Source organism: Thunnus albacares, chromosome 20, assembly GCF_914725855.1.
Source record: "Thunnus albacares chromosome 20, fThuAlb1.1, whole genome shotgun sequence".
NCBI lineage: Eukaryota > Metazoa > Chordata > Actinopteri > Scombriformes > Scombridae > Thunnus > Thunnus albacares.
Window position 1 is genome coordinate 12,595,235 of NC_058125.1, and position 261,794 is coordinate 12,857,028.

The 261,794-nt window shown below is 39.8% G+C and overlaps 18 protein-coding genes across 31 annotated transcripts; 7 read left to right on the forward strand and 11 right to left on the reverse strand.

The window, feature by feature from the left end:
• Nucleotides 1-2,819: 2,819 nt before the first annotated feature.
• Nucleotides 2,820-16,582, reverse strand: LOC122971016 (integrin alpha-M-like). The gene is made up of 30 exons (XM_044337443.1): nt 16,516-16,582; nt 12,956-13,058; nt 12,634-12,731; nt 12,125-12,189; nt 11,850-11,961; nt 11,386-11,510; nt 11,123-11,265; nt 10,171-10,321; nt 9,530-9,680; nt 9,165-9,238; nt 8,783-8,903; nt 7,975-8,111; nt 7,724-7,870; nt 7,414-7,635; nt 7,164-7,297; nt 6,747-6,889; nt 6,495-6,646; nt 6,237-6,362; nt 5,366-5,439; nt 4,956-5,097; nt 4,748-4,846; nt 4,580-4,659; nt 4,391-4,474; nt 4,218-4,287; nt 4,013-4,111; nt 3,807-3,887; nt 3,546-3,656; nt 3,350-3,445; nt 3,158-3,268; nt 2,820-2,914 (listed from the first exon to the last, which is right to left on the reverse strand). The coding sequence occupies exons 1-30, from the start codon at nt 16,550-16,552 to the stop codon at nt 2,822-2,824; spliced, it is 3,381 nt and encodes a 1,126-aa protein (XP_044193378.1). The 5' UTR covers nt 16,553-16,582; the 3' UTR covers nt 2,820-2,821.
• Nucleotides 16,583-18,661: 2,079 nt separating this feature from the next.
• Nucleotides 18,662-22,981, forward strand: aldoab (aldolase a, fructose-bisphosphate, b). The gene is made up of 7 exons (XM_044337489.1): nt 18,662-18,782; nt 20,115-20,233; nt 20,639-20,905; nt 20,998-21,158; nt 21,786-22,044; nt 22,188-22,387; nt 22,542-22,981. Exons 2-7 carry the CDS (start codon nt 20,122-20,124, stop codon nt 22,632-22,634), a joined length of 1,092 nt encoding a protein of 363 aa, XP_044193424.1. The 5' UTR covers nt 18,662-18,782; nt 20,115-20,121; the 3' UTR covers nt 22,635-22,981.
• A 10,852-nt stretch (nt 22,982-33,833) lies between these two features.
• Nucleotides 33,834-39,769, reverse strand: zgc:123217 (uncharacterized protein LOC641414 homolog). Its single transcript, XM_044337946.1, has 6 exons — nt 39,673-39,769; nt 38,954-38,968; nt 38,595-38,763; nt 36,328-36,596; nt 35,190-35,338; nt 33,834-34,865 (listed from the first exon to the last, which is right to left on the reverse strand). The coding sequence occupies exons 1-6, from the start codon at nt 39,725-39,727 to the stop codon at nt 34,527-34,529; spliced, it is 996 nt and encodes a 331-aa protein (XP_044193881.1). The 5' UTR covers nt 39,728-39,769; the 3' UTR covers nt 33,834-34,526.
• Nucleotides 39,770-43,061: 3,292 nt separating this feature from the next.
• LOC122971691 lies at nt 43,062-50,766 on the reverse strand. Of its 3 annotated transcripts, none has more exons than XM_044338435.1 (10): nt 50,568-50,766; nt 47,358-49,934; nt 47,143-47,185; nt 46,738-46,887; nt 46,003-46,092; nt 45,592-45,717; nt 45,357-45,470; nt 44,569-44,619; nt 44,015-44,095; nt 43,062-43,369 (listed from the first exon to the last, which is right to left on the reverse strand). In XM_044338435.1, exons 2-9 carry the CDS (start codon nt 49,803-49,805, stop codon nt 44,058-44,060), a joined length of 3,060 nt encoding a protein of 1,019 aa, XP_044194370.1. In that variant the 5' UTR covers nt 49,806-49,934; nt 50,568-50,766; the 3' UTR covers nt 43,062-43,369; nt 44,015-44,057. The 3 variants fall into 3 exon arrangements, with proteins under 3 accessions (XP_044194370.1, XP_044194369.1, XP_044194368.1); XM_044338434.1 differs by having other exon boundaries at nt 43,062-43,372; XM_044338433.1 differs by lacking the exon at nt 43,062-43,369 and having other exon boundaries at nt 43,754-44,095.
• A 1,539-nt stretch (nt 50,767-52,305) lies between these two features.
• Nucleotides 52,306-58,823, reverse strand: si:ch211-136m16.8 (microtubule-associated protein futsch). Its single transcript, XM_044338420.1, has 6 exons — nt 58,480-58,823; nt 53,274-56,963; nt 52,983-53,178; nt 52,807-52,886; nt 52,636-52,727; nt 52,306-52,525 (listed from the first exon to the last, which is right to left on the reverse strand). The coding sequence occupies exons 1-6, from the start codon at nt 58,537-58,539 to the stop codon at nt 52,465-52,467; spliced, it is 4,179 nt and encodes a 1,392-aa protein (XP_044194355.1). The 5' UTR covers nt 58,540-58,823; the 3' UTR covers nt 52,306-52,464.
• Nucleotides 58,824-60,206: 1,383 nt separating this feature from the next.
• Nucleotides 60,207-70,374, reverse strand: si:ch211-180a12.2. Of its 2 annotated transcripts, none has more exons than XM_044338422.1 (13): nt 70,312-70,374; nt 67,474-67,788; nt 67,048-67,341; nt 66,553-66,858; nt 66,088-66,198; nt 65,186-65,347; nt 63,412-63,642; nt 63,267-63,317; nt 62,903-63,157; nt 62,473-62,820; nt 62,068-62,340; nt 60,754-61,029; nt 60,207-60,495 (listed from the first exon to the last, which is right to left on the reverse strand). In XM_044338422.1, the coding sequence occupies exons 1-13, from the start codon at nt 70,361-70,363 to the stop codon at nt 60,467-60,469; spliced, it is 2,703 nt and encodes a 900-aa protein (XP_044194357.1). In that variant the 5' UTR covers nt 70,364-70,374; the 3' UTR covers nt 60,207-60,466. The 2 variants fall into 2 exon arrangements, with proteins under 2 accessions (XP_044194357.1, XP_044194356.1); XM_044338421.1 differs by having other exon boundaries at nt 63,412-63,726.
• Nucleotides 70,375-74,208: 3,834 nt separating this feature from the next.
• On the forward strand, nt 74,209-84,330 carry eif3c (eukaryotic translation initiation factor 3, subunit C). Its single transcript, XM_044337486.1, has 23 exons — nt 74,209-74,365; nt 75,319-75,432; nt 75,519-75,584; nt 75,706-75,895; nt 76,071-76,196; nt 76,502-76,553; nt 77,096-77,220; nt 77,373-77,503; nt 77,763-77,913; nt 78,249-78,352; nt 78,702-78,843; nt 78,968-79,093; nt 79,299-79,392; nt 79,774-79,961; nt 80,179-80,403; nt 80,497-80,688; nt 81,118-81,289; nt 81,379-81,538; nt 82,687-82,752; nt 82,865-82,952; nt 83,119-83,284; nt 83,521-83,562; nt 83,890-84,330. The coding sequence occupies exons 2-23, from the start codon at nt 75,335-75,337 to the stop codon at nt 83,967-83,969; spliced, it is 2,784 nt and encodes a 927-aa protein (XP_044193421.1). The 5' UTR covers nt 74,209-74,365; nt 75,319-75,334; the 3' UTR covers nt 83,970-84,330.
• prodh2 (proline dehydrogenase 2) lies at nt 84,195-91,541 on the reverse strand. Of its 2 annotated transcripts, XM_044337487.1 has the most exons (11): nt 91,337-91,541; nt 90,663-91,101; nt 90,242-90,432; nt 88,928-89,054; nt 88,332-88,403; nt 88,111-88,191; nt 87,862-88,005; nt 87,556-87,722; nt 87,072-87,182; nt 86,628-86,716; nt 84,195-86,122 (listed from the first exon to the last, which is right to left on the reverse strand). In XM_044337487.1, the coding sequence occupies exons 2-11, from the start codon at nt 90,894-90,896 to the stop codon at nt 85,941-85,943; spliced, it is 1,398 nt and encodes a 465-aa protein (XP_044193422.1). In that variant the 5' UTR covers nt 90,897-91,101; nt 91,337-91,541; the 3' UTR covers nt 84,195-85,940. The 2 variants fall into 2 exon arrangements, with proteins under 2 accessions (XP_044193422.1, XP_044193423.1); XM_044337488.1 differs by having other exon boundaries at nt 90,663-91,541.
• Nucleotides 91,542-92,850: 1,309 nt separating this feature from the next.
• tbx6 (T-box transcription factor 6) lies at nt 92,851-97,568 on the reverse strand. The gene is made up of 8 exons (XM_044337943.1): nt 97,323-97,568; nt 96,608-96,806; nt 96,250-96,517; nt 96,009-96,152; nt 95,753-95,823; nt 95,601-95,659; nt 95,206-95,482; nt 92,851-94,329 (listed from the first exon to the last, which is right to left on the reverse strand). Exons 1-8 carry the CDS (start codon nt 97,390-97,392, stop codon nt 93,072-93,074), a joined length of 2,346 nt encoding a protein of 781 aa, XP_044193878.1. The 5' UTR covers nt 97,393-97,568; the 3' UTR covers nt 92,851-93,071.
• Nucleotides 97,569-100,779: 3,211 nt separating this feature from the next.
• On the reverse strand, nt 100,780-105,439 carry nif3l1 (NIF3 NGG1 interacting factor 3-like 1 (S. cerevisiae)). Of its 4 annotated transcripts, none has more exons than XM_044338442.1 (7): nt 105,346-105,439; nt 103,582-104,183; nt 103,250-103,406; nt 102,356-102,479; nt 101,867-102,005; nt 101,443-101,526; nt 100,780-101,337 (listed from the first exon to the last, which is right to left on the reverse strand). In XM_044338442.1, the coding sequence occupies exons 2-7, from the start codon at nt 104,171-104,173 to the stop codon at nt 101,153-101,155; spliced, it is 1,281 nt and encodes a 426-aa protein (XP_044194377.1). In that variant the 5' UTR covers nt 104,174-104,183; nt 105,346-105,439; the 3' UTR covers nt 100,780-101,152. The 4 variants fall into 4 exon arrangements, with proteins under 4 accessions (XP_044194377.1, XP_044194375.1, XP_044194376.1 ...); XM_044338440.1 differs by having other exon boundaries at nt 105,267-105,382; XM_044338441.1 differs by having other exon boundaries at nt 105,277-105,379.
• Nucleotides 105,440-108,425: 2,986 nt separating this feature from the next.
• cabp5a (calcium binding protein 5a) lies at nt 108,426-111,366 on the reverse strand. Its single transcript, XM_044337860.1, has 7 exons — nt 111,111-111,366; nt 110,604-110,653; nt 110,182-110,212; nt 109,864-110,007; nt 109,552-109,661; nt 109,267-109,414; nt 108,426-109,083 (listed from the first exon to the last, which is right to left on the reverse strand). The coding sequence occupies exons 1-7, from the start codon at nt 111,148-111,150 to the stop codon at nt 109,055-109,057; spliced, it is 552 nt and encodes a 183-aa protein (XP_044193795.1). The 5' UTR covers nt 111,151-111,366; the 3' UTR covers nt 108,426-109,054.
• A 7,521-nt stretch (nt 111,367-118,887) lies between these two features.
• taok2b (TAO kinase 2b) lies at nt 118,888-148,855 on the forward strand. Its single transcript, XM_044338470.1, has 21 exons — nt 118,888-119,461; nt 124,342-124,482; nt 125,882-125,953; nt 126,037-126,138; nt 127,060-127,105; nt 127,251-127,347; nt 127,651-127,764; nt 128,953-129,044; nt 129,228-129,321; nt 130,055-130,136; nt 131,388-131,555; nt 132,154-132,360; nt 132,827-132,919; nt 132,950-133,071; nt 133,567-133,744; nt 133,882-134,010; nt 134,142-134,345; nt 135,473-135,712; nt 140,836-141,048; nt 143,466-143,648; nt 145,155-148,855. Exons 2-21 carry the CDS (start codon nt 124,351-124,353, stop codon nt 146,088-146,090), a joined length of 3,504 nt encoding a protein of 1,167 aa, XP_044194405.1. The 5' UTR covers nt 118,888-119,461; nt 124,342-124,350; the 3' UTR covers nt 146,091-148,855.
• Nucleotides 148,856-149,900: 1,045 nt separating this feature from the next.
• mazb (MYC-associated zinc finger protein b (purine-binding transcription factor)) lies at nt 149,901-156,845 on the forward strand. Of its 2 annotated transcripts, none has more exons than XM_044337982.1 (7): nt 149,901-151,000; nt 151,172-151,322; nt 152,568-152,998; nt 153,563-153,810; nt 154,949-155,012; nt 155,645-155,816; nt 156,385-156,845. In XM_044337982.1, the coding sequence occupies exons 1-7, from the start codon at nt 150,959-150,961 to the stop codon at nt 156,726-156,728; spliced, it is 1,452 nt and encodes a 483-aa protein (XP_044193917.1). In that variant the 5' UTR covers nt 149,901-150,958; the 3' UTR covers nt 156,729-156,845. The 2 variants fall into 2 exon arrangements, with proteins under 2 accessions (XP_044193917.1, XP_044193918.1); XM_044337983.1 differs by having other exon boundaries at nt 149,942-150,991.
• Nucleotides 156,846-169,416: 12,571 nt separating this feature from the next.
• tlcd3bb (TLC domain containing 3Bb) lies at nt 169,417-177,290 on the forward strand. Of its 2 annotated transcripts, none has more exons than XM_044336824.1 (7): nt 169,417-170,584; nt 171,896-172,098; nt 172,293-172,376; nt 172,891-173,116; nt 173,751-173,846; nt 174,904-175,013; nt 175,166-177,290. In XM_044336824.1, the coding sequence occupies exons 2-7, from the start codon at nt 171,974-171,976 to the stop codon at nt 175,431-175,433; spliced, it is 909 nt and encodes a 302-aa protein (XP_044192759.1). In that variant the 5' UTR covers nt 169,417-170,584; nt 171,896-171,973; the 3' UTR covers nt 175,434-177,290. The 2 variants fall into 2 exon arrangements, with proteins under 2 accessions (XP_044192759.1, XP_044192760.1); XM_044336825.1 differs by lacking the exon at nt 169,417-170,584 and adding an exon at nt 170,633-171,071.
• A 1,051-nt stretch (nt 177,291-178,341) lies between these two features.
• Nucleotides 178,342-181,128, reverse strand: pagr1 (PAXIP1 associated glutamate-rich protein 1). 2 transcript variants are annotated; one of them, XM_044336822.1, is made up of 5 exons: nt 180,988-181,128; nt 180,355-180,551; nt 179,097-179,430; nt 178,912-179,000; nt 178,342-178,721 (listed from the first exon to the last, which is right to left on the reverse strand). In XM_044336822.1, the coding sequence occupies exons 1-5, from the start codon at nt 181,044-181,046 to the stop codon at nt 178,486-178,488; spliced, it is 915 nt and encodes a 304-aa protein (XP_044192757.1). In that variant the 5' UTR covers nt 181,047-181,128; the 3' UTR covers nt 178,342-178,485. The 2 variants fall into 2 exon arrangements, with proteins under 2 accessions (XP_044192757.1, XP_044192758.1); XM_044336823.1 differs by lacking the exon at nt 180,988-181,128 and adding an exon at nt 180,820-180,981.
• A 407-nt stretch (nt 181,129-181,535) lies between these two features.
• Nucleotides 181,536-190,394, forward strand: kif22 (kinesin family member 22). The gene is made up of 13 exons (XM_044336820.1): nt 181,536-181,701; nt 182,002-182,214; nt 182,449-182,576; nt 183,346-183,497; nt 184,341-184,550; nt 185,188-185,578; nt 186,065-186,173; nt 186,357-186,477; nt 187,103-187,283; nt 188,691-188,770; nt 189,333-189,533; nt 189,639-189,698; nt 190,172-190,394. The coding sequence occupies exons 2-13, from the start codon at nt 182,027-182,029 to the stop codon at nt 190,199-190,201; spliced, it is 1,851 nt and encodes a 616-aa protein (XP_044192755.1). The 5' UTR covers nt 181,536-181,701; nt 182,002-182,026; the 3' UTR covers nt 190,202-190,394.
• A 60-nt stretch (nt 190,395-190,454) lies between these two features.
• prrt2 (proline-rich transmembrane protein 2) lies at nt 190,455-195,840 on the forward strand. 2 transcript variants are annotated; one of them, XM_044336827.1, is made up of 5 exons: nt 190,455-190,994; nt 191,774-192,062; nt 192,287-192,582; nt 192,666-192,795; nt 193,828-195,840. In XM_044336827.1, exons 2-5 carry the CDS (start codon nt 191,837-191,839, stop codon nt 193,842-193,844), a joined length of 669 nt encoding a protein of 222 aa, XP_044192762.1. In that variant the 5' UTR covers nt 190,455-190,994; nt 191,774-191,836; the 3' UTR covers nt 193,845-195,840. The 2 variants fall into 2 exon arrangements, with proteins under 2 accessions (XP_044192762.1, XP_044192761.1); XM_044336826.1 differs by lacking the exon at nt 193,828-195,840 and having other exon boundaries at nt 192,666-193,431.
• Nucleotides 195,841-201,474: 5,634 nt separating this feature from the next.
• On the reverse strand, nt 201,475-234,069 carry LOC122971973 (double C2-like domain-containing protein alpha). Of its 3 annotated transcripts, none has more exons than XM_044338742.1 (11): nt 233,786-234,050; nt 228,842-229,203; nt 227,197-227,276; nt 225,630-225,704; nt 225,227-225,336; nt 218,216-218,342; nt 214,875-214,934; nt 210,183-210,382; nt 205,553-205,634; nt 205,126-205,222; nt 201,475-203,162 (listed from the first exon to the last, which is right to left on the reverse strand). In XM_044338742.1, exons 1-11 carry the CDS (start codon nt 233,815-233,817, stop codon nt 203,026-203,028), a joined length of 1,362 nt encoding a protein of 453 aa, XP_044194677.1. In that variant the 5' UTR covers nt 233,818-234,050; the 3' UTR covers nt 201,475-203,025. The 3 variants fall into 3 exon arrangements, 2 of the variants coding, with proteins under 2 accessions (XP_044194677.1, XP_044194678.1); XR_006399607.1 differs by having other exon boundaries at nt 203,140-203,162; nt 205,126-205,194; nt 233,786-234,069; XM_044338743.1 differs by lacking the exon at nt 214,875-214,934.
• Nucleotides 234,070-261,794: the final 27,725 nt, after the last annotated feature.

A 261,794-nucleotide genomic window follows, 5' to 3' on the forward strand; every position in this document is an offset into this window, starting at 1 on the left:
CTATTTTAACTCATTAATAGTTATCACACATTTGGAGATCTTTTATGTAACATAATAAAGTAAGCTACTGGTTAACATGGAAACTTCACTACTTTTACTATTACTTTCAATGTTTTCCCCCAATAGATGAACATATCAGCATCCAAAAGCTTTCCCTTTTAATTAGCATCAATATTTGTAATTTAGATGATTTTTCTCTCAGAAAAACTATTATTAGAGAAGTTATTGTCCTGGGCAATATATTCCATCTTTACATACTAAGTTATTTTATTAATTTTCTTGGTGCATTGAGATTTATTTGAACATTTATAGAGGGCTTTGACATTTAATCTTTGTCATTATGTATCTTTCTTTCACATACCATATCATAATTTATCAATCAAAGTTCAGTTTCATTTTTGTGATTACTTTAATTTAAAGACAGTTGTATTTAATTGGAAAACGAATGCTGAATCACCTCTAACCTTCACGACTCCAAGAGCAGGAAACGAAGGTTATGATATTGTAACCCCAGTTCTATATGCACAGGCAGAGCCCTCTATGGACTCTATGGGTAATACTCTCCTCCTATCACTCGCATGCAATCACCCGCTGAAATTTGCTTGTATGTAGCCGGCCAATCAGGACGCACCTGCCGATTATGTGTGTCTTGCACACTATATAAGCAGTCCATAGGTTGAGGGCTCCACCTGTGCGTATAAAACTAGGGTTACAACATCGTAACCTTCATTCTATCTCACACAGGCTCCACCCTCTATTGGACTCTATGGGTACAGTAGGCTGAGCCTGATGAATGTCATCAGAGTGCCTCACTGAGCCCCTCCTACTACTTTATAATCTAGCTGCTTAAGCGGAGCAGTAGTTCCAGTTTGAGACCCGGCGTGGGGCCCTCCTTTGTAAGGTAGTTTATTCATGAACACTTATTGTAACACGTTAATTTTCTAAAAATTAAAAAGCATAATAAAAACAAAAACGGGATTTTTAAGCCTCTTTCCACTTTTATTAGAATACAAATACAAATAATTTTGCTGCTTCAACAAATATAGATACAAATACAAATACTGGGCTCTCTGCACATCCCTAGAGGACATTAGCAATGCCAGATCTTTCACTGCTGGAAGTCAATGCTGGGTGACAGGCTGGGGGACTAGGAGCAAGAGCACAGGTAAGTTCATATTGTTTGCATGATAAGTTTAATTTCAGTAGATCTTTGAGAGTTACTTTGTACTTTGTTCACTGTTTGTATTCACATGAGTAAAAGGGATTTTTTTAGGCACTGACAGAGCTGGCACAAGTCTTCGCGACCTTGAAACTCGAGTAACAAATTGTGGGAATGTTTCTAACTCAGAGAACATTTGCACATATAACATGGACAATAAGCAGGTAAAATAATTTTTCCCATCCACCAGTTTCTAAATTTTGTTTTTCATTGTGTCAGAAGTTTGTAGATGTTAGTTTTCAGATTTGGATGATCGATGATCATGTTTCTATCTGTTCTTAGATTTACAGGGTGATCAGGGTGGCCCTCTGCTATGCAAGTCAGATTCATCTTGGTTCCAGGTGGCTGTTGTAACAAAAGGTGGAAGCAAATTTCTCTGTGCAGATGTTCAGATCTTTGCCAAAACTTCAAGATTCGGGTCATTCTTAAAGGAGACAGTGGGCAACATGCCTTCTCCTGCCGCCACAGGAGGAGCAGCAGGTTTCTCCATGTCCTCATTCCTGTCCTTCTTTTTACCTCTATGTTCCTGTTGTCAAGCTATTAGGTCTGTTGTCAAAGGGATGCTTGAAGCAATTCATTATTGCACTTAAAAGTCAAGTTGATTGACCACTTTAAACACTCCTCATAAGCCTCACTTAAATTCTGTAAATGCACATACAGTAACGCAGGTCAAATAGAAGAAAAATGTTGAAGAAAATGTTGCATCATAAAGCCAAAGATGTTTATATTTTTTAACAATAAAAGATATTTTTCTGTAATATGATGAATTATTTTAAAAGACAATGTCATTTCCAAAATGTTCCACTGAATCCGCTTAAATGAAGGACAACCTTTATGTTATTTATGCTCAATACTCATTTATACCTTTGTTTTCTTCCTACGTAAAATTGTCATGATCAGCTTTGTATAAGGTCAATTTTCAAAAAAAAACTGTGATTTTAATCACATATGAAATAAAAATTGATGAAGCATCAAATATATCTTTTTACATGCATTCAGAACACAACGTTGCACATTTTAAAATGTAATTAAAAACAAGGCAGCTCACATTGTCAGTGAAAGTCATATCAAATACATCTATATACATCAAAATACATAAAATATATCTCAAGCAAGTAAGGTGCTCACTCTTATTGTTCCACTGTGTATTTCAGTAGTTTTACAGTACATCATGTGATGACACCCAGACTCCAAAGGATTATACTGTATTGAATAATTTTTCACTTAAAATAAAATGTACAAATTAACACATGGTTTGCAAATATTTAATTATAGACCAACAGTAAGCTATTCAGTTCAAAATGTGGCTTACAAAATCAGTTTTGAAGTTCTAAAACTCTTGCCGCTCTATGTATGGATCACAAGCTCTTTTTAAGGATAATGAAATGAAAATTTTCACACAAATATATTTTCTATTCAAATGTGTATTCATGATAATGGCAGCATATTTATATATTTTCTATTTAGGACAAAAACGCACAACAATTTATGGTACAGATGAACTAATCCAAGATAACAAAGCCAGTGTAGATGTTGGGACAGTTTTGGTGTTTTCTGGCTTGTATCAGCTTGTCTGTGGGGCATCAACTAACTTTATGTTTGTTATTCTGGTGTGGGTTCGCCTCCCTCATCCCTCAGATCAGCTGTTTCCCCCTTATTAATCATCCCTTTGTATTTACTCTTGAAAAATCCAGCCTGAGAGTACAAAACAAAGGAAGTTAGATAAAAACACTGCAATCCTGAATTAGAGATGCACAATAAAAACATAAAAAGAACCAAACCAAATGAGAGAATAATGAAAATATAAATATGCCACATTCAAGTTTTGTAACTGGGTGTATTTTGTGATAAAGGGTGCCCAATACCAGACCTCAAATTGTTGTATTGCCTCCATGATGCTGTGTAATAAACTGATATAGTGCATGTAAAGTATCTCACCTTGTACAGGCCAGCAGTGAGTAAAGCCAGCAGAGCCAACCCTCCCAGAGATCCTCCAACAATCTCTTTGGTGAAGTCTGGTTCAGGATACACTTCTACCTCTGCCACAATCTGAGATGTGCAGTGACAGATTTTGGATCAGATCTCCATGCAAGCTCTTTTCAAACACAAATAAACAAATCCAATGTGTACCTTGTGAATGGTAGGATTGTTGTTGATGTACTGGTTTCTGTCGTACTCCAGACTGGCCGTGCTGGTCAAAAGGAATTTGGCAGAATCAAGTCCAATCTGTGTAAGAAAAACAAGGGAGTCAGACATTTAATTTAATCTTTAGGGTTGTTCATTTTCATTACAACATTATTATTTTTAATACACACACATTAGTTACCTGCTTTATCCATTCAGAACTAAGGTTGGCAGAGATTGTGTACTTTTTACTCTCCAGAGTTCCCGTGAATCGATTGCACTTGAACACTCTGCAACTGGCTACAGAGCAGTCCTGTGGGTGATTAAAAGGAGGCCTAAATTTATTGCTGGAAACAGGGAAAACTCATGTTGTGTAATGCACTAAAATACCATACATTTCTAAATCTATATATGATTAGATTAAATTCTACCATGTACAGATGGTAGAGCCTCTGATACTTACCACTGACTTATCTTTTTGTATCTGAGCAACAAAATTTGTGACAGTGGGTTTTTCATCTTTGTCTCTTTGGCAGTCTGGAATCTGAAATAGAGCTGATTCATGTCATTTTAACAGAGAACAAATTCATCCACAAGGCTTTAGGTGCATAAAAACAGCTACATTTGAGACTTCTGGGGTTTCAGTAACAATGAGTTCCCACATATTACCTGCAAACTGCTCGAATCCACCCAGATGTCTTTATCACCAAGCTTTACTGGCACCCTGATCACTACAGTGAAATTCAGTGCTCTGATGTCATTTATAACCTAAGAGGGGAGAAAAGAAAAAGACTAACTGAGCATTAAAGTCAAGTCTGAATAAAGTTAATTAACCTTTTTAAAAAGGATATTATGTTAGGATAAGATTTTTTACCTTAATTGATTGTTGGAGTGGTTTCTGCAAATTACTCTTGCCGTGAGTGAAATTGCTGTAGCTGAGGGAACTGAACAGAAACATTGAATGTTTCAAAGACATTGAGCTTTACAATGTCACTTTAAATTATTTTAAAATATTTTTAAACTTATTAAATCACATAGAACACAAACCTTTCAATTGTCATAAAAATGCTGTACTTCACATCAATCCCTTTCATTTTGTAAAGTTCACTTGACTTGGAGTGCTCGTTCCCACTAAGAGAGGTGAAATTAATTGTACACATGAATAATAATAATAATTGTCACATACACACATGTACAGTGATGTGCTTATAGGCTGGAAGATGAACACAACAGTACCTGTTGGCATTTGCAGTGATGAATAACTTCCTGTCAAGTTGACTGTTGCTTTCGATCCCATAGGACACAATGAAGAGCGCCTAAAATGAAAAGAATGACAGAGATCAGATTGTCTCCTCTCTCGGCTCAGCTGCAGTGAGATGAGATGCTTCTGTACACACTACAAACCTTAGCGTTGCTCTTGAAAATAGGCTTGTCAATAGTGCAGTCTGTCTTTCCCTGAGATAAGTCAGCTCCACTGTCCAAGGATTTGCACTCAATTCTTCCCTTTATTAAAAAATAAATTAATTAAACAAAAGCAAACATAATCCACAATCACTGCATAACCTCAGAGAGCAGCTGAGCAGAGTTGAATTGAAACAGACTTGATCCTCACCTGTAGACCTGTAACCTTCCTGTAGGAGAGCCCAGGTGGGTACGTGAGAATGACATGGCTGTTGTAGGAGTTTTCCTCCCTGTTTTCCACTGACACAGTGACCTCCAGCAATTCATCAATGCCTACTTTAACCTCTGAGGAACTGATAGATTAGGAGAACATGGAAAAGTGAAGGGCAGAAAAAAAAACACGGGAGAGTACAGGTGCATGTAACTTTAGTCCATCACATAGAAAAAGAGTAACACACCAAACGCTCTGCTGAAAGAGTAGAATTAAAAGAGCATGCTGACCAATTTGGGAGTGCAAAGAGAAAAGTTAAACATGTCACCTGCCCACCAATAGTAAATCCACAGATAAAACAGTAGATCCACACACCTAAGTCAGGCTTCACATTTGAAACTCAGACTCGCCTGGTGAAGTTGAAATCCACTTTCAGGTTATCTGTACAGTTGTTGTCATTGCCGCAGTTGATTTCAAACTGTAACTGTGGAAGACAGAATGAAGTAAACCATGTATGTTCAGAAAGTGTAGGAGCAAACAGCCAAGACAGACATGACAAACAATTAGAATTACAACTGAACATTATTCAGAAAGCTTGACGGACGATTCCTGAGCATTTCATAGTAATGGAGAGCTCTCCACATAGCAGCTAATGCTCAAGTATGTGGTGATATCTGTCATGACGTGGCAACCATGTAATTAATCACAAAAAGTATTGTCAACATGTGACAAACATGAATCAGAAAGTCAAGTTGTTTTTCTTAACTTCACAAACCCTGACCTTTATTGTTCAATCTTCACTTCAGTTAAAATTCTGACAGTCAGTGAAGACCACATGTGAATAGTATGAATCGAACTGGTAAATTTTCTCCCTTGATGTGATTCTTCTGGGCAGATCTGAGCACAGTAATCATACTCAGGTGCAGACTAAAATAACCATACCGAGACCCTTTGAGGATATGGTCTTGGTCCAGTCCCAAACAAACTCTGGAGTGGTTTGTTTTTGGTGGCATGATGATGTTGCCAAACATTCTTCAGGAGTTTCTTCTGTGTTTATGTTCTTGCTCCCACCCCAGACACATGTAAGCAATGAGAGGAGTGAACGTTCTCTCGTGGCTTGTAGTGATGCTTTTTAGTTGGAAATCCAACCAACGGGAAAGCACACCAAGTTTACCAACTCATCCACTGATTTGGACCAGAGCAAATGAATATAGGTTTGAAAACACCCTCAGTATGAATAAAACCGACCAATAAACGAGGGTGTCTTTAAAGATTACTTACAGGATGACAGGTTGTTGTCTGAGCCTGTTGGGTCAGACTGGGGCTGAGTTTTTTGTCAGAAGGCAAACCATCAAAGGTGAATCGGAGCTCATTGTTAAGTGGATTCAGAGCATTTTCTGGACAGGCCTGTGAGAGGAGGGTACTATTATGAATATCAAAGTAGTGAAGGTTGGTTATATCAAAAATTATGTTTTTCACATTGAAGCTGTGTGGGTTGTAGTGGGTTTTCCTGATGTTATTAGGTTTTAAACAACTCACCTTAATGTGGAAGTTCACATCGAAGCATCGTTTCTCTAAGCCAAGAGTTATTGATCCGGTCTCCTCTCGTTGTTTCTCCCTGATGTAAGCTCGGTTGTTTGGGACCTTACGTGTGGCATCCAGCTTTAAAGTATAATTAATCGTTGCTGTAGCTGGAATTAGAGTTTCATTTAAAGGTTACTCATGTACACACATATCTAAATGGATGGACAGTGGGTCTGTGGTTTAGAAACAGCGAAGAGAATCAGTGACCTTTATCTACTGTAGAGCGTCTGGTCATGGTAAAGCAGATTGTAGCTGTGTTGTTCAGTGGTTTTGAGCAGTCTGAGTTTTGAATTTGGATTTTGTTTGGGTTGAATGTCACCGCAGCATCTACCATTACTATAGGCTTTGATCTGGATATGGACAGAGTAGGAAAATACATATGAAAATTGTAAAGCAGTATACCAAAATGACAACCAGTATATCTTATTTTAGCTGCCTGATACAATCCGCTATTGGTGAACAGTTCTGTCCTAAATTAGTAACAAGAGACTTAAAATTGTGTTATTGTGAAAGGTGGAGACTTCATGGTTATAAACCTTATGGTTGTATGATTACGTTGACACAAATGAACACAAATGGTAGAATTACACTTGAGAGTAATAATGTGTGACAGGAGCATCTTACCTGAGTAAGACAACGGTTCCCTTTGAACCCACTGCTAAATCAGGCAGATTGTCGTTACTAAGGTCAAAAGACGACTGACTGATCGACATGCCAAAGAATTTCAGTCCTGGCTGGACTTCAGAGGAAGCGATTCTCTATATAAATGAAAACATTCTAATCAATAAAAAATAAATTTTGTCTAAATTGTATATTAAACAAGAAGCCATATGTATCATTTAAATCCTCTTGTTGCATCTTTGCTCTCGCTCACCTGTGAGTAAGTAGGATGAATTCTTCCTCCTCCTCCTCCTATTTCGCCGTGAAAGATGTAGATGCTACCTTGACCACCATTCTCCAAAGGTGCTCCAACTGCCAAATCATTGAGACCATCACTGTTAAGGTCAGGCAATACAGCGAGAGAAGACCCAAACCTTCCTTGGTCAGATGCATCCCCTCTCAGCACTAATGGATTATCGAAGCGACACTCAACTCTCTGGTGGAAATAGAAAAAAAGGATGAGAGTCGATGTTTGAATTCTCATTGAAAAAATACAATAGATTCTGGATAGAACTGTCATTTACCACATTTGATAAGCTACAAACATAAACTCGTCCCTCTCTATCACTGTCCATGTACATAGGGGCAGATATGAGGACTAGGTCAGTGTACGTGTCACGATCCACATCCATGGCGCAAACCACTGCACCAAAATATTCACCAATCCGAAACTGTGTAAGCAACAAAAAACAATTAGTAAAGTGAAAAAACAACAACCTTTAATTTAAGATTAAAAAAATTAATTCTTTATATTGTCTTAATCATGAACACACACCTGCCAAGCAACGGGATCAATTGTTTGGTTATAACTGTCTTCAAAAACTGAAATCACAACTCCTCTGTGTTGATATCTTGGAGCACCTACAATTGTCAGTGTGCCACCCGACGTTTTGGCGACTGCCATGGAGTAACCTAGAATTAAAGAGTCAAGCTTATTAGTATCCAAAGGCTAGGAACAATCTTTAAAATTACACATTTCAGCAAGCTATTAATTACAAATAAGCATTATTTGTTCTTTGTTTGATTTAACATTTAAAAACTTGCTTTGGGTCACCCCCTACACACTTTTCCTTGCAGGATGCTTCTAGTTCAGAATATTCTTTGCTTTTCTTGTGTGCATTTAAATCTGGAGACCATGAGGAGCCTTCACTTTGGTCTTCCCTGAAGACATTTTAAAAACCATCACAATATCTATACAAGCTGCATCTTCAGGATTTGTTGATATCTTACTGGCATCTGCACAACTTTGAATCATATAAGATCCATCAACATGATCAGTACTGGGTGTGGTATTTGGTTCTTGATTTCCCCTTTGATGGAATCACTTGGTGATTGATGTATTTTCTTTATTTTGAAGACATTAAAGTGTGGGATCTTCTTTTGCAAAAAAAATCAAAAATAAAAAAATGTCCTTTTTGGCATTACATGTGATATCAAATATGTTGCTGTAAAGTTTTCACTCCTTATTCCTCATTTGCTTTTTTCCTGTCCCTTTTCCAAACTCTTGTGTTTTCAAAAGATGGGAGGAAGGATTATAGTACAGCAGTGTAAATACACCATTGCATATACTATAATATTCTTACCCAGATAACTGTCAGGTTCCATATTTGAAGGCTCATAGGAGATCCTCTTCTGGCCTGTGCTTGTATATTTCTGGTAGCCTCCCTTCCACTGGTTGGCACCAACAATACCCATCTGAATCCCCTGCAATTTAGACAGAAATGTATAGAAAATGTGTTTGGCACAAAACATCAGCCAAGGAAAGGAAAAGGCTAAATGCATCATACATTCATCATCTGGACCTTTTATAGCTATATGCTTTTCAGCCACAAGGAGTGACACACAGACGTGTGTGTGTGTGTGTGTGTGTGTGTGTGTGTGTGTGTGTGTGTGTGTGTGTGTATCTGTGTGTGTCTGTGTTTCTAAGACTATACTGTCCAGTGACTGTCCGGTGTTTTTAATTACCCCAGGCACATAAGCTGCACTGAATCCCACTTGAGCCATTTCCATTTTCAGTGACTCTCCACCAGTTTGAGATCCTGTAACAGCAACATAAATGAGTTAGTATACAGATTTGAAATTTGATTATAGCTCTGAGTTGTAATTAAAAGTATTTGCCAAGATATTTATGTATTTTTTTGTTAAAACAGTAAGTCTATATTTTGCCCATATTGCCCATGTCACTTCTAATGACTGACAGTTCAGTTTAAAATGACACTTCCTAATAAATGACATAATAATTGTTTACTTTGGAACTATAACTTTTACAGTAATATCACAATAAAACACAAAAAAGATGTAAAGCTGTCATGATAAGGTTACATATGTACCTTCGATAGAGAAGATTTTGTCCTGCAAATTCTGCCGTATTTTTTCAAGAGTGCTAAAGTTTGATACTTGAAACACGTGGTTTGCTGAGGGTTTAGAGGCAATGGTGTCCAGTTCCTGTTTTGCTCTGTAATTTGTGAATGCACCCCCCACCTAGGGATGTTGAGAAAACATGTTTGAGGTGTTGTACTGTACAACAAAATCAATTTGTATGCACAAAAGTAAAATATTGGCTCCATTTATATTACTGACTCTCAAACTGATCATCATGTCTTTAGTATGCAAGCATGCAGCATTAAGTCATTTGTTTTTTCAGTGCTGTTAAAGGTTTGTTTATCGATAATGCCTGTAAATTTTGGAGTGTAGAAAGTATAAACTATTTTCAGAAACACAAAAGGCAATTTTCCAGCTATACCTGAAACTCCTCAATTATGGTCGAGAGTACAATTTTAATTTATATGATCAAAAAAAGAAAGATTGTGCCTTTAATGTGGACAAATAACATTTTGTGACATTTCATTCTTAAATCCCACAGAAAACAGATTATAGGTAGCTGCTGTCACCTGAGCTGTATGTGATGTGTTAGTCAGATGTGCTTTAACTTTTTAACATGTTAACACAACACAGTATAAATGCAACTTACCCCAATAGCAAATCGAACAATCTTTTTCTTTTCAGCTGAATTTACTGCATTTGGCAAATCATTCCGGTCATTAGATTCTCCATCTGTAATGACTATTAAAATCTTCTTCGCATCTGACCTGGAGCCTCTGCTTGCCGAGAAGACATTGTTGCTGTCAAAAGAAAAATCCACTTTTAATACATGTTCTTGTGGTACATTTTTAATGAAAGAAAATTAAATGCCTTTATAGGTTAAGAAATCACTTGTCACTTACCTCAGTAGCATCAAGTCATGCAAATAGTTTTGGTTTTATTCATACAAGCTTTGAGATGTCTCTCTGAGATTTCTGAGTAACATGGACATTGTTTCTGAAAACATGTTGCTGGTGAATTTTTAACTTTTTAGTGCTGTGAGCACAGAAAATAAAATCCCATACACTCTCCATTGAGGCAGAAATATCAGATCCCAGACAAATAAAACCAAAACTCTCATGGCTTAATACCACTAGTTGTGCCATTTAATTGCTGTCTTGTTGCCTCTCAACAGTGTGCAGGCAGAAGAATCCCTCAGGTGTCCAAACCCCAATTTAATATTTCCCAGATTAACCAATAAATATAATAGTGAGTGGTGTGAGATGTACTTTAAGTACTGTAAGTACTGTACTTCTAAATGATTATTTTTCTGTATAATGTGTTGAGCTGATTTAAAATTTCTCTATTATATGTTGTGTTATAATTGGTATAATTGGTAACAGTAGATTTTGAAGTATTTATTTATAGAAATGCTTTGAAAAAGTTTTGAAAGTTTGCCAGTTTAGATGTAATGCTGCTGATTTGTATCAAACTTGGCATGACTGTTGAAAATCAATATGAACAACATATCATAACACGATAGGAAAACTCTAAAATCAAAGAAAAACACATTGTTAACTTCTGAGGATGGTGTCACACATTAGCATCATGAAGGCCCTTACACAACGTGTTCGATGGCTTTAGCTGTGTAAGTCTCTCCAATTAACTGTCTTATTCCATCAATTTGAGATTCCGAGATATTAGTATCAAAAGTGTCAAAGTAGTAATGGATGGTGGAATTTGTGGAGAACTGGGCAATGGCAAACTGGAAAAAAAGAAGAAAAAATGGAAATATGTATGGATATAAATGGAGATATGTATTCAACAGTCAAATAATCAAACAAGTTACATGGAGGGCTGAGGTATATTTTGAGTACAATCCTACCTTTGTATCCTGTCCCTGAAATGATCCAACCAGATTTTTCACAAAAGTCGTCATTCTATCAAAATCCTGTGCATCTACGCTGCCTGAGCCATCCAACAGAAATGCAATCTCTTGGGTTCGACATTCTGTCAAAAAGGAGAAATACATCTGAATAATTATATACAGTTTCCTCTTAAGCACAGTGATTTAAAACATTTATGTCATCCTGTTGTGAACATTACACATTGCTATATCATCTGTCTGCTTGTTCCAGTGCTCAGGCATACTGTTGTGCTGATCACTCCAGAAAAGCTACTTAGCAACGTGTTGCAGTATAATACAAATAATCCAATGCTCAGATTTCTACCAATATGCATGTTGGGTTGTGTGTATGAAGTGATAAGTGTGTGCAGTGGTGCTCAAATATCACCAGACCTTTTTTTATCACTACCTTTGAGACTGTAAAAAAAACTCAACCTGTGTACCTTCAGAAGAATTCATAGGGTGTTCAACATGATCATAACTGGATAACTGCAAGCATACACCACTATACAGTGTGATACTTTTGCAGTCCTTTGGGATGGTTGGACCACATGCCTGAAAAGAGATAAGACCAAGTCCTGATTGACAGATGATTATTTTGCTGTTTCTTAAACAATACATGTTCAAGCTGGGAAAAAAATGGATTTACTGGTAGAGATACAAACCTCTGCATTTTTATTATCAATGACATGTAAATCTTTGCACTTTACCAACTTACCAGAGTGTTTTGTGTGGTGGGATCACTTGTCATTGTCAAACCAAGGGACATGTTGACTGCAAATTCTGGCAAATCAGCCATCAGTTATGTTAAAATTATCAAGATACAACACAACTACATTCTCAGTGACCAAACCACAGCCACCACTAGTAAAATATTTCTCTTTCCCTATCTGATCTGATAACTATTACAACATTACCCAGTCAAGACTGTACAGCAGTGTCTCACAACTATGCATATTTTATGCTTATATAACCATTTTCCAACAAAATGGAATACAATCTCCATCTCAACATGTCATTTTGTCAATTATTGAGTCCTAAACAAAAACAAAAGGAACTGTTATGGGAACAAGTAGAATAACTTTTCATTCAATCAGTTGGCAAGTAAGCCAGTAAGGATAAAGATGGATGCCTCGGTATCTGTCTTATAAATCCCCTGAAACAATATCTATCAGATGACAAAAGCTAAAGAATCAATAAAGCATTTTGAAATGAGTAGTTGCTCACCTGGTACTGATACTTCCCTGCAGGATTCGGTGGAGCAATTAAATATTTTCCCTCTCTGACTTGATGAATTTTGTGCAAGGGGGGCACTGACCAGCAAACTGAAGAAATAAAACCCAACAATCAGATGAGAGCGCCTGTTCAGTGAGTACAGTGTAGCTAAATAAATCCCACATTTTATCTGTTAAGAAATGCTGCGTGCTTATGACCTCATTACTGTGAAACTAACATATGACAGCAATGCGAGCTGGAAAAAACCCTATCATAGCAGATGTGAAGCAGCAGATATGGTTACTGTAGACCCATGCTCCACCACACTACTTACTCTGATTGTCTTTGCACCACCTGGTATCCAAAACCTGCAGCAGAGTGACTCAAGGACTTCCAAGCCACAGGATCGACATTGAAACAAAGTGCAGCTTGTAACACTGAGGAATAAAGAAGGAAGAACCACACAATTTATCTGATTTAAAGCCACCATGTGTACAGTTATAGTATTTTTCAAATTAATCTCAAGTTTTTATTTGTAGGTAGAGGAGCCAGTCCTTGTGAAAATCTGTACAGTCTGTGTTACTTTCAGTCTATACAGTATATGAGGTGTAGTGTGTGAGTTGTTTTTTTACTACCACTAGAGGGTGCAAAAGTCAGAAATTTTTGGATGGACTGCAACAGTGGGGCTGGAACAGTGGTGCCAGCCTTACACATGCAGTGAGTGAGTGGCTGAGTGAGTGATGGAGTTGCACCATTGGTCAACCGGCCTAGTGTTGGAGTTTCCCCATTGGCTGTTGCTTTTTCAAAATGAATCGGCGCAACAGCTTTCTATTACATCATTAGAGGTAATTTACAGCTTCCACTGAAGAGGGGTCTATCTCATGGATGTACAAAAAGAGCTGGATAGGCACCGCTGCTCAGTCTCCTTGTCTCAGCCAATTTTTCCCTGTGGCCACTTGCAGTAGTGCAGTGAAAAATCCCTCTGCGGCCCAAGAAGCATTTTCCCAATAGACCACCATTGTAAAAGATATGTCTGTAAAACTGTTGACAGGACACCTTAAACTGCAAAGAAGGTCAATTATGACTCTTTCTATTATGAACTTTTGATCCATGGAGGTTTTATATTAAATAAAAAAAATAAATAAAACTTTCCTCATGGCAAGAAAAGCAATTTAAATATTTGTGACATCATCACAATGTAAAGTCTATGGGCCGAGCGGGAACTCGTGGGCAGGGTCAGTGGGGGAAACACTTCTGCACATATTCAGTGAGCCACACAACACAGAAGCAAACCCAGAAGCTAGAAACTTTTTTTGGCATATGCACCAGCCGAGCAGTTCCTATAGGACTGAATGGGTGCCATTTTTAGTCCGGTGTCCAGCTCTTATAATACATCCATGGTTTATCTGCAGTCTTGCTGACCTACACAACACACCCACTTCACTACATGACATGCCCCCCTGATCTCTAAGCCATCAGATCTCAGTGCATCCTCAATGCGTCTTGGGTGAGTTCACACCTGTGCTTAGAGCTGTCCACTTGTGATCAGATCACCCAAGACACATGTTAATGCCAGGTGCAAACATGGCCTAACCCTAAACATCTCACTCTTCATGCCCAAACCTAACCAAGTGGGTGTGTCATGTAGTAAAGTGGGTGTGTTGTGTAGATACTGCCAGTCTGTAGATAGACCTACTTGTTCCACTCACGCCCACGCACAGGAGTAGTATTACATTTTTAAAAGATCTGTATTGAATTTCAGAATAACATATAGAGTACATAAAGTGCAACCAGTGCCAAAGTGCAAAACATCCATAAGGTGCATAGAGTTCAGTGCTGTCAGTTCATAAATCCAAAATGATCCAGGGGAAGCGCTGAGATTTATCCAGACTCCTCCTCCTCCTGAGGTCAGCAAGTATCTGTTTAATTACTGTGATGCTTTCGATTACAGTTTGTTGTATTACAGTACAAAATTGTTTTCCACAGTTTTAAACATACAATACATATAATTATCTGTATCAGCTCTGTATGTCTGGATGGCAGTTTATCTTCCGTAATACAATACATGGCAGCTTTATACCATAAATCAAAATGTACACCATGTGTCTTTCAGTTTATATGCCCCCCCTCCCCCAACCGGCCGCACCGCTCCCGCCCCTTCCCCTCCTCCGTCTGTGTTTTACTGGAATAATGACATTTCTGCAGCGTGACGCAGAGCGACTGCTTCCTGCTCTGAGCCCCTACCTGCGGCATGAAATACAGAAAAGTCGGCTGAACTTCTGCTGTATGTGTCAGTCATAACAGACACATAACAGCGTCTCCTCCTCTACCGCCAGTGTGATCGACTCTCTTGCTGACGGTGGAGCTGCGTAGCTGGCAGGAGAGACGCCCAGCAGTGCTTTTAGATTTTATAATTGAATTAATTGAACTAATACCAGGACGCACACTTTTTATTTCTCTGACGTTTTCGCACCACAAACGATGAACAACAGCATTAAAATACCATTTGAACCCAATGCTGCCAAAAATTTCATTTATAATTTCCACCACAGCCTCCAGATGAATATATAATATCCAGGAATTCACATTACAGACACTACCACTGATTATCCCTGTAACAAACTGGCCACAATTTTGCACACCCATACACCAGCCATATACTAGGTTTTGACCTAGTCTAGTTAAATTCTAAACATAGTGACTCAATTACTATACATGATAAATACTAAGACTTGAATATAAAGATACAGTGCACTACTTTACACAGCATCTATATTTGCCTTATCAAGGGTTATCCTGTCATTGAGTGATATATTTGTTTAAATGTTGCAAAAACAAGGTCTTTCTTTTCACCTTTTTTTCTAAGATGGTCAAAGTTGTATAAACTCTTAGACCATCTGACAAGATATATACTCATGGCCGACAGCTTTAAAATGGTTAACTTCCTTTAATGGATCTGTTGAACCTCAGTTAGACACTTGCAGATGCATATGAATTAATTTTGGTAGCCATTAAATTTCAAAATGTTCTAAAATGACATCATGTTATACTTTTAATGTTACAGTCTTTCAAAAATAAAACAAAAAAAACCCAGTAAATGCATAAAAAAATAATAATAATTTTATCATCACCCTCAAATTCTGCTTTTTCTACTGTGGCCTTTATGGATTCAGGAAGACAATTACAGAAAATACTATATTGTAGATTTTATTTGTTAGTGTTAACCTGTTCATAGTTACCTATCATTTAGTTCATGTCATCCAATTCTATGATCCTCGATCATACTGTAATATATATATAGCATATATATGTATTATATATACTACCAAGGGGTCTGCAGGAGGTTTGTTACTGCCCTCCTACATGGCAACTAGTCACATTAGATATGGTGTAATGTAAAAACTGTTGAACATTTGCATCAGCTTCCTCTGATGAGTGAGATAGATAAGTAGGATGTGTTGTGTTGGTGTCTGATATGTTTCACAAGTTGTATACATTCAGCAGATATGATCATGTTAACTTTCGAGAGCTGAGTAATGTCTGTTGCAGTATTAACAATTCAATTTGAATTCAAACATAATAATTTAGGATGTCTGTCTTTATGTGTCAGCCCTCTGAAAAACACTACCTTCAGTCTGCCTTGCAAGCCTGCACAGGATGAGTAGGTATATATAAGAAATGAATGGATTTGATAAGAAATGTGTGGGGGGGAAAGGAACTAGTATAAGTTTTAGGTGTAATTAGCGCCATATGAAGCACTTTTTCTGAGCTCCTGAACCATGAGAAATAAAAGTTAAGTAAAGTTGGATTTTGTAGATTGAGACAAAGACAAATCTGTGCAGTTTTTAATCCCCCCCCACCCCCACCCACGCACACACACACATTTTGTCTCACCTGAGAAGAATAATGTTGTAGATATTTTCCAGTCCATTGTGTTACTCCCATGAAAAGCACTAAAAGTATGACTTGGAGGGAGATGTCGAAAGTACAATGCAGAAACAATAAGGTGTATTCAAAGCCAAGGTAACCAAACTTTGTAGGAGGGGGTAGGAGGGGTTACAATGTCGACAAACACTTTCTGTTGTATGTGAGCACATTGTATATACACATATACATACATACATATATATATATTATACACAAACTAGATTAAACCCAGAATGATGTTTTGGGTACTGATGCTCATTCTGATGTAAGTCTGATGAATAATGATTAAAATGATAAATAGCAAAAAAAAAAAACTTTACCACAAACCACAGCTCTTGTTGGCAGGCATTGCACTACATTTGTCACTGAGAAAAAACAAGAGGATGTCAGATACCAGTGTGAGGAGGTTTTATTCAGACCAAAAAAGTGTTTTCATCAGACTTGAACAAGTTTTCATCACTTCAAATTCAAGCAAGACAGCTCACTGGGAATTCAGTTTTAGGAGCTATTGAGGGAAAATGCCAACGCAAATGGCACGTTTTTCTTGAGATATTTTTATGGTTCCCTTCTCCAACAGTGCTGTTGATGTCTTTGATTTCCTTCTGACATCAGCCAAGGAGAGAGGAAGTTTAAATTTCATATTACAAACACACCAAGTTTTACTATGTTTTACTAAACAATCCGTCTCATGAAGAAAAAAATCTAAAAATAAAAAGGTCCATTTCTCCTTTCCTGCTGGACTTCCTCTGTGCTCTCATCCCATTTGCGTGTGTCGGCGTAGTGTGCCATATAGAGGCAGACAGCATGAGTTGGTGGATCATAATTGGATTCAATATCTGATAAATAACTTTGTCTCTATTGTTGGCTGTTTATTTATATTTTTGACATTTAAAAACATTATAGATGTTTTTTGGAGGTACCTACTATATGTAGGTGACTACATGACTCTAAGGTTTTGTGTTATGGTGCCACAGGTATTTCACCTATCTAAGGAAACAAATAAAAGTCTGCTATATCAGAATCTCATTCTTCTTCATTAATTAGTTTCATCACAACTTCATCTGGAAAAAAGTTTTTTTCTCCTTCTTCTTCTTATCACAACTATGCACATTGTCTCACTGAGGCCACTTAAGGAAGTGAGCCTCTTTTGCTGCTACTGCATACCAGTGAATTACCTCAACCCTAAAAACCCAATGCTCTGACCATGTATGGTGCAAAATTTCACATCCTTTCACACGGTGTGACTTGTGTTTTCTGGTGAGCAATCTGAGTTAGAAAATTAAACTGATATATAAGGCGTTGTGCAACTTGACAGTGTGCTTGTGCAACCTTTGCAAAGCTTGCCAGTTGACCCTTTAATGCCAAGCAAAGAGGATTGAGAAAGGTCATCAAAAGGTCAAGGATCAGCACACTGTGTTGATGTCTGGATTGGATTTCTAAGGGCAGGTTAGCAGTGTTGTCACATGCTCTGCAAGCCTCTGTGTGAGAGTGTGTGCGTGCGTGCGTGCTGTTAGTACATACTATATACACCGCACTTCAGAGTTATCTTCCTCTAGATACGTTTTCAAATGACCTCTGGGTGCTGAGATGCTCTTTACTGTTGAGACAGCAAATTCTAAATTAACTGAAACTTCAATATCTTTATGCTATAAGATCTATGCTTCTATTTGTCACAATATAAAGCTGAAAAAATGCTTAAAACTAGAATCTACAGGGTGCCAGTATGTGAATGGAATATGCATAATTTTATAGCGGACGCTGACGTCAAAGTGAAGCTAATTCCCTCATTCAAATATTTCTGGGAAATGTTCTCTATCTATCTATCTATCTATCTATCTATCTATCTATCTATCTATCTATCTATTTATCTATCTATCTATTTTGTGCTATACTTCATTCTCATCTACTTCACTCTCATCTTCATATTTCTTGTCTTTTCCCTATACCTCCCATCTTCTCTGTCCCTCACTCTGTTGCTTTCTCTACTAGTCACTGAAACACTCTTTGCCCTTTCACTGGCTGCTCACCACCACGTTACTCCAGCTCCAGTCTCTCTGAATGTCACGAGCTGTCTCTGGTTGCGTCCTGTTCTTTTTATAGCTGGGCAGCTGAAATGTGAGGGGTCACAATGGGAGGATAAATACAAGGGCCAGCGGGCTGAAGGGGTGTCGCAGACGAAGGCCGGATCTCTACCATCCCTCTCTCTTCTCCCAGCACTCCTCCTAACCTCAAAGGTAAAAGAACTGAAAACTCGATTGACAAATACATGACTTCAGTTGACTTTTGTGCTACTTTTTGAATATTTTGTTCATAGCAAGAGGTGCATGGCTTTCCTCACACACTAGAGGTGAAAATCTTCACCTATTCTCATAGCTCGAGCAAAGTTGTGGTTACTGTGACAGCTAAGGTGTCATGAGACACATATGAGTGAAACATTTCACCCAAAGACACATTTCCTCTCATTTACTTCTGATACACTAAAATAGACATTACAAAATATTTTCCCTACTACATTCACTATTCACTATTTGCACTTCTCATCCACGCTATGCATGACAATTCTCCCTCTGCATTATGTATTTACACAACGCACTTATTTCCATGACTGAATACTTTAGCTCATCTGCTATCAGTGCATCACTGGCGGTTGCATTGACCCTCTTTTTTCTGATGCAAGTTTCCATTGCACTGTCTCTGAGTAGGCGGTGTTGACTCAGTGGTTTGTTCTTACTAAAAACCATGTGTCTAAATTGGTCCAGGCTTGCTGGTTATTAATATTGCTGTAGAATACATGACTTCTGAACAGTAGGGTGTGAATTGCACAATTTTCTTTTATATAACGCCTTCTTACTGAGCCATAGTGCTCCCATTGCTTTACAGTAGTACACTGTGTATATTTAGTTCAGCCTGTTGATAGGGGAGGCACAGCCAGGGGACATGTGGTGGGGGGGAGGGTGAAAGAGGAATGCAATAGAAGAGCAGGGAAGAGGAATGGGGAGGGAAGGGGGCTGTGAAGAGGAAGGGAAGGGTCGGGGATAAGAGGCTAGAAAATGGAATAGGTCAACCACATGCTTGTCATGATTTTTTAAGGGGGTCAGATATATGCAGGGTGGGGCAGAGGAGGGTGGAAGGGTCTCTGACACTGGATCCGCTATGCCACTGCATATTGTGCCTGGGGGATAATGTGCAACCCCAGCACATAAAGTGCCTTATGTCGCTGCAACAGTTATAGCTGCAACAACTGCAGTCACACTATCAGGACACCAGCTCATATGATTTTCTTTAGGCTGACAGACATACATACAGACAGACAGGAAAGAGTCAAACCATACAAACAGGATCTCGTTTAACCACTTCTCCCACAGAGTCAAACTAATGTTCTGTCCTACTTCCATCAGTCAGGTTCTCACGTATTCAGAAGACCACATTCTCAAATGTCAAACTTTGCAACCTGAATGTTGTTGAACTTTTGCCCTTGCACCTCTGTATAATTTTGACCCTGAGTATTCCCTATGAAAATGTTACCTATTTATCTCATCCTTTGTCTTCCTCCTCCTTCTACACAGTGTCAAGATGCCTCACGCATTCCCCTTCCTCACTCCTGAGCAGAAGAAGGAGCTCAGCGATATCGCTCACAAGATTGTGGCTCCCGGCAAGGGAATCCTCGCCGCAGATGAGTCCACCGGTAAATTAATTATTTTTCTGTAGGTAGAAAAAATCATTACTCGGTCATTCATCTGAAAAGGAAGTGTAACAGATTGTAACAGGTTAAAAGTCTAAAAACACATCAACAGAGTCAGTATATAGTGTCCTAATGATGATTTATTCAAAATCTGTGTGAAATAATGAATATAGTTATGATATGAGTGGCTAAAATGTACATTTCTCAGAACTATTTCTTTAGGCACAGTGTTATCATATTGATGAGAAATTACTATCTTGATATGTGTTGTTAATGTCATAGCCTAATTGCAGAGGTTGGTCAGACTTAAAACTTTGAAACCATCTGCAAATCCTCGCACAAACACACCACGTCAGTCCACAATTGGATCCAGATTTCATCTATCTTATCTGTCTCCACAACCTGCAGGCAGCGTGGCCAAGCGCTTCCAGAGCATCAACGCTGAGAACACTGAGGAGAACAGGAGGCTGTACCGCCAGCTCCTCTTCACCGCTGATGACCGCGTCAAGCCATGCATTGGTGGCGTCATCCTCTTCCACGAGACCATGTACCAGAAGACCGATAGTGGCAAGACCTTCCCCGCATACCTCAAAGAGAGAGGCATGGTGGTGGGCATCAAGGTTGACAAAGGTGTTGTCCCTCTGGCCGGAACCAACGGCGAGACAACAACCCAGGGTGAGTTAAGAGCAGATTTAGACACAAAGAGAGCAACATTTTTGATTACCTGTACCTAACTTATCCAATGTGTCCTTCCCTTTTTTGCACAGGTCTCGATGGACTGTATGAGCGCTGCGCCCAGTACAAGAAGGATGGTGCTGACTTTGCCAAGTGGCGCTGTGTGCTGAAGATCACCTCCCACACTCCCTCAAAACTGGCCATCCTGGAGAATGCCAATGTCCTGGCCCGCTATGCCAGCATCTGCCAGATGGTAAGAACCAACAGACCAAATGAGTGTAGTGTATAGTTTTGTAACTTTAAAGGACTACATGGCAAACACAGACCTGTGTAAATTATGAGTAGAAAAAAATGTCGCTTTAACAGTCCATGTATCTGTTTGCTTTGCAAATGTGAAACACAGAAATGTCAGTTCAAAAGACACTTCAAATGATTTGTTGATATTCCCAAAAGCTATATCACCTTCTATTACATCCACTTAGTATATCATGAAAAAAGCAGCATCAATGGTGTTTTTTGTTTCATGTGGCATATATTATGTCACTCACTTGCTGCATGGGTTTTGAGGGGTCATAATAAGTTATTTAAACCATTTGAACTTTCAAAACAAGCCACCACATTTTAATGTTTTGCACTATTGAAAGAAAAGTTATTTTTCTGTTATTTTTGCATAGAAAGTTCAGTATACTGTAGATAATAATGCTGATTAGGGAGCATGAAACCTCTTGTCTGTTTTCAAATGTGGACACAGTTTAGAAAACACTGAAACAATGAAGACATATTAAGTAATATATAAAGTATGTCCTCACTGTGATTCTTATTTTAAGCCTCCTTCTTATCAACTTGCCTGTGTTGCTAACACAATCCTTGCCTTCCTCAGCATGGCATTGTCCCCATTGTTGAGCCTGAGATCCTCCCCGATGGTGACCACGACCTGAAGCGCTGCCAGTACATCACTGAGAAGGTGCTGGCTGCTGTCTACAAGGCCCTGTCCGACCACCATGTCTACCTGGAGGGCACCCTGCTCAAGCCCAACATGGTTACCGCCGGACACTCCTGCTCACACAAGTACACCGGCCAGGAGATTGCCATGGCAACTGTTACTGCCCTGCGCCGCACTGTGCCCCCTGCAGTCCCTGGTGAGCTGGATGCACATAATGATAATATTCTCTTGTTGACATGTACACTAACGTTATAAAATGCTGAATTCTTCATTGTGTATGACATTTACTCAAATGCCTAAAGTGGGGCATTGCTAAACTCTTACACTCTTCCTTTGCAGGTGTCACCTTCCTGTCTGGTGGCCAGAGTGAGGAGGAGGCCTCCGTCAACCTGAACCTCATGAACCAGTGCCCTCTGCACAGGCCCTGGGCCCTGACCTTCTCATACGGTCGTGCCCTGCAGGCCTCTGCCCTCAAAGCCTGGGGTGGCAAGAAGGAGAATGGAAAGGCATGCCAGGAAGAGTTCATTAAGAGAGCTCTGGTACGTGTGAATGTAATTAAAATGTTAATATAACAAAGTAAAGTGTGTTAATATATGGCAATGCAGCTGAGATTTCTGTAACTGTTAGTCTCAAAGTAAGTGGTACAGTATTGAATTGTGCATTCAATAATACTGGCCTTTTTTCCTCTTACAGGCCAACCACCAGGCCAGCGAGGGCAAATATGTGTCCTCTGGAGCCAGCGCTGCTGGTGGAGAGTCACTGTTCGTGGCTAACCACGCTTATTAAGCATGGAGACTCACCATTTTCCTTTCCATCACCTCCCCAATATTATTACATCAGTATGGAAAGGTTATGCCTGTGAAACTGTCTTACTGCTATTGAACATCAGCACTTAAACAGCATCTTGGTAGAAAGTGAAGGAGAGAGATGGAGATTAAAAAAGTCTTCTTTTCGGTTGTTGCCACAGCAACATGAAACTGAAAATGTTCTGCCTCCATTCCCTTACCTTTTATTTTTAAACACCTGTTTCCCACACTGTTTTTAGACAACTTTTACTTTTTTTCCTTGGTCTGACTCCACCAAATGCAGTATATGATATATGCTGATACCATGGAATAAAGTATTTACCCTAACATGTTGGTTTATGTCCTTTTTGTGTCATTGCAACAGTAACAAGCCACAGCCATTCTAGCCTGAAAACATAATACTCTGAGAGAAGTACCAGCAAAAGAAAAATACAAAAACTTACGTATAAAACAGAGGTACTTTTTCCCCTCATGAATACATTAAAAGTAAAACAATATTACTTGACTAAAGAACAAGGACAACGTAGACACTATGAGGAACTTAAATTATAGTTAGCTGTTTCTCAAAATGTGTTGTTATAAGTTCCTTTTCCTTCCTTTTTTCCTTTAGTAAATAAAGTATATAGATGATTCTCAACTTTAAAATTAGACTTTTTGTTACAGTGAGATGAAAAAATGAAAAATGAAAACAGCTGCCCTGTGCCCCTCACTGAGCATAGAATAGTATACTATTAATTATTTTGGAAAACATGGGGTTATGTTAAAAGAAAACATATATTAAGTCATGCTAGCAGTGGGGTTAGGGATAGCAATGTCAGGTAGATGATCTTTGACTTTGAGATAGCATTACTTGACATGTAGAGTGGATTATTGCCTTGTATTTTTATTCAACGTCCCCAGAGGATGAATCATGATGGTTTTAATGGGCCCCTGACTTTTCATCTAGTGTCCCTAACAGGTTAAACTTTATCCAACACTCTAAAACTAACATTAGCTAAAGTAACTGCATGCTAACATTTGCTTGTCAATACACCACCCAGAATGAAGAATATGAAACACTCATCTACGGTTGGCTTAAAAGGTAGCTAACATATACGTTAACGTTAGTTCATTGTAAAAAGTTGTGAATGGAAAACAGCTTTGGTCAGCTGTCATGCACAATGGATTTCAATAATCGTAAATTCATTGTGCATTAATCCACTTAATGCACTACTCAGATGTCAATCCAGTAGTGTTATGTACATAATAAAACCGTAATATTTGTGGCGAAATATGGATAAACAGGTCTCTTATGTTTTATTCATCACACATCCATTGCACGTGTTCTTTTATGCAGTTACAGCCATGCATGTATTAAGTTAATTCAGTGTCATGTGCTGAATGCTTATATTTTATTTAATGATTTTTTTATTAAATAATGTATAATTAAGTGCTGCTGTCTGTTCTCACAATGTGTTCCACAGGATGGGAAATTTCACCACAAGGAGGCATACAGCTGTTGTGTCTAAAGATGCAACAATTAGTCTGTGAGAAAGCCCCTTGAATATAGACACTGGTAGACTTATGCTGCCCTCTACTGGTCACAGAGTGCTGAGTCAGGGTGGTAACCACATCATAATTAGTGCTATGGAGGAGCTAGCTTTGGCCAGGGACATATGCTCTCGCTGACTTTGCTTCTGAAACATCATGCATGAATGCCAGAAAGTCAGTATTGGACAACAATTCCTGTTTACCTCATATCTAAAAGCTATATGTAGCACTGGACTGACTAAACTGTAAATAATTGATGTTTCTAGATTTCTCTACTAGTGAATTACTGATTGTTCTGTTCATCTAAGCTAACTGAGTTAGGATATTGTTAGTAGGTATGCTAGACATTATGTTAATAATCCCTTTATCAATCTGTCATTTACTGAAGCAATAATCTACCAAATTTTCTATTTTGAGTTGAGGTCATCTGTATAGCAGTAGCACATGGACAAGCTCTATTAATGGCCTTATTGATAATAATTTGTGTTTGCTTTATGGTAGTCTATACCCGTACTGAGTAAGTTTACTTGTTGGATACGGACTTACTAGTTATCATTAATCGTTATTGTTTCCAGAACCACACCCACATGTATAAAGTCCTGCACCTGGTTACATGTAAATGTAACAGTGATACAGCAAGAGTGGAAATTGGTTGACCAACAAAGGGCTAAACTGTAGGCCTGTTCCTGTGATTCTCTGCCTGGATTCACACACCCATAATCTTCATCTATTCGAACCAGTAACCTCATTGGAGGATCCCTCATCCTTCATTATATGGTCCTTTGAGCCAGATTGAGTTACCAACCGAAGATATGGACCCTAATGACACAGAGCCCTCCCAACCACCTTTATGAGTCAGAGATTGAACATTAAACATTATTGCTCATAGCCAAACCTGTAACCAAGGCGCAATAGGATTCTGAAACTAAGTTTGCCCTACTTTGATAGTGGCTGTTAGAGTGACTTTGCTATCCTAAAAATGGGTCTAGACAATTTATTGAACCAACATAGTCATCTCACTGAGCAATATAAGTATCAGGTTCTTCTAGGACAAATAATAAAGGATAAATAAGGATAAATATGGACAACCACGCCAGCTTGTGAAATGTGAGCTTGGTATAATCCTCAACTCCCCTGCTCTGAAATTTGGTGATGCAGAAGCCTTTGACACATTTGCCCTCTCTCTGTATACTCTGTGGGAATGTTGAAATCCCTTTAAAGACAAAATAGCTATGAACTAAGATGTGGATCCCATGCAGACCGGCTGTTTAGCAAGATGCCACCCACTTACTGAGAAGGCTTTGTTGAATACTGCCTGAACCGTGCTATCCTTCAGAGCAGCACAGACCAGACATACACCTTACCTGATCTGGATGCATGGTTGCAGATGAAATCACAGGCTAAACATATACCCAGCAGGGCAGCTGCACTTTATCACAGTGAGGTGCAGAAAAGACCAAGATCCATCTACCAGGCCAAAGGAGAAGCCTTCTACCTTCCTCTATAGCATTGGAGACGGACCCTGCAACTCAGAACCTACGGGCCAAACTAGGTCCACTCTTAAGCTGAAAGCGTATTGTAATAAGAAAGACCATTTCCTGAATGCATATGATGAGTTCAAGAAGTTAACCACAGAGCAGGTGCTTAAGTGGATCCAGGACTGACAGCTTTGTTTGAGGTGTGGTTGGACCCATGCATCAGATGCATGTACACTCAAATAACCCTGAAAAGTATGTAAAGAGCAGCATCTCACCACCCTACGAGGTAGCTCAGCATAAGCAGAGGAGCATACTCAGGGTCTCTGCACCTACCACAAAGGTATATCTGGACAGACCAAACCATTCAACCAAGGTCATGCTCAAGACTTGAGACCTATGTGGTTCTAGATGATGGGTCAGGGAGGAGTATCATCCTGCCTCAAGCCATCAAACAACTGAACCTTCCACAGGAGCCAGAAACTCTTGCAGTCCAAACTATGCATCAAGAGGTTGTGCAACTTGATGGAGCTGCTGTTAGTCTGGTGGTGTCTTCCATACAGAGACCAGCTAAGAAATATCAGATACACAGGGCATTCACTGCAAAAAGCTAGGGCATTGCTGAACACACTTATCCTGTGGCTTCCATGCAAACCTGATACAAGTACCTCATTCAACTACCCTTTCCACAGATTGACCACGCACAACCACTTGCTGATAGGCTCAGATCTGCCTCACCCGATAACCTCTATCCAATCTGTGCAGACTGGGCCTCAGGGAAGTCCTGTCATCATATGCACCAGACTTGGCTGGACTCTCCAAGGCCCAACAATCCTTGATGATCCCTTACATTCACAGCATCAATGTATGCACATCTCTACCATCTCTCCCTCGGTAGAGCTGCTCTAGCATGTAGAACGGTTCTGGCAGGTAGACAATCTCCCCTACACCCCTACATCAACAAGAAGCTCACCACATGATCAAAGTAAGACCAGAAAGCTCTGCTACTCCTGGAAACCTCCACCTCTCTGATTGAAGTTAATGGTGTGCATCATTATGCTGCCACTTTGCTTTGACATGCTGAAGCACTTCCCCTCAGGCTCAGAAGGATGCAGTAATGCATAGCCTCCGCAACATAGAAAGGAAATTTGCCAAGGATCCCCGATGTGCTGATCGGTATTACAATTAGATGAGGAAGCCAGAACAGGCAGGGTATGCAGCACACGTGACACCTGAAGAAGCAGAACAGTCTGTTTAATCCTGGTATATAACTCACTATGTGGTGTCACATAACAACAAGGAACAGACTGTATTTAACTGCTCATTCCAACACAAGGGACAGTCACTCAACAATCTACTTCTGCCAGGATCTACATTAGGGCCATCACTCCTCAGTGTCTAGATTCCGCTAGCATGCTGTCACCATCAGCGGTGACATAAAAGGCATGTTCCATCAAATCTGCTTTTTGCCAGCTGAAAATCCCATGCCTCGTTTCCTGTGGAGAGATATGCAGTAGAGTGAGGAACCAACCATCTACTAATTGCAGGTGTTGCCATTTGGTACTACTTGCAACCCCTGTTGCACAATATACGCTGTGACTCCCTATTGGAGAAATCTGTGGAGCAGTTGTTCTATGTGGACAATTGCCTTCACCCATTCAGTTGAGGAAGCAAAACATCTCATCAATGTTCTAGGCCTCCATTGTACCAAAGGTCCTTGAGCATCTCCCACCTGAGGCCCGATCTTTTAGCACCAAGCTGTGGCTATCACAGCATAGCACAGACCTCCAGGAGTTAACACTGGGGCTGCATTGGAATTGTCTCCAAGACCCCCTGAGCTACCGACCTCAGAAGATAGAGAGATATTAACTAACAATGTGGAATGTGTACAAGGTCCTTGCCTGCCTCTTCAACCCCTTAGGTACTCATTCAAGACCTTTGGATAGGGAATACCAGCTGGGACAATGTGATCCATCCACCTGAGCTGCTAGAGAAATGGCACTCCTGGGAGCAAGAACTACCAACTGTTGAACACATTGAAATCTTCAAGTGTTATAGTATCAATGGATCACATAATACCTTCAGCCTCCACATATTCTGCAAAGCCTCCGAACACGCATATGGCTCTATAATCTACTTAAGGATGGAGAACAGCACCAAGCAGGTGTTAATCTCCTGTGTGCATACTTGGTCCAGAGTGGCCCCAAAAAAAGAGTCTCTGCTTCTGAGCAAGACTGCATGGAGCTAAAAAAAAATCTGCCTTTTGCAGTCAGATAACTATCGGTCCCATGCCCAAGCTTCCAGACATCAGTAAGTTCACCACTTGGAGGGAGCTTGTCAGTGCAACAGCTAGATACCTGCATGGGGTTGGGCCGTCACTCAGTCAGTACAGCACCATATGTAGCAGTTTCTATAGCTGCAGAGAACCTCCTTTTCGTATGAACATGAATCCTTCCCAAAAGAGTTTTAAGGTCTTAAATCCAACAGACTGTGCCCTCCAACAGTCATCTGGCATCACTGGCTCCTGAATATGAGGAAACCACTGGTCTTATTAAAGTAGGAGGAAGAGTACGTCAGGCAGAACAGCTAGATATCAATGCCATCCATCCCACCGGATTGGACACACATCATGCACTGACTAAACACATCATCCAGGACCATGACGCTACTCTCCTTCACCTAGGTCCAGAGTGAGTACTGGCAGAGATTCAACGCCACTACTGGATACTCTGTGGGAAAGAGGCAATAAGGAAGTATCAACACTCCTTCTTGGAGTGCCAACCATGGCGTACTGAACCAAATATTCCCCTCATGGCAGATCTACCACCCTGCCCAGCTCCCGTTATACAACCCACCCTTTTATTCCACCAGAGTGGATTGTTTTGGGCCATTCAAGATCAAAATTGGCCACAGAAATGAGAAAAGATGGGGAATAGCATACACCACCTGACAACCTCGAGCCTACACCTGAATCTACTTGAGAACCTTGACACAGATGCCTTTTTGATGTCTCTAAGATGTCTGGTCTCCAGACTCAGAAAACCATTTCAAATCCTCTGTGACAACAGAACCAACTTCACGGGAAGAAATCATGAACTCCAGGAGGCTTTCAACTCAATGGAGGAAAAACTGAGAATGGAGCTAGCCCAATGGCAAATAAAACTTAATTTCAATCCTCCCAGCACACCCCATTTCAGTGGGGTTTGGGAAAGAGTGGTGAAATCAACCAAAACTGCCCTTATAGTCATACTCAAAGAGCAGACTGAGACAGAGACTGTTGTCTGCACTGTGAACAGAAGTGGAAGGCATCCTTAAACTCAAAGCCATTAGGATACCTTTCCTCAGACATCGCAGATTCTGAGCCAATTAACCCAAACATTCTGATCATGGGTCGTAGACACTCATCTTTGCCCCAGGTTATCTATGATTCAACCAACCTCTTAGGTAACCATAGAATGAAACACAGCCAGGTATTGGCTGACCAGTTCCACATCCCCCCTTTGGTCCCAGGATTGCACCTGACGTGTGATCCTGGGAGCACAAACATACATGTACTGTATGTCCACAGTTGAAAGAGTTCATTTGTCAGTTCATTCAAGTTTGTAATGTCTGGGCAGTGGTCGACACTATCAATCTTGGCTAAGCAAGAACAGTCAGAGTTACAAAACAAAAATATGACAGAAAACATCAAAGGCATAGTCCTAAATACACAATCTGTTTCTCATTACTCCTTGGGGTTAGTGAGAACAGGAATGTTAGTGGTGTAAATTTGTTATGAGATGCAGAGAGAGTGACACCTAAAATGATAAAGCCATTTCTGGAGTGTCCAAGAGTGTTTGTTGTTTCACTCATTGGATCTGATGACAATACTGAGTACTCAGTGTAGTAGTCTGATCTTGGCAGACTTGTGGTGGGTGAGGACATGTGTATGACTACTTCTGAAAGTACATAATAAGTTTCTTGAGCTAGTGTTTTGCAAAGTTTTGCATAGTCCTATCGACAAAATACTACCAAGGAGTTGATCCAATTGTCCAGTGGTGTCTGAGCTGAATTATAATTTAGGCTTTTCTCAACTAATAGCAGGCTGTCTGGCTATTACTGAGTTCAGAATTACTGAGGTTGCTACTGTTGCTAACAAACCCAAGTTTGCTTATGTAACTGCAGGAAAAGTAAGACACTGGTATCTGGCTTACTGTCAGCACAGGGGTGGACTGTGTTGTTATCTGGAATCGTGAGAAGTGAGCTCTAGAGCTCATGTGCCTTAAGTTTTTAACTTGTGGCTCAGGGCTGTAACGCTCCGTGTAGCCAGAGGGAGAGAGACAGTCAGAGGCACTGTCACTGTCTGATAGATGGTGACCATGTACTGAACTGTGGTCAGAGATGCTGTGGTCATCATCTGATCTGTCCATTGTCTGGTCACACTTCTGGGCCAGAATCTCTGCGTATGGCCTTCTAAAGCTTCTACTGTGTGAATGCTGAATCTCAACGCAGTTGGTGGACATGGCGGTTACGCTCAGTGTCCCTATGCTGCCTTTTGTCAACCCCCTTTGGACTGTTCTGAGGGTGATCTTTTGAGGCAGCAGACCTGTATGACGCTTCAGTGTTTGAGCTGGCAGGCTCAATTGTTTTCCCTCCTGTTTTGTAAGTGACAGCAGTTTCCCAAGCCACCTGTGTCATCTTTCTTATTTCACGCAGTGAGGGGTTACCTTGGTGCATCATAAGTGCAACGTGAGTGCGTACGCATGGATGAAGGTTCTGCAATAAGATAGATAGAATAAGGTTTTCTTCTAAGCCTGGTGCATTCTTGCCCTGGAAGTACGCATGCCTCAAATGTTGGTAATAATCCCTGGGATGCTCACAACGGGAATCTTTAATTTGGAGGGCTGCAACCATTGATGTGGTCTCGTCAGCAGGAAAAGAGAATTCTTCTACTAGTGCTTGATGGAGCTCTTGGTAGTCATTTCTGACGCTGGAAGGTTGTGATTGTATAAACTTGTGTACAGCTTTAGAGCTGGTTTTCCACACAAGTTTAACTTTCTCACTTTGGGTTGCATGGGGCAGGTCAACTAGATTGTACTCTAGTTCTCTAAAGTAATCTTCAGTGTGGTGATTACAGCTGTCTGGGTCAAAATGATCAATGTCCTTAGCTATAAGCTCAAGCACTTTAAGGCGGGGACACTGTGAATTCATCTCTGGTGAAGACAAGACTAAACTAGCACTATCATGGACATGTGCATCACGTGCTACAATTCTCTCCAATTGAAGGGCAGGGGCTGAACAACTGTTATCACTTTCCTGAGAATGAGTGCAGAGGAGAGGCTGAACAGTTCTGGGATGTTATAGTCCCCCCTTCGGAAGGATGAGCACGGATGAATGAATAGCGGTGGCTGAGAAAAACACTGGGCAGAATATCTTCTAGAGGATAAACTACATCTCTCTTCAGTGTCTGTTTCAGAGAGATGGGAAGTCAGGTGGCTGTTAGCTCTGTCTCTCAGTGGAGGTTGAGAAGCTGACTTAATTCCCAAGAACTTAGGGTCGGTTGGGAATTGTTCCCATCTTCTGAGTGGAGAGGGAGTTAACCTTTCATTATGGGAGGAGTGTGAATTGGAGTAACTGGAATCACATTGGCTGAATGACTGTAGTGGGGCAGGACGTTCTGACCTAAGCCTTAACAATCCCTCCTTGTGTGAGCAGAGATCTAACTCTGCTGAGTGCAGGTCTTCTAAATAGCACATGGATTTCTTATTGGCCGTCTGAACCTGATCGAGGAGGCAAGCATTTTGCGCTCTAAGGAAATCTACCTTCTTTTCTAGGGCTGCTTTGCTCTGACAGGCAAGGCTGGTTTGCCTGAGGAAGTTCAGAGGCAAGCATAATAATGGGTCTTTGGATGTGGTCTGTGCATCATTCCTATCTTTGAGTAGTGAGTCTATCTCTTTCCTGCACTCACTGAAATTCAACCTGCTGATGAATTCTGGGTAGCCAGGTTCTAGGCTCTGTGCTAGGGAAGAAATAAACTGCTCTACTCAGGGGTTCTCCATTGTTGTCTCTGGAATGGAGGGTTAGATTAAACAGTTGACTATTACAACAAAACAATGTGGTTGGCTATGGTGTTGCATGGCAGACACTTTGTAGTGTAGTTTGGGCAGTACACTAGCCTAACCAAATAATGAGGTGGCCTACACTATGGGGGGTAGCTTCTTGTAGAAGAGTGGTAGCTATGGCACCGTCTAGTGGCTCTAGTGTGCACAACAGATTTTAACATGCACTAACAGATTTTAACATGCACTAACTTATCAAAGATAATCATTAATTATTAAAATCAATAAAATTATTAATAAGAATTAATAATAACGGGGCACCACCCTGGAGTCAGAGAAAAAGATAGCCAATTCAGTCTCAAAGTGTACTAATCTATCAATTTGGAACTTTTATTAACAATTAACTTAATAACTATAAACAAAATTACCGTATCAATAGCTGGTTAAGGTTGAAGGATTTTGGAGTTCTTTGCAGAGCAGAGGTTGGCAAAACTCATTCTTGTGCAACATGAAAACAGACAACAGGTATATCCAAAAGCATTTATTTAACAAAAGGTAAAACAGCAAAACACACAATTTTAAGGTCGCTAAGTGTACCTATATACAAGTGTATGTGTGTGAGTGTGTATGTGTGTGTGAGTGTGTGTGGAAAAGTCAATGGCAAGATGGCTGCAGTCACTTGGTGACTGAGCACATGGCATGCAGACAATAGGGCTGACAAAGAGAACCAGAGGGACAAAAGGCCAGACCATGTGGTGTCTTGAACCACATGTGCTGCCTGAACCAAAGTTTGCAAAAGTAGGTTTAAACCTCTTAACTGTGTGGTTCTCTGTTCAAGGCCAATTGGTGTAGGATCGAGGTGTCAGGTTAGGAAGAGGTTAGTTGCATGCAAGGCCTAGTTACTGGATGTAACATGTGTTAAGCATGCTAACATTAACCTAGCGGTGTGGCTATGCAATAACCTGACTATGCAACAACAAGGACATCACAACGATAGCTCAATGAATAACCTTAGCCAAATCAATACATATACAGTATATTGATTAAGTTAGACACTCTTGCTTAGCTGTGCTATGCTTCACTATGTTGCTAGGCTATGCCCAAATTTTACCAGTCAATGAAGAAAGAGATGCTTTGTGGTGCTCTGCTTCTTAGCTGGTGAATCCATGGAAGAGACAGGCTGAGAAGAATTTGGCTCCAAAGCTGAAAGGATGCAGAATTTGCTTTGTAGGTCTGGTGCTCCAGTCGTGCAGGTCAGAGGTCCCAGGTCCAGTCCTTTGTGTAGAGTTAGTGGCAACTAACTCTTGTAAACCAGCCAGCAGACTTGTGTGGTAGCTGCAGGCACTAGAAAACTTAGTTTCTGAGTCTTAGGCAGGCTCTCACATCTTCTGCCGTAAAGAAAGAGTTATGTGTGTGTCTGCTGTGAGTAGGCCACACAAGAGAGCAGAGAGCTGTGAGGAGAAAAGAGGAGCTGAGAGCTGCTCCTTCAGCAGCTGGAGGTGAAAGAGAGAGATAAGAGGGGGATCTCTAGTTTTGATAACCTGGATCCATGGGTGGAGTTTCTTGAGGACTCCTGCTGTTTCCTAGTCTTGAAACATGTGGTCAGCTAGTGAGACCCAACATTATGATGGTATGCCTGTGGGCCTTATTCAGTAAGACTGTGTTTCTTGTCCTTTGAAAGCCTAATTAACATTATGAAAACTCTCAGACCTAGTAACTTGTAGTCACCATCTCGATAACTGACTTTAAATTCTTGATGCTACATAGATATGTTTTCATGAATGTAAAGCCAAGCTGAAGTATTCTATTGGATGTTTGTAGTGTTTTAACTAGGCCTACATTAATATCAGTTTATTACACAGTAGGAGTGTGCCCGAATACAAATACATTATTCAGCAAAGCACAAATAATGAGTTTTATACGAATATTTGTTTCCTACAAATATTTTTTAAATTTTTGTTTTTGGGAAGAAAAGTAAAGTGTTAGCTCAGTAGTCAGCGCAGTCATCGATGATCTGGGAGACTCCAGTTCGAGACCCAGTGTGGAGACCTTCTTTGTAAGGTAGTTTATTCATGAACACTTATTGTAACACTTTCATTTTCTAAAATTAAAAGCATAATAAAAACAAAAATGGGATTTTTAACCTTCTTTCCACTTTTATTCAAATACAAATACAAATACAAATAATTTTGCTGCCTCAACAAGTACAGATACAAATACAAACACTGGGCTCTCTGCACATCCCTATTACACAGTATGAACTTTATGTTATGCATGTCATGTTCTCCAGTGACTCAATTCCCCCAGGGATCCATAAAGATAATCTCCATCTTATAATGTTGAATGTATAATTTGTATTATAAAAGTCAAAATAACATCATCATCCCACATAAAGTAAACATCTCAGACATATTACGCAACTGATGAACCTTGCTGCACAGCTATCTTTCATTTTCATCTTGGAAGTCTGAAAAATCATATGAGAACAGTGTTTGATATTTGTTTTGATATTTGTTTGATACAGAAGATATTCTGGTCTATACTTCTCCTTCCCCCACCAGATAGGTTGACACACCATCACAGATCTACCACAATATACCCATAACCTTGACCTGCTGAGTGTCTCCATGTTGCCTAGTAGGTAGTAGGAGAAACTTTTTTAGCAGGTGCAATTTTAAGGTGCTTGTGCTTTCCATTTTGTGCTACTTAATACTTGTACTTCACCACACTTGTACTTCGCCCCTAGCTACTCCTTACAGAAAAGATTTTTTGCAACAGTAATGTTAAGTTAATAGTGCAGCTTGTACAAGTTGTTAGTGCAAAACTGTGCTACAGAGCTAAAATGTGCTGTAGGAACAAAGTCAGCAAGATGACAACAAATGACAGTTCAGTGGCAATGGCTGATGCTGTGTTGGACGGGGTTGGAGCCGTTGTGTTTGCAGTGCTGAGACAAACAAAGCTGCTGTCTTGGTCGGCACCACTGGAGTTGAATGTCACAAAGTTAACCTTTGCCCCTGCCACTTGATCTGTGACCCAAGTTTGGTACTTGGACACTCGAGCGTAGACCTCAGGGAAAGCAGCCAGGGCACAAGGTACTCCAAAACTGGTAATGCCCGCCTGGATCCATACTGAGCCTTGTTTGCATTGCAAAGGTCCACCTGAGTCCCCCTGAAATGGAAAGGCAAAACACGAACTGTTGATTGATAATACTGGTAACATGCACCGAATAAGACTTGCAAACCACACAATCTCACATACAATAACATTTTAATAGCAAAATATAAAAGTTTTAGTTTTGTTATCTCCAACGCATACATTGTGGTGCTAAAACTATCAATGAAGAACAGACCAGAACATAAGACCAGAGAAGTATTTTAACTGCATGTGTTAGGAGTTTCTTCTCATGTTCTGGGACTGTCAAGTGAGGAAAAAACTTTAAAAAAAAGTCGGTCCTGCTACTTCAGAAATTACAACAATAGGTTATTATTTAACCTGACATGTTCCTTTGTTCTCTTGACCCGCACAAATCATGTTGTTAGTGATGTTTGCAGATGGTACTTGGACATAGTTGCAACTGCACTGCTTGTTTCCAATCACAGGAATCTGAACCTCCTGCAGTCTCTCAAAGGCTCCCATCGGCTCTGTGGGAGAGAGAGGGAAATCCTTTAATCATTCAGGTTCAGAAATTCCGAAATATTATTTATCACAAGATTTATGTCTTACAAATAAAATGATAAAAACACAAAATTATGACAAAATTGGTTCCATAGCTCTTCTTTTTTTAACAGCAACACGTGTTGCAGAGGCAACACACTATTTATTTCCTCCTTTTTTTGCACAGTTTTGAGGGGATATCTTTTTTGGGGAAGGCTGGATTTGAGTGAATTTTCTCTCAACAGAAAACCTAATGAATCACTCAAAGAGATAATGTCTGATTGTTCTGCATCTGTGAGAATCTTTTGGTATACTGCAGAAGGTATTAGTGCACTGACAACAACTTGCAATGAGACTATGGAAAGAAGAATTCAAACATCATCAGTACAGTTTCATAAATGTACTGTGTTTCCAAAATGATAAAAAATTTAATTTACAAAAAACAAAAACAGGTGTGTTCCCTGCTCCAGAAACGCTCCATTGGCTGAAAATAAATAAAAATGATGGTTTTACTTTTTCTCAAAAAAGTAACTTTTATTACTTTATTGTTAATTGATGATTTTTCATCACGCTAGCAGAATGGTATCAAAGACTAGATGGTCATACATAAATAAAATAGGCAACTAGATAAATAAATCACTTAATAAATTGACAATGAAATAAATAAAAAAAATGTAATGAAATACAGTAATGAGAAAGATTGTAATTACATTTGTAAACTCTTAAACTTGTTTCATATCTGCCCTGAGGTAAACAAAACAAGAACAATGCAGTACGGTAGTTCCTGCACCATAAATTAAAACTGATGTGTTTATCTGACAGTACGGCCCGTGCTGACCTGGCAAAAATTCAGTAGAGAAAGATGGGTTTGGTTGTGGAGGATTAACTGTCAAGAAGAAACTTAATTCAACAAATCAGCTAAACAACAACACATTTTAAAGGGAGACATTAAAAGCTAACTTGACAGGATACTCACCATCCTTTCCAAGTCTGCCCCAGCCAGTGGCCCAGCATGGGGTGGAGTTGTGGAACTGGCTGGAGTTACTTGCTAGGCAGACAGGTCTGATGTAGTCAGTGAAAGTGACAGGGTTGCTCAGCTTCATCAGGGCAATGTCATTGTTATACAAGGTGTTGTTGTAGTCAGGATGGACTATAATCTGGGTCAAAGTGCGGGATTCCTCATGAACGTTAGTGCCAGTCTGAGTCAGTCTTCCGAAGTAAAGAGTCCATGAACCAGGAGAGTTTCTAGATTTTAAAAAAAGACTCTAATTTATTAAATCAGTCAGTGAATGCTGATTACATCTTTTGCCTAATTTATGATATAAATAATATCATATTTTCTGTATTTATCCAATGGTCCCTATATGAGCACAATTGAAAAAAATGCTTTTTGATGAAGAACACTGTGGTCCAGTCAACTAGTGTGTGTTCAGGGGCAAGGACAATTCAATGATCACATTCTCACTGAGTTAGATAAACAATGAATGTGGCTGAATAGCTGAGAATTCAGTTGAACTTCCAGTCAAACCATTATATGTCAATCAGAACAAGCTTGAGTTTAGTTGGCCATGCCTGGCCATGCATCAAAGAGCATGAGATGTAGAGACAGTATGTTGAGTAATTTGTAGACTCCAGTTGTATTGGGTAACTTTGAAATTCAGAAGTGCCTGCTCAGACACAGCACAGAAGTGAGATGAGGTATTAGTCATATATGTGAGGGTGATTCAGTGTGGCTGTGTCTTTGGCAGCTATACACAAAGGGGGCGTTTGTTTTAGCTGTCGCGCTGTGTATTGTTTTCAAGTTATTCAGACTATATATGGTTAAGTTAAATCTGCAGACTGGTGGTTTGGCTGTTAAATTTCAGTTCCTCAATTAAGTACAAGAAGACAAAATGCAAGAGTCTAAGCCACACCCACAGTCTGAGCCCTAACCCAAAACAAGAAACACACATGATCTGAGCTGTCCTGAAACATGTCTCAAGTGCACTTATTCAAGTTCTCATTCATTTCAGGTTAGGTCAGACTCAAATTGCTACCAGTTGTGGGTCTATGCAAAATTTGGAACAAAATCAACAGATACTGAGCTCAACGCAAGAAAAAGTCAGAGTAGCATTGTGTGTTCAGTTATGCAGTGTATTCCTCCACCAGCAGTTGGTTTCGGTTAGGTCCCCTGTTGCTTGTAGCTACCCTAACTGACACAGTTCATTGCCAGTTAATTTTGTCAGATATTTGACCAAGCAAATACTGACAAGTATCTGTTTTCCATCCCCCAAGTGTCAGTGTTAGTTATTCAAATATGTCCTCTTTTGGTTATTGCTGTTCTGTGACTGTTGATGTAACACCAGAAGAATTAATGTTAACCAAGGTAACTGTCAATTATTGTTGGGCTAACCTGTTATGTATTTTACTGTTTTTACTTTTACTCTTGTGGACTCAGTGTATGTTTACTAAAGAAAATACCATGCTGTATTTCCTGTAGGGACTAATCTGACTGATTGTCTATATTTTTGTGAACCCAGTTTCCTTGTTACTGTGCCAGCTAAGCTAATTAATTTTTCCAATGCCCTTGCTCTAACTGTTTTTGTGGTATCATCTTTTTGTGATTGTAATCTTTCTGTAATATCTACTTTTTTATTGAATTTGTTTTCTAGTTCTGGCCATCTGTTGTCTTCAATCTTAATTAGGAGTACATTTAGCCCCCTGCGCAGGCCTTACGAGGACAGACAACAGTAAAAATGCAACAAATTAGTGACTTGAATGTTATTTTAAAAGCATTGAAGACATGCTGGTTATAGATTTTCTTTCTGTAAGAATATACCTGCAAATTTCATTATAGGCATTTACATATTTGTGTGCTCTTTTTTTGTGTGTTGCTACCATGGAAAAAACAATACTGTTCTAAGAGAGAAAAGTTAGACTCCTGTAATGCTATATAATATAATAATATAGGTAATAATAATATTAGCTACAATAAAGAGGCAATCTTTTCTTAATCATAGGGTTTCCCATCTGGTACAGAGCTTTATAAGGCAACAGATGCAAATGGTGACTGTTCTACACTTTTTCTGGACTTTGGTTCATTCAGGCTTAGGTTTCTGTCCAGTCCAATCAGATTCAGGTCTATATTTTTGTAAACAGACGGATCCATAGTGGGTTCAGGAGAGAAGTGTAAGCACAGGAAATGAAGCAAGAACAAAAGAGAAAAATATCAGGGAATTTGAGGGTTTTATGAATTTGTCTTACGTTATGATGCAGTGGGCTGCCGTGAGTACCCACTGGTCACTGATAAGTGTCCCTCCACAGATGTGAGCCCTCGCATTAGTAAGGTGCACACTGACCTGCCAGGGCCATGACCCAGCTGTGGCATTCTCACCACCCACTATCTTTGTGTTCAGAGGTGCCACTCCACAATCTGAGAGAACATAGATGACTGTTTGTCAGTAGATACACAGTAAAGTTAGGATGATTCATGTGTGCAGCTAAAACTGTTTCTCATTTGTAGCTGTAGTTAGGGTTAGTTCTGTCATAGATTCAGTGCATTTCTTGATCAACAAGAGTATTTACATGACTGTATGAAATATATAAAATGTGACTGTACTTACCCTGAGCTTCTGACCCTGTAGGAAAGAGAAGTGAGAAATTTACTTTCATCTGTATCCATCAATTTGTGTGTGTGTGTGTGTGTGTGTGTGTGTGTGTGTGTGTGTGTGTGTGTGTAATTACTTGAACCATTTTTTTTTAAATATGTTATTCTCAGTTTTCATATTTAATAAATCAATAAAGAGGGGAAGATGGGCAATCTCCTGTAAAAAAAAAAATGAATGATACAGATATCTCTTGATATATAGGTTCAAATTTCTACAAAATAGAATAGTCAAAGAAAAGCCTCCGAAATTAATGTAGCTGTTAAATTTGTATAATAAAATAGTATAATCTAATTTAACCATTTTAGAAAACAGGGGGAATCTAATGTTTTCCAGTTTTATATATAAATACATAAATACACACATATATGTAATTGTAAAATACACCTGCCATTCAATAAGCTTCATAAAGCTTATATTCACATCATATTTAGAGGTGTTTCTTATATTCTGTACTGTTATAAAAGGAAAGAAAAATGTAAGACAGACATTTCAACATATTACAGTCTAGAGCAACACCGCCACTAACCACTTCCTCAAAAATGACCATAACATTGAATCAACAGCTCCAACACAGAAACTAAAAGCTTGAAAACAGAGGATTTATTGCAGGGCTAATGTGTTGGTTTGCGATAGATTGTACAGGTGTACCTAACAGATTCAGTGTAAAGGCTCACCCTGCCCAGTTAGGACTGTATACATCAAGAGTGTCCATGCAGTCCAGAGTGCCATACTGTTCTGTCACCAGCTTTTTTCCTTCACCAAGTGCAGAGTGTTGCTTTACTGTATGTCCCATGACACATGCTCTGTTAATAAACCACTACCATTACCACTCCCTCTCCAAACCTGTTTTTCTTGATACCTGAGGCATCATGTTAACCAACCCAGTCCACTAAAGCCCCCATGTACTGTAATGTCTCAAAATAGCCATTAATCTGTCTGCATGAAATTGTAAAATCTTTATTTCTAGATACCAATGCACAGCAGGCCTTTTGTTGGATTTATTACTATATGACTCCAGCAGATTCTATACATTTGATGAAAAACAAACATTGAAAAAGTGGAATGAACAGAATTCGTGCATGGCTTTCTTTATTGTCTTACATAACCAGCCAATAGTTATTCTATTCTTTATTCTCTTAGAATAAGAAACAGTTGGTAACAGTTTTTACTATAAGATGCAGCTTTCCTGTTAAACATTCTTCTCATTCTTGTGTCGTCTGTAATGATGGCTATCTGCATTATTGCACCGTTTGTGACTGGTGAATATGTGTAAGTTTTATTGTCATGCATTTTAATTTATTATTTTATTATTCAATTTTTGGTATTGTTGCTTTTAAGAATTGTCTCTGTTGTTTTACTTTATGTAATTTTGTATTGCGTCTGTGTGTTTTTGTGAACCTCTGACTAATGAATTTCTTTCTTTGGATAAAGATAATTCTATTTGATTATATCAAACTAACACTGCTTAAATGCCTGACCATATCATTAACCACCAGGTTTACAGTAGCAGATGGCAGGACATACTGTAGGTTGAATGCATCCTTTGGTTTTCTTTTGGATTGAGGTTACTCATCTTTGGACTGAAAATGTTGTTCTTTGCATCATGAATAGTTCTAGTGTGAGCAGAACATCTGAGGTTGATTAACCTGCCAATCTGTAAATGTCCTCTTGAACAAGACAGTTCTTCACCCAGATTGCAACACCCATGTGTTTTCATCACTTCAAATACACTACATTGACTTACATTAATTTCCTGCAGACTTACACCAACCCCAACCACTTCTTGCTGAACCCTAACATTAACCTAATCCCACGTCCTTAACGTTGAATCAGGTCTTCACCCTAAAATGTAATGGTTTACATTAAGGGAACTTGCTTTTTGACCTCAAAAGTGAGCTGAGTCGCCACCATGTGACTGTATAAACACATTCATACTTGCAATATGAGTAATACCTTTTACACACACTCACTTCCTGCTCTACTCCTTTTGTCATAACTGTGTTGGCTACTAACCTGAAATACCTGGTAAACTAACAACAACCAGCATCCACCTCTCTCTATTACACATCTTAAAGGGAAACACATTCCTCAAATATTGTATGTATACTGTAAATGTATGTACACAACATTGTAAATGAATATAACTGTTTTTTTTACAGTCAACCCAAAGCACTCCCCAATACTATTGCTTCCTGTTCATATCAAAATTTTAGACAAATGTCTATGTCATTTTCAGATCATTCTTAATTTGAGTGTAATTATTGAAATGGTTAAAGTGAAGTAAATAATACAGCTTGGAAACTGTATCAGCCCAACTGATGAGGTTAGCTGAGGTTAAATTGTTTAAGTTACATTCAAGCCAATGACTCTCCTTGCTACAGATGCCCCACCTTGTTAGTCTCATTACTTCTTTACGTCAGTTTTAACTGAGGTATGACAAAAAGATTTTCAGACGTTAAAGATGTAATCTGTAAACAGTATCAGTTTATTTAATCTGTTCTTGAATGCAAATTGTTGAACATTTTACCGTAGGGTAGAGAAAATGAGAGAATTTGTCAGTGTGCGTGTGAACACTAAGTACCAAACACAAACAGGGAAATGGAAGACATAAATCACCTGTTTTAACCCCCTTTAAGTCTCACTTTTGTTTCTACCTAAAGCAAAGCATAGCACAGAGGGAAACCGTCATAACCCCAGAATTCTTTTCAAACCATTGAATCCGTAATTAATCCTCCTAGCCAACAAACTGTAGCCACCCCCATGATCTGTGAGCAATTTTTATCCCTCTTCACAAACAAAATAAATTAAATAAAACTCTAGATTGGTCATGCCACCAGTGACCCTTCTTCTCCACACTGGAACCCCTCTGCCTTGTGCCATAACTTTGAGGCCCTTTCATTGTACACTTTAAAGGACACAATTAAGGTCATTAAGGTCAAATTAAAGCCTTCATCGAGTCCTTCAGATCTTATGCCTGCCAGATTTCTCAGAGGTTTTTAACAGTGTTGGTCCCATTATTTTATCTATTGTAAATAGCTCTCTGTTCACCAGCTGTGTTCCCTCTTGCCTTAAGCATGCAGCAGTGCACCCACTGCTCAAGAAACCTAACCTTGATCCTACCAATTTAAAAATTTTTTAGACCCATTTTTAGACCCTAAATTACCATTTTTATCAAAAGTTTAAGAGAAGAATGTCCACTCAGTTGATTTCTTTTATGAATAATTATGACATTTTTGACAAATTTCAATCAGGTTTCCATGCACATCATAGTTCCAAAACTGCTCTCATCAAAGTGACAAACACCCTTTTACTTACGGCTGATGCTGGTGATTGATTGGTGATTAATTCTTCTTGATTTGAGCTCTGCATTTAACACTGTGATCACTCTATCCTATAGGATGGCCTTCAAAAGTGGGTTGGCACTTGTCTACAATCCTTGTCTACAAATATCAAACCTGCAGCCAGAAACCTTTCACAGTGACCTTTAATTTGAAAAACAAATTACAATCATTGTTCAATCATGTTTTTATCAATTAAGGAGCATCTCAAAAATCAGGTCTTTTCTTTCTCCGTCTAATCTCTAGATGCTTTTATTTCATATCAGTTATTTTACTGTAATTCATTGTATTCAGGGTTAAGCCAAAAAAATGATCTCACACCTTCAGCGGGTACAAAGTGCAGCTGATGAGCTTTTAACAAATACTAGAAGACAAGATCACATCAGCCCTGTTTTAGCCTTTAGGTCACCAGTAAGTTTTAGGATTCATTTTAAGATTTTACTGATCACATTTAAAGCACTTCATGGTTCAGCTCCCAGCTACATTGCTCCCATATGAGCCAGAGCGTGGCCTCAGATCCTCAGGCAGGGCTATGTTGGCTGTTCCTAAGTCCCAGTTTAAGACTAAAGGTGACCAGGCTTTTGCAGTCAGGGCCCCTCAGCTCTGGAACTCCCTGCCCGAGAATCTAAGGCTTGCAGGATCAGTGACATCTTTTAAATCACTACTAGCCAACATGTCATCTATGCCTTGAAATGACAAATGAACTGTTGAATGAATGATCTTTGTCATTATATCCAAGAACAGTTAAATGTTGCAAGGCTTCTCCCAACAGCAGTGCCAGAAAGCAGCAGTAATAGCAGTATAATGTTTAATGTTGTACATATTAACTTGGTGCTTACTGATTTCGATAGCTGAGTTTCATTCAGTTTTGTGTTCCCCATTCACCAAGAGATCAGTCAAAAGAAGCCAACTCTGCTGTTGAAGATATTTCTGTTCAGCTGCTCTTTTTCCTTCTCTAACTGCGTGTGAAATCCTCATCTGATGGCTCTATTTCAGCATCCATTTGTTGTTCCTGTTGTTTTGTGCCAATAGTCTGCTGACAACGCAGAAAATGTATCTATAAGTAAAGGATTTCTTCACTGATCACATCTGGACATCCAATGATTGAGCTACCTGTGTCTTCAGCGTAACTCATTTCATTTTAATTTATTGGTTAATTTAAAACAGGGACAGTGTACAATAACTGTATTGCACCAGATATAGAACAATGCTTTTTTCTAACTGTTGTCCCTGGACATGTATACATGCACATATAACATAACAAAGTGATAATTCCACATGACACTAATACATAAACCTGTGAAACATTTTTAAAGCATTGTAAGGTATTTGTGGTTCAATCAATAATTGGGCTTGTGAGGGTTTCCCCCTATCCCATTTTCCACTGGGCATCATATTGAATTCAGTATACAAGATCATCCATTTTTCATTTATTGTGTGCCTTTTGAGACATATGATAAAATCTTTAAATGGGCGCATAACATTGGACCAAATTACAACAGCCAGTATTCTTTTCTGAAGAACCTCATAACAAAACATAGTACATCATGTTAAAAAAACTGACTTCAATCAGTAAATCAGTGTTACATATTAGCATTTTAATATCATCCATTGACAAGTGAAAAACAAATTAAGATTTTTATTAATGAAAAATCATAAAATAAATAAAAATATTCACCCCAGGATTGAAAATTCTTCCTTGGATTATATAATAATTAACATCAGCCTTCTTCTTCTTGTTTAGTGTGCTTTAGCAGCTCTGGAAAATAAAAAAGGGAAAATGCATTAATAAAGATTTAAAATATTTAAGCTTGCAACAAAATGAATCTACACTAGGATCTTGACAAAAGGTGAAAAAGGTGGTGATTTTTAGAATATGGTTGAATTGTTTTACAATGTTAAATTACTCTGGACTCAAGCTATAGCAACATTGCCTTCATAGCCAAACTGCTGTATCCCTGTTGATATGTTAAACAATATTACATAACAATTGTTAGGAAAGACATTACACAACATTACTCTGACCTAATAATCCAACTAAAACATGAGTTTATAGTAAACACCTCCAATTCTTTCATTCAGAGCCCAACTATTCCCCTATGTACTCATTACTGAGGTAACTATTTGATGAGTGGTACAGAACAGATGATATTCTTTTCAAAGCCAGATCATTGCAGCATGTTTCCAAATAATTTGCAATAAATAAGACGAATCCATAGGAACGAGTCATACCTTCTTTCAGTCTCTGTATTTGCTGTTCAAGCACGATGCAGTTGGCACAACCTGCAATACAATTTTATTTATCGCATTACTGAGGACAAATAAATATTACTTTTTTTTCCATTTACTGTACATCCGACTTGGGTTAACATGGGCAACTACCAGATTTATAACTTCCCTATCATAAGTATAATGCTGCTTCCTATGTGGTCATGGATGGCGATGCTGGTCAGTTGTAATTATCCACAGAATTTATTTTAATCTTAAATCTTAAACTGGTTTCTACTGTGTCATATTGTAGCAGTTTGACTCAGATGTGTTCATCTTACCATGATTTAAATAAATGACACTGCCATATAGAGTATGTTATGTTTGTGTCACTCTAACACAGACAAGCAAAACTGATGTAAACAAGAGTTTTGTAGCATCAGAAAACATGAAAACCCTTTATTTAGTTGTTGCTTATAGTTGGTCCTTGTCTCAAAAGAATTTGCAGCAGTGAAAGCAGGAGTACTCTTGTTTAGATTTGGATCAAGGACTGTACTTTAACATCTTGAGCCATCACTGAACATTGTGATGGCTTGTAAAATGGCTGCTAAATAAAACATGTTTGATTAAATTAAATATCAGCAAGAAAGAGCTCTAATTCAGGAAAAAAAATGTACCCAGCTTTCACCAAACCTAAAGATGGACACCTAACTACAAGATCTTAAAATGCAGATAGTCAGCCTGTACATGGAGCCTACCATAAAAGTCCTATTAAAGCTGTCCATTTTGGCATCTCAGCACTCCCAACTTACCATGGCCCTGGGCTTTAGCTAGTGTAGCTCTCTGGCTAGTTGCAGGCTGTTTCAGGCTTTTGTTTCGACTAGGAGCATCACAAGAGGTTGACTTTTCAGCTGTGCTGGCTGGCACTGCAGGATCGGAAAAGTCAGAAAGTCAATGTTACTGAATTCACTGGACCCATAAAACCCTCCAGTGGCATAGAAAGTATATTTTGGCATCACAAAATAATATTATAAAATCCAAACCTACCATCTCTTTGGATGTTAGATGTCAAGGCTCTCTGACCGGTTGTAGGCAGTTTCAGGGTTTTGGCTGTGTTTGCAACATTACACACAGATGTTGAGGCTTCAACACAACCAGACGACAAGGGAGCATCTGAAAGGATGAGATAAAGAGCCTGAGGACATTTTCAGCTGTAAGGTGCAAGAATAGGTAAGTCATCTCTATTTAATGAGCTTAGAAAAGTCAAAAGTTTGAACACTATTACAATAGGTTTTGTACAGTTTTGGTTGAAGGTGTCATCAGTTAGCTTTTGTGGACATTATAACCACAGACATCTTAAGAACAAACAAAAGAAAAGCCCAATGGCAACAACCAATCTGAATGATTACAGTGTTACTTTGCAGTGTTTGGGGGTAAAAACAAAAGCTCAGTATTTACCCAGCTTCTTCTTCTTCGCTGTTGGCAAAGTTTCACCTCTGGTTAAGAGGTGCTTCTTTGTTTGTGAAGTCTTCATCACAGGGTTAGTAGCTGTTTGTGTGTTTAACAAAAGAAAAAAGAAATAAATAAAGCAGATACACTATATTCAATTCAATTAGTATGCATGTCGGACAAGACAGTCTAATCAGTGATTAATTCCACAGTGCAGACAACAGCTCACATGGGCTCCCAGTCCTCATTAAAGCATTTATTTGATTTTTTTTAACAAGAGTTATGAAAAGATCAATATCCTGATATGTCTGTTAAACATGAAGATACAGCCAGTTAGCTTAGCATAAACATTTTTTAGTCATATTTAAACTGAAAATAGATTACATCAGACTTCTTTCAAGGTCAAGATGGAACATCTTTAGTACTCATTTGAACCATTTGTAGTTAAAAAAGGTAAAATCACTAATATTTTAATCTTTTCACAAAATAACCATAATATATTACTAGAAGACAGGTAAACAAACGGTGATGTAGCTACACAACAGTACTCTCAAGGTGTTTTGCTAGCTGTTTCTTTTCCATTTCATGATTATTATCAGGGTTCAAAAAGACAATTACATATAAAAATCACACATACGTACAGCCAGACCCAATTTGAACTCTGTATTGTCAGATTTATTTTTCATATTTGCAACTAAAGACCAGAGTTAACAGTCAAAACATAAAGTCTGACTGTGTATGTACCTGTAGGTCCACGTAGTTTGTCAATATTTGAGGAAGCTGGGGCGTTGCTTCTTGCTGATGGCGGCCTGAGACCTGGTGCAAATCTCTGGATGCCTGACGGTATGCCACTCAACTGCGTTTTCCGCAAGCCAGAATTGGGCAGCTTGGATTCTAATGTTCATACAGAGGGAAGACAAGACTGTGTGTATTGTGGATACTATGCGCACACAGCATTATACTTAACTTCAGTCTTAATTTTAGCTAAGAACAGAAAAAATTCAGTAAAATAAAACAAAACTAAAACCTTTGTATAAAAATATTACATGAAACTAATTTTTAACTTTAGTTCATAGAGTGTACTGATGCTTACAATTCCCCTCACAATCTACCAACCCTTTTCTAAAAACAAGAACACACACTGCCTACCTGTTGCAGCACGTAAGTTGTAGGAGCTTGATATTCCTGTGGTCTTAAATACACAAAAACAGATGAGGTCACATATAGGCCGTTATCAATAGATTCAGGCAAAACTTGTGTCAGTTACAAAGGTTAGAGTTAATTTAATCTATGTCATTAACTAGCAGATACTCTGAACATTACACTCAGAAGATAGAGAAAAGAGGAAACATTTTTAATCCTACCTGCTGGGGTGCATTAGGGGCAGCTGCATTTCTTGAAGCTTCAACTTTAGTTCTTTGTCTCGTCATGGGCAGACCTGATAGCTCAAACCGTCCTGGAAGTATGGAGGCTGGCTTGTATTTCAACAGCTGCGATGTTTTCGAGGACGGCAATAGGGATTTAGCGGCAGGCTGTGTCAAGAATGTCTTTCGGTCACACACAATGTTCGATGGCACGTCTGGCGGCACCTGACCAAATGGCTTACTGGGACCATACAGTTTTTTCTGTGCCGCTATTGTTTTGCCCTCATCTCGTTCAATGTTCAAGTTGACAGTTTTGCAGTTAGTCATTGGGGTTGAAGTAATCAAATAGTCTGACTTCAGATCTAGGGTGTCATCCAAATTGAATGTGTTTGCTTTGTTGTTGTCCATATGCATGCTTTGATGACCCAAAGAGTCAGAAAATCCATCTGCCATAGGAAGACCTGATGTGGAATCATCCTTGGTCTCACATTGACCAGCTCCAGAGGCTACCTCTGCTGCAGGATTAGCTTCAAAGGTGCTCTCAGGAGGGTCATCCATCTTGGCATTAGTGTCTGTACCAGCTGGTGTCCCACTATGTTTTGACAGTTCAGGAGAGTGGACTTCAGACTTGTTGTCCTTTGGACTAGTGGTTGCATTACAGACCTCGGGAGGAGAGGGCTTATCTAAAGTGTTCTGGTGAACGTCACTTGAGCTAGTTTCTGACAAAATTATTGTGCCATTCTGTTTAGGAAGAGGTTTACTGTCGAAAGTGTTGTTCTGGAGGGAAAAGCTTGCTGCACCAGCTTCCCCTAAAATGGTATTACCACTGGATTTTTGAAGAGAATGCCTATCAAAAGTGGCATTCTGAACATCACTCGAACTGCTTGCCTTTACAGCTGCGCAATCCTGGCTCATATCAAAGGAAGGTTCAGCTGTGTTTTTAGGGACTGAACATGCCTGACCTGTAGCCTCACTCTCCACTGTGGGACTGCTAACATTTGATGGGGGAAGATCCAATGTTTTATTCTGAAGGCAGGACATTTGAGCAGAAGTGTTTAAATCGGTGGAGGTGCTCAGCTGGGAGGGCTGGAGAGTGGTAAACGTGCTGTTCACAGATCCAGTTGTTTTTAAGAGTGGCTGTGCCACCTTGCTGGTTAGTTCAGCATCATGGCTGGTGAGCAGCTCTTCATTGTTAGCTTCCACAGGATCAGTGGTCTCAACAGGTTCAACAGGAAGCTCAGACGAGACAAGCTTTGAACTGGTGTTACACTGCATACCTGAAGTTGAGAACTGTGACGCAGCACACTGAGCAGACATGTCACGAGAGGAGTTTATGTCATGAGTAACATTAGCAGGATGGGTAGTGAGTGTGTCCTCAATCGGTGTTTGAATCCTTGCCATGTCTTTTCCACTGAGCTCCAGTGAAGGCCTGCTGTTTTCCAAAACACTTTCCATAGAAATATCCCGAGTTACTTCCAAGCAAGCTTTCACCGTGTTTCCCTCTGCACACTTGTCAGATTGTTCACTAAATGAGCTTATGGTGTGGGTGACATTGCCATTAAGAGTGCTTGACAACTCTTCAGTTGAAATTTGAATCTTGTCCAATCTGCTAGTCTCTGCCATGATTTGTACACTGAGCTCTGAGGACAGTTTGTTGTTTTTCAAACTATCCACTGGTGAAATATCCTGAGTGACCTCCAAGGAGGATAATTCCCCTCCTGACAACAGCACTGAACTTATCTCAATCTTTGGGGTTAAAGTAGAACTCGTCTTAGAGTTTGGATTCATATCAGCAACCTGCTCTGGCCTCCTGACCAACTCCCTTGCAGATACTGGTGTCACAGACACACCGTCAGGAAAAGCTAGTCCATTACTAGTCAGCTCCATTGTGGAATCACATGTAACATCAAGGAGAGTAATTTCTGGGAAGTATTCCTCATCCAGCCATTGCACACGAGGGTGTGTGTCACCAACTGACCGCCCAGAATGGCTACTGGAGAAATCTGAGTCAGGATGTTGGGTGGCATTTCTGGTTGTTTTTTGACAATTTGCTGTGGTGTTGCCAAAGGGAAAAAAAGGCACAGTCTGACGAGGATTGTTTCCGTGTTTTAAAGGTTCTGGAGATGGACATTTCATGCCAATATGTTTTTCATTCAATTTATATATATCATAAAAGTATTTTAAAGTCGGTGTAAGACCAGTGATCTGTGAATTTGCCTGGACTCCACCCTTGTTTCTTGCTGGAGTTGCAAAGGTACACATGTCAGAGAGAGGCTTGTTTTCTCTACTTGGTTGTGCAGAGGAATATCCTTCCACATCTCCTCCTTGGACCTTGGGTTTCGAATTCCGAGCTGCAGTGGTGGCTCCGGGTGGAATATTTTCAAGGCATTCATCGGCCTCATGACTTTCCTGAATACACGAGGTCTGCGCTGTTGCCTTTTCGGCCATGCTAGACTATTTCTTGTGCTTTCACACAAAATAAACCGGAGTGTCTTGTTTTTTTTGAGACAGGGCACAATACTCAGACTCCTTGGCAAATATTTGTTCAAATCTCCTCAGATTCTCAGTGCCTGCAGCCTGTGAATGAAATGATTTAATTAATGCAAAACATCTTTACTCTTACATTACTAGATCATGTAAACTTACATTGGTCCAATATGTCATATTTGTTGCCAGCTCTGAGATTAAAATATTTTTAGCACTGTATTATGTCAGATGCATTTGAAGCATAAACTGACGCTACTGTTTACTATTTTTATGTATGGACTACTTTATAAAAATGCCAAGCGGGTACAAGTAGACAAATCAAAACACGAACCGTTTCTAATCATAAAATAAAGCCAACTGATGACCTCTAACCACGTCATGACATTAAGCACTTTCAGTATATTATGAACTAAAACCATTAACAGACCGTTGCGTATATTGGCTGTTTGACTAACGTTAATTAACAGTAGCTAACATCGCTTTGAGTTTTGTTGGGTCGAAAACATAAACTTTAGCAAGCAACGAGGTGTCGCAGACGGCCTAGGTAACATACACAATACGGAACAACATTACACACCATGGGAGTTTAAAAATACATTAACCAACGTTGACTGGAAAGGTTAAAGAAAAGGAAATTTAAACTTATTAAAACATTTCGCTGCAATGTCACTTACGTTGCTAACTCTTTTCCAATGCTAGTTTGGTACACTGACACTGACTTACCGGTCCAAACTGGCACTGCTTGGTGGAGGTTTGTGTTATGTTATATCGGCTTTTTTAGAGTTCAGGCTCTGTTGAATTAAAGATACATCCTCTATTGTTAACTAAATGCCAAAAAAACCTCAAGAAAAGTCATACTATCGCCACCTCCAAAGCGCCGTTCTAGTTTGAATGTCAGCTCTCTTCACTCATTGGATAGAAAATTCCAACCAATCACAGCTGAGAGCTTCTTCTTCGTGTGTTTATCCATGCAATGTGGTGGTAATACTCCCACCTACTGTTATGAAAAAATCATTTCTGCAATATATTTTTCATTACTATTATTATTTTCCATTTAATCAAACTGTAGATACTATAAGCAATGCAGCAATGCAGTCCACACATTTCATCATAATCCCCCCCACCCCAGGCCATAAACAAACACACACACACACAAAAGAAAACAGTGCTTCGTTTATAAACAATTTACAACAAAGCTTTAAAAAAAACCAAAAAAAACTCTTTTTTGCATTTTGCATTTTCCAAATACGAGATAGAAGCTCTGACTAAAAATTTTACAAAGCATGTCCACAATTTTTGCTTTCCAATGACAACTTCTCTAGGGGAAGAGAATAATATATTTGATCATTAAATAAAGTGAAGTAGTTTTGTCTTTCCAACACAACAAAATCATGTTATTTCTGTCCTGTGCAAACTGTAAAATACTATTTATCGTAATCTGTTCTCTCTTATTCTACTATCTATTTACTTTCCACAATCCACAAATCGGTTCAAAAAATTTTTCTTCACTTTTGCTCAATGTAATGACCCTGAATTCCCATCTGATGCACATAAATAGCTTTGAAGTTCACACGCATCCCCTGATCATGGGCTGCATAATGGAGTATGTTTGAGGCTCTGAGCACATCCAAAGTATCAATGCTTTCAGCTCCTCCACACACATGCAGTCATGAACCCAGCCAACTTCAGTTAATTCTGTTTGTGTGCTCCAATCCCATAGATCTCCCTGTTAGAAATGAAGGTTATAAACTGAAGATGACATATTCACCAATAAGTGTCTCTGTCATCAAAATATTAATACTAATACCAACATAGAAATGTTTCGCAATTTTGTGTTTTACTTATTGAAAAAATCGTTACAATTGGACATGGTCATGTTGTGAAGCAGAGTAAAACTACATTCATATTGATTATTATTATAGTATGGATAGCAAATTAAAGGAAAAACATAATTGAGTGGAGAACAAGCATCTTTTGGAAGAATCAAGGTCATTCCTCCTTTTAATGTGTTATCAATTTGTAGGACGTATAAATTGCAGGTCCCTGTAGAAATGTTCAACTTAGTTTTTTCCATGTCATTTCATTATCTCCTTTCAGTTCAATGTACAATCATGTGGGCCCAAGACTGTAGAAATCACCTCACTCTCTATCAGATTAGTTTTCTTTAGCATTATCAGTTATGTTGAGACATTTATTCAGCAACATCTGTCAGCATCTCTTTTCAATAATGTCTATCTACCAACATAGAGTGTAATTATTTCCTCAATCTGTGTGGTGGTTTAATGGGCTCTATTCGCATTTCAACAGCAAATTACTTTTACCAACAAAAGCTGTGCTTTTCCTCTTTTTTTAACCTCTTGTGTATTGCTTTCTGTTTGAGATTTGATGCGATGATGATTGTGTGTGCTAAAAGCCCAAAGAAGCCAGGTATAACCACATTTTGCACAGCATGACAACACCATTGCTTTCAGTTACAGTTTATTACAAAAGTTAAACAGCGCAATATATTGAAATGATAAACAGTTCATTACTATATTCAGTTTGATAAATACACCAAAAAGAAATCATTTTTAATAATACATTCAGATATTTACACAAAGCATTACAATTCATCTTCCTCTCACTCTTTTGTGGTTTTCTTCAGTTTGGTCTTGAGCTCAGACATGAGTGGATTTCCAAATCTGCGGAGAAAACACAGAGAATGAAGAAATGTCTGAACACAAGATGCATTTCTTGTGCTGAATAAAACAATGTCAATACTCTGACAGCTTGTCTGTCTTCTTTTTTTTACCCTGGTTGTCTTGGTGGCATCCATTTAGGTTTTTGTTGCGCCTCATCTTGTTTGGGAGTGTCATCCTTCTCCTCTGGTTTTGTCTCAGATTCCTGTGGATATTGTGACATTTTAATGATACATATACTTCCACACGAGATAAAAGTAGCATTCAAAGGTTATCAATAGTACCTGTGATGAGGTTTCAGGGTTATTTTCATCTCTCACAACCCTTGGTGTCTTTTTTAAAACAGGAAAACCAGTGCCAAGCCCTAAAAACAAACATGAGTATTATTCACTGACTTTGAACAATAACTGGTCATAAAAGACACAAGATAGTGGCTTTCCACATGTTGTAAGTGACCTACCGGGCAGTTTTATTCCAATGCCCAAGCCTCCCAAAGGCACACCTGCAGGCACTTTGACTGGCAGACGTGTAGAAGGCATGGGTTCCACTGAAGGCATATGCAGAAGGGAGCGGGGATCTTTTGGCGGTCTCACGTTAGGGTTTTTCACAGCAATCCTTGACTTTTGAGGGGTGAAGTCCAACACAGGGACATCTACCTGCAATGATGGAAAAAAGTGTAGGTTATGAATACTGTCATATTTACTTTATTGAGACATTTTTATGGTTAAATATGTTAACTGAGAAATGATACCTCCATCTGATCCTCAGACTTTGTCCTCGACTGTTCTGCCACCTCAGCCCCGTCCAGCCCAGATGATGATTCAGCGATGTCTTCTGACCACAGGGCCTGTGGTTTGTCCAGTGAGGGCAGCTCTGCTAACTTTTTCTCTGATTCAACACAGGTTTCATCTTGTAAATCAGAATCTGTTGACACAATTCCCTCCTCTAACGAAGCCTCTGAGTCATTTCTAGATTGTTCTGAACCGATTTCGTTTAGAGAGTCTGACACGTTTGTCTCAAGGGGCTCGTCTTGAACGTTTGTTTGCTCTACATCATCATCTTCATCTTCAGGGTTCCTTACTTCAGCATCAATCTCTCTCTGTGATGCAGTTCCCATCTCAACTGATTCAACTCTTTCTTCTACTGTTTTTTCTTGCAATTTATCTGATTCCTGATCAGTGATCAATTCCTCCTCTTTCAGATACGATTGCCCTGCCTCAGCTGTTACTTCTATCAATAAATCCTGGGGTTCAGATGCAGGTTGTTTTATAGACAGTTCAGAGACGTTTGCTGATTCTGACATACTAGCCAACATGTCATCTGTGCCTTGAAATGATTCAGTGCTAGATGATTTCAGTAGCTGAGTTTCACTGTTTTCTGTTCCCAAATCACCAAGAGATTGGTCCAGAATTCCTGACTCTGCTGTTGATGAAGATATTTCTGTGTCACCCACTAATCCAGATCCCAGTGAATTTGACTCCCCCAACTGCTCCTTCTCCTTCTCTGACTGCATTTCTTCTTGTTCCTCATTTGATGGCTCGCTTTCAGTGTCCATTTGTTGCTCCTGTTGTTTTGTGCCAACAGTCTCCTCTGACAATGCAGTCTGTATCCACAAGTCAAGGATTTCCTCATCGATCACATCTGGACGTCCACTTACTGAGCTACCTGTCTCTTCAGCGTAACTCCCACCTGATTCATGCTTTTCCAGTTCTTCTGTTGACATTGTAGTCAAATGTTTTGGTCCTAACTCAGCTCCCATCGAATCTTCAGCTGTTTCAGTGTCTGTTAATACTTCCCCCAGTGCTTCACCTGATACTTGAACTTCTGTCTCCAACGTCTTAACTTGTAGCTCGGCTTTTATATGTGTAGATGATTCCAATCCTGCAATAGGAGTTTCTTTTTCATCAGTGTCTGTGGTTAGCTCAGTTGTCATTTCCACCACCTGAAGATTTAATATTTCCGTCTCATTTTTGTTCTGCGTTTCATCTTCTGCTACCTCCGCCTCAAACCCATAGCTTGTTTCTTCCATATCTATCCCTGCATCTTGCATTTCAATTGTTGCATCCTGTATTTCCGCAGTACAATCCTCAAGTAATTTAGGCTCCGTCTCAACTGACTGTTTCAGGAATCCGGATTCAGCAATATCTCCTAGGAAACTGAAGGTCCCGCTGGTGGAGTTTATGGCATTTACAGATTCATCATAGAAACTTATCCTCTGTTCTTCAGCATCGAGAAGTTTTAAAGTTTCATCAGCCACATCCTCATCTGCTCCTGTTGTCTCATGACCAACTCCAGCAGCGTCAGCTTCTCTGGAATCACATAAACCTTCATCTACTTCAAATTCAACCAAAAACTCTTCAGTCACATCTTGTTGCTCTTTTGTCGTCCCATCATTTGCTGAGCCAACGTGTGTCTCAAATTCCTTTTCTGAGATCCCCATCTTCATTGAGCTGTCCAATAATTCTGCTTCCTCTTGCACAAATAAGTGCCCTGATTCTTGAATTATTGGTTCAGCAAGTGGTTTCTCTGATTCTTGTGCATCAGTAATGCTCAGTATCCCAACATCCTCATCAAAGATATTCTTACTCTCCTCTGTTGTTGTAAGTCTTGAGTCGTGTTCCTCCTCCATACGCTCCCTCAACAATAAATAGTCAACCCCACTGCGGCTGCCACTGTTCTGAAGGATCTCTGGCTCCTCACTCTCCACCTCTTCTGGTAATTGGGTGGTCTGAATTTCCTCGTCATCTCCTCCTTCCAGGATCCTTTGTATTGTGTTTTCATATGGCCTAGGCTCATTGTTGTACTCAGGAACTCCCTCTTGGGTTTCCTCGCATGTTATAGAATTTAGCTCCTGCGACACAACAGCCCGGCCTTCAGATATACCCGGGGGAATATTTTTAAACTCTCCACTTATTTCCTGTCCAACCTCACCATCAGGTTTTACTGTAACTGCGGCGGTTGCACATGCTATTTCCATGCAACCTTCATTGTTGTCACTTGCACTGAAACGCCTCTCCTGTTCTGCTTCAGTTTTATTCCTGTCTACATCAGATTTTCCATCGATCACTGTCTCGTGGCTTTTCGTTTCCATATCATCTGTCTCTCTTGTTTTTGTTTGCACTTCAGTATCCTCAGCCACATGCTCTTGTTCTCTGTCTGTGAATTCAGCTTTGTGCAGCTCTGTTGTAGTGATCTGTGTGAGGTCCTCACTGCATCCAACACATGCAGTTATAATGTCTTCTTGACTGTCGTCTGTTACTGTGTCTACGTCATTTTCCTGCTCTGGGACTTCATCTGTTGTCTGGTTGTTTGACGTCTCTGCCAACTCATTGACATTTTCTTCCTCAATAACAGCACTATGCTCATCTTCATCCACTGCGCTCTCATCTTCCTCCTCTTTCTGATCCTCAGCTTTATCATATGCATATTCTTCACCTCTATCAGGCATCATCTGCTCTTGTCCAACAACTATTTGATCATCCTCTGACACAATGCCACTTTTGTCGTAAGCCATTAGCGCAGTGTCTGATGAGACCACGCTTGTGTCTCCTTCAAAATCTCTGTCAACATCTGACAACTCTTCACAGACAGAGGGCAGATTTTCAGCTTGTCTGTTGTTTTCATTTTCAGTGGCCAGCTGTAATACACCATCACTGTTTTCTACTTCTTCAGGTGTCACCGTTGTCTCCGCCTCCATGTGTGTGTTATCCTCCTCTTCTAGACTCAAGTTTACCTCAGTTTCTTCTGCCTCCATGCTGCAAACAGCATGTGAGTATTTGAAATCGTGCTCAACCTCACCCTGCATTTTACTGTCTTCTTCCTGTATTTGGATATTTGTCACCATTTCATCCAATTTTTGTTGATCCTGTTGTGTCATTGCCCCATCAGTCTCCTCTTCAGCACCAGCCTTTCTTCCACTTCCCTCCGTGTCTTCACTCATTGCATCATCCATAACGTTTTGTGACACGGTGTTTGCATGTCTTTCATATCGATCGTGCCCAAGAGTGTCCAATTTCCAATCTTCATTCTCTTCTTGTTCGTCTTCTCTTGTTCCTGCATCTTTAGCAATGAGCGAGCATGCATCATCATTTCCTGTTTTGGTAAACTGTCCCTTACTCATGCACTCACCTTCCTCAGATGCTTTGCCCTCAGCACCTCTACTCAGTAGGGTTTTATCCTGCATATTTTCTTCATCTGGCCCTAAGTCGATTTCTGTGGTGCAATGTTCCCAGGCAACAAGTGGCCGAGATGAGCTGAGCAGAGACACTGCCACAAGAGGCTGTTCTTCATCAACTTCCCCTCTGCAAGTGTCCCCCTCTGTGAGACCACAGTTAGCAGGCTCACTGTCAACTGCGGATTCCTGGAAGGAGTTTGGGTCATTTCTGACTATGTCAACGGGCTCTGGTCTGAGGAATCTGTTCACAGCTCCAGTTATATAGTACTGAGAAAGAGACAGGGAGAGAGAGAAGAAGACTTTTGATTTATTTGTTATCGAATTATCAACATTTGGTTTATATGTTCTCTTTTCTAATTTTTAAATAATATGTGCCTTGTGTAATATACTTTCTTACTTTATTTCACTATAGTTAATCACGTATTAATGTGCATACTATTTGTTGTATTTCTCTTGAAAAATTCTTAATTATCATACTTACAATATATAGTCAGAAGTATGTGGACATATACTATTTTGTACTGCAGTCTAAGGCTGATTTTTGTGGTTTTGGGTAGGGCCCTTACTTCCATTTAAGGAAAATCTTTATGCATACAGCATATGAGGCTATTTAAACAATAGAGAGCTTCCAGCTTTGCAGCAACAGTTTCCTTTCCTGTTCCAGCATGACAATGTCCCCGTGCACAAAGTGAGGTCCACAAAGAAAACGGGAAAGACTTACTCTGACAACAACAACCAACACCACTGGGATGAAGAGACATGTTTTTCACAGCAGATATAAATAATAACATTAATGATGGTAATCTGCAGTGTTTCATTTAATATTTTTTTGGACCAACTGGGGGCAAAGTAACAAGCTGTAGTCTATGCACAACACTGACTGTTTATCAACTTATAAAGTTAATATGATGAATGTATTATCCAAGAGTTCCCTGTTTACACATTCAGCAGCAACACCAGCGTTCATTATAATTAGTCTTCCAGCCATCTGTCCAATGTAAGACCAAAGTTCACTCTCCTTTTTGCTCAGTTTTGCTTCTCCACCAACTCCTGATGGAAATATCTGGCTCTTAAACTGCTCATTTCTCTACTATGTTCATCAGCTTGTCACAGACTTTGTTAGTCTGATCCTCAGGCTAGCTAACAGTGGTTTTATGAGAGCTTTTCTTTGGAAACAGGATTAATGAGAGCAATGAGAGGGAACCAAAACAGTGAAGTTGTCGGCAGCAAAGCAATTCTCGTTTGTCACTACTGGTGACACCTTTCATATTACATGTAGTCATATGACCCATTATTAACAAAAAAATTGATTAGAGCAGCTTTAAGTATCCCAGTAAACCCCCAAAGTTAGTCACCCTGCATAATACCAGAGGCTTATTGGCCAACATCAGTCTCCCTGTGGCTAGTTTAAAAAATCTAGAGGAAAGCCAGTCATATATGTATTGTTCAAGTGTCCACATACTTTTGGCCCTATTGTGTACATTTAAAACCTTGGGTAACGTGCTTTGGAAATAGTTACCTAATTATATTTGTGCCAAGGAAGCAAATCTGAACTTGGTTGAGAAAGAAATATCAATGTACAGTGTGTGTGTGTGTGTGTGTGTGTGTGTGTGTGTGTTTAGCTATGTGCGTAGCTATGTGTGTGCGCGCGCGCAGGGGGAGGAGGTAGGAGAGAGGTGGAGGGAGACGGGAAAGATGACTTAACATCCACATTTCACTGATTAAAATCTAATACATCATTTATCTCATTAGACGCATTGGTTCAGATATTACAGCGGCTCACCCATACGCTCCAGAAAGTCCTCTCAACCCTGGTAATGGGACTGGGACTGTCCGGATCCATCGTCAGATTTCCTCCTTGTTGACTCTTTGACCATCTGACTTTTTCTCTGGATGTGTTGACAAATCAGACCAGCTCAGTCCAAGCGTCCAATTTACCATCAACCTGAAACCGCCCAGGGAGTTGACATCTGCGTCAAAACGCGACAAATGGTTTCAACACCACTTATGATGATAGTCATAGTTCAGTTCCTTATACGGACAAATGCCCGGTGCATCATTATGAGGAAGAGGGTGATTAACACAGATGAGTCGCCAGAGCATCTACATCCGTGTGTTGCAGTTTGCGGATGTGCGCACACACAGCTTCTTATAAGCCAAGCCACAACAGTGTGCTGGTTTCTGAGCTGATGGGTGACAAACCGCTGTTTTTAAAATAGCTCTGCTTTCTCACAGTACGGGGTTGATGCATATATTCCTCACATTAGTAACAATCATGGTGGAAAGCTCCCATTTTCGAACATTTCTTCATAAATAATTTTGTAATGGTGAGGCTGTCATTAGACCAACTTCCCCAAGCAAACACACAAACAGATCTCAGTCCTCAAGGCAACCCCTTATAATTAAGTCTCTTAAATCTTTATTGGTCAGTTAAGACCCTTCTTTTAGATTTATTTATCCTTTATTTAGCCGGAAAGGTCCCATTGAGAGACAGTATCTCTGCCAGGGAGGCCTGGTCAAGATGGCAGCAGAAAAAAAATAAAAAGGTTTTATATAGAAATACATATGAAGACAGCTAAAGTCATAAAAAAAAAACACAAAACGTATAGGGATCAGGAGCTAAAAACATTGTTCTGTAAAAACTGATTTTAAGATATTTTTAAACAAGTCAAGAGATGGTTAAGATTCCAGTAAAGATATCAAGTTAAGTGTGCCTTGCAGCTCATTCCAAGCTTGCAGGCCGTGAAAGGAAAAGGCAGATTTACCCGGCTCTGTTCGAGTGGTTGGGACCATGAGGAGGATTTTCTCTGATGATTTAGTGTTATAGCTACTGGAGTAATAGTTCAGTAAGCTGGATATGTACTGCGGTAGTTTAGATATGTTGCAAATTTTTGTATTCATGTAGAATCATAATTGTTGAACCTATAATTTTGGCTGAAATCATAATATTTACTACAAGATTATTGATACAAACTGTATCTCCATGACAGCCAATGAGTATGTATGGATTTTACAGCATCACTGTGTAATCATAGCATACGGTAGAAAGTACACTGCTTGAAATATGTATTAAAGTTGCAACACAAGCTAGGCCTACACAAATCTAATTTCTAATTTGTTTCTAATTTTCAACATTACATAGCCGTGTTAGACGTCCTGCACAGTAGAATTTAACTTCTAAACTAAACAACATCTTCATTGCTCAGTATAACCATGCAGCACCTTCTCTATGCAACACTATGAGGTGACGATCCTGTGGTCTGGGTGCAAAGAAAAAGAAACAAAAACAGAAGTATATTTCGAAATGAGAACTTATTTCAGATCCCGTGGTTGACCAGCAACACATATCTGTTTTGCACGCAACACTTAACAAAAGAGAAGTACACCTACATTAACTCCCCTTGACATAGTGACTCATTTTCATTTAAGACAAAGACAAAATCCAAAGAAACATCACTCCCAAAAAATGTATTTAGATTTTATTTTCAAATGCTGATCCACATAACTGGATTATTATTGTAAAACATCTTTATACAAAAATATGAACATTTGTCAAAATCAAGAGGTTGGAAGAAGAAGTAAGAATGACATTAAAACATGAGGTAATAAATAAAGAGCACAAATGTTGCATGCGAAACCACACTTGTTGATCACATAAAAGAGCCTAAAACATGACTATTACTTTATATTTACTATAAAGATATATATTAGATATATTAAATGAGATGTATTAAACAAAGAGACACGCACTCTGGCGGACGTCAGGGTTTTCATGTAGATGCAATTTCCTCATTGGGCTCTAAAAGAGAGGACAGAGGGTCAGTTTGAAGAACTTAACATGAAACTTCCTGTTTAGTTGCAGATTTACTTTATTCCTGCCCCACTGGTTATAAAAACCAATAAGACTGACTGTGTGAATTTTGTGCATGCAAAAAAGGCATTCAAGTTGCAGATGAGATGCTATATTCACTAAATTTATTTAGTGCCTAAAATCTTTGTCTCTGTTTGTATACAGGAGTGAGTTGTGGGTGTTGCTCATGGTGCTGCAGTGTCTTACCTGTCCAGGTTCGGTAAACAGGAAGCTTGAGTGCAGGGTGTGTGATCTCTACACACACTCTCAGACGTGTCCTCTCATTCTCTCTGCGACCTTTGGTCAAGTTGACACGGTTGATGTGCAGTGCACCCGAGTCTTCCTCCCGTTCCTCGTCACTGTCCTCGTACAAATCTGACTTTGTTTCCTCATCCCTGTCGATGTTGTTATTCTCTCCATCCACTTTTTCATCGATGTAATCTATTCCTTGAGTGTCGGGGTCTGTGACGGCAGCTTTTGTTTCTGTAACAAAACACCAAAAGAAAATGATAAGACATCACCTGTAATAGCACAGTGTTGTGAACAGAATAGAATCTAAAAGAAGTGTACGTTTTAAGACAGAGTAAGGAGGATTAATGTTATGTATACACTTTACAGAGCGTGATTTGAATTTGGCTTTCTGCTTATCATACCCCTCCTCTACGACAGACAGTATGCATTTGAAGTATTTCATATTTCATCGGTGAAGTCAGGGTGTGTCTGCAGGAGTGCAACACCAACACACCAAATTCAGTAATTTGCAAAAAGATGTTTCAGAAGGAAGTGGGATGACGATGTGAGTTGAGTTTCCACTTTCAGCACAAAGGATATTCCACATCTCTTAACAATTACAAATCAATCAATCAGTTTTGCACACCAGACAATTTCGGAAGACTGCTGGAGGAGAATGTAAATGAGTCCTCCACCCTCTTGAAAATTATGTAAAGGGGTACTTTGGCAATTCACTATTCCACCTACATAAAATTAAGAAACTCGCGAGGGACAGCTCATCAAAAGAACTGTAAAAACAGATGCAACAGAAGTTGCGAGATCTTGACTTTTAAGTCCCTATGGGTCAAATATTTCCTACACTTCCCATAGTGCAACAGGAACACCATGTTTCATTAGACTTTCCCTACCTGCAATACAAACTGGAGGCATGTCTTTTAAACACCCCCCAGTTTATAATGTAGGCTTCACATTATAAATATACAGACTTCAAACCCAAGCCAAGATTTTTCTCAGAGTTTGACAGTATTTTGAGCAATTCTGTGTTTTATTGAGCAATTTTTGTTTTATTTCTTTTAAAAATTAAGATTTTCTGAAATAATATTCACCAGTATAGCAGAGGACTCCAGTTCATGTTAGACATTCTATGTATAGAAAAATCAGCATCATGTTTCAGTTTTTAGAGAGACAAGTGAAACAGGCAAGTGAAATAGAGGCTGACTGGAAAATGGGCCCTGAGCACTAACTGCCAATCTTTAAAAGCATACATATGAATATATTAATGACAGTTACTTATTGCATGTCCATTCTTCCGTTTCTCCAGCTGTTTGTCTGTCCGACTTGGTGGGCGTGTAGACCTCTCCAGGGCACACACACTTTTCAGCTCCCTCTGCCCATCGTCTCCTATCTCCTCCGTCTCATTGGACACCAGCGGTGAGAGGGTGGGTCCACCTGCTGCCCAGAGTAATTTAACCTTGGGGTGACCTCCCTTCAACAGGAGAGAGAACACACCCACTCCTTCGCTGCTCCAATACACCGAAATGGATGCAGGGATGGAGGGAGCAACTAAGAGAATGAAACACAGATACAAAGTATTAAGTATAAACTTGTAGGAACCTGTATGATTTTATCTATCTATCTATCATCTAACACAGAAAGCTAGCTGTTAGCAGTAAAAGTGCCTACAATCATTCATACCAATATCAGCATTTCTCCAGTGTCTCTCAATAGGTTCTTGTAGGGAACAGTGCTCCACTCTACAAACAATCCCTCCTCCTCTCTCCTTTTTCTCCTGAATTGTTGGCCTCCTCATCAGAATGGCTGTAGCCCTGAAGAGTCTGGGATGTGTCTGCATGGGGCCCCACATCTCCCCTCCCTCGATCACCTCCTCCTCTCTGTCATCTCGCTCTCCCTCTCTCAGCTTCAGCCAGGTGACTGTTATGTCCGGAGGGTAGAAATCTGTGATTTCACATCCCAGGGTCAAAGCCTGATCTGGGGAGGAAGTGGAGCGGACAATCTCGGACACACACGGCCTCTTGATGAAGCCTATTTGGAATAAAGTGGAGAATTAATCACTTATTTCTCAGTATTAAATGGAATACTCATTCTTTCCCTTATTCTTTCTTACCTCTGGTCTCACATGTCACCGGCTGCTTCAGGGCGATGTGGTGGACACTGACCCACACTTTGGTGCCCCCCATTTCCAGTTCACTTCGGGGGAGCTTACACTGGCTGGAGGCTGAGAAGAAGCCCTCAGAATTTGGTCGTGGGGAGGAAGAGGCCTGGGAAGCCACAGGGCTCAGCTCACCTCCCTGGCAGAACCAGCGGAAGGTGATGACGTCCGGGTGGAACTGGGACGCCTGGACAGTCAGACTGATGACATCTGGAGGACAGAAATTGCAAGGATGCGGCTTTTTATAGCCAGATATGTTCAGATCTGTATGTCTGGGAATCTAGTATATTTTGTTTTGGGGGTTTTTTGTTAACCTTACCAGGGTCATTTGGTGTCTCTGCCAGCTGAATTTCTGATACCTCTGGAGCAGCTGAGAGAGAAAATATACAAATATGTCTCTTGCAGAATTTGTTAAAATCATAGAATGATAGAGGCAACGCGAATAACACAAAATCTTTTCTTACACAGAATTGTAAACTTCTCAGAGACCCTCTCAACCACAATCTTCTCCTTGCCTGCGTAGGACACCTGACACTTGAAAACAGCCCCCTTGTGGATTGAAATCTGGGGGATGAAGGTGAGCGAGGAGATCAGCTGTTGAGTGCCACTTCCGGAGGAGTGCAGCGGCCCCTCAGTGTGCAGCTTGTAGTAACCCATCTGTGCTCTGGAGGGCAGGAGAGGACCTTTCTCTGATACTGGGGAGGTGAGGGTTAGACCGTAGGGCAGATGGATGGTAGTTAAAGGGTTATAGAGGCAGTTAAAGTTAGCTTTGGAGGTTCCTTTGTAAGGTATTTGTAAGGTTGTAAATTGTTAGCAGAATTAAAGTGTATAAGAGAAAACACAATACACTTTAGGAGTAGCTGCAATACAAATAAAAAACATTCAATGTACCCATCATTCATTTCACTGTATTCTTATAAAATAAATTCTAACACATTTTATTTCCTAGCCCCTGTATTTATTAATCATTTAAATCCAGTTTCCCCCTTTTATTCCCTTAAGTAGCTTTAATGGAATCGTTTTTGGAAATACACTTATTCGCGCTCTTGCTGAGAGTTCTCTATGGAGAATGTGCACCTCTAAAGCTCACATTTAACACAATATTTCTCATTTGTATAAAGGATAACTTCACAAATTTTCAGCTCTGTCTTAAAACAACAGTCTGGTGTCCAAATGAACATTGACACATTTTTTCTTGCTGTAATCATTCCTCCTGTTCATGCTGACCATTAGAAGATCCCTTCACAATGCACTTACAATGTAAGTGATGGGGGACAAAATCCACAAGCCTCCCTCTGTGCAAAAACTTATTAAAAGTTTATTTGAAGCTAATATGACGCTTCAGTCATCCATATTAGTCAAATCAAGTGGACATCTTTCAAGGTTACAATCTTCTTAGTGCCAAATTCCCACTTTTTGTTACAACCTTTCCATCACAGCTCAACAGGAAAACACTGTCCATCGAGACACAAGACTGCAACTGTAGAAGATATCCATTTGTTTTGATTAACTCAGACAGCTGAAGCTTCATATTATCTTCAGATCAACTTTTAAATATATATTTTTGCACAAAACGTTGACTGTGGATTTTGTCCCTCCATCATTTACATGGTAAGCACATTTGGAGGGAATCTTTTAATGGTCAGTATGAACAGGAGGGATGATTACAGCAACAAAACCTGTTTCCGTGTTCATTTGAGCACCTGACTGTTGTTTTAAGACAGATTTGAAAAACTGTGAACCTATCCTTTAGATTGTACAAACACCGAAAGGTAAAAATGAAAAAGTCGTGGTTTTATGAGGGGTTGTGCGCCGCACTTTCATTTCTTGATTGGGACTGGTAACTTTACAGTCATGGGCAGAGTTTGTCTAGCTGTTTCCCCCTGTTTCCAGCCTTTGTGCTAAGCCAAACTCCTCAAACAGTCTGCTGGCTCTGACTACATACTTACAATTCAGACATGAGAGTGGTACCAGTCTTCTCATCTAACAAGCAAGAAATCAGAACCAAACAGAACCAAAACAGTTTTGTTCTAAATGTCTTGTGCATCATTTGATACACGTTTCCTCTAAGTTCAGCCTGAAACATCTGTTAACTGTGACGATCTCCAATAAAATTTTATGTTCTGTGAGTTTGAACATTGTTTGGCGTGAGTTTGTAATGACTGAACCAGGTCAGTGAGGTTAAATAATTATTCACCAGTAACGTCTAGTTATCTGGATGTGTATAGGATCTCCTACCTGTGAGTGAGGTGTCGGAGATAGGGGTGTCATTGAGGAACCATGCAGTCTGGACTCGGTCCACCCTCCTGCCTTCAATGCTCACTGTCACCCTGCCCTTTTGACCGACAATCACATGTGGAGGGAGGATGATTCCTGACACACTGAGAGATTTCTGTTTCTCTGAGTGAGGAGACAAAGAGTGGAGATAAAGAAAATAAAAGAGTCAGTGGGAGGAAAGAGGGGCAGCTATTGTGCAATAAATAAAAGGTTTGGTACATTGTTTTGAGATCAATTGAGAAATCCAATCCAAAGCACAAATTCCTCATAACCTGCTCTGAAACCCATTGTGTATAACTCTGTGTGTTTACAGTTTAGTGAACTTAATATGGTAGTATATGGAAAATGTGATGTACCAGTTAAGAGCAGAAGTACCTCAAAAAAGGAGGCATTGTTACGGTTTCAAGCTTTTGGCTTTACTTTACGCCGTCAAAGTAAAACCTGAGCTTGAAACTGCAATAATGCCTCTGTCTTTTTTTGGAATTACTTATATTTCTTTAAATATCAGTGGATCTCCTGGCATATACCAGTGGGGATCAACGCGGGGATCAGGGGTCAGCGTGGAGTCCAAAGTTGAATCAGAGGTGACACAAGATGACTAAGAAAGGTCAAAATCTCTCACACAAAATTACAGTATATTTATTATATTATATATGTTGTATTTTCTTGCTTCTCTCTCATTTTGTTTCTTGTGAAATATTGGATACTTTTTCATTTTTATGCTTCCAAAAAGCCGAATTAAACAATCAAAGAAGGAAACATCTCTAAGGACATACCCTGTGATCAAGGGTCACAAGGGTCACAAGCCGAAAATGCTAGAAACTGTACCACTGCCTTAATTTGCACAGCAGGTTCTAACTCACCATCCCTTCTCCTCCAAGAGAAGCCGAAACAGAGGAGGAAGACGAGCACCAGAGAAATACACATCATAGCCACAGATGCTTTGGCTGATTTCGTCAACACTGGAGCCTCATCTGTGGGAGAACAGACCGAGACAAGACACATAAGCAGGAGTCCTAGACTTGACTACAAGGTATTTACAATAAAAGACTGTTGTGACAAGATGAACAAGTTGCAAACAATTGTGCAACTGCCTGCAAAAGTAGGACAGCAGTAGATGGCCATTAGGCACTTTTTGTCAGACTGTTCCAGACCAGCATCTGATTTTACTGACTTATCCATCAAACTGTCATTCAAAAACCAAAAGTGTTTGCATGTCTCAGATGGATATGATCTTGTGAATTGTACCAAGAAAAATGTCTCTGCTAATGAGAATGTCACAAATCCTGTCTTATGGGTCGTGTCAAATCATCATATTAAAATCTCACCTCGGGGAACCATTTCATTCAGGTACATTGAGCTACGAGCTGGCTGCTTCACCCCAGGTTGGTTTACTGCACACTCCACCTTCCCACCTTGCTCCCTCTGCTCAGGAGTCAAAGTATAATAGCGTCTGGTTCTGTATGTCCCATCAGGGTTCTGCTCAGTGCCAGGAGGTTCGGGGAGGACCGTGCCGTTTTGAAACCAGGACACAGACACCTCCTCTGGGTAGAAACTTTCCACATCACAGTAAAGTGTGAGAGGAATGTTGTTGGAGGACGAGGGCACGGTAGAGAGTTTAACAGAAGGGAGATCTGAAGAGAGACGGGGAAACAATAATTAAATCTTGTGTCATAGCTTCATTAATTAAATGTGTACCATAGTGATTATCTGAAGTGCCCCTTCTAGGTCTGCAATTGAAGAAAAATGCAGGGTATGTGACTCATAACAGATGATGATTTCTGTGCACAGAAAATGATGTAATGTGTCTTTGTGTCACTCACAGGTGATATTGACTTGAAACTCCAGCTCTTGATAGCTGCCACTGTGCAACACTTTGCAGCCAAAGGTCACATTCTGATCCTCACGGGAAGGGTAGAAAGTTAGGTTGCCCACAGCCCTGTAATACCCAACTGCAGTCTGTTCACCGTCTACCTGGTAGGCAGGGTTAATCACTTGTCCATCTCTGGTCCAGGAGAAAGAGACAGGAGGAGGGTAGAAACCATCTGCATGGCACTCAAGCTGGCTCTCTGTCTCTAACACCACCCACTGCTCAGGGATTGAGAGAGTTGGGGAAGCTAAAGAGGGAGAGAAGCAGGAAAATGGAGGGAAAAAGAGAGAGAGAGAGATAAAAAGCCAGCTTTGTGCCCGTTTTAGGTTCAGCTGAGTACTTAGAGCTCAAATCAAATCACAACTGAGCAAAGACATACCAAGGATACTAAATGTAACATTGCTGGAGTGTAGTGTTGTGGAGTTCTCGCTGACTGTGCATTCATACACTCCCTGCAGGCTTAGACTGGCTCTGAGGATGGTCAGTGAAAAGTCCCCATTGACGAAATCACTGGTGTTCCAGCTGAAGCCTTCCTTTATTCGGGTCACTGCTTTTCTGAATGAGGCAATGTCAGAGCCGTTGCTTATCCAGCTGACTTCGATGAGAGACTTGTCTATTTCAGAGGGAGGTAATGTCACATTGCAGGGGAGGGTCGCATTTGTATTTGGGCTGGCATGTATTTCAGTTGGAGACACTGTAAGCAGAGAAAGAAAGTTGTAGATGGAGAAGAAATAAATAGCTTTTACTGAAAAGTAGTCATTGACACTCCGTGAACACAGGCACGTTGGTAAGATTATAGTGACGAGATTGTGTGAACTTTTGGTGAAATGTTCCTTTAATATTAGATGTCCTCTCAGTACAAAGGACGGCTTAAATAGTTTTGCTTTTTTTACAAATATCATAAGCTGAGTCAAGCTAACATGTAGGTTAAGCCATCTATAACATTGTGAGGCTCTTTTGAAACATTTTCTCCTCATGAAAGAAGAAATAACACAATCTCTCTCAAATTTAAATTTGAATTCATGAGAAATGAAACCCCACTTTGCTCAAAACAGGAACTCTCATGGCAGGAACACTCAGGACCAGTAGCTAATGGTAGCTAATGTTAGCTATTGTAAGGTAGATGTTGCTGTTTAACTCTCATAATGTCAGTTTGTCACTACACCCGCATAATACCAGAGCTGACTGCATGCAGGTCTAATCACACAACATCAGTGTCAAACCACACTAATGTGGTTGTGGTTGAATTGGCACAAAACCCTTTAAGCCAGGTTCAGAAATGTAGTGGAAAGCCAATCACATATGTGTGTATTGTTTAAATGTCCACACACGTGTGTGTACTCTCAAAACCTCATATATAGCATTATGTAGCACTTGTCAAACAATATCATCTTGTGAAAGATGAAATGACTCAATCTTCCTCAAATTAAAATGTCAAAAATTAATGAGAAATGAAACCCAGCTTTGCGCAAAACATTTACAGCATACAGGGGTTTCAGTGGTTCAGCCTTACTTGGTCTGATATGAGCAGAAGCTAATGGCTGTAACTGACATTACTGAGTCACTTTGCTAACTGTGTCTCTGCTTTAGCTACTGTTACACTGTAACAGATCACAAATAAATATATCACTGGTTTTTATCAGAAAAGTAAAACAAGAAGTAAACACAACATGCCGATTTGTGATGTAATTTCCACTTGTAGCCACAGGGGATGCTGTTTAGGACAAAACATTACAGAAACAAACTACAATACAACTGCAATAACAAATATCTGTATCAGTGTGGGCAAATAGTATTGTTTAAATGGGCATGTCATAAACCTGAATAAAGAGTGATGTTGGAATTTTGAGACAGAGCCTTTGAGTTTCATGAAATTTTCCACCTCACATTCTTTCTTTTCACCCCTAATCGTAAATCAATAACCTCAGTCTACCTCCTTGAATCAGAGTAAATATGAAGCCTTTCAGTCAGGTCTGTCCGCCAATCAGATTAATTAGTAACTAGTACAATAAATACTTCTCGGCAGGTATAAGGCCAAGCAATGGAAAACTTTCTTCATCAAGTGTTTATCGTGTTGCACCTATTGTTATGAGTGATAGATGGGCCGATCATAGCAGGTTGACAGGAAGGAAAACAATGAGAGACATGACTAATGCTCTACTTTGGTGGGTGGCTTTCTAGTTTCGACTGTAAATGTATAAATAATCCAAAAGAGGAAACAATTTTTTTTTTCAAATTCACACTGTGGTCCAAGCTGATCGAGATGGTGATTAATATAAAGTATTTAAAGCATTCAGAACATTTGAGTCCAAATTATTTAAAAGTGAAAGAACGAAATGACTGAATATACTTTTCACAGGTGGTGAAATTGTAATTATCGTTATCTAATGTACACAGTATAAGTAAAGTAAAGTGTATAGAGAAGAGTGTCAACTTAACAACATTAACAATGACTTCACTCCTAAATGGTTACTCAAAGTGATCTAAACAATTGCTTTGGTAATTATTCTTAGTACATGTGAGTATTAGTTTGCACTCGAGGTTTGACGACATGAATAAAATCTTTATCACTGTATATGTAGCCTAATAAATTTACATTTCAAAATCATGTGCCATATGTCATCATATATATTGAGATAAAGTACATTCTTTAGAGATTCAATTGAGAGACATTTTGCATAATAACCTGACTGGAATATGTAGTCTTGGTTGAATCAATACCTGACATATTAAGACACTTCATTATGCAAAAATCTTATAAATCCAATACTGGCATTAAGCAGGCCTGTTCACTGATTTGCCTCATTGCTCACAATGTCAATATAAATGGTATAGCGAAATCTCCAACATCTCACAGTATGCATTATCATGTTGGCCAAGCATATCACACTGTGTACATTATGTTGCAATACCTGCTCACTGGTCCTTATATACACTCTGAAGGTCAGGTGCATGTTGTTACTGACATGTCTTAATATGATCACTTTCACAATTCTTTTAACTCCTACCCAGTACTCCAGTATGAGATCAACACAAACTAATGATTTGCAATGTTACCTAAAACATCCTTCTTTCAAAATCCATCTGAGATAGCTCTGCATCAATATTTGCAATTTCACCTGTTCAGCTCAAACTTGTGCAAAACTGGTCATTAGGTGAAGAAACAGCAAATTCAGCCTTTGTAGCTGGCCTGTAAGCGTAATGACACAATACTCACCATGCTTTATGAGAGTCAGGAGGACGACATAGACGAGGACTTTACACCGCATGGCCAGGCTTGTCTTGAGACCAAGTTCTTATCATCAGGCCCTTTTGCTGTCTTATATAGAGCTATGAGGTGACAGTGGGCGGGTTTGTCCTGCCAGATGGGAAATAAGAAATATTGTCCCTGGGCCTCACAGGAGTGAAAGGAGGCCCTTGATATGTGTAAGTCCTCCTAAATAAGCGAGCCCTAGAGGACTGATAGAGCGAGAAATAGAGGAAAAGAAGAGGGAGATGTGTTAGGACACAAGTGCAGGAACCGGTCACTTAAAATTCAGATGGGCCTCCGGCCAGCGTTTTGGGGCTACTTTACATTGGTGCAGTGTTGCCATGAACAAACAGCGAGGGCAATCCTGCTGAGCTTATGTGGGCAAACACTCAGGCGAGACTACAAGTCTTTTCTATGTGGGGAAAAGTTAGTGTGGTGTTGCATTTTGGAGTGAAAGAGGATAAAATCAAGAGAATGTTTTTTTTTTTATTCCCCCTCTGAACAGGCCCACTATCTCTCAGTCAGCTCCTGCTATGATCGTCCCTCTGATTGAAGTTAATGTTTAGCCAGAACAAGTGCTTGATGTTTCAAGTAAAAGGTATTTTGTCCGTATCAACCCCCTCTGAATATTCATTAACTCGATTGGCTGATTGTTTGACTTCGCACTTTAATTAGTCTTAACACACATCAAATTCAGTTCTTGTTTGGGGATCACACAGGGTATCTGTGTCACTGACAGCCATTTGTTGGAGTTGAAGTGTCGTATCTGACAGTTTTCCTTTAACTTGTTCCCTCTCTGCTATGCTTTGCTTTAGGTAGAAACAAAGGTGAGGCTTAGAAGGGGTTAAAAGAAGGGATTTATGTGTTCCATTTCCCTGTTTGTGTTTGGTACTTTGTGTTCACACACAGCTCTTACCGATTCAATGCCTTGTTTTCTCTTCTTTCTTTTTCTGACACTCTTGTTCCTTTCATCAGGGTGAAAGATTGAGTGCACCTCCGGAGGGTCAGACAAGAGGAGGGACATGAGGGATTGATGTTGTGAAGATCTTTTCATGACCTTGGTGCCTTGACTCAATATGTATAATCATGGCATCAATGTCAAAATGCCAATATATATCTGAGTTGAGAGGAACTGGTTAAACAAACTGATTCTGTTCACTGATTACGTCCTTAAAGTCTGAAATTCACTTTGACCTACATCTTATTGTCATGTTTCAATTAAAATTGATGTAAAGAAGTAATGAGACTAACAGGGTTGGGCATCTACAGCAAGGAGTATCATTATATGGTTTGAATGTAACTTAAACAACTTAACTTCAGCTGAAGGATTCGATTGCTCCATCACAAGTAAATCTGAAATGTCACTCAAAAAGGCAGCTTTCATTTGTCTCTCAAAAAGAAATTTACAGCTTACATTGATGAATTAGAATAATGTAATAATAATTGTGCTTCCTGGGAGTTTCACTTTATGTATGGGCACACTTCTAAAAGAAATATCAAGACTTTAGAGGTCCACTACTTAAAAAAAAACATACTCATATGTTTTAAAACACTTAAATCTCAAAAACCTTTTCTTAACAGTTGGGCTGATACAGTTTCCAAGCTGTACTATTTACTTCACTTTAACCATTTCAATAATTACTATCAAATTAAGAAAAATAATCTGAAATTTGATATGAACAGGAAGCAATAGTATTGGGGAGTGCTTTGGGTTGAATGTCACAAAAAACAGTTGTTGAAAGCTGTATTGATTTACAAAGTTGTGTACATACATTTACAATATACATACAATATTTGAGGAATGTGTTTCCCTTAAAGATGTGTAACAGAGAGAGGTGGATGCTGGTTGTTGGTTTGTTTACCAGGTATTTCAGGTTAGCAGCCAATGCAGTTATGATGACGCCAACAAGAGGAGTAGAGCAGGTATTACTCATGTTGAATGTCACATTGTGGTGACTTGCCTCACTTTTGGGGACAAAAAGCAAGTTCCCATAATGTAAACCATTTCATTTTAGGGTGAAGACCTGATTCAAAGTTAAGGGCATGGGGTTAGGTTAATGTTAGGGTTCGGCAAGAAGTGGTTGGGGTTAGTGTAAGTTTGCAGGAAATTAATTTAAGTCATTGTAGTGTATTTGAAGAGATGAAAACAAATGGTTGTTGCAATCTGGGTGAAGAACTGTCTTGTTCAAGAGGACATTTACAGATTGGCAGGTTAATCAAACCTCAGATGTTCTGCTCACACTAGAACTATTCATGATGCAAAGAACATTTTCAGTCCAAAGATGAATAACCTCAATACAAAAGAAAACCAAAGGATGCATTCAACCTATGGTATGTTCTGCCATCTGCTGCTATAAACCTGGTGGTTCATCAACCCAGTATCACACCAAATCATGTAATACACCCGCCAATCCACTAGAGGATACCACGAGTATACAGATCTACTATGTGAAAGAAATGTAAAAAAGTAATGAATCTAATTAGAGCTATTTCTGGATACAACTTGGGAGCAGATAAGCAGGCATTACTTGATATATATAAAGCATTAATGAGATTAGCAATCGATTATTGCTGTTTTGTAATGGGGCAGCAGTCAACTCTCACCTAAATAAATTTGATTGTATGCAAAACAAAGCTTTGACACTTTGTATTGGTGCAAAGAGGTCAACTCCAAGGAATGCTGAATTGGGAGAAACCTCTCTAGAGCTCAGAAGAGATAAATTTGCATTAACTTTTTAGATTTGTCTCAGAGGATGTGGGAATGGCATCCTAAACAAATGTTGGGAGTATAATAGATTTAAAGGAAAGGATTTTTTTTTTTTTTTTTAATTCCCCCACTCCCATAAGTAATGTTTCCCCATGGCTCTTTCCGAAGATTAACATTGATTTTAGTATTATGGAGCTAAAGACCGATCAGGTAGGAAACGAAATAGGATACTGTGCAAACCAGTATATAAGGAATAATTTTTATAATTTCTTACAGATATTTACTGATGGCTCAAAAGACCAGAAAGATCATGTGGGAACAGAAGTCTGCATCCCACAATTTCAGATTCATATAGCAAATAGAATTACAGACAAGTTATCAGTTTATACAGCTGAGATGATGGAATCAATCAGAGAAGATTTATTGTTTGAAATTTTGCAATGTCAATTTAGAATTCAGAGAATGAGGATAGTGGTATAATTTTGTTGGGTACCTGCACATATGCGATTAAAGGGTAATGAATTTGCGGATAGTACGGCAAAAACAGCATCAGATATGAGACATATAATGGACATTTGGAAAAGGAGAAGGTAAAGCACTAATTAAAAAGAAATTATTGGAACTTTGGTTGAAAAAGTGGGATGAGGACAGTAAGGACAGAACATACTATAGGACACAAAAAACAGTTTGAGCACAGAGTGTTAAAGGAAGAAATATAAGAGAGGAGGTAGTGCTATCCAGATTGATTAAATAAGACACTATTTCTATTTGGAAAAGTAAATTCACAAGCATGCACACGTTGTAATATAACTGAAAATGCTGAACACGTATTAATGCACTGTGTCAAATATAATGAAGAAAGAGTTAGGGTTAGGGAGAAAGGGTGAGAGAGGCCAAACTGGGATGGGGATTGGAAGGGATACTAGGAGAATTCTTAGTAAACACCGGATTGTTTAACAGAATATAGTAGTTTTTTCTTTTGTTTGTTTTGTTTTGTTTTTTGAGTAGGCTATTGTAAACTGATCTAGTTCTACATACTCCGGTAGGTGGCGGTATGCACCTATAATTTGGTATTGCAATCCGCCAATAAATGTAAAGAAGAAGGACAACACTGCTGAGTATACAGATCTACTGCGAAGTGGAACAATCCTATGTTTTGTTGATCTACACGTCACTTCCTTTCCTGACGCAAGTGCCCGGCAAGGCTGCTGCACGCCTTTATTCGTGGCCGCTGTTACAGCAAAACTGGATTTTAAAACGATTCAAAGTAGACAGACACACCACAGAATAACCTTCACAAGGACGTAACGTTAGGTGAGTCTGTTTCAATAATAATCGATTATTCAGCGACGTGTATTTACCGGTTAGACATGCGGGGAGGCCCGGCGCTCCCCCTCAAGCGACATGTTAGCATTAGCTTAGCATCAGCGCCACGTTAGTTAGCCAGTGAGTGTTAGCCTTGTATTATCAGATAAAACGTTAATTCGGCGATAGCTGGATAAGTAATAAGCTACGGCATGTACCCACGCTATCTAAATTTCTAGAAAATTAAAACTTGTAAGAGTTGTAATTGCAGCTACAGTTGGGTGTTTAGTTTTAATGGCTAACGTTACTTGCTATACATCTGTCAGCTAACTTCCACAGTGTCGTTACATCTGTCAAAGCTAACTTGCACAGCGTCGTTAAGTAGCGATTAGCACACACGGACGCTGGCATCTTACAAAGCTAAACGATGTTTATTGTTGTATAAAAGTTTTTAACGTGTGCGCTGCCATGGCAGAGTGAAGTAGCCCGTTTATTATTGACTGTTAGGTGCATAGTGACATTGAGGCTAACGCTGGCAAGCTAAATAAAAGCTTGCTAGACAAAATTCTAGAAGTCATGTTAATGCCTCCGTTATATCTCTTACATCAGCAACACACGGTGGTGCCATACAATCGTACTCCATTAACCATATGATAGATGGAAATTACACTGTGTGGCGCTTCTCAAATGCATTACACAGCACCAGTACCATGAATGGGAAAGTTAAAATCCACCTTAGAACTGGAGGTTTATTTTAATTGAGGCATGTCATTTTATCATTCGTTCATGAGCATCATCAAGTGATTCTGGTCGTTGAAAATGAAGTTTTCATTCATGTCCAATTAGTAATAGTAAGCAAAATAGTTTCCTATAGATTCAAATGTTCACAGAGCTCAGATGTGGACTGATGTTATGTCATCTCTTTCATACAATGCCTAACTCATGTCATTTTATCTTTGCAGATTGACAGCTACAGCAATGTCTCGTTTCTTCGCCACCGGGTCTGACAGCGAGTCAGAGGAGTCCTCATCCGCCGACGAGATCACCCCTAAAGCACCCGGGACAACTTTCAAGCAGTCAGTGCCATTTATGCTTACTACCATCATTATATCAGAAATTCTGCTGTTTGGAGTGATCTCACACGTCAATATTGTTTTCATAGGTCATTGCTGCTTAGTGATGATGAAGAGGACACCAAGAGAGTGGTGCGCAGCGCCAAAGACAAAAGGTTAGTGAGGCTGTTTGTTGAATGCCAACTTGTCAAGGTATCTTTTAAGCAACATGTCACTAACACTGCACAGATCGTCTTGTCAGTTTTTGTTTTGAATGCATTTATTCTTAAATCTTAGGTTTGAGGAGTTGACCAATCTCATCAAGACTATCCGCAATGCCATGAAGATTCGAGATATGGCCAAATGTCTGGAGGAGTTTGAGCAGTTATGTCGAGCGTTCCTCAAAAGCAAGAATATAGTGGATAAAGAAGGTGTTCCCTCTTTCTATATCCGTCTCCTGGCCGACCTGGAGGACTATCTGAACCAGGTCAAAAGTCTTTATGAACTGAATTTTAATATCATAATGTAGTGGGGGGGGGGTTGCAGCAAAAGAATATTGATCATCTTAATGAGTGCAGTCTGACACGCTAATTTCCCAGTCAACACTTTTCTTCTTTTTTTTTTTTTTAAAGCAACACAATTAACACATATTTTATTTTCAGCTTTGGGAGGACAAAGAGGGCAAGAAGAAAATGAACAAAAACAACGCAAAAGCTCTCAGTACACTGCGTCAGAAGATCCGCAAGTACAACAGGGATTACGAGACAGAAATCGCTGCTTACAAGGAGGTAAGCAAGGATATTTCCTCTCTGTGTCCCTGTGTTTCAAAAGTTGCCGGTTGAGAGATATGAATTACAATTCTGAATTGAAGTCAGTGTTGTGACCAAAAGTTAGCTCCTTCCATCTGCAGGATAAATCTTAACCCACAACCTCTCCAGTAGCGTTGGATAAGATTGGATTTTTACTGGGCAGCTTTTAGGTGTAATTGTTGACTTGTTAGTGCATCAGGGCATTGCTGCAAAAGAGGATCCTGAGAAAACAAAGATAAAATAAAATTTTCAATGTCTTCTCTCTCTCTTTGTCTCCGTCTTAGAACCCACAGGAGTCTGCAGATGAAGAGGAGGAGAAGGGGCCCGAGGATTCTGGTAAGCTTGCTGTTTATACATGTTTAATATTACATTACCACATTCTCAATAAAAGTGTACAAGAAAGTAAACAAACTGCAAAGTTCAAATGTTCATCCCAACACCAGTCGATGGAGGAAATACATTTATGTATAGAATAGGCTTAAAGCCATTAAGGATCTTGAAGTGCACTGAACCACATTATAATACATTAATCATACAAGTTTAAGCACAGCTTTGTGTATCAAGATTGTATTTGTTCACAAATGGGAGAAGTGTTCACATTACAAATCTTGAAAGCAGCTGCATTTATAAAGATGGTAACAGCATTTAGACTTATCATCTCAAAAAATCACATGAAGAATGTATTTATTTACATCCCTAAAAGAAAACTTAAATACTATATTCCAAATAGCAGCTGTTCATTCTGGACTAAACTCTGTCGCAAACAATTGAGTAAAAGTGTATTTTTATGCTCATGTTATGATCACAGGTGGGACATAATAATGATTGTGTTGAATAAATGCGCTCATCATCTCATCCCCATTTTTTTGTTCTGCAAGGCTCCTCATCTGATAGCGATGGTGAGGGCGGTGATGATGGAGTGTCAGCCAAGTCCTTCTTGAAGAAAAAGCCTGAGGCTTCCTCAGAGGCTAGCAAGTTCCTCAAGTCTGCCAAGGGATCCGGGGTAAGTGGCCAGCATGACTACAGCATTTTATTGACCAAATGATTGATTCATTGAGAAAATAACTAGCAAATGAATAGACAATGTAAATTGTTTAGCTGCAGGTCTATAAAAATACAGAGCTAATGTGCTGGAGTTCTGTCTCCCTCTGACAGGATGAGTCGTCTTCCAGTGATGATGATGAGGATGACGAAGACTGGGGCTCAGACACCGTAGACAGTGGCAGCGAGAGCTCTGATGAAGGAGAAGGAAAGAGCGCTTCTCTGGCCATGGTCTTCCTCAAGAAGTGAGTCTTCCTCTGCACATCTTTGGTTTTTGTTTACAACAGAGAATATTTCTGAATCCTGGGTTTTGACTGTTTGTCGGACAAAATAAGCACTTTGTTGGCATCACTTAGACTGTGGGGTTTTATGGAAATTCAATAATTGATCGACTAACTAGCAGCAAGTAAGTCAAGGACAGTCAAGCAATTACTTTCCCTAAACAGTACATTAAATAAATTGTAAATTGTACTATATCAACACACACTCTGTGTTTCTCTTCAGAACCCAGGCGCCCGAGAAGAGCAGTGAAAAGGTTGGGAAAAAGAAGAAGCCCAAGAAGAAAGAGCGGCTGGAGGAAGAGGCTGAGGAAGAGGGCGGTGAGGAGGTTGAGGGAGGCTGGGAGAAGGTGAAGGGAGGAGTCCCTCTGGTCAAGGTAAAGAAGTGATGATAATGAAAGCCTTTTTGATTTATTGCTGTCATGATTGTCTTTGCTGAAAAAATATAGAAACATAGATGGTGCCCTCATCCAAGAGTGTCATCATCACAACGCTGTTTCAGGCCCAGAAAAAAAGCTTCTTTTTTCTTAGGACATTGAAGTTAAATTTGTGTAATGAGCTATATAATTGTCAAATATATTTGTGCAAGTCATTAAAAGTAACACCAAACGATATTTATAAACAGGTTGGTTCAAAAGAAACAACCACATAATGTGAATCAACACATTATGTTTAATCTTGACATTGTTTTGTCATGTATTCAATCTCTCAGGAGAAGCCCAAGATGTTTGCAAAGGGCACAGAGATCAACACAGCAGTGGTGGTGAAGAAGCTGAATGAGATCCTGCAGGCAAGAGGCAAAAAGGGCACAGACAGGTAACACAGCATCGTTCAGCAAAGACTGCACATTCCACTCGAAACGAATCCGTGAAGCATGTGTCATGTTGCCATCTCATGTCCCACACACACCCTTTTGTACCTTCTCATGTCTGTAATTTTTTCTCAAGTGTTGTAAGTTGCAAAAGAACATATGTGGAAAAGGCTTTGTTCAAGCAAACTTATGATATGTAGTGCAGAAATATCTGATTTGTTACAAACTTCTCAAAGGATAACAATAATAAAGAAACTATAGTTCTTAAAATGGCATTTTTAAGAAGATATATTAGATATTCATGACATTATCTTAACTGTTTCTCCCGCCTCCTTTGTTTTACCTCTATGACAGAGCTGCCCAGATTGAACTGCTGCATGCTCTGTCGGCCATTGCTAATGAGAATAACCTGGGCCAAGGAATCCTGGTCAAGATTAGGTTCAACATCATCGCCTCCCTCTATGACTATAACCCCAACCTGGCAGCCTTCATGAAGGTAGGAGTTTTTCTAAATATTACAAAATCTGGGCTTATACCTGGGAAAGTCTGGGAAATTAATATACAGGATTCTGATCCTGGTGTTTTCAAATGGAGTCATTCAGACTTTGTGTCCCAATCAGGCGGACATGTGGAAGAAGTGCCTGGACTGTATCGACGAGCTGCTGGACATCCTCTTTGAAAACAACAACATCTTCATCGGGGAGAACATTGCAGAGGACAGTGAAAACCTTGCCATTTCAGATCAGGTATCCCATCCTATTTTCTTAACATAATGTCCTTTTTCTCACTCAAAACTGAATCCCTGTCAGTGTCTTAATGTCTGTATTTTTTATGTCTGTATTATTTTACTTCAATGCAAGTATCATTTGTATATTTTTAGTCTTCTAATCCCAGGAGTACATTTTCAATAACAAAAATATAAATTGCTTTGCTTCTTTGTGTGTTTGTCAGCCGTTCAGGGTGCGTGGTTGCATCTTAACGCTGGTGGAGAGGATGGATGAAGAGTTTACCAAGATCATGCAAAACACAGATCCCCACTCACAAGGTGAGTTATGCCCGAAAAGAGACTCAGGATCTAGGGTTGGGGTGGATTCCGGTTTGTCCAGTGTACAAGCTTAAGCCGGTTTGATTTTATGCAAATCGAGTGAACCGGCATTTGTCATTATGAGACATCAAGCATCTTGACACAGACTGGCCGGCTGCAGCTGAACGCTGAAGATGAGCTGGAGGAGGTAGGCAGATCTCATTGATCCGCCGCTGCACTCTCATTCATGGGCTCTCAGTGAAAGTGAATTATGAATGTCTGAATAATGGATAGAATAGCACCCCAAAAGTAGAAAAATAAATTGTTAATGCAAGAATCCCATAATTCTGTTGCTGTATTATTTCTAGTAGCTCATTGCTTTCCTCTCCACTCTCCTTTCAGAATACGTCGACAATCTGAAAGACGAGGGCCGAGTTTGTGGCATCATTGACAGGCTGCTGAACTACTTGGAGAACAAGGGCAGCACAGAGGAGATTTGTCGCGTCTACCTGCGCAGAATCATGCACACCTATTACAAGTTTGATTACAAGGCCCACCGGCGCAGCCTGGGTCTCCAGGGAGAATCCAAGGTAAGAAAAGCACAGAATTGTGAGCGAGAAAGACACTTTATTCAAGTAGCAAAAAGGAAAAAGTAGTTTCTTTAATTGATGGACATTGACAGAAATAACTTATTAAAATTCCTTGACTTGGTCGTTTTTTTTTTAATTTTATTTTTGAATTTGTTTATATGTGCATACAGTTTCATGTCATGAGCCGAGTGTGACGTGTCTCCCAATTTCCTTCTAGTCCGAGCAGGACCAGGAGGAGAGCGAGGGCGAGGACAGCGCTGTGATCATGGACCGTCTCTGCAAGTTCATTTACGCCAAGGATCGCACCGACCGTATCCGTACCTGCGCCATCCTCTGCCACATCTACCACCACGCTCTGCACTCACGCTGGTACCAGGCCCGCGACCTGATGCTGATGAGCCACCTGCAAGACAACATCCAGCACGCTGACCCGCCCGTGCAGGTAGGCAGGCAGACGCAAAGCCACCACAGTAAAATAATATAATATATTAACTTCTAATGATTAACGCAAAATTTAACCTTTTTTTCCTCCTAGATTCTGTACAACAGAACCATGGTCCAGCTGGGCATCTGTGCTTTCCGTCAGGGCATGATTAAAGATGCCCACAATGCCTTGCTGGACATCCAGTCCTCTGGCCGTGCCAAGGAGCTCCTAGGTCAGGGTTTGCTCATGAGGAACATGCAGGAGAGGAACGCTGAGCAGGAGAAGATTGAAAAGAGGAGACAAGTAAGTCCTAAAAAAGCAGTAAACTCATATCATCATCATCAAAATCAACAACAATCATGTTAGGTGTGTTTTTCATGTTGGTAACGAGCTGCGTTTCATCAAACATTCCAAATAACTCGAGTTTGATGTGACAGATGACCTCACCCAGAAAGAATTTAGTAGAGCTTCTCCATCACAGTACAATCAGTTGTATTGGTTAGAAAGGGCACTTTAGGCTCAAGTAAGTGCAAGATAGCTTTGCAAGAACTGTCCACCAAACCAACTGGTTATGAACTATCACAATGAAAATCTCAGTAGAGCTACCACATGTTGGGACCTGATGTGTTCTTAAGTAGTCTGATCTAAATATTGAGAACACTCCAGACTTCATGTCAGGTTTTACAGAAGTTGACAGCAGCTATTAAAACGTGGCTTTGACATCCGTCACAGGTGCCATTCCACATGCACATCAACCTGGAGCTGCTGGAGTGTGTGTACTTGGTGTCCGCAATGCTGCTGGAAATCCCCTACATGGCCGCCCATGAGTTCGATGCCCGCCGCAGGATGATCAGCAAGCAGTTCCATCACCAGCTCAGAGTGGGAGAGAGACAGCCACTGCTGGGTATGCAACATGTTACCTCACAATGCTTTACACTTCAATCCAAAGAAGAAACCAGAGGAGATAACTGTCGTTTTCTCGTTGTCCTCCAGGACCCCCAGAGAGCATGAGGGAGCATGTGGTGGCGGCCAGCAAGGCCATGAAGATGGGAGACTGGCGTACCTGCCACTCATTCATCATCAATGAGAAGATGAACAGTAAGGTTTGGGACCTGTTTCCTGAGACACAGCGAGTACGCGAGATGCTTGTCAGGTTAGTGTGTATCATTATCATTCATTGAGTAATTCAATTACAAATGTGCATGCTTGTCATTCTTATCGATTTTTACCTGATACTCGAAAACATAACTCCTCTGGCCACGGCTGCCATCGACACGTAGGCGTTATGTTCCATCCCATTCTCATGAATGAGATATCTCAGGAACGCCTGGAGGGAATCCAAATTTGGCACAAACGTCCACTTGGACTCAAAGATGAATTGATTAGAATTTGGTGGTCAAAGGTCCAGTTCACTGTGACCTCACAAAACACGTTTTTGGCCATAACTCAAGAATTCATACACTAATTATGACAAAGTTTCACACAAATGTCTAATAGGATAAAATGATGAATGAAAGTGATGACATTTAATATCCAAAAGGTCAGAGGTCAACTTCACTGTGACATCATAATGTTCTGCAAAAACACTTTTCTGGCCATTATTCAACGTCATAACGATTGTGACCGTATTTCACATTTGGTCGGATACTGAGTTAGTGACACTAATCTTGGATGCCCATCTTGAAACTGTGGTGATTGTGTAGCTCTTCTGTGCTGCTGGGTTGAAGATGTGTGTGAAGCATTCACGTTTTAGAATTTGTAGCATCTTCGCATTTTGCTTTCCCAAGATACTTGTATGAGTCTACCTCTTTCACTTCCTCTCCCTGGATGACAACCAGGACAGGGAGCCTCCTGTTCCTCTTGTAGTCCACCTAAAGCTCATTGGTTTTGCTGATAGTAAACTTCAGGTGATTATCGTTGCACTATGTGACGAAGCTCTCTTATCAGTCCTCTGTACTCCTATATAGTTTCTAAATGAAGACAGCATGTTTCTCACTGGAAGTTATTCACTGGAATCATGCATGTCAATATAGTGATAACCTCCATTTTGCCAAAACATACACTTAATGCCTTTTATTAAATTCCTCTCCAAGTCTTCACAACAAATAATGAGTCTGGACAGACATGGATGTAAACTGCAACTTGACTGGTTGGTGGAGGCATACAACCGCGAGGCAATATTTATAGTTATATCATAGCTTCTCGATTAATTTAGTCTGGCAATTAAATCTTTATAAACACTGCCTTACACAGTACTATATTTATGCACTGTCTGACTGAAATTGCTGTTGTCTTCTGTAGGAAGATCCAAGAGGAGTCACTGAGAACCTACCTGTTCACGTACAGCAGTGTGTACGACTCCATCAGGTAAGCACACGATGGAAGTTTTTAAAGGAGATTTTATGCATGCAATCTGTGATGACCTGTCATGTTGTCTCTGCCAACTGGTTTTAATTCAAATTCAATTTTTCTCCTCCAGCATGGAGACACTATCTGAGATGTTTGAGTTGGAGATACCCACAGTTCACAGCATCATCAGCAAAATGATCATCAACGAGGAGTTGATGGTAAGTTTCATGGCTTCTCTGCTACTCTGTCAGGACTAAATTGCAATTATAAGTAGATGAAACAGCAATAAATGTCCCTATGAAATTTTCACTTGTACACATTTAGTTTCTTTTTATGTATTTTTTTTTTTTTTAATTAAATGCACTTCTGTCCTCTTCCTAACAGGCATCACTCGACCAGCCCACACAGACAGTGGTGATGCACCGAACAGAGCCCACCTCCCTGCAGAACATGGCCCTGCAGCTGGCTGAGAAACTGGGCAGCTTGGTGGAGAATAACGAGCGTGTCTTTGACCTTAAGCAGGGCGTATATGGTGGCTACTTCAACAGAGGTGAGTTTAGACCTCATGCTTCTCCCTCACAGTATGCCTTATACTGTGTTTACCACGTGTGTTTGCATGTTGTTCACCTTGTCTGTCAATGACCGAAGGTCACATTAACGTACTTCTCTAAAGCTGTGAATGCCACACCTTGTATTCCTGGAACATCTCACATGCTTCTGTTGCTATTTCAGGCTGAGCTGTGCTTTCTTAGAAACAATGCTGACTGGTTGTCCCTTGCATTACAGATCAGAAAGGCGGTTACCAACAGAAGCAATCCTACCAGAGAGGTATGTAAAGCCACGCTGAGGTTGTTCTTCAGATGCAAAAAAAAAAAAACCTTTCTGACCACATGATGACCTTCTCAAGCCAACATGCCTCTGATCCTCTGCTGAGGCTGTTTTGTCATGTATTCATCGCTGTAGTGATGATGCTGACTGAGTTTATTTGCATTTAACTTACTTTTAATGTATTAAAATTGTTAGATTGAGGACAAGATATTTTTAAATTGTTACATTTGAAAGTTTCAAAAAGAATCCTCAGTAAAGTTATGTTTTTTATTATTTGATTAAATGTTGCCATGTTGATACTGATAAACAATCTTTGCACGTCCACAGATCAGAAAGGTGGTTACCAGCAGAAACAAGGGGGCTACCAGCGAGGCGGCTACAGAAATCAAAACCAAAGCAACTACTGAGCTTTGAGCGTGTGGATCCCAGTCCCCCCAATTTGAGCTAGTCTTCATTCCATAACGACAACCACCACCTGGTTTTCTTTGCTTGGCACTTGGCTGTGTGCTGGTCTACTTCATTTGACTCGAAATTGTTTTCAGCTGCAAGTCATCGCAGCACAAGCCTTCCTCACTGCAACTGCATAGTGTGACATTTCAGTGCTGCCATCTCTTTTGGATAAATGTGAAGAACTTTTAAAGTTATTGCTAGTAGAAGATGGTATAATAAAGGCATTGCGGTGTAACGGGCTTTTGGCAGTTCGGTCAGGTGACAAACACGTCAAGAATTGTTATCAATAATCTATCTAATAAACAATAATAAAAAGTGTGTTTTGAGCCTTCTTTTTGGACAATTGTGACGATAAAAAGACCCCACTCTTCTACTAACAACTAATACATCAGTGAAAAATAAACATTAGATCACAAAAGCCACCCAGCATAACTTTTATACATTCAGAAATCATTATGTCAAGTACAGACCTAGTAAATTCATGTAGAAACAGTAGGAGGGTCTCTTACTCATATGTCCCATCAGAATTAGTAATTAAGATCAAAAAACAGGGAAAGAACTGAGAAAACTCAGCAAGAAAGGTCAGGATCTGTCTTTACTTAAGTATTTATGAATGCCATTTAGTTCTTAGCTTTGCATTTTCACAACTAAACTCAGATTTGAAGTAATTCCCATGTATCTCATGACTTTTTACAGAGGTGAGAGTGATCAATCTGGTTCTGAATAATGTTTTATAGGACTTTACTCATATTTAAACTGTAGCATGTGGAGACCAAACATTCTCTGCCATTTACATTTAACATTACATACAGACTGGTTGATCTGAGGGGAGCGCAGGTAGAAAGGGAGAAATAAAATGTGCAGATGTCTTTAAAGAGAAATTATTCTCTGACACGTTGTGAGGTTATCAAGCAGAGTTTGTGCTTTAATAAAGTGACAAATTTTAGCCTCCAAAGAAAGGCTTTGACAAATACATTCTTCCTGAGAACTGAGTGATATTTCTGAGAATGTTAAAGGAAAAAAGACCAGTTTGCTGAATATCAGTAAACACACAAGAAGAGTTGAAAGATTAACAGGTCAGATATCAGTGTGTCTCAGGGAATGACTAACCGTCAACCATCAGACATGTCACTGTTTCACCACTACTGACTCTTTTTACTAATCAGTTGTTACTTCAGAGCAGCTTAACTAGCTCTGGCAAGTTTTTGCTTTTGACAACTGATTGGAATCTGTCAATTAAAACTGCATTTTAAAACAAAGACCCACTTTCAACCTCTCCAAAAACTGTCAAAACAGCTTTCACTGTTGTGTAGAGCTGCTGTGATACGGATAACTGACAAAATGTAGTCATCATGCCATCAGACTGAGACACTTCCTGCTACAGCAAAAAACATGAATATCAGGTTTTACTGTCATTTCCTCAGATATTAAGAACTTTAATCCAGTTTTTTTTTTAAAGTGCAGACAATCAGTCTGAGCAGCTTTGCAATATTAACAGTTTCCCTCTATTTTTAATTGTTTGCAGTAAGTGTTGTTTCAACCCAGCAGGCAAAAATGAAAATAAGTATTTTATTACAACAAAAGCATAAGATATTGACAGTTGTAATGTACAGCAGAAAAAATTAAAATGAAAGTAATTTAAATGCACATTTTTCTACAACTTTTCCAACAAACAGCATATCTTGTTGCAATTATTGCTCTCAGTTGTCATCAAACCACTTCATGCTTCAGTTCTTCATCAGTATACAGTAGGCTATAGCTTTTATGCAAGTGTACATGGATTTGATCTTTTCTTTGATGCAGTGTTCCCATGCGGCTTTCTGATTCTACTTAATATCCTGATTAGGATCCTTGTGTGTGTTCAGTTGTTCAGCGGGCGAGTTCATACTGATCTCTCTTCTCTGTTTCCCCTCTGTGCTGGTGGCCCATTAGCTGCCTCCTCTCAGCCTCAAACGGAGTCTTCTCTGGAGCTCTTGCCTCAGTAGATCCCTTTCCTTGCGGATTCCCTGCAACACAGTGCGATTCTCCTGAGCCCGTCGCACCAAGTAGGGGAGGGTGTCGTCCACTGAGCCGTATGGCACTGACTTGTACACGGCATAACCCTCCTTAGCTGGAGAAAGGTGGAGAGGTGACATGAGGAGGCAATTTAAAAGAGAAAAGATGGAGACAAAGACAGGTTATGAAAAGTGTTGAATATAATGCAGACATTTTGCAGTGATCCATCAGAAAACAGATTTATGTTTAAAAACCAGCCCACTCAGTCCAGCTTTCCACACACTCCTTACTGTTTTATAAGACACAGCAGTTAATTTATCACTTAAGGTTTTTTTGTTGCTGCCCATGTGTGGAGAGAATTTCCCACCCATACACACCTAATACTAGAATTAGCTTTGAGCAAATTAAACAGGGGAAATGTAAGACTTTGCAATTCAATGCAGCTCCACTTCATGATTTTGGGTGGTTCATTTTCCACAACAGGCATGTTGCAACACATGTCAGGCTGTCCTGGAATAAGACACTGAACTTCTTATTGATCATGTGTTGTAGGTTGTTCTGGATAAAGGCTTCAACTAAACACTGAGAATGTAAAAAATGAAAGTTGAAGCACAGCTCACCCAGAGTGAGGGAGACATGGTCACACATGCCCAGCAGCTGGCCAAAACACACTGAACCTCCATCTTTGTCTATCCCCAGTTCTTCTATCCTGAAGATACATATTAGTGATACATAGTGATACATATTAAATACATCATCAAGTGACAATGAAATGATGGTATGGTCATTAATAGATAGATAGATAAACACAAATTTCACTTTGACAACAAAACAAAAGAAAAAACTATGAATTACTGGAGACTTGCTACCAGTGACTACAGCCAATGTTTGCCTGTTTATTTATTGATGTTATTTTGGCATTCAGTTGCTTGAAGCTGAATAGTTACAACCTACATGACTCATCAGGTCCTTCTCTTTCACTTAGGCTATAATAGTTTTAGCAGCAATTTTAATGTTTTTTTAAATTAATTTTCATTTTAATTTTCACATTCTCACGGTCTAACCGTTTGGCGGCTCGTCTCACTGACTCCTCGTTGTGTGTGGCGACTATGATCCTGTAGCGCTCAGGATTCTGGGTGATGACGTCCAGCATCACATCCAGCGAGCCGTTATAACTGCACAAACACAAGTGAACAGAGTAAATGGGTTTCACTGTCAGAAATGATCTGTGTGTTTTCCAGAGGGTCGAGTTTACTATTTGCTACCAGCCTTGATTTGATTTTAAAGATCCCATCCAGTCATGCATTAAGACATTTAATATTACTCTACTTTGAATTATAAATTGTGTCGAATATGTTTTGTCTACAAAAAAGTTCATTTAACTCATTAAAATTTCTTAAAAGCGCATCAACTTTATTACTTTATTTATTTTGAGTGGAGGGGGATTTTAAACTGGATAAAAAAGACTTTAATATAAGAGGACTGGTAAAATTGTCCCAATTGGTTTCTAGTTTTATTTGATAGTTATGATCCCTGCCACTTATCCACCTGTCATTAGTATCCTCCCAGCACTTATGGATGGGGTCCAGGCGACTCTCTTTCTCTGCCAGCTTCCTCTCTTTGTCCATGTAGGCTCCTCGCACCAACTTGACTCCAAAACAGAAACCTTCATTCTTAGACAGATGCAGAGCTTCTAACAGGAGAGACCTGGACTCCTGACACACAGAGACAGAAAGGGAAGTATTTGATCATTCCTCTTTATCTTTTTTAGAAAATATTTACTTAATAATACTAATTACAGTATTCTGCTCTGATATTTAAAAAAAAAATGAGTAGAGAAATAAAGACAGCTGCCTTCAGGTAACACTGGTATGTGTTCCAGATCCAGGCACCATCTTTGTTAAACTTCTTCATCATCGCCATGGTTACAAGGGAGAGGGCGGGGTTCATGTAGGTGTACTCTGCATCAACCAGGACTCGAACTTTGTTGACACTGGCCTAAGAAACACCAAATAAATAGCTAGTGACAATAATTCAAGTAATCCAAAACTGAGAACTGAAATACTAATATCACAGTGAAGCTGTTCTCCTTCACGCCTGTACCTCTGCTATCCTGTTGAGTCTCTGCAGGCCACACAGGAAGTGTGCAGCTTCACCTTCACTTAAACCAGGGAAGTTTATCGGCTGAAAGAGGAAGTTTCAGGCAAAGGTCAGAGGTCATATCACATCAGAATCACCCTCACCCACATTGTAAATTAATAAATGGGCAACAAGCAAGGAACTCATTTGAAAAACTGTGTTATTGAGGTGGACTGTGGACGTACCTCTCCATCCATAGCTCTGACAAGGAGATTCACGTCATATGGTTGTTTTGCAATGAGGGTGGTGAGTTTCACCTTGATACAGAACGGACAGATTCATCAATGAGAGCAAATACACAATATCTGCACTAAGTTAAAAGACACAATAGCCGTGAGGGGAAAAACTATGTACACCACACAATACATAGAGCACTCAAAAACAACCTGCAACAGCATGTGTGACATCACATGCTCAAGATGTGTATCCTTATCTTTTTTCTCATGTATTTGAACCACATTCAGACACTGTTTGGTTCAGCTGCAGTACACCATGTGTCAGGTTCTCACATGGCCCCAGAAACCTGGAACTTACACAACTTGTTTTCCTTACAACCAAAATGCTCTAAAATATCATAAAATATCCTGGTAAATGTCATTAATGTCACAAAAAATCTAAATTGAAAGCCCAGATGAGCAAGAATTTACATTTCAAAGTTAATTAATTAATTTAAAATGTCTTTCTTGACATTTCTTGTATAATTACATCTTATTTACAGTAAATATATGAGTTGTTTCCTATAAACATTATGAGTGATGACTCTGAGATAGAAAGCACTTACACACAGCTCTGGGCTGAGCAGGGCTGTGATCTTCAGCTGCATCATGGGGTCTTTGCTCCAGGCGTTGCTGTGGGACATTCGCACACATTCCAACATGGCCTCCATGTTGTCATCATATCTCTTCTCTCTGGAGGTGACAAACGGCAACACAAGGCTGTAACACACTTTTGGATCAAATCTGAAGTTTGCGTATTTCCAGTGAAGCTGAAGTACTTTAATGTTTGGCTAGATGTTCTTACACACTGTGGGTGAATCCCAAACACATCACAAACATTTGGTAGAAAATCAAACTTTTTTGCTGCAATGTGCAGAACATCCTGGCTGCACATAGTTTCAGCTAAGCTATTGCTGAAACAGCATGCAGAATGTCTTTCTGCTAGTGGTGATTCCTGATTTCATATCCCTGCCCTCTTACAGGACTGCTGGCAGCTGCCACAGCTACAACACAAGCAGACACGTGTATGTTTCATCCTGTCATTATTTCACAACCACACATCAAAGTTTGGTAAATGCAATTAATCCCAGGAGGGTGAAACCACATTACTGTCATAGTTACTACTTCTTGTTCTCTGAGAGTAAAATTGACAGCATCAAGTTAGGATGTGCGAATATATTTTTAATTTTTTTTGTTGTTGTTTGTTTCTTGTCATGTTTTCTGTTTTATTCATTCATATAGTGAAGTTTCTCACTTGTTTTGTGAAATCATTGTGCATCCACCTGTTACTTTGTGTGAATATTTTTACATGTTTTTGTTTTGTTGATTTATTCTCTGAAATGTCGTGTTTTGCAGTTCAGAGCCCAACAGTAAAACCTTTTATTTCTAACATCATAATACAGAGAAAGTATTATGAGTCTACACACACTATGTTAGACTTTAAAGACAATACTCTATTTTCAATATTCATTTGTTTCTAATGTGGTTTTTAGTTTAATTATCTCATCAAAATCCATAAAATCACATCTACTTCTTCTCCCACATTAAAAATTCCAGAATCTCTGAATATGCAAATATATTTAATTTCAAAAGTTAAACTACGGGAGTCCATTCTCAGTGTTTGTGCACTGGAGGCTTCAAATTTCACACTTGTGTAAGTTGAATATTGGATAAGGATTGGCTCCAAACTATTTGTGATGTCACAAATTATGCTCGAAAGTACGCAAGAGCACAGAGAAACTTTCTCTCCTCAGCAGATGATTGTGAAAACAGCTTTCTAGTGTCAAAATCTGCACAGTGACTACTCAAACACCCAACTGAAGCAACAATAAGCAAAACACATTTTTTGAGTGGAGGGGGGCTTTAAAAATGAGCCATACCCGATGCTTTCTCCCAGATCCTCCTCGATAGGTACCGCCAGCATGGGCCTCAGTCCCAGCAAGCTCATCTTCTCCATGGACTGAGAGATCTCACTCTCATTCTCTCCGGCCACAAACTGGGCATACACCGTGGGTCGCAGCAGCAAGGAGAACCCCCTCCTGCCCAGTAGAGTGCGCGCTACTGACATCAGCTGAAAGAAGAGGAAGGAAAGGGGGCTGGAGCTTCATGAGGTGAGGTATGTGACTTGGTCTTCACACCTACAGTCCTGTCTAATTTTATACATTATTTAAATCGGACAGATGTAAAAAGTGTGCAAGATTACAGCCATGCATCGCTAAGGCTTTTTTCCATTCACTCTTCAATCTTATTCACTTCATCTTCCTCCAGACAGTGACCATGAGTTACATATTCAAGTCTCACCTTCCCACAGTGATTAACCAGCACAGGGAAGGAGCAGAAGCGGAAGATGCTCAGAGCACGGAGCAGTTCGCCCCAACTCTTCACCCTGAAAGCGCTGGGATCCTCAAAGGCCAGAGTCGCTGAGAGAAGGTCTGGTGCCTTGGCAGCCACCGTCCTGGAGGACGCTGCACCCAGCAGCCTCAGCGACAAGAGGTGAGGAAGTGAGGGACGCAAACGACAGCACAGCATCATCATCCCTGGAGAAGAGTGTGTTTGAGTGCTTGTATGTTATTGACTCTGCATGCAGGAGGAGTTTGAATTGTGCAAAATGTCTGTGTTAATCTTCCTTTGTTGTTGTTGTTGTTTTTTTTAAGTGTGCGCTGACTGCTGAGGTAGCTATATCTGACATGTGTGTTAAATAGAAATGCAACGATCCATTATCATAGCCTCTAGTCAGAATCTGTAGGAAAAGGAGAAATAATATGCATGCAATTACCTGCTTCCCGTGAAAGTGACAAGAATGAAGAGTGACAACGACAGTGTCACTTAAAGGAAAAACTTCTTTTTGAAAGATAAGCAACACAAACATATTACGAAACACCGTTAAGGAGATTAATAAGTAAAAGTTAGGAGTCAGGACAATGTAAATCAAATTCTAGTCATTTCTGTCGTTGAAATAAGTAGTAACACCTTACCTTACGTCCTGAGAATGGCACTCATATGACCTATATGATGAAAAGGTGAGCAGGTGTAATTTCAGGGTTTGTGTGTGGGTCAGTAGAATTCATCATCTTTTGGCTTACTCACTGGTTAATAAGTGACTACTCTGAGATTTGAGTAAACATCAAGTTGACCCTTAGCATCAACCCACAAGTGTTCCCTTGCTTGGACATCAACCAAATGGACATTAAAAGCTTCCTATACCATGTGTAAAATCATTTGTTATGTTGGATCTGCTTTTTGCCACCACATTTAAATAAATCTGGCTGTAAATGGGAATTCTAGCCAGCGCCTAAAGATTCAGATATTACACCCATCTAAATCATTCAAATACAATTATCAGTCTTCATCTCACTGTGTTTAAAATCACAGTTACAATTATGCTTTATTATAATTATATTTATTATAATTAATTTTGAAGCGGAGCTAAAGCTAAATTGTAATCCAAGGTTTTATTAATGCTTATACAACATCGCATAACCTAAAGCAAAGTACTTGTTTAATACAAAAATCCCTCCGTGACCCAGAAAGATAAGTAGACACACAATAAATGCTCTGGAGAGGTTGGTTATATTTTGAGAGGGGTTTAGTTCAAATGTCTTACACCAAAAAGACCAAACAGTGCAGGAAAGGAAATGATTAACTGCTGCCTGCCACCATCATTGTCATCTCTGACCTGATAGACTGAAAGTCCTCTAACACACACAGGCCACTCAAACCTTTGCTATGCAGGCACTGCTAACCAACCAGGCCTGGAAATACTCATTTTTGTTCACAAATTGATCCTTGAAACTGACAGAGGCTGAACTGCTTCTCATTTCGGGGGGCTTAGGATCCTCAAGTGGTCATGCAGACATGAAGGTCCAAAGCGATCAAAACAATCCTTTTAAAAAAAGCTTTTACTTCATCTGGTCTGCTGTCAAAAACAGCATTAGGTAAAAGGGATAAATGACATGAAAGTATTTTCTTTCATCAAGGAGATGAGATGAGAAGAGAACGGTGATAACAAAAATCACAAGAGAGAAACAGAGGAAGATGCAGCTCTCTGTCATAGTTTGACTGTTTTTAGTCCAGATGTTTAAAGGAATAGTTCTGCATTTTAGGAGATTCACTTTCTTGCAGAGAGTTAGATGATGAGAAGATTAATACTACTCTCAGATGTGTAGTAAAGTCACATCTCATTTGTTTAATCCATACAAACACAGAAGTTGTGATATCTGTGTGTGGGTGTGTGTGTGTGTGTGTGTGTATGTGTGTGTGGGGGAGGGGGGGGGGGGGGGGGGGGGGGGGGTTACAGAGTTTAATGGGTGCCAGAATTTGGAGCAATATCAGCCAAGAAATAGTCCATACATAGCACATACCTCTCATAAAACTGCAAAAACAGAGGGTCACATTGTTAAACACTCACTTAACAAATGTTAATATTTCAGTTGAAAAGAATTGAATCACAGAAGCTGAAAGATGAGACTTTTTTTTTAATTTTTCACACTGGAATGGATATTTTAAAAGAAAATCTTCCACAACTATTTACAAATACAGATCAATTTCATCAGTCTGTTTCTCTGCTGTATTCCTGGGAAGACGCATACACACACATACACACACACACACTCTGACAGAACAGTGGGCTACTTGATCTAATGCTACTCATTGCTAATACCCCTAAAAGCGCTATCCAAAAAATTTCATCAACATCAACATTGCTTTATTTTAAAACATAGCTCTTGCGCTCATGTCCAGGTAGGCCCCCTGAGGGTGAGCATGGCCATGCTGGTGTTGCCTGTACAGATGCCTGAGTGGGATGGAGAGGGATGAGTGAGGGTCCTGACAAAGCCGGAGAGGGTAGGATGAAAAGGCAGGGTAGAGAGTTGGGGGAGCAGCGGAGGAGGGAAGACAGGAGGGAAGGGACGGATCGAGCTGAGGGAGAAGGGACGGGTGGTGCAGCATCATCTCTGGCCGATAGGGGGCAGGGGGGTTGAACTGAGGGATGGTGCCTATTTCAACAGAAGGATACGAGGAGGTGGAGGAGGTGGAGGAGGCAGCAGGGGCATTAGGCAGGTTTTGAGGGTGGGTTGCTGGTGGCAACGAGGGAGCAGAGGACTGCTGGAAAGAAGAGGAGACAGCCAAGCAAGAGGAGGGTTGGAAAGGAGGGTGAGGAAGGGAGGATGAAGGATGAGTGAAGGAGGAGGGGGGAGGGAAGGCAGCAGCAAGGGCGGGAGCTTGGGCTTGGTGGCTCAGATTTGGGAGGTGTAGGGTGGGGTGGGCAGAGCTGGGAGACACATTTGGAAATGACAGATTCTGCATGTGCGGTGGGACAGAGTGGAAGGGGAAAGATGTAGAAGCACCGTGAGTGGGCAGAGAACAGGGCAGTGTGGGAGCCGGTGGTTGGTTTTGGTTGGGGAGAGGTTGAGCATGAACTGGAGCGGGATCAGGATTTGCAGGCAGGATGTTTGGATAAATAAATGCTGCCGAACTTTGATCATTGGGTGAATTATTTCCACTAGTGATAGGTTCGCCTTGGGAGAGCAGAGAATGAGCTGACATTTGATCCTGCAGCCCTGACTGACATGAGGAAGAGGGGGGAGGAAAAGAGGTGTCAGTGGGTGTGTGGGGACTGATCATCTCTGGGTTGGGGGGAGGGATGGTGTGATAGGTGTTGGAGGAGGGGGAGGAGGAGGAAAGGAGTGGCTGCGGCGAGGAGGAGTTGGAAGGGGGCGGGGTGGGGAAGGTGAAGGAGGTCTGCTGCAGCGAGGGAGAGGAGGAGGCGGAGGAGAGCGTGGGAGAGGAGGAGAGGGTGGAGGGATAGTCAATGGGAGGGATGGAGGGCTGAGGATCGGATGTATTCGAGGAGTCAGGGAGGGAGGAGAAGGAGGCTGACTGAGGAAGAGATGCTGAGGGGAAGGAGGAGGAGTTGGCCGGAGCAGCAGGGAAGCTGGAGGTGTAAGCAGGGTCACCCATAGTGTCTGATCTGTGAAGGAGAAGAGAAATAATAAATAATTAAACTTAAATGACTAGTTGATGGATTCATTTGTTGAATGAAAAACAACTTTCATAAAAAATGAATCATTCCTATACTAATCTATACTGACATTTTATGGATTAAATGATTCATCATAAAAATAATTGACAGATTCATTGATAAGGACAATAATCTTTAGTTACAGCTCTCGTATAATCCACAACATGCTGGGAATATATAATAATTTCTGTTTTCAATGGAATACAACTATTTTAGCTGACAGTAGCTTGAGATTTTGGGAAATACGCTTCTCAGCTTTCTTGCAATTAGCTTAGCTTAGCATAAAGACTGGAAACAGTCTAAACAGTCTGGCTATGTCTAAAGGTATCAAAATGCATCCACCAGCACCTCTTAAACTCACATTATATCTTGTTTGTTTAACCTGTGCAAAGACTGCTTTGTAAAAATGACAAGTTGTGGTTTTACAGGGCGTTACAAGCTAGAACTTTTTATTGGCCAAGCCCTGCTAGCTTAGCTTACCTTCTCCTGGCTATAGCTACATATTTAGCGCACAGACATGAGAGTGGTACTGATCTATTCATCTAACTCTTGGCAAGAAAGAAAGTGCCTTTCCCAAAATGTCAAACTCTCCCTTTAATATTAGGTATGAGTGTAATATGTGCAGTTTTTATATGCTAATATGCAAGTAATACGCATTGTTAAGGTGTTAAATTGACATAAATAATAAAATTGCATGACATAAAATATGTGAGTCACAGTATTTACACTGGTCATGTATGTATGTATCTCTCTGTATATCTACCAAAAAGTAATTTGCAAATGAATTTAGGCTGACAAGACGAAATTCTTTTTCTGCACACCTACCTTTCAATGATACTGTTTGTGACCTCACTTCCTGGTGTGTCCTGCATCCCACTGGTCATGGAGATGCTGACAGGCATCTGGGATGAATGCATGAATGCCTGGCCAAGGACCAGAGGCTGCTCTGGAACAAGCGTGTCCTGGTAGGGGGCGTCCTCTGGTCTATACCCACAGGAGGGGTCGGGCAGTGGCGGCAGAGAGGCCAGGGCGAGGGCCTGGAGGTCTGTGCTGGCCGCGGGCTGCGGCAAAAGCTGAGTGGAGTCACATGGATCACAGTTCACTGAAGGAGACGGATAAAGAAGTGGAGATGTTTTAGGAGAAGAAGAAGTAACAGTAACGTCAAATATATTGATCAGTCGACTGATTTAAAGTGACATCAGTCTGGTAAACCCACTTACCTATATCCAAAGTTTCTGTCAGGGCAGAGATTTTGCGCTTCTGTCTTGCATCTCTTTGTCTGCAGAGAGAAAAATATGTTAGAAACCTTCCCATGATGTATGCACTGATGTGAAATGTGCGTGTTTCTGTGCTCGTATTTATTGTGAATTACTTTTTGCTATTCATGCCATCCTCTCTGAAGCCTTTAGCAAACGGGTTAGAGTTGATCTTCAGCTCTGTGATCTGAAAACAAAGGACAAAAATTTTCAAGTTGGAATCTACTATTTTTCTTCTTCTGTCTTCTCTTATATTTTATCTCTTGCATACAATGTAGAAATGTAGTCTAATCTTGAACTGCACACATTGCAAGTCATTCCATACTGAAAGATTAGTCTATTTCTTAATTTATAAATGTAATATTGTGGTACCTTGTTGTTCTGGTAGGCAGTGACAGTGATAAACTGGGTCTCAGGGAAAACGAAGGAGTGCTGCCCTCCGCCCCACCTAAGCACGTCTCTGGCTTCAATCACATGAACTCTGGGCTGGTAGCGATGCAACGAGTGGAGGATGATCTGCAAATAACAGACATAAAAAGAGGTTGATGCTGAAGTCTACCAGTGGAGGTGATGTACTGTCTCTACGATTGGTCAATCAGTCTGCAGTACTTACATGTCCCTGTGAGTCCAGTGTGTTGTTGGTGAGCTTGGCGTAGTGAAAGGAAATGGTGCGGCTTTGCCAGTGAGCACCAGTGGCAGGGGAATCTGGGTGTATGAACACCCGGTCTGGTAGCCTGGCCTCGGCCCCGCCAACAGCCTGCCAACCACCGCCTTGGAAACGATAGCGTGAGTTGTCCACGGGGATGATGTCCAAGAGAAGGATGTAACGAAGAGTTGGATTCAGGCCCGACAGCTTCAACCTCAACCCAGGAAACATCCGCCTAAGAGGAGGTGAACTGAGAGGTGAGTATGCGAGGATCAAAAGGTCAAAGGTCAGCAGCCATACATATCTATTCACTCTATTCCCTCACCTGCCCTTCTTTGTGATGATCATCTCTGTGCCCACTGAGCTGAACTGTTTCCATAAAGACGCGTTCTCCAGCTCCATCTTCACCTCATCTTTTTGGGTTTTGGCGGCGGGCTCGTTGGGGACAGGGGGAGGGGCCAGAAGCCTCTGGGCCACATCACAGGTGGGAGGGAACAGCGGCATGTGGGCGGGAGGCTCCCGGTCTGTGGGAGCAGAGAAATCCAAAGTAAAACTTAGCATGAATAGCAGATATACAGCAAAAAGTCAGTTCTACAAACAAATGAACCAATCAATGTTCAATCAGTTAAGATAATTTGGCTGCGCAAAATGAAATTTTAGTATACTTGTGTAAAATTTCAGTGCCTTTTATTTGTTAAATGAATCATACAACCTAAATGAATGACATTTCTGAAGGTGTAAAGTTTTCCAGCCACAACTCTCTAACTCCAAAAGTTTTCTCAGAGCATCGCTAATCTGAGAGCTGCTTATAAATAACCCTTCATGCCCCCTGACTTTGCAAAATGATAGTTTTTAGCTTCTATTACAGATGCACTGAGAGAGAGCTTGAGGAGCAAGAATGAACTAGAGTCCATTTGAAAAGTCCAACATTAATTAAAATCTCGGAAGACTTTTAAAAGCAACAATGTTTAAAAGCATTAAATCCCATGTTTTCTTTCACCGACATACACTCACACACATGCATGCACACACTCTCTTACCTCTGTAGAAGCAGTCTCCGATCCTCTGAGGTCCCAGAGCCAAACTGGGGAACATCTCCACGCTAAGCATCCTGCTTATCTGTGTATGTCTCTGTACTCGTCCACTTTACCTGCTGCAACACAGTAACATGTCACTCCTTAACTCTTTTTGTCTCTTTCTCTCTGAATATTACTCTCCTGTTGCACTGCAGACTTCTTGCCTCTATATCTCTGCTCCTATCCTTCTGCTGTCCTTAGCTCCAAATGCCCACAGTGGTGATTTGCTCTGTTAAATAGGTGTGTTGAGGGTTCGCACATTAAGGCCAAATGGCCCCATTTTCTCACAGCTCTTCATTTGCCTCCCTGTCTCTCCACACTATCCCCTCTCTGCCCTGCACGGCCTTCTCAACAAACACAAACAATCATATCAAGAGGTGACAGAAGAAAATCTGGGTTTGTTTCAGTGTCTGGAAGGAACATAGATGTGATTTGTGCTATTTGTGTCAGCAGAAGTGGAATAAATACCTTTACTTATTTGTACTTAAGCATTTTAATTTTATGCTGCTTTATACTTCTACTTCACTACATTTCAGAGGCAAATATTGCACTTTTTACTTCCACACAGTAAGATTTTAAATATAAAACATATGATCAGCTTATAAAATATGACACCTTGCTTTCTAGGAGTTAAACTAACCAACAACCCACCATAAAAGTGGTTGAAATCTGCTGCACCTCAACCCGCAACAACATCAAAACATTGCTTACACATTAATGCATCAAAAATTGATACTTAAAGTTCACTAATATTTCTGTACTTGTACTTAATTAATAATTTAAATACAGGACACAGTTCAAATTGAGTATTTTTATTGTGTGCCATTGCTACTTTTGCTTGAGTAAAGGAAAAGCAAAGTAAAACTGGTATGCATGCTATTCCGCTTTGAATTCTCTTACATAATCATACACATAAATCTAGTAGTTTATTGGCAGGTCCCCTGTGGCTGTTTGACGACTTGATGACATGTTTCTTCCTCTCAGCAGTCTGCCTGTTAGGCTTTCTCAGCAGGGAGTCAGGCCTTGAATGAAGGTGGAAGAGGAAGACAGTTTGGCTGATGGCTGCAATTTGGCCAATATAACAAACACGAGTATCTAGAAGTTTATATCAGAGGTTTGAAATAAGACATAATCTCAGTATTACAGTTAAATGTGGGCAATATTTTCTGGAATATTTAGGAGCAGAACTGTTAAATGAATCAATTCATCAAAGATTTCTTCTGTCGTCTGAGAGAGAGAGTTTGGTGAGCAGACGGATATTTATAGTTTAAGCACAATAAAACACAGAATTCAGACCACACAGACAAACGTCTGTTGGTTGTACCAGACAGTCAGTTGGATACTATGAGCAGTGGACATTCAGATCCTTCACTTCAGTAAAAGTAGCAACAACATAATGTGAGAATACTCCATTACAAGCAGAAGACCTGCACTCAAAATGTCACTTAAACAAAAGTACATTGTTTGTTTTATTAACAAAATGTACCTTAAGTATCAAAAGTAAAAGTATTCATTATGCAGCAGAAGCACTCATGTTAGTGTTATGTCATTATTTATTATATCAGTGGATTATTGATGAATTGTAGCTGGAGGGAGCTCATTTTAATGACTTAAAGGACGGTTCACAGTTTTTCAAGTCTGTCTTAAAACACTTGTCAGATTCCCAAATGAACATTGTAACAGGTTTTGCTCACTGTGATCATTCCTCCTGTTCATACTGACCATTAGATCCCCTCCAAATGCACTTACAATGTAAGTGATGGGGACCAAAATCCAGTCACTGTACTGAGCAAAAATGTAATTAAAAGTTTATCTGTAAATTATATGAGGCTTCAGCTGTCTGAGTTAATCAAACAAAGTGGATATCTTCTACAGTTACAGTCTTTTTTAGTAAAAAACAATCCCTCTTTGTGTCTCAATAGACAGTGTTTCCCTGTTGAGCTGTAGTGGAAGGATCATAACAAAAAGAGGGACTTTGGCACTAAAAAGAAACTAACTTTGAAAGATATTGATTTCATTTGAGTAATCTGGGCAAGTGAAGCCTCATATTGGATTCATTGTAAGTGCATTATGAAGGGATCTTATAATGGTCAGTATGAACAGGAGGAATGATAACAGCAAAATAAAAATTGTGGCAATGTTCATTTGGGCACCTGACCATTGTTTTAAGACAGAGTTGAAAAATTGTGAACCGTCCTTTAATGTACTGTCTGGTTAACCTATAGCAATGTATCATTTAATTACAAAACTCTTATTTAGCTTTTAAATAAATGTAGTGGAGTGAAAAGTACAATATTTACAACTGAAATGTAGTAGAGTAGAAGTATATAGTAGTATATAATGGAAATACGTAAGTGAAGTATAATAACTCAAAGTTGTTCTTCTATTAAGTAGGTGTGCTTATTTACAGTCCACCACTAGTTGCAATACAGTTTGAGATGTCTTCAGCTAAAGCAGCTAAATAATTCAAAAGGGAGAGAACAGGACAAACAGCATTGCTCTTCCTCACTACTGTCTCTCAAAAACTTAATTTTGAGGCAGTTCATTTACATATTGTTCTCAATAGGTTCCCCATTCTGCTTCTGCTGCTTAAACTTGAACTTGGTGGCTGCAAAAAAATCCTCATGAGAGATTTTAATATGCAAGAATTGGCAACAATGACATGGTGCTTTTTGGAGGACCATGGAGGCTCTTTTGTAGTGGATTACTGTTAAATCATAGAGCTTTTACTACTTGAATGATCAAACAGGATCAATCACATGGCTTTTACTTTGTGTGGTTAATTTCCTGCGAAGGATCAATACTTCAGAAAGAGAACTCTCAAACTGACAAAAATCTGACAAACAGGACCCAAATCTACCTGCTTGTAGACATTGTTGCCAGTATAATAGTGGCAGCTGGAGTCATTTAACAGGAGTGAAGTATAAATGTTGTTCTAGTTGTTGTTTTCCTTCTCCATTTGTTTATGTGTGTGTGTGTGTTATGGCGGGGGATAAAAGCCAGCGGGAACTGAGGGGAAGTGGAGGTGTGAACACCATGCCGAGAGAAAGGTCATTACCTTGATGGGGGCAGCGAGGTGTGTGCAACATCTCTTAATGTTTTTACGAACTGACAGGTGTGTGGCAGGCGCTGCAGCCAGCAAACTCTGTAACAGCCGATAATGAGGATTGTTACTTGTTTTGTTTTTTTTACCATTACTACAGTGGGGGCAGGTACTGACAGTGCATTAGGTATTACCACAGCCCTGCTCTTTGACATGTATGTGCTAAGTGGTTTGATGTGCACCTATGTTTGCTCACTGAGGTCTAAAGGTCAGAAAACACTTGATTTGCTCTTTGATGAGTAGCGATGATAATTTAATGTTATGATAGCTTATAAGTGCAGATGGTATAAGTGTTATCCATAAATAAATCCACATGCATTCTGATTACTTGCTTTATTTTTGGCTCTCACTGTGCATTTATGGGCCGATTATATTTTGTTTTACCCAACATGCATACAGTCCATTTTTTTGATCAAGCAGGACCCAATTTTATTAAGTCCTTGCCAGAAATACATGATTAATAGTACAGCTTGTATCAAGGAAGCACTTTTCATCACAGCATGAAGCAGTTTGATGCTGTCAGACCTTTATATAACAGAGCTTGCACAGACAATCTGTTTCTTTATGCAGTCACAAACACATAATCATTTGAATCACTCTGTAAGAAAAACAGACATTGCTTTTGTAATGTTATTGGAAACCGATCCAATAGACTCTGTTCTTAGCGAGTGCAACTGCAGCTCAGAGTTGGTCAGACAACCTCCAGAGGGTCTCTGTCAGCCTTCGACACCACCACTGTTACACTGTCGGGAAGACGCACTGCCAGTCTCTCTCTGAACACGGCCAGAAAACCCCGCTCGCTGTTGCTATGGTCACTGAGGAGGACGCTGGTTCCCTTTGCCACAGCGTCCAGAACTTCATGGTGGGACATCTCACCTAAACAACGGATATAACCATGACCTCTGCATGCATAATCAAACGGCAACAAATAAGTGATGACAGGTAAATATGATTGTTTTGTATAAAGACTGAACTTTTTACCTGTGATGTAGAGGTCTGCTCTGATTCCATTCAGTACTGAGGCCCCAGATCCAGCACACACAGCCGCAGTGCACACAGAGGACTCTAGCAAATATAAAAATAGTGATTTACTAACACACACACACACACACACACACACATTTACATCTCAGGACCATTTCAACAAATATTTCAACAAGAGTTAAGGGGCATTCAAAGCTCTCTTTGGACTTGCTATATGTGCTAATTTGTGAAAGAAGCAGACAAACTACAGGATTTACAGGATTTTTAGAGGCCTAAAGAGGTGAAAGTATCCAGTATTTCAGAAGAAAAAACATTTTAACATTGATAATGCCAGAATAATAATAATAATATGTAATAATAATAATAACAATAACAATAATAATAATAATAGCCTATTGTTTGTGTTTCTGTGCATCTTCACCTTGCGTGTGTCCAACTCCCAGAGCCAAACGGAGGTGACTTAACCCCAAGTGGGACTTCATTTTCTGGATGGCTGTTGCCACAGTTACTGGCTGGTCCAAAACACTGAGTCGTCCTTGACCATGTCCCAGGAGAGGGGGCTGTGGGAAAAGTAAGGTGGAACGTTTAAAAATGTAACTACTATACATAAAACAGGATGTCAGCATATATTTCACTATTACTATCCATGGCTTTATAAAAATGTAAAGGGTAGCTTTTAAAAAGGGACCAATGTATAGTTTCACTTCTTTTTTTTTTCTACTAAACTTTCCACCTTAAAGGAATATGTTTATTGCCCTTCTTGTGTTTCTACAGTAACTTTTAACTATACATGTATAACTACAAATGGTTTTCAGTGAATGAAACCCAAAATAAAATCTAAACAATTTATTTTTTGTTTTATTATTTCATGTGTTTCAGTTCATCTTCTGATGAAGTGTTGACACTGCACCTTTTCTAACTTCAGGATACTGAGGGACTGGCAGGAGGCGCTGTGTCGTAACAGAGTCTGGACACTGGGGGTCAGCGCTGAGTCACAGCAGGTTAAGCTGACATGGATCCCACTGCTGTTGGGTCTATTACAAGGGCAAATCAAGTATTATACACCAGTGCATCAAGGTCATCACGGTCATACTTGTGTATTCGCTGCTTAGCATGTTCCAATACATACCATAACTTACCCTAAACCATCTAATCGTTCTATCTAATTCAGAGTGTTATAAAAGTCAACTTTAGGACTTGAAACTTGCTTTAAATACATAAATAAATACATAAATACATTAGAGTTTCCAACTTTTAGTGTGTTGGCAAAGATATGTTATCACAGTGGTGTAAAGGAGCAGATAACAGGGACTGATGTAAAAACCTGCTTTCATGAAACTGGGTCCAAGATTTGAAAGTTGGCAGAAGACAATGAGCAAACATGACATTGTGAAAAATGCAAACCTTGCAGTGGGTCATTTCTTAATCTAGTCATTTCTCTTAAAAGTTTTTGTCAGCTGACCTTTGCACAAGCACTTGCAAACACTAAGGACGAGTGTTCACATCAGTCTAACTGCTATCCGCTGCATAACCACACAAAAATGTAAAGTTATGAAAATGATAAACATATAGAAAAGAAGGCAGACTATCTATCGCTGTGATTGTCTCTGCAAGTTGACTTCAAGCTGCACTGAAATTAATGGAAGAAAAAAGAAAATCAATCTAGACTTATTGTATGTTGTCGGTAGTGAGTAGCAGAGTTTACACTTTGTGGTTGGAGGCTGAAATGATCATCAAGCAACATGCTAATTCATACAGAAATCCTTTAAAACATGTTGTTAGTTCATAAAAACATGAACACGACCTGCTGACTGAATGCTGTAGTGTTGTTCCACTGTCACAAGCCTTCAGTTCCTCCATAACACCATTTAATTCTTCAGCACTCCTGACTGTGAACTCCAGTTTGTGACTGTGGGAGGCGCTGCCATGCGTCTGATTCAGCACAGACACCTGACCGCTACCTGAGAGTCAAAGAAAGACAACAGAATTGGAAAAACAACCCTCAGGGGACCAGATGGAGGGCATTTGGTCAGAATAGTCAGCCAGTGGTTTAGTGTCGAGTGTAACTTCATTAAATATGCAAGCGACACACTGTACGTATATGTGACACATTTTCCATTCAGAATGACCTCTTACCAAGTCCGCCGACCAGCCAGTCGTTTACTCCTCCTTTAACAGTATCCCATGAAGTATGGGGGGAGAAGACCGCCATCCCGGCCTCCACAGCCCGGATGGCCAATCGCTGCTTCCAGTCTTTCTGAACCAGGCGCTTGATTGGCCGAAAAAGCGGAGGGTGATATGATATTATAAGATCACAGCTCATGTTCTCTGCTTCCTCCATGACAGCATCTGTGAGGTCATTGGTTAGCAGGATGGTTTTAACAGGTCGAGATTTGCTCGGCTCAACCAGCAGGCCAACATTGTCCCATGACTCAGCCAGCGACAGAGGAGCCAGCTGCTCCAACACCTGGAGAACTTCCTTTAGCTCCATCAGACCGGGACAAAGAGCAGAATGAGAGAGGCGGCGGGTGGGAAAGAAGTGAACGGGTGGATGTAGAGGGAAGAAGCTGTGACCGTTAGTGGGTGAAGGTTGAGTCAGAGGGATGGACGAAACTGTTGAGGTAGAGGAGCAGAGAGAAGTCTGTGAGATGAAGCTCCTCCTGGTACGAACACGTCTGTAGGTGAGAAATAAAAATGTCCAAGAAAGGTTTCTACATCCAGTCAACATCAGTGGAGACCTGTGTGGACAAAAGAAAAAGAATTACTGAAGAGGACAAGTGTACTGAATAATACATCATCCAGAGGTCATCATTCTACATGAGTGTCAGATTCATGTCTCATTTATGTGCAACTGGTATTGAAACATTAATCAGTTAGTCAGAAATGTAATCACACAAAAATCTGGTAATTGAATCATTAACACATAAATATAAGAGCTGCAACGGCAGAAAATTAACTATTTTGATCAATTCACCATTTTGGTCAGTTTTCAAGCAAAAAAGCTAAACAATTGATGGTTGCAGTCTCTCAAATGGGAGAATTTGCTGTATTTTCTTGTCTTACATTGTGGCTAATTTAACATATGATAATTTAATATAGTAAATTTCGGTTCAGTTATTCACAAAACAAGACATTTAATGACATTGCTGGCCATTTTTCAATGTTTTCTGCTGTTTTATAGACCAAACAACTGATCAATTAATCAAGAAAATAATCTGAAGATTAATCAATAATAAAAATGATCAATTAATCAGTTGTAGCCCTAAAACTTCACAGATTTTAGCTTCTAAAATGTGAGACTTTGTTTTGCTGTTTTGTGTTTTGGTTGGACAAAAGAAGCAATTTGAAGATGTCACATTGGAGTTTTTGGAAATTGTTAAAATGCATTCACAGTTTTTTGTTAGCATTTTACAGATTACACAGTAATACAAATAATTAAATAAATCTGTAAATTGTGCAACCTGTTCCTTAAAGAAGGAGTGCAGACTATCAATATTTCCAAAAAGCTTTTCATCACTACTCAGACAGAACATTAAAACCAACTGGTGAAAAATTGTCTCCTTTAAACTGATTCAGGTTTGGTGAATTTTCCAAACTGGACGTCCTGAAACCCTGAAAGAAGTTCTGAGCCGTAATTTCAAACCTTATTTATAGTTCAACATGACCTACTAGAGTTGAAGCACTGACTGCAGGCAACACGCAGCTAACAGCAGAGCTAACGTTAGCTGTAGCTAACATTAGCTACACACTAAACCGACACTGCTCCATTTAAAAAACACGTTGTAAACATCATAACAGCTGCATGAGTGAACTTATCATACTTTCGCTTGCCTTGCACTTAAGAGAAAGCTATGTTTCAGAGCACATTTCTCCCGGTGTGACAGGATGAATTGCACTTACTGGAGAACTTGTAAAAAAAATCCCCTTCCGTCTTCCGTCTCTCACTCCCACGCTTTTGATTGGACAGTTGAAATGTCACTATGGTAACATTATCATTAGCGGAAACACCAGATGTAACTAAAATCTACCTAACATTTAACATTTTAACATTTAACTAACATTTTAAAAGGACTCATTTAAATCTGCAGATTACAAGACTGCTGTAAAAAAAAAAAAAAAAAAAAAACAACAACAATTAATACACAAACAAACAACTTTGATTAAAAAATATCTGTATGTACGATAATGAGACTGTTCCCATGGCAAAAGTGATTCCAGGGTTACCATAGAAACCAGTTATTCATCCTCCTCACCCATATTTTTTTACATCAAAGCTGCTCATTTCTAATATTTTGTGGTTTTTACAATATTTTTTTTTCTTTTCCAGCCAAAAGCTACAAATGTTCTGTGTCATTTTTATTCTTGACTGGATGGAAACATAAAACCCCATTAAAATGCAATTAGTCTCAAGTCTCAACTGAAATATTACATGTTAGTGAAACTGCTAAATATTGGCATGTCTTTATGACACAGTGATATACTTCACCTAACTTGTGATGCATGACATTCTGAGATACAATACTACTTTCTATTTATCTGCAAAACCATGACTGGACAGTATCACAAATAAACAAGATATGCAAAGAAAGAAAACACACTTTCCCAAATGGTTTCAATGTAGTTTGATATAGAGCCCTGATTCTGATCAGGCTCCTCTTTTTTGTGATCTGTCATGACACTAAATTCTTATTCCCATCACTTCCTGTTGCCTATTGACACTTAAATCATGTTTTGCAGGAGCAAATTAATAAACTTTAATTCTCCATTAAGTTAAATTCTTAGATTATGGTTTTTTAAAATTGTAATTGGACTGTTACTAATACATCAAAAATTGCCGTAATCCTTTCAAACAGATGATTAGTCCTTTCATTTACACTTCTGATAACTTAGATGAACATTGTGTTAGTAGTCTCATAATTTAAAAACAAAAACTCGAGCATCCCACAGTGCCAGGACAAAAATCACATGACACAAGTTTTTGTATTAAGCTGAATTAGCAGAAAAAAACATTTTAAATGGGTAGCAAACATTACTGTAGCTGTTGGTGTTACATAACACTGTTCACATGTAATGTTATAAAACAAATACAGAGATTAATGTGAACAGGAAAAGACAAAATGACTTTGATAAGCTGTATTTATTCCTGCAGGGCAGGTGGTTCAACAGAAGATACCCGGTTTTGCATCCACCACTTCTCAGAAGGATTACTGGGACTTGTGGAATAAATAAATGAAATCCGCACACAAAAACAAACAAAAGAAGAAGAAAAAAACAGAGTGGTGGGTTATCAATGGTGGGGGATGATTGCAAAAAAAAGTGTTAAAACCGCATCTCTCATTATGAGCAAGCTGCTGGGCCGAGTGGCTACCTCGGAATTGAGTCAGAGAGCGACCGAGAGAGAGATTATTCTGGATTAATGCAATAAAGGTCGATGCTGGATGTTGGAGGGATCAGGAAAGGATCAGGGCAAAGGCCAGGCCACAAGCATTACATCATCTGCTTCTTGCTTTAGCTTCATCAACTTCTCTGTACAACACCCCTGAGTTTAAATGTGACCCCTGCCCACCCCAATAACACTTACATTATATATAACATGTGGCAATGAGAGCAAAGAAACAACATCAATGACTCTTTCATCTCTTGTTTTCTGTCTGCCCAGACAAAAGAGCAGTTATTTACAACATATAAAAACAGAAAATGTATCCATTAAACATATTGGCACAGCTATCACCCCTTGTAGCAACAGTTGTATCCAATCTGCGGAGTGCCATTGACAGATGTGCTTTGAGTAATTAGGTCTGTGTGTTCAGAGAGAGAACGGCTTCACTTTTGTTAATTGGTACTATAAGCCCTTGTGCCCCATCTGTCCGTCCGCTTGAAGTTCTGCCCGGTTTGTCATGCAACAACATCTGTCTGGCTGATGTGCCCCAACTGTTAGGACGCACCACTGTGTTCCTTTCCTCATCCTTAAATTCCCTCATCCAAACAGGTATTTAATCTCAGCTGTTTACTGGCTCTGGATCAGCTCGACACAGTGTTGGAGATGAAGACAAATATCAGGGTGGGAAGAGAAATTCTGGTGCAAATTTGACACAAATTTGTTTTTTCAATTGTTGTGTTGACTAGTGAAACTTGCAGAGGCTGCTTTTCCAGATCTGGAAATGAACAACCAGGACTAACTGATTATTTTGATTGTTTCTGGTCACGTATTTTTTATAAGCTGCTAATTTTTCTTAAAATCATCCTGACATTTTACACCTCGTACTGAGAAGTTCAAAATTTCAACGAACAGCTCAGACCATGCTCTCTAAAAGGCAGATTTCTGGGACAAGCACATCTTTTTAACCCCCCCCCCTTTTTTTTTTTTACATTTAATACGTAGAAATCTGTTAAGCATGAGTTGTGATGTCAGAATTTTGACATGATGTTTTATCAAATCATTGGTCCTTCTTTTGGTCACACAATCTCTTTATCCTGATGTAACCTTCGAAAAGCCAGGGCAGAGAAGTTATTCAATCATTGACATTTATACTCACGATGCAGCAGAATGTTTCTGGTTCATAAATCCCTTCTTTGAGAGATGAAATGCATAGGTCATTGCGTTGAGTTATTATACAACAGTCAAGTTGTGTATTATTATGCCAGTTGTTTTATTAGGGAAGTCATGCTGAAAATGTCTTCCACATTTGAAAAGAGAAATGCATTTTACTTGGATAAGTTTACCTCTTTAAGCAGAAAGACTTCTGGTTTGAATTAAAATGTGCTGCTGTGTATCATAAGTAAATTGTTAAGTCGTTTTACTTTCTGTTGAATTTGCCAAATTACAAAGCAGCCTCATAGTCTTACATCTCATATGTGACAAAGCCAAAAGTCCAATTCACACTGACCAATTTTTGAATGATAAACAGTGTCCTTGGTTACCTCTCAGGTGTCACACAGGACATCTGGCATTTATTAAAACAAACTCCTGTGCCAACACATATTTATATATTTTTTATTTTGCTCTTTGCCAAAGATAGGCGGTTACCAGGATTTAACATGTTGGATTTTCATCCATAAATGAATGATGCGATCCAGTGAATAACATATTACAGCAAATCCAGGCTAAATACTGTATATGCGCTGTACATGTGCACAGTCACTGTTTTAGGAAATGCTTCATAGCTCTACATCCAATTTTGCATTTGTGATAAGAATGATATAATACTGTCAGATTAATTCAACTAGGAATAAATATATTCCATTAGCAATTCATACATCTCAAAAACAAAACAATCCCAAATGACTTCCTGTATATACATTACACACGAATCATCAAACAAAACAATATAATTCCCGTTGTTTACAAACCTTTTTCTTACATCAAAAATTATAAGATTTTTTATCTTTGCATAGCAGTAAAATTCTCTTTGAGAATGACTTTATATTGCTTGACTCTTCTTTGCAGCACTTTATTTTAATTTTTTTTTAAATATTACATGTATATGCTAAATATATACAAGTGAATCTGTTGAAAGGGCTTTTGAGGAAGACCGCATTAATATTATTGCATGTCTGTTGGGGTGAAAAGGTACTTTCTCCATCAAACTTCTCCTGGACCGCTGGACCGTCATTGATGAGACATCATTCTGACAAACTCTGCAGAGCAGAAAAAAGAGTTGAATCAGTTAACTGTGCAGTGTGAAAAGTATGAACAACATCATTGTAATCATAGTTGTTCTAAACTTGATGAATATCACAATAAGTGATACATAAACTCTATAGATTAGACAATTTCACCTGCAGCACTTTATGTCACTGTAGCTGAAAGACAATTTGTACCTTCGAAGTCTACTGTGCCATCACCGTTGTCATCTGCTTCTTTCACGATGGTGTCTATTTCTCTTCGGCTCATGTGCTCTCCCATTAACTTGGTCATGGCTGAACGCAGCTCCTCTGTTGTGATTTCTCCATCTCCATCCATGTCGAACTAACCAGAGAAATAAAAATCAACAAGTTGTTTATCTTTATAGTGAGTGGGGGACTAGTCAGTAAAATCTGACATTGACTGGATAGCTGCTTCATTTTCTTTAAAAAGATCCTAGTTTCTGAATGTTTGACTCTCACCTCTTTAAAGGCATCTTTGAGCTCCTTCACGCCAATCATCCCAGCTGTTTCTGCCAGAAGCTTCGGGGCCATCAGTTCCACAAAGTCCTCAAAGTCGACTCTGCCACCAACTGGAAGGGAAAATGAGAAGAAAAGACACAGAAAATGAGAAACATCCATCATTCTTTGTTAGTGCTGACTCTGTATCATCTGCCTGTGTATCCCAGTTTCATGTTTGTGGGATTTCAGAGTTTCATTAATTCCATTCTGTGTTAGAATAAAAAAAATCAACAACAACACTCTTTTTATATATTTTGTTAAGTGAGGACTCACGGTTCATGTTGATGTTTTGGCTCAGCTCAATCAGCTCCATCTCAGTGGGCATGTAACCCATTGTCCTCATCAGGTTCCCCAGATCCTTACAGCTGATAAGCCCATCCTTGTCTTTGTCGAACTCATTGAAGGCATCACGTAGCTCTGCAGAAGTGTACAGCAGACCACACAGTCAGGTGCTACAGTCGGTATAAAGGTTGTGTGGCAAAATGCAAAATATAAAGATTCGGATTAAAAATGAAACATTAGTGCTGAATGGACAAGTGCATAAAATGGACGAAGTGTAAGATTGTTTAGGTAGGTAAACAATTAACTTACCGTCAATCTCATCATCCGCCAGTTCTCTTGACTGCACAAAAGAGAAAAAAACTATTTGTCAGCTCCAGTGTAGTATGGAAATTCATAATACACATTGTGCCCTGTAATACAATGCTATCATAAAAAAAACAGCAGCTGGAAAAAACATGAAAAACATAAAGTAGTGCTTTTCATATAATATAAGATATAAAAAATCGCCACCAACTCATCTATCAATCAAGTAAAAAATGTAATAGTAAAATTACAATAGTAAACTGGAGGCACAGAGAGAGATTTGTCTACAGTGCATCATTCTCTCTGTAGTGTATCTCATTTTATTCTGCTACCTGCGGGGTTATAATCCAATCAGCCCTTCATATCTGTTTGCAAACATCAACACAAACCCATCAAAAATGAGAAAAGGCCACCAAAGCTGTACTTACGATGTTTTTCCCTCCCCGCAAGAAAATGCACGCTGCCCCAAAACTCATTTCTGTAAGAGGAAATAACAGAGTTTGGTATTAAGAATTCATCAGTTTTATCATTTCCAACACACCATACAGAGCTGGGCGGTGTTTGTCAGAGCCAGAAAATTGGGATTATGACAGATTGAGTCGTCTGTGTTCCCTCTGAGGGGTTGAACACTATGTCCAGTGTGTGTGTGTGTTGATTTTCTGACATTATGAAAACATTTCTCAAAATTGTAGAAGCATTCAGGAGAAAATTGACACTATGATACTTATAAGAAGCACAGTTAGAAATACAAACTAGTTCAATTACATTAAACAACTGTAAGTCTAAAACATTTTTTTTTCCAAAAAGACTCTTTTCTCCACTAATTTAAACTGATCAGCGATCTGCAAAATACAGAACACGTAATTCACATAATTTTCTTATGTGAATTATCTAAATTAAGAATTGTAAAAGCACAAAGTGGGGTTTGCTCTCACCTTCGTTTGGTGATTTCTGGTCATCAACCAATAGCATCATACACGACCTCTGAAGCAGAGACGTGCTGACCTTGCAGTGCAAAAAGCTCTTCTTCCCTCTGTTTCTCCTCTCTATGAGTTTTGTCCCTCCTCAGTCTGGACAGCAGCGTGCAACTCAGCGTGTGGCGACCCTGTGTGCCCAGCCGGGCGGGATGCTCAGAGGTTGTATGAGGGGAGGAGCGGCTGCATCCAGGGTTGTTTGCTTGTGGGGAGGAGTCAGTGGTGGGACTGGAGGACAGCAGGGTGAGTGTTGACATCATATTGTAAATTATACTGCCATCTGAACCTGACAGAAATAGGATGCTATTGGTTTACAGGTTGCGGGGTAGAATTGCTTGTTTAAAGTTTCTGTTCTTTTGTTTATTGTGAATTAACTACTTGTCCTGTTGACTGCAGAAAGTCCAGCCCTTTAATTACAGTATAAAAAGCTGTACACCTGCAACTTCAACAATTTTCTTCATCGAATAATCTGTCAGTTATTTGGCGAATAATCAATTAACTGTTTTTGACCGACTTACAATTGAAAAACCCAAAGAAATTTGAGTTGCATTGATATAAAAACAGGGAAAAGCAGCAAAAACTGTACATTTGAGAAGCTGGAACCTTTTGCTTGAAGGATTCCTTGAATAACTAATTATTAAAATAGATGACAGTTACTTTTCTGTCCCTCAGCTCTTTGTTTTAGCACTAAAAAGCACAACATCTTACAGAATGAGTGTCATTAATCAGTATTTTTAAAATCCAGTTGAATATGTTCACCAGGTTTTCACACCAAGTCAATATTGTGTTGCATTTTGTCATGTCTCTGCCTCCCGCAATCTTTTCTCACTTTCTGCATCACCTGACAACATCTAATAAATGCAAAAATGCCCCAAAGTTATCTAATAACATGACCAACCATAATAGTATGACATGTTTTACTTTCACAATTCCTCAAATGTCAGATATTCTACTTCAGAAGTACAGTTTCCTAATGATAATAAAAGGTTCCAGCACAGTTAATATGTAGTCTTATGTCTTTATAGTCATGATAAAAATTCCACTTAATGTATCTTTTCGTAGAGGCACAAGTGCAGCAGAAATGCAAATATTTCTTTGGACAAATACCCATAAAACAGATGTGTGTCTTGCATCAGCTGTTATTTCTGTTAACAGTTGTATCCTGTTAAATGTTTCTGGATCAGGACACTTATAAATTCTTATAGGGTCGACTGAATGACACCTACTGGGAAAAGCAAGAGTGTGCTTAGGCAAATTATTAACGTTAAATTAATATTGACAATTAAAATTGAGCACTCCAAATAGCAAAACAGATGAAAGTGACACTACAAAAGTGTCCTTTGCTTCGGCCCCTATTGTTTTCAAAGACATGGCAATAAAACAGATTTTTGATGTATTAAAGAGTCACAGGCCGATTACAGCTAATATCCCAGTGTGTGATAATCTGCATAAGTATTGGTTACATTTTCGTGAAAAAAAAGGATTATATCTTCTATGCAATGACCTGCTGACAATGTCCAGGATTATATCCTCTGGTGGGTCAATCTATACTTCCTGCAACAAGGATGTAAATGTTGAGTCTGAATTAACTGGCTGAGCTGAAACACTTCAGTGCCCGGGTCTTGATGGTATGGTGTGTATCATCTGCTCTGACCTTTTCCCCTCTGCCTGCTTCCCTGTTATGTAAATTCATCAAAAATCTGTTTGCATAAGAAGCATAATCCGCTGGGCTATGCAATGTGAACTAGTAACAATTTTATTATCTTTTTTTTTTCTCCTCCCTTTTGTAAAAGGCTTAAGATTCTGCTCGTCCTTTCTTCATCAACTTCAACATTAACTGAGGATGATGCAGAAAGGTGCAGAAGAAAGGTGGTCGATGTTATGCCATTCTATCGGTTATGTGTGTGTGTGTGTGGTGTGTCCGCTAAAAGTGCACACCATAGAGATTACACTGAGTGGATTATGAGAGCAAAGGCTGGGCCAAACAAGACATATGTGTGATTGTGATGACACGTATGTGTGTCTGCCATCAAACCAACCTCACATAAAGACATAAAACAACTTTAAAATACTTTTACATTAAAGGCATGTTACAAAATAAGTACACTAGGGCTGCAACTAATGATTATTATTATTGATTATTCTGCAGATTATTTTTCATTTGGTCTATAAAATGGCAAAAACAGGACAAAATATCCATAAAAATTTCCCAGACTTCAAATGTCTTCTTTTGTCCGACCAACAGACCACAACCCAAATATATTCTATTTACACTGCTGTAAAACAGCCGCAAATCCTCACATTAAAGAAGCTGCAACCAGAGTTTTTGCTTGAAAAATAACTGAAAATAGTTACTGATTAATTGTATATTATATTGTATATTATATGCTGGTCATCTATGGCAAGTCGGATAAGTCCTCGGTTATTTCTTTGTTTGGTTTCCAAATATACAATTTTAAAGATAAAGCAAATCTCTATGTAGATAAACATTGGTAAATCAAAATCACTGCAGTTTGCAAAATAGCTGATAGTGCTGTTAGATCATGAATTTATATTTTACAAAAAAAGGCAGGTTTGTTTTTATTTTTTGAGGCATCATGAAATAGTCAACAGGAATCTATGGCATCTTTATTTCTGAGCAAGGATTACATGATAATCTGTCATCCCAAACATTGTTAAAACAGATGGGTTCCTGCCTTGTTTGTATTTGTCGAGATATTTTCCGTCACTATCGTCTCTAGTGTCACTTTGTCAAGTTGAACTGGTTGTGTGTTTTATTGTCAGACGGTGAATCATCGTAGAAATCATTTCCTATGATGACATCATTGAGAACAGTTTACTTTCTAATAATTTGGAGAAATTTTGTTTTTCATTCAAGAAATTCTTGTCTTGCTCACTTTCATACAGAAGAATACAGAACAGACCCCAGCCCTCTATTTGAATAAAGTTTATCCTAAACATTACAAGCCACCCCAACTTGTCACAGATTGACAATTATATTTCATTTACATGGTCTGCATCAGTATCAGACAATCATGATTTACTCCTAAAACTTTCATTACAATCGTATCCAGTGCATCTGTGCAAAGACAAATTATTAGTTTAGTGGTCCTTTCTGGAGGACAGGTGTTGCAAGTGAACTTAGATATATAGCTACTAGCTGTATGTATATTTTTATTTAACCTTTATTTAACCAGTTTAGATTAAATATCTCCTTTTCAAGCATGTCTTGGCCAAGATATTGAAAGCCAAATCATGAAAACACCTTTCCTTTAAAATCATTTTCACAGTGATATCCAAATTAGATTCAGTTATAGAATAGAATAGAATAGAATAAAATAGAATAGAATAGAATAGAATAGAATAGAATAGAATGCCTTCATTGTCATGGCACAGCTGTACAACGTAAAAAAATATATATATAAAAACAAAACACAAGCAGCAGAATCTTCAGCAGATCAACACACACATATGCACTGCATATTTAAGACTACACACATAACTATAAAAAAACAAGTATGAATATATTTTAAAAATGTGGATTGATAAAATTGTCTATATATTGTATTTAGTTCCAGAAATATGGACAGACTTCAGCTCAGTAGTATATTCTATTGTTGCACCCAGTCCGAGAGATATTAGACAGTCCTTCACTGAGTTATTCAACAGAGTTCAGTTCTTTGATGGCAAAAACAGGTAAACATTTTTTAGAAGTCTGGAATTGTGGGTCTTGGTAGACCTGTAGCCCCCTCCAGAGGGCAGCAGAGAGAAAAGGTGGTCTTCTGGGTGAGATGAGTCCTTGGCGATGTTTGTGGCCCCATGTAGACATCAGGTTCTGGATATGTCCTCAAGTGAAGGTAGCTGAGTGCTGGTGATTTCTGTGCTGATTTGATGACTCTCTGAAGAGTTTTTTTGTCAGACACAGTGCAGCTGTGCAAGATGCTATAAGTTAGTATGCTTTCAACAGAGCAGTGATAGAAGGACAGGTTAGCTCTCCTCAGTGTCCTTGGGAAGTAGATCTGTTTCTGTGCCTTCTTCACCAGAGAGGTTGTGTTTATAGTCTATGTGAGGTCGTGGGAGATGTGTGTGCCTAAGAATTTGAAGCTAGTCACTCTTTCCACTTTGTCTCCTCTGATGTGTGAGGGGGCAGGTTCCTTTTTCTGTTTCCTGAAGCTGATGATCAGTTCCTTTGTTTCAGAGGTGTTGAGTATCAGGTCGTTGATAGGTTTTTTTGTTTTTTTTTTTATTGGTGATACTGTTGACAAGATATAGTGGAAAGGAAAAAAAAAAAAGACAAATCAAGCAAATAGACAAACAAACAAAAATAATGACAAACAACAGCAAGGACAACATCATATTACAATGAAAAAGATAGTAAATGTAGAAAGCAACTAAGCAATATGTATTGATTGTGGGAAAGGGGAAGGGGGGGTGAGTGAATGAAAGTGAGAAAAGAAGAGAGAGACAGGAAGGGGAGAAAGAAAAAGTGAGAGCGTCAATAATTATTATAATAATAATGATAATAATAACAATACAATAATATAATGTAATAATGATAATAGTCTTGTTTGATAGTATGCTGTGGCGGTGGTAGCGGTGGAGGCAGCCACAATAACAGCAAAATGGGTTAAATAATTAGCTATTTATATTAATTTATTTCAATTTATATCTATTTGAGTGTATATCAATTAAATTAATTTAATATGGCTATGGGGGGTGGAGCCAAACACACAGAGCCCAAGGAGGGGAGGTTGTTGATAGGTTGATAGGCCCTATAGGCCATGGATGTATAAAGAGAACTACATTCTTTACAGTTCTCTTTATACATCCATACTATAAGCAGACTCATCGTTCAACTCATTTGTTCAGCAGAAAGATGATTATCAGTGGTGAAGAGTAAATGTATTTATTTTATTTATATAACTGTACTTATAAATACAATTTGGAGGTACTTGTACTTTACTTAATGATTTCCCATTTTATACCACTTTATACTTGAGCTCTTCTATATTTAAGATGTCAAAATGATACATTTCTTTATCTGACAGTTTCGGTGACTTCTTATTTTGCAGATGCAGTTTTTATATACAAAGGATATGATCATTTACCAAATATGATGCTTTAATATAGACTAATCTACCCAACAGAATATAAATCAGTTAAAATATCTCACATGGGGACATTTTTCTCCTTGAGTGTTTTAAATTTTATTCAAGTCAAGCATCAAAGTGAAAATGGCAAACCCTGAAACAAAGAACATGGATAGATAGTGATAAGTTGTTCACTGCCAAATTGTATTCTACTAAAAATGTGGCCATAGCTGTTTATTTTCATTCAACACTGAGGCTACTGCTGAGTTTAAAGATTCCCTCCAGACATGTTTTAAGATGTATATAAAACACTCTACTTTGAATAATCATTTGTGTCTAATTTAGATTTATCCACAAAAAAAAGTGTTATTACCATGTTTAAATTCTTAAAATGACGTCTACATCTTCTCCCTCATTAAAAATCCCAGAATCTATGAATATGTAAATATATTTCATCTCAAAAGTTTAACTGCTGGACATCAGATGTCTCCTACTTCACTGTAAAGTCCATTTTCAGTGTTTGTGCACTGGAGGCTTCAAGTTTTCACATCACTCTTGTATAAGTTGAATATTGGTTTAGGATTGGCTTCCAAACCATTTGTGATGTCACAAATCATGCTCGTAGGCCTGCGACTTAAAATTGTTTTTCAACAAGCACAGAGAAAATTTCCACCTTCAGCAGATGAATTTGAAAACAGCCTTTTAGTCTCACACTCTGCACATACATCATTCTGCACAGTGAAGCTCAAACATTCAACTGAAGGAACAAGAAGAAAAACATATTTTTGAGTGGAGGAGGACTTTTTTTATTAAGGTGGCACACTTACTCTCTGTGTAAGAGAACACAAGCTGAACATAGTGTATTTTTGTTTGGTATTTGCTTGGAAATGTTCCACTCAGATTAATACAACCCATTTGTGTTGTCTTTTTCCCAGAATCACATGCTCAGCTTGATGGTAAGTTTCCACTTCAGACTCTACATTTCATCTGTATTTCACTGAAGTTTTCTATGTGCAACTGTTAATGAGTAATGAGATTTATTAGCCTTAAAACAATTTTGATCTGCTGTTTCAGTGACAAAGTGTTTTTACTTTTTGGAATGTGTTTTGTGTGTTCTTCTGAAGTCTGGCCTTACTGATCTCTTTTCCAGTATGTGGCATTGCTCCACTGAACGCCAGGATAGTTGGAGGTGAAGATGCTCCAGCTGGAAGTTGGCCCTGGCAGGCTAGTCTGCAGAGATTTGGCAGCAACGGACTAACTCTGCACATACATCATTCTGCACAGTGAAGCTCAAACATCCAACTGTAGGAAGAATAAACAAAACACATTTTTGAGTGCAGGGGGATGTTTTTTTTTTTCTCTCCACTTTATTGAGTACATGAATGAACATGAGGCACATTCTTGGGAATAAACGCCAGTTGGGTTCACAAACAACACATAAGAAATAGAAAATATTAAAATAATAATAATAAAGAATGAAAATATTGAACAAACAAAAATACATAAAATAGATATGACAGCAGAATATAGTTAAATAAAGTCATTAAAAACAATACACTCATTAACTGTTTTTACAGCCTTCTTATTAGTGCAAGATGGTCTGTAAGTTCTGCTCACATTCTTTACGAAAACTGAGAAGAGAGTTTTTTTTTGTTGTCAACATTACACTTATGAATATGAAACTTAGCTTAGATAATTATAAGGTTAATGATGTATGCTTGTTTCTCATTCTGTCTTTTGTAACTTATTTTTATTTTGTTCCCATCTCTTTATTTATAGAAACCATCACTTACAGCATGTGACATTAAGATGATAACAGAAAACAATTAGGCATCATAATGAAATAAAAATAACATAACAGGAATGACTTCACTTTCAGTTGGTTGATACTTTCAACATGCAGGACATAGGGTAAAAGTAATAATAGTAGAATTAAATTTAAAAATATATATATATAAAATAACAGAAAAGGTAGGCAATAAAAATCAGATTTCTTTGAAAAAAAAACTTGGAGCATACTAACTGCATGTGCACATTTCTTACTGTTTATAAGTTGGATAGACTCAAAATACTTTCTAAATTTAATCATGAAAGGTTCAAACAATGGGTGAGACCTCAACTTGGATTTATGGATGTGAAATTTCCCTAGTAAAGTTAATAAATTGACAGTCCATTGAACTTTCTGGTTTTGTTTTCATAGCATAGTATTACATGTTTGGCTTCCAGCTTAATTAATTTTTTTAATGTATACTGACATTCATAAAATAAATGTTTAGTTCCTCATTTTTACAAAAATCACATTAATTATTGATATCCACAAACCTTCTCACCCACCCACACAAGCACACACACCTACCCTAAATCTAAGCCAAACATCATGCCCTCTTTTTTTTCGCTGATGGTTTTTTCTGTTTTGTTTCGGTTTGTTTGAGTCTAGTTCTCCCTCTTCACTTGTGCTGTGTCATATGTTTTTGTTTGTTTGTTTGTTTTTGTTGGTTTGCATGTTTGTCACTTGTATTGCATCGTAAACAAATAAAATAATTAATTGCACAATTGCACAATTTTGTAATGTATTTGTTGGGGCTTTCTGCTGCACCAGCAGCTTGGCGCGCTGTCGCTGTTCGCCTGCCCGCTTTCTGAAGCGTCGAAGAAGAGCACTTCCGTTTTCCTTTCGGCTCCCCGCCCCGCTCCGCCATCATGAAGTCCTGAACAAAAAAACGGACGAGAGTCGAGTAAAAATGGGGGATAACACGAACTGGAGATGAAATACGCCGACAACACTAACGTAATGACAGCGCAAAGTGGAGCACGGAGCGGACCAGTTGAAATTAATGAATCAAGTCCCCACTGAAAACGTCGCAGGCAGCTCCTGGCGTGACGTTATTTAGTTAGCGGTGTTGCTAACAGCAGCTAAAGCCAGCCTGTGGGTTTCTGTGGGAGACTCTCTCTCTCTCTGCTGGCTGGCAGGCGGCAGTCAGCTAGCTGTCACTTTAATTGACTGGCACTTTTACTCGTGTCATGTCGTGCAGACGTGCTAGCTGTCCATACTAACTGGGAGCGTAAGGATGGAGAGGAGTCCGAGTAAAACCATCGACAGACAGAATGTGGTTTATTCGTGTTGAATAGACACCAGAGCCGAGGAAAGAGGAGTGAGACCAATAATTTCCAGCCAGGCCAGTCAGCTAGCTCTACAGCTAGCTACAGTGGATCCCAAAAGCCACGGTAAGACATGTTATAAATCATTCAGTGTGCTAAAGCAGCCGAGTGCGCCTCTCTTATCCTCCTCTGCAGGCAAAAGCCCAGCTGCAATAATGGACTACATCATTTGCAGATGTTGGAGACGTTGACATTGTCATTGGCCTGCACCCTGAACACCCAGTCAGCCTTGGGAGTTGTTGTTGACTACTGTTGAATGCATTTCTTTGGTGAGCCAGAGCAAAGATTAGCCTAATTGACCAGCCAAGTGCAAAAGCCATCCGGCTTGCTCAGCTGAGATGCACACTGTACATGATACTCATAGCAAACATACATCAGATAAGATTCAAGATTCAGCTTTTTTCAGCTTTTATTCACATGCACAGAAGATGGCAACATTGAAGGCAGTGAAAATTGGCTTCTTCAAGCTCTAGTTCCAATTAGAGTCTATAATAAGAGAGAGGAGGGAGAGAGAGACAAATTAAAGTTAAAATATATACAGTGTACATTATATACCACAACATGTACAAATATACATTATATTGCACATTTGTGAAAACTGTAACAGTTACTCCTCAGTCTCACCAGCTGAGGACAATGTGTATTTTGTTTTCATTAATATGCCCTATAAAATTGAGTTTAGTTAATATCTTGGCGAAAACCACATAACGGCAGCATTTGTTGCTTGTCTTGAATGACTTATGACATGGATCGGGTTCCTGTAATAAGTGGATTGAAAGCTCGCTTCAGGCTTGGTTGCAATATTTAAAGAACTTCTCATTTTTCAAAAGGAACCACATTGCTTCCTCTTTAACGGCAGCAAAACTGACCATGAAAGAAACGTCTCATCACATGTATTTTCATTTTGTAGTGTTTGTGAATAAGGACATGAATGCCAAGCTGTGTAGATACAGACCACTTTAAGATATGGAGCATGTGTTGCATTTCCACATTAACCCCCCACCCCACCCCCTTTTTTTTTTTTTCAAAATCCCAATGACTCCATGATATACTGATATCGCCTGCCAGGCTGGTCAATGCATCACATAAATGAGCATATTCATAGTCTGCAGCACAGCCACACTTTCAAGCTACACTGTGTATAATTACTATATTTATATTTTGGAGTAGTTTAAGTATCTGTCCCCTCTTTTTAAAATGGGAGACTGTAATGGCAATCTACTAAATTTAACAAACATATATATATATATATATATATAGTTTGCAAATAAGTATTTTCTCAATGTTGCTGGTTGAAGTTGCATCCAAAATAATGGGGAATAGGGTTTAAAAGGCTCTTACTATGAGTAAAATTGTATGTGTTTTATACAGGCCTTTGGTAACAGCAAACATATTGTGTGGACTTTCCAGGACAATAAATTAATAATCCCAAATAAAGTTTATACTGTATTTAATAAGGATTTGTAATTGGGATGAAATGGAAATGTCATATAAACCAGTTTAGAAACAAAATACTATAACCAAGCCATTTTGATATAATAGATGAAGTCAACTTGTTCTTGTCGATTGTGGAAGTTGACAAGTTTCAATTGTCTCATGGTGTATTTCATGTACTTCATGTAGGACGCTAAACAAAACACCACATGAAACCATTAAAGCACAGCTATGATGCAGGTTATATATTCTTAATGCAGAGCTAATCACTTGTCAAATGTCATTGCTGAACAGGCTGGCTCTATTAATTTTAAGGAAGCCTTGAATACAGCTGTGTACTCTGTAAGGGTATCATGTTGGAAAAATAACAGACCAGATATGGTATTAGGTGGATAGTTAATATTAAATGATCCTCACTGGGTGAGAGTGGCGGGGGGTGGGGGTACTTTATCGGAATATCACTTTTTATGATATTAAATTCAGTGATGGGTCTTTAAAAGCCTGATCTGAGTTTCCACTAGCCACATATTTGTTACAGAAATTTAAAGTGGTATTTAAGTTAGCCCTCATGGCTTCTTCCCATTACACACACCACTCCTTTGGCTCTGTTTTTTCCATTTAAGACTCATTGTTGGTCAGGAACATCTGATTAGCTTTTCAGAAAGACATCCAACTCTGTAGTGGTTACAGGTTCTTGTGGTTTAGAAACAAAGGTTTAACATTTTGGTCACTCTGTTTGCACATATGAGCCTGCTAAACCTGTTGGCAGTTTACCTTTATCTTGTGAAGTTTTTCCTGTTGTCTGCTGTTTTTCAGAGAGATGTCTTTCTTTAAGCCTTTAGTGCTGGATTCATGATTTCTCCTCATGACCATGATCTAACCTTTCATTGGTATATTTCTCTTTGGCTGAACAATATTTTGTTTTATTGTCAACTAGGACTAGAACTAACGATTATTTTTTATTATGTACTAACAGAGCACAATTAGCACCAGCTACCGGCCAAAAGCTGGTAAAATATGCAAGGGGCTGGTAGATTTGCTTCACTCACCAGCCAAAAAAAGAATGGTAATCTATTGAGTGGCTGGTCAAATTTGAACATTCACTTCGCCATTTCACCAGTGGAGAAAAAAAAAGTTAATTTTGCACCCTGTGTACTAATCTGCCAATTATTTTCTCTATCAATAATTTGGTCTATAAAACGTCAGAAAACGGCAAAAAATATCCATCACAGTGTTCTTCTTTTTTGTCTGACAAACAGTCCAAAATTTTTATTTACTGTAATGAAAGTACCATGAAAAGCAGCAAATTCTGACATTTGAGAACCTGGAGCCATCAAATTCGCAGCCACACGTTTCTCCGTTCTCCACTTCCCTGTTTAGCATCGTCAGGTTAGGCTAACCCATTGTTGCTAACTTCAGAGCTAACCCCCTGCAGCATTTATTAACTGACACACTGTAGTCTGTACTGTAAAAAAAGATGAGAGAAAGAGAGAGAGAGAGAGCAGCAGTGGTCGAGTGAGCTAGAGAGCGAATGAAGAGAGGGAGCGCTGGTAGAGAGAATGCCAATGAATCAGATCAAAAAAAGTTATTTTCTGATTGTTTCACAGCGGTTACGTTCTGGAGGACAAATAAACACGCCCACACACCTGCGCTTGACCCTGCGGCTGAACGCTGCACCGCCTGATTTGGTCTGAATACGGCCTTACTGCTAAACTTTTCCTCTGCTCTGCTCACATTCACCGTCACTTTTCTGATGTCCGCTGTCTTGCTTAACCACTCACTCGCTTACGTGGTGTTCTATTCCTTAAAAGAAGCTACGCTACCTGCAGTTTCCCGGGCAGTGACGCAGATGTTGACTCGCGTTTCGAAACAGTGCTGCTCAGAGGCTCCCAAACGCTATTGATTTTCAAATGAATGGATATTTGGCATTTAAAAAGATATTTTTTGGCCTGGTGGGGGTTCTCGTTGACCTGGCGGCCCGCCAGGCCTGTACTATTATAGGGGAAACACTGACCATGGTTAACTATATAAACCACTCTGCTGCTTCTTAGAAAATTAAAACAAGCAAAGGTTGTGCTGTCATAACTAAGTTTAAAGACAAACAGATTAGTCCATCTGAGATTTTACATTTAGTTCCTATGGTTACACACACACACACACACACACACACGTGCGCGCACACTGTCGGTGGCCATGTCTTGAATGTGTGTGCAGGGAGCCTGATGGACCCATCAGAGTCATCGATAGAGAGGTGTTCTGTTTAGTATATAGTGACATTTAGAGCTTCAGTGATTATTTGATGAGTCCATTAGTCAATTGACAGAAAAATCAATCAGCAACTATTTTGATAATCAAATAAACGTTGTTGTTTTTTAAAGCAAGACAGCTGGAAATTTGCTGGTTTCAATTTCTCAAATGTGAACATTAGATGATTTTCTTTGTCATACCTTGTAGCAAACTGAATATTTTGGGGTTTTTGGACTGTTGGGCAGACAAACGAAAACATTTGAAGACATCATCTTTGACAGTGAGAAATTATAACAGGCTTTTTTTTTTTACTATTTATTGACGTTTTATTACATTTTATATTTTATATACATTTTATTACATTTTATACACAAAAAAATGAAGATACCCTGTGCACAGCAGTGCCTCTCTCCTGGGTGCCTGCTGACGCAGGGCAAATTACAGAAAATCAAAAAAGTATTTCAGCACGCACCAGGATACTAGCACAGACGCTATTTTATTAGGGGATTACAATAAAAAAAAACAACAGGAGCAAACTACACGTACAATATAAGAGTTTGTGTAGAATTTTTAAATCTTACTTTAAAATGAGGAAGAGAGAAGAATTTATGGAGGAAAGAAATCTACATCTGCTGTTCTCTATAAAGACAATAGTATTCAAAAACAGCTTCTCCTTTCCATTAGGAGCTATAGAAGTTAGTAGATACATAAACTGTATCTGGTGAAATAATGGTATTAACCTTTCTAGATTAAATGCATTATATATTGTAAAAACTAGCTTATTTTTTGCCAGTATTCTTCTTCAGCCTTACATGTCTGTTAGGGAGACAGATGGATGGATGAATGGGTGGGTGGCCATTTGAAGCTGATATTTTTCATCTACATCTGCCAAATCACATTTGCATTTTTGTGTTCTTACAGTTTAATTACAGATGTAGCACAGGATTCTCTTTTTTACACATGAACCAAAGTGGCTCGACGTTATAGGCTGGAAAAGTGAGCGCTGCCTTGAGCTGCAGATCGGTGATCAGCAGTACAAGCAGCCCTTTGACATTACAGCATGTAACTCGGTGTTAAAAATCCAAATAACATATCAGTGATGTTTGAAAAGATCTCTCTGACTGTCAGAGAGACGCTGGGACTGCAATATGTGACAGACTGGACCATATACCCAGGGCAGTTCATGTTTCCAACACAACATGGACGTTGGTAATCTCTCCAAATAACAGGCGCTCACACAGTGTGTCCCTTTCCGTGCTCACCAGGCGCTGGCCATGCCGTCGAGTGTGCGGGCCGGGAGCCTGAAGGACCCGGAGGTGGCTGAGCTGTTCTGCAGGGAGGATCCTGAGAAGCTCTTCACAGACCTGAGGGAGATTGGACATGGGAGCTTCGGAGCAGTCTACTTTGTGAGTTACTTTCCTTGGCCTTATAGCCTCTAACTTAACTTAAATTAAGATGCTGGTCAACTCCTGTAGGTCTAAATTATATGTCTTTCATCTCTGTCAGCTTGCCTAATGATATGGACACACTAAACATTTAAAAAAATGAAATGTTAATATTTATTAGGCATGGAAATTTGGTGACTGACCAATGATTACAATCAGGTAATTTTAATATGTCAGTAAAGTTAAGTTATCAGCTAAAACTTTGCTGACAATACATCTGTAAATATGGATATGTGTGTCTGATAATTAACTCTGCTGATCTTGTTCTTGAATTCTGGAGTAAGGACAAAAAATGGTTGTTGTTCAGTAACATACATTCGCAGACAAGATCTTGAAAGTGTTTTGAAAGATTTTCTCCAACTTTTGGTACTTTCTACTCTTTAGTGATTTCAGATTTTTGCAGTATTGCTTTTCGTCCATATTCCACACCACTAGTATGTGATAAGGAACACAAGCCCTTGAGCCGGAGCCGCTGTAAGACGTTTGGTGCTAAACTGATTAGTCAGTTCCTCACATACTGTATCTTCTCAAAAAATCAACATATCTGATTCAATGAAAACATAACCAATGATGGAAATAGTTGTTGATTGCAGCCCTGATATTGATTGATAGTTGCAGCAGCTCTAACGCTATAAGATTGATGTCACAATACTCTGCTCTACTGATGTGGTTAAAAAAATAAAAAAAACACCATAGATGTAATGAATATATCACTATCCGTGAGAAAAAGCTGCACATTTAACTTGAGATCCCATCACTGAAATGTACTCACTGTAATGAATGTAGCCAGAGGCAAAGAGGTTGATTTGCAAAAAAAAAAAAAAAAAAAGTAAGCACAGCAAAGGAGAAGGCCTGACAGACGAGGGGGAGCGTGATGATGTCTCTTGATAGACAGGAGGGAAGATGATAATGATGGTACTACCAATAAGAACACAAGGTGGATTAACCTATCAGCTGAAGAGGAAATGTGGCAGGGAATAGAAAAAACATGGACAAAGGACAACTCACAAGTGGTGGATGAAAAGCCCTGTTTAATGAAGGGTGAACAGGAGCTAGTCATGGATGAAGGGACGGGAGAGGGCAGGAGTGGAAGGAGGCTCAGCAGAAATCTTTGTTTTATATAACGGTGATTTCAGATGTTAAAATGGCTGATAAAGCTCAGCGCTACAAGGATCTTTTGAGAATATGTTGCATTGGGGTTGTCAGTGATGCTCAAACTTAACTGGAATGAGCTACTTGCAAAAAAATGTTGTTTTTTTTTAAAGTACAAGGCAACATTTCTTCTGTATAAAGAAAACTAAAGGCTGTTTAGAGTTTAAAGTAATTTAATCATCTGTTTTCCCCAACCTTTCCACATTAGGCTCACGACATCCGCACCAATGAGGTGGTGGCCATCAAGAAGATGTCCTATAGTGGCAAACAGTCCAATGAGGTAGGAGCCGGCACCTCTTAAATGCTTCATCTATTGATTGTCATGTTTGCTCGTTAATCATCGTGACCCTGCTCACGTTTCAGAAATGGCAGGATATCATCAAGGAAGTGAAGTTCCTCCAGAAACTGCGCCACCCCAACACTGTGGAGTACCGCGGCTGCTACCTGAGAGAGCACACAGCATGGGTGAGAGTGTTTTCAGACATGGTTCACATCCTAATTATAAATAGATTGTGCAGTAAACATCTAGAGCAGCTCTGCAGGCCATTTATGTCACATTTGTGAAATGCATTATTTTGTAAGCACAGAGGATGCTTCTCATTGATGCTGTTACTTAAGTCCTAGTAGTACACTTTCTTTTTAAGTCTAGCCTGGGAGTGTACTTCCTTACTTAATCCTCTTCATCCCTTGTGGGACATAAAGCTACAATGAGCTCTGTATCGTTTACTATTTTTGGCAACATGTTAAGTTAATCATGGCTAGCTTGTCCATCACGTCTCTGTACCAGGTCATTTTTGGTCTTCCAGGTTGTCTTCTGCCTGGAGGTGTCCATCTTGGCACATGTCTGGGAGTGACATCATTTGGTAGCACCTTCAAACTAGGTGCATTACTTGTTAGAAAGGATTCATAATAAGATGGTTTTCACCCAACAAACATTGTCAGAGCTTACATTCGCACCACAATGATTGCAGTAATCGCTCCAATCAAAGTGTGTTCATACACTGATATGTACAGCACAGTTTTTTTACTGTATATAATGACAGATGACTCTAACAGGACATATTCAGCTAGTCATGTTGATCAACTTCTAGTGTGTGGAGCAGTTTGCCGCAGACTCCCGCAGATGCTCCAGTGCTCACTTGGAGCAAACCTCAGACCTCCATTTTGATGCGGACATGAGAACGCTTTTCTGTGCTGTTCCTCAGTTCGACAAGTTTTTACACTTATATAAATGTACTGAACTCTCAGGGAAAACTACCTCAGGTCCCAAAAAAAAATCTCTCCATACGGGGCCAGTGTGAAAAAGTCCTTAACGGCGTGTGTGCTCTTGGGGTGAGGCTCCCTAAAATAGCCTACAGTTAAACACTCACTGTGTCTCTCTCCTAGCTGGTGATGGAGTACTGCTTGGGCTCAGCTTCTGACCTTTTAGAAGGTAAGTAGGAAAGAAGTATTCGTCAAAAATGAGAAATGAATAATAAAGAAACACGAGTGAGTTACACGTCTTGGTCGGTTGTTGGCATAGATGCAGTCATCTAACACCCAAAGCCTGATCTCCTCTGATATCTGTCTTCACCCAGTCCACAAGAAACCCCTCCAGGAAGTGGAAATAGCTGCCATAACCCATGGTGCATTGCAGGGACTGGTGTATCTTCACTCTCACAACATGATTCATAGGTAAGCCCCCCCCCATTCCTTATCTCACTATCTTTTCGACTCTCCTCCCCCACACTTCAGACAACAGACAAAACGAATATGGGGGAGAAAAAGCGCAAAGTGTGCTGCCTAAGATGCAGTAAGCTTATGCAATAGTGTTTGTGCTCACTTACTGTGCAGCAACACAATCTAAGTTCATCTCGCTACTCCCAAGCCTCTAACAATACATATATCTCCCAGTTTGTTTTTGTCATCCTCACAACATTCCTGACTCATCATTTTCTCTCTCTTTATTATTATCTGACTTCTCTCTTTCTCTCTCAGGGATGTGAAGGCAGGAAACATCTTGCTAACAGAGCCAGGCCAGGTCAAACTGGGAGACTTTGGCTCTGCCTCCATTGTTGCACCAGCCAACTCCTTCGTGGGAACGCCTTACTGGTAAGACATCAAGCTTTTCAGCCATAACAGAATCATCCTCATCATAAGTTTTAGACTAGTCGCTCTTTGTAAATCTGTAGGAATTACACCAAACTGTGACGCCTTCTTTATGTCCATATTCATCAGCTACAAATGGTTTCCGCTTTAAAAAATGTCTATCTATATATCCTTAAGATGCACCAAGACCAATTTAAAGTATAATTTTTAAAGTCACATTGAAAGGAAAACAACTTAACACCTTTTGCAATTTTCTTAGTTTAAACATGTGCTATTTTTTATTTCCTCCTTTATCAATACTTTTACTTCCCAGAAAACCTTATGTCATTGATTACCTTTAAACCCAAATCACAAATCCGCTCATACCACTAATGGCTTATAAGCATGCAGGTCGTTTTTTATGCCAAGATTTTGCAATTTCGACTGCTGAGATGTTTGCTAGCACCCCAACATATTGGAGGTGAATGTTTCTGTTGCTCAAACCATTTAAAAAATACATTTCTAATATTTAGTATCTAGTTAAATTCTGTTTACATGGAATAATCCACAGACCTTGTTGTGAAATGTCTCTTAAATCAGCATCAACACCATCACACTCCTTAGCCAGAATTCAAAAGGTTCCCCAAGAGCCAGCTGCTCTCAAAATATCCAACTACTCACTTCTGTGTGTCTGATTGTGACTTCATTTATCGTCACACTTCTGAGGTGAAAAAGGGTCCCAACAAGGGGCGGCTGCCTGAGAGTCAGATTTATTCAAAGCATGCAGAATGGAGTTCAGACTTAGACCTGCAAGGTACCCAAGTATTTCATTTCAAGTTATAAGAACCCAAAGTGATGTTTTAATTGACACATATTTACTCACAAATATAGGAAACAGAAAAACAGCAAATCCTCACATCGTTGGAGCTGGAACCAATAAATGTTATTATTTTACTGCCAATCAGTTAATCATTTCAGCATCACCCGGACATGTTTCAGGTCATCAGTCAAGTGTAGGAGGGCATCAGATTTCACTATAAGCAGCTGCTGGTTACTGTTGTACATGAGGCAGCCTGACCCTTCTTGTAATGTTCATGTCTATTCATGTGGTGTAAACGTTGGAAATGACCCAGAGGTGGTGTTCTCTGTTGGTCCCGCATCAAAGGACAAGAGCTGGAAATGGCTGAATGCTTTGTTGTTTCCTCCATGCAGGATGGCCCCCGAGGTGATCCTGGCCATGGACGAGGGTCAGTACGACGGGAAGGTGGATGTGTGGTCACTTGGCATTACCTGCATAGAGCTGGGTAAGAGATGGTCATAAAATGCTCCACAAGTGCGTTTTTTTTGTGTTCACAAAGCTGAAAGCATCCAACCCCTTTGTTTGCTCTCTCCTCTCTCTTCTTCTTCTTCTTTTTTTTTTTTTTCCTTGCTCTTTATCTGCCACTCGCTGTCTCTGTCACGCTATGTTGTGCTTTGTCACACTGTAGCGGAAAGGAAGCCTCCTCTGTTCAACATGAATGCTATGAGTGCCTTATACCACATCGCCCAGAATGAGAGCCCTGTGTTGCAGTCTAATCACTGGTGAGAGATGGTGAAACTTCCTAAATGCTCCTTTTAGGCTAATAAGACTTTTGTTAGACACTGATTTTTCAGTTAGGATTTTATGTGCAGTGTGGACCATTTTTATGTTGCTTGAGATTGTTTTATAAATGTTGTTGGGTTTTTTTTTATCAAAGAGCTTCTAATATTATTGAGGCTCTCTCTACATAATGTTTGTGAAAGAATGGAGAACTGATCTTATGATTCTACATACAATTATCAGTGAGGTTACCAGGAGTGGGAGGTGAATTTTATGGATTTTTAGGAAAACTGGCTGACAAATTAAGAAACTCTGGGAAATGAATGCCAGAGTTTGCAGCTGCAGTGTGTTGCACCTAGAAGACAAGAAACAATAGCGTGCTATTGAATCAAGAAGCCCACACTGAATGGTAACAACATGGGTTTTATAATTTCAGTTCATTGTAAACAAAACCCACAACACTTCCTCTGTTGCACCACTGTTTCACACCAGTTTGTGTTCCAGTACACCATAAATTAGAATAGACAGATCTGAAGGGTCTTAAGTGGAGCTAAATGCTTTGACATCCTGTAATAAACTACAACAGCAAAAATGAATATTCTACCATGAGAAATCATGTAGCTTTAAGAAGATTATAAAATTATACATCTTTGTTGCAAATGAACAACCCTTCCAAGCAGCTTTCATTTGACAGTGTCAATGATGCCTTTATAATGACATTTTTATCATTTTCAGGTCGGATTATTTCCGCAATTTTGTGGACTCCTGTTTGCAGAAGATCGCCCAGGACAGACCTACCTCTGATGTGCTGCTCAAGGTACAAGACGTCAAAAGAAGTGTTTGATGTTGTAGATTCTCACATTGTTAATGGTGTTGGCTTCATGGTCAAACAAAAATGAATCTTGTGTAAGAAGAGCTGTGAAATTTGTTTAAATTGCGCAAATAAAATATAATTTGTATCTTCTAATAAAATAACGTAATGTACATTTGGTGTAGGGCACAAATTGTGTTCTACAAACAGTCATCTACATGGCTGCATACACAGTCATATATTACTGTGTAGTTTTCATGACCAATAATCAGGTTCAAAATTTTATTCTGTTTTGACACTAGATGTTCTAAATTAATTCAGTTGTTTTTAAAAATGTAAGTGTTCCCCTTTCTCTCCAGCTACAATCAACTGTTGGATGTTTAAATACACTATAAAGTCTTAGTTTATATTTGTCTTTTGGCTCAAGCATGCACTGACATAACAAGCAGATCAGCTTGTTTTTGTTTGGGGAAAAAACAAATAATTTGCCTACTCTTCAACTTTAAAGCAGATTTTCCTGCTTTGATACAGCAAAGTAGTCAGTGGTGGTGCAAGTGTGAGGTATAAACAGTAGTTGTCAACAAGGAGCTTTCAAAGTCAAGCAAGGCAAAGTAATTCAGTTGATGTGTCACTTTGTATTAGAAAAGCCAGGAGAGCCACCTGAAGCTAACAATAATTACCATAAGCATCATAGGAACTAAAGGCTCTAATATATTCTGTTTTTGTCAGTTGAGTTGAGTAAAAACAAAGAAAGAAAGATGCATTTTATTATCTTATCAATGTCTGGTTTGTATTGTGTGTTTTTGTTGTACTGACTTGCAGCTGAGACACCTCCACCAAATAGACAATTCTTAATAAACTTTTCAGATTTTCCAGAATTGCACAGTTGCTTGGTGAAAATTTCTGGAAGTGTTATTTTTCCCTCTTATCAGTTTAGTAATTAAAAACGTTCCTGAGCTGAGACAAGACTGCACACTCCCCTCAGTTCAGTAAAATAGGCCCGAAGTTAACGCATGCGACCAATGTCACCTTCCTGTCACTATAAATTCTTTTGAACTAATTATAATATTCAGCATCAACATCTTGTCTATATTCAGCCAGCTTCAAAGCTATCACCCCAACTCTTGTGTAGGTTTCACATTTGTTAATCTTAACATACGGTGATGTTCAGACCTTCAGAGTCCTGTCATAATTGAATCGTTCACCCTGTCTATGTCCATTTCTGTCCCCCTTCTCTTAACCCATCCATCTTCCCAGCACCATTTCCTATGCAGAGAGCGTCCCATGACAGTTGTGATGGACCTCATTGCACGCACCAAGGACGCTGTCCGCGAGCTGGATAACCTTCAGTATCGGAAAATGAAGAAAATTCTCTTCCATGAGGCCCACAACGGTCCCGCTCCAGAAGGAGGTGATGAGGAAGAGGTAAGAATGGATCAGAGGAGGAAGAGGTTAAAAGAGCTGCAGGGAGAGTTGGTTTTGCATTGCCTCAAAGTGGTGCAATGTGTCACCATGTATTGCATTTCCTGCTAGACACAAGCGTGCAACAAGAACCCTTTGCATCAATGAAAAGACTGTATATAGTCATGTTTTGTTCATTACTTCACCCTTTTCTCGTAGAAGAGAATTTGGAAATGCAGGTTCTAAAACCTTCAGAAGCTCAGCACAGAAAAAAAAACAGCTGGTAATTGAATCCATCCTGCCTTTGTATTGTATTGCTCGATAAATATTCTGAACGTAGGACCTCTTCCTCTCCATACAAAGGGCTTTGTTCCCATCAGCATCTAATTCCAGTTGGCTGTTCCCCCCCAAAAGGAAATGAAGGAATTTAGAAAATGTTGGGCTGCACATTTCTAGAGTGTACAGTTTGTCTGCATAGAAAGGTGTTTCATAGCATTTTTTTGTACTTTGAAAACCGCTAATACACACACCGAACTAAACACTAAACCTCAATCACCATCTTTCCCCAGAACTGTTCCCAGTAACCTATTCGACTAAAGTGCCTCTTTTTCCTCTCAACCAGGATGTGGAGCAGTATATGTTGCGAACAGGCACAGTCAACAGCATGGAAAGCTCCCATTCTCTGCCATCCATGTCAATCAGCGCCAGCTCCCAGAGCAGCTCGGTCAACAGCCTGGCAGACGGCTCAGATGACAGCGGGGAGATGGCCATGATGCAGGAGGGAGAGCACACCGTCACCTCTAACAGCTCTGTCCTACACAAGCCCCTGGTCAGTCCAAATGTATTCTGTCTCTTGTTTCAATGCACTCTTGCTTTGGTCTTTTCTCTTTATTTTTAGAAGTTTTTTACACTTACCTTTCTTCAATACTGGAGTTATTTTACCATATATTGGCTGCAGACTGCAGGGGAAGCGGTTCTGTCATTGTCAGACCAGTTCTACACACGCACATCTGCGTCACCTACAGGAAAAGCGAAGTAATTGCAGCAGCAGTTTAGACTTGCAGATGAACAGTAGATATAACCGTGTTGCTACAAAGCATGGTGGCACGCTCACATACACTACACCTGACAAAAGTGTCAAAATGTAAGTTTTTGTAGTTTAACTGCACAAGTGGATCCATTAATCTTGTTTGTCGAGTGCTTTGAAGCAAAACTTTGCCAAAACCCCAGTTTACTTGTTAGTCGTCTAAAAACTCACATTCTCTCTTCTATTTTCTCCTCCACCTTTTCTACAGAGCCATGACAATATCTATGATGACCCCTATCAGCCAGAGATTGACTCACAACGAGAAGCTTCATCTGCTGGCGGCGGCGGTGGTGGTGGTGGAGGAGGAGGAGGGGGAGGGGGCGGAGGGGGAGGGGGAGGGGGGAGGCGTCGTCGAGGCCGAGACCACTTTGCCACCATCAGGACAGCCTCACTTGTCACTCGTCAGATCCAGGAACATGAGCAGGGCTCGGCCCTGAGAGAGCAGATGTCTGGGTAAGGCTACAGTGTATGACTTATGTTCAGAGTCAAAAATGGGAAACAGGTTTATTGCCAAGTAGGTTTACACATACAAGAAATTTGCTTAAGTAAGAGGAAAAATACCACAAAAGATAGGTTTAATATAACTATATAAATACAAATTTACGGTTAAAATGTGAAATATCATGAATACATTAAAAAATATATTCTAAGTGAAAAGAGCTATGGAATTGTACAAGATATTGACCAGGAATGTGTAAGAGTTCACAGTATAAAAATGTTGTATATAAACATATAGAAAAGTAAATGTTGCTTTAAAAGGAAGAGAAATCAGCCAGCAGTCAGGTTTATTTGTGTAGAATGTGATCATAGTTTGGAAGGGCTTTACAGTACCCATTTTATAAAGCTGTGAATAAACAAGACATCTCATGATTTACCTCAGTGATATTTCAGTCAAATAGTGTCGGTGTCTTCTTTCTATCCAACTTCCTGTCCTGCTTCTCTTCACAGGTACAAGCGCATGCGGCGACAGCACCAGAAGCAGCTGATGGGTTTGGAGAACAAGCTGAAGTCAGAGATGGACGAGCACCAGCTGAGACTGGACAAAGAGCTGGAGAATCAGAGGAACAGCTTCTCTATGGAGGGAGAAAAGCTCAATAAGAAGCATCAGGTTATCCTGGAGAAGGAGGTGAGCTAGTGGAGGAGGGATGAGGAGAATAGAGGGATGGATGAATAAGAGATAGGAATATATGTGAAATTTACCAAATAGTCAAGTGTGGTTCACAGTAAATGGTAAAGTGCTCTTTCTTTTGTTTTTCTTTCCAGACTAAAGGAGTCCTGACTGAGGAGAAGAAGTTCCAGCAGCACATACTGGCCCAGCAAAAGAAGGAGTTGACCAGTCTGCTGGAGTCCCAGAAACGACAGTATCGACAGCGCAAGGAGCAGCTCAAAGAGGTGCTTATATGTTCCTGTTTTGCATCTCTGCTCCATTACACATTTTACAGACAATGTTGATCTTTAAGCTTGATGACATATCAAATCATCTAATACTATTGTGCAATTTTTTCATGTTTCTCTCACTCAAGGAACTGAACGAGAACCAGTCAACGCCAAAGCGGGAGAAACAGGAGTGGTTGGTGCACCAGAAGGAGTGTCTGCAGCAGCTGCAAGCAGAGGAAGAGTCAGGCCTGCTGCGGAGGCAGAGGCAGTATTATGAGCTGCAGTGTCGCCAGTACAAGAGGAAGATGTTGCTGGCACGCCACAACCTGGAGCAGGATCTGCTCCGAGAGGTATCATTCCTTTATTTTGATGGGTATATCAACATCAGATCAACAGTTCAGTTCTCCTAAAATGCCTTTTAAGCAGCCAATAGTTCAGTAGAAATCAATGAACCTGTAATCGATGTTGTATAATACATAGAAATGTGTAGCCAGATTCCTAGAGCCACTTAAATAACTGTTCCAAGTTTCCTCTTATGTCAAGTTTCCATCTTTATGATCCAAACCATAGAGGGTCTCTGTAAGTATGTTGAATATTGTATAGTTATTGTCCTCCTGTTAGAGTTTTTTTCTTTTTAGCAATGTGGAGTTTGATATGTGATGCAGATTCACATGGTTGACAACACAGGCAGAGACACTCTGTCGGTCTCAGTTAACAATATTATTACATAGTAAAATAAAAAACATATGCTTGTTATTGGGCCTTTCCAACAGAGTGAGACCTGCTTCAGGTTGTCATAAATACTGTATGTTCTTGTCTGTAGCTGCTACCTCAGTTTAGTGATCCCCTGAGTTTTTCTGTTGCGCCACCACAAGGTTAACATTTGTGGTTCTGAGTGAAATGTCTCAACAACTATTAATTGGAATACCATCAAATTTGGTTCAGACATTCATGCACTGCTGTCCAATAATATGGTTTATTTCATTCTCATCAGCCTCAGCTGTACTTTATGTTTAGTGCTAATTAATGAATGTTAGCATGCTAACACCATAAAATAAGGTGTTGAACAATGTAAACATTAGACCTGCTAAACATTGGCATGTTAGCATTGACATCGTGAGCATATTAGTGTGCTCATATTAGCATTTAGCTCTTGTTAATAAGAGTTTGACAGAAAGGTGGAATTAGTTTTCTATACTTTGTTGCAGAAACAAATACTTGACAATCTTATTTTGGGAATGGCAAAAAATTATAAACATCTTTCAATGTAAGGCGCTCTAATACAACAACTACATCCTCAAAAATGACCACAGAGTTTATTTAACACCTCTCATTCGTTGGCTGGCAGCCCAATTATAGTCTGTGTGTGAAAACCTCACATTTATCTTTAAATTTGTTCAGTGATGAATGTCCTCTCCTCACAATATTACAACAGCCTTCCTGCCTCTTTCTCATTTCCTTTTCTTTTCTGAACCAGGAACTGAACAAGAAGCAGACTCTGAAGGACTTGGAGTGTGCCATGCTGCTGCGCCACCACGAGTCCACTCAGGAACTGGAGTTCCGCCAGCTAGGTTTGGTGCAGCATACGCGGGCTGAGCTGATCCGCACGCAACACCAGACAGAGCTCACCAACCAGATGGAGTATAACAAGAGGCGTGAGCAGGAGCTGCGTCAGAAACATGCCATGGAGGTCCGCCAACAGCCCAAGAGCCTCAAAGTGAGTGAGAGCACCAGCACCCAGAGCCAGGGTTCTCCTGAGGAGGGAGAGAGCCAGACAACAGAGGGGCTGAGCGGCAGCTGGGTGGGGGACGCAGGGGAGGATGAGGTGGATGGCGAGTTAGAAAAGCAGAGGAAGGCCAAAGAGATATTTGATGCTGAGGATGAGCTTAATGGAGGAACACAGGTTTTTACAAGAGTAGAAAAGGAAGAGGGTGTGAGCGTCCCAGTGGTTGAGAGGAACGATGAGGTAGACAAGGACGACAGTAAACTGAAGGGACAAGAAGACAGAGAGGATGAGAAAGAGGAGTGGAAAATCAGGGAAGGAGAGACAGAGGTGAGGGAAGTAGAGGGAGTTCAGTGGGAGTATGATGATGCTCATAGTAAAACTGCACATCTAGACACCGATGATGACGAAGAAGAGGAAGAGGGCAGGGGTGTAGCCGATGGTTGTCCGTCAGAGCTCTTCTCCTCTCTGTCTCCAGAAAAGAGACGAGTCCGCGAGCGAGACACCGATGAGTTATCTGAGTTTTACTTCCCCGACACTCCAGAGGAGCTGGAGCCCATACCCGCCCTTCCAACTCCTCCACCCCCCCCTCCCCAAACGTCTTTCCCGTCACTCTTCTCTCACGCCATCTGCCTCCTCCTCTCCCTCTCAGCTGCTGCCCAGCCCTCCAACCTCACTTTGCTGCTGCTCAGCATCTTCCTCCTCTCCCTCCGTCGCTCACCGCCCCTGCCCTCAGTGGCCTCTGTTGTTCTCTCTGCTGAACTCGCCCTCTTGGCGCTCTTCTTCTCCTACCTCTTCCTTCGCTCCTGCTGCTCTCTGTCTCTCTCCACCTACCTGTCGCTCAGCCTTTGGGCTAGCGGCCTCTTCAGTCTAGGACTCTCCCTTAGTCTGGGGATTTATTACATCCCCATGATTTTGATCTCAGCCTCCTTCCTCAGCTCTCCCTCGCTCTTCCTCTCCCTCTACTTGGTGGTGGTGCTGATTGTCAGGCCGGCCCGCGACTTCCTTCAGCGCGCACCCCGCAAAGTCAACCGCCTGTGCATGCGTTTCCTTTTCCGCCTGCCCCGGCCCCTCTTTGCCATGTGTCAGTCAGTCCTGGGCGGTATGGCAGAGCGTAACCTTTATGAGATGTTTCCCAAAGCAGGGCGCAACTGGGGTGTACGCCAGTCCAAAATCCCTGTCTCCCTTAAGAGCTTGCCTTTAGAGAATCAGGCTCGCTGCACTAACACCTCTCCCTTGGCCAAGGGCCTTCTCTGGGCGAGGCGTTTCAGTAGACGGCCCCTTGGGGTCCTGGCAGACCTGGCTAACTCCATTGTGTTAAAACTAGCTAGACAGGTGGTTAAAAAGCTGCCGCCCAGTGTCCGGATCAAATTAAGAACCCTGGGCCTCTTGAAGAAGGAGTTCCCAAGCAGGCTGCCCCGACTGCTGCCGAGGGAGGTCAGAGAGAGGAGACTGAAGGAGAGGAGGAGGAGAGAGAGGGAGAGACAGAAGAGGGAAGAGAGGGAGAGGATTTTTCGTGAGGAGGCGAGGTGGGAGTGCGGTTTGAGGCGAACTTCATCAGGAAGGTTTGTCAGGGGAAAAATTCGGCCGTGGAGATAGCAAGAGTGTGAGACAAATTGAAAGGAAAGAGAGAGAAAAGTATGCTGGCGGTTTATGTGTCTGAGCGTGATCGTGCTCACGTTCTTATGTTCCATTTGTCAACCATTTGTTTGTGTGTCTTTTTGATTTGGGCCCACGTGTCTCTCTTGTTACATAATTCCCAAACTGGTTTTTGGTCACATTTCTTAAAGATGAGGTGTATTTTACCCTGCACACATACATCTGTACGTCTGTGTGCTCTGGCTGAAAGGAATTTTGGCTGTTGAAGCTTTTCCAAAAATACTGTTGAATCAGTGGGGGTCTGCGGACGTAAACATGCAGCTAAACCCACGGTTACTGTACCAAACCCAGTGAAGCTTTAACATTTAATTATTGTGCTTTTTGTAAAAGTTCCTTAAAATTTCTTTAATTTTATTATTTTGCTCTTAATTTGTAAGACAAATATTTTTATGGTTATTTTTAAGACCATGTTTGTGCAATCGTTTGTTTTTCTGTTCTTATTTCATAGGCTGCACTGTGACGTCAGTGCCGAGAACAAATATTACAGTGTTGCATAGCTTCACGGCTATAATTTCACTCCCCAAACCTCAATACTGTGAAAAAACCCCAATAATTTCACTAACAACACCCTGAACACTAGCTCTCAATCAGTTTAAAAGTGCAATAAACAGCTGTGCAGAAATATGTGGGACCACTGTAGGACAAGAAATATCATTTAGTAATGGTTTCTATGTTTAGAGGTGGGAGTTGAAATAAGGTCTTACTTTATAGGACTCAAAATAATAAAGTGTGGGGCCATTTAGGTTGATTATAAAGCCTATACAGATAATCTAGACTAATGATACCTGCTGTAAATTTTTTTAATTTACAGCTTGGGAAATCATCTTTCATATTCTAGCTAGATAAACTATTTTTATCGTGCTTTATGTGATAATAAGTTATGATTTACCATGTAAACATTTAGATATTTTCTTATTAATAATCATATAATCTACAGCCAGTTGAGTGCCTAGTTACAACAACCGTTTGCACGAATGTTAATCATCAGTTGTGTGGCAACATATCGTAAATTTATAGTAGAAACATAAGAAAACAGGATATACTTTGAATAGTAAAAGTATGATATAATAAACCTATTTAATATTTCATTGTAATTTATATGAAGCCATATAGACAATCTTTTGAGACAATTCTAAAATTTATAAAGTCCAAAGATTGACAAATCTACTACTGAATGTGAAAGTAAAGATTGAAAGATTCACAATCAAATGAAGAGAAGATAGATATAATAGCAGACATGTTTGATTTTGCACTGTCACAAAGCGACCCTTTAAAAAAAAAACAAAAAAAAAACAAATATGGGAGAACAGATCAGTCGGACCAAGAAAGAAACTTGACATTTTAAAGATGCAGGTTGAAAACTGCAGCATCTCAAGTCGATGTGAATTTGATGACTGAAAACAAATGAGGTCAAATGAACCAAATGAAGGTAGAAATTTGCAGTTGTGACCTACAGATATGTAGAGATTTAAAGATGTGTACATTTGTAAGGGAAGTCTGATTTTATATATATATATATATATATATATATATAAAGAGCCCTGCATGTCACAGAAGGACATTTGAGCCATCGATGTTAAAGAGGATTACAGAGGAGGCTGTGATACAGTGAAAAGAGGAAAGCTCAATCTTAACTGTATTTTTGACCCAGGGGGGATAAAAAGTAGAGCACTGCTTTATTTTTTTATTTTATTTTTTTTTTTTGTGACCTGCATTTGGGGAGTCTAGCTTTAAAAGAGACATTTCACAACATTTATTGTTTTATTTGAATGTAACTTATTTGCCATTGATTTACATTTGTGTTCCAGTTTTTTCCTGTTCCTCTGTGTATGTTTACATGTTTGTATTCTGGGTTTTTTTGTGTTTGTTTTTTTTTTTTTGTGACACCATCTGAGTGTTTCCACAGAGTTATGTCACCTTGAGTTTTCTATTTAATTTATGCAGTATTTCTAAGACTAGTACTGCATTCTGTTTGGCGGCCATTTTGTTGTCCTTTTATTCTCATTCTAGCTGCATGAGTGTTGGCGTACTGTATGGCTGTGTGCTCCACAAGCATAGAAACATATTTTGTCTTACTTCAAGATTTTTCTTAACACAGAAATAAATTCTTTTGTGTTAAAATCATTGTCTTGTTTGTTTTTATGATTTGAGTTTCCATTATTACCATGTCTTCATTTGTTTACTTTCTCCCCAATTTATTTATTCACAGAAAGTCTTACAGTATTTTATACAAAATTCATTTCAATATCCTTTATTTCATCATCATTCCTCCTGTGTCATCACACACTTTTGTGTCTGTCGTGCCCCTCCTTCGTCTAACATCCACCAAAAGTGATGCCGGCGGGTCCTGTGACTTTGGTACTACAGTATATCAGAATACATGATGTGGAAATATGTATCAGGGTGTGAACTGATGGGTATGTATTCATTCACAGGCCTCCCAAGTGGCCTGTGTTATTTAAATATGGCTCCTGTTTGCCAAATCGCAAGCTTAATATTGAGTTCATTAAAGTAAAGAACAGGAATTTTTAATCATCCCTATATTTTTTCTTCTGGACAAGTTTTTGTTTCAAGCTTTCACAGTCAAAAAGTTCATTCCTCATTACACAGAAATGTTTGACTATATTAAAAGAAAGGTACTTAAAACTTGCAAAATAAGAGTTAGTAATGCTTGTCAAAAGTAGGCTTACAGGCCTGTTATTTCAACCTCTTAAATTTAGAGTTAAAAACTGTTGATTGGGAATTAAAACATTAAACATAATTTAATTGTAATGTTATATTTTCAACTCCTGTACCCATATGATTAAAAATTGTCTTAAAGGTATTTATTAAGAACAAATTGCATTGCAATAAATTAAATAATTGGGTTTTTACCCATTTTACTAACACTTTTTGTTACAGAAATCCACAATAATCAAACACACTGAATCACCACACATTTTAGACTTGGTCCCATTGAATTAAAATCAAGTATACAGTATAATTTATTAGTTGCTACTGAAAGAATCTGAAAGCATCAGAAGCATTATTGTTGCAACTTAAAGCTTTATACTTCCATTCAGTTTACAAATGTATACATCCTTTGACTTTCTGCAAAATGTGCAACACAGCAACACAAATATGCATTTAAAACAAAATGATTTATGTATAAAATAGTGAAATTGCTATTATGTATTTACACTTTAAGTTGTAACTATACTGATCAGAATCACTTCATATTTTGCCAACAAAACTGATAGCAGCTCAATACAAAATTTCTAAAAACAATGTTTATTTAATTACTTTTAATATTTTTTTTTTAATATTTCATTTAAATTTGAGTAATTACTGTGTAAAATGCATAATGTGTAAAAAGTCAACATGTTTTTTCCTGATTTTTACACTTCAGTGTGTCCATCATATTCAACCACAGGAGCTCTTTAGCCCAGCTGGTTCCATCTTTCTTCTCTCTCCTCCAGTCCAAAGAGCTACAGATTAAGCGTCAGTTCCAGGACACCTGTAAGATCCAAACCCGTCAGTACAAGGCCCTGCGCAACCACCTGCTGGAGAACACGCCCAAGTCGGACCACAAGGCCGTGCTGAAGCGGCTGAAGGATGAGCAGACTCGTAAGCTGGCCATCCTGGCCGAGCAGTATGACCACTCCATCAATGATATGCTGTCCACACAGGCTGTGAGTAAGGCAAGGAGAAGTCGTTCACTTCACACTCGCACCACACCACCACTGACTGCTGTGCCTGGCCCGGGGCCCTCCTGCCCACCTGCCTGCCTGCCTACCTTCCTGTCTGCCCGCCAACCAGCCTCCTCCTGGTCCTTGAGTGTTAATGTTCACCTTAACCCACATTTCCCAGTTTTGACCAAAACCATCATCAAAGTCCTCTTCCAAAACATCCCCTTTCCCCTCGAATCTGTGGGAGAAATCACTAGTATGTGGTCTGGAGAGAAAAACTAAGCAGTGATGACAGCTGTAATGAAATTCAACATCTTAGTTCAGATGACAATCTGTTAAAATACTGAAAAGAAAGAAAACATGTTTGAGGTTCAGTCTTAACATCAGGCCTAAGAGCCACATAATAAGACTATAAACAGTCCCTTTTATCTTTAAATAGCACAGAGGTTATCTTTCCAATTATTCATGGCATGTTACATGGCCTACAGTCCTTGTGAGTGTCACACAGTTTGATATGAAGATAGCAGCAACCTAAGATAAGCCTATTTCTTTTCCTTTCAGGGACTGTACACAAGTTATTAATGGGGGAGGCGGTGTCACATAAAGGGATAAAGAGTTATGTATTTTTTCATTTTACTGAAGGGAGAATAGTCTGATTTTGTGAAGAGAACCAGGGAGGGTATTTTGGGTTTTTTCTTGCCTCGGAGTTATATTATTTTATTTTATATTTTTCTTGTAAGATTTACTGAAACTTAACAGTAAAATCAATAGTTACATGTATGTCCAAAAAAGATTTTGTTTTGTTTGTGCCAAAAAGGTGTATTTTGCCATATGCAAAGGACAACAATCATGTCATTGGGGCTACAATATAATGTTCACCTCAACCCTACATGTTCTACTAAGGAAGTGAAAATATTACAGTGCTGAAGTTTATGCCCCTTTTATAATAATACGTTTGATTTATACAGCGCTTTTAAAGGCACTCAAAGTCACTTTACATAGATAACAAATTGGCAAATAAAGTTACACACAGCAACAGAGCAACAAAGAAGACAGTCAGTCAATTTTTATTGGTATAGGCCACTATCACAAATCACAGATTTACCTCAAGGGGGTTTTACAATCTGTACAGCAATACAACATGGATATGTTGCCAATATGGAAAAACTCCCTAAAAAACAGAGGGAAAATGGAAAAAAAAACCTCAGAGAGCAACAGAGGAGGGATCCCTCTGCCAGGACAGACATGCAATATATCTTGTGTGTACGGAACAGACCAAGAAAGCAAAATTACAGAAATACAGTACGGACAGACAGCATGACAAAAGTATAGATGGACTGTAGTTTTCAGTTTAGCAGCTGGAAAGCTTCCTTAACAGGATGCACATTTCTTATGTTTCCCATAATTTTGGCAATTCAATTTCTAGTGTACAATTTGGGCAATGTAAAACATATTAAGCTTGAAATCTGAGTTTTATTTTTTAACTAGCCAAATATAAAGTTCAGCCTCTCTCCCCACCCCAGTAATTTTCATACACTCCCTGAAGCTTAAAATCATCCACTGTCCTCATAACATGGGATTCATTCATACACACACAAATCCCAGGCTTTTAAATGAATGAAACATAGTAGGAAGAGGCTAGGACGTAACAAAATGTCTTGTTCCCTCCAATGACATAACGCCCTGTGCTACTTTAATTACCACACATGGTAGCGTGCTACGTAAGCCCGGTAAGCCAAATCCCTGCTGCCCTTGTTTGCCCGCACATCTACTCAGGCTATGGTTAAAGACTCTTTGGGAAGGTTTCCCAGGTACTGATTAAACTCAGTCCTGAAGCCAAAGAAAAAAAAAGTGTATAAACAAAATTTAAATGAAGAATTTCTTTTGGAATAAGATTGTATCTGTTTCCTGGAGACAAGCTTTAAGACATTCATCACACACATACACACACGGGTCACAGAGTAGTTCAACTGCTATGCAACATTATGCAATATTACGCTGTTTTATCCAGACTTATTCAATATATCTTTATTATTTGAGTTTCTCATATCCTATTATTTATCAGAATATGCACTGAAGCTGGAAAGGAATTACATTTTAGTTTTGACAATTTTTCACATATACACACACGTTTATGTTTCACTCAACTTTATCTTCTTGAATATAACATACAATAAATGCAGGCATAGACTGATCAAACTTGTGATATCCAGATAAAAAACTTCACCCTAATTTAACAAAACTCTGACCAATCTGAAGTTCACACTCCTGATCCTCACCCTCTCTCTTTTCTTTGTCAAACTCTCCAAACTTCTCCTCCTCTGCCCTTGTCAACACTAAAGCAGAATTGTTGCCTTTACATTTGTGCCACATCCAATTTTTTAAAATCACACTTCCTCCTTTTTTTTTCCATCTCTTAGCTGCGGTTGGATGAGACCCAGGAAGCGGAATACAAGGTGTTGCGGATGCAGCTGCAGCAGGAGCTGGAGCTGCTCAACGCCTACCAGAGCAAGATCAAGATCCACACCGACACGCAGCACGAGAGAGAGGTCAAAGACCTGGAACAAAGGGTGTCCATCCGCCGCGCCCTGCTGGAGCAGAGGGTTAGAGTCCTTTGGCAATCATCTCTATAAAAGCCAATCTCTTTAAGAGTGTACTGAAAGCATTTGGTGAGTTTTAGGAATCTGTTTAGGCTTACAAAGAAGATTGCAAAACGGAAGTCATTCATTTTCAAAGCAAGGTAACAGTCGACTTAACTTTTTGCTGTCCTACGTCACCGGATGTTGATCCTTCAACAATTTACTTTCAAATTTCTGCATAACCTGCTGCTATTTTGTTCATAATTTACCGTAGTTGACTAAAACAATCTCACCACCAGGTCCACTCAGTAACTGTTCTGGAGCTTGTGATCATATGACATGATCTTCCCCAGCAGACTTCTCGTCCATGTTAGCTTAAAAGACATGACAGATCATGCTTTTTGTGATTTTGTCATTTATATATTGTTATAATGTTGAATGTCTATGTAACACATGGTCAAAAGTCCAAAACTTGAGGTGAACATATGTAAAAATGCTCCCTGCAAGTCAAAAGCCCAAGCTTCAGCCCACTCTGAACACCTCATTTGCAATGTTACCTGTACTTCCCCATCAAACTGACATCAGATTGTTTGTGCATGCCCTCAAATGGCCATCTTTATAACTAAAGTTGTTCCACAGGCCATTTGTGTTGTCCAATCGCATATTGGACATGCATATTTCGGATCGTATTCAGGCTCTAACATGTAAGGATGTGTTTGAGAGGTTGACATATTGAGTAAAGAATGAGAAAAAGAAGTGAAATCCGACTGCTACTGTTTGTTTATGTAGCCTCCGGAGCCAGGGGAAGTCAGCCGAGACACAGCTTGTGGGAGCTGACCAATCAGAACAGAGTGGGCTCATCGGGAGGGGGGCCTTAAAGAGTCAGCTAAAACGACCTGTTTCAGACAGAGGCTGAACTGAGGGGCTGTGTAAAGAGCCAGGATGAGATAAATAGGAAGTTTTTTTTTTTACTGTAAATCATGCAAAGATAAACTAGTAGAGGCCCAGAATATATAAATATGGACCTGTAAATGTGCCTGATATGTCCTCTTTGTAAGTTGAGACTGAAAGTTCATTCTCTACCCTGGAAACAGCAGATGGAAAAAACAATCTCACCACAAGTTTCACTAATTAGCCGTTCTGGAGCTTTCAATCGTATCACACGATCAGGGGTAAACTTTCAATCTCATGATTTACAGTAATTAAATGGGTTCTTTAATGAGTTTGCAAATGGTAAATCTTAATGGATTTGGTAAATGTTCAAAGTCCTTGGAAGGTTTAAAGAATACCGACCAAAATGGATTTAAAATTGGCACAATTTAAAAATAAAGGAAAAATGTTTTTTAATGGGTTGTCATAGTTGCCTTGTCGATAAAAGGCAACGTCCCCAGGGCCTTTGTTGTACATCATCCCTTCCTCTCTCCCAATATTTCCTTTCTGATTTTTGATTATATACTACCTTTTAAACATCACGGAAATTCCCAAAAATAAAAAGATGTGTTTTCATGTGTGTTATCCTGTTTGTCCTAGATCGAAGAGGAGATGCTGTCCCTGCAGAATGAACGCTCAGAACGCATCCGCACCCTCCTGGAGCGGCAGGCCAGCGAGATCGAGGCCTTTGACTCGGAGAGCCTGCGTCTGGGCTTCAGCAACATGGCGCTGACAGGCATCCCTAGTGAGGCCTACTCTAAGCAGGGCTACTCCAATGCCCCACCCTCCAGTTCCCGCTCTGCCGGCCACTGGAGCCACGGCATGCACCCGCAGAACGCCCCGTCGCAGCAGCACTCCCGCCGCAGCCACAACAGCAGCAGCAGCGGCATCAGTAGCGGCAGCGGAGCAGGGGAGCGCAGGAGTGACTCCTCTTCCTCCCACGCCCTGGGAATGGCCCTGGGGCTTGGGCGGGATGGGAGGGAGATGCACCACTCGTCCCGCTCCTCTGCCTCCTCTTCCTCCTCCTCCTCCTCTTCATCTTCTTCCCACCACCAACGCCACCACCTGCCCCACAACTACCACCACCAGAGCACGCCGCAGCTCTACCGCGAGCGGGAGAGGGATAGGGATCGGGAGCGGGAGAAGGAGAGGGAGCGGGAGTGGGCTGGAGTGCGAGGCTCCGGCGGCGACCTGGCCCACCCACACCCCCTGCCCTTCTCCCATCACCTGCCCTCACGCTCCTCCTCTCAGTCCCTGGCCATGCTACCTCCCCCGCCCCCTGCCCCTCCTTCCATCTCCGGCCCGTCCTCCTCTTCCTCCTCCTCCTCCTCTTCGCAGGGGGGGATATACGGTGGAGGCGGGCTGGGTGTGCGCGGTGCCCCCAGCCTGATGGCCCTGAGAAACAGCCCCCAGCCTCTGAGGAGGACGGCGTCCGGCGGGGGGCCCGGAGGGGCCGGAGGCAGCGACGGCGTCTTGAGCCGAAGCACCTCAGTCACTTCTCACATTTCTAACGGCTCCCACCTCTCCTACTCTTAGACAGCAGGAGGAAGAGAGCGGATGTGGTGGTAACAGGAAGGGTGGGAGTGATTTAGGAAGGTAGCTATCACAGGTTGCATCTCAATACTCTCAGCTTGCCGCCTTGCCTTGTATCCTTTCTCGGGACTGATGCTAATCTCAACTTTCAGAGTAGCTGAAATGCAGAGGATTTAGGGATATCACCCTTTCCTCTTAATGCACAGAAAGTCAAAGATATCAGTCGACATCAGAGGCAAAGAGAGGACAAACTGACACGTTATTGAGTTGCATCCTGCTTCTTTAGACTCAGGGTGGGTAGAGAGGTTTTCTCCCATTCTCACAGGTATAAAAGAGGAGGGAGGAATGTAACCACCTGTAATACCACTGGATTAAGGTGAGCTTAGATTTAAAAAAAAGGAGGAGATTTGTGTTTAATGTTTTTATCTTTGTTACCGCCTGTATAAAAGTGAGATAGGAAGCGTGAAAGGAAGGGATATTTAGCCTTTTTTCCCTCCGGCAGCCATGTCTTCTTCTATGATGTTCTGTGCTGGAATGGAGAAAGAGAGAGGACAGGGGGAGGAAAAAAGGGAAATTACGTTTTTTTTGCATTGTGTACGTACTTGTATGTAGTCTGTAGTGTCCAGATATATCTAGCAAGCACTTGTAACTCGGGTTTCAGAAAGGGAAAAGGGGGGGAGAATCACAAAAGATGGTTTGCTTTAGTCTCCGGCCTGCTGGAGACTGAAAAACACTTTTTATTGATTTACAACTGATATTTGTTGATGTTTTGTTGATATTTTTTGTATTAAGTGTATGAAAAAAAAAAAACACACAAAAACAAGTTGCTTGGAACGTCACCGATGCCTTTAAGGGGTTCTTAAAGGGATGTCGTGCCATCAATTTTTTTTTTTTTTTAATTTGATGACTGCGAGATGATTTAAACCGAGTATGAATACACAGAATGTTTGTAAAGACGAGAGACTCTGTTCTGAAATGCAGCTGAGATGAGGAGAAATATTTGCGTGGACGTGTACAAATTCAAAAGGAAAAAAAAAAAAAAAAAAAGCTTTCTGGCATCCATGACATATTGAGTATCTAAACAACATAGGTGTCTACGGGAGTCACTCCAATGCATGAGATAGAAACATTTGTAAACATGACCAAACACATTTGAAATGTACCGTACCTGTCCAAGTTTCACTGGCATTTAAGGTCACTCGTCCCACGTTTTTGATCTTTATTGTACATATTTATGGGAATATTAAAAACACAACGAGTCATTGGTTTTATAGAGTAACAAAGATAATGATAGTAATTTTGATATATTCAAATGAGTATTGAATTCAAGATTTAGAGCAACAACTCCGACTGCATTTTCTATAGGTGTCAATATTACCATAACTAATCCTGATGTAATTGTTGTTGTAATCATGTTCACATTTTTCTTGCGAGAAGAAGAAAAGGGCCCACTTTTGACCGCGGGAAGGGGGAGGGAAGAGGGTGTTGGAAAGCCGTTAAAAAAAAAAAGGAAAAAAAAAAAAGAATTGTTAATGATTTATGTATGTGTGTGTCGAGTGGTAAAGTCTAGTTATATTGCCACTTTTTTTTTTAGACAACAAAACAACTGAATTTTAAAAAGACACTCCTACAACAGCAAACACCCCACTGAAGAGAGGGGGACCGGAAAAAAGAAGCAACACAGATTCATGTGAACTCTGACCTCCTCCTCTGGACTCGTATTGTAAAAAAACAAACAAAAAAAAAGAGAGAGAGAAAGAAACTTTGATTTTTAAAATTGGCCACTGGAATGTAAATGCTGGTTTTCCTTTTTACTTCTTTGTTTTCAGTTCAGGAATATGTTTCCACACGCACACACACACACACACACACAAAAAGAAGCGAGACGCGCACAATCCTGATAATCGTACTGCTGATGGGGTGCAGCAAGCTGGAGGTGTGTGATGAAGAAGAAGAAGAAGAAGAAGAAGAAGAAGAAGAAGAAGCAAAAGGATGGGCCTCGACTGAGCTGCTGTGATTGTGCACCCTCTTGTGCTGGCACAGCAGCAGTGACCGGAGCAGCCCGTCCTCACAGACTGAGAGACCGATCAGTGTTTCATGAGCGTGGTGCACATGTTGCTGCTGAGGCCCAAAAGCTTCTGTCTCCCTTCTTGTGGGCTGCCGATTAATTGAAGGAGATCAGACTGGACTTTTTTTTGTTGTTGTTGTTTTTATTATTTTACTAAAAAGGAAAAAAAAAAGGAAAAAAGATAATCACCCTGCTGTTTGTATGACTCAGAAACACCAGCTCAAGCCAATTCCCTGTATAACCTACTACTTTATGCTTGGTTGGAATCTCAGTGCATGCATAAACTCCTTATATAAACTATGACTGGCGGGGTTCGGGGCGACCTCACCGTGGCAACATGCTCGTTTTTGTGTTGGGGAAATCAGTGTGGTAGTGTTTGTAGACGGGTTGTTGTCAAGTGTCAGAGGTCAGCAAGAGCAGGGGGGGTCTCAATCCCTGCATCACGCCCAGATGAAGGATGAAGAAGAAGAAGAAGAAGCAAAACAGGCTCATCTGTGTTTTGCAGAGTTTTTTGTGGTGGGGGGAGGTGTGTTGGGGTGGGAGGGGGACAGGGTGTTGAAATCCTTATTAAATATTCAAATCAAGCAATTACAAGCTTGAGGAGGAGAAGGACGAAGGGTCTTACCATGTATTGGAAAAGAAATGGGGTGCTTTAAAAAGTAATTTAAAAAAAGATAATAAATTGATATTAACACATTAACTCGTCTTGATTTGATGTACTTTACTCAGATGACATTATTTTTATAATTAATATGATGTTTATGATCAACAGAAAAAACAACTTACAACTATTTTGATTATCGATTAGTCATTTCAGTCATTTTCAAGCAATAATAGCGAAAAAATGCCAAATATTTCTTTGTTTCATGAGGCAATTTGCTGCTTTTCTCTGTTTTTTCTCATATCATCCTAAATTGAATATCTTTGGGTTTTGGACTATTGGTTGGACAAAATAAGACACTTAAATATGTCATATATGTTTTAAGGGGCATTTTTGTTGATATTTCACAAAACAATTCATTGTAGGAATGCATATTCCCAAAGCCCAAACTGACATATTCAAATGTTTTAATTTGTCCCACTTATAGTCATAAACCCAAAAATATTCAGTTTACAATCATAGAAGACTTGAGAAGCTGGAGGCAGAGAATTTTAAGGCTTTTGTTTATTTAAAAAAATGATTAACTGATTATCAAAATAGTTGCCAATCAATTTTAAGTCAATCGACTCGTCAATTAATTGACATTAATTCTCACTATTTGGATGTATAAATAGGTTAAGAACACTAGCCTATATATATATTCTGTATATATATATTTTCAGGGACAAAATTTCAGACTCAAGACCAGTTAATTGGGGACGGCTTGTCCAACTGGGGACAAAAACCGTGTCCCTAATTGGTTAAACGCTGATTTTTGGGTCGGTGGTTAAGGTTATGTTTGTGGTTAGGTTAAGTCTTCAGGAAATGAATGTAAGTCTATGTAATCGCTCCAAAAGTGACCTAGAACAGCATGTGTGTGTGTGTGTGTGTATTTATGTTTTTTTAACTGCACATATGCAATGCCAACAGCTATTCTCACCTATGTCTCATCTGTTCTGTGCATCCTGAGCTGCTATCCGTCCTGTGTACTATATCTGACTCTGACATCATTATTATAGGCTGACTGGGAGGATCTGTGCGCACTGCCCTTTAAGAATCGTCTGTCATTTCGCCGTTAATAGAAAGTCATTCTGGCTGTTTTCTGCGCTGCAGGAGATCTGTTCCAGCTGGCCTGAAGAGAAAAGAAAACACACACACATTCACACACACACACACACACACACACACACATACACACACACACACACACACACACACACAAAAGTGCATTTTCTGTCGGCCGAAACGCCCAGGAAGGAAGGGGAGAGGACAGGCTCCGCCGAGGGAGACGGAAATGAGAGGGGGGTGTCCAAAGAGGAAACCCTATCCCTTTAAGAGCAAGTGGGACATAGCGGTGCGAGAAAAGGAGAGGAGGGGGAGAAGAAAGAGGAATTAAAAAAGAAAAGGAAGAAAGAGACAGGGAGGGAGGAGGGAGAGCGGGCGATAAAAAAAGAAAGATGACATCCTCGCAGCTGAACGGCCGAGGTGGAGCGATAGGCTGCGGCCCGGCGAGAGCGCCGCTCGCCGGGGTCAGGGCTTGAATCCAACAACGAGGCTTCGACAAACACCCGATTGGCCTATTGGGGGAAATCGGAAAAATAGATTCATAAATTAAAAACAAAGCATGACCTGCTGTGCTACCAGATACGCGTGTTATAACCCATATTTGTTCTCGTGCGTAAAAACGCATTTATTTCACGTAGAATGGTTAATGTTTATTGCTAAAGTGTAATACTGTAATATGCGGGTTTTTGGGTTGTTTTTTTAAAAGCAGTTTGTTGTGTGATGTTGCGTTTTAGTTAGATTAATGTTTAAGTAATTAAACTTAGAAACCAAAGTCAAAGAAAAACAGGCCATTATTTGGAGCTGGCCTGCTCCACTCCTGCCTGTGTACCGCAGCCTGCGTTAGTCAACAGCTGCGTGCATTTTAATTGACAGCATTATGCTACCTCAATGAGAGAAGAAAAAAAACCGTTTTTGCAGCCGACTTTGTTCGCGTTTTTTTGTTTGTTTCAAGAATATCCAGACGCTCGTCGTTTCTGCTGCAGGACAGGCGACTGTGCGCGCCTCAATCATCGGTGTGCCGATCAAAACCATGCAAAGGCTGCTCTCCTCGATCTCAATCAGCAGCTGACTTTATAATCTCCATCGTCGTGGCGCAAAATGGATGCTGCTTGGAGCAATTTTCTCTTCCAGGTAGGCTTGGTGAGCAGCCTCTTATTTTCAGCTCTTAATGTTACTGCGCGCATTTCTCCTCACACACAGGCCTCTCTCTCATGTGTGTCCAGTCACATCTTGTATTACAACGTAGCACCTCAAGATAATGCTGTGACTTGTGTTTACATTTGGTGATGGCCTTTCTACTTGCTTCTCCAGAATACTCCCACCCAAAACCAAGTGGAGGGGAGCCTCCAATCAGAGCTCATGCCAGTGCATACGAGTTCTCCCCAAACCCCACCCACAGAGCACATAGCACAGCCTCCTTCAACTGTGGACACTGCTGCTCTCAGTGAGGAACCCCTGCCTGGTGAGGGACACTGCACTGCACTCATCACACTCACCTGTGGAGATGGAAAAAATGATACACAACTCTAATTGAGATAATCCAGTGACCCACAGTAAACTCAGTCAGGTGATGCAAACCCAGTCGAAACATTTGCGAGGGTTAACGATTGCGAGCGATAGTTCAGCAGCATCTCAATATCTTTGAGTAGTTATTTGTTTAAAAAAACAAGTTGTAATTACCTTTATTAAAGCTTAATAAAGGTAATGTGACCAGTTTTATGTCGCCACACTCAGAACAGTCACTTTTGAAATGATTTAAAAACCACAGTTACATATAACCTACTGACATCTAAGAAACTCAACCAAACTAGATGAAACTATGAGCAATAATTCAGGATAAAAGCTGATTAGTCAATTAGACAATCAACAGAATATAAATGAGTAACTACTTTGATAAGTGATTTAAATCATTTTTAAAACCAAAACGCCCAAAATGTATCGCTTCCAGCCTCCCAAATGTGAATATTAGCTGGTTTTCTCAACCCTCAATGTTAATGAACTGAATATATTTGGGTTTCTGAGTGTTTTTCAGGCAAAGACAGCAAAATGAAGAAGATGTCACCTTGGCCTCTGGAAAATTATGACATATCTCACTGTTATCTGTCATTTTATAAACCACACAATCCATAGATTAATCAAGAAGATAATCCGTAGATTTATCACTAATGAGGATGATCGTTAGTTGCAGCTCTCCTTGTGTTTATTTTTGATTATTTAGCAATTAATCAGTTAGTGTTTAATCTATTGAATGTTAAAAAATTGTGAAAAAATTCCATCACAAGTTCCCAGAACCCAGATATGCTTGCTTTGTCTGACTGAAAGATATTTGATTCACAGTGATGCAAAACAGACAGTAAATCTTTGGCATTTTGACTAAATCGATTATCAAAAACTGTTGATAAATTTTCTGTTAATCAACTAATCTTTCAGCACCAACATTTAGATTTGTTTTCACCTGCAATTTACCAAAACAAAGTTGACTGGTATGAAGATCTCTTGACCATCTCAGACTAACATGTAATAGTCACATGATACTTTAATATCAGCACTAGATGACCAAACATTTATTATATAAACCTCTTTTTCTAATCATGTCATATTATAGGTCCTTATTCTAAAATGATGCATTTAAAAATGCAGCATCACCTCTATTGAAACTAACCGTTCTCTCTCTTTCTGTCTGTTCTCCTGCCTCGCTCTGGTCCAGTGAAGCCAGTGTCTCGGCCGGCCCGCGTGCCCCACATCTGTGCCATCTGCAACAAGCAGTTCAAGAACAACTACAACCTGCGGCGGCACCAGTCGGTCCACACTGGGGTACGCATGAAGGACAGGGCCAGAGAGCAGGCGGAGGGGGCAAAGGAGGGAGCAGCCGGCCAGGTGGCGATGGCGGTGGCGGCCCCGTCGGTGATGGCGGTGGGGGCCGGAGGGAGGGCGGAGAGGCCCACTGTTCCCCTCTCCCTGCTACACCTCTCCGCACCTCCCCCTCTCGCCCCTCCCGGCGTGCTGGCGGGGGCCCAGCAGCCTCACCTGGGTAGTCAGGATGGTGAAGGGGTAGCCATGCCAAACGTAATGGCTAGTGTTAACCCCCATGCTCCGCCTCCTGCTGCTGTCGTCATGGCCACAGGGGCGACAGTACAGGTGGGTCAGGGCCGTGTGGAGATGGCTGTCGTCAACCCCAAAACCTTCAAGCATGTTGTTTCTTAAGCTGCCTGGCCACAGGGATGGTTGAGCCATCTTCTTTTACTGTTTGGAACATGCAAGCAGTTACTGTACATCACTTGATTCCTATTTTTGTTAAATGACTAAATGTCTGTGTACAGTAATCAGCTCAGGGACCAGTTAAATCCATCCCAGTGTTTGGCGCTGGTCCCCTGACTTAAGTTTGAAAAACACGTGCTAGAAGCCCCCCACGCTCCCCTGCATGTTCTCTGTAACACAAGCACCGCAAGAGCAGATAAAAACTTCAGCGAGAAGTAACATGCAAACCAACTGTTAGGAATATTTGGCAACAAGGGACGAAATGCAACTTTGTGGTACAAATCACTTATTTCATTGGTAAAAACTGATTTTTGCATGGTTTCAACAAAAGATACTGAAATAGTTGACAATAAGTGTAATTTCCCCTGTGTGTGATCCTGTGTTGGAAATATTTTCCATCTAAACCCTTTAGTGTGTTTTATCCGCTCGTCTGTTTTTCCTCAGCGGCCCGCAAACCCCAACCCCAACCCGGTGAGGAAGAACCACGCCTGCGAGACATGTGGGAAGGCCTTCCGTGATGTCTACCATCTCAACCGCCACCGCCTGTCCCACTCAGACGAGAAGCCGTTCTCCTGTCCCATCTGCCAGCAGCGTTTCAAAAGGAAGGACCGCATGAGCCACCACGTGCGCTCCCACCAGGGAGGTGTGGAGAAACCCTACGTCTGCCCCCACTGTGGCAAGGCTTTCTCAAGGTGATACTATGGAAAGGTTCAAGTCTAATAACGTTACTGTCAGGATCGATTTAAGTTCAATGCAGACACAACACTCTGTCTGTCATTACGAGCACATGTGAGTTTCTTAACTTTAAGTATTGCAGATCATAAAGATACCAAATGTGTCAAGCAGAATTACAAGGAAACTTGTTTTAAAATGTTGCACAATAAGGATTTTTCAAGCGAATAGAGCAGGGATACAATATATAGAAGTATAGGAGTAAATATATATTACATGCTAGAACAACACATATGTAACATTGTCATGCAGTGTGAGAAACTCTAAGAAGTTAATGTTTTTATATTTTGGGAAACACACTTATTCATTTTCTTGCTGAAAGCTCAATGAGGTGATCGATACCAGTCTCATGTCTGTCCTGAAGTCTCTGCTGGTTGTCAGGCAGAGTCATTGTAACAACAAGACTTCAGGAAGTCACTGCTCCAAGAAATAGTCCTGCACATAATTGTTGTTTTTACACTATGGTTTTTGTACGTATTAAACAAACGTGCGAAAGCTTTAATCTGTGAGCTTGAAAGGTGATGGTGGTTAGATTTTGTTACATTTGGACAGAGCCAGTTTCCCCCTGTTTCAAGTTTTTATGCTGAACTAAGCTAGCTGCTTCATATTTACTGCTTGTCATCTAACTCTCTGCAAGAAAGCAAATAAGTGTACGTGTCAATTCCTTTGAACTGCTCCTTCGACTTTCAATCCAAAGCATTAAAGGAGACAAAAAAACCTCTTTTAACACTTCAACCATTAAAAAAAACACCCATTGGCTATGTACATTACATTTCTGCAGCCATTTTTATTGTGATATATTTTATTCATCTGATTACTGGCCAAAGATAGATGAAGTAATGCGACATTTCCAGAGGTTCATAACACAAGTACAGCCACGTTCCCAACAATCAGACAGGGACTTTTAATTAACACTTAACATAATTTAAGTGTGAAAACTTGAAGCATTGCCTGGTCTCAAGTCAAGTCAATTTGATTTGTGTTGCCCAATATCACAAATCACAAATTTGCCTCAGGTGGCTTTATAATCTATATAGCAATACAGAGTCCTATATCCTTTATGCTGTTCTAATATGTTTACTCTCTTTCTCTCCCCAGGCCCGACCATCTCAACAGTCACGTCAGACAGGTGCACTCCTCGGAGCGACCCTTCAAATGCCCGGTACCTAATGTTTACCCTGTGTAATATCTTCACTTAGCAGCTCCCCACAGCTTCTGTTTTCAGTCCATTCATGTTAACAATGACAGTGTTTACATGCACACAGTGTTCCTGATGACTCAAGGTTACAGTCTTATACATTATGGCTCTCACATCTGTATATTCACCTGCCTCATGCAAATATCTGTTCACATGAATAAATGAACATTGAGAATATTACCATGGAAACTGATATGAATGATGTACATGTCTTTTTGAATCAGGAGGTATCTCATTGTTATTGTTATGTTGACATGAATCAGCTCAAAGCCTGATATTTACATGAGCATGACAGATAAACTTCATCACATACTGCACATTATGTGTGCGGATTACATACATATGTGGTTATTTTCCACAAAAAAGTGGCAGAGCATTGGTTATCTTAAATTGGGTCTTAAAAACTGGCTGATGCTACTTAATAAGTGTAATAACTACAAGATGAGAAGGTGTGAAACTGAAAATAATATAAATCTGACACTTATCTAATGCATTTTCTAGCTTTTCAGACTGTTAAAGAACACATATGTGTGCATAGGGTTTTACTTTTATATATTTCTCCATAATCACTCATTGATTCCCTCTTCTTCCTTCAGACCTGTGAGTCCAGCTTCGCTACGAAGGATCGTTTGCGTGCGCATATGATTCGCCATGAGGAGAAAGTCCCATGTCACATCTGTGGCAAGCTCCTGTCAGCTGCTTACATCACAGATCACATGAGGGTGCACAACCAGTCACAACACCATGCCTGCCATCTCTGTAACCGCAGTAAGTACAGATGCTTTGCTTTTGCTAGTTTATTATGAAAGTAATGCTGTGATCCACCTGTAATTTCAATGTCTTGTTGTACAGTAGCTTTGTGTAAAATCATTACATAAACATTTTGAGATTTTATTTTTGTCCTTTAGTGGCCAGTTTTTATGACTCAATCCTCTGCCTTTGAGACCTCATTTACACCAGATGTTAACACATAGATAAGGAAAAACGCATGTTAGTGTAAGGTGTAAAGCACTCAGAACGCATTGTGATCAGAATCGTGATCTGATCGTTCACATCCGGAAGTGTTGTGGCTTGCTTTGTGAATAGATCTCAGTCAGATGTCATTATCAGGGCCGTCATCTAGATACAGATCACATGTTAATACTGGCAGTAAATGGGGTCGAACTTTCTTGTTACCTTTCAGATGTCAGTGTGTCACTTCTTGTTTTATTGATTGTGTGGTTTCAAATTAGTTTGGAGCTTTGTTTAGGGCTGAATGAACCTTTGTTATGACATCTCTATAACTTGCTGAAATAACTCAATGTCACTTGTGCTCTTTCTTCCTTTTATACCTCAGGCTTCACCACACTGACATACCTTCGTGTCCATGCCCAGAAGCACCATGGCCAGGAGTGGAAGGACAGCCCGGGGGGTTTCGGCGGCACAGCCTCCGGTGGCGTACTCGTCTGCCACTTATGCGGCGTCCATTGCAAGACACCTACCCAGCTCCAGGGGCACATGGGCACCCACACCAACAGCCAGGGCGCCCCGAGTCCCGTCACCTCTAACGTGGGTGCCAGCAGCTCTGTCTCCCTTAGCAACATGGTGACAGCGCCCACTGTTTATGTCGCTGGTAATACGGTGGTGGACCTGCTTGTCACAGACTGCTCTAGCATTGCAGCGCCACAGCCCCACAGTTAGCATTAGAGAGCTCAGCAATAATAACCTCAGTCCCTTAACAGAGGGCAAGGTTAGAGAAGGTTGAAGGTACGTGTAGATGCTGATCTGGTTTCAGTTAGGTTAGGATTGGTGGTGGTGGCGGGGGGTGGGGGTGGGGGGATTAACACCAGTCAGCACTCAAGGGCAGTATCACCTCAGAGCTGCAGAGCTGGAGCATCAGAAAAAAAGGAGAAAAAAGGAAGTGCAATGACTTTGCTTGATGACATTCAAGTCGTGGAAAGAGGGACGGGTGTGGCTGCAGTAGGTTCATTGACACTAACGACAAACATGGATGTGTCGTCTCAATATTCCTGAATGCTCTCGTGCATTTAAGACTCCAATGAAACTGTGGTATTGTGAGCATCTACTGTATTACTCTCCCCTCTCTGCCCTCTCTCTCTGCCCCTCCCCTCTTCCCTGGCATTGGCTGCTCTCTGCAAGTGCACCAAGTACTGTATATCTCACACCAGCTCTGATCTTACCTCCATTTTGCAGCTCACTTACTAAGAATCCTAATGGCTTGCGTTATGAAGTAGTAAAGTGAGAATAGCTCTCAGAAAACCTAACAAAGGGGGAGAGTGTATAAAAACTAAAAATACATTAGAAGGGACGTTGTGTGTGTGTGTGTGTGTGTGTTTGGGTGTGCGCAAGTCAGGGCTTCTCTAGCATGTTAGCTTGTTTGTTCACAAAAGTAAAATCAACATTTGATTTTGCGAAGCTGTAATGCTAGTTTATTAAGTTTCTAGAGGGCTGTTTCTAGATCAGGAAAGACGTACGGAGTCGTGGGATGTACTTGTTCATTTATTTCCTAAAGGTACAGAGATAAGATAAGGATAAAGTTGCGTTCAGGAGTGTCAAGCACCTTAAATTGTTTGATTCAGTGAGGATCAAAATGGAAATCAAAATGGGTTTGAAATTTCTTGGATTTTCTTGCTCTGAGTCTTCCTCTCTGGGTCTGGCCATTAAAAAAAAAAAACAACAGCATACATACAGCAACGGCTAATCAACACTTCAGCTTCTGACATGGCAATTCTTGCACCTGAAAAACTACCTTTTGCATGAAAACAAGCTAGCTCAGTCATGCTTATTGTTAGGGAGCTGTCATGACAAAAGAAACTTTAAACGGTTCCACTAAGTTAGTTGGCTGTAAACGATAATATTTATAAAAGAGTTGATTTTATTCAAAGAAAAAAAAAATTAACATTGTTGGCCATTCATTTGATTGTAACTGTCATTGCCATAGTTCTTTTTTGTTTTCTCTACGTACCAGTCCAATGAGTGAAACTTATGCATTAGATTTAGTCATTTAACACTCTGTATAGCACATAATGTTCTGAACGCAAGTCATTATCGTTCTACATTAATCACGTGAAGAATGGTCACTTGTCCATTGGATATTTTTGGTTGCTTTGAGTTATATTGTGAGTGACGTGGTGTCGAGGAGGGGCTTATCATGTCATAAGTCGGGCAAATAAGTACAATGGGAGTTTGACTGCACCACTTGGTATGCTGTAAACAAATCTGTACTGGAGTGCTTTTTTCAGTTTTGTGTTAATATGTTACCTTGAAATCTGTAGAGTTGTTTCTTTCTTCCTTTTTTTTTTTTCGTTGGAAATGTGTTCTTCCTGTTGAGAAAAGTAGTGATTATTAAAAATTAATTTTAGGTTTCCTCCATTACACTAAGAAAAAAATAATACCTCTCTACTCTAGGATTCTGTACAGCTCTTGTGATACATCTTAATGCCTTATCGTACTCAACTGCATTTTAATTCTTTTATGATGAAATATTTCAAATCTTAGTCATGGATTCATTAACAATATTAATGGGATGTATTTATATTTATATTTTTATATTTCTCAACAGTATGCATGTCCAAAAGGTTGTTAAAGCAAAAAAAAAAAAAATCAATGATGCTTACTACAGTCATAAATATTATGTTATTTTGTAGATGAAGTAGAGATCATGTTATTATTTTGTAATTTGGACAATTTAAAGTAAAATGAGTAAACAGGAATTGTGTTGTGTGCTGATTTGTTCACCTTCACGTTTACGCCACGGTTTCGTCATTGACACATCCGCAACTCCAAGTGATTGGTACCGACACAAACAGCTGGTTATTCAGGATGTAGCCAGTTGTTTTACCTGCATGTAGTGATTCTGTTACACAGTTGTTTTTGTCTCAGGTGCACCTTTGGACCAACCGGACAAAAGATGAAAAACAAATCCATCCTTAAACACATGAACACTGTTTGTGAAAAAAAAAAAATGTCTCCACTGATAAATGGCCAAATGAGAACAATGTGACTTTACATCAAGATAAGTCTGACACAGCTGAAAGAAAAGTTACAAGTAAGTTTTCCAACAATTAAACAGAAATCAATGGTAAGCACAGAGTAAGGTTTTCATGTCAGCCTCTTAATATCAGAGAAAAAATCAGCTCCCACACTGTCAAACTTTTGGTAAATGTATTCACATTTTGAACAGTTGTGGTGAATTAATTGAATAGTTATGTTTCAGTGAAGAAATGCCTTTAGTTTTAGTTTTTTAATTTTCCATGTATCAACAGTGTGCAGGATCTGCTTTTTATGTTGACTCATTAGTAATGAGTCATTACTTATTCCCTTAAGCACCGGTCTGAATAAAGGTGTGCAGAGATCTCTTTCCCAGTATGAAGTCTTTCTACATACATCATTTTGCTCCACTGTTTAAAGATCATACAAACTAATTCTCTCTAACTACAGTAGCCTAAATAGACTGCAAAGAAACACATACTAAGCGTCGGGTTAAGGAGCACAACTCTCACTATTTCTTAACTTGTCAGACTAGTTATCTCGGTCTTACTATACAGGACAACTGAACATAAAAGTTTCAGGCACAGATTGCTCTACAGATTGTTGAAGGTAACGCTGGGAAATATAAGAAAACACTAACTTAAGTTAACGTAGGTACACCAAAATAGAGTTGATTCTAACACTTGATCACAAAATAAGTCAAACAATTATGTTATAAAACTGGGCAGATTTCCTTTTATATCGACTCTCTATCTTTTAGAGACAAATGTTCTCTTCAGTTGTAAAACTCTTTTCATAGTCTTCTAATTTATGGCAAATGTACCAAGTGTTTCATTCCATCTTACAGTCCAGAGACGAGGCTGCTCCTTTTTCAACCTCTAAGCTGCATGTCTGCTGACCAAAACTAGAAAATTATATTTATAATTTCGTCTTACTGAAATGTAGTTTAACTTTTATACTACCCTCCCTAAATATTAAATGACATCATTAAAAGTTACAAAAATTTGTATGATCTTGATCAAAATTGCTGACCAGTCATAAATGGTCCAATGGTGAATCCTTGGCTTTGCTTCGGTATATTTTTTATTAGTGCTACGTCTATTAAATATAAAACTTGAAAGGGTATATCTCCCACTGTGAAGCTGACTCACTTGCTCAAGTTTATGCACTTAGAAGATTTTTGCTTTAGTATATATGCTGATTTATGTTCTTATTGCTTCCCTGCACAAAGTTTGAGTAAACTACTAGATATGAACAATGTGCAATTTGTCTGACCATAGCTAAACAAAAGGAGATATTCTACTGACCCATGTTCCACATTTAAGTTACAAAAGAATGAAATCATTATAACTCAGGCACTGTGCAATAACCCTGCAACACTATAATACCCACTGCACCCTCAAATTGTACATATTTATTTAGTTTAAAATACAAAGTGTTCAAAACATTTCACTCATTATTGTATATTTGAACGGGTTATACTGTATATAACCACCTACTATATGTACTGTATATAAAGTAACGTCTTTTTTTTACCATTTAATATTTATCTCAGCACTCTTCACTTCTTCGCACTATTTGTATCCTGTTTACAATTCACAGAAACAGTTTCACCTGTATATCATCATTCATTGTGTATATTTCCGAAGATTGTTCAGTTGTTATTCTGTGTAAGTACACACAAAAAATGGTGGTTCTTCAGCGGTTTTTCAGTGATTCTTTGGGGTGGTTGAGGTGCCTACTGGACAGTAGGAGGTGTTTAGGAAGTCAGTTGAATACTCAAGCTCTTCTCCCCAAAATTATGTCTCAAAATTCAATAAAAAGGCTATGATTGTATTCATATATTAACTGTTATGAGTTATTTATGTAGTCAGTACATTCCCATTTTGGAAGTTTTGAAAAATATTCTCAAAAGAGATGATGTTATATACTGATGAATTTGAAATTGTAAATTGTTTGGGATCCAAAAAGCAGATTCACAAAATTTCAAGTGTCTACTTTGTTCTTGGAAATATTCCTCTGAAGTATCGTTCCAGTCTTCAAAATATACATGTGGCTGTACTTGTCAGAAACCAATGGCTTCAGAAGTATGGTTATGAGCCAATTTTGCATCCTTCTTCATGACCTTTGTGAACTTCAGTGCCATGGTGTATCAGTTGACTTTGAAGACCAGTCCCATGTTCTCAAACACCCTATGATTTCCATTTGTGCTGATGATTTATCAATCCATTCTTTGGGTGGCTTCAATACTTGTTTTAGTTGGGGACAGATCTGCCATTACTGTCTGTGCCACCACAGTGACATTGGTAACAAAACTGAGGAAAGTGAGTGTATTCTCTGACAGTCTCTGACTCCTGACAGACACCATAGACATTTACAAGTGCCAGATGGTAGATCTTTGTATGGCATTACTGGATGCTGCCCTTTTGATAAACTGCCTCATTTTGAGATTACTGAATCCTTTCCGCCTGACTTGATGCATGATATTCTTGAAGGGGTCATCCCACAGATCCTGAAATTAGTCTTGCTAAAGCTTAGCCATGAAAGACTGGTAACACTGCAACAGTTTAGTGACCAGCTACAACAGTTCCCCTTTGGACAAAATGATGTCACTCACAGGCCTGTTTTGCTGAAGCCATCAACTCTGCAGCAAGGTGTCATCCCAGGAAGCAATTGAAAAACTGACCCTTTTTCGGCCTTTTTTCATTGGAAGCTTCGTCCCTCAGGAAAACACTTACTGGGGTCTCTATTTGCTGTTTAGATCTATATGTGACATAGTTCTTGCACCTGTGATCAAAACAAGTTGGCTGAGTCCACTGTCTGCTCTCATCACAGAATTTCTGAAGAGTTTTCAGAAGCTTTTCCCTGACAACTTCACTCCGAAGATTCACTTTCTGGCTCACTATCCTCGATTAATCAAACAGCACGGTCCACTGAGAGCACATTGGTGTCTCAGATAGAGGCCAAACACCTGTACTTTAAACACCTTTCATCAATTGTAAACAATTACCAGAATATTGCAAAGACTCTGGCAAGGCGCTATCAAATGCACCAGTGTTGGGAAGCACAATCAACTGGAAACCTTGGTTCAGAAGATGTCCCATACTCTTTAATAGATACCTTTGCGTGCACTACCCTCTGAGCTTAGAAAGATTATTGCAGAGGACACAGCTGAACTGAGTGAGACACTTTGAAAAACTACACAACTGCTGTACGACAGAGTCAAATATACCACTGGAGACTTCTTAATCCTTGACCTTGTGCATGCTGAGGAAATCACAGTTTTTTTTAAAAGTTATACATATTGTGAAGTACTGCAGTCAGTGGAATTGTGTGGAAGACTGCATGCTTACAGTGTCCAATCAACAACTCAGTGGTTGGCCATTACACCTGGGGAGGAAATTGACTTCCACGCCCTTGATGCATACACGGATCAAGAGGACAACCTGTACATAACACCGCTTCATCGGCCTGCGGCTGGGGAGCAATAGGTTGTGGCTGGGGAGCAACATGCTGTGGTTTTGTTGTGAAATGTGTGCTCATTGTGGTCCTTCACATAAAAATCAGTCCACAGGCTGTTACAGACAACCGAGAAAGTCGAGGAAGGTCTAATTTTTTATGTTACATTACTACCCATTCACTCATTGCAATAAAAAAACATTAATATAGAAAATTGCTTTATAATGGGCATTATCCTGCTTATGCCATGGTCACCCCCCCCCCACCCCACCCCCCAAAGATAAAGACCATTAATTTATATTTTCATATGTTTTGCAATCAAAATCTAAAATTTTTCACAAGCCATAACTCCGTTTCTCTGGGGACGCCTGAGGGTTTGACTAATACCTGGAACAATTATTACCATCCCATAAAGTTCTTACACAATAGAAATGTTCACTACTCCAGGAAATAGGACGAACCTTAGATACGACTCGGAAACGCGAACTATTTCTAGTTCGCTCAGCTCATAGAAGCCTACGGCTCAGTTATGAGCCAGAAAACTAATGTTATGCTAGTGTTCAAAGTCAATAACACTGGTACAGTTGACAAACAGTAAAAGCAAAAGATGGCCAGACAACAGGCGTGGTATGGCATGGCGTGGCGTGGCGGGGGTGAGACACGGACCAAAAACTATTTATTCATTGAATTTTTGCAGAAAATGTGCTATATTGGGATAAGAGATTTTGGTCATATCACACAGCCTTAGCACATAAGAGATTCACAGTACATACTAGCACATGGTTCAAGACAAGTAAAACCTAATAACAGACAGTACATGGCATACATTTAACTGCATGCTAACATAAATTATATGATAGTTAGTTCAGACCTTGTTTTATGATTAGCTGAGCTATATTCTAATGAGTGCAAAAATCTCCTGATAATGCACTTGTAACCTAGCAATTGATTTTTTAGCTATTGATTTGTCTTTATTTTTGGCATTAAAGAATATTTTTTGGCCTGGCGGGGGTTCTCGTTGTTATAATCATAAGAGAAAAACACTGATTCAGTAAACATTCAGTGTGTTCAGTAAACGTTCAGTAAACATTGAGTACAGTTAGACCCAGCAGTCTCCATTTGGTTGGGGAGTTCAAAGTTATGAAAACAACAGGAGTATTTTGAATACACCCCCGTTTACACAGGTAATTTGTTAGTCTGCCCCCCCCCCCCCCCCCCCACACACACACACACACACACACTCATTTTAGCCATTTTTCGATTAACACCTGTGGTGGAAATCTGAAAACACAAAGCTGACAATGACCAAATTGTCTTTTTGTCCTTTAATGAAGAACCTTGCAAGGGATCAGCATACAGTCACAACAGAGTGTAACTGCAGACTGATGTCAGTTACAAAGTGTACATACTCTTTATAGGCGAGGAGTGTGGTAAACATATTAGAATTTGAGTGGGGTGCAGTGTTGGATGTCATCAAAGCTACCAACTCATTAAAAAAGAACTGTAGCATGTCCAAGATGAGGCTACTCCCTACTCTGATCCCGTGTCAAAAATAATGAGCAAAGATGGTTACATGTTCCAAGGTTAAACAATATGAGTTGATGAAAAATGCAATAACTGTTTGTGTGATGCAGAGGATACAAAGTGTGGTTTTTCCATTACATTTTCCTCCTTTTGATCATACCTCATCACTTATTAAGGAAAAATTACACAAGATTAAACCGTAATAAACAATCATCCTTACATATGGCAACATAATAAGGAAACATAATAGAGTGATAAAAAAAAATCTGTAATGTTACCTCAGTCAAGATTTAAAACATTATGGTATGGGGGAATCCAATCAGGAGTAGTTAGCTGAGTCATTTGATGAGAGACAGATTTTTCAACCGTGCGGACAATCAAACTTCTGATACATAGGATTAAACAACAGCCACAAAATACAAACACATTGAACCTCACAAACCACACCATCCAGGATGTCTGAATTGATGCCATGGCCGTCATTCGGGTTCCATCGTTGATCCCACAATGGTGACACTGAGATTCACTAAGCATGTCACTTAGTTGGAGCCTGGCCTGCTCTTGTTGGACAGTATGCCAATACTCTCACTTCTACTTCTCTTCCTGGTCTATGAGTGGATGTCTTTGTGTTGGTCACCTGAGATCAGCGATCCGTCTCTGGTGGAGGTGGAACTCTTTTGCAGTGGCTGGCATGGATCCAGCTCTTTCAGTGACCTTTACTGTTGTCTGTGTGGTCAACAGCACCTGGAATGGGCCCGTCCACTGCTTAGAGTGCCAAGGCTTTCTTCTCAAGTCTTTCACCACTATCCAGTCACCAGCCTGCAGGACAGAAGAGGTCCTGTGGCTTGAGTTGGTACTGCTTCTTTCACTTGTTTTGCTGTGGGAAAAAACTTCAATCCACTTGGAAAACATGTCAACAATTACCAAACAATATTTCTTTCCTTCACTGGGTGTTAGTTCAATGAAATCGATCTGTAAGTGATCAAATGGTTTTACTGGTGGAGGGCGTGCAGCTTGTGGTGTTTGAATACCTCTGCCAATGTTGTTTGTGGCACAGATAACACATTTTTGGGCATATTTAGTAAAACCTTTTGTGAACCAGTGTTGTGAAATAGCATCCATCGTCCCTCTTCTTGAGGCATGGTCCAACCCATGACTCAACTTTGCATAGTGAGGAAACAAATACTTTGGCAAACATGGTTTGTCATTGGGGCCGTACCACACCCCATCTTTGAAAACACAGTCACTGTTTCTCCACTGAGTCTTCTCAGTCTGAGTCTCAGGCTGTGTCAGAGTCATCCTGCAGAAAAAATTCACACATTGTAAATTCTTGCCGTGCCGTGGCCTTCACAGCTGCGTCTGCTCTGGCGTTGCCCTGTGAAACTGGGTCAGTGTTAGAAATGTGAGCTTCACATTTACACACAGCAACCTGTTTTGGGAGTAGAATCCAGTAGCATCCAGCAATTGTGACACAAGAGTGTGGTGTGCAATAGGTTTGCCAGATGATGTCAAAAAGTTCCTGTGTTTCCAAATTGTGCCAAAATCATGCACAATGCCAAAAGCATATCTGCTGTCTGTATAGATATTCACTCATTTGTCCTTTGTCAGTTTACATGCTTCAATGAGAGCTATTAACTCTGCTGCCTATGCAGACAGTGAAGGAGGAAATGGTTGAGTGTGTCATATGCAGTTACCACAGAGTAACCAACTTGATTTTTTCCTGTGTCAGGATTGCGTGATGCTGTTCCATCCACGAACAGTTCAACATCTGGATTTTGCAAAGGTGTTTCTTGCAAATCTGGTCTGGGGGAACAAACTTCAGTTATTGTGGCAACACAGTTGTGTTTTCTCCATCACCTTCTGTGGGGAGAAGAGTCGCAAGATTAAGAACATTACATCTTTTCACAGTGATGTTAGGCATTTCAAACAACACAGTGTTGTAATGCAGCCATCTTGCTGCAGAAAGATGAGATGTTTTCTGTTCGAGCAAAATCAGTGAAACAGCATGTGGAACAAGCAAAGTTAGGTCAGAATACCCCACTATGTCTCTTGAAGCCATCACAGCTTTTTCTGCAGCCGCAACAGCTCTCAGACATGTAGGAAGTCCTGCAGCTACAGGGTCAAGTTTAGTTGAGAAGTAAGCTACAGGTCTCTGTCTGTATCCATGGTCTTGGAGCAGCACTGAAATCATGCATCCTCCCTTTTTGTCAACAGTCTGGGTGAAAGGTCGGCTTGGATCAGGTAATCGAAGAGTCGGAGTCGTTTGAAGAGCAAGTAACATCGTCAGTGCATGATAATGGAGTTGTGTATTTTTCCAGAACTGTGTCACCTGATGCCCCTACAGACTTCACGAATCTTCCGCTCATCTCTGGAAGTGTTGAAAAAGTGTCAGCTCTAATAACAGAGTGTGTTGCTTCAGAATCAACAAGAAATGTTACATGCTTACCATGTACAAGGAGTGTGTGTGTCGGCATGCCTGCATAAGCATCAGTTGAGTATTTAGCATATGTGCCTACAGGCTGTGTGTTTGCTGTTTCCTGCTTCTTCTCTAACTGAACTATAGCATCATCAATCAGTGTGTGCATACATGTGTGTATGTGTGTGTGTGGTGCAATCACCCTCCTGATGTGTAGGTTGTCTCTCATCGTGCGTCGGTGTGGTCAAAGGTGTTGATTCCTCCCCCTCCTGAGCTGCCGCCCCAATCGGCCTTGTGCTTGTAAGTCGGATTTTTCTTTGGCCCGGTGTCCTCTCTCACCACAGTGAAAACAAGCATCTGGATCAGTCATGCGTTTTCCTCCACGGCCCCCTCTAGGTCCACCTCTGCCACGGCCACGTCCGCACCCTCTGGCATGTCCTTGGAACATAGTCAATGCAGCCATGTGCATCTCTTTCTCTTTCTTTTCTCCTTTCCTCTTCTGGCTTTCTTTGAGGATTTTCACAGCGTGCACAGCATGTGCTTCAATGAGGCTTAATTTGCCTGAGTCCCAGGTGATGCATATTCGTTTCACCATATTGGAAATATCAGGTTTCAGTCCATTCAGGAAGCTTTTTCTCAAATGTGCTTCCCATGCTGTAACAGCATTATTATTTAGGTCAGCTGGAGGTGTCAGGCCGCTGTGTGTGTTGTGAACTTCTGTCAGACCAGTCAGGTAGTTGTGAATGCTCTCATCATCTTCTTGTTTACATGATGATATTTTGCTCATGTCCAATCTCACAGGGAATGCTGCTTCGATGCGTTCACAGAAATCTGTGATGTGTACTCTATAGACTGCGTTGTCGTTATGAGCCCAGTCGGGGTCAGCCAGTCTCACATCATTCTCTGGATATCCCGCTGAGATCTTGGCCCAATTATTGCCCATCTTTACCATCAGGAGCCGTCTCAGTTCAGAGGTTGCTGGGCGAAACTCTCTGCAAAACACAACCAGTTCAGTGGCAAATTTCGCGCCACCTCCATCTGATAATGATGAAAGGTGAGTCATGGCCTGTTTAACATCCTCCATACTCCACGGTCTGTGAATTAACATTGCATGTCCATCTGCACCTGCTACCTCCATCATGGGGAGATTCAGGATCCGGTGCATGTTTCCCTCTGCCAGGTCTCACTGGAGATGGGGGGGGGGGGGCAACTTTGTCCTGTTGATTCTTTGTTGCTGTGTCCTCATCAAAAGTTGTCATATGCCAGATGTATCAGGGTAGATGAGGGGAACCGGAGATGGGGGAAAGTCAGAGTTATATGGCGGTGGTGCTCTTGGCCATGGATCAGGCATCTGACGAGCTTGGGCTGCTGGTTCATCTTGTTGTTGTGGCAGGTTGATGCGTCTCCTGGGCGGCACCCAGTCGAGTTCAGAATCCTTGCCTGTGTTCTCCTGTCCCTGTTTTGTGCTCTTTTCATCCATAAACTAAAAGCTTTCCAATCTGCTATGAACTTACTCTTGCCTTTTTTATTCTCAGTCTCTTTTTCCTTCTCCTGCAGTCTTTCTCTCAGCTGATTTAGCCGTCTGATGCTGAATCTTGCTGTACTCGGGAAGCCTCGTTCAGTAATCCAGATTTTTATTTGTTTCACAGATGAATCACCATAGTTTACTCTCATTATCATATTTAACCTTTGTTTGATTTTTTCCGTTAACACTACCCATTTTGGCAGATTAAAAGAAAAAAATGTAGTAAGAGATTTAAGTTATGTCTTCAACTAATCTCCAAAGTACACCCGTTAAGAATATCAGTTAAATAGCAATGTTAATATACCCAAAATAATGTGACCAATTTGAGTGTGGTGTCTTATTACTGTCAAATTCTCAAATTTTTTTTTTTTAAACAAAGTGATCAGAACTTATTATCCAGTAATAATTCTTCCACACACTATTGTGATTACAGTGAAATCTCTTTAAGGTGGACTCATCAGTGCACCTCCAGGTTTCTATGAAACCTTGGTTAAAAAAAACTGTCGGGACTCTTTCCCGATCGGTGGATCAAAATCTCTTTCTTATTTCACCATTAATATTTTCAATCTTTTTAGTACCCTTTTTTTTTTTTTTTTTTTTCTAAGTCAATTTTCAGATTCTCACCAGTTAGGATTGTTGATTGCATCGCTGAGTGATCCAGCCTCGGGTCTTGGGCCCTCCGTCTCACCCGTCTTTGTGGGGAGGTTGAGGCTGAGGATTTGGCTTCAGGATGTACGGTCGCCTTCGACTCTGGGTACAGACACCCTCAGTCGAATGATCCCACTTCTGACAACAGATTGTGGTGGAAAAAGCTGACAGTGACCAAGTTGTCTTTTTGTCCTTTAATGAAGAACCTTGCAAGGGATCAGCATACAGTCACAACAGAGTGTAACTGCAGACTGATGTCAGTTACAAAGTGTACATACTCTTTATAGGTGAGGAGTGTGGTAAACATATTAGAATTTGAGTGGGGTGCAGTGCTTGATGTCATCAAAGCTACCAACTAATTAAAAAAGAACTGTAGTATGTCCAAGATGAGGCTACTCCCTACTCTGATCCCATGTCAAAAATAATGAGCAAAGATGGTTACATGTTCCAAGGTTATACAATATGAGTTGATGAAAAATGCAATAACTGTTTGAGGGATGCATACAAAGTGTGGTTTTTCTATTACACACCCACCCCATGTTCATTTTATCAAGTCTTCGGGTAAATCAGACGCCCTTACTCACTTTACCCATTTTTCAAGTAACACCCTCCCCTTTCTCATTTTAGCCATTTTTCGACTAACAGCCAATCTTACTAATGTTACCCATTTTTCGATTAAAACCCACCCCATGTTCATTTTATCAAGTTTTCACGAAAATCAGACACCCTTTTCATTTTACCCATTTTTTGAGTAACACTCCCCCTTACTCATTTTACCCATTTTTCAACTAAAACCCAATCTTATTAATTTTATCCATGTCTCAATTAATACCAACCCCATATTGATGGCCAAAGAGCAATTTTTGTGCTATTCAACACCATTTTTTTACTGTGTACATTGAGAGCCACTAAACCAGAGGCAAATTCCTTGTATGCATAAACATACTTGACCAATAAAGATGATTCTGATTGTGAAAACAGCAAGTGCAAGCAGTTCTGTCATGTCCTCAGCTTTGAGGACAACACTGGGTAATCACTGTAAAGCCTGAACAGTGTTGCATTGATTGGTCTGTAATCTGCAAGCCTCCAATCATGTCAAGGTTTGCAAGACAGCAAAATATCAGGACCATGATCCCACAAGCATAGCTGAAAATGTGCAGCTAAGGGCTGATCATTTATCAGTTTATCTGCAAATGCTGCTCTATTCAAAGGTCAAATGAGTAACCTGTCAAGATAACCACTTCTGTAAGTCTTAACAGGCACCACTACATGAATGATTAGGCAACTATGTGGCTGTTTAATTCTTAAAATAGCAATTATTTTCTAATTAAAAACATAAATGCAAGGTCCCTTTGCTTGCATGTACATGTATGCATTCTTAAGTGGACAGAGTGAATATTGCAAACTATGAATGCAGCTGGAATAGATGGCCTCCTTGTGAGGAATCCATTCAACGTTTCCCTGCATGGAGAACAACAAAAAACCCAATTTACAAAATGCAGTGCGGTGACTGGTGCAAATTTCTCGTCATGACACGAGCTGCTGCCTGGACCTGTAGGAAGTGGCTGGCGCAGCAGAGCACAGTGTTGAGTCAACGTTGCATCTGCGAGGCTGAAGCATCTCTGCTGTAGCGAGACAGATGCGATGACATAGCGGCTGGGTCGTGCTAACGCTACCTTCACTCCTGGATCAGTCATTGTCTTGTCGTCGGTTTACCGCCTTTTAATTAGATAGCTGCTTTAAGCTGGCTACATCGCAAGCTAGTCACCAATGCTCTTATTGAGCTGCCCTCACATAGATTTTGATCTAAGTTGCTGCAAGCTAGCGTTAGCTCGCTGCTGCTACCCTCCAGACATTGAAGTGGCCACATAAACATGCGGATCATCGAGGCGGAGACCCCTGGGACATCTCTCTACGCTTTCTGCAGGACACGAGCTTCAACTGGCCGCTGACTGGACTCTGCAGAGCCTCTGTGTAAATGTTGCTTTCAGATGTTTTTTTCATTTGTTCTAAACATTGTGTAAACTCCAATCAGTTAGCCTGGTTAGCCACGGGTGTCGGTTTAGCCGCTAACTGTGCTACAAACAAATAACAAGCTACCAAAACAGGCAAACGTCATCGTAACGTTGCCACGAATGATTGGCAAAAGACGGACAATGGCACGTTCATTGATGAGCTGTCGTTTATTGGGTGTTATCATCATGCTAGCTATCGATATTTAAATGTGGCCAAGACGAAACGGTTGCTAACTAATGCTAATCCCGGCGGTTACTGACTTTCAGTGAGAAGCTAACGTCTCTAGCGTCATTGTTAACGGCGCAGACAGCTGGTCATAAGGCGAGGGGTTATATTTAATGTTAGCAGTATTGTCTCTCTTCGATAAACCTGCACACTTAAATGCTGGCCGTGGTTTTTTCCCCTGCTAACAAGCTGACAACCAAAAACAGCAAAGACCGTTCATGTACGTTACCTGTGAGCAACCTTAGTGTTACTGTTGACTCAACTAGTTACGTTAGCTGGTGTATTAGATAGAGAGCAGCTAAGTTAGCTGAATTTGACATTCCGGATTTTGCACAATCTTAAACCAATGTTAACATTAATGGTTAATAGTTATAGTCACCATAGTCTGTATGTTAACCTGCAGTCATTCTCAATTATGCTTATTTGGTGCCTGCCAAAGCTTTACCAGTAACTGGTTTCTCCGACAGGTAACATCAGAGTAACGTTGTCGCCAGGAGCTATGAGCGCCAACTAGCCCTCTCTTATATCGATATCATCAGGATTTTAAAAATAGCGCAATGCGTATTTTTCGCTAATGGACTTCAACTTTTTAATGAGTCAGCTAGTCTAGTGTAAGCAAACTGCAAAACCGCATGGAGCTACCACATGGTTGCCCCCAGGAATAAATGGGAACGTGAATAAGGCTTACAAGGCTTACAGCATGCTGCACAAAGGGGCCTCCTATCTGATATTCTGCCCCTGTACTCAGCAATTATGTAGTCTCCCTGCCTTTGATTCCATGCACTGTCCTCTTTAACCTTTTTTTTTACCACATTGTGTGTGGACTGTTTGATACTCCCTCTCTCTATCCTACTTTATCTTTACTGTAATCAAGAAAGCCTTTAAATGACTTAGAATAGTACATCGCCACATATGTTGGACTTTGATGTTGTGTTATCTGTAGTACGTGCAGACAAGTACCTATACATGGTGAGATCAATATGAACTGTGTATTCACTGTTTGGTTTTTGTGTGCGTGTGTGTGTGTGTTTTTTTTTTTATCAGAGAGGAGAAAGAGCGACAAATCTCAAGGACCAGATTGCCCGCTGAACTTTTTGCCTCTCAGACACATTGCCAGGGACCATGCTGACCATCCTAGCTGCTGGGTCTGTGTTCTTTCCAGGCCTTTTCCTTCTGTCCAAACAATGCCTGAAGTCCATCCCAGCACTGAGGTGGAGCGAAGGAGATGCAGTCATCGTATCTGCCAGGTGAGACCTTCTAAAACTTGGTTTTTCGGTTTCTGCGCGGTTGATACAAACAAGGATATTCTGCATGTTTCCTCCGAAAAATTCGAATGGCGCTACCGTCTTAGCATGCCTTATCTAGACAGTCGAAAGCCTTTCATCACATTTGCTTATGAGACTGCGTCAGCCTTTGTTTACTTTCCACTCTCTGTTCCCAGGTTGGTGTCGTCAGTTCAGGCAGTCATGGCTTCTTCAGCTGGCTACATTATTGCTTCTTCCTGCAATGACATCCTCGAGGACCAGTGAGTCAAGAAATAATCATCTGAATATTTTCCATCTCATGTGATTAGCTAATACTGTCTTTAAATGGGACAGACATCTTAACACAGTATACTGGATTTTTTTTACCTCAACTAATCAAATGTAAACCATAAATTAAACTTCCCTTCAGTGTCTTGACATGTAGCCACAAATATCCGGTGCTGTGCAAGAGTGTATAAACAGTTTTTAGTTCAGCCGTTCCTGAAGGTTTTTCTCTTTATTCACATTTAAAGTATTTATTCACTTTTTTAGATGGCTTTAAACTTAGGTGAGATGGTTTCCATTGAACTGTTTCCGTATCACAGGGGAAAAACACTGTTCTTTTCTTTAGTGAGGGTGGTCACAGCACTGGTTATCATAGATCTATCGTATTGTGTTTCCTTAACAGACAAACATGGTAGCAGAAAAGTTTGTTTGAAGTCATCACTTGTACGGTTTACCTGAAATCTACCCTTTTTTGTATTTAATAGCCAGCTTCTCCTCCTCTCCACACAGGCACTGGCTGACCAGCTCTTACATCATGTTTGCCGTTCCCTACTTCGTATACGACATCTACGCAATGTTCATGTGCTACTGGTACAAGCTACGGGTCAAAGGGCACGAGGAGGCATCGGCAGCGCCCCAGCAAATGAGCACGGCACTGACCAGCTACTTGCGCCGCGAGTTCCTCATGGTGCTGCACCACGTTGTCATGGTCACCGTCTGCTTCCCTGTTTCTGTGGTAACTGTCACACATTGCTCTTTCTGTTGGGCTGAGATTGGAGTCAGGTTAGGGCAAAAACGCTGCATTATATAATAGTCTATTATGTGTTTTATTGTGTTTTAAAGGAACAATGTGGTCATGAGGGAATTGCACTAGTTTTTTTCTATTTTCTAAGAATGAGACAAACTAAATAAATATCTTTATATCTCAATGTGCAGCATGAAGGTATGTTAAGTTGTGCAATTCACCTTGCCTGAAAACCTCTTTTTAAAAGCAAGGAAGTGAACTTTATCTTAGATTGAGAGTTAAACTCTTCACACAGAGTGTTTCCTGTTGTGTAAATGTTTTGTAAGCACATACCAAATCTTAAAAAGTATAGTTGGGATTACTTTTCCAGAATAATTATATAGGTATTTATCCTGCTGTGGCAGTGCATTACAGCTATGTGAATGAAAACAGCAAGTGGATCAGAAAGCCTGATATAATTTCCATATCAGACTAAGCTGTGCAAAGCCATCCAAAAGTTTATCTGACTCAGAAAGCAGGAGTTTAGTCTTCAAAATCCTTTACTTGTTGACTCCAGCTAGATAATAATTTACAGTGCAGTAATTGTTTTCTAGACAAATAATCACTCCTCTCTTCCTCTCTCTAGTTTTGGCGACAAGGAAAGGGAGATTATTTCCAGGGTATAATGTTCATGGCTGAGCTCAGCACTCCATCTGTCTGCTTAGGAAAAATACTCATCCAGGTAAGAGCTTCTGTTCAGCCTCAGAGAAGATTCGAGTGCGTTGTTGCATGTGCACGTGTAACACTAAAGTTCTTCTGCACTCTCCACTTCTTCTCCCCCCCACCCCCACCCCCACTTTTTTCATTCCACGGAGAATACATTTCCGGTCATCCCTGGCATGCGGCTTGTTCACGCGCATCGGCTCCCGTCGACTGTGTTTTAACATGAACAGAAACATCAGTCGTTAATTGGTAACACGGTTTGCTTGAGAACATAATGTAGGAGCTGCACCACCCTCCCCCTCCACTGTATTTGTTTTAGGTCTGTGTGAATGTGTGTATAAAGTTTTCCCTCCATTGCTCTCTGCTTGTCCCCCCATCTGAGGCTCCCACAGCTGTTGGCCTCTGAATATAGCCCTTAGTATTTAGACTGGATGTTCAGCAGATACAATATCAGCTCGTCCCTCCACCCTCTATCACTCAGCACCCTGCCCCTCCTGTCCCTGACAACAGTGCATGTGGTAAACAACAGAGGGCTGAAAGCTGTGGCCCTCTTTTACCTATAGAGTTAAAAAAAAAAAAAAAAAAAAACATGAATAACAAGGAAATGACTGAGTTTTCAGTGATGGGATGCCATGCAAATTATACGATAGGAGACAAGTGAATGGGTAAGAGGAAAACCTTTTTAGGGAAATGCTTCTAAGCCCCTTGTTAGTGTTATCTCACTGAAGCAGGTTGATTATTCAGATAAAAGTTCAGTCAACCGCTGTAAGCAAATGAGGCACACACACACACACACACATACATGCTGTCCTACCGCCGCCTGTAGAAACCAAGCAGTGTCCCAACCAGCTGCATGGCTCTCCATCGCCACTTGTTCAGTTCATGCAGATAGTAATAACAAATATAACAGTATTAACCATATAACGATGGCAAACAAAGATTAACCCCGTCAGCTTTCACCCAACTGTACTGCTTGCTTTTCTTTCTCCTCTCTCTCTCTCTCTCTCTCTCTCTTTCTTTCTGTCTCTCTTTGTCTCTCTCGACCTCTCCCTCTGTTTTTTTTTTCCCGCTCTCAGTACAAACAGCAACACACTCTCCTGCACAAAGTGAATGGGGCTCTTATGCTGATCACTTTTTTCGTCTGTCGAGTCCTCCTCTTCCCTTACCTCTACTACGTCTATGGAAGGTATGTCTTTCTTTTCCATCTCTGTTTTTCTCATGTTCTGAAGTCTCGCTGAGCTTGGGTCAGTAACTTGCCACCGCCACATGATGAAATACGGTCCAGAACTTGTGTTTGCAACCCTACAATCCTTTTATGTCTCCTCCATTTGGATCCAGGTATGCGTCCATTCCGTTCCACATGGTTCCCCTGTCGGTGCCCTGGCACTGTAACCTCGGTGCTGCTCTGCTCATGGCTCCCCAGCTCTATTGGTTTTCCCTAATTTGCAGAGGCGCCCTGCGACTATTCACAGGCTCCTCCCGCTCTCAGACGCCACGCGCGACCTCTTCCGCGCCCAAGGAGCGCCAGACGGATGACAACGCGCTGCCCCAGCCCGCCAACGGCTACAGCTCGCGCTCCACAGAGCCCGAGCTGGCCACTCACTGAGAAGAGTGGTGGGGAGGGTGGGGAGGGAAGGAAGGCGAATGTACCAATGAGTATGTAAAGTAAAGGAAAGTTATGAGGGAAAAGTGGAGCAAGTAGCAATATGAAGAAAGCTACAGACGATGGCCTCAAATAGCGCTTAAGTCTTTGTGGCCAGCAGTCAAAACTCTTAACAGCTAAAAAGATTTGCTTGCTGGCCCTCAAGCACTTCAGCTTCTCAATATGTAGGAAACAAAAAAGGAGTGTTAGAGCACTCAGTATTTAAAGATGTCATCGGGCACTGTGACAGATAGGAACATGCACTGACCTGAGAGGAATTTGCCTGGATGTATAGCAAGCATAGGTGGCCATTTCCCTCATGTAGATCAAATAAAGTCCTCTCTGCCTTGTGATATAGGAAGAGCAGGATAATAGGAATGTATTATATTGTATGTTAGTACATTTGCTGTAGATGAAAGGCCTAATTCAGTTTAGTAATGACAAAGACCTTCAAAAAAGAAAAAAATCCCGGCTAAGCAGTATTTTGACTTGTTAGTGTTTATTATCTGTATCCTCTATGTAGTCACTGTCACTCTAACAAAATGTAACCAACCTGCAGACTGACTCATCTTTTAGAAGGGAGATAATCTCATTAGACTGTATTCTGCTGCCTTATCCCTTTTCCTCATTCTTTGCAGTTTCTTTGCATTTTTTTTTTTTTTTTTTTTTTTTTTATCCTCGGAGGAGAAGGAAGAGGCTTTCCTTGGACAGAAAAATGTGACGGGTGTACATAGCTGATGTAAAATTGTCCTTATTTCCATGTCAGTATTAGGTCAGTGTTGATTTTTTTTTTCTTTTTTCTTTTCAGTTTATGTCTCATTTCTGCATCCAATGTTTCTACAGACGTTTTGAACAATGACATTTCAGCATCAACACTAAACATGTCACAGTTTTCCAGCTTAGTGTATGCAAACCTCCTCTACCCCAAACGTTAACAGCAGTGCTCCTCATTTCAGTGTAGATATGACTTCATTCCATTTACTGGTATCACAGTGTTTTGTTTTGTTTTTTTTTTTGCATTTTGCATACAAGGAAGTGATGCAGTCACTTTAAAAATGAATTTACATGTGTTTTGTTATTCTAGTTTGATGCGGATTTAAATCTCAAAATATCCATATTTGATTGGCTGGTATACTTCACTAAAGGATCCATGAGGCTTGAGTATTTTTTTAGCATTGTTAGGGGACTTTCAATGTTTGAAGGGAAACAAAAGACAGTATTGTAGGGAAGCATTCCCTTGTGATTGACATGCAGCACATTTGTCCATGGCAACTTAGTTTCATGTCACTCATTAATCGTTTTTAACCATTACTTGAGTCTATTGGTTGTTTTTAAGTATTTTACATTGTATGAATTGATCATTGAGCCATTTATTTGAGCCGCTGGTTCTATGAACCTTCAGTGAACAAACTGGCTTGTTTTTATCATTTTATGTTTGTTGTTAAAGCAGCTACACTGTCCTTGGAAATGGGTCAAGAAAAAAAAATAAAATAAAACAAAAGCTCAGAAACCATGAAGTCAGGGCAGCGTGTGCCAAAAACATCTGGACAACTGTGGGCATGTTGAACACTGAATATCCATTCCCCTGCTCCGTGAACTCATAAGGTACTGCTTCTTGACAATACTAAAAACATTTCAACCGATGTACTGTATATTCCACAAAATGCTCGTTATTTATTTGTAAGTATTTATTTATTTATTTATTTGGTTTGTGGTTTTGAATGCATATTTATGCATACATATTATACTCTATGCTTCTTAGCCTCATGTGAAGGCTGTATTGTTACTCAAACTTAGCTAAAATATACTTCTCTGTCCTGAGCCTGTCTTGAGTGTGTTTTTTTTTGTTTTTTTTGTCTAAGTTTCATCAGTGTTGGAAATTATGTTTCATCAAATGTGTTTTTTGCATCATAAACCCAGTTAAAAGTGGGCAACTAGAAGGAGCTGGAGTTCATGATTGTAAATGTTAAATGTCACTGGTTCCTGCCCCAGCAATACACCAGCTGCAACATGAAAAGGCCTTTAATGGGAAGTCTTATTGAGGAAGTTTTGAATATTATTGTCGAAAAATGGTTGAAAATGTAAAAAAAAAAAAAAAAAGAAGCTGGGCCAAGAAACATCATCCCTGCCCACTTCCGGTTGTGACATATGACACTATACGGTGAGGCAATATAAAGTTGTCTACTACCGAAAGTTTACCATACATTTGTCGTGTGGTAGTTAACCTTTTCATATCTCATGCTGTATTAGGCCATTGTTGGCAATGTTCTACATTAATGAGCAGCACTTACTTATAGCAAGTATTGTAAATAAATGTTTGCACCAATGTTCTAATTTAAATTTATTCATCAGGGTATTTAAATTATTGCATTAGCTAAAAAAATGACATTTCTTTCTTGATATTTTACACACGAAGTTTCAGAAATATTTTCTGGAAACTAGGAACACCTTTGCAATTTAATGCAATCCAATACAACAGCTCCTATTATTGTTTCCTAATATTTTGCCCCTAATTTTCAATCTTCAATATAATGCACTCATGTACACTACCGCCACTACGACCTCATAGGTAGAATTATCATCTTTCTGACAATGTCTGTCAACATCAACTGAAAATGTATAAGCTTTGTAAGAGAAGAATTTATAGCAGAACTGTTGTATCGCATTAGATTGCACAGATGTTCCTGATAAAGAGCTTGGCCAGTGTATATATGGATATCTTTGCTTTACATACAGTAGCAGTCAAAAGTTTGGACATTTTCTCATTCATTTGAATGGGAGGTTGTGTCCAAACTTTTGTAGCACTGTAGCAGAGGATTCATCCATATTGCACACTCTTATTGCACACTAATAGCAAAAAAATCAAGTTATCCAGGGTTAAAATGTTTATTGCCGTTATACAAAACACACATAGAAAACATACAAAACTCGTTACATAAAAAATTCAAGTTTTGAGAAAGCCTCGGAAAGCTCTTGGCCTTATTTGCCTCTGGGCAAGTCCTCATCTCTTAATACTTCAGTATCTCCTCTGTCTCGGGGAGAAGATAGTGTTGGGGTTGCTGTCTCGTTCCCTCTCCTTCTCCCGCTCCTTCTGACTGTTAGGAGACAGGGCCTCCTCCAGCTTCTTCTCCGTCTTGAAGAGATCTCGCCCCGTGCGCAGGATGTGCTCCTCAATTTTGCGATGGCGCTTCATGTCCGAGAGTACTTTGTCCAGCCGGGCTTCCCGTTTGACAGAGGAGCGAGCTGAGGATCCTGCGAGAGAGAGAGAGGGGAAAACTCATTACACAAAAACCATCACACCATCACTTTTTCTTTGCTTTCAGATGATAATAAAACCCAACAGTGAGGAGCTAAGAGACAGAACACACTACATTTAATTTAGCTTGTAAAGTGTGTCAGCAAATTTTAAAACTCGAGTCTCAGTGGTTGTTGCTCTCCACACCTGGTGTTCTGCGTCTGTTGATGAAGGCATTTTTTGGAGTGGCTTGCATTTGCTCCTCATCAAAGTCAAACTCAGTTGGAGTTGGAGGCCTGCAAAAAAAAAAAAAAAAGCAACAACAATAAGGCATTTCCTTTCTATATCCAGCACAAGAACACAACCAAAATCTTAGAGATGTAATGACTGACTTGCGCTCCCTCTCCTTCCTCTCCCTTTCCTCTGCCTCATCTTCCTCATCATCTCTTTCGGGTGAGGGGGTATGTTCAGGGGTAGGCGGCCTCCTACGAAGGGGCACAAAGTTCAATTCCAGCATCTCCCCTTTAGCAAGGAGCTCATAGAGTCTTTTGATCTCAGCAGGAGGAGGCATCCAGTTTTTGGGGTCCTCCATTTCCTCGTCACTGTACGCCAACTCCCATTCACCGTCAACTTCCGCTGCCTGCTTTCCTTCCTCACCGTCGACCACCGCATCAGCCTTAGGTTCCTCCTTGTTTACGTCTCCTTCCGCTGCATCTGTCTCTCCATCTGAAAAGGCAGAAAAAAGATGTAGGAAGTCATTTTAACAAAAGCTGTTGACTGATAGGAAGATTAATAGAAGGAATAAAAGAACAAACTTATGTTATAATGCATTATACAGAATAATAACACTCCAGTATTACATTATACTGCGTATACTTTTTACTAAGTATACTGTATATATATACAACTCTATACAGATCAAGTACTGGGTGAAAGTCTTAAACAACTTGGGGAAATGATTTAAGCTATTGATGAGGGAAAACAAGCAACCAGAAAGATTTCACTGAAGGATTACTTGATAAACACTAGTCTACCAACAGAATTGCATACTATTATAATTATAAGGAGGGCTGCCTCAAATACTGAGTAATACTGCTTTACACTGAAAAAGCTTTTGTACTGTTGAATAGAAATGTATGACTGGGCAACATTTTCAAGGTAGCGAGCAGCAGCCTAACTTGTCAGAGATTTTTAACAGAAAGATCATATGGAAAACTAAATCCATCACAGCTAATCCAGACCATCCTCTCTGTAATGAATGTTACATCCTCCCATCTGGTCAGAGATACAGGTTTTTGAAAATTAGGTGCAACAGGTTCCAGTTTTCACATATCCCATTTGTGGTAAGTGATTTCAATTTTAACAAACCAAAAAATACCTATTCAATCCCTGTTACTGTTGCTGTTGTTCAGGCTTTTATCAGATAAACCTTTTGTTGTGTACTGTGTTGTATATAGTACTACCACTCTTCACTTCTTCAGTTGTCTTATTTTGCATTTACTTTTCTATATTTCTATACTTGTGCTTCCTTGCTGCAAAAACAATCCTCTTGAGAGATCATTTTCATCATCAGTTGTGCCCTGTTTTTAATCTCTGGGTATTCTATTAGCAAGTTATTTTCTTTCTATGTATGCATCTTTATGGAGTTACCTTTCTCTTCCTTGGTTGCTGAGTCCTCCTCTGTTGCAGCTGTCATTTCAGTGTCCTGTTGCTCTGTGGTGCCCTCTTCCTCTTTTCCTGCGGCAGGTTTTTCTGTGTCCTTCACACCCAGAGCCTCTATGCCCTCTCTCAGCGACGAGTCAGTGGCCTCAGCCTGCATCCTTCCTTCTGCGTTTATTGCAACAGATCTGCTCAAGACAAACATCATTTATGAAGAACTAAAACCACTTAAGAGGTCATTGTGAGAGATAGTCAAAACTGACCCCATACCTATAACGTTTAACAGGTAGCCTAACTAATTGTCAACTTCGCTGAACTATATTGATGAGCAGACAACATGAATGAAGCGTAATATTATCCTTATTTGACCAAACTGGCTGGCTAACATCAGGCCTAACCGTCAGCTTTTTCTAAACAGCAAATTACAATTAATGCGCGTAAGTAAATTGTCATTACCGAATGTCCGGTTTATCCACACTATGATTTAGTGTTGTTGTAGCTAAATGTTAGCCCAAATTATCTTCCCCGGTGAATAAAATCACCAAAACTCTCCATGAGGCTTGCTAGAGATAATAAACGGTAATGCAGAGACGTAAACATAGCGCCATTTTGGACTCAACGCACTGTGTGACGACCTGCTCGGGTCTGTTACGCTTTTGCATTTCCGCTGATTTAAACAGCATGTGGATAATCCATCGACGGCGCCGCTAACGGACAGCATTGTCATCATGACGAGTACAGATCTACGTTCGGCACGACTTCCTGCGCGGCGTGTACGGGCGCCTTTTTTTCCTAGGAAGGCGACGTCGTAACCCGCCCACTCTGCCTCTGATTGGCTAACACTCATTGTCTTTGTTGGTTGGGTTGGTTAGATTTAGGCATGAGGAGCGGGATTGGTTAGGGTTAGTAGGGTAAGCAAATCAGAGGCATAGTAGGGCGGGTCTTGACTTCACCATCCTAGAAAAATAAAATATTGCGTACGGGACTGACTGGGCGGGATTTTAATACAGTCTTTGCTTCATTATTGACGCAATGATTTACTTTATAAAAACTGTACAAAAATGTGAATACACCATGACACTGACTATTATATTCGATTAATGAGTAGCCTAAATATTTTAAATAAAGACGCGGCTACACGTTAATTAGGCGCCAGTTTCTGTGCGTGTTGTGATTGGTGGATGGTCGTTTCCGGTTGCAGCGCTACTATTTGAAAAAGTGTATCGGTTAGAAATACGGTCTGTCCGCCATTGTTAAAAGACTATCTCCGCAATGTCGCTAAAAGTAATAATTAGGGAATAACAAAGGTTTATTTTGCAGGAGACCACATATATAAAGGTAAGTTAAGCGATAACGAAATATTGTATCATAACCTCGGTAAAGGAGTAACCAACTTTAACTTGGCTGTTTTTTAAGAAGCAGAAGTAACGTTAACGTTACCGTTTGCTCGATTGCTATCAGTCGACTGAAACAACCGTTAATATATAGGTTTGGCTAGTATTACAATGCTTTGTTCGAAGGAAATCACAATTTTATTGAAACTTAAACGACTTTGTTATGAGTATGCATATTAAATCTGCCCTTTCACAAAAGAAAAACAGTGTATACGTGGCTAACTTGGCTCATGTTGTTATCCAGGCCTTTTCCTGCTAAGAGCTCAAAGATGGCTCAGCGAGTAGCGGTACCAGACGGAGGGAGCAAGAAGACATCCAGGGTTCGGGTAGCTGTTCGTCTACGACCCTACATGGGCAAACAAGATGAGAAAGGCGAGGGCCCGTGTGTGAGAGGCCTGGACTCCCAGAACCTGGAGATAATCAACTGGAGGAATGCTACAGAAACAGTAAAATACCAGTCAGTGTCATCAGTATAACTATAACGTTACTCATTTCTTAAAGTTCAGCAATATATTTTAATAATTGTCCAGCAGTTATGTGCACACTACATCTATAGCATGTCTGTCCCTGTTAAAGGTTTTTTTTTAGTTTTTCCTTATTAGAAATTGCAAATTTGTGATTTGAGTTATAGGGCTGTACAAAGACAATTGACTTCACTTAATTTCTAATAATGCTGTCGATGTTATTTCAGTTTCGACGTTTTTCATGGTGAGCAAACAACACAGCAAGAGGTTTTCCTCTCATCAGTGAAACCTATTTTACCGCACATACTGAATGGACAAAATGCTAGTGTCTTCGCCTACGGACCAACAGGAGCTGGTATGTTGCAGCAATATTTTGTTTATTTGGTTGCAAATAATTATGACATCCTGTCTTAAACATTTCTCCCAATCATGTAAATGACTATATTAACAGAGGGATTTATTGTGATTGCTGAAACACTGTGTACCCATATTATACAGCCTCATTCTCATCTAGTCCTGCTGCCACTAATAATGTACAAATCTCTGGACTAGAAGCTTTTTGTTTTTAGGAAAATCACTTTCTCTTCACCAAAATGTGAACTTATGCTGCATGTTGCAGAGATTCCTGCTGACTCAGTGGATAAACACTGTTGTCATGGTCAGTGTCCCCGTTTGATTACAATGACCTGAGATCGATCACTGTTCAGGGTAGCACAAGACTGCTGTTATGAACGAAGTTGGTTGATATGCTTATTATTCACCATCGTGCTTGTCAGAGCTGCAACCCTTATTTTTTGGTGCAGTTAAAAGTCTATAAATATGAATCAGATCTTGCTCATGTTTAACTGTCAGCCATGTTAGCTCAGGCTGAGCACTGCCATCTCAGACACTAGGTTGTAGATTTCATCCCACCTGCAGGCAACTCTTATCTTGGTAGAATTTCAATATGATTCAGCTTTCAGCAATCACACATAATTTCTTCTGAAATTGCATTCTCTAGATTCAGTTTAATATTTTGAAATCATCAAACACTCCGGAGATCACTCCAATTTGTATGTAAATTGCTCTGATCCCCAAATGTATATATTTTTTTCCCTGCTAAATCGCCACACCGTCTTTCACAGGCAAGACCCACACCATGTTGGGCAGTTCAGAGGAACCAGGCGTGATCCCTCGAGCCGTTCGTGAGGTCTTCAATCTAGTCAGAGCTAAGGATGAGGAGGAGGGATGGGACTACAGCATTGGCATGTCTTATTTGGAAATTTACAATGAGAAGGTATGATTTGTTGGCTATTACAGTAGTGTGACCCAGTAGTTTAATGCTTTCTATCTAACTTGGCTTTTCTGCATTCGTATTAAGGCTAGAAAAAGGGCTTACATTTGTAATTGTTGACACATCTCTGCAGCATATATAAGCGTCTAGTCTGTATAAAATGTGACATTTCCTGTTCAGTTAAACGGGAGCTAAAGGCTAGCTCTATATTTTTATTCTGGGATTCCACTAGAGTGGCTTTGCTTGATTCACAGTTCAAAAAACTCCTTACTTATCTTATACTGGCCCTTTTTATGCAGCCCCTCAGTTCAGCCTCTGTCTCTAACAGGCAGTTTTAGCTCCTGTCTTGTTCTAGTTAATGGTTAAAATAAGCACTTTAAAACATACGTACTGTATATAAACAATATAGGTAAAACCGGTCTCCACTGAACCTTTCCCTTTTCAGTTCTCAAATCATTAATACAGGCGAATGAAAATCTTCAGTACACACAGAGCTCCTCAGCTCAACTGCTCATGCACTCCTGTGCTTGAGACCATATTACTCCGTTCTGAGAAAACATCCATTCTTCTCAATTTAATTAAAATCTTTCTCATAACTTTGGCCTCCTCCTATGTCCCTAAACTTCTTTTCACCTTTTAAAAAAAAAAAACTTTTAATACCTTTTCCATCCAACTCTATACTGCCTTGATTGTTGCATGTCCTATTATGGTAGTAATACTGTAGGTTTCAAGAGCTATTATGCATTTTCAGTGTCTTCAGCATCTTTCGATATGTGATAAAATGTTATATTATGATTGACAGACATTGTGTAATCCATCATTGTCGTCTTTCTTTATCTCACTCAGGTGCTAGATCTTTTATCGCCGAGCTCCCATGATCTACCAATCCGAGAGGACAAGGACAAAAACATCCTTATCCCTGGCCTCACTCACACAACAATCTCCTCCTTCTCCGACTTTGACAAACACTTTGTCCCCGCCAGTCTCAATCGTACTACAGCCTCGACCAAACTGAACCAGCGCTCCAGCCGCAGCCATGCTATCCTCCTCATCAAGGTTTGATATGTAATCTAAACAACTTGGGAATGGAGTGTTCTTTTTTTTCTTCATTTATATATTTTATTTTTTCGTTTCATTGAGCTAGTCTGTGCATGCATAGCCACTGGATGGTTGAACAGCATCTTAAACAGGTCGTGGCCTCCGAGCAGTAGGTCAGGATTTGGTAGCTGGTGCTAAAATCAATTCTCTCTCGCAACACTCCCACTAGCAACATCTGGGCTTTCTGGGACTTCTCTGGGAGAGATACAAACTGATGTCTGTCATCCTATTTCTACATTCTTACTAAGGCTGCAACTAACAATTATTTTCATTATCAATTCATCTGTCAGTTTTACTAATTAATCAATTAGTTTTTCGGTCTATAAAATGATGAAATTGAAAATGAAATTGTGAAAAATGTCAATTGATGCATCCTAAAGGTTTTTGTTTTTTCCGGACCAACAGTCTACAACCCAAACAAATTCAGTTTACTGTCATGAAAGACTAAAGAAACCAGAAAAGAATCACTTTTAATGAGTTGGAACCAGAGAATTTTAACATTTGATATTTCTCTTTTGTCCTCCCTCCTCTGTGTTTCCTGTCTGACCTCTGTGTCGTTGCCCGTCTTCAAATCTTGACCTTTTTCATGATCTAGGTCGTGCGGACTCGACAAGCTCTGCCCCACCGACAACAGATAGGCAAGCTGTACTTGGTAGACCTTGCCGGGTCTGAGGACAACCGCCGCACTGGCAACCAGGGCATCCGCCTGAAGGAAAGCGGCGCCATCAACCTGTCTCTCTTTACTCTCAGCAAAGTGGTGGACTCTCTTAACTCTGGCACAGCCATCCGTGTGCCGTACAGAGACAGTAAACTCACACGGCTGCTACAGGACTCTCTGGGTGGCTCCGCACACTCCGTCATGATCACCAATATTGCGCCAGAGTACAAGTACTATTTTGATACATTTACTGCACTGAACTTTGCCGCCAAATCCAAGCTGATTGTGAACAAGCCCTTCACCCGAGAAACTGTGGCTGTGCTGCCAGGTGAGTCAGTGTGCTGTAAGATCTACAGTTAGGAATATATCAGACTTTTATTTACAGATATTCATTCCTTTTTTTGAAAGTGAGTGAGGAAAAACTCACTATTTCATTCAGAGGGTTTACAAGCATAGAAAAAAAACATAATAGGCAGAGAATTTGATCTATGGCCAGTAGGGGGCACCCATATCACATCCCAGAGCATGATGACTAAACAGCCAGCTGTCTCTGTGCATGCTGGGTGTAATCTTTTATGTTTTTCTAGTTTCTAACACCTCTGACATTTGTTGTTTTGATTCATTGTCTGAAATACATTCCCGATGGTTAGATTTTGCTCTTCCTTTAGAATTAATTCAGGCATTGCATGCTGCCTTGACTGATGCTGTGCCATCTTCATCGGAATTGCTTTGCACACTAGAGAAGCTCACAAACACTGTTGCTCGAGTGCACTGAATACCAAACTGCTAATTTCCCTTCTGCCTTCATCTCCAGTGAAGCGGGCCAGAGAGGACCACGAGGCAGGGGGGTCTGGCACTGAGCCACAGAAGAAGAGACAGAAAGAGGACAAGAAAACAGAACAATATGGTTCCTCACCTCACAGGTTAAAGACCACACAAACACACACACAGACTTATTGATGAATCATCTGGCTAATCAAATGTGGGAACTGTGATGTTTGATTGTGAAGAAAATACCTTTGCATCTGCTCAAAGCTACCACATCAAATGAATAAACTACCCCCATTACTGTTTCTTGATCTGTTCTTCTTGTTTGTCTCCTTCAGTCTTTCAGAACCATCAGTGATGGACAGACTAATAGCTCTGGAGAAACAGATGATGAGCTGCAAGGACAAAGATAGAGTCAACATGCTGAAAGATGTGGCCCAATATCGCAAGGAGATCCAGGTGAAAACACACACCTACATCAGTTTGTTTGTTCATCTCAGTGATTGATGGGAGCATTGAGGGGGAAAACGTAACCCTGCATAATAGACTGCAACAAACACTTATTTTCATTCTCAGGTAATCAAACAATTATTTTCTCGATTAATTGTTTTGTCTATAAAATGTTAGAAAGTAGTCTTGCCTGTTACATTTGGTAATGTCACATTTTATCTGAACAACAGTTCAAAACCCAAAGATATTCAGTTTATAATAATGTATGACAAAGAAAAGCAATAAATCATCACATTTGAGAAGCTAAATGCTGCTTTTTTTGGCGCATTTGCTCAAAAAATGACAAATGATTATTGAATTATCAAAATAGTTATTAATAGTTACTGTTTTTTTAATAACGTTGATCAGTCGTTACAGCTTTACTACATAATTTAGGTCTTGATCATTGAAATGTGCACCTGGTCCAACCATCTGTCTCTCCTGTCTGTCATAGTTTATGTCTACGTGGTTCTCCAGACACTGATACTATCAGATCTTTATACTGATCGATCAACTTATCTTCTTCATGAATATTTGATAGCCAACCTTCACACTTTTTTTTTTTTTTTTTTTTTTTTTTTTTTTCTCTCCACAGGAGCTCAAAGAGAAGCAGAGGGAGTTTGAGAGCAAGACCAAGCTACTGAGTCGGCTTGCAGGAGAAAAGTCCAGTACCAGTCAAGAGCCCAGCTTCAAGAAGAAGATGGCTCCTCTGGAAAGAGGGTCGTCGACTGCCTCAAAAGCCAATAAGCAGCAGGCTGTGGTCCAACCCCTCCAGGGTCAGTTTGAAAGTACACATATTACATTAATAGCACAAATTTATAGGGGTGGGGAAATAAATTGATTCTAAGCTTCATCCCAATGCGGACATGGATGATTCTACATCGATTCACAAATGTGAATGTGATGTTGACGGAATGAAAAGGTGAAACTCAACTGCGAGGGCAGCGCAGCTCTTCACAAAAGGCAGCGGCTGTAAGCATTTTTAGATGTAATGACTAAATAATTACCCTTGCAAGATGAACATGAAGTATATTGTGAACTTTCTACGCCATCACTCAGAGATTAATGTTAGCTGAGCAGAGCAGCAAACTCCAGCAGTAACAAACAAGCCAGATTGACCAACACACACTGCAGCAATAAACAACTTTAATCAACTCTGAGGTGAAGAAAATAACTCTGTGCAAAGTCTGTTTCACCACAAACCCAAACATCCTGCGCCTGTTCAGTGACTTAGACAACGATGGCTTTCCCCAGAGCAGAGAGGCTGCTCTCCACTGCTGGAAACATGACGTTAATAACACAGAGGAGCACTCCACCTCACGCTTATTTTGTTATTCTCATACAGGCAGGAGACTATAAGATGTTTTCACATAATTCATTAATTAATGCGGTTAACTTTTTTTTTTTAAAAGGAAATGGTTGCGGATCATTTATCTTACCTACCAGTTATGTTTCATATTGTATTTCAGTGGACTAAAGACACCAGTGAATGATTCGGTGCACAGTATACTCGAACAAGAGACTGAAAATGGCCCCCCACCACCGATAATCGATTCTGAATCAAATCATGAGATTCCCAAAGATTCCCACAGTGACAAATTTAAGTTATACACAAAAATGAATGCAGGGTTGGAATTTAAACTGACACCATCCAATTGTAAAGACTGCAAAAACCACCATATTAAGACTAATCAAGCAGATGTTACTGTCACTATTCAACTTGCCGTTAAAGAGTCTTTGAAATACTATGTGAAAGAATGACCTTGGCGTTTTCGTGTATGTGTAATTTGTTGTTCACGCTTCCCTAAAGAGTACTCACTCACTAATTCTGTCATGTTGAATCACTGGAGATATTGATGAGCTGCAATGTGATATAGGAGCTCAGTCTACAATACAGGAGCCAGAAAATGTATCGAATGATGATGATGAGGAATTATTTTTACATCCTTCAGCAGCTTGGAAAGTGAGCCTGATAGATTTCCTTGATACCTGCGTCATGCCTTTGGCCGTTAAAACAACACTATACTGCTGCATCCCAAACAAAATACAGACTGGTGACTATTTTAGAGCAAAATTTTAGTGTCGTCGTCCACCAGTGGGGATATGTGCCCTGTTAACTGAGTGTTTTTTGTAGAATTAAATGAGTTAAACAATAATTCAATGTGTTTTTTTCTCCCCATCAGTGTCCCAGCAGCTTGCAGTCGTCAAAAAACAGTCTGTGTGCGTCAAGAAGAAGGAGAAGAGGCTTTCAGACCAGGTTGAGGTCAGCATCAGAGTCTCGACCGTGCTCTGCTGAGCGTGACACATCTGCAGAATTGCAAGATACGAGCTGACGTAGCACATTAGCTTCAATTTGGTTTTTTTTTGACTTGACAAACTGCAGGACCTCAAATTTATAGGGTCAAAATTAACCTCCTTTAAACACGGGTAAATGTTTGTCAGCCACTATGACTGTAAAATATATACTTTATTGTCAATATTGTTAAAAAAATAACTTCACACTATATTTTGGGGCTGCAGCAAGTGATCATATTTTATTATTAATTTCAATTATTAATGTTGTTTGTATATAAAATGTTAGAAAATTATGAAAACGCACAAACATGACAATTTCCCTAAATTCAAAGTCACGTCTTCAAACAACAGTCCAAAATGACTTTCATGTTAGACACAGAAAAGCAGAAAACTGACATTGAAGCAGGAAACAGAAAATGACTTGCTTGAAAATTTACTCAAATCATAAATCAACTATCAAAACACATTGATTTTTATTTGGATGGAATAATCATTTCAGCTCCACTGTTTATTTCTTTTCTCTCTCTCAGCCTCCGGATGGTAAAGAGAACAAGATGCAGAATGGTTGGGAGTCCCAGCTTGACACATCGGTGCTGGAGCAGTCCAGGCAGAAGATCCTGCAGATCCTCAATACCGGATCCCTCAAAGACCTGAAAGGCCTGCAGCAGATCGGCGTCAAGAAGGCCAAACTCATCCTGGGCTGGAGGGAGATCCATGGCGACTTCACAAAGGTCAGTAGAGGAAATAAAATAACCTACACCTAGTTTTATTGTTTAACTCAACCATCAAAAACACCAGACATGTTTGTGTTGACTTCATGATTTGTTGTTTTGCAGGTGGAAGATCTGATTAAAGTTGAGGGGATGACAGAAAAGAGATTTTCCACATTCATGAAGGTAAATCCTCAGTAAAATTACAATTTCTCAACAATTGGATGGAGTGAAGCGGAATTTTGTACAGACATTCATGACATCCACAATATATGTAGTTGATCCCAATGAATTTGGTCATCTAGAGTCACCATGAGTTTTTGTTTTTGAGTGACACGTCTTAACTATCATTCAGTTTTGCACAGACATTCATGTCCAACTTCAGATGAATCGTTTTTTTTTTTTTCTTGTAGCGCCACCATCAGGTCAAAATTTCAGTTTGTCCAGTTCTTAAGTTTATGACAAAACACCTTGAAATCTAAAACATTTCCGTCATCCTCAACTGTACTGTGTCTTTAGTGCTAGTCAGCAAATATCAGTGTGCTAGATGAGGAACACGGTAAACATAACTACTAAACATCAGCATGTTAGATGTTGGAGCTTGATTTCATTCAGTGTTAATTTACATTTCTTTGTTTTTCTTCTTTTTCTCTTTTCAGGCAAACATCCTGAGTGCCTTGGGAATGTGATCGTTTCTTTTTTCTTAATCATACCTGCATCTAATGTAAATATTATTTTATCTAAGAAATTTTTATCTCCATTTTTTTGTGTTTTGATTTTGCTTTGTTTTATGGTTTTGTTTTTATGACTTTGTAGTTACCACTGTGCTCCACCTGATGGCGCACTACTGCTTTTTTAATAAAGGACTCTCGTGTCACTAAATGTTTGTGTTTATTTCCTGATGATAAATAAATCTGATGGCCACTTTCACATACGATTAAAAAGTCACCCACCCTGACTGGTCTCAGGTCACGAACCACCGTCTCTTTGGGCAGTTTATCGACACATTTCTGGTTTGAAGCCTTAATTGGGCTCATTTCTGAACGGAGATGGATGCAGGAGGACCCCTTTTTTATTTACATGCTGCATTAATGAACATTATTCAGTGTTAGGTGGTTTGAGGATGAAGAGAGGAGGATGCTATTAGTCCACCTCCCCCCTCCTCCTCCTCCCACAGCACGTAGTCTGGTTGATTTCACTTTTCATTTCACACACACCCCTCCTCCCTGATCCTTCCTGCCGTCCAGGAGGAGACTCCCCATCCCAGCACTGCGCTGGAACCAGGCGCTGCATCCGCCCTGCTGCTGCTGCTCCTCCACCTCTCACACACGACAAACGGATACTATCGAAATTTTATGCAAATTGCATGTTTGCAACAACATTATGGCTGTAGAAAAGATGTTTGGTCACGTCTGATGTCGATTTTTCCACCTGAGATTACCGCGATGTTAAAGGCAGGGACGCTCCGGCTGGATTAAAAAGGTCAGTTTGATTTATTTTTACAGCCACTTTTATCCCCCCCTCCTCCCCTCGTAGTGTAGATTGATTAAAAGAGCCAAGTCATTCAAAATTGCTTGTTTGCTTTAAAAGCAAGAATCCAATGAAGCTGCATGTGTTGTTTTTTCTGCTTATCATTGCAATTTAGCAGCTCACATCCACTGAATCCAAATTACCAGCAGCAGCTAATTAACGAGCTCCTCCTTCACTCATCTATCCGACTGTTTTTTTCCGTCTTTGTCTCCATCCTTTGACTGCTCCCTATTGTTCTGCGCCCAACAACCGGCCACCGTTTATGCTCGTTAACGCTTGTGTACACATGATGAAATAATGGTATGTACACACCTGCACGGAGACTATGGCTGCTACCATCGTTTCAAAGGAACCTGCCTCCATCTGCCATGCCTTTGTACTCCTCATGTCATTGTGACCTGCTTTCTCTTATAGGAGGAAGCTCATCTGCTATTTAAATAAGATCTCTGAGGCACAGTTGAGGCCTGATTTCCAGTTGATCATGATCTGTTTACCTTGAGCCTGTTTATTTACTATTCAACGTGGCTTTAAGACTGATTGAATCTGATTATTTACTATTCAACTGTGGCTTTAAGAGCGATTGAGCCTGTTTATTTACTATGAGAGTGATAAAAAATGAGGATAAATGTGGATTATAAAGAGGCTTTGAGCTCCAGATTCTAAATCAGCTCAAAAACAGATAGGAGAGAGTAGTCTCTGTTTACAAAACCATTTTCTGCCCCCCCTCCCAGGTGTAACTACAGGAAGCACTAGCAGGACTGGACCACAAACAGAGGCTTCATTTTGGTGTCAGCATGGCTGTGAACATGATGCCAGCTCCCGCCATCTGGCCAGGGGAGGAACAACCGTCGCTACTGGATCAGGAGGGCTCTCTGTCGAGCCAAGCCCCCGTCTCCGTGCCGTGCCCGGATGTCAGAGGTGAACAACTCATCCACAGCGGCAGCCCGGACAGCACGAGACCCCTCCGCAGCAAATCCAAAGGAGAGCTAGTCATAGTCATCAACGAGAAACTGAAAAACAGTAAGTGACTGAGTTTGACCTTGCATTATAGCAGCGGCTGGTTGGCGGAGAGAGAGAGAGAGAGAGAGAGAGAGAGAGGGCGGGAGGGAGGTGGGGGGGGAGTGGGGTCACACAGATGCTTTGTCAGCTCACTCAGGGAAAGTAAAATTCCAGCGCACGCACACGTTTAGTCCTCCCAGTGTTTCAAACATTTTTCTCGCCCCCTTTTCATCCCTCATGTGTAGGTAACGGGATCCACCCGGCGCCCGCGGACACCGCCTCTCCGGTCATCTCCTCTCCTCCGAGAAGACAACACTCCATCTCCTACCCCCATCACAGCAAGACCAGGAAGGGAAGCAGGGCGAGCTCCATCGGCTACACCGCCTTTTCACCCAGGCCGTCGCTCTCTCGTCACTCCAGCATCGCCACCAACCCACCCTTGGACCGGACCAAGGTTAAAGACTACCTCCTCCTGTCCGTGCTGGCCTGCTTCTGCCCTGTCTGGCCTATCAACATTGTGGGATTTGTCTACTCAATCATGGTAAGAACTGGGATCTTTTCTCCAAACTCTTTAACGTGTGCAACCGGAACGATGCTAACAGATGGTTTGATCTTCTCTCGCAGTCCAAGAACAGTCTCGAGCAGGGAAACCTGGATGGCGCAGTGCGTCTGGGACGTGTGGCCAAGATGCTCTCCATGGTGTCACTAGTAGGAGGGACGGTCATTATCATCGCCTGCATTGTCAACCTGGCCAGTGAGTGTCCCAAATCTGACCTATAACCCTTAACCTCACCCTTTTACCCGTATGTTGTTGTGCACAGCTGATCCGTCCCCCTGAACTCCTCCTTTTTTTGCCTGTGAATTGACAACTAAGGATTTGTATTAATATCTCTGCGACCACTGATCTTCCTGAGACCCCGCCCCCCCCCCCCCCAAAAAAACCACCTGCTGTTTATCCCGTCAAAATATAACAGTTCAGCTCTGTCTGCACAATCTGACTGACTACTACCATTCATGTTTTTGCACAATATTTTACTAGCTACAACGCCTGCACAAGTCTTCACACACTGCGGCACTTTAGGAACTATGTCAACGCTACGCAAATACCAGAGCATATTAATCACATTTGCATCAGATTCAATTTTCTGTCTCCCATTTGCACGGGTGGCCTCCAGCCTCCAGCTGTAACCAGACTGCATGCCAGAGAGCCGTGTGTGTTTCTGTAGAGTGATTTGTGTAGTCCGCTGTCTGTTGTATGCCTTGCACTGTTTGCTTGTACAAAATGTCTTGTTGTCCCTGTACCATATATGTATATCATGTATGTCGGTGTGTTGTGAGTTGTTGACGTGCTCACAAGACAAAATATCTGTACATTTATTGTACCTGGCAAATAAACAGATTCTGATAACAGATCAGTGATGATTTCAGTGACTTGAAAAGGAAGGAACTGTCTTTGTACGTTACTGTAAACACATTAATGAGGGCTGCAGTCAGTTAAATGATTCTTTGCCTTTTCTCTTCAAGCAGATACTTATCTGTGCTGTTTTTTTGAATGCACACAGTGGCAGCCTGTTGGGTATCATTAAGCCAAGAGATGTCCTAATTAACTTAATGTCTGGAAGAGCAATTGAACACACAACTTGAGTTTAAGGGCTCTGGGACTCAACAACCCTTGTTTTTTCCTCATTATATAACTGTCTTCTGTGGTTTGTGAAAGTTTATACATCCATATTAAGTTGCAGATTATATAGCTCTTCAACTAATACGCTTCCTTTTCTTTTTTTAGTAAATGTGAAAACCTGAGTTTCATCCCAGGATGAAACTGGATAAGGGAACTGACCGTCTGGCCCGCACCTGCACCACCGTCTTTACCGCCTAGTCATTACCTGGATGTGTGACAAAAATGCACCCGATATTCAGTGCTTACTTATATTTCTGTAATCTATATAAATCCCTTTTGGCTAATGGAGGAAAATAAAATATGCAGATATTGCTGCTCTGAGTCGGGGGGTGGGAGGGGGGGGGGTTTATCCGTCTGATGTTAGATGGAGAAGGGAGTCAGACTAATCAGTCCCTTCGTATTCTGGTCAAAGCACTCAGAACGATTCTCGGTATAAGACATGACTCCTCAAGAACGCTACGATCACTCGCAGAACTGACTCAGACAAGGTGGACTATAAAAACATGGGAGACCAGCAGAGGTGGTTACAAAAAGGTGACACAGGAAGGATTGCCTCCCAGCTTCAGCGCCACATGCAAGTCTCAACAAAATGCACTGCAAAGTCCATCCTTCACTGCACCGACGACAGGATGCATCAGTTTGCTATTAAATCCCCTTGGACACGCGGAGAGAGAGAGAGAGAGGCTCTGGGATTAGTGTTGCAGAAATCCATCCCTCAAAGAGAAGAAACACTTTCAATCACAACGTTTTCCTTGTTTCAGACTCTTTCTGTGATTTTCATGACTCCTGCCATACATCTTGTGTTAGAGAGCAAGCATACGGGTGGCGAAAGAGGCTTACCAAGGACTAGCTATGGGTGCTAAAATGGAAGGGATTATGGAAAGTCTTGCACAGAAGGCACACTTTATCACTGCAAGAAGGGGAAAAAAAGTGCCAAAAAAAAGAATTCAGGAAAGTTTCTTGCTTTGTGAGGTCCCACCTCTGATCGCAGAATTGTTGTTGCAGAGGGGGAACATCAAAAGTGCAACTGCAACTTCACACTCGTTCGACACCACTAACCAATGTGATCCAGAGAAAAAAGGGTACAAGAGAAAGAAGCAGCAAGATACTTAAAACATTCATTTTACAGTAGAAGCTAATTACGCCACGTCACCTATAACCTATCTTTTGATAACGTTTGTAAAAGATCATTTTGGAAAAAGGAAATTTTGAACCAATAATTTCATAATGTGATGCTGTTTGAAGTACTGTGCCACAGCTGACAGATGGTGGTAGTATCGTGTGCATATGGGCATCACTATATTTGATTAACAAATTAAATAGCTTGTGATTGCAGTCAAAGTTGTGGACCAGTATCCACAGATCCCTTCAAACTAGACTGATTCTTATAAAAGATGTATTCAAATCACAGCTGATTCTCACCCTTTATAAATCCTACATTCCCATTTTGTTGTCACATACAGTCGGATGCTGTCTTTTGCTGGATTATTTGTAAAAACACTGGTTCAGAAATGGTTTATTGGTGTGAGATATGAATAGCAGTGTGGTAGCTTAACTTTTCAAAACTAATTTCTAAATCTGATTTATTATTGTATCCTCAAACTAACCTCCAATCTGTCTCACTGTGATCTGAAACAACTGGGTTTCATTCAAGACTGGATTAAATTCTCTTAATTTATTATCTGTATTAAGCTGGATTCCAAATTTTGTACAGAAATGGCTCAACTCCTGAGCCTCATCAGTCCACACCTGCAGCCAATTTTCTGTTATGATTATTAATATGGCGTTTTTCCCTCTGTTACTACTTAATGTGTAAATTTAATTGTAATCAACAGTTGGTGTACTCTGCTGATATAAATCTCAATATTGTGATAATTCTCTAGTTTATGAGTTAGCATTAAGTAGTCATAATCTAACGTAGGCACAGAAACTGTCAGCTAGCCTCCTGACAGTCGTTGTATTACCACCGGGCTACTATAATATTTGTGGTTATTGGCATGCTGTGGCATTTTTATTCATGTATGATGATGATAGAAGTTGAAAATGACAAGATAAGCTGGCACTTGGAATATTATACTTCTGCGGCACATTCATAATAAAGACACAATGCATGTGAAAGTGTTTTCAGTGTTGTTTTGAACAGATAAAGAGCAGCAGCAGTGGGAGATTTAAAGCGATTGTGTTTTTGTGTGAGTGTCATAAGTGAGAGATGTCCAGAGAGCTTTAGCCATTGAGGAGATTATGTTTTGTAATTTAGCAGATGAGAGCAAAAACAAAAAAACAAAAAAACAAAAAAACAAGAGGAAAGTATTAATGTAGTTCTCCATGCTGTGATGGTTTGTAAGCTGCAGGGATGGAAAGAGCCTGCTGTTGTCAGGGAGTGAAGCGCAGACAGCAGGAAGAGCAAAATGCTGAAGGGAGATGCCCGGAGCCAAGGAAATCCACTGTAGGAGGTTGTAATGAGAACTAAAGCCTCAGATGACTTCTGAGGAATCGAAGCAAAGTATCACTCATTATTTCCTCTGGAGTTTTTAACCTTCTATTGGTTGCACAAACTCGTATAATAAGAACAGTGATTTTGCAAAATTCCTTTTTTTTGGAATATAATGAAGAAAAATCTGGTTTTTAAAGTGGATTCTAGCATCCAAATTAGCCGGGAAATGAAAATTTGAATGAATGAATGAAATTTAAAGGCTCTATTGTGCTAATAATATTATTAATATACTAATATTGTACTATATTGTACTGTAAATCAATATGTTGATCTTCAGGAGATTAATCAACAACTATTTTGATAATCAATTGTCATTTTTCAAGAAAAATGGCAAACATTACAAAGTTCCAGCTTCCCAAATGTGACATTTTGCTGCTTTTACTTGCCTTACATTATAGTAAATTGAATACTGGACCTATTGATGAAAAGAAACAAGCTATTTGAGGACATAAACTCAGCCCCTAAGGCACTGTTCACATTTTGTGATGTTTTATAGACCAAGTGATTTATCTATTAATTGAGAGAATAACTGGCAGGTTAATTAATAGTGAAAAAATCTTTCGTTTCAGTAATTTTAACATCATAGAAATCACAACTGCTTGGTTATAATATGTTTAAATGTGTCCCATTGAAATATATAAAGAGAAGCTGTGAAGCGACAGCTCTGTTGCAATAATGAACACAGGAAATTATACTGTACATACATAAACACGGCTATATTCAGCATATAAAAGTAATCACGTCACAATTCCCTAAAAAAACAAAAACTAGTGTTTACACGGGAGCGTCCAGAGTTCACAGAATAAATCTACTGCATTAGCAGAAATCCAAAAGCACTCACACATCATCTGAGACCAGCAGAAATCTCCTTCACCAATGTTAACATTTTTGACAGCGAAAGATATTTTTTCTTTGCACTCAGCTAATTTAACAGTAGTCATACAGTACAGGGAGGCTCACAAGGGGATCAGTATACCAGCCAGAGTCACATCCAGATGCAGTAAGTGGGTCAGGGATTATCCAGCTGGGTCACATAAACACAGAGGATGTGAGTCAGCTTGGCAGTGTTTGGATGCATCATGATCATCCTGTCAGTCTGCATAGGAAATCACAGCATAATGAGATATACTGACCTGTGGCGATGCTCTTCTATTAGCGCCTGATTAATTTGCAAAGAGAACTGGGGCTGAAAAAAATCAGTGTGAATTAATGCGTCTGGTTGTTGTTGCAGCAGTCGTTGTGGATTTTCAGTTGTTTTTGAGACTTATAAGGTGAAAAATTAACTTAAAAAAAATATAGAATCACATACTTGTGGAAGTTTGCACATCAAACAATCAGTCTGTGTTATTAGCTCGTTTTTTTCAGACTCCATCCTGTTTCAGCCGCCTGCAGTTCCCAGTTAATGAGAGAGTTTCACAGCTGCTGTCGACACAACAAATTATCCGCTCCACTTTCTATGATGGCAGATTTTTTTTTTTTAAAATGACAATTACTTTATCTGAAAACCGTTGATTGAAAAAACACTTTCACAGTTTATTTGTCAAAAACTGTCTTATTGTGTTGCTAAATTAACAATCTAACTTTTTCATGGCAGACATTCTGACTTATCATAGCAGGAAACACACAGGTGGTTATTATAACTTTAATCACAGCTGATCTCCATTTACATGCTTTAATTGCAGCTCACACTTGCATCATTAACTTTATCATTTATACATGTGCTTAAAAAAACCTGTTGTTGACTGTTGATATTCAGTTTTTAAATGAACTCTTATGGCTTTGCTGTGTACATGAAGTGAGGTTATCATCATATTTCTTTGGCTCAGATGTTTTCAAACATTATTTACATTTGGGTTTTTTTCTTTACTGACATTATTAATAATTAATACAGTCTGTCATCAGAGAATAATTTTCTGTAAAGCACCATATGTTTGTCATCTTCAGAGACTTATTAATTGAGAGGTTCTGAGGTTCTGAGTCAGTCTAGTTGGGGTTCCCTGTCAAGTTTCAGCTGTGTGTGAGTTGTTTGCAGTTTCACTTAAGACACATTTCCCCTTTAAACATCTCACTTGGTTTTATTTAAATAATCATCAAAGGCACAAAGATGTAAAACTCTCCAATGCATCAGTCACAGGGGACATTTTCCTGCAGAACAAGGACTTGAACATGTGATGCTTCATGTCCATTTTACTGAAAACTGTTTTAACTTGTAACAGAGCTTTTTCTACACTGTTGTTTTAGTACTTTGACTTAAGTGAAGAATCTCAATACTGTCATGGAACTGTAGGTTTTCATATTTCCAGATTTGTTTAAAAACTTGTTGGATTTACTCTCGTTTGGACTTTACATTCCCATCTTTAAAGTGCTGTCAAAGAACATATACAGTTTTAAGACAACAGGGCAAACTCCAGTTGATGTGGATCATGGGCCACAATCGAAAGCTCCAGACTAAATAGATCTTGTGGCGAGATTGTTTTGTCAACACATTAATTATTTAGTTATTTATTTTCATGTGTATTCTTAACTAAATGCACTTTTTACCCGGTAAATTGCCACAAAAATCCCGCACTAATAATCATGTTAAAGTAAGAAGAGCAGGACATTTCTTGAAATCATTCAAACTCTACAAACTAGGTTATCAGTGAATACCTTTATAATATTCACATAATTGTAGCTTAATTGAATTGGGATGTGAGCTTCAGGCTCATATTTGACCCGTTATCACTGCACAGCTCTGCTGCTACACTTCCTCTGCCAGCTGCTACCTTTAACTTTCCATCACAGTCCTGGCTAGGTGGCAGTAATGTGCTCATTATTGTCTCTGTAATGAAAACTACTCATCATCGCAGTGTGGTTTCAGAGCTCTGTCCCTCTTTGGTGAAATATGACTGTAATATTTCGATTGTTGCTGCCAGCTTTATTGTTATGAAATGACCATGTGAAGATGACTTTAGCTGAAGTGAATATGTGTGGTTTTAATAGAAAAACCAGCAGCTGCTCAGTACATTTTGTTATAGACAATCTTGACATTGTTATGTAATGACATTATTAAGTAACCAAATTGTAAAGTGAAAGCCAAAAGCCTTTCAGAGCAACAGACAGCCAGATGGTTGCTGCTCAGATACTCTACACAAGTGACTCTCATCATTATCCGTTATGTGTTTTCTCAGTCGGCAGATGTTAGCGCTGGTCCCTGCAGAGAGGACAGGGGTCTGGGTTTAAATAATGTTTGTGGTTTCACAGAAATCTGCTGGATTAATCCTCCCTGAGCAAACATAACTACTATTATTCTTTTAATGGCTATATTAAACTCAGTAGTAAATGAGTTTGTTGCACAGTATGTTATGACATTTCATTTCTCTTGTACGAGCTATATAAAGGTCATTATTCACAGGGTTGGGCTGTAGTGCAGGCTGTGTCCTGATGAGTCCGGCTTTTAGGTTTAACTGCGCATTTTGTTTTTAATTAAAGATCTTTATCACTAGGTGAGCATCTCTCGTGTTGTTTGAGATGCAGATCTGCCTCAAAGAAGCTGTAAACTGAATGTTTAATGTCCTCCAGTGTACCCTCTCATGATTTTATTTTACAGTACTCTTTATATCTTTGCACAACATCAACAGTCCAAACCCCTAATTCCTGCAGCTTCATAAAATGTATAGATAATTTTCTTTTTATCTGCAAAGACTCATCCATGCTTTTATTACTTCTTTGCCTGGACTGTATCATAAACATAAACTCTTTCAAAATTGCTTCTAATCACAACACCAAAGACTTTTCTCTAGTTCCAACAATAGAGTATGTGTAATATCCATTTTACTATCTTGCTTTGCTTTTCAAACTTAATGTAATATTAGTATTACTGTAGTATCTCAACATGTTTGACGGATCTGCAGAGGACAGTAGAAGAGCACAGAGAGGCACGAACTGAGATGAAACATTAGTAGCCGTCTTTGATTTCTTTCCCACTCAGGATATACACAATAAACAGAAAACTGCACAGCTGCAAAGAGCATCAAGTGTTTTTCTGAACCCTCCTTTTCTGTCTAAAATCGTCTTTGCCAACGTCCATGACTCTGCCGCTGAGTCAGACAGTCGGTCAGCTCGAGGTAAGCCTCACAGCATGAGGCTCCATCCAGGCATACACTGGGCAGCAGCGTGTTTACCGAAAACATCTTGATTTCCTGATGCTGACCTCTGACCTCACTGTCATTTAATTTTGTGGTAAACATATACTATAATGATCAATCTTATATAATAGTAATAATTTTATACCTTTATTTAATCAGGTAAGTCCCACTGACATCAAGGGAGACCTTGTACATATGTACTGCTCATATAAACTTCCCTGTGTTAACATGTCGATGCTTTTTTGTGTTAATCATGTGGAAGCAAATCATAGTAATAATAATTTGATTCTTACAAGCAACTAAGTAGTTAAGCGTGAAATGTAATCACTGCTTAATGTTGACATTTAAATACCACTGACTTTATGGCACTGAGTAAACTTTCTGAATCCATATGGTGAATCACATAATTACAAGTGGAGCAAAAAATACATTTTCTGTTTTTTTTTTTTCTTATTACGGTTCACAAATTCACAGAGAAAATTCAAGCATCAAGAGTGTCCAACGACCTGTATTCAAATTCAAGTCAAATCAAAAACTCAGGTTTCTCTAGTTGGATTGGTGAATTTCAGATACCGAAATTCAATCAAGTCTGACTGAAGACCTCCGTCCAGTCAGGTGACGACCAGTCATGTGATCAAAATGTCCAATCAGTCTAGAAAGGTCAAGTTTGAATTTTTCATGTTGAACTTTGGTGAATGTGTGGTGGGTTTGTTGTGGGTCGACCGGATTTTTGACTGCACTTGAACTTTTAGATAAGAATTTGAATAATTAAATTTCAGCAACTTGAATATAGTTTTTTTTTCTTGTATTTTTGACACTTTCATTTTATTCTGACTTCTTGAGCCCTAAAAAAATACTTTACGCTACTATAAAATACCTTTGCACTACTCTATAGTGTTTTTGCACCATAACTTGCACATTACATTTATTTTGCACATATTTTAAACTTATTCTGTATAATGTATATGTATCTGTATATTCCTGTAAATATATTATAGTTTTCCTTTTTAATTTCCTCTTTAGTGCTACTTTTAAATACTTTGTTCTATTTTATTGCCAAATTTATTGTTTTATTCTATTCTAATTTAAAATATATGTACATACATGCATTTACAAATATGTAAATACGTTGTGCTCTGTGCCCCTCTGTGCTCTTTGGACACATTTATAGATCACTGTTGCTCATATTACTGTCAGAGAAGAGGCTGCAGTTGCAAATCCCAGCAGCTAGGTGGCAGTATTGGCTTTATTAGAAGGCCACTGGGCTGAGTGTAAACATCTTCAAAGAAGCTGCTTCAGGGAGGCTGCTTTTGGGATCTTGGAGCAAATACAACAAAAATTCAGGGATGCACACAATAAATCAATATGAATGTTTTATGAAAAAAAAAAATCATGCACACTTCCAAAAGACAAATAGTCAATGCAATTGAAACACAATATATATTTACATATGCACACCACTGGTATTTTTCAGCATGCCTCTTTTACCACATGGGACTGAGCACAGATAAAACCTGCACTTTGTTTAATGCAGTCCATAAATAAAGCAGCAGCTATGGAGAGTCAACAGACAACACTGCACTCTGTACACCATTCATATTTGTAATTCAGAAACAAAGTCGGATGGTTTCATTTACCGTTGTGTCAGAGTACGACCATGCACGGCCCTCCTGAAAACAACCTACTCCGAAACTTCTCACTGTTCTCATCCATACAAATTAAGGAGCAAAATCAGGTTAACAACAACGTGTCTTCAACAAGAAACTGGCACAGTGATATTTGAGCTGATACATCAAAACAACTGTGAACAGCATAAAAAAAATAAATAAAAAATATATCTTTAGTTAATCAGAGCATCACATCTCAGGGGAACTGGGAACAACACAATGATGAACACCTCATCCTGCAGCAGAGCGTGGCACATATTTGAATTTTAAGTTTGCTCCAACAACACCACACATGCAAATCACTGACACAAACCATTAACATGGAAGAACCAATTATCTTATTAGGTTGTGCTGTCTGCAGGCAATCCAGTGGCAATCAGATCAATAGATACAAAATGTCTGACGGTATTAAGACCACTTAGAAATCTTCGGAAGCATTAGGCAAAACATTATTGCAAGGGAGAGGTATGTGCCTGGTGAGACAGATGGTTGTAAGGGTGGATCTTTAATGTCAGCGGTTAATTAAAATAACAGGCCAAATTTAATAAAAGCAAGCAAACCTGACATGAGGGCCGACATGAGAGGTGAACTGCGGGATAATTCAACTTTCTCCCTCATTATATTTTCTTGCATGACTTCAATTTTTCTTGTTGATTGAGCTTTGACCAGTTTAGAGCAGTGCAGAGGAGCATTTAGATTGATATTAAATCTACAAAAGGGACATGGATCCCTATGAATATGATTATGAAAATTCTTACACTGTTAGCTTTGTGGTGGGGATGGTTTCCCCAGATTTGCATCAGGCCTATTTAGATCCAAGATTACAGTATTGATCTCTGAATGTGACCCCTTTGGGTATTGTTATGAATTATGAACTCATTTATGACACAAAGTAAGTAGGATATGAATCCTTCATAGTCATGCAGAAAATCCTCAGAGCATGCGATGAAGCGTCTCTCGTCCCGAGTCTTCAGGCCGTCTCTCACCAGTGTCAGTACAGTGGCAGAGGTGCAGTTCATTCCTGCAGCGTGGATCCTGGCAGCTCGTTGGTGAGCGTGTGCCAGCGCTCCACCTTCTTGCCTTTGTTCTTCAGACAGTCTATCCAGTGCTGCAGAGTTTCTCCCTGTGAGTGACACCCTAAGGATACACCTCCTAACCGGTGCAGACACAGAAAATATGAGAATATGACCTGAGCGGAATAAGCATGTTTAAAAAACAAAGGGTTAATGTAAAAAAAAGTTCATTGTGTTCCACAATTCATGGAGCAGTAATGAGGAGCAGGAACTCAGCCAGTTAAAAAATGTTTAAAAAGAACCACTTGAACACATAAAAAACGTATTATCTGAATGTTAAGTTGGCACTAGTCTGCAGGAATATTGTTTTTTTGTCTGGCGTTGGAAGTTTGTCTGTTGATGGAAAATAGCCAAAACATTAGAAACGTTGCATTTTTGGTCTGTAGAAAATCTTCTTGGCTGTCTTGTTTTCTGCTGTACTGTTTTGTTGAAGTTAATTGCATTTTTGTTGTTTTTTTGGCCTTATTGTTTTCTTATTACTTACAGACCAAAATACATTTCAATTTGAAAATAAATCGAGATCCATTGTGAGACCCAAAAAGCTGAAAATAATATTTTCCTAATTTCACAGCAGAGCAAAAATAAAATATGGTTTGTTTTTATTGCAAACTCAAAGAACTCATATTTTTGAAGTGTTAATGACCCTTATTAATTCTTAATTACTTTGCAAACTTTTTGCACCAAATTTAATTCAGAGTTTTCACTTGAATTTCTTTGACTGTAATTGTGTCTCCAAGCCATCAACACTCCACACACAGAGCCTCAGAAAAGTCCTGCGTATCCTCTGGCCTAAGACCATCTCCAATTAGTAACTACTAGATGGATTGGACACATCATGCGAAGAGAAGAGGATGACATCACAAGAATTCCCCGCCACTGAACACCAGAAGGAAGGCGTAAGAGAGGAAAACCCAAAGAAACCTGCCTTTGAACAGTGGAGAGAGAACTGAAAGCCCTGAAGGAGACCTGAGGTACCATCCAAAAGTTTGCCCTAAACGGACAGGAGTAGAGATCCTTTGTTGCTGCCTGACATGCCAGTAGGCATAAAGTGCAGTAAGTAATTAAGTAATTGTGTCTTATGATTACAAAAGTGCTCGTTTGACCATCAGATAGAGCTGAGCAGTGTTTAAAAGCTTGTCACAGTGTCTGTACGCTATCAGAAATCAATTTGAGAGATGGATGATAATCAGCATCTTTAAAATGTAAGAGCAATAAATGTGAAAGGGGATCATTATTGGATGTGATTTTTATACCCTCAGAAAGCTGAGTTCAAATTGGATTAGTTAAAGTTGAAAAAGTGGAAATTAAAAAGCAAAATAAACAGTAAAAAGTCAGGTTTCCCCTCTGGTCATAACTGACTGACTGATCATTGTCCATAATTACCATGAACATGGGCACTGTTGTTTATTCTGAGTCACTTGAGCACCAAACATGTGTTAATCCGCCATTGAAATAGTCCCCAACAAACGCACTACATACTCTTGTTCAAGTGATGTTTGCTAAAAACTTCAGTGTCCTGAAGTTTTAGAAAATAATTTTGCCTTTTTAAAAATGAAATCATACATTTTGTGTTCCATTTTTAAAGATTTACATCATTCAATAGAAACAAGCAGGCTTGCTGTTGAGCCTCAGACAGGCGGAGGAAGTTGGAAAGTAAAGTATAAATACAGAAAAACACCAGACTTAATCTTTAATTACTGTATTTTGAGAAACAGAAATTGAAAAGACTCCTTGGAAGTAGAAGTAGACAAAAAGTTATTCAAAAGAAGGAACAGGGGTAAATGTAATTACTTATTCCCACACTTGGAGTGAGTATAGTATAAATCTCATTTTCTAACCCTTTTGGCAGTAAACCTTGCAAATTACACACAGTGCTGCACTCGGAGGACAGCAGATAATAGAGAACATCTTAAAATATCTTTGGCAGCATCTGCCATAGCTACACTATTATTAGACTGCTAAAGTAGCCAGCCAGCTAATCAGTAATCCACCAATTCACAAGAGATCACCAACAGGAAATGATTAGCTGCCAGTGTACTCACCTATGAAGTCATTGGATTTTCCCAGGTCGTAGTCCCACACTGTGACCTCTAGCGTCTTGGTGGCTAACTCTGAGAAGGAGATTTCATAGAAGAACTCCTGGGTGAAAACAAACAGAGAAAAGGGAGCAGTGGGCAAGCGCTGAGGTCAAATGATCACATCAAATATACATGTTGCTCCTCTTCCATACATCTCTAAAACTCTCACTAATGAGGCAATAGATAAAAATATGCAAACTGTAATTGGCTGTCTCACTAAAAGGTTGCAGAAACTTGTATGCAGTGTTGTGTCTCTGAGGACTATATGAGTCTAAATGAGCTGTCTCTTTACATTCAACCATCGCAATTTAGCTCCTACAGACACACACACACACACACACACACACACACACACACACACATACACATGAATCGACTAATTGTTGTCTACCTCATTAAACTCTGGGTTCAGAGTCTTTTTTATGACCGCTGTTTTGTGCTTGGATTTCTTGTGAACGTCTGGCTTGAGGTACCTGAGACAGAGGAATGTGATACAATCACACAAGAGTCGGGCCATTATCATTCACAAGTCATAGCACTGCTGGAAGGAATAATAAGGGTAACTGCAAATACCAGTAATGGCTATCTAAGGGTCAAAGTGATTTCAGGCATGTAGAAAATCATAATGTTCACTCAAGAATTACTGAGAATTACAGATAGATTCAATGGCTTTCCTTGTCCTGTAAGTGTTTTACTTCTTTGTAATTGACATTTTCACTGTAGGTCATTTAGAGAAAGGTTTAAACTACTTTGACAAAGTTTCTGATACGCCAGGGCTAGACCCAAAAGCATGACTCACACTGTCAGTTTCCAAAACAAAGTCTTTACTAGGCAGATTCGGTACACAAGCGGGCAGTCAAAGAAGGCAACCAGACACAAAGGGCTAGGCAGAAGCAGAGTCAAAAAACAGATCCAGGGTCAAAAAACACTAGAAGGCTATAACAAGGAGAATAATGCTGGGACGCTTGCGAAAGAGGCTAAGATGAACTGGCACAGGGAGCGGGGATCACACAGACTACATACACAAGGAGAGTGAGGGTAATGAGACACAGGTGGATGAGATTAGGGGATGATGACGAAGACAAGAGCGGGAAACACACAAGGGCAGGAAATGGATCTGAAACGAGAAGAGAGTTAGATACCAAATTAAACAGGAAATGCAGAACTAAATGATGATGATGATGTTTTTTAAATGAAAGAAAAACAAAAACATAACCTAAAGACAGGATGAGACATGACATACTTAGGGTTAGCCCTAACCCCAACCGGAAGTTAGTTATGAAGCTAGCAGACCGCCTCGTTTGTTTAATCCATACAAAAACTGTGTACAGTGTAAAAATGACATGTTGAGGGATTATGTGCCAGACTTTACTCAGCTATTTCCAGTTTCCAGTTTTCATTATCCAAGAACAAATTTGAACATGTTAATTATTGAGGTTAGAGTCGGAGGTTATCTTTGGGAAAGACCAGGCTGTCTTTTTCCCCCTGTTTCCAGTCCTTATTCTAAGCTATGCTAACCGGCTGCTGGCTGTAGCTAAACAGACAGACATGAGATCGGTATTGATTTTCTCATACAAAAAGGGGCCCAAAAATTCCCAGAAGCCAGAGATAGCACAGGAGTAGGGTGTAGTTTTCAGATATGCCTACGGCTTGGTGAAACTAAAATTGGAACTGAAAGGGATACGATTCAAAATCGTGGAAAACATCCAGGAAGAAACACAGGAGGCTCTGGAAACAAAAGATGACAACAGGAAATGTTTCCAGGAATGGGAGAAGTGTAGTGCATCTCAAGGAGTGTACTTGGAAGGGGAGTAGAAAGGTACTACTGAAAAATTTATAATGAATTTGTAGGTCTCCCCTTCGTGTAACTCTCAGCAGGAAAGCGAAGGAGCGAATTTCCTCAAACTGTTGAACTATTCCTTTAAATGTTTGATGTTTTATTTGTTAAACTAGCCCTGTGTGAGTGTGAGGACTGATAAGTTATTCCCTCACCAACACAGCACAGATTGAAAAAGCTCAGCATCCCCTCCGCAAGCTGTCATTAAATTCTCAGGATATTTTTAAGCCAGCTGGAAGAAGCACAGCTAAATCTCTATTCACATTTGCTTTCCACCCACCACCCACAGCTTGGAGAGCGTATGTTCCCACACGCTCTTAGACACAACAAAGCATCTGGGAAAAATCTCCTGCCAAAGGGCAAAGATGTGATCACGCATCCAAAACGAAACAAAGTGCATGATGCATTACTGTGGATGTGTGAGAGACGTACAGTGGATGTAAAGAAGCAGGGAAAAAACCTGAGTTTGACGCGTGACAGGTAAGAGGAAAGCAGGTTGGAGTGTACTGAAGTGAGACAAGCATGGTGACATGCCTGTCTGTGTGTGTGTGTGTGTGCCATGTCCCCAATTGGGGAAAAGCTGATTTTTGGGTTAGTGGTTAAGATTAGGGTTATGGTTAGGGTTAGGATACGTCTCCAGGAAATGGATGTAAGTCTATGTATGGTCCCCAAAAGTGACCATGATCTGATATGTGGATATTTGTGTCTGTGTGTGTGTGTGTGTGTGTGTGTGTGTGTGTGTGTGTGTGTATGTGTGTGTGTGATGGAGGGTTTTTGTATGATTTACTCACTCCAGAAACAATCTCAAAGCAAGAACCAGCACTCAGGAGAACTCTGAGTGAAGAAGGGGAGGGATTTTAAAGCTCATTTGTCCAGTTTCTGTCAGAATGCATCATTCAACACAGGGACCTTCCTGCCCTCTCTAGCACAGACACAAACACACGCACAGTGATACACACAGTATTGCTTTTCTTTCATCAGTGAGTAATGAAACTCCAGAGGACCTCCATGACACTAACAATAGCACCCAACTCTGTTTTCCTTAGTCCTCTGTCTCCTCCGTGATACAGTACGCCCATAACGTTAGATCATGTCACTGCCTTTCAATCCATTTTGAAGGCTGTCAATACAGACACAGTTATCATTATCTTGATGAATGAGTAACATATTTCACAATGACTTCCACTTGTGTGAAAGCCACCCTCATCTATCACTATTACCTTATGCGGTGTTAACTCAAGCCATCTATCACTCATGAGTGGCGACGATAGGTGATTCATGGGGTCAATATGAGCTAACGGCCAGTTAAGACCACACACAGGTATTAAGGTGGAGAGGGAGACTGGTGCTTGGTAGGTCATGTGAAAATTGTTCTGAAATGAGGGCGGGGAAATGTCAATCCATTAGTCTTAGCTGGGTATTGTGTATTCATTATTTAAAATGTGTACAATTGTGTGCTAGTATTGATGTCATTTGCTATGATAATTAATTAAGAATAATTTGTTTTTCATTCAGGTAATGTCTATTTTATTTATAGGGGATGTGTCATGCACATTTCCAGGTCTATATTTATATTCTGGGGCTCACCTGGAACATCTTTACATGATTTACAGTTCAAATAACTCCTTATTTATCTTATACTGACTCTGTATGAAGCCCCTCAGTTCAGCCTCTGTCTGAAACAGGCTGTTTTAGCTCCTGTATCTTTAAGGCCTCCCTCCAGATGAGCCCACTCTGTTCTGATTGGTCAGCTCCTGGAAACTGCTCCTCCGCTGACTTCCGGCAGTTCAGGAGGCTACTAACAGTAGTAGTAGGATTATATCTTTTTGTTGTTCTTTACTCAAAGTGGAAACTTCTCAAATACATCCACACATGTTCGAGTCCAAATCTGATCCAAAATATGCGAGTGGACAACACAAACAAGACATGGAATAACCTTAGCAACAACCTTAGCAACAAGAGCTACAGAACGGACGGCCATTTGTGGGCATGCACGGACAATCTGACGTCATCACAAAGTGATACCAAGTTCAGACTTCAGAACACCAAGTTCGGAATTGCATACTTGCTAATTCGGACTTCGCAAGTTCGACTCAGGAGTACAGGAGGACACAGTACGATCATTCTGCAATTGGAAGAGCAGCGTACTTGCTGACAGCAGAAGCTGTACATGACTGTACTGTGACAAAATAATCTCAACTCAAAACCCCACTAACACTTTCTCTCTCACAGAAAAATGACCTCATTGACAGAGAGATGCAGTAAATTATGTTATTCGGTCTGTAATGTAGCTATAATAAAAATCCAAACTGTTATATAGCTTAATGAAATAAAACGAAATTTAATATAGACTGATGTGTTCGTTTTAATACATTTATATTTATTGAAATGTGGTGATATCTGTACATATAGAGCCCCACAGTCAGTAGTGTTGTTCTGTCCAGTAGAAATATGAAGCTTCACTTTACATTCAGACAAACTAATGTGGCAGCTGCAATTATTGGATTTCATCTGTGAGACCAACATTTATCTTCCAAAAGGAATTATGTCATATATCAAAATGCTATGGAGACATTAGAGCCAGGAATTATTTGATATTTTTTTACAATAGTCCATAGCTGTGTATATTACAAAGAGGGAAAGTACCAAAACTGGGGGGAAAATGTATCATATACAGTATATAAAATCATAATAAGTGGATTGCCTGCTAACACCTGCTGTGTACCAGTGGGCTGCTGCCAGAGAACAACTACTCTGCACTCACGGTTTCTCAAATGTCTATGAAAACCAGGCGATGCAGTGACAACGCCAACCTTCACCACAATGACTGTCATTCCTCTGCGTCATTTCGAGCTTTTCCAGCTTTTCCAAAACAAAAATAGAACACCCAGTTATAGCATCTCTGTACAGAGGCGCTGGTACTGCATGTACAGTGAGCTTCTGCATCAATTAATTTTGTACTGCAGAGACTCAGATTTACAGTGAGTATTTTACAGACAGTATCACTAGAAAGCAAATAGGTCAAATGCTTTTATCAGCTGTCAGTCAGTCAGTCAGTCAGTCAGGGACGTTTGCGGTATAATAACAGAAAATCACAAAAAGCATGTTATGCCCCCTTTTAATCAAATACACCACCACACAGAAATACCAAGGCTTTCAGTCAGTAGTTTGGTGTCATCCTTACGTTTTAACGTAGGGGTCGGAGTAGCCATTTACATCCATGGCTGCCAGGTGAGCGCATCTTTTGACGCCCACACACAGCCCACCACGAGCCCTCTCCTTGCTCTCGCCCTTCACATTACCATCACCAGCCGGGGGAAGGTACTGCAGGCAGAGCAGCAAACGGCCTCTCTCCTCTAGACTTCTCTGCTGCTCAGTCTCCCACTAAAGAAGAAGGAGAGAGAGATCAGAAATTAGGAAAAAGGTGTAGCTACTAGATTAGTAACTTAAGGTCCAGAGTTAAAGGATATAATAATAATATAATATAATAATATAATAGTATAATAATAGTAGTATAATAAAGGATATAATGAAAATGATGCATCAAAGAATCATGACCTTCTGATACAACAGGCAACAATAATATTCAAGTTGTTCTTTAAAGCTGCTGTAATCAATATTTTTATATTGCCAATAGATTACATAACTTTATGTAATGTAAATGGGTCACAACTAGTGATGAACTCACACAGAATTATCACCCAAATCTCTCCTCTCCTCAGCTTCACAGAGCTTTTAGCATCTTTCAGCTCTTTGTTTTGGTTTTCCGTGAGCCATTTTACTGTTTTTATTCACTCTCACCACTCTCATCATCTTGTTTTCAGTTGCAGCAGGAAGTTTTTTTCTGCCTAAAAGCTCTGACAACCCACTGTATGCCCAGCACCAAACTGCAGTCAGACAAAATTAGCGACTAGCTGGTGAACATAGCGGAGTATTTAGAAACCAATGAGCCAGATATTTCCCTCAGGAGTTGTATGCTAATGTTGTTCTGTCTGCTTGATGTGTAAATAAACCACTGTTTGCTAACATGGTTCCCATATCAATTTTAAACAGGGATTATTATAGCCTGTTGCGCTGCCTCTAAGTGGTCAAAAAATCAATAAATGCAGGTTTAATCCTGCATTGAAAATAGACCATTGCAATGCAGTATGGATTATAAAGTGAGCTAGTGTAACTTCAGTGTGGGATAACGCTAAATGCTAAAACACAGTGTTACAGTAGGGCTGCAACTAACGATTATTTCCATTATTGATTAATTTGTCAATTATTTTCTCATCTGGTCTATAAAATGTAAGACAATTGTGAAATGTCGATCACTGTTTCTCAAAGCCAAAGGTCATGTCCTTATCTCGATCAACAGTCCACAACCCAGAGATATTCAATTTACTGTCATAGAAGAATAAAGAAACCCTAAAATATTCTCATTTAGGAAGCTGAACCAGAGAATTTTCGTATTTTTTTCTTTAAAAATGATTCAAAATGATCAGTCGACTATCAAAATCAATCATCTAATTGTTGCAGCTCTATGTAAGAGTAGTAACAGAGTTCCGTATGGGCTTAAAACTGAGACTGCTCCTGGCCTTTATCTGTGTCTTTAAAGTCCAACCCAACTGATCCTGCAAGATTTGAGACCTGAATCCAACCTGAGGCTATATTTTTGCTTTATTAGATTATTTACTGATAGTAATTGTGTATCTAGTTGCAACACAGGACATGTTGGAGACATACGATTGGCACAGTGAAATTTCTTAATGTATTATATTGAATTATATATGAAAATTATATTGAAAAATATAATTTATATAAATATACAAAATAAAAATAAGTAATTATATTGAAAAAACCCAATCCAATCCCAAAGCTTTATGCAAGGAACAGCCCAAACCTGACCTGAAACCCAGTACCTTTTTGGGACATGTTGGTTTGATCAAGACAGTGAAATGATTCAGTCATGTCCATTATACATCAAAGTCTAAATATCAGCTAGCATTAGCCATCATAAGCTACTGGTCATACCAGACCAAATAAGGCTGTAGCAACCAACTCCTTGAGTTTATTGAATCAAGCAAAGGTGTCTTTTGTTGCTTATGAATTGAGCTTTTAAGCTGTAAAAGGAAGAATGTGTGATTTGTTTTTCCATAAAAAATGTACACTGTGTCCTTCACTGTGGTATAGTTAAACTCTCCTAAAGAGCTTAGTGACTTTCATCTAACATTTGAGCTCATCTGCCACAGCTCAGAGACAAACCCGACCATCCCTGCTGCATTGAAAACAAGTAATAAACAGGAGTGAAATCGGATCCGATGGCAAAGACCTGTCTTCGACAAACTGAGGCATCAGCCTTTAAGTCACATTAATGCCGCTGTGTCGCTCCTGGCTTGAGTATTTCCCAGAGACAACATCAAACTGTTATCAAAGCATTTGACAACAAGCAGATAAACAGAGTAGATTCAAAGTGACAGATGAAAGAAATAGAGGAGGCAGCAGCAGAGGGTGAAGAAGGGGAAGACGATGTTCTCACAGGACCGTGACTCACCCTCATGGCCAACAGCACCAATAGGCCTACATGTATGGTATTTATAGGAAAGACGCATGTTTGCTATTTTAGGGTTTTCATCACTGAAGGTACATATTTTTTTCAAGTTATCAGAAACTGGAAAACTCTCCGCTTTAGTACCTGTAATGTAATTCTCACGTAAAATGGATACCATCACTCCACAACTATATTCTTCAACAAATGTCTCTCCTCTCCTTTATATCTCTCCATCTCTCATTAAGTCTTATCTTCAGGCGAGGGGTGGACACAGGCAAGGCGATCAATACGCCACGCTCCCACCCTCTCCGTCCCTAATTGTCTCAACAGCTTGCCCCCCTTTCTTTTTTTCCTAATTCTCTCTTTCCTCTCTTTCCCCTCTCCCCCTGTCTCTGTTTTTGTTTGGGAATCGTCATTGCTGCCAACAGCCAGTTCACCATCTGCCATGAATGACTAAGAGTCTTTAAAACTTGCAATTAAATAGGATCATTTGCACCAGGTATCTGGTAATAAAACAGCTCAGACCTTCACAGATCGATAGAGAGCAACTCATTAGGAAGGTGGGAATAAAATAGGCATCAATTTGTAGCCAGCCACAGCTACAAACATACACGCTGACAGACGAATGGGAAACAGATACATTTGTGGGTGGGTTTGCAAGGTGAGAAAAGATGGAGAGCAAGCAAGATGACGCATTAAACAACCATGAATATGGTGAGAATCACAGAGACAGCTGTTTTACTCCAGTTATCTTAATGAAGCTACTACACCAGCTCTTTACTTTCACCTCAGTCATATATGTGATGAGAGGATTGGCTCTAAAATCACCTCTGTGTCTAAACATTGAGAAGCTGTAGCAGGTGTAAGGTTGGATTGTAAGTTAGAGGACCATACCAGTGTATTGCCTGCCTGCTGCAACTATCCGCTCCTTAAAATTATGTATATCTTACATTTTTTATTAAATTGCTCTCCAGTTTTGGATATTTGCACGTATTTGCTGGTACTTTCACATACCGGGTAACCACAGATTTACATTTATTTCAACATAATACAAAACCAAACTCAATTATACAGTTTAATTGATTTTAAATGTTCTGCACTGCATTGCCTCATTATGGAGCCCAGAAGGGGCCACAGAGAAAACAAACCAAAGTCATGCTCTTAATTTAAAAATTTGTGCTCTCGATTTATCTATTTTGCATGTTCCCTTCTTGTTTAGGGCACCAAACACATTCAGTCAGCCAGAGGTTTGAAGAAAGTGATGAATAAGACGTTTTCCCTGTAACTTCAGTTACTTCTTGATGTGCGATGAATGAAGAGTGGGTAAATCCACTCCCAGGCTCCATACCTCACAACACAACTGTGAGTATTTTTTGTAAACATTCAGCATTTCTTTGCAAAAACTTGAAGTCTAACTAAAAGTGTTGAATGCATTTCCTTCCTCATGAAACATTTGCAAAGACGATTTTTAAAAATGTTTTCAATCCTACATTGTTAACATTCATGTTTACTGGTCAGCAGATTTCTTCTTCTTCACTGCCTTTGTTGGTACATTTCTATACTGCATTTTATCACCACCAACAGAATAGCACAAAACCATCAGCAGGACTGTGTACAGCATCGCCAACATGCCCTTGTGTGTCCTCATGCAAACAAAACGAGAACATTTTGCTGCAGTGCAAATAGTGAAAAAAAATTCCACAGGATACCGTTAATGCAGGATTGATTATGACTCATGTTTCAGATGTCTGCTCATTGATTGTCCTATCATGGAAGTTGATGGATGCCACAGTAGCAAAAATACATTCAAATACCTACAACACAGCAGAATTTACAAAATGATATATATAATGATACTGCCCACATCTCAACCTGTAGGTCTTGGGAAAATCAGACGTAAAAGTAAACGAAAAGGAAGTGAAATTAGATTATCTTTTAAAATTAAAATGATTTTTATTATCATTTGCTTGATTATTTGATTAACTGTTTATGAATGTTTGTAAAATGTCAGAAAATAGTGCAAAATACTTTTGTTTTCTGGAGCCTAAGGTTCACCAAAATAGAGAAAATAAGCAGATCTTAATTCACATTTGAGAAGATGAAACCAGTGAATGTTTGGCATTTTTGACAAATGACTTAAATGAGTAATCAATTATCAAAACTGTTGTTGATTAAGTCTGCTAATTAATCAATTAATGTATTTGTTTTGACACAATTTACAGTAGATGTAAACCTGCTGCGATGATGATTCATAAATCACACACAAGTCCTTGAAGACAGTTGAAAGATGGACATAAAGAAGGAGGGTAATGACCAAACAGATAGAGGAGTCATGGTGGTCACCTCTCTCAGGTAGCAGGAGATTCCTCTCAGTGCTGTGCTCATTGCAGTCGGTGAAGGCAGCTGGAGGCAGAGAGGGCAGAAAGAAGAGAAAGAGACACATAATAAGGGAGGAGGTAACCGACAGAAAAGCTGTACAAGCAGGATAAAGGATGAGGAGAAAGGGATAGATGTACTGTGGAGCCGAGGGTGAAGCCACTTTGAAAATTACAGGCCTGACACAGCAACTGGTTCACAGGATGACAGAGGAGGTTTAGCGTTTGATCGCGGAGTGGCCACCGGCCCCTGGGGTCCAATCTAATACCAACAACAACCTTTCCAACTTATAAAGAACAAAAACCCAGCACGCACATGCCCCCGCTCTCCACCACTTTTATTTTTTAATCCATTTGTTTCTCATCTCTCTCTCGCTTGCTCTCTCTGTCTATTGACGCTCCACTGGACCCCCCTCGCTTTCTTTTGTCCCTTTATTCTTCCAATCTCTATGTACCCTTTTCCCATGTGTGACCTGGCTGACATTTAGCCTGCACAAAAAGCTATTTGTGGACTGTAAGAATGGAGATGATACTTTGTCGCCTGTTTACTTAATATTTATATTTCTGAGGCAAAAATCGTCTGAATTAGAACACAAAGCAAGTATTACTGGCTGATATTGGCTTAATTCAAACTACACTACCTGGTCAAATGTATGTGGACTCCCCTGTTCTTTCTTTCTAATAAAGGAAAACCTTAATGTTACAGCATACAATAATATTTTAGACAATAGTGGGCTCCCAACAGTTTGGAGAATACCTGTTCCTGTTTTAACATGACAATACCCACAAAGCAAGGTAAATAAAGAAATGTTTTTTGAGTTTGACCAGCCTGCACAGAGCCCTGAACCCCATCACACACCTGTTGGATGAATTTGAACACCGACTGCAAGCCAGGCCTTATCGGCTAACATCAGTGTCCAACCTCTTGTGGCTGAATGGGAACAAATGGCTGCAGCCAGGTGCCAAATTTTTTTGGAAAGGCTTGTCAGAAGAGTGGATGGTCTTGTAGCAACTTGTTAGTGCTCATTGTTTTGGAATAATTACAGATGGATGTAATGTTTGGGTGTCCACATATTTAATTGGGCTGTTCTTTTGGCCATGTAAAGTATCTGCAAAGGGATTTTTATATGAACTAGACCATGATTTTTCTAAATTCAGTGATATTGCTTTCTAATAAAGCACCCTTTATAAAAAGTTGTAACTACTAGCTCTATTAATGGGTGATACATAATTTACTAAAGCTTTATGAATCAGTGTAACAGCATCAACAGAAACGCATTTTGGGTTGCCAGGTTGTGGAAAATGAACATCCAGAAAAGGGCTGCAGAGGATCTGGACCAAAATCCATTTATTAAAAAACGTACTAAGCATTTATTGATGATTACCAATTAAATATAACAGCATTATCCCTAAATAGAAAGACATGGGATTTTTCATAACTGGCAACCCACGTTTTGTTTTAATTAATGGCTACTGTTGTTATTTCAACCTGATCGCCAGAACAAAACGTTGGCATTGAACGTTTCTGCAAACCACAGAAACATTGAATATATACGTTTTAACACGTGTGATATGTATCATATCAACATTTCTACAAACGTAGCATATTTACATTTCTACTCAGTGGATAATGATGTTTTATGGTGTGACAACACTATGGTTAAGGTCTGATTAGGTTTAGGCACAAAGACTACTTGGTTAGGGTTAGGGAAAGATCATGGTTTGGGTTAAAATAAAATAAAAAATAAAATAAAAATGGCCGATGTCTCACTCAAAACACCCGCTTTTGTCGGTTGAAACGGGAGCGGGCATTGGTTTCGAGGTGGTCTCAATGTACTCTGCTGATTTCCAACTACCTGCCAAGAAATTTCCTAACCATCCACCGACCCCTCCTCCTCCTAATAGGAAAGTCAGCTCATATAGATCGCATGTGAAATACGCCACTTTAGAAATGTTGAGATGATACGTTTTGTTGAAATTTTGATATGATACATATTGTTTAGATGTTAATATGCTACATATTGTAGAAATGTTGATATGCTACATATTACACGTGTTGAAACATAGATATTCAACGTTTCTGTGGTTTGCAGAAACGTACAATGCAAATGTTCTATTCGAGCGACAAGGCTGGTTATTTATATATTCTCTAATATCTATTTTAGTGTATTTATTAATCATTTATAACTAATACTTAATTACAACCTCATCAAGGGTCCTGCCTCAGAAAGTTCTACCAAATCTACATTTTTTGAAGCATTTTTTTGTATTTACTATTATTTATAATAGTTATATTTCCTTTGAAGTTTACTTTTCAACATCTACTGCTATCTGTAAGTTTATTGTTAAACTATAAAATGTGCTGCCTTAGAATATGTCTTTGTTACAATAAACATATGGTATCCTTGCTTTAAATGTTTATGATTATGTGTTTATGTAGCAGAAAAAACAGCCAGTTTATTCGCTGTTTACCCTAGAATATCTCTAATCTCAAATAACTGTGTATCTTGTGAATTTGCACTTGATTGCTCATCCTCAACGACCAGGTGTGTGTCTCAGTGAACTGAATTTGAATTGCAAGAACTGAATTTGAGTTGTGAGGACTGAATGTTGAATAATGTATAGAGAGTTGAATTTTCAGTGAGGATCAAAATACAGTTTCAGAGCAACTGAATAAAATGTCATGATATTACATTCAGTTTTAAGTTTATTGGAATTCAGTTCCAAACTAAATTCTATTTCAAAATATGCTATTCAGATAGTTATATGATTCAAATTCAGCTTTTTGATGCAATTATTCAAGTTGAGCAATTCAAATTCAAATATAAATGATTCAAATTCAGTCTCTAGTGACACATATTTTTGCCTATACATTTGTCCAGCAGCTTAAGGAAGCATTTTGTTCAACAATTTCTCTTTTTAAACAATGCTGCAGACACGGCGCAGACACTTTGGCCTTTTATATATTATGAGACCCAGGTGTTTGGTCATCAGAGCAGGGGATTGGTATGTCTACTAAATATTGACATTTTAACGCCTCCCTGTTGGTGCGTAAATAATTTCCTGCTTTTTCTCTTCACCTCATTCCAACACCCTTGCCACCCCCACATACACATACACAAACATCTTTTCCTGCTTTAAAAGATGAAGCTGTGAGTCACAGAGGAAGCAATAATAAATTGAACATTACTGTGCCATCCATTCGTTTATCTCTCTCATACACATTTTCCTTTCTTCTGCCTTTTACTCTTTCTTTCTTATCCTTCCTCATATTTTTTCTACCCTCCCCTTCCTCTGTTTTCTCCTCACAGGTGGTGGATGCTCCAGACAGATGTTGAAGTGTTTGGTCTGGTCAGGCTTCACACGGCGCAGGGCCACCCGCGACTCCCCAATGAACTCATTATGTGTCAGCTTGTCTTCGTCGCACACGGACACCCTGGGGGGGGCAGAAGAAGGGGAGTACATTTAATTTGTACCACACTTTTCATTCATAGTGAAACAGCTAAATTGTTAATAAGATAGAACACATAACATTATGGGCCCTATCTTACGCCCGGCGCAGAGCTAAGCGCAGCGCAAGTCTCTTTGCTATTTTAAGTCCGACGCAGTTGTCATTTTCCTGTCCAGCGCCCACGTTATTAAAATAGCAATGACACTTGCGCCCATCAGTGCGCCCATGGGCGTGTTGGTCTAAAAGTAAGGTGTGGTCAGGCGCATTGTTGGCGCATTGCTATCTTGAGGCAGCAGAGAGCGATTGCGCTATTGACCAACAAAAACCTGGTCTAAAGTCAATGGCGCAATGTTTCACTGTTATTTTTAGGGCACATTATCAAGATAGTAATATGCACCTATACAGGCGGGTGCACAACATACACTCTGCTTGTTACACACACAGGACGCGCAGCAGCGCACAAACATGCAAAAGGTAACAAATAAAAGGATTAAAATGTGAAAGATTATTATTGTGCATATTAACATATTTTAAAAAATACATGTCACAATGCTTAGTCATAATATGTATCAGAATTAACTAATCGCAGTAACAATGGATTAAATTGTTTAATTATTTGACCAAATCGTGGCAATACACGTAGGTACTTAAACAAGCGGACAACAACGGATCGAACACAGATCGACTTTCCTGCAGCGTCAATACATGATGACATGAGGAAATAAATGAGGTGAAAACAATGATTAAACTAAAGAAGGAAATAAATTTGGACAGCTTCTAGCTGCTGCCAGCAGCCGGATCAGAATCTTAGAGAGCTGATCAAGTCCTGATAACTGTGTTGATAATTCTTTACATGATTAAAATTAATGATTTAATTTGTGAACAATATTTAACAAATATTCTTTAACATTTTTGAGAGTACAGTAATCAGGTTTCCATACTTTCAGCAATTTAAATCCCGCTGATTTGACCTGACACTCCATGACTGAACAAAACTATTTTAAAGAAACCAAAGCTGTAATTTAAAAAAATAAACCTTTTCAAAAACCAAACGAAGATAAATTTGCAACAAATTAATGAACAGGATCTTAAACTGGTGGTCTGTGGCTGTGGGGCCAGTGTGCTCATTATGGATCGTGCGCTTTCCCTTTGCGCACGAGCAGATCCGTTGCCTCTGCAGAGAAGCGCTCTCTCTTACTATTTGGCAAATATGCCGTCATAATAGCAATCTGCCAAGGTGCAAGCGCACCTGGCTCTTAAAGGGAATGGGAGATGACACTGTGATTGGTTTATTGCATGTTATGCCGAAAACACACCCATGATTAATTAGGAGAACATGGACAACCCCTTTGAACCATGCGTCTGGCGCATCGACCATTTTTCTGGCGTTAAAATAGTAAAAGTGGATTTGGACACACCCTAAATGCAATTGCTCCGTGCGCTTCAGACCGTGTGCTTTAGATCGTTAAAATAGGGCCCTAAGAGTTAAAAAGCCTCCCTCAATACAAATGTTTTTTAAAAGAGACTAGGTCTGTGCTGCCCTCAGGTAGTTAGGAAGGCTCTTCCACAAGCGTGGACGATCCCCCATGATGGTGAGCTTGGTAATGGGGGCCCAGAGGAGCAGGCTGCTGCAGGCAGGCTGGAGGTTTGTGGTATGACCGGTTACTGTAAGTAGGGAGGCACGTGTCCATTGATGGATTTGTATGTGAGTAGCAGGACTTTGTAGTTAATCTTGAAGGAGACAGGGAGCCAATGCAATGAAAAAAGAATTGATATCATATGGTTGTGTTTTCGCATACTCATCAGGATTCTGGCAGCGATGCTCTGAATGTACTGGATCTTGTAGATGCTCCTGGGATCCCTGTGAAGAGCGCATTGCAGTAGTCCGGGTCTTGAGGAGACAAAGGTATGGTAAGTTTCAGGTGTGGAGTGCCAATAAGGAGAGTTTGTAGTGTCCTTGGTCAACACAGTATTTGTGTACTATAGCTAACCCTAATAATGTGTTTGTGCTACATAATAAAGTATGTGTGTACTACAGCAGAACAAGTGATGATTCATGTGAAATATAATGAGTAAACACCAGGTGTTTTGGCCAACGTTGTAGGAGTAGTGGGTAAAAGTGCCAGAAAAGGCGTTTGATGTCTGGGGAAAAACAACCAAGGGTAGATAACATGTTGCAAGTGTGAGCTTTATGAAGAAAAAACAGCAAGAAGAGGATGACATGTTTACCAGCATGGACACTATGTGGGTGTGAGGTGAAATAGAGGTAATGTAACTTGTAACAATGATTCATTAAAAACCAGTGTATGTGATAGTTAATCATTGATGTGTTATTAGAGATCAACACATGTAACTGTTAATCAATAAAGGCCTTTAGCCTTCTTTTATTTTGACTGTAGAAACTGATTCAGAAATAATAGTGGAAGAAAAAGGCAATACTGGGTTATTGCCATATGCCTATCCAATGAAGTCATTATTGGTAAATTGTCAAATTCATTGTAAAACGGGAAATAACTTTGGAAAGACCCTTGAATTTGGAAAATGGGAGGAACCCTGGAGAATAGCTCCACACTGGGAGGTACTCTCCAGGGTGTATAAGATCATGGTTTCTCATTCAGTTTTGGGTGTCTGCTTCATGAACCAGCCTCAAGTTTACTTATTTCTTTGTAAATACACAGTAAATCAAATGTTGCATCAAACTCTGCGTGACTAAGTGTTTTTCTTCAGTTCTGAAGCATTTTCTGCAATTTTTAAATTGTTTGACCATTTTTTAGACAGAATAATGTTGTGAAGGATCTGAAGATTTATTGGGCCATCTGAAGAATTTTTGCTCGATGACAAGCTTCAGTTTTGCTACTGTTTAACTGGAAGAAATTTGTGCTCATCCAGTCCTCTATCTCCTCAAGACAGGTGCTGAGATGTGACGTGGCTGCAGGAGGGCTTGGGGCAGTTTTGATGTACAGCTGAGTGTCATCGGCATAGCAATGAAAAGACACCCCATGCCTGCTGATGACCAGTCCAAGGGGGAGCATGTAGAGGGTAAACAGGATGGGGCCGAGAACCGATCCTTGCAGAACACCACAGGTGACAGAGAATGATCTAGACCTGCATCCTCCCAGTGAGACATACTCAGTCCTATGGGAAAAGTAGGACTGAAAACACTTAAGTGCAGAGTCTGACAGTCTAATGGTGTTGAAGCTCTCTAAGAGGGTAATGTGATCCACAGTGTCATATGTAACACTCAGGTCAAGGAGAATCAGGAGAGAAGGGGACCCTGCATCAGCTGCCATCAGCAGGTCATTCACAACCCTGAGCAGAGATGTTTCAGTGCTCTGTGCTGAATGAAAACCTGACTGAAATGTGGCTGTGCCTGACACCCGTATAATGGGGTAGAGATAGCGAGCTCCCAGACGGAGTGTTGAGGACAGGAGGAAGCAGAGAGGAAGAGCTGGGCATCATGTTGTTGACCTTGGCTCTGAAAAAGTCAATGAAGCTGTTACATCACTCTTTTGGAGTCTCAGTTGGGGAGGATGATTGAAGCTTCAGGAGATGATTTATGATGAAAAGACATGCTTTGGCTTGCCAGGATTGTTATTAATTAGGTTGGAATAGAACTGTGACGAGCATCTTTAAGGGACTTTGAGTAAGTCCTTTGATGTTCACGGAAGGCCAGTTTATGGACAGCAAGCCCAGAGCGTCTAAATCCTTCCAGGACACATCCAGCTGTTTTTATTTTCTGCAGGTCATGAGTAAACCAGGGAGCAGAGCGTGAAAAATTGGCCTCATGCATCTTGAGAGATAGAAAAAGAAAAAGATGGGGAGAGAGAGGGGAACACATGAATAAAAATAAAAGAAACTGATTAATGAGGCAGAGAAAGAAGACATACAATTTAGACAGAGGAAGTGTGCTTTGTGAGGGAGTGAGGGTGGAGTTAGTCAAACAGCAGTGCATATTATGACTCATCTAATTATTCCTAATGTTGTGGTAACATTATAATGAGGGAAGGAAATTGTTGACATAAACCTGACCTGAATTAAAGAGCACACAGACAGAAAATCACCGACGTATAAATCTAGCATCTGTATACGCGCATTGTACAAGTAATTACCATTTTCCTTCCCGTGGGAATTTAGATACTGTGAAAGTGCATAATGTAAGGTTAAGTCAATCCATAATTATGGACCTATCAAACTTTTATACCTGCCATAACGTCACATGAAATGCATAAGTGGGTGGGAGTGGGAGAGAGGAGGGAAGCTGGGTATGTGAAATCAAAAGCCACCGAGCGAGGGATGGAGTGACGTGGGTGAGAAGGAGAGATAAAAACAGAAAAATTTATTTAAATCTGTGTGTGCGTGTGTGCATGTGCATGTGTGTGTGTGTGTGTGTGTATCTGTGTGTGTACGTGTGTATCTGTGTGTGTGTGTGTGAATCAGAATGCTACAGGCTAACTGAAAGCCAGCATGAGTGCCTTTTTCTTTGCTTTATGTAAATGTGATTGAAAGACATGCAAGTGACAAGAAGAAAATTAAGGAAGCAATATTTGAAGAAAATGTGCTGCCTCTTGGTTTTATTTGACTCCAAACTAAATTCATAAACCAGAGGAATGAAACGTCGCGGTCACCTGCTGCCTTCAGTTTCCAGTAATAAAACGCAGTATTGAAGAAATGTGGAAGGTGGAATGGGCCAGTTGCCTGGGGACACCAGATATGTGTTGACATCCCCAGAGGTAATTTCTAGTCTAGTAGCTTATTAGCCAAAAGGAGACCTGAACCCTTCAGAATCGAATAGCAGCCCGAGGAGGATGGAAATGCTGGGGCACAAAAAGAGGAGAGCAGAGGAGAATATACAGAGAGAGAAGAAGTCAGTCGGTGCAGAGAGGCAATAGATGGTGTGATATATAGTATTAGTAAAAGACGGCTGTGATCAAAAGGGCTTGAAGATGGAGTGGTGAGTCAGAGTACGATAGGTCAAAGAGTCAAGTGTGGAGTAGAATTGTTGTGTGAGAAGAATGTAAGTTACATATATACACATTTTACTGTTACCATGACAGCTCATATTTCCTGCTCCTCCAAAAAGATATTATAATGTCCACACAGCTGAAGAGACTTAAATAAATAATATACATAAATAAATACCATAATTACATCTTTTGTATTGGCTCTTATGGAAGTCCCTTACCGCCAAGAATAAAAAAAGAGATGAAGCGTTAAAATTCAAAACGTTCAAAATTATGGGATACTAAGAACAAAAATATGAGATGCAAAGTCAAAATTATGCTTTCAAAATTCCAATGATAATTAGAGCTATAACTAAATGATTATTTTGATTATTGATTAATCCGCCCATTATTTTCTTGGTTAATTGACTTATCGTTTTGTTTCTGGGAGCTTAAACAGACATCTTCAGATATCCTGTTTTGTCTGATTAACAGTCAAAAATCCAAAGATATTCAGTTTACTATCATGTATGATACTGAGAAGCTTCAAATTCTCACATTTGAGAAGCTGCAACCACTGAATATTTGGTATATTTGCTTAAAAAGTGACTAAAATGATTATTTGATTATAGATTGATAGTTGCCACTATTTTTCACTTTTTTTCTCTCGTTGCGTAAATGGGCTTCCATAGACTCTGGGCCTTATTGTGCAAAAGCTAACCAGCCAATAGCCAACAAGCATTGTGAAATAAATAAAAATAAATGTAAAAAAGAACATTAATTAAAAGTTTGTAAACTGTGAAGGCAATAAAAATACACTGTTATGAATTATTTTCCCTGAAATTTACTTCTAAAGTTGGTCATTTTTGTGTCCTTGTGTTTATAACCCTCGGAGAACAAGCCTGAGTTTGCTGCCTGCTGCTGCGGGATTTAAACATGTAGGTGTAGCTGCAGTCTTTCAAGTTAAGTAAAAAATAAGAGTTCTGCCCTTTTTTTTTCAACATGTGGCTTATCGTGGTTGAATGAAGCTGCTGTCGGTGGGGAAATCAGAAACTCTCCTTTCTCTGTGATGGATTTCTTTCTGTATTACTGTTGAAATTCAGTTGAGTTCAGTTAAATTCTTTGTGACAAACACCAAATCACGACTGTTGAGATATTTTCTACTGTTTATCCTTGTAGATACACTGAGGGGAGCCTAGCATTTGACCATTACTTGTCTTTTCTTTACCATTACTTGTTAAAATGTATGTAAATTCTGTTCCTGATTAAAATATCTTTGATGACACATCAGTTCACTGCAGTAAACGATGTCAACATGTTTACATGTTTCCATAGGTTAAACTTCCTGTCTTCTGATCTGCTGAGGTAACACAGTGCCATAGGCCGATGTTAGGTCAGTTTCTCTAATTTCCCCTGAGAGATCAACCGTCGATCCTATTTAAATCCCACTCCCACGTGGGCAGTGGCAAAGTTTTAGTCACAGACAGAGACAATTCACGGCTTTTGTCACCTCTGGAGGGGGTCAATGAAATTAAAACACCCCACGGTGCTTAGTCTGACCTCAATCTGTCACTGCAAGTTGGAAAGAGAGGCAGGGATACAGACGGTAAGAAAGACAAAGAGAAGGAGATGGTTCAGAATGCGCGAGGGGAGATCTTCTCTGAGCCTAGTGGACAGGAGAGATGTTGGGACGAAAGTGAGGTGACAGCGGAGGATCAAAGGATCAGTGAAGATAGAGGGAGAGAGGAAACACATTGAAACAGAGACAGGATAAAGACCTATGAAGAGAGAGCAAAAGATTGTGATTGAGATACGCGATAAGCAATCCTTTGTAAGCAAGAGTCAGCTTCCTGATGGGTGAAAGAGAATAGAGAGGCAGGAAGGGAAGAGGACAGAAATAGCAAGAAAGCTTTTACAGCAAACACTTACCGGAGTGTTTTGCGGTACATGTCTTCCTCAGTGATTCCACAGTAGGTGAGTGTCTCATTCCACACAGGGTTCAGAGTGTTGCGAACAGTCTTGGTTTTCAGTTTATTGGCCTGTACATCACACCAGAGACGAGAGGGAAAACAATAATGCTAAGCTTTTGCTCAGAGCTGCAAACAACCTCAGCAGGAAAACAATTCTTACTGGCTACAAGGTCAGTTTGTTTTGTTGCAGATTTTCTGGTCTACACTTGAATTTTCATAATGTAACTTTACATTATACCAAGAGTAAACTGTGCATTCAAATAATGTCCTGGGTAAGAGGTTACTGGGAGTCTTTTTCAATTGATGCAGGGACTAAATGATGTTCTGATGTTTAAAATGATGTTCTGATAATAAAATCACACCTTGCAGGCTCCTGGCAGCAGGTGCAGCTTGACATAGGGATCAGCCAAACCGTTGAAATCCATCGGTTTCAGACCCTTATAGAGACAGAGAGGGAAGATATAAGGGAGGAATGTGCAATGAGTGGTGGAGGACGTTGTGCAACACCAATAATGAATTGTTAAACAACTACCAGACTGAGAGGTGAAGGGTTCATTTACAAATTGAGAGGAGGATGGGAGTTTTAATTTGACACATAGTTCCAGTTCACCAGAGTACTGAAGCCTATTAGCCTGTTTTAAAATAATGTAAAAATTAAGGATGAAAATCTTCTGCAACACGCTAATGGGACGATGGAATAAATTTACCGAGAATCTGTTCATTTTCATATCAGTAATTTCTGTCTCTTAAATCAGTCAAACATAAAAGCTGATCAGCTGTATTTCTGCTTTCTGAATTGTAGAGTTACAGATTGAATATCTAGAGAGAAGTACCTTCAGATGGGAGTCACTGAATAATTTTCATGTAAAGTCTGCCAGCCATTACTAACAGTTGCCCAACATGAATGATAAATACTTCATTTTGATATTGTTAGCCTGATTCTTGATGTGCAAGTCCCTTTGAACCATGACAACAGAAAGTTTTTATTCTGAATTAAAGTGATTGCTCCCATTACTAAGCCTTTCATTTGCAATAATGGTCTAAATTAACAAGACTAAGAGACTACAGCCATGCTAGCGGCTCTGTGAGGATGTGCGAGTATTTAGACCAAAAAGCAGCCCTGCATTAAAACAACACAATGGGCTGCATTGGTGGGGGTGTGCTGAGACATGAAATGCAATAAAAAGTCCAGTTTGAGTAACAGATCTGTGAATTTATAAGGCTCATCGGGTGCCATAACACTGCATAGAGGTTTATATAATACTCAGAGACAAGATTTTACAACTCTGATGAATTATGATGGCGGCAATAATTAAATTTTTGTTGCTAAGATCATAACATAAAAAGTAGACATACTGCGTTCACATTACAAAGTAATCTACTAGAAATGTGTGTTTACAAGCGTCGGCACCCAGCTGTATCACTGGACTGGCCTCATTCAGATGAATGAGGGGATTTTGTTTCCTGAATGCAGCCTTAGCCATAATGTCTCCCATGTTCACTGTCTTAGGTCGGCTTGTTAGCATCCTAACATTTGCCACTAAACACTAAACAGAATGTACAGATGATGCTGTATTGGTACAAAGTATTGGAGTCAAATTTTGACCTGCTGGTGGTGCTAGAGCAAAAGTCAGGGGATCACCAAATTAAATAGGTGTCATCCTCTGGGGACCATGAATGGCTGAACCAAATTTCATGGCAATCCATCCAATTGTTTCTGAGATATTTAAAGTGGTGGACCGACTGATCGATCAGCTGACACTGCCATCCTTATAGAACCCAGCCGCTAGCATGGCTAAAAATAAAAAAAACAGGCATTGTTTTTGAACAGCTTTTTTGTGTCACTGATTGAAACACAAACATATGACTGACATATAGGTAAATGAAAACTTGTTTCTACTTGTGGAGTTTTCAGAGGACAGCATTTACCTTTGCTCTCAGGACTGTGCAGTGTAAGGAGCTGGTGGCTTTCTCGTACAGTAGGTCAAACTCTAATGTCCCCAAGGAGGCTGGAAGCAGTTAATAAAAAGTAAAACACAAAACGTGTGTGCCAGTTACTTTGCTAATTGCTTTTGTTCTGATGACTTTATTACCTGGAGTAAAGCTGGAGAATGATGGCAGGGAAATTTTAAGATTATCTAAGTATATTACTATCAGTAAAAATCTTACTAGCCTTGCATCAGCGTAAACACTTAAAAAGATACTCACAAAAACCACATTTTGTTAGTTTAACAACGATTTGTAGTTATTTGTTTGAAAAATATATATATACATATATAATATATTCTCTGATTGGAATATTTCTGAATAAATATCATTAAATAAATCATTCTCTGTAGTTAAGATGACCCTCTGCAATGCTCAAGGACCCCTGGTGGTCCCTGAACCCCAGCTTGACAGCTCTGATGTGGAAGGTCAAAAGTTGATTGCTGGGAGGGAGAGGACACACTGAGGATGGTGGTGTTATGTGTTCATGATGCAGCATACACAACAGAGTTATGTTGCTGACACAGTAGTGATCACTAGTCATCAAGCTTACATAGAAGTCCCTGACCTGAACTCTGTCTCTAATCATCTTGGCACAGTATGCTTGTCAAACATTGGAGACAGTGTGTATTGGACTTTAATTAGAGCAATAGTTGATGTCTGGCTAACAAACTTACTAACTACCATAGTAACCTACAGTTATTTCCAAAGGAAAAGGGCACATGATCAGCTAACTACATGATTTTGGGGTCACACATTGCTTTACTTGTTCAAGACTGGAACATCCACTATGTGGTTGCCAAGATGCTAGTAAATGAGAGTTTAGAGTAACATTAATGATAGCAGCTCTATCCTTCTCTTTATTTGGTTTGGGAAAGTTTACACTTTCACAACTCCGGCAAAACGTACATAAGATAGTGTTACGTTGGCCAAAGTCATTGGTTATTACTCATTCTCAAAACTTTTCTCTTGTAAAAGTGAAGTATACTATTTGAAAATGCAAACAATAAAGCATCTAGGTACTTGCGTTGCTCTTACAGGTATGTTTTCGATAGTTGTAGCTCACACTGCTGCTCTTCTACATGGATCATCATCCAATAAGAATGCTAACTTTTTGCCTGGGACGTGTAGCATTAGGTTTAGCCTCAATCTTAATTATATCATGTATGTGCATATTTAAGACCCTTCTTACATAGTTCTAATTTTAACATGAATCAGCTGGCGTTCAAGTTCTTCAACATGATTAGAAATGTTTTAAAAAGTTGTCATTTCACCCATTTCAGTCCACGGTCATCAGCTAGAAATGAGAAGCTGCATTTGTTAACTTCTGCGTGAAATCAAAGTCTCATTTTTTAAAAACTACTAACATTTTCAAATGCTAAATCTGACATTTCATTGTAAACTGTATATGTGCTGTGTGATAATAAAATACTGTAGCTTCAGTAAAGGTAGTTGGGCTTAGTGAATGGTCAGTGTTGATTTTTTAAAAGTATTTTATCCCAAATCCACATCAATGTTGACTTTTCGAATTTATAATTTCGCTCAAGCAGCTCCGGTGAAACCAAGTCATCACTTTCAGGTGACTCACTGTTATCATCGCTGTCACAGCTGTCGATCTCGATGGAGGTGTCCATGCTGCTCATGGCTGACAGTGAACCCCCTCCGCCCGCCGCCCCTGGTAACAGCGGTGACAACAGGCCGCTGCTTCCTCCACCTCCTCCTCCACCTCCAGTGGCCCCTCCGCCTTGGCTTGTGCTGCCGGGGCTGAGTGTGGTGGGAGCCCCCGGCTGATTGGGCGAGAGTGGCTCCGAGAAGGAGGAAGTGGGTGAGAGGCGGGGGAAGTAGGCAGAGATTTGACGGATGGGGCGGATGGGGCCCGGACAGACGTCGATGGCCATGTGCTCCTGGATGGAGATGCCTAGACGCTTTCCTTTTCGCACAGTCATGGGGCTGAAGGTAAAGACACAGAAAGGGAACGAGTGAGGAATAGTTCGATTTTTAGAAATCTATGACTTTTCAGCGATACAACAACAGAATTTTCAGAATGCATTCAGCCAAAGGAAGAGTGAGAACACTGATCTACAGATATGAGCTGTTGTTCTCAATTTCTCTTCTATATTACCAAGCGAAACAAGGTGAGCTTAAGGTGTTCAGTGATAGATAGGATCTATTCCTGTGTCTGGCCATCTCTGAGATATCGTCACACATAATAAGGAGTTTCACGTTTGCTATATAGATGAGAAGAAGGACTTGTGATAGGAAGCTTTTATCTCAAACTGCTCTCACACTGAAAACTCCTTCATCATAATTAGAACTCCTTTTTTTTTTAGAAGAAAGGCATTACTAATAAGATGACAAAATTCAGCAGAGAGGTTGCGCACAAATTTGCATTTCAATTGAATACTTCTGAATGAACGCAAACCTATTAGGGGGGATAAAGGATGATGTACAATAGGGGTCTCCACCGAATCCCAATCATTCTTGATGAAATTGTAGTGTGTAAGCAGCCCAGGCACGCATGTTATCTAAAGTACTTAACAATCCTCCATAGGCAGACAGGTAATTATGGGATGAAGTCTTTACAGGGTGGAACACTCTCCCGTACACTTGCATGAAGAGTCCTGATGATTATATAAAGTTGTGGTAGCAGGGAGTGGAGTGACCACAAGGCTGATGTGTCTGGCCTCTTCCCAAAATAAAAAAGAGGGGGTTGGAATACAAATATATATATATATATATAAAAATATATTTCTCACAGCTTGTTTTCTAAAGACAGTTGGCCTTGAGGGGGCGTTATGTCCTCAATACTGAACAAACCCCCAACCCCACCCCCGCTGGACTTCCTACTGCTCTCTCTGTATTAATCGTTTGAAACTGAGAAGATAAATTATGCACTGTAAATATTGTTTTTTGCACCTGTTCTGTGTTTTTTGTAAATGGCTGAGTTGAAGGTCTGTGAAGTTTAGAGATGGCAAAATGAAAAGGGGCAACACAACTCAGAAAGGTAGGTTTTAATGTAGCTGCAGGTCTTAGATCATGCTCTCTTCTAATGACTGTAGTAACCTTATGCGCTGCGTTTGTCCCATTTCCAGTTTTGTCTCCTAACTTCCAGTTGCTATCGCTGATATAGGAAATACAGGTCAACAGTCATGGCCCTCGTCGGTACACACAGCTTACAATACATTTCCCAAGGCTGGGAATACACGTCAACATCACTGAGGAGGTCACGTGACCTGACACCACCATATCCACCACAGATATCAGATTAAAAAGATGATCTTTGGAGCAAAGTTATGTTCAGATTAACTAATTCAAGTAGCAACAGTGTTGCAGATGTTGCTTGATGTTTCTATGATGAAAAATTAAGCTCTGATTATTTATTTATGGTTTATTTGATAAAGACAGACACAGCGTACATAGACAATCTGAGAATGATGCAAGTATCATAGTGTTTATAATGGATGCGAATTTGCAACACCCGTTCCTAGAAGGTCTTTTGTGAAAATAAGTAATTAAAACAGTGAGGTGAAGAAAAAAGGTACACTGAGAACAACAAGATACAATAAAGCACAAGGTAATGTTTAATTTTACCAGCATGATGATGCAGGTTATTTAGTTATTAACAATATTTGCATATAACCAGATAATTTTTGCTTTGTTGGTCTGGAAACTGAGTTATCAATATTAATTAAAACACACCAAAATATATAATGTATATTTAACAAAACTATCATTTAAAATAATGAGCTTGTTACACATTAAGAAGTCCATAACCGTGCAGTGTTATAGAGTAATTAACCAGATGAATCTCCACTTTGTACTCTGTGTTTTGGATGAAGAAATATTCCATCGGCATGTGTTTTGAACAGCCACACTTAAAGCAACTTCTGTTATATCATATTAATATTAACACACAATAAAACAAAAATACATTTTCTGACCAGTCGACATCTAAATCAACACCACAATGTAAATTGCGGATGATGTTTGTCAGATAGTTGGAGAACAAAATCTCTCATTTTCTTCAAGCTCTGTCAGTCCTTCACCCTGTATTTGCTTTTGTGAAACCAGTGAGATATTTTCTAAAACGTCCGAGCATTTTCTTGTTGCTTGAAATGCACATGGTTCGTCAAAACTACAGCTATTCCAGATTTCCCGCTGAAGTGTGCTGGTGTGGTCAAGACCATTAAACAGATTAATTTCAGACCCTTCAGTCACCAGGAACACAGTCAATATGAGCAATGATGCCCTGGCAGAAAGTGGCTCTCAAATCGTTGCCTCTGACTGTTGACCTTCAGCAGAATTGCAGTGAGCGAGGGTCATTTGTCATGTATGGTCCGGTCTCTCTGCTGTGAGCAGAACAGTGGGTGATGCGCAACACAGTTTATCCAGCTTTTCCTTGGCTGGGGATGAAACAAACTCATGAAACATGCTGCAGTATGCCAGCCGGCAAACTTCCTCGACTCGTTTCACTGAAAGGATTTTGACACTCCACTGGCTCTGGAATGTAAAATGATGCACATCTTGCCAAGCCGCAGCAGCCATTTTGGTCTCTCTATGGACCATAATAACACAATTGATGACTTCTGACGGCCAGAGAAACTGGCCAGAGTTCATCACTGCTCAATTAAGTAGCACAGCGAAGTCTGAAATAAACCTCAGAGTCCTGCTCTTGAAGACGAGATGCTGAGCTTCTTGTTAAAACCTCAGTTTTTCAAAAATGAGGTGGACAAATGTAGTGAGAAGATAAATTATGCAAGAGATTAAGGAGAAGGTGAAAACAAGTAAATGAAACTCTCAGTGATGATGATGATGATGATGATTATGGCCAGAATTGATTGAAAGATTAATTAACTTGGATGAACAGATAAAGATGATTGTCCTTATGAGTAATATATAATCCCTCGTAGCAAGTCACACACACACACACACAAATATAACAGTACGTTCACACAAGCATATCAGCAAACACACTTCCATCACTTCATTAATTCATCTCGTCTCACACGTGCACCATACACACACACCATGCAGCTGTTGCTGGTTTGTGAGCGGGTGTCTGTTGATATAATGTGCGCAGTCAGTCGCCTCCCAGTCCTGGCAGATGTGGCCGTAAGCCGGAGCAGCCCGAGCAGCAGAAGCAGCAGCAGCAGCAGCAGTAGTGGCAGCAGCAGAAGCAGAAGCAGAAGCACACGTACAGCCGGGAGGCCTGGTGGCTCACAGCTTGCGGGGAAGCAGAAGCTCGCAGGGAGCTCATGATTGATCGCTCTCATGATGCCAGCTGGAATCTCTCTCTCATCTTCTCTTTTCATCATCATCTTGCTGCTGAGAAGTGTCACAATGCATACTCCGAGTAATAAGGCGCAGATTTCATCTCACACTTGACAGGTTTTAACGCGCCAAAGCTCATTTACATACATGACTGTTAGCGTTAGAGCACATGGAGGGACTAGTTTACATAATTCCTATACGCCTATAAGATAATGGTCCAACTTGTCTACATCTACATACAACAGCAGCCCTGTAGCTGTTTGTTATGCAACCACATACAGTTCTGTATATCATTTATGGCCCCATTGTATATTTATTTGTGAAGATACATATGCTTCCAGCTTCCAGAGGGAGGAATGTAGCTGCCAGAAGCCAGGAGTCAGGAATATCTTTGAAAACTGCAACATGCGACCTCCCCTCCTCCTCCTCTTTTAGCTCCTTCACTTTAAATTAGACTCATATCACAGGCATGGACGCTCTATTCCTCCACCCCTCTCCTTTACCTTCTCATCTCCACCTTTGAAATCCACCTCTTCTTCTTCTCCCCTCTTTATCTCTCTCATCTCTCTCCATCAGACACCATTATTCCACCTGTAGGTATGTGAGGATCTCTCGCCGTCTCTTCGCTCAGCTGGTTTTCTTCTTCTTCTCTTGTGTCCTACATACAATAGGCCCCTGCGGCGGGCTCCGTTCACCTTTAAATAACAAGCTGCTGGCTGACAGGCAGATGGTATAGTACAGCGCTGCACACTGTAGCTACTCATTAGAGCTCGATAGTCAGCACATCATTTATAGCTAACCACAGTGACAGTGAGCCTTGTCAATTAGAGCCAAGTTATTTTCAGACAGCAAGGGATGAGTAAACTTCAATGTGTGTGTGTCAGAGTGTTTTATGAGTCAGTGCATGTTAGAAGGTGTGATAGAAAAGTGAAGCAGTAGGTGAAAAGACACAAACACCAACTGCCACATGTTGCACCTGCCTGCTGTGTGAGAATGATGCACAATAAATGCACCTATATTTCTTGATTAACATGAAAAATCACAAATACATCAACCAAACACACAGACAAGTAAAGTGAAGATGTAGATGGAGAATGTGAGAGAAGGAAATAAAAAAAATTTTAACAAAAATGTGAAATATGAAGATAATTTCATGTAGGCAGATGAGAAAAGAAGAAAAAAAAACACATTTTTAAACTAAAATGAATATTTCTAGCCCTGTCCGCATTTCAGAAAAAAAATAATAAAAATGTTGACTTACCTTAGTGATAGCTCAAGTGTGAAACTCCTCATAAAAAAAGAGGGGATTCCAGTGCGGAGAGGAGAGGGAGACTAACAGGTGGCGAAGAGAGGAGCAGATAGTAGAGAGAGAGAGAGAGAGAGAGAGAGAGAGAAAGAGAGGGAGAGCAGGAGTGAGCAAGCTCCACGTTTATCATTAAAAATTAAATGCACGGATAGTTCAAGTTGAGATGAAAATGAGGAGCAGAGGGGAGACAGGAGAGAGAGGGGAGACGGGAGAAGAGGGAAAGCGGCATGCTGGAGGAGGAGAAGGAGGAGGATGGAGGATGGAGGGAGGGAGTGAAGAGGAAGAGAGAGGGGGAGAGAGAGAGAGAGAGAGAGAGAGAGAGAGGCAGCGGGGAGTTATTCCTTGACAGTCTGTTGTGCATGTGACTGTTTCGCCTCACTCCCTCATGCATCCCCCCACCATCATCACACACACTCAGACTTGTTTTTGTCACTTGGGAGGACTTGCATTCACTCCATCAGGACTTGATCTAACCTTAAAACACTACTCCGCTCCTCTCCTATAACACTATCAGACTCATGGTGAGTCAAATCAATGCTGCAGAACCAGAGATATCTTTATTATTCCACGCATTCCTCTTCCTTGTCAAAACCTGGTGCCTACAGTTCAGTTGGAGATTCAGGTGGTTTATCTTAATCTCAGACCAACATTAGCTCTATGTGCAGCCATCTCATTCATTTGAATGGGAGCAATGCATTGAAGGAGCAGGGATGCTAACGCAGGGGGGCTGCTCTCAATTAAGTTGAACCAGGCTCAACTTTTACTGCAACGCAACATCCTGCAACGTCTTGCAAGTTGCTGCATTGGCCAATCACATACATGTAAGTGCACATTCCTGGTGTGAACGCAGTGTTTCTGTTGTTCACTTTGAATGTTGTGACGAAAGATAAAATAGTTGCCGCCATGATAATTTTCCTGAGTTTTAAAATCCTGTCTGTACATTATAAACTGCTGGGTGGTGTTTATGCGTCCGATAAATCTTTAAATGCATTAATGTGCAGCTCCACCAGGACTTCCTGGATTGTCTTTAATTGTCTCACTAGTACCTTAAACAACACAACCCCACCAACCAGTTTTTTTTAACACATGGCTGTTGTCGGCTTGAATGCAGCCTCATGCTAGATATGCCAAATGTATCCTCGAGCCACTATAGCCTCAAGTAGAGAAGACCTCACCCCACATTTTTTTCATTCAAGTCTTCAGCCCTAAACAGCAATTTATCAGATGACGCACAGCTCCCTTTGGAGTCACAAAAAGCTTTATGTGACTTTTTTCACATAGGCTATCCTGTATTAATCCCCATAATCTGTAAATAGATTTTGATGTGTAAAATTGGGGGAGTTCCCCTTTAAAGGATAAAGCTGATGTTATTCTATATATTTATTTGTTTGATCAAATTCCATAAAAAGAGCAAAACCAACAATGAATTTACCCTACAAAGAAAGTACTGCCTGATAAAGCTTAATCGTCTGTGCCATATGTTCACATCATATTGTTTTGACTCTAATTGCGAGCAGCCGAGTGGGAAAAACAGTTCAAGTCAGCCTCCTACGCAGGTGTAATTCTGAGTCGAAGATATTGACTACCATAGCCTCCACTTGGCAAGAATTACAGATGTGTCAATAAGCCTGTGGCAAAATAGCAGCAAAGCCACCATTTCTTACAGATATGTCTAAATAAAATTCAATGTAACACTAATAGAATTGTTTAAGCTAATTTAAAAGGAGCCATAGGCCTACATTTGCTAATGAACTACTATATGATATTTATGTTATTTAAATGGTGTTGACTAACCTCTAGCAGTGCATTTTGAAATAATGTGAATACTCCCGAGTCAGAATAACAGGAGGTTTTCCTTTGCTTTCCATTCCACAGACATTGCATGAATGCAGCATTACATTAAAAACTATTTAAAATAACATAAATTTTCCTCCGTTTTAGAGGCAGTTACTAACTTTTTCTTGGCAAACAAAAGCCAGACACAATGAGCTTTCCAAAATTTAGTCGTCACAGTGAGGTTGCTAGGTTTGGTAGCCACCATTGTACCAGAAACCAAACCTAAAACCTGAGCTCATCAACTTTATCTGTACACCTGTGCTGTAGACGGAGATGATTATTATTAATATTTACATTTCTCTTTTTGTATAGATTAAACAAAAAAAGGTGTTATTTAGTGAGCCTTATAGGTGTTGCTAGACATATATTTCATTTTGATCAGAGCCAGGCTGGCTGCCTCTATCTGCTTCCAGTCTTTATGCTAAGTTAAAGCTAGGCTAATCACCTCTCAGCTTCAGTTCTGTACTTAATGCACAGTAATGAGAATGGTTACATGCCTTACCAAGGGTTTAAAAGTCTTAACCCAAAAATGTAATTGTTAACCTTGCAGGGACCTGGTTTTTCATAATTGAGAGCTGGGTCCCCATAATGTGACTGTGTCAACTAATTCATGTCCCCACAGTGTTAGTGAAGTAGCCACTCACACACACACACACACACACACACACACACACACACACACACACACACACACACACACAGCATGTCTTGTCAAATGCAGGCTTTGTGCTTTCTGTTTGAGAAAAAAATGTCTAAAAACATATGTCATCTCATTAAATCTCTCTGTCTCTCTGTTAAGTCTGAACTAATATATGGTGGCTAAATCTCTCAAACACACACACACACACACACAGTCTCTTCAGTTCCTCCATATAATTAAGCTAATGGTTCTTGAGTCAGTGATAGACAAGGGGAAACATGCTATTTCCCTCTTGTGTCTATTGAAGGGACAAAATTGGTGTTCTCTCTGTCTCTTTCTGACTTGTCCTTCTTTTCTTTTAACCTCCTTTATTTCAGTTTCGAGTCCACACTCTCTGAAACTCTCTGTCTATCTAAAACAGGAGTCAAGAATCTGTCACACGGCACAGGCTGTTGAATAGACTTACTGGTGCTTTTTTTGTGTTATCTTCAAAAATTGCTTGATGTCTTTGTTCAGTGGTGTTCTTCATGTCTCTGCCTTCGTATGCCCCCTCTCCAGTTCCCTCTCTTTTTCTGTCGCACAAAGACGTACAAAGACACACACACACGCACGCACACACATGTTGTGGTTCCATTAAATTGATGCTGTGGCACAGACATGCATGAATGCATTAACACAGCAATACGACGCACACAAGCCTCCAGAGAAAGATGACTCCCACGGCTTCATGCAAAAAGCTGATGCCACACACATTTACGCAATCACACACACACACACACACACATACTCAGACACACAAACACACTATAATTTTGAGCTTCAACTCTGTCAACCCTTCAATCCTCATATCACCTTTTCAGGCTTTATTCCACTTCCCTGCCTCTTCCCTCCCTCTTTGTCATATCTCTTCTCCTCTGCCTCGACGTCCTCCTGCTTATGAGGACTGAAAATCTCCTCATTATAAATGCATAGTCGTTATGTGCTCTCTCCACACCAATTATGTCGGGGACGGGTGCTGGCGCTTTGGTGAAAACAGCTGACCACAACAGAGTCCACAATAGATCTGACAAGAACAAACGACATCAGCGAACCAGTCGGCCTTCTTACACACATGACAAGACGACAAACACTGACAGAAGTGGTTTTTCAAACCAATTATAAAGTGAGTAAGTCACTTATACTGTACAGCTACACAGTTATGCCTTCTGTATAAAGAATAAACATATTGTACACAATCGTGGCCAATTTGAAATGATTATATATTTTCCTGTCATTGTACTTGTGCTTTTTGTTTTCTATTTGTTGGTTTATCACCTTTCATATATTTGTTATATTTAATTTAATGACAACACACATTACTGTCAATGACATTTCTTTAAACGTGCCTTTTGGGAAGATGTGTTCTGAAACCAGAGAAGTGACATTTGAAGAAATACAAACAAGGAACATTAAAGCACTGACATAACAACAACAGCAACAAAATTAGTATGTTCAAGCAAGAGGAGGAAGCAGCAAAACACTGATCAATCATCAATAATATAATAACACTGTTCATTATAAAACAGTATGATACAACAGAACACAAATTAGCAACACTGTTAACCCATTTTGCACACATCAGCCATGCAAAGCACCCTTAAGCAATAAGATGAATTATTAACATTAATAAAATGTTAATAGAAATAGTTTGAAAGTTATTTAAATGGTACTTTTACCCAGAGGAGTCATGCCTCCACAAATATTTGAGATTGGATGGCTTTAGAAATTGTTAAATTCTATTTTCACATAGTTTTTACCTTGCCTCAATAATAAAGTGTATAAAAAAGTAACGTTTCTGTATTTTTTAAATTTGTATTCAACTCTGCCTGCTACACACAGACCCCCCCGCCCCCCCACACCTTTCTATTGAGGCCTCTTGCTTCCTTCCAGCTAGAAAGCACAATGTGGCTGCAGTTGTGTTGACGGCAGTGTGACGCATGAATAACCAGCTAATCTCAGCTCATCGCATAAAAACAGTGTGACTTCAATGAATTTTTAAATTACTTCAAGCTTCAGCATTTTCCTTTTTAAAGTGACTTTAGTATCAGTGGTTTTAACCCACAATTAATTAACATTAGTGTTAGGTTGTTGTCCTTTGCTATTATTAGTAGCTAAATTATTGTTTTTGTCAAAGCAAATTTTCAGCACTGAAATGTGTCCTTCAAAAAAAGAAATAAAGAGATTTTTTACAAAGTCAATGGCTAAGTACAGTCGTGTGAGTAAAAACAGTGGCTCTATGTTTGTGAGCTTTCTTTACTTGATGTTAAATAATCAGTAGTGCTGGCTTTAAAGCCTTTTCGCTTACATTTTCTTGTTCAAAATTGCAGTTAAATGCAATATAGTGTTAATATGTGTCATTCAAATATAGTTCTAGGTAGTTACTGACACAGTAGAAGCCAACGCAGATAATTACTGGTGTTAATATTAACATTTGCATTATGCAATTGTTGACCCTCAAAAAATGTGACTGCATGATGCAAATACTAGAATATACACCCATACATACCCAAGTCATGCAAAGCAATCCATCTGGCAAAAGGCACAGGACAAGTGAGTAGTAAGTTAGCAAACTGATAATAATGATAATACATAGGTGGTGTATTATAAGAGGGTTCACATATCTGAGTTTTCAGAAACCAGTTTTTTTTTACTTTGTGTAAAGGTGAGGTAAGTGGTACCGTTTCTTATTTCAGGTGGTAGCAGTGTTTATATTATATATATTATATATATATATATATATATATATATATATTTATATTTATATTTATGTGGTAAATAAGTACAATGAAGTTAAACTTTGTAGATAAAATCTGTCATAATTATGTAAGACAGAATAAACACTGTACACTATGTTCTTATACAGAGCTGAATATTTATGATTCCTACAGATTTTTCTAAGGTATAAAATGCATTTCCACTAATGCTGATATTATGCCAAGCATAGATGAGCAGAATAAAAGAAACAATCTGAGATCTCCAAGGTCCTCTTTTCTTTGACTTGCAGCCATGTGACTGAAGGTTGTTGTGTACCGATCTCAGAGAAAGGGCTCAAGCTTCTCACTGCACTCTGGTACACCAGCTCTTCAGTATTATCACTCTTTGAGAAGAGCTACCATGATGTACTGCATGATTCACTGGCCCATAATTGTGTGAAATTGAAATGCTAGCATTCTAAATGCGCCTTTATGTTGCAAATGAAAAGAGAAGCCTGTTAGTCACATTAAAATAAGAAATACAGCAGCTGTCGTGATGCCAGGAGTGCAACAGATAGTGCTGGAGAGTGGCAGACAGGAGAGGAAACTGCATTCAAATGAAGGTTTTAGGTGGAAGGTAGGTAGAAGAAGGAGGAGTGTCTGAAAAAGCATAAAAAAACACATTCATGGCTCTAGATCTGCTGTTTATTTAGTCTCTGGCCCTGTTCACATCTGCCATTAACATGCTTCTTGGGTGGTCCGATCACAAGTGGACAGCACAAAGCACATCTGTTCACACCTGGCATTAGAATGCATCATGTGTGTCGAGTGACCACTTGTAATCGGATCTCACTTCCCTGCTCTATATGCAAATAAACACATACATCATAAACATTTGCAAAGACCAAATGCGTTGTTGTTTTTAACCGGCGGGAGGCAGCAATGCAGTGCCTAGCGTCTAGTCTGCTGGAAATTAAAAGAAGAAGAAGTAGTTCGCAAAGACCTTGGCACGCGTGCAAAATCAAAACTCTTTGACCCAAATGAAAATCAGGCAGCGTGTTACATATGCTTTTCCTTACTTTCAGTTATATATATATATATATATATATATATATATATATATATATATATATATATATATATATACAATGTTACAATGTCGGATGTTCATATTAAACATGGCCAATGTGTCAAATAATGAAGTAAACCTATGTAGAAGTAATCAGGTTTCAGACTGCTCTGAACACTCAGTTTCAAACAGTTTTTGCTACTTTCAGCCCAAGCCAACTATGGCTCGTGATGGATTTCTTTATATGATCATCTGCTCCACTCACAGCACGCAAGTTCACTGCTCTGCTAACATTATGACATTTTTCCATTGTTTTGGGGGTAGTCACACCGAGCTATGACTCAAGTTGAGCTGGCACACTGTGATTGTGATTGTTTTTCCATTACACAGCACGGCAAAGTAAAATAAGTAGTTTGCCTGTTGGAGGTGTGCTGGTTGTCCTCAGCTCTTCATCAAACATCATCATCACTGTGGCTTGTACTATTCCTCCCTGCATTATTTCTAACTGTTTGTGAACAAATAGCTCCAAAAAGTCCAAAAAAATTAAAAAAAATATAGAGCTGGAAATTAGCATAATAGGCCCCCTTTAATAAGTTGCTCTCATTGGCTTTTTATTCACGAAACTTTAATTGCACTTACTGTAAAGTAATGAGTGTAGTTGTCGCTGTCTGTCTCTCCTCTGCTCTGCTCCACGTGTGTGTGGAGCCAGAGGGGCTGAGTCCCGCCGTCAGTGAAACACAGAGAGCAGAGGAAAGAAACCTAGCGCAACCATAAATGACAGCAAAACGCAGTAGAGACTCTCACACTGAGCTGTAATGAAACGAGTGCACATAAATTAGGTAAATACATAGTCTCTACTGCGTTTTGCTGTCATTTATGGTCGCGCTAGGTTTCTCACCTCTGTTCTCTTGAGTGTCACAGAGGGCAGGGCTCAGCCCCTCCAGCTCCACACACACAGAGGGGAGCAGAGGAGAGACAGACAGCGGTGGAGACTACACTAATTATGCTACTGTAAGTGCAATAAAAGCTTTGCAAGTAGAAAGCCAGTAACAGTAATTTATTAATGTAATTCCCACAAAAGAGGGGGATGTGGGGGATGGGGGCAGATTTTAAGAAGAAGGCCTATTCGTCTGCAGAGTCAGACATAATTAATAAGCCTCACAAAAGTGGACTGCTGACATTTCCCTAAAAAGTAATAAGTTAGAGGGAGAATATCAGCAGCAGAGTATCCTGTTCAACACATAGTGACTTAGTTTAGGTGATTAATACAATTCAACAAAACTCTTCATACAATTTTTTCTTATCACTTGAGACGATCCAGTCAATATGTAATAAGATGATCTGTGTGAAGGACAAACACTAAAGGATTCACAAAGAAGTCCTGACTACCTAAGGAGCAGTCTTTGCAGAGTTTGTTCCTTTCATCTAATGACTTGATAATCCAGAAAGATCCAGAGGAATCACAGGCTCGAGGCAAAAAATATACGCGCTTTTGTTTTATTACTTCATAAGTCCAGTCAAGGTAGAGTGAAACAATAAATGGAAACTGCACAAAGTTTTAGCCCCAAGCATGTGCATTTCTGAACTGATCTAAATGAGCTTCGTATACCGCGTACAAAGCGTCTTTACTCACTGCAACCCATCCTGGGTGCTGTCCCAGTTACCTTTTCTATTTTTCCAACTCATCCCCTATGGAGCTTTTCATCAAGAGACAAGAGAGTCTCTGACTAAGGGAGACATTATTAGATGTCCACTGATGCAGGTGCAAATTGGTCCTGGAAGGAACAAACATAAAACATTTCTAAAAGCTTTTCTCTTCTAAGTGTGCTTTTGAAGGAGTTTTTTTTTTTTTTTCTTCTCAGGGAAAACATGTTTGCGTCGTGATAAACAGGCAGACAGTGAAGAGATGTGTGACGGTGGACAAGCAGCCTTGGTTGCCATATGGAGACAAACCGCTGGAACAGTCATGGAGGACTGAGAACAAGTTCACATGAGTGCATGACCGACTGTGACGTGTGCACATGAGTGTACAGCAGCTTATGAGCCCTGCAGCCTAATGTGCACATGCACACAACAGGCATGTTCATACGTCTGTGTCCTTACATTTGCTCATGGTAAAGGGATGTCAATGTGTGTAGTATCTTTATGCGTGTAGTGTGTGTCTGTCAGCAGCTTCCTCTGCCTGTTGATATAATCACGTACCTAAAACTCTGTGCAGGGGATAGAGGACACAGCTAATTCAATCATGTACAGTAATATCTTACATGCAAGAAAAGAAAAGCTCCTCCATTTCTATGACTTATTAGATAAAGTGTTATATTGAAAAAAATCTGTTATCATTGAGATCGGTAATATACACAAACTGTTCGGCTGTGACAGATAAACTTTGTGGAAAAAGCAGGAATTAACATAACTTTATGGGTTGTTTCAGCTCACTGAATGTCTTTTTGAAGTAAATGAGGAATTATAGAGGAGAGGCAGGCACTAAAGATAATTGCCATTGCCCACACTTAGCGGACAGTAATAGTTTCTTACCAAACCCAAATGACTGGAGTTTCAACTGTTACTTAGTCAGACATTGTTATCTATCACCATTACTGCATGTTCAATGGTGTAAAGCACTACTTGGAAAACAGATTTTGGTGTGTCATCACAAGACAAACCTGGAGGGTCACAATTAAAGTTGAAGTGAAATTTGAATGCTCCTCATTTTCTCCAGGGAGCTATAAAATATAATGATACAACAGATGTAATGCATATTGCTTTGAATAGAAGATAAAACCTTTTTAAACATATTTGTGGGCACTGAACTTTGAGCCTTTGGGGGGGCCATCAAGAGGCAACTACTACTACGGCTTGAGGCTGAAGCCAATGCGGAAGTACCTTGAAGTGGGATGCCAGTAGACTCCGATTCAAAACATATCAACTTCTCTCTAGAAATACTAAGTCAATAATTTTTTCCAACGAGTCATTATGGTATCAGTCACTAAAGTCGGGCCCTCTAGTAAGTGTGCTGGAGGTCATTTTGGAAATTATTGTTCTGTTAATAAGATTTGAAGACTTATAGTAGTTTTGATGTCTGCCATGTGGGCGCTGGTTGACAGCTGTGATTGACAGTTCGCTCTCCTGCTGCCACCAGGATTTGCACTGCGTCAGACTATTTCCGCAATATTGCAGCAAATTTGATGTTACTTGATTATGATACTTGCCCTGGGTGACGTCACACCTCTATATCTCGCTATTGCATCTCTTTATACAGTCTATGGAGGGGCAGCAGTCTGATATTTAAGTTGCTAGAAGACGCATAACTTCCGTGTTGCTGATTGGAGCTCTTTGTTGCTGTAATAGCTTCTATATAAAATGGTTGTTTCCTCCTTATTCAATAAGGCTGGTGTTAGTTATGTATCATTAGTGATTTAAGACATCTGTCCCATGTCAACATTGAACTTTTCTGAGGACACATCATGTTATCAGGATGAGTCATCATCAACTCCCACACAGAGTTGTGATGGCGCTGTCACATTTATTATATTATTTATTATGTTTATTATATTAATAAAACTTTTCTTCTTCCTGGAAATTACAATTTTGACCAAATAAGTACACACGTTAAAAACAAACACAATGATACTGTATATACAATGATTACTCAGTGATAGGAAGGATGTGTGATGATATCGTTCAGAGGAAGAGCTGGCAAAGTTCTTATTTTGAAGACGTTTATTAGACGATGGCCATCTGGTCCATTCCATGCACAAAGATGGTCTGGGCAACGTACCACTTTCAGTGCATAGCTTATGTAGGGTTACACATCTGTATCTTATCACATGAATAACATGTTTTCCATGGGCACTAATTCAGTTGGGAGCCATCTATCAAGTGATTGACAGCTACCTCACAACATATTATGTGTCACAACATACTACATCTGGAACAGTTCCAAACTTGACCATGGACCAATTGTTTGTATCTATAAGGCCCCCCCGAAGGGCTATACCATATTACCTAAGGTGACATGCAGACTCTGGAATGTTTATGTCACATGTCCAACACCCAAAATCAGTAAAGTGTATAGGGTCAGATAAAAATCATACTAACACTCAGCAAAAAATGTATTTCAGTTTTTATTGGGAAAGCTGGGAGTCAAAAATATATATTTCTTCTCCTCAAAACTATGTTTATGTTCTTCTGGCACTTTTTTTTAACAAGTCTCTAACAACTTATGAAACACTACTTCTTAAAAATAAATACACTGAACAGCTTGAGAGGGGAAATTCACTTTGGTTGAACTGCTCACAACTCTTAGACATATTAAACCTGTGACAAGGGTCACACGAAGAAGTTGCTTCATTTTAAGGAGACACAAGCTGAAAAGGGTGGGATCCAGTGATTTATATCAAATGCTGGCAGCTTCAACAACTGCTCAGTTCCGGCTCAGTCTAACGTGAACAGACTACTCTGTGAGTTGACAGCATTATGTAATGTTAGAGTGACAAAAAGAAAGATAAATGTGGCAAACACATTACTGTGTTTTCATACTTTTACCACTTTTCTGGTTCAAAGCAAACATATTGGGTAGAAATATGATGCAACCAAGCTCTCTTTCAATCACAGATAAAGGCTACATTTAAAAATATATAGATAGTGTCCCTGTTGGTGGCTGATTTCATCCAAAGAATATATTTTTCATCACAGATGGCCTCAAACTTCAGCTGTGGAAGTGTCAATGCCATGCTCTGTTAAAATTTAATATAGTCTCTGATGTTAAAGTGAAAAATACTGTAAAATGAATATTTACAGTAATTTGCACATCACTTTTTCAATTCCTACGTCTCTTAAATCTCACAGCTTTGCATACATTCAGTTACAAAAATGCAAGCTGACAAGCTGTTATGTCAGCAATGTCTAAATCTGAGCTGAAGTGTAAAGTGCTGAAACGTTCTCTTAAAATGGGAGCATGGCATCGACTTGCTTTCTTTTTTTTTTCTCTTAAAAGTATACACATACAGCCTCAGGTGATGTGCAGCCAGCCACATTCAAAACTGAATTCTATTAAAAGTACATTGATATGCAAAAAGGCTTGAAAGGGCATTTGGAAAAGATTTCCAGTGCGGTGTCGGTTTGCAGTCTTTATAAAGTCATTGCACAGTCGGCTAAATAAGAAAAAAATACTGTTTTATTAGATATTTCGTATGAAAAGTGGCTTTCTGCCATGGCCAAAACAGCCTCTCAAACGGAGACCGTCTGTGCTTCAAGCTGTACCGTTTCACAGCAAAGTCACAAGTGAATATTGATTTAAAACTCTAAGTCAAGTGTTTTATAAACTTTTTGGCAGCGTGACACATATGTCGCAGGTGATTTCGTATGTTTTAAATGACATTCACATGCCAGGTTTCAACCCTGTAGCTTGCACTTCATGAGTGAATTATTTCATCAAAACAAATCATAGTGCAATACACCAACAGTGGCTTTGATCTGACCAACTTGAAGTTTTTATCCTGGGACTATAAATGATATATCTCTATGTGTATGACTTGAGATAAGAAAAGACACAGATTTTAACAGATTTCTATTTGAAGATCTAATCAGAGGGTGACATCTAGCCTAATGAGATTTCATATGGGAATATCAGATACATGCTAATTTTAGACCGAGGAAGTGAAAGACAGTGCGTTGTATAATGCACATGAAACAACTTGATTAATGATCATTTACAAAATGCTGTTTTGACATGTGATGTCTGTTTTTTATTATTATTATTCGGCTGCTTTACCACATGATATAAGCTTGCTGCTGTAATCAGCAGTCTGTCAAAGTGTTTGAAAGTGAAAGTTAATGAATTATGAATCTGAGCAAGAGACAGAAATGGAGAACAGGAAACAGGGGAGAGAGGGAGTAAAAAGAAGAGAAACAGAGGGAAGACGGACGAGTTTGGAAGGAGGAGAAGAAGAAGAAGAGATGGGCTGTCAGATAAACATTTAGAGTTATCGAGCTCATTTCACACAATTTAAATAGTATTTTTCTAATCTCCTGAAATCTCTGAAAGATGAGAATAAAAGAGGCTTTTACGAGAAAACAGTCAAATAATCAAATAATCTATAAAACGCATCACTGAGGAGACTGAAGTTATTCCAGCTCTGTTGAGATATTGATTTCACATATCAGACACACCTCCTTCACTCTCACAAACAGTTTTGAATTATCTTGGGGATTTAGGCAAGAATTATTGGAGAAAAAAATATGAGAATGCTGTGCCTTTGTTGAGAAGAGACAAGTCATTAATGTTAGGCGGTGTACTGTGAGATATTTACTCTGAAAACAATAACACATGAATATTCTAAACAGCCTTACAAATTCACGTTTAACTGCCAGGATTACCTTACAAATTACACAATCAGCATTTCTTTCCCTCCACTATTCATCATCATCCATTCATCTATAATTAACCAACTGTTAAATGTTAAACAACAACTATAAGTGTCTCATTTTAGGGTGAGCAAACAAGACAAATTGGAGGACAATGAGATAAATGAAAACATTATCAAGTCTGGCCAAGCTCCCCAGTCTGAATTTTCCAGTCTAGGAGTAATGGCTCTTCAAAAAAACACCTGAATTAGGGCTGTCAGATGACAACCAAGTCAATTGATGCCTGGAACATTAACTTCAAGAGTGACCTTTCATTATCCAGTAGTGCACTTATGCTTTCATAGCATAGCTCACAGGACAAATATCAGAATCAGACTGACATAAAGGACTGTGTATTCTAATAAAATTAGATTTATACGGATTTGAAAGAAGGTGGAAGGTATGACAACATTTTTTTTTTTTTTGTTGTGTAGACACTAGAAAAAACTTGTGGGAAGAAATGTCAGAAATTAGATTTAAATTAGAGGATTTATATCACTCTGGCTGTCTGTTAAATATAAGGCTACAGCCAGCAGCCAGTTAGCTTAGCTTAGCATAAAGACTTGAAGTGGGGGAGACAGCTAGCCTGGCTTCAAAGGTAACAGCATCCCACCAGCACCTGAAAAGATAACAAATTAACAGTGTAGTTACTTGAAAATTGTAATTAATTCCTCATTACACATTCCTCATTGCAAACATCATTACATTACACATTACATTACTTTTGTTACTCAGCTGTCAGCTCTGTCAAAGTTGCCTTTAAACAACTCAAATTCCTCCACACTCACACATTGCGTCTTTTGTATTTAACACATGTAGAAATAGAAAATGATGTGTTGTGGTTTATCAGACAGGTAGGAGACAGTTTAGAGGGACCATCGACAGCTAGTGTTAGCGTAGCCTCTGTGACTGCACACAGCACTCAAGAAGTCCTGACCTCAGCTGAATGATTCACACACCCTCTAAATCTGAACTAAACTAGTGTCAGGTGACTCTTGAATGTAGGCGTACCCGAAGCTAAAGCTGCCTTCAGATGATAAGAATTACTCTTCGCTCACCGTGAGGTAGGGCACAGAGCATAGTGCAGACACTTGGTGCAGAGCATGGTTGTATTATAAGAGCTGGATACTGGACCGAAAACGGCACCTATTCAGTCCAGTAAGAACTGCTCACCTAGTGCATATGCCGAAAAAGTTCCTAGCTTCCAGGTTTACTTCTAGGGGTATGCGGCACACTGAATATACGCGGTAGTGTTTCACCCACTAGCCCCACCCACAAGTTCCCGCTCAGCCCATAGACCTAAACCTCCTCAGATCAAAAATTCATAATAGAAAGAGTCAACAGTTGTACAGACGTTTCATTTACAATGGTGGTCTATGGGGAAAATGCTTTTTGGGGATTTTTCGCTGTAATATCGCAAGAGGCCACTAGGAAAAATTGGCTGCAAGGCTGAGCGGCAGCGTCGTATCCAGCTCTTATAATACATCCATGGTGCAGAGGAAAAGCGCAGCGCTTGCATGCGTTGCCTCCGGCTACGTCACATACAGCTGTTATCTCATTTGTTGAAAGGTCAGCAGCAACTGAAGTCAAAGTTGAAGTAATCGGAACTTTGAGCGCAATTGCAACCGAGCGGTACGCCATGCCAAGGGTTGCGCTTCTGTCTACTTGGGCCACCACTCTCTTCACAGGAAAACAAAAGCACAGCCAGAGTAGAGCGGTTTTACTGCTGATCATGTGTGGGTACTTTAATGTTGGCAAACCAGCTAAGAACACACGACATGTGAATAAGACAACTTTGGAACTACCGTGAGTCACATTTCTCCTCCACCAGAGCAGTCCGTCAACTAATCGCAGAGACCACACTAATATCAACCCTCCATTAATCCCAGTAAGACAGCGAGCGCACCAACCCCCAAGTATAAAAGTAATAGAGCGTTATTGGGATTAGTAACTGTAATGCAATTATCGTAAATACTGAGCTTCAAATTGTAGTCCCTTACACTACTCGTTACTGAAAAAAGTAGCCTAATTATATCACTGTTACACGTTACAAAGTAATATGTTACTGACCAACACTGCTAATTAACACATTATATCTAATGTGTAATCCATAAAAAAACCAAAGTGTAAAAATGCCAATTTGCTATTTAACAGCCAGACTATTTCTTGTCTCCACTGGTTGCCTGGCCACTGCTCCCAGTCAAGACATAGTCTGACACAAACCCCCCAGTAAAATGGCAAATTGTCATTTTTACACTTTTGTGCAGATTACACAAACAAAATATCCTAAATGTCCTAATGCTAAACTAAGCTAACCAGCTGCTGACTGATGCTTCATATTTAATGGATAGATATTAGAGTGGTATCCATCTTCTCATCTAACTATTTGCCAGAAAGCGAATAAGCATATTACCCAGACCATTTAAGCCTTTAAAGCTCCAATACTGTGAAATGAACCTGCAGTCGCAGAAGTAGTGAAGGGGTGTATGTCTGTAGGTTTACAAGGCAGACACCTGTGATCCATTTTGTTTTTATCACCGCCATGAGGCCAAGTTTATAGTATATTGCCTGGAATCTGCAGGGGAAACAGGGCACCGGTGACACATCCTACACACAACCATGTCAGTCATTATGGATGCAAGTATGCGCACACACACACACACACACACACACACACACATTACTCACTCAAACACCAGTCCCCTCTCCAGCATACACACACATAAATGCATGCACACACACGCATGTATACACACCCCCATAAACAGTGTTAAATCTCCACCATGTACAGCCCCAATTGTAATCTGCCAGCCAGTTGCTAGGCAACGCTGGAACTTGTAATAGCACTCGGGTATCATGGCCCGCCACGGATGGGGGTGAGGGTGCACATGGGGGTGCCGGGTGAGGAGGTTGCGAGGGTATTTTTAAGAGGGAGTCTCTGGGGGGGAGAATGACAATGATTGCTCCAACTGCTGTTCTGATGGAGACACACTTGTTAGCTCCTCCTCCAACCACCTAACCATCTCTTGAACCATCATGGGACACAACAGTCAGCCTTAATGCCATTTCTGACAAGAGCAGCTCTACATGAGGGGTTATGACGTTAGATGAGGAGCACAACAGCAGGGAGAGATTCTATTTCTTGTTCCTGTGTTCTGTGTGCTCAGACTGGAGTGGTTTATTTGGAGCAGTCTGTCTGATGTGAAGAGGGAAGTTCAGAACCTAATGATGAATCTTCTCTTTACAGAGTCTGCTACATCTTTTGGAGTAGAGATGGGTGATATGAAGGATTAAACATCACAATATATATATATATATATATATATATACACACACATATATATATATTTACCAAAAAGGGTGGGCCGCTAATGAGTATTGCTATTATTTATTGGTTATTCTCATTATTTTCTAAATTACTTTATCAATGATCTATTAATAAAATGCCTAATAAATTCTCCCAGATTCAAAGCCAATATCTTCAAATGTCTTGTTTTATCCAATCAACAGTCCAAAACCCAAAGATATTAAGTTTTCTATCATATAGGACAGAGAGAAGCATCAAAATGGGGCACCTGGAAGATAATGTTTGGCACTTTAGCTTCAAAAATGAGTGAAAAAGTAAAATGCTAAATAAGTGATAAAGACTGTCTTTGAGGTGTCTGCAGAGAATAGCTCAAATACTAAATACATATATATATCACAATATTTTTAACCAAACACCAACATATTAATAATTTCATGATGTTTTAGGAATAAATCAGCCTGATAAGGAAAGACCTATAGAGAAAAAAAGATGTTTTTCCAATCAGAAGAAAGGAGTTGGAGTTGTTTTCAAAGCTTCATTGCCCATCCTCCTTTCAGGCAGTCGAGGCTGCCAGCACCCCAACACCCATGTGATGCTCTCCCACTCCATCCTTCATCCCTAAGAGGCAACCTGGGAGCGAGTCTGTCAGGCTTAGTCAAGCTTACTGTACCTTCCGCCTGTCACCAAGCAGAACTAAACTAACCACCACAGTGAAGAAACAGTATTGCTTACTGGAGCTCAACTGTTCCAAATGGGGCAATTTAAAAAACATTATAATCACATGAGGAGAAATTTCTCCGGCCTGATAATTAGCAGTGGCGAGTGGGGGATATCTTTGAAGCTGTTTGGCTTGGCTGCAGTGCAACTGCATAATGGTCTTCATTATCCTGTTTCCAGTGGTTTCTGAAGCACTTTCAGGAGTAGGAAAATACATACAGTACATTCATAATTCATGCAGGTTTCAGGGTAATGGTGTTTTTTTGAGGTGTGATCCGAAACAGTCCTGTTTCTGTCAATGCAAATTTCTCTATATATCTCCATATAACCAAAACTAAACCAACATATGATAAAAAAAGAAATTGTTTAAGCAATAGTTGGACATTTTGGAAAATATGCTTCTTCATGTTCTTGCTGAGAGTTAGATGAGAAGATCGATTTCTTATCTGTCCTGTATGTATACAGCTACGCCCAGCAGCCAGTTATCTTAGTTTAGCATAAAGTCAGGGTGAACTAGCTTTGCCGCCTGCCTGTAGCTACTTCTAAAGCTCACTGATCAGTCCCTCCAGGAAATTGCAATTTTGCGATCCAAGTAATTAATGCAAATTCAAGAACTGTCTGCAATATTTGTGAGAGCTTGCAATTTTGGTAAATTACAGCAACATTTCCACATGAAATGGCCAAATCAACAGACTGCTTGCGATTTGGACCAATTGCTGCATTTCGTGTCATGGTAACTTGCTTTGTGTGTGACATGTTATAGTGCCTTTTCTAATCCAAACAAAAACCAAAAATGCAAAAGTTGTGGTTTTACAAGGGAGAATCTGGACAAACTGCTACAACCATTGACTGTATATAAATATGGATGACACATCTCCACTTCGTACCACTATGCAAATGTGAAGCCAAAATATCTGCCATCTTGCTTGTGTGATGTCATCTGGAGCCAGAGTCTGTGCAGTAGAGTCGGCGGCATGAACACGCCCCCTCAGCCGTCCCACCGAGGTTTGAGAGCGGCTGTCACAGCTGTCAATCATGATGTCACACCCTCTTTTTATATTGTCAAATAACTAATTAAAAACAAACTTATCCGAAAAATGAGTACTTGGACAAACATATGCATGATAAGAACTACCTACCTGCCTCATATTCTCGGGTCTGTTGTCCAGCTTTAGAGAAGCTCTGTTCAGAATATCCAAATAATTAAGAGGACACAGCTCAATGCCATTAGACAACAAAAATAATTTTCAAAAATTTCCTAATGAAAGATGTACATTGTACTATTTCTTTTTTTTCCCAAGAAACACTCATAAAACAGCCGGTGTGATCAGTCAGCTTATACAGCTGGCAGTAAACACAATAGCAGATTAGCTTACTAGCCGTAATGATAGCTTTGCCACCCCCGTCAGTCACCCTCGCCTTGCAGGTCATAACAGCCCATCAAGAGTCTTATGAGAGTTTTTTGTAAAATGTGTGCCAGATTATTTATTGGCAAAGAGTAAACTTTCTGAAGTCTTTGCTAGTTGCATAGCAGCCTCACTGTAATGACAAGACTTCAGCCACGAAATAGCCTGGCACATAACCTCCATGAAACCACAATTTAGCAGTTTTACACTTTGGTTTTTAGACATTAAAAAACAAGATATAATGTGTAAATGCCATTTAGGCACATATTGATATTTGGTCGATTATTTCTGTTGTAATCACATGCTGTATATGTTCTAACATTATTTAAATTCATGCAACAGTTAATCACCAGTGTATTGGCAGTCCAAGTGTATTTTGGAAAGGATTATAGGTGTAAATACTTGCTATTTTTGTGTTCTTGGGTGCTAGAATGCAAGAACATTTTTGTTATTTGTGACAGTGAATTGGGCCATAAGGTAGTCTTATTGCTCATGTGCAATAATGCCCCAAAAAACGTGCTGCTAAGACATAGATGGATCTGCAAATAAGTTTGGATTGAAACAAGTTTTTGACCGTGTACAATGTGTACACTTTATGTGTATACAAATAAATTTTCATTCAATGTTTTCCCTGCCTCCTGTGGACCTCCTGAGTACATTGGGTTTCAGAAGAAAAGTGGATTCAGTTCAGTGGAACACGAGTCAAATATCACTCTCTCTCTCTCTCTCTACACACACACACACACACACACACACATATATATATATATATATATATATATATACCAGTGGCGGCTGGTGACTCAAAAAATTGGGGAGGACAGGGAGAAAACCAACATAGGCTCTTACAACAAACCGCATCAAACTATATCATTGTCCCACCTGGTGAAATCGGAGGGGTGGAGGGCAATTTTATATGCCGATAAAACAATTTGCTTGAGTGGTGAAAAAGCTACTTTTTTAAAGACATTTAGCATATACATATTGTCTCTAAACAAAGAAGTGCTCACTTTAGCCATGGAGTGGATCAAATGTGTCATTTTACCAACAAAGTGAAATTCAAATTTATTGTGACAACAAATTTATGTTCTCATCAAAAACAGACAACATATCACATGATTTACATGTGTTTCCTATATATTTTCTTAATATACAGAAATATATAAAGTAGCACAAAGCTTATAATGTGATACAGGTTCAGATCAGTGCTGAATACTAGAAAGATTGAGCACTAAACACATTCACAGATCTAAAAGTGTAAGTTCACATCAGAAAGTACTAATGCATGTATCAAATACATGACTTACACACTCTGATCTATGTGCGACATACAAAATATAGTCTACATAGCTGACATGTTAACACTAGGGGTGTTAACATGAACACAAAACTCACGGTTCGGATCGTATCATGGATTTGAGTCATGGATCAGATCATTATTAGGATCAGCGAAAAAAAAGGGGGGAGACAAATAAAACTTTGTTTTCCATTTACTCTGTAACACACTTACAGCAAGAAACAGCAGTGAAATTTTGCCCATGGTCTTAAATGAAAACAACATTTAAGATGTCCAATGTTTAAATAAAATAAAATATATAAAATATTCAATGCTCAGTTATTGCAATATGAGGCATGATACCTTCCTCTTTTAAACAGTAAATGAAACAGCCTCTGTCCACATCATCAAAACTTGATGATAACAAACATTCACCGCTGACGTCAGTTAGCAGCTAGATGCTAATTAGCTGCTCAGCTGCAGCACATTAAACAGCAGGTAAACAACTCAAATGCTGGTTTGATCGTTGCTCTTCAAAATCCCTGTTAACGTTAGCGACACGCTGTCTGCCCATGACTTGTACTTACAGCAGTTTGTTTACTTTGTCTTAAATGAGACATTAAATGTTGCAATTAATCCGCAGTTCAAATGCCTACCGAAAAGTGGGGGGCGATCAGTACGGATCACGGATCAACTACGATCCGTTACACCATTAGTTAACACTTGTTATTCTAGTTACTTTAAGCTTATTACTAAATATACGGCTCAGCTTAAAAACAAACTAAAGAAACTGTCAGAAGCAAGCAGCCAGACCTCCTGCACTCATTCACTAATCACACATCAACAGGTGACTGAACAACCACTCAATTAAAAACGAATGAATGACAACAAGCAAACTAACGTTACCCACAACACATTATATGATCTCTGCTGAATTCTTGTTAAGGAGATAAATTCACACAACAGCCACACAGAGACATTTAACCATCAGAGATGAAATTAGCGACCAAAGACACAGAGAGAGAGAAGCTGTATCTGACTCACGTTATCTGACATCTTCTTCTTTCTTTCATGGAGATGAAGTATCCATGTTATAACATCCATTTTTATATTTTGATCTCCCTTGTGCCTCTCAAAAAAATAGAGGAGGATCAACCTCCCCTGCCTCTATGGACCAGCCTCCACTGATATATACATAATACTTTGGAGATTAAGCAGCCTAGGAACTTGGAACATGGCAATGGCCACTATAACATGTTCATTGGTGAGTTTTAGAGGTGCTGTTAGACAGTAAGCCAGGAGACTGTTAGCTTACAATCAAGCGGTTAACGGTCTCCTGGCTGTAGCCTCATACCTACCAGCCAGACATGAGTGGTATTGATCCTCTCATTAGCAAGAAAAAAAAGAATTATTAATTAATTTAATTAATTTGGATTATTGTTTTAAATTTGTGTTGTGTGCAGCTAATAAATATGTCTCTTTGAAGAGGAACCTGGACTGAGATTTTGTCAGTAGCCAAAAAATCTTTTTGACTTTACTGATGACTCTCTCTCTCTGGAGCACTCGTACTCAAACACTCACAGTCTACCACAGAAGGTCCCTCTGCTACAAGAAGTGATATAGTGACAATGTCTGAAACTGTAGGCACCACCACTGTCTGCCCAGGCGTATCAGCACATGGACCATTTGTTCTTATTTCACCACTGTGCCTCTCCCTCTAGCTCTGCTCGCATTCGGCCTTTATGGCCCCTGACATCTCATGTGACAAATAGCCACCTCTCTCCTGATACCTCAGTTCCCTCCACAATCTTCCCTTTCCCTTTGATAATAGTCATCTGGTAGCGAACACTGGCTGTGTGCATCAGCCATGGGAATCACTGTCTGGCATCAGGATTCACCAGCTGCCAGCGTCAATCATCAAGTCTGTTTCAAAGCCACTGTTTGTGTGTTGTAGTGAAACCATGCCACCCTGTGGAGGGAAGATCTTCAGAGCACATCAGATTGATGTGCAGATCACAGGTTTTGCAGGCTGAGTCTACAGCTGGATTTAGGAGCAGGAACCTGATTTTAATGGGATGTAATGCTTTATTGATCCCTGGAGGAGGGTTATCTTTTCACTTTTCTCCCTCCACCTTAAGGTCAGAGCACTGGGTCTTATGCAAAACAGCCATGTCTCGCTCAAGGGCATGTTCAGATGTATGCTTGCTGACACTACAGCTCAGAGCCAAGTCCTCTGGTGGAATGATGGTCTTCAAGTTCACATTGCCACCACGCTGCATGAACTACAATCCATATCTGATGGCCTGAGTTTCTGTTTCTGAGATCAGATGTAGATCCCAGGGGAATGCAAAGCAGATGCTGTCTTTCTGTGCAGTGAGTACAACCTGCACTGTGCGTGAAATCAGAGATGCAGTTTTAGGTAAAATAAGTCAGTGATTCTGGGCTAAACTACAATCAATTTTCATGAAAGTCATTGATTTTACTGTAATATCCTGTATGTGTGTGTGTGTTTTGTAAGGAAAAATGAATTAGGCTAAATTTCCTCTGCACCCTGCTCATATACTGCACTTGTGGTCCTGACCTAATCTGTGTAGCGGCTGGCACAGGGACAAAGCCTGTTGGTATCTGGATTTATTGATAATTAATAACCTCTTTCAACCCCATTGACCTGCTGTTGGGTCAGTCATTACAAATTCATGGTGTGTGGGCAAACTTCAACCCCACACAACTTTTTAAAATTGGACAATCCAATATTCATACCCACTTCAAGCAGTGATTGGCCAGCAGTGTAGGGGTCAGAAAGTCATCAGGGTTTTAACTTCTCTCTAGCTCTCTTTTCACATTCCTGACCATTGCAGTCACTTTTAACGTGAAGTTGTCTGCTGTAACATTATGAATGTCTTTCAGGAAAGACTTTTTGAAAGTATGAGCCGTTATCCCCGCATTTAAATGATGTCATATCCCCCCCCTATGACGGCCAGCTTTTCATGTCCACCTTCAAGCCATTTGGAACAATTGTAAACACTTTTAATTTCCAATTTGTTCGGAAAAAACGTCTCTACAAACTAGTTCCAATCTAGCAAAAAACAACCTTTAGTGCTCATAAGTGATATCAACTTCTTGGCATATACAATACAATAAAGAAGAAAATGATGAGTGAATAAACAAATATGCAAATGAGCAAACAAGTACACTCTGCAATCCCCTTCAGTCACCCACGCCTTGCAGGTCGTAACAGTCCATCGAGAGTTTTATGAGAGTTTTATGTAAAATGTAAAATAAGATGCACCAGATTATATATTGGCTGGGAGCACTACCTTTCTGAAGTCTCTGCTACATCGCATAGTAACAATGATGGCAAGTCTTGATGACAACCCCCCCATGAAACCACAACTTACATATAACATGTTCATTAGTGAATTTAGAGGTGACAGTTAGCCAAGAGACCATTAGCTTACTTATAAGCTGATCGTCTCCTGGCAGTGGCCTCATATCTACCAGACAGATATGAGAGAGGTGTTGATCTTCTCATCTGACTCTTAGTAAGAAAAAAAATAAGCGTATGCCAAAATGTTGAATTATTGTTTTGAATTGTGTGTTGTGTGCATCTAATAAATATGTCTCTTTGGAGAAGAACCTAGACTGAAATTTCCAGTCAGTAGCCAACAGCTTTGTTGCAAAATATTTTTGACTTTACCAATGCTATTTTCTCCTTCTCTCTGGCGCACTCGTGGCTACTCAAACACACACAGTCGAATACAGAAGGTCCCTCTGCTACAACATACTGAACTCTACAACACTGTTTATCATTCAATTGCAGCAAATAGTTGACCATTCTGGGAAATACACTTTCTTTCTTGCCGAGAGTTAGATGAAACGATGGATACCACTTATATGTGTGAATGCTAAATATCAAGATACAGCCAACAGCTGGTTAGATTAGCTTTGGTTTTTGTACAGATTAAACAAATCAGATGTTGTAGTGTGCAGTTTTAGTAAGTGGACAGTCCCCTAACTAAAGTCCACTGTGGACTTTAGAGGTGCTGTAAGGCAGATTTTGTTAAAACCAGGATAATTGCTTTCCTTTGTTTGCAGTCTTTGCCTAAGCTAAGCCCAAACCTAAGCTAGCGTACAGACAGGAGAGCAGTATCAGTCTTATCTACCTCTCAGCATGAAAGCAAATATGTACATTTCCCAAATATATCAATCTAATTCTTAGTAATACTTACTACTTATATAGTCTTTATTGTCTCACAGGAAATTTGTTTTTACAGCCTGTGCAAATTCCACACAGAAACATACAGATAGCCACACTGCAAACATACTGATATACTGTACATAAACACATATTGATACTTACTACTTAGTAATACTTACTGTTATACTTACTGATACTAGTACATTAGATAATAGTACAATACTTGTGCTGTTAAACTACTTTAATTCTCAGCTCTAGATTGCAGGGTAATCTAGACACTGTTTAAACACACAAAATGTAATTTTCTGCTGCCCGGGGTCTCTCAATCAAAACAATAACAAAATTGACATCATGAAGTAGCATGGGATCATGGGAGTTGTTGTCTTCATAGTTAAACAACCAACATTGCCATCATTGCAGTCAGCTTCTCCAGGTTAAGATTCCTTCATTGTTCATTATTCAGGAGGTTTTAACTGAGAGCCAAATTATCTGCAGAGGTCTCCTCCTCTCCAAAACAAACGGACTCGGTGATTAAAACCAGTAAAAACACTGAATAAAGCAGTTTCATATTAAAAATCAGTGTTTCTTCCCTGCTGTTCAGCGGACACAGGACATTCAGAGGGGCTGCGAACAGAGCTTCCACAAATGTTTGCTCTGCTTTTTTCTCTAATTAGATACTTAGATCTTAGATACTTAGACACTACTTAGATCCAGAGGTCTGATTACTAAAATCCTTCATCTGTTAAAAGATATACTTAAAAATGACCAAGATCTAAAAAGTGTATCGTCAAAATGTGGCTTAAAACTGGATAAAAAGTCAATTTATGACAGCTTCTGGTGGACAACCACAATGTTAATATGATATGATGCCTGACAGGCGACCAAAAGAAATGGACCATTACCTTGATTAAAATTACAAATTTCTCTGAGTTTGAACATTGCTGGAAACATTTGGGATGATGCAAGTACACAGCTCAACAAAATATATAACTTCTCCTGTCAAAAATTAAATCACTTATCGTCTTGAAACAGTCACATAAATATCTCTTCTTTGAAAGTGGCAGATATACTGCACCTAAATTTAGACAGGTTTGTTGTGTACACTAAGCCAGGGGCTCTCAACCTTTTGTAACTTAAGGCCCCACTTCTGATTGTTAAAAAATTTCCGAGGTCCACCTTCCCAAATAAATGAGACAAAAAAACATGACCAAAAAAAGGAGAAAAAATAAACTGGGCTGTAAATATGTGTTATGCCACTTTTAGCTGCAATAACCAAAATAAATATTCTGCTTACCCTCAGTGAGATACTTGGGCTTGCTTCTGGGAAATAACGAGGTCAGGTCGTGGTGGGATGGGTGAGAGGCTGACACGCAGAGTAGCATTCAAAGTTGCTTTCAGTTTGCTCCTTGCCTTTGATTTTGTGACAGTCACAATGGAAAACCCTGGCTCACATAAATAGGTGGTAGTGAAATGCAACAGAAATTTGATTGCCCATTTTGACAGAGAGGGATATTGACTACCCAGAATGAAGCCAGGTCAACTTGTGTGAGCTGAAGCTTCAGGCTGCTGTCTGCTGATACTTCCATCAGTTCATTTTCCAACACAGTGGACAGAGCCATGTCTTCTGAAGCAGGATCCACAGAGAAAGGGTCCAAAATCCAAAGGTTACTATGTTGTGGGTCCTCTGGGAAGTAGTGTGAGTGAGTTAAATAATGGCTTATAGCACTGGATATGTTGAAGTGATGAGAGGCTTTCGTATCAAATCGTCCCTCAATGACTCTTCTGTTCTAAGGAATAAGTTTTTTCTTGAAGCCCTCAATTTTGTCTGAAACCAAAAACACTGTGCTGTTTCTGCCCTCCAGTGTACCAGCACCACCCACTATGACATCAATATTAAACATAAAGTAGAATTATCACCTCTCTGACAACATCAACAAAAACTGAAAATGTATAAGCTAAATTTATGGCAGAGCTGTTGTATTGGATTGCATTAGATTGCACAGGTGTTCCTAATAAAGTGGCCGGTGAGTGTATTTCTGTTAAGTAGGCCAGTTTTGCACAAAGGTTAATATCAGTGTAATGCTCAGCAAGAGGGGAGTGCTACTCCTCCAGAAATGTGTGCACTCTCAGTTCAAAAAGGCAATTAAGCACACGTCCTCTTGAAAGCCACCTTACTTTACTGTGGTACAAGAGCTGCAAATGTTTTTTTTCTTTTCTTGAGCACATTTAGATATAAAAATAAGTAGCTTTGTAAATTATTTCTAATTTTAATCTAACCATTTGGCTGTACCACTGCCTGCGCAGCCCAAAAGATTTGGCACTCTGTAGCCCACTGGTTGAGAATGGCTGCACTAAGCATCTTTTTATTTTCAAAACAACCTGTAGTTATTATACAGGGGATTATTATATCTCATCATGAATATTATTTTTCTTTCATGAACATGGGGAGGTGCCTGCAGATTTTGAGTGTGTAGTTAGCCTTTAAACTTGGGCATAAAAATAGTGCGATGTCCAGGTGGAGATACTGGTGTAAGTGTTCATTAGTGAGTTTGCTGCAGTATGAGGTCTTTGCTGTATTCATTGTTAAAAATGTCATTTATTTTACAATTATTTTGCTGGAGGTTTGATTTGATGATTTTGACTGAAAAATTGTTCTGGGGAATTTTTTGCTCAAATTGGGTTATGTTTGGTCTCGTCCTGGCATTATGCGTTGCCACTCTTCACTATGGCCAAGTATTTCTCAGTCCACTTAAATGTGCAGTATGCACTGTCAACCTTTCTATTATAGTATATAGGACAGTTTTGAACAAGGTATTTCACTTTTTCAAATGGATCTCCTACATCTGACAACAACCTTGCAGTGGCGATGACCAAGTGGTTGAAAGATTAAAGGTGAGGTGACGTGATAGCGGTGTGTCACTTAAAAAACGGTCTAGGACAGGTTGCGGTGAAATTTTGTTCCCACTCCAGATTAAAGTGTTATTCGATCTGGATCAGAGTCTGCCTATTGAGTATGTTTGACCTACATAGATGTGGTTTACAAAACCTACTCCACTTAAAGGCTTCAGGAGTTTTATCCTGTTTATTTCTTTGACACCAAGCCTTAACTTACTTTTTAAAAATACATTTTCTAACATTTTTGTACTCTTGTTTCAAATACTGTTATAGTTCAGAATCTGAAAACAATGACAGTGAGTCAGCAAGTCACAGCTGTTTCTTAAATTTTTAAAATGTTGTTTAATTTGTTACTACATTCAAAAAATGACACCCACCCTGATCTTAGACCCTCAATGACCATAAGAAAATAATTATGAGGCAAAAAAGGAGGAAACCTTGCCAGGGCCTGTTCAAAGAGGGATCCTCTCTCTAGGACAGTCAGCAAATGGGTGCCAAAAGGGGTCTGATGATTACTTGTTGGAGGAAGCCATGTCTTTGTAACCATCTTACCCAAAGCCTAATTTACCGTAAATGCAAAACACTTATAATTTCAATATGTATTTGGCTAAGACAATACTATAAAGAGAGGATACATGTTAACCATAAAGAGGGGAGTAATTAAATGTGTGTTGGTCAACCAGTCTCATTTGTTACTGTTTGAGTTCAAGGGTCCATTCCACTAACGTTAGTCTCTGAGTGACGGCGTAGAAAGTATTCACAATATATTGAACGTTCGTCGCGCAAAGCTAATTATTAAGTCATTAAATCAAATCATGCTTGTAACCGCTGCATTTTATGAAGAGGAACTACAAGATATCTCTAGCATGTGCGCGCTGTTGACTGTCCGGGTGCTATACTGCCCTCACAGTTTGTTATGCCTTTTTTGTCAAAATTACATTGGAATTTTCAACAAGTTAGGTTTTCCTGCCTATCTAACAAATTGATTTAGATAGGCAGGGAAACCTCTGATATAGATGGGGAGTTACAGTCACTGTTGATGTCAGTCATTGTTGGTGTCAGAAAAGTCATCTCATTTGAATTGTTCCCTGCCTCTCCTATCCTCTTCCTCGTCGTCTTTCCCCGGCTGTTTCCTGGATCCTGTAGGTGTTGGGTCTTCCTCTCTCACTTGCTAGTTGGCTTCTTTGGCATCCTCCTCCTCCATAGCACCAGCATCTTCAGACAGATCACTGTGAGCAAGATAGTGACAAGTTTCGTCTGTAACAGCAAACTCGTCCTGTGATCTTAATCTTTTGCTGACTCTCTAATCTTCTGATTCATTGCCCTCTCTTGAACTTTTCCTGCATCTGCTAGGCAGTGGGTCATCAACCTCAGCAGCTGCATTGTGATCATTTCCAGGAATTTTGACAACATTTTCATTGATGTCATCATTGTCAGAATAGCAGTCAGAGCTGCTGTCAGCAAACTCGTCCCACCATTGGTA

Excerpts from the sequence above, each read along its gene's own strand:
- prrt2 (XM_044336826.1), top strand. The coding sequence starts at position 191,837 with ATGGCTGTGAACATGATGCCAGCTCCCGCCATCTGGCCAGGGGAGGAA. Across the intron at positions 192,063-192,286 it reads CAACGAGAAACTGAAAAACA|GTAACGGGATCCACCCGGCG; the intron begins GTAAGTGACTGA and ends CCTCATGTGTAG. Across the intron at positions 192,583-192,665 it reads GATTTGTCTACTCAATCATG|TCCAAGAACAGTCTCGAGCA; the intron begins GTAAGAACTGGG and ends CTTCTCTCGCAG.
- prodh2 (XM_044337487.1), bottom strand. The coding sequence starts at position 90,896 with ATGATGATGCTGTGCTGTCGTTTGCGTCCCTCACTTCCTCACCTCTTG. Across the intron at positions 90,433-90,662 it reads TGGTTAATCACTGTGGGAAG|CTGATGTCAGTAGCGCGCAC; the intron begins GTGAGACTTGAA and ends CTCTTCTTTCAG. Across the intron at positions 87,723-87,861 it reads CATACCAGTGTTACCTGAAG|GAGTCCAGGTCTCTCCTGTT; the intron begins GCAGCTGTCTTT and ends TCTGTGTGTCAG.
- si:ch211-136m16.8 (XM_044338420.1), bottom strand. The coding sequence starts at position 58,539 with ATGGATCCGGACAGTCCCAGTCCCATTACCAGGGTTGAGAGGACTTTC. Across the intron at positions 56,964-58,479 it reads GGACTTTCTGGAGCGTATGG|TACTATATAACTGGAGCTGT; the intron begins GTGAGCCGCTGT and ends TCTCTTTCTCAG. Across the intron at positions 52,887-52,982 it reads CATTGGAATAAAACTGCCCG|GGCTTGGCACTGGTTTTCCT; the intron begins GTAGGTCACTTA and ends GTTTGTTTTTAG.
- LOC122971973 (XM_044338742.1), bottom strand. The coding sequence starts at position 233,817 with ATGAGGAGTTTCACACTTGAGCTATCACTAAG. Across the intron at positions 225,705-227,196 it reads GCACAGTCCTGAGAGCAAAG|GGTCTGAAACCGATGGATTT; the intron begins GTAAATGCTGTC and ends TGTCTCTATAAG. Across the intron at positions 218,343-225,226 it reads ATGTACCGCAAAACACTCCG|GGTGTCCGTGTGCGACGAAG; the intron begins GTAAGTGTTTGC and ends TGCCCCCCCCAG.
- nif3l1 (XM_044338442.1), bottom strand. The coding sequence starts at position 104,173 with ATGTTGACTGGATGTAGAAACCTTTCTTGGACATTTTTATTTCTCACC. Across the intron at positions 102,480-103,249 it reads CTACAGCATTCAGTCAGCAG|ACCCAACAGCAGTGGGATCC; the intron begins GTCGTGTTCATG and ends CCCTTGTAATAG. Across the intron at positions 102,006-102,355 it reads GTATCCTGAAGTTAGAAAAG|CCCCCTCTCCTGGGACATGG; the intron begins GTGCAGTGTCAA and ends CTTTTCCCACAG.
- LOC122971691 (XM_044338435.1), bottom strand. The coding sequence starts at position 49,805 with ATGGCCGAAAAGGCAACAGCGCAGACCTCGTGTATTCAGGAAAGTCAT. Across the intron at positions 46,888-47,142 it reads CAACTTACGTGCTGCAACAG|AATCCAAGCTGCCCAATTCT; the intron begins GTAGGCAGTGTG and ends TATGAACATTAG. Across the intron at positions 45,471-45,591 it reads ATCTAACATCCAAAGAGATG|TGCCAGCCAGCACAGCTGAA; the intron begins GTAGGTTTGGAT and ends CCGATCCTGCAG.
- kif22 (XM_044336820.1), top strand. The coding sequence starts at position 182,027 with ATGGCTCAGCGAGTAGCGGTACCAGACGGAGGGAGCAAGAAGACATCC. Across the intron at positions 184,551-185,187 it reads ATGCTATCCTCCTCATCAAG|GTCGTGCGGACTCGACAAGC; the intron begins GTTTGATATGTA and ends TTCATGATCTAG. Across the intron at positions 189,699-190,171 it reads GATTTTCCACATTCATGAAG|GCAAACATCCTGAGTGCCTT; the intron begins GTAAATCCTCAG and ends TTCTCTTTTCAG.
- mazb (XM_044337982.1), top strand. The coding sequence starts at position 150,959 with ATGGATGCTGCTTGGAGCAATTTTCTCTTCCAGGTAGGCTTG. Across the intron at positions 151,323-152,567 it reads CAGTGAGGAACCCCTGCCTG|TGAAGCCAGTGTCTCGGCCG; the intron begins GTGAGGGACACT and ends GCTCTGGTCCAG. Across the intron at positions 155,013-155,644 it reads AGCGACCCTTCAAATGCCCG|ACCTGTGAGTCCAGCTTCGC; the intron begins GTACCTAATGTT and ends TTCTTCCTTCAG.
- cabp5a (XM_044337860.1), bottom strand. The coding sequence starts at position 111,150 with ATGATGCTATTGGTTGATGACCAGAAATCACCAAACGAAG. Across the intron at positions 109,662-109,863 it reads CCAAAACATCAACATGAACC|TTGGTGGCAGAGTCGACTTT; the intron begins GTGAGTCCTCAC and ends TTTCCCTTCCAG. Across the intron at positions 109,084-109,266 it reads TGGCACAGTAGACTTCGAAG|AGTTTGTCAGAATGATGTCT; the intron begins GTACAAATTGTC and ends TCTGCTCTGCAG.
- si:ch211-180a12.2 (XM_044338421.1), bottom strand. The coding sequence starts at position 70,363 with ATGCGGTGTAAAGTCCTCGTCTATGTCGTCCTCCTGACTCTCATAAAG. Across the intron at positions 65,348-66,087 it reads CTCTTGGAGGAGAAGGGATG|AGAAACAGAAATCTCTCAGT; the intron begins GTGAGTTAGAAC and ends CTCCTCACTCAG. Across the intron at positions 63,318-63,411 it reads TGAGAAGTTTACAATTCTGT|CTGCTCCAGAGGTATCAGAA; the intron begins GTAAGAAAAGAT and ends TTTCTCTCTCAG.
- taok2b (XM_044338470.1), top strand. The coding sequence starts at position 124,351 with ATGCCGTCGAGTGTGCGGGCCGGGAGCCTGAAGGACCCGGAGGTGGCT. Across the intron at positions 127,348-127,650 it reads TCTCACAACATGATTCATAG|GGATGTGAAGGCAGGAAACA; the intron begins GTAAGCCCCCCC and ends TTTCTCTCTCAG. Across the intron at positions 143,649-145,154 it reads GCGCCCTGCTGGAGCAGAGG|ATCGAAGAGGAGATGCTGTC; the intron begins GTTAGAGTCCTT and ends TGTTTGTCCTAG.
- eif3c (XM_044337486.1), top strand. The coding sequence starts at position 75,335 with ATGTCTCGTTTCTTCGCCACCGGGTCTGACAGCGAGTCAGAGGAGTCC. Across the intron at positions 78,353-78,701 it reads GGCAAAAAGGGCACAGACAG|AGCTGCCCAGATTGAACTGC; the intron begins GTAACACAGCAT and ends CCTCTATGACAG. Across the intron at positions 81,539-82,686 it reads GTACGCGAGATGCTTGTCAG|GAAGATCCAAGAGGAGTCAC; the intron begins GTTAGTGTGTAT and ends TGTCTTCTGTAG.
- zgc:123217 (XM_044337946.1), bottom strand. The coding sequence starts at position 39,727 with ATGGCACTCTGGACTGCATGGACACTCTTGATGTATACAGTCCTAACT. Across the intron at positions 36,597-38,594 it reads GCAGCCCACTGCATCATAAC|AAACTCTCCTGGTTCATGGA; the intron begins GTAAGACAAATT and ends TTTAAAATCTAG. Across the intron at positions 35,339-36,327 it reads GGGCAGACTTGGAAAGGATG|AGCCGATGGGAGCCTTTGAG; the intron begins GTGAGTATCCTG and ends TCTCTCCCACAG.
- tbx6 (XM_044337943.1), bottom strand. The coding sequence starts at position 97,392 with ATGCTTAGCGTGGAGATGTTCCCCAGTTTGGCTCTGGGACCTCAGAGG. Across the intron at positions 96,518-96,607 it reads ATCATCACAAAGAAGGGCAG|GCGGATGTTTCCTGGGTTGA; the intron begins GTGAGGGAATAG and ends ACCTCCTCTTAG. Across the intron at positions 95,483-95,600 it reads GACAGAAACTTTGGATATAG|TGAACTGTGATCCATGTGAC; the intron begins GTAAGTGGGTTT and ends CGTCTCCTTCAG.
- LOC122971016 (XM_044337443.1), bottom strand. The coding sequence starts at position 16,552 with ATGGACTGGAAAATATCTACAACATTATTCTTCTCAG. Across the intron at positions 4,288-4,390 it reads ATTTTTATGACAATTGAAAG|TTCCCTCAGCTACAGCAATT; the intron begins GTTTGTGTTCTA and ends GTTTCTGTTCAG. Across the intron at positions 4,112-4,217 it reads CACTCCAACAATCAATTAAG|GTTATAAATGACATCAGAGC; the intron begins GTAAAAAATCTT and ends CTCCCCTCTTAG.
- pagr1 (XM_044336822.1), bottom strand. The coding sequence starts at position 181,046 with ATGCTGTTTAAATCAGCGGAAATGCAAAAGCGTAACAGACCCGAGCAG. Across the intron at positions 179,431-180,354 it reads AGCAACCAAGGAAGAGAAAG|ATGGAGAGACAGATGCAGCG; the intron begins GTAACTCCATAA and ends CTGCCTTTTCAG. Across the intron at positions 178,722-178,911 it reads CAACAGACGCAGAACACCAG|GATCCTCAGCTCGCTCCTCT; the intron begins GTGTGGAGAGCA and ends TCTCTCTCGCAG.
- tlcd3bb (XM_044336824.1), top strand. The coding sequence starts at position 171,974 with ATGCTGACCATCCTAGCTGCTGGGTCTGTGTTCTTTCCAGGCCTTTTC. Across the intron at positions 172,099-172,292 it reads GCAGTCATCGTATCTGCCAG|GTTGGTGTCGTCAGTTCAGG; the intron begins GTGAGACCTTCT and ends CTCTGTTCCCAG. Across the intron at positions 172,377-172,890 it reads AATGACATCCTCGAGGACCA|GCACTGGCTGACCAGCTCTT; the intron begins GTGAGTCAAGAA and ends CTCTCCACACAG.
- aldoab (XM_044337489.1), top strand. The coding sequence starts at position 20,122 with ATGCCTCACGCATTCCCCTTCCTCACTCCTGAGCAGAAGAAGGAGCTC. Across the intron at positions 20,906-20,997 it reads CGGCGAGACAACAACCCAGG|GTCTCGATGGACTGTATGAG; the intron begins GTGAGTTAAGAG and ends TTTTTTGCACAG. Across the intron at positions 22,388-22,541 it reads AGTTCATTAAGAGAGCTCTG|GCCAACCACCAGGCCAGCGA; the intron begins GTACGTGTGAAT and ends TTCCTCTTACAG.